This window comes from Lissotriton vulgaris, unplaced genomic scaffold (assembly GCF_964263255.1).
Source record: "Lissotriton vulgaris unplaced genomic scaffold, aLisVul1.2 SCAFFOLD_471, whole genome shotgun sequence".
In the NCBI taxonomy this organism is placed as follows: domain Eukaryota; kingdom Metazoa; phylum Chordata; class Amphibia; order Caudata; family Salamandridae; genus Lissotriton; species Lissotriton vulgaris.
Window position 1 is genome coordinate 60,312 of NW_028240807.1, and position 288,358 is coordinate 348,669.

Below are 288,358 nucleotides of genomic sequence, written 5' to 3' on the forward strand. Positions count from 1 at the left end.
CGTTCGTTGCACTGTTGCCCGTGGGTCCGCTTTCTTCATGCAAATAAGTCCCTGCGACCGGACGGCTGCTGGAGACTCGTTGTCGCTTGGCTCTCAGTCATTGACGCTCTGGTCAGACTGTAATATCGGACTTTCTAAAATATTTAATTTTAGAGCGTCACTGTGCAGCGCTCCGCCCAGCTACGCATCATGACGATGGTAACCACTTTACCGCCGGCTGATGGTGAGTGTGGGCCTCACGGAGCAGGCTTCCAAAGACTTTACCTGACTGAGAGGAGCTACGCTGAGGAGGAGAACCTGCCCGTTGCATCCCAGACCTCGCCGCACCCGCTCCGCGGGTGCTGCATCGCTTGGAGGAGTAGGAGGGGCTGCCTGTCTTCCAGAGAGGGGGCTGCGGACTGCTGAAACCGAGCTGCGGTAGTCTACGGGGCTGCGAGCGTTGCAGGGGCTCCATTTCCCAGGAGTCCCTGCTTGACCGATTACCAGCTTCCGGTCCGCTCTCCCTGTTGCTCCGCCCACAGCCCGTAGCCTCCTCAATAACTTAGAATCTGCCTCCCGCAGCGCGGGACGCAGCTCGGGGCGAAGACCGGACAAAGAGCGGGCCGTTTGAGGCCGTTCGAGTACGGAGAGGACTGGACTGGGCCACCCCCCCTGTGTAAACCCCATCTCCCTTCTATCTATCAAGTTCATCCATTTTTAAGATTTGCTATGTGCTCACGGGGTACTCGTAGTAAAACTGCAAAGGAAGGGAAAATGCGTAACGGGACCCTAGATGATTTCATTACTAAGACTAATACGGCTATTGATATTGAAATCATTAAAATGCAGAATAGAGTGTCCATAGAGTTAGACGCTGCACGAAGACTATCTCAGGGCCTAGCCCTCTCTAAAAAATCATCTCTAGGTAATATCGCCTCCGCCAAAACTCCCGAGCGCCTGTCTGGCCTTTGGTCATTAATAACTAAGGCGGTTGTTCACCACTCCCCAACAACCCCTCTCACGGAGCAATCCTCTATCCCATTGTCGACTTCTCCCAGGCCTAAACAGATCCTGTTGTCAAATACTCCTGTTTTGGATTTAGGTCTCTCTAAAAAACCTGAGATGACCAAGCCAATTGTAAGTGTTAATAAAAGGGATATTGTTCAAAGAAGGAAACGCCTCGCGAGATCAGCCTATGCCAGGAAAAAGGCCAAAATTGCTAGGGAACAATTTTTTAATAATCAAAGACTCCCACTCTTAAATAAGTTTGGTGCTGATGTTCTCCAAAATAAAGGTTGTATAAGGGGTGAGGAGACTGGTACCAGCAAAGGCAGTGTGGAATTAGATACATCAGTGGGCGAAATTCGTCCACATTTAGCTGAGGGGGTTATCGAGGGACCACCAGGCGAGCCACAGGGGGGTGACGAAGATTTCCTTAATGGGAGACATTGCAAAAGCTTTTATCCCCCCTCGAACACAGACTCTCACGTATTGAAAATAACCTGTTGGAGATGGACAAGACAATTGTTACTTTAGCTAGTCTTAGTCTAAAACAAATGGAGTTTAAAAACTTACAGGGAGATGAGAGCACTTTACAGGCTCCAGTTGTAGCACCACCCGATCAACCCCTGTCTAAACCCAAACCTATACCCAAACCCTGCACAAAGGTTTGTAACCTTACAGTTACCACCCCACAAATCAACGCCCCAATTCTTCGCCCTACACAAGGTTTACGACCTACAAAATCTGGGTCTCAGGTCGTTGTTCAAAAACTTAAAAAGACCGCGACCCAAAGCACATATCCACAAGGACATAGCAATACACATAACTTTCGTGGGGGTTTTATAGATCTACCCCCAGATGCTAGGCCGTATGTTGTAGTGCTAGCCGGTGTGCCCGTTTTGGAGACACAATCCCATGAGAATTTTTGGTCACTAAAAAATAAAGTTATCAACTGGCTTAACACAAACAGACAGTTACCCAATCACTTAAGAAGTAACATCCTAATGGTACGTAGGGTACCTTGGGTAGGCCCTACAATTAAGTCCATCCCAGGTGACTGTATTGTTGTTTCCTTTGCAGATCCATGTACAGCGCAACATCTATGCTCATGGGATGCACCAGGCGAAAATACAATAATTGTTGTTAGGCCACTTACCTTCTTTTATCCCCCACGGCAAAACCCAACCCCACAGGGGAATTGGTCTTTAGCCCAAAATACTGTGTGGGGACGGCGAAGGGATGGATGGCAAGGCCATAATGGCAGGTGGGAAGGGGCTCCAACCTTCAATCATTTCGGTTGTTTGGACGAGGTTGATTGACTCCGGAGGGCTAACGACTCCACACACGATCCCGAACCCGCTCCCACTTCTGTGATTTCCGTTCCTATCCCATTAGAACCATGTATAGACAGTGCCTCCACAGAAGGCCCACAAATGGACCTAAGCCTTGTAACCAGGCTTATTGAGACTGGGGCGGAAGATGTAAGTCTACCAGAGGTTAATTCTATCTGTAGCCAAAAGGGGTTGCTCAAAATGGTTTCCTGGAACATAGCAGGGTTAAGGGGTCGTTTGGATAATGACGATTGGGCAGAATTCATCGACAACTTTGACATTGTTGTATTCCAGGAAAGCTGGGCAACAGCCCCCCTATTTAGAGCAGGGTATTTGAACTATTATAAGCCTGCCATACAGGGCTCAAAGGGAAGAGCCTCTGGGGGATTGGTGGTGTGGATTAGAGACTCCTTGGGGTACCAAGCTACGGAAATTTGGGTGGATAACCCAGACTTCCTATGTATTAATTTCACCAAGGGTAAAAACGAGAGCATTGTCCTAATAAATATCTATGCCCGAGGCTGTCAAGGTGGCCGTAAACAACCGGTTTTGAATGTCCTTGATCAGCTTTTGAGGGAATTGAGGTGTGACTGTTTTTTTTTGTGGTGGCAGGGGATTTGAACTGCTCATTTGAACCCATTGTAAGTTTAGACGAGGATGTGGGAGCCGATGAGGACATTGTTTGGAACATTCCGCCATTAACTATAGGCAAGGGTGTAAGGGGAACTCTGCATTGGTTGGGATTTTGCATGGAGTGGGGATTGCGGGCAGTGAATGGGCGCACAATTTCTGACAAGTCTGGCCAACCAACCTTTAATAATGGGATCAGTATGAGTCGAATTGACTACATACTAGTTAAAGTAGATTTTTGGCCGCTTGTGGTAGATATGGAGGTAGTGGTACGGCCAGAGAGTGACCATAATCCTCTCTCATTGGGCCTCAGGGTATCCGGTTTGGGGGGGGGACCCCCTGTAACAGCTTGCCCGACGTCCGAGATCATTTTGTGTAATGATAGGAAGCGGGTAGAATGGCCAAGGGTTTTAGCAGAGCCTCTGCTTATTAAAGAAATAGAGGAGGTTGTAATGAGAACAATGGGTAATATGGTGGATCTACAACCCCCCCTTTGGCCTGATTCCCCAATTATCAACCTACACGAGAAGTTCTTTATGGAATTAAAAATCTTGCTCACAAAGCCGTCGAGGTTTAGGAAAATTAATGCTCCCAGGAGGTGGTATAACAAGAGGTGTAGGGAAGCACATAGTAAATTAATTGCAGCAGTTAAATCAAGGGCCACTAATGATATCAAGAATGCCAGGTTAACTTATAAACAGGTTTTATGGACCGCTAAGAGGGAATGGGATGACCAATTTTGGTCAGAACTCCTCTTGGCATGTAAATCGTCTAACCAAACGAAGTTTTGGGAGATTAAGTGGGGTAGGGACCCGGACTCACAAACGCCTGTTAATTTTGTTTCCGCTTTGGATTGGGTGGGTTTTTACTCCGGTCAATTTGAAGACACAAGCAAAGCGCTTGGCTCACTGAAAGAGCCAGTATCGGGGTTGCTTCTTAGTGCTGGGCCCGTACTCACCTTTTCATTCACTGACACTGAATGTGCCCTGGGTTCTGTTCAGTCGGGGAAAGCACCGGGATTGGATGCAATCCCTGCAGATCTTTTCAAATCAAATCTCGAAGTATGGGTCCCCTAAATGACTATGCTGGCTAATGCCATCGCAGCAGGGGCCAGGATCCCTGAATCCTGGAAAGGGGCCGAGATTTTACCAATTTTTAAAAAAGGGGACCGCTCGCTACCAAAAAATTATCGCCCCATAAGCCTAATAGACTCATTACAAAAAATAGTTGCCAGGATGGTTCTTGTAAGAATTTTGGGGTGGATAGAACAGGAAAACATACTATCCCCCATGCAAGCTGGGTTCAGACCGGGCACTAGTACCTTAGATCAGGTGTTCAGACTCACTATGCTTTATTGGAAGGTGTTTTTTTTGTGTGGAGGGGTTATTTATGCCGCATTTGTGGACCTCAAGTCGGCTTTCGACTTGGTCCCAAGAGTAAAACTATAGGATTCATTGAGACTCATGGGCCTTCCTGTTGAACTCTTGGAAATAGTTATGAGATTACACGAGGATAACTTTGCCCGAGTGAGGTGGGGCAGACAGGGTCAGGTGACTGACAGTTTCCCGGTAAAACGTGGGGTGCGCCAGGGATGTGTGTTGGCCCCCACCCTGTTTCTCCTCTTCATTAACCAGGTTGTCAAATTCTTCACCAATTCTCAGACAGATGCACCCTCTCTGGGCGGGTCGAAGTTTCCGATATTAATTTTTGCTGACGACACCCTGCTTCTCTCCAAAACCCGTAGTGGGTTGCAGACAGCCCTGAATAGGTTTGCAGAGTTTTGTAGGGTAAACGATCTACAGATTAATGTAGACAAAACAAAATTTATGGTCTTCAGCAATAAGAACCCGATCACAAGCTCTGTTAGTCTGAATGGTGTTTTGATCGAACAGGTGAAGGTAATGACCTATCTGGGTGTGACCCTGGATTACCAACTAAGTTGGAAACCCCCGATTGAGGCATTACATCTTAAATGTGTCCGTCTTACTGGCTGTTTACTACAAGAACAGAAGAAATCTTTGATCAAACGCATTGCCCCAGCATTAAAGATCTATGAAGCCAAGATCAAAGCAGCTACCCTGTATGGTGCTGATATTTGGGGCTATAAGGACTTGTCTATCTTGGTCATAGCCCAGAACAAGTTTTTGCGAAACCTGGTAGGGCTTCCCCAATCCACACCTAACAAACCATTGCTGCTAGACCTAGGTTGTAGACCTTTAAACGAGATGGCCTGGTTTCTCTTGGTGGCATTTTGGCGTCGGCTCTGGACTATTCCAGAGCTTAGCCTCTTTGCAAATGAATTGGTGGAGGTAAAATCATTGTGGGGTGCCTCTAGAATCCCCTGGCTTAGGGAAGTTAAACACGTTTTGCTAGAAATGGGCCTTTACCAGCTGTGGATTAATCCGGGGGGTTCCATATTCCCCTCCAAACAAGATTTTAAAGACCTGTTTTGGGCATCTGTCAAATCAACAGCAGTTACCCAATCGTTAGATACTAACTTAACAGGGCATTTTCTGACTCACAAATTGACACCTTTTCTTGAGCCCTACTGGGATGTGATTTGTAAAACCCTCGATCGGAAACTGTACCATCAATTCTGTGTCGGGACACTCCCCATTAATTCATTTACTGTCAAGTGGGCAGGGAATGTAAATAACAAATGTCCCTGGTGCCCGGATCAGGTGAAAAGCATTGGTCATTTGTTCTTTGTCTGCCCAGCCTATCGAGCCCTGCGCTTAAAATGGCTCAAACCCATATGTAGTAGACTGGGGAGTAGGGGACATCTCGAAGCTCTGTGGAAGCTTCGTACTCTTAGATCTGAGCTTGTTGTGGTTATTGTGGCTAAGTTCCTAGGCGGGGCATGGCTGATCCGTATTAGGAATTTGCAATAAAAATCCTTCATACGTTATCATTTATAAATTATTCAAAGTCTTTTCAATGGTTTAATAACTTTTTAAAAGAGCCTATGAATGCTGTTTTATTAATATTTCATGTACTGTATGCTGTCTTTTATGAATTTTATTCGAAATAAAGACTTAATGAACTGATATAGCCTGCCGTTCCTCTGAGTTGTTTATTTAATGGAAGGCCCAGGCCGCCGAGGCTCCGTGGTATTGCATGCTTTGCATATCAGCAGTGGGAGGGGCATGGGGCTGAGGGGATTACTCAAGGAGTGTGAGACACAAGACTGCTGCCAGTTTCTGCTTCATGTTGTATCGTGAAAGGAACTCCTTTGACTGCTCTGAGTTTAGTTCCACTGAAAGGACAAGCACCTAATAAAAGTCCAGTTGCAGCAACTCGAACAAGCATTGTGATTAATCCCTCACTTCTATACAGTCCTCCGCTCCCTACTCTGCTCAGCTGACACAGTAGGACCGGCTGACGAAGACTCGCCGTGGCACACATTTACTAAGAGCTCATTCTCAATATATTTAAAGTAAAGCTGAGCATGCGTCAGAATGAACCTGTCGCTCACTGCTTGTGTCCTCGGGCTACACTGAAATGGTGCATCTGCAGGCTAGGCAGCGAGGTCAGCTACAATGGCTCTAGATAACTGATTTATATTACAGTAGCTGAGATTTTTTACTGCATGATACAATGACTTTTGGGAGCAAAGCTCAAGTACTGTTTAAGAGAACTGCTAAAATATGTTAGCACCCTTCCATTTTTGCAGCTTTACAACACTTTGTAGAGCTTCTTAGAATTTCCTGTTGCTCAAATGGATCTAATTAGCAATATTTATAGATTTACCCCAGCTTCATTGCTTGATTTGACACGTGAGAAAGTGTCACTCATATTTGTTGAAATGTCACTCCTAATTACACTGAAATTATGAAATTGTCACACATAGCAATCTGAAACCTTGGCAGCTTTGGATTGATATGGCTACTAACCTGGGTGAAATATTGTCAACATGCCTTCATGGAGCAGATGCTTGATGTTAGCATTCCGTCTATGGCAACATGTTTGCAAAACTGTTTTATAAATTCTAATAATCAATCTCACGCAATCACGGGTGTGAGCCGATTTAATTAACTTTGTCACGGGTCTAAACATGAAGAAACTTTACATTCCTTCCTATTTTATGACACACTTGTTGTTTAAAAAATATTCAGAAAATACTTTCCAAATTAACAGAAAGGAGGCCTGTTCTGGTAATGTTCTCTGCTTTTAGTACTCTGAAAGAATAAGGAGTGAGGCAATTCAAAGATGGCGCTCTGTTTACCAATGCAAACCCAGAGACCGGCGGCATGATGGTTCTTTCTTCATGGTTGCATGCAGGTAACGTGGGGCTAGAGGGTGTGCATACAAACTACAAAAAAAGAGGCGCGGTTACAGGTGAACGACCCTAAAAAAAAAAAATTGAAAATATGTCCGGTGGATGTAATTCGAGAAAGCACGCAGTTCACTATTGCTAAAATATTATTACATCTGCATGCATTATAACAAAGAAAAAACCCTAGTTTTGCTGCCCACATCTTGCTCTCGTTTTGTTGTCCTCTGTCTATCTCCATTGCTCCTCTTGGTAACCGTTCGCGTCCTTTCTTCTCGGCGTCCCTCGTTTTGGTAGACGCGGCACCCAGCTGTTCGGCTCTCCCCCCTCCCCTACACGGTATGTTACACGCCACTTCTCCAGTGCTCTCTGAGAGAGTTTTGGAGCGATGGTTTTGTAGCTCCACCTAGGCAACAATGGAGTACTGGCACCGAACAGAAGAAGATCTGCAGCGACAAGTGCAGACCCTCTCTTGGCGGTCCCCACCTCAGACAGTGCGACTAGCAGAGTATCTCTGGTCGTTTATGTCGATCAGAATAAAACACCCAGTGGGACATTTGTTTGCATTTCAGCCCTTTAACTGTGTTTTCCACAAAAAGAATGTATGATTGCAGTGCACGTTGGATATAATCGCGCATAACTTGGAACATTTCTACTATAAGAAACGTGCTGCTTCCAATAATCCAATTTACAGCACTTAGAAATTACAAAAAGGTTATAGCGAGCACTATGTAAAAATGCCATTTTATTTAAAAGTGTTCCCTCGCTTTGCAAACATTAAATATTACTGTTTCCTAATCTAAATCGCCACCGATTATCACATTTAGTATACGTCTACCGTTTATCATGTAAACTAAACAGGCGTACACCGTTATGATACATGTACCTTCTGAGTCATTTAGTATTGTACACACCTCTGGTGCTTAGTAGCCAATTTTGCTCTCTAAAATTCTGCATGTGGGCATTCATAAAGAGGGAGGAATACTTATTTTGTGTATTCCAAAAGCTAATACTCCAATGAAACAGCCTGGTAAACTGTGGCACTGTCGAGATCGTCATACGTGCACAGCAGGTACAGGACTTGAGGGAAAATCCTTGTGTCCATTAATGGTAGGTGTTCTTGTGAACTGGTGCTGAATCTGTCTCATGCATCTATTGTTATGCGAGACTGTGGAACCGTGTACAGTACACATTTATTCCATGTACAGCACTCTTTTCCTCATGATGTGCAGGGAAGCTGGGTTTCCCCTCAGATAAGGAGTTCCAGCACAAAGGACTACATAATCTCACCAATAGTCCTGCAAGTAGAAGCAGGATGGGAGTACACTGCATCACACCCCATTTGGCCCAATGCATCATGGTAAATTTGGCGGATGATCACACTTCAGTAGAAGTGTTTAATTGTTCAACCTTGTTGGTGCAGCCTGTACTGTGTAACTCCAGACCCATGTTTCTCGAAACATTCCTTCATCAGTAGAGAGCAACAAGTCATTTTGGGGGTGCTGGAAATGCTGCTCAGTCTTCTCAGGTCTCTGTACCACTCACTGGGAGCAGGTGCATCAACACAAGCTTGTCCGCTCAGTAGCTCAAGGGAACCTTTTCAAACAGGAGGGTGGGAGTACAGTGCCTCACATCCCAGCACTCAATTTGCACTGATGTGTCCTGGTAAATGCAGTGCATGATAATACTTACTTCAGTAGTTGTCTTTAATTTTTCACCCTTTTTGGTGCACCCTGTGCTGTGTAACTCTTGACACGTGTTTCTGGGTCCATTCCTTTATCAGTAGAGAGCAACAAGTCGTTTTGGGGGTGCTGGAAATGCTGTCCAAAGTCTTCTAAGGTCTCTGTACCACTACTACTGAAGTGTTATAATGCACTACATTTACCATGATGCATTGAGGCAAATTGAGTGCTGGAATGTGAAGCGGTTGCTCCAACCTTCCTTCCACTTCTTCAAGTAGCTGACCCTTGCAATGGCCTAATGGAAGAATGTTCCAAGGAGTACACTACGATTTTACTTTTGTTTTATGACTTGCAGTTTTCTCCTTTTAAACAAAGTGTGCACTAACAAATGTTTTCTAATAAATTAAATACACATTTTAACATATAGCAACAGGTTTTGTTTAGAGCTACTTTAGTAGGCAGTTTGAGTTTACAAACCTGATGTGATCTCAACAACAAAACTTAATTATGCCTGTAATTCCTCCGTTTCCATAGGAAAATCTTTCCATGAAGTTTTTGCCAAACTCAGAATATATCTCCCCCTGAAGTATCTCTATTTGCAGACAGCGGTAAATACCTCTGTGTTTACCTTCCATCTCATGGCCTTAGAACAGAGTTCAAATGTTTGACAAAGACCTTTTATTGATTCCCAGTGAATGCTGTTTCCACCAGTTGATTTTCTATGCTTAATTTGTCAAAATACTTTGTCAACAAGCAAAAATAAAATAAAGGGCAAGATTGGCCCATCAGCCCATTCACTGAAGGGCTCTTCTTTTTCGATAGGTGAGCACTTTTAATCTGGCAAAAAGCTGGATACTACAGAGTTCTTGGCTGAAGTTGGCTGATCCATTTCTCCATACTGTATAGAGTTAATGTTATCAGGGACTTCTAAAGCGTGCAGCTATTTGACTGAGTGTCCCGGTGCTACAGATTCTAGGAGGGGTTAACCGTGCGCACTATCATGCAGAAATCACACTGTTGCTGATAAAGCCAGGTCTTCCATGACTTTCTAAAAGAGAGTAGAACCTGTGTCTGTCTGAGTGCTGGGGGGAGACTATTCCAGAGTCTTGCTGCTTGCACCTGGAAGGAGCGACGTCCAATTCGGGCAGAAGAGGATTTAGGGATGCAAGGTAACTGAAGTGCAGCTGATCTCAGAGCACGACGCGGGGAATAGAATTGGAGTCTCTTCCTGAGATTGGAGGCCACAATCCCATGAAGAGATTTAAAAGTTGGAACCATGGCTTTAAACCTAATCCACTTGCGTATAGGTAGCCAATGCATGGTTTTCAAGTAGGAAGACATCCTAGTTCTGGGCCCTAGCATATAGGCAGCCCTTGTGGCAGCATTCTGGACCACCTGCAAGCGCGTTAACAAGTATTCTAGGCTTCCCAGATAAAGGCTGTTGACTTAGTCCAATCTAGAAAGGACCTACGCCTGTACTACCGTTTGTCTATGTGTTAACGGCAGAAGGTGCAGGAACTGTCTAAGCATTTTAAGCACTTGAAACATGAGCCCACCATGGCTTGTACTTGGGAGTTTATGGATAGATTATCCTCCATTCTGACTCACAAATGTTTCACAGTCTTGACAGCGTTGCTGGGGGGACATGTCATCCAAAATCGGTTTGTCCACACTGTGTGGGAGGGTATACTCAGACGTGAGTCCCTTGCTCACTGCACCATCAGGATTCAAGCAAGCCGGGCCGACGACGGCTGAAATGCCTGAAACCGGTCCCCGGTAGCTTGTTTCGTTCCCAGTATAAGAATTGGCTTGGTAGTTTGGTTTGCCCTGTTCCCATCATGCACTGGGACAGGAACAGACTAATTTGCATATAGCCAGGTTCTGAGCTGGGATGGTGCAGTGAGCTAAAAAACGGTGATGGATAAAGCCCTGATCTCTTGACTGGGTAAGAGTATTCTGCATCATTCAGAAACTGTCCATCACCACCCCCTTTTCCAAAATCGGGACATGTCATGTGGCCACCAATTTTGCCACACGTTGTCTAGTGGGAGGCCGAAAAGTATAATTTCCGATTTATCGGGATTACACTTAAATTGGCGTCGCTGGAACCAGGATAACACCTGAGAGAGGCAGGCATTTATCGCCTCACCTCTAAAGTCTGAGTTTTTGTCACAGATGAAAAGCAGTTGTGTGTCATCTGCAGAAGATACAATTTTCGCTCTGTGGGCTTCAGCCAGATGCACCAAGGGAGACATAAAAGGTTAAAAAATGTGCGACTAAGGATTGAGCCCTGCGGGACACCCACCTTAAGGGGGGGTGGGGGTTCGAACGAAGAGGACCAAACAGTTTGCTGGCGATTATCCAGAAACGAGGCAAACCATCGGAGTACTATTCCCCCTCAGCCACATTCTTGAAGCCTCTGAAGAAGCAGTTCGTGGGGCACGGTATCAAAGGCCGCTGATGAATCCAAGAGTATCGGCGCTGCCTTCCCTCCCCAGTCTAAGGTCTCTTTGATGGCTTCTGAGACCTCCAGGAGCTCGGTTCCAGTGCTAAAATTAGACCTGAAGCCGGACTGACAATCGTGGAAAACAAGATTGACTTCAGCATAAGTGGTAATGACCCTATTGACATTTTTCCAGAAGCTTCGAGAAAAGGGGGAGCAAGGAAATTGGCCTGTTAATTGGAGGCTGCCTCGGGGTCTGTTCTTGTTTTTTTTTTAGCAGCAGAAGTATTTTGGCATTCTTCCATCTAGAGTGGTGGTCCGCAACAAAATGTGAATGACCGTTTAACGTGCCAGTAGATTGAGAGCCCACCCAAAGCCCCCTCCTTTTAACTCGCCGTATTCATCTGTGATTTGTATTTTTGAACCAGAGGCTGGCATATCAACTAAAATGATTTTAGATCAGACTTAAAAAGCGAGAGTACGAAGTCCTTTTACATGCAACAATTTGTTTTATCCAAGAACAAATGTTGGACAGATTTTTATCAGATCTCGCTAGATGCCTTTTAGAAATTGTTTTTCTTTCAATTTGTACTTTCGGGCAGATTACTGAATCAAAACTGAGCATGTTGAATAGTCTTGTGGTACTTTATTATATATAGGAACAGTAATCTAACCTCTCCAGTAATCTGATAGCATCATGTTTTGACCTTGTGTGAAAAGCTGCATCTAAAAAAAAAATATATACAAAAAAATACTTTCAGTGCAATTCAGGATTACCTCTGTATACAGGAACCAAAACCTTTAATCATTGTTAATCTTCCTGTTTTTCTGTCTCAATAACTGATGTAAAAATCTACACATTTTCTCTAGGTCTGACACTTGTCCAAATTTCTTTGTAAACACTTCATCCTGTTGGGCACTGAATTTCAAAATGTTATCTTCCTATGTAAATGTGGGTCATCTCCATGAGATTACTAGATATCTCTTCTTCTACAGTTGTTTTATAGTCTTTAATCTACAGCTGTAATTTTTTTTAATTGCTGTCCCTTACTCGTTTAATTGTTTGATTGGTTGTTTAAATTATTATTTCATACAGCTTGTGATCGTTTTTACGGACAGTGTATTGTAGCATTTCAAATTCTTGCATGCGGTGTTAAAAAGTAAAACATTTTTTCTCCTCGATTTAGTATTGTCTAACCGTATTAATTGTTCACTGTATCAGACCTCAAAGAGCATGCAGTGGTTGATGGATTCTGGTAACGTTTGGTATTCATTTCAATATGGAGCTTTGGAGATTTTCCAATCCTAGCAATTACATTGTTTTTCCTAATGATTGGGCAAACTGACTGAAGTAGTTGAACGAAAATATCATCAAACTGCTCTACTCGGCATGGTATGTGTGTTGGGGCAGTTGTAAGCTGGCAGCTGAAGGACTGAAACTTTGGGGTTTGAAACAGCAGAGAGGAACTCCTGAGCACATTCTAAAGCGAATTACAGGAGACGGAAAACAAGGGTACCTTCTACTTTACAATTGCCATGGTGCGCTCGCTATGAGTTGCATTGCAAGAACCCCTACCTCCAGTGCTTGATTTGTGCCGGCGCTTTCCGGTGCTTAGCACCAGCACTTAATGGACAGGGCCGGGTCTACACATCTTGCACGTGCGTCACACACGCACATTTGATGTTTTTTCAAATTTACAGAGTCTGACCGTAATTATACTGTGCTCAGGCTCAGCGTGTTTAATCATGCAGGTCACAGTGAGCGGTTAACAATAGCTGCCCTGCCTGCCCACCTGCCTGCTCTGCCGTTCATTTGTCCGGTTGAAGAGAATAAATTATGTATGTTGCAGTTGCTTGCTTGTGATCACAGCGGCTGCAGCCTTTGGTTACTTACTGTCACACACACTGATTTATTGGGGGACCAGGGGCGGGCTGGATTTAGTTTCTGTTCTGATGGGGGGGGGGGGGGGGGTGGTAGGCGAGGTAGGAGCGGCGTGCGCATATTTTTTAATTTCACATGACTGCGTGCCACGCCCCAGCATAACCACCGCAGCTCATTGCTAACCAGGACATCATTCTTGTTGAATCATCCGCGGGCCGCTGCCCGACCTGGGCCCGACAGACGCCATTGAGACTGAGCCTGAGGCACTGACGTAATGAAAATCGAGGGGGCCTCCCTGCAAGGTATTTAGAGGGGCCCCCTCCGGGCTCAATTAGGAGCTCTCCGGACAGATTGCAGTGCCAAGGGGGCCCCCTGGAGCTTCGAGCCCCCCCCCCCCCCGCACCGCGTGGGCTGCGGGGGCTTGTGTTACGCCCCTGGCCTGAGGGCAGGCCAGGCAGGGCAGCCTGTGTGCAGCAGGGCAGATAGGCCATAGGCAGGCATCATCGATGTGCAGTACTGTCTGGTGGTTCTAGTAGCATTGTTGGGTAGTAAACAGCAGCAGCAGTGCTGCGGACCAGACCCCCTAATTGTCAAAAAAACTGTTATTGACTGAGCCGGACTGCCCACCACGAGTAACTGTAAGGATTGAAGTTAAATAAAACATTGAGTGAGTTAGTTAGTAAACTACTGAGTAGGAGAAGTTTGCCCTATGTGTCTATCCGCCGTTTGAAGGTTCAGGGACGCGCAGGCCTCAGTTCCAGTTTTCAGTAATGTAATGACTAGAAAATCGCACCTTCGGGTTCATTACAGGACACACTTTGCCAATGAAAAGCAAAGTAGGTGTAATTTTCCCCGTGAAACTTCTTCGGAACAACGAGCAAACACCCCTAAAGCGCAGTGTGAACATTTATTTCACAGCAAATGCCTCATTTGGAGGACTTTCAACCCAAAATACTGTGCACACTCACTGCCCTGAGGAAATACCGGTCTTGCGGTATTGGAGAGAAAAGAAGGGTAAACAGCAGCGTGAGACTCGTCTCCACCAAAGCAGTGGCGGCTGGTGACATTTTAAAGTGGTAGGGCGTAACATTTTGGCTGAGCGTTATGTGGTGAGAGTGAAGCGAACAATCCTGACCAACATTGTGGAGGGGTTTGTGTTTGTGGGAGTTCTTCACCTGATAATTTATTTCAAATAACGAGATGGCAAATGCTGTATTGTAAGCAAATTTGAGAAAGCATGAAGGTAAATATCAAGCATGGAATCCCAGGTTAGTCACTTAGGCTCTTTGTGTGCCCCTGTACGTCAGTTACCTTACCTGCAGACATTGAAAGCGCTTAAGCAACTGAACAATCTCTTTCGCTCACATTTCTTTATGTGACTTAATGGCCACTTACCAACCACATGTGCTTATTCTTACAACTGAGCCAATTAATTGCACTAGGTGAGGGTAAATACAGCTTTGAGTGAAGCGAAGACCCACTCTATGTATTGTGTGAATTTAATAGGTGCTGCTCCAATCAGATCTAAAAACGTCATATCATCCTCAAGCTGTGGCTACAAAGCAGAAGCCCCCAAATGTCGTCACACCCCAAAAAAATACTTAAAACGTAAATACGTCTTCTGTGTAGCAGCTTGCTTACATTTTAGGGCCATTTTTACAATTCCTCAAAGCATTCCTCTTTATTTCCAACTGAATGTAAGTCTCTGAAGCCAGTTATTCCACCTGCACCTCTATTAGGCCTGGAGGCATCAGGTGTGTACACAAGCCACAAGAAGAAGTGGGCTTTGGCAGGGAAATCATTTCATGAAGGTATGTGCTAGCAATTAGTTGTCACCCGTCTTGTCATTAGCTGCTGTATTTATTAGCCTGTGTACTACTTGAAGTCCCAGAGGAATGGAGTCGGCCTTTCGAGAAGAAAAGGAGATCGACAGTGACATTGCACAAGATTAAGTTTATTTTTTTAGGCACTGGATGGATACATTTAGGCAATGGGTGAATTAAGTAATTTGCCCAGGATCACAGGATGCTGAATTGACGGCAGGATTCAAACCGATCCCCAGATCCTAAGTTGGCAGTTTGGTTACACACACATAATCATGCACACTGCCACTCACAGACACAGTAATGCACTGCCCATATGCTTTCACAGTGATGTGATACACAGATATAAAGCCATGAACCCACACAAACCCATACAATCAGGCACAAAAACACACACGCTATTAATACGAGTTTACCTTTGGACATTTGACCTCCGCATGATTCTTCCTCTGAGATTCTGTCTCCAGAATAAGAACTTCGACTCTTTGACCAACACAGCCTAGGCTGTCACCAAGCTCTACAGACAGGTACAGTCATTCAAGACGACTGGCGATAAAAATACAGACATAATTAGGCAGGCGCGCTGTCTTCACCAAGTTATTTGAAAACGTTATCAAATTACTTAATTGTGATTATCATTCCCTTTCTATCCCGGAAGTGCAGAGAGAGAATCAGGAGCTTGGCCTTCCTGCAAGCTATCAAGTTGCTACTGTCCGGAACGAATTTCCAACCACAACTGCTCTTGTTTCTTGGAATGCTTCAGGCCACGGCCGGCAGTTTCCTCACAGCAAACTGCGCAGAAATATGGTTTAGCAGCATCTGTCACGGCTCACGCTACAATACTCGGGGGTGGTTGGGGGTCAGGCGGGGATATTAAAAAAAACACCATTATAAAGAAAAATAAACTTACCAGATCCGCGCCGCTTCAGCGAGTCCTCCTGGGCCGGGGTCCGACTCCCGCATTGGCGCCTTGGCAATTACCACCTGCTCTCAGCCAATCCAGATGCTGCTCCAGGAGCCAGCGCCAGGATTAGCTTGAGCAGTAACGCGCATATTGTGTTTAGGGCTTCACATTTTTTGCTACCAACCCGCACATGCGCACTAGGCTGCTCATTAGAAGAGCAGCATGGAACAACCCTCGCTCTTCTAATGAGCAGCCTAGTGTGCGCATGTTCAGGGCTGGTGCAAAATGGTTATGCCCTAAGCAGACCATGCGCACTCTTGCTGTGCCCTCCATCAACCAGGACGTCAATCAGACACTTGCAGCTGAACTGCTGTAGATCTGCCCGCCCCCTTCTAAGCTGACTGCCTCTGGCGGCCTGGGAATGGATACAGCCAGTGATTGCATTGTGGTGAGTCATAGAGAGAGTCAGAAAGTGACGTGTGATGGCAACGCTCGGTGGGGCACCGCCCAATCGCCCTAATGGACGCACCGCGCCTGCAAGCAGATCTCTGCAGCAGGCGTGTTCATCCCCGAACTACCTCAAAGAGAGACTTGTTTAAACCGTATTGGCCCGCGTGAGCTGCAAGGAGTGCTCTCAGAGTCTCCGTCCTCAGATGTCAGCCCATGCACTGCTCCTCAAAACAGAGGTGCACTATGGGAGCTGTGTTAATGAGGCACTTCTAGGGTACAAGTGCACTCTCCAGTCAGGACAGATGTGCGTCATTAGTCTGAGAGCCTATTGGGCGTCTCACCCCTGCAACATTTATGTCACGGTACTATAGTAGCTCACAGTGCCAGCACACTGGTGCACAAAGCAGTTCAGTATTGTGGCTCTCTGTAGTGCCGCGAAGCTCAAAGAAAGGGGCCAGTTGTGCCAGCTGCAGGGACAAGAGGTGTGCAGTGTTGGCATGCTGTGAACCTCTCGATGGGGGATGATAGACCACAGAGACGAGAGTGACTGTCTCAGTGCATTGTGGAGGTGAGTTCAGAGGTGCCTCACGAGAGTGCCGTGCATGGCGCAGTTCATAATATGGGGGGGAGGCAGCTCAAAAAGATACGATGATCTAATACTGATTTATTAGGAATAGTAGGATGTGAATGCTGCAATTCATGCATCCATGTTTTCATTCATTCAGAGAATCAGATTCGCTGAAGGCCCACCAGCCGTAGCGGTAGAATCGTGCTGGCGCTGCCGTACTGTACTGGCCTGCGCAGGTTGTGGGAATAAGTAAAACTAGGGCTATGCCCTGCTGCCCTAGCCTACCTGCCCAGCCGCTCGCTGACTTGCCCAAATATGGCGGCTGGTGCGTGCCGCCGATCCCGATGGTTTCACTTTCTCCGGTCGGGCCTGCTGTGGTGGGATGGCGTTGTTGTTAACAAACGGCTGAGTAGTAACCCCGTCCTGGGCAACACTCTCAGAGGGCAGGTAGACATCACATCACATCACCTCACTGAGGCTGCAGGCGCAGAGTGTGTGTGCCAGGCCCCGGTAGTAGGTGGGGTGGGGGGCACACAGCCTCACTGAGGCCGCAGTGCGACTGTGTGCAACACTTGGTGGGGGGTAGGGGAGCGGGGGCAGAGGAGGGACACAACTGGTGCCTCGCAGCCTCAGGCAGAGAGTTCTAGAGACTCGGGGGTCAGAGTCAGTCTGAGCATCACCGGCGAAGCCACATTGTGTGTGAGCAACGGCAACCCTATCAGAACCAACCCGCTCTGTTCGCCTCAAGTGCCCTAGAACAACAGAACATGAGTGGCTGGTGTTTATGTGCTTTTGATTGTTTGCACTTTTATTAATGCAAAACGCATCCTTCTAATTTTGCATAATTATGTTAATTTTGCACACCTATAGTTATGATGCCTCGAAAAAAATCCTGGGAGCAAGCCTCTTTTATGCAAGCCCGACATGTTATTACATTTCTCCAGCAGTACCCCAAGAAACTAACTCTGAGAGGTAAACTCCAAAGGAGTAATGATCTTTGCTAGCAGGAGGTAAAGATCTAGCTAATGTAAGGCCAATACTCAGCCATGCAGGCATCATGCCTTCAGTCATATTTAAATGTCAGGATTGGTATATATGGCACATGGGATCCTGACGTTTAACTTGATGGATACCTTTGGATTATGGGCAGGGCTTTAGGGAGGCAGTGACTATATAAACTCAGCGCAGGAACTCAGTCAGTGCTTTCCAACATTTCTCAGTTGTTTTGGCTCTTTGATGTGTGCAATTCATCCATCAGCATTCCGTACTCTCACCTTTGTTGTTTTGTTCCATCCGTTCCCTACCCCTCCAGACGCTCTACCCTGCCTCCCTGAGATACGTACCTCTGCTACAGGTACTACTGCTCGCCATCCTGGTAACCTCTCCATTGGCAAGTTACATCGTAAAGCAATTGCATTGCATAACCTTGCTACTCCAGTGAGCCACCTTTCTTCACTTCAGTGGTTCCTGGGCCTGTTCTTACCTATTTAGCTCTAGGCCTGATTCTGGGTAGAACAGTGGCTGGCCACAATCTATCATCGGCAAAAGTGAGGCAAGTTTTATGGTGCTGTTTGTGTGCTGTCAGGTAGCGAGGCAACGATAGAGAGCTTGTGAAGATACGGTAGATTATGCATAAGAGACTTAAGCTTCTAAGACTGGAGCAGAAGGCATACTTCTACAAGATACAACATTGGATATCTCATGTTCATTTTCAGATTTCAACATTTTTTACACAAAGTGAGAACGAGATTCCGTAGAAGTTGGAAAAACTAGAATATAACACCATCGCCACCACAACTCTACAATATTTGCTTGGGAACAGCTATAAAACGTTAAACAACCACATTACAATTGCATATGAAAATTTCCCCTGAAGAAGGAACACGCGTTCCGAAATGCATTGGGCCAGCATCAAATTGTAGTTCATCATGAACTGTGGATATATTTAAGAGACATTAAGGACATTTAAGCACAAGATGTTTGGAGAAAAAAGCATTTTTTGTACAACAGATGTAATACACATTAAATGTGATGACACAACATATTAATGAATTACATAACTGAAAAGAGTAAAAGATACTTTGGCTAAAGATAATATCTTGTAAAGAGTTATGTGTATAGTAGAAATATTTTGAACAATTTTGGTTTTGGTTATGAAAACATCAAAAAATGGTTAACATTATTTTAAACTAGAGGTTCAACAGGTGCAGTGCACACTAAGAGCAGGGTAACTCCTGTTCAGGTAGATAGAACAGTGGCGGGCCACAATCTATCATCGGCAAAAGTGAGGCAAGTTTTATGGTGCTGTTTGTGTAACATGCGCTACTGATTGCATGTTTTGTTACAGATGTATTTCAAATTGGGTTGAAGAACCTTCTATTTCAACGGCACTGATCCCTCTAACTCCTCCAACAAACCTACCAGCACCATTCAAGGCGACTAACCGCATCCGGATGACTTGTTTGTGTTTACTCCCATTGCTAATGTACTTAGTATAATATCATCTGCCTTGTTCATTACACTTTATCATTTCCCACCTATCAGGTCTTAGTGGTGTGTGCATACATTCCGCTTTGTATTTGTTTTTATACGCTCTCTCACCTTATTGTAACATGTCAGTACCAGGTCTGATACATGCTGTATCAAACTACAAAATATCACTTGATAAACTGATTCAAGGGAGCAGTGCTTGAGCCCGGACAAGGAAGGAGGAGAGTGGGAGAAACACACACATGGAGCAGCCCTGTGAAGAGGGTAGCCACGTTTCCCACAGAAAAATACTAATCATGTGTTTACTTTTTAAGAGTCTGCCAGGGCCAGGACAGGATACCTAAAAACAACTTTATGGAAATTTACCGGTATTCAGTTTTAATGTGGCCTGTCTTTGTTTACTTTAATTATAACTCTGGGATGTTCAAGGAGCTGGAGAACACATTTTAAAGTGCTTTACAGTTTTAAGGCTTTAATGATAAAATGTAAAAATACCAGCTTTAAGGTATTTTCCAAATTTTTGTACCGCCGGGGACAATAAAACACATGCTAATAAAAGGTGGCCAGGTGGAAACCCTTTTTGTAAATCCTCTGCAATAGCCAAAACCCCAGCCAGGTTCAACCAGATGGGGTCTGGGGGTAACCTGAAGAGCCAGCCTGAAATTCACAGAAGTGTGGATTTATGGTTTCACAAAAGAGAAGAGGCCAGAAAGCCCAACAAGGTTATTTCCAGTGCCGACCATGGACACCTGTACACTCTCTTCTTGTGCTACAATTACACTGCCTGCTAAAACGTGGCATGTTTTTTTACTGATGTGGCCATATTACATAAACTATGCTATAGCGCAAAAAAAAACATTATGAAGCTAAAAGAGGAAGTAGGTGGAGCCAATGGAGAAAGTGGGTGGAGCCAGAGAAAAGTATGTGTGGCCTCCAACAAAGATTTGAGCACCTGCACTTAATATTTTACAATTCAAGCACTGCCTACCTAGCACTTCTTTTCTGCGGGGAACGGCTGATCTTCATGAAGATGAAAGGAATGCGAAGCAGACTGGATGTCTAGTCATCAAGGTGGCCTATATGATTCCCTTAACCTCTGGCGTGCTCATGACGAGCTCAGTGGCGCTGTGCTGATGACGAGCTGGGCTCGTCATGACCTCCACGGAGCGCCCATGCAGGGATAATTCACCTGCTGTGCTGGTCGTTCCATTCAAACGGGCATGTTCATGACGAGCTTAGCGCTACCTTGCTGCGTGATGATCTGAGCTCTTCACGAACACCGCGGCGCGTGCCACCCCCGCGTCACAGGGGAATTAATCCCACGGCGAAGGGGCTAAGCTTGTGGGGGCAGAAGGGGTTGGCCTGACTGTAGAGGTAGTACTGTGGTGTTTGCCTTAAAGTGAGCAGTGGATTTTTTTTTTTTATCAGAAACTAAGCTTGTCCTGACAGAAAGGATGTGTCAAGACACTCTGGGAATCAGGGCTCCATCACAGTTACAAATGTTGTGCAAAGAGGGAAGTTCACTAAATGGTCATAATAAAAAAGGGGGTTTTAGGCAAAGCTAATTCAGCTTAGCCCCATCTTACTGAGATAGTCATTGGGAAGATAACTCCTTTTTTTATGGAAAAAATTCACTGTTGACCAATGACAAAGGCGAATCGCACAGCAGTAGGCAATTCTAGCAACAAAACAAATATGTACAATTGAGGTGGAAGGGAAGTTTAGAAGAGAATGCCTACACGAATGATCTGGGGAGAGGATGTGGCCTAACGGCTAGAGGTCGACCTCAAAGCTGAGAAACCAGGTTTGAGTCTCGGCATGAATGCCCAACATCCTGTGATTCTGGGCAAATCACTTAATCTCTCTCAGCCAGATTCATGAAGCTTAATTGCGCTCGCAAAGGGCCAGAGTCTGAGAATCTGGCCCTTTGCGAGCGCAATTTTTGCATTTGGGATTCATCATCCCAAACGCAAAAATCGGTAAATGCGATTTCGCTAAATTGCGAGGAATTACATTTAAGGAATCTCTATTTGAGATTCCTTAAATGCAATTCATTAACCATTTATAAATTGCGAATTCGCAATTTCGGGCCGCTATTTACCGCGAGGTCAAACCTCGTGGTAAATAGCGAAAACTTAGAAAAATGCTTTTAAATGTATTTTTCTAAGTTGCATGTTGCACACACACGTCCTTTGGACATGTGTGTGTGCAGCACCAATGTACATTACATTTCAGGGGTGCTACAGGGTGTCCTTTGGACACCCCTAGCACCCTTGAAATCTCATCCTTATTTGCGATTAGCAAATTGCTAATCGCAAATAAGGAATAACTCCCCATTCATTCCTATGGGCCTCTTTGGCCCATAGGAATGAATGGGTAGTTATTCCTTATTTGCGATTAGCAATTTGCTAATCGCAAATAAAGAATGTGTAGGAATCTCATTTTATTTTGCGATTCCTACATGAATCCAGTTTTGCGAGTCTGTAATAGCGATTCCTTATGAATCGCTATTTACCCCTTCGATGCTGGTGACAAAGCCGATTCGTCATGGGCGTTACCTGCGCTGCGCGCATGACGAGCTGGCTTTGTCACGTAAGGCTCGATTTTGACATTTCAGCGCGCAGCGGGAAAACCCGCTAGCGCGCATGCGGTTAGTGACTCGCAAAACGGGTCTTTGATGAATCTGGCAGCCTGTGCCTAACAAATTGAATGTGTCGGGCAACTCGTGCTCATGTAAAGTGCTCTGATGCTTTCGGGTCGAGTTCCACTGTATATAACTCCCAAAAAATAAAATAAAAATCTGTGATCCACACATGCTAGGAGGAGGACCAGCGTAGTTGCTTTATTTAAATTTTATTTCAGTTTCTCAGTAAAGGGAATTGCTGTTAGCCTTCTGCAAGTAGAATAAGCAATTCTCATGCAGAAGGACTAATATGTTAGTGATGAAACAATGAAGGGACATTTGCCCTAGTTACTTGTAACTAGTGAAGTGAATATTTGTAAACATTGAACTCCAACGCACCCCCATATTTGAAATGAGTCCAGTTAATTGCCATAATTAAGTTTAATCCACAAGTGTCTGAAGTGAACAAAATTGCTTCGAAGAAAAGTCAGTGAAATGTTTAACAAACATGGAACATTGGTACTCTTCAGTGGACCGGATTTTGGTGTATGTTCCAGGAGAGTAAATCCTTTCAAGGTCTAGATTGCCTGCCAAATAGTGGGATGATGAAGGGATGTTAGAGGAGGATCGGAAGAGTTTGAGCACAAGCACAAAATCGATCATTGACCGAAACATGTTTTCTCTAGTTTATTTTGTAACTCTGGACTGTTCTTTTGAGTATTTGCTGCACATTTTCCAGTTTTCTTGGTTTTTGGAGACCACCTATCCATATGGATGAAAGCAAATGGGACGTTATAGAATGGGGATACCAAAATGGTGAAATTTCATATTTTCGAGGACCCCAATATGAAAACATGGTATGATACAATGAACATTTCGTTTGTGAAAAAGAACAAAAACAGTACAAGTCTGAGCAGTTTCTTTTTGTTAACTATTGAGTAATCGTGAAACTGAAGGGACTCAATATGAGTGGACCAATGAAGAGCTCAGGGTAAATAATTCAGTCTAATATTTCAGCCAGGATCTTGCAATCCGTATTGGTTAATAAGATGGGGTTGTATGACGGTACAATGCAGGGAAAGTCAAGTCAAGTCAGGATATTTGTATTGCGCACATATCGCGTCCAAAGAGTCTCATGGCACAAATACACCCCATGCATTTACCATGCTTTTTTAACCACGCATGTTTTTACCACGCATATGCTACAACTTTTGCCATTACCACGCATTGTTTTTACATATAAAAAGCAATTTATTTGTGGGTGGAGACCCCCTCCCAAAGTACCTTAAATGTGTGGTAAAGGCATGCATGTGGTAAAACCCTTGTTGTAAAGGCTGTTTCCCTAAGATGAGGGCAATTGTTTTTTGTATCTTGTGGGTATTTGTTTTATATGAATAAGATTGATGATAGCCTCTGTTAATGTGATAACTGGATAGTTAGTATAGTAATTATAAAGTGATAAGAGTCTTAGAATTAATATTCCCTGTAGTGTTTCATGGCATTCTGGAGGTACTTTTTTTACCTTGAGGGTATGTATACCTCTCAGTACTTCATCTTCCATAATTTTCGTTCTGAGGGTTAAAAAGGTCTATGCTCTGGAGATTGGATTTTGAGACTTTGTTTAGTAGTGAAAAAAATTATTTGCCATTTTCCTTTGTAGCTTTTTTTCCCTGGTGTAAAGACTAGTAGAATACTTTGAATGTGTTTACAATTGGAGTGTTTTGTCACTAGGGTTCCATGTTTATTGTTTGACAATAATTTAGCATCTTTCTTGTTTTTTCCTTGAGCTAGTGCAAGATGTTTGCCACCTGTTTGATCCGGCATGATACATGTGGTCTGCTGCATATGTGCATCTTTATTAAATTCTATTTTAAGTAATTCATTGAAAGTTGGAATTGTGTTGTCTTTGATAAGCTGAGGTTTTAACTTTTTGATTTTCCCAATAATGGTTGGGAATCTTTGGCAGCTTCTTTTCTTCTTTTTAGGAACAATAGGTTTGATTTCTCCTCTCGGTGTTGTTTGTAGGCATCCCATATAGTTTTTTGGGATATAATTTCAGAGGTGTGTGGTTGAGAATTCTTCAGTAAATGCTTTGAGCTGATGAATAATCTTAGTATTGTTTAAATGGGCAGTGTTTAGATACAGTCTAGTTGAGTTGCTGCACCTAGTTTGCTTAAGAGGAGGATTGAACTTATATTTGAAACTGCTGCACTAATTGGCAGGGCCTGTGAGCCAAGGAGCTATATGATCCTCATATGTGATTTGCGCCAATTTAGGCAGAATGTCAATTTTTGTTTGGTAGGGTTGGCAAAGACCCAAAGGGCATCAATATTTACTTTAATGATTAGTTCAACAGAACTTTTTAGAACCTTTTTTGGAACCGGTCTAACTGAGAATTTCCTATCCCTGGTAGCTTTGAGATATGAGTTGCAGTCTCCTCAGACTGTAAACTTCTGTTGGTACCAAGTTTGTTTTGACTCTTTGGACATTTTCCCACAAGTGAACATCACCTGAGGTGGGAGAATAGCTGTTATTTAGGTTGTGTATGGTTTTACCAACAGAGATGGTAATCTACCCCACAGTTTTATCAATTGGGGACGCTGGGAACTTTACATTTAGTCTTTTGTGCATTAGGATTGCTAACAAAATAATTTCACCTACTCATTTTTCCTTAAACTTAGTTATATTAGTTGTAATGTTTTTCAAGAGTGAAAGGAATATCTGATTTTTGATGGGGTTGTTAATGCCTTTTACATCCCATTAGATACATTTAATAGATATACTAAGGAATAATGAGACATGCTGATCGATAACAAATAGATCAATGGGCTCTCTTAAGCGAGAACTGGAAATACATAGATGAGAGGCAGCAAATGGCAAGTGGCAGTCAGTGGGATAAGGATGAGTGCCAGCTTGTTATTGATTAAGGGAATCTTCATTTCAAGATGATGTTGACACACCAGGGTTGTTTGTTGGCTGCAGTTGCCTGGTTAATTGTTTTGTCATCTTGCATTATAAATTCCAACAAGTTTTTTAGTTCTTGGGATCCATTGAAGATTCTCATTTTATTGTTAAACGTGGTTTTGCACTTCGGCAGGGGCACAAGGCTAGGTCTCCAAACTATTTTTAGGAAAAGAAGGAATTTGCACCGGGTTGTGTGCAAGGATTTTCATTACCCAGTTAAGACGCTGAAAGAAGGTTCAGGTACTAGTGAATTTGTATATAAACTATTTTTTGTTTAATTTTATTAAGTTGTATCAAAAGGTTTGTTCACATATATTTTCCTTATATAAAAAAACATTACATATTTTTTTAAACTATACAGAAAACATCCTATGATCAATGACCATGTGTATAAATCAATAAATTACAAACACATATAAATTTCAAAAAGTTGATCAGTCTTTTGTTGAAATACAGAACCAATCCCTCTTCAACGTGTTTCGGCGGTTTGCCTTCCTCAGGAATTCTGTATTTGTTATCTATAATTCATTTATACTAAAATAGAGAAAACCCTGATTTTAGTTCATTAGTCTTACAGATTTGATTTCAATTCACAGCATCTCACTGATTACATTATTTACATACATTTTAATTATCCTGGGGACTGATATTTGTATAGGGAGCTTCTCTAACACCAAAGGGTCATGTGTCTAATCATCCTAGCTGATTCTATTCCATACCTATATTTAACCCCTATTCACATTCAAAATTTACATCTCACTTAACATATACATTATATACAATATTTACAAGACAAAAGTGCAATAAATATAAAAACTTTTTCAGCTAGTGTTACATCTTAAGAACTCATCACCGGATGTGGGTGAATCTGTGTATACATAAACATGAGTCATACTCCCCAAGGATCATGGAGAAAGTAGCTGATTCATTATGGAAAGAAAGTCGAATAAGGGAAATAATAGGTCTTTCAAAGATATTGAAGATGATATAATTTCTACAGACCTTTGTTATAAGCTGGAAACACCCTGTAGGTACGACCTGTGCAATGTTAACTTTGTAGTTCTAGGGAGTATTCAGAAAAGCTATGGATAAAAAATAGCTGGTTGTAATTAATGCGTCCCCAACTACATAAGGTTTATAACTTGTGGCACAGAGTGGAAATTTACCTGCTTGATAAGATGACTATACAGGACATTCTGTGATGTTCCTAATTTGAATGTAGGAGTGACCTTCCTGGTGAATTCTAGTGCTCGTCTTCAGCGCCCATAATGATCTGGAACATTGCAATATAAACTCAAATTATATCCTCTCTTAAATAATGAGTGCTTCTAGTATAGATGACGGCTACTACTAAAGTATAACATACCTTTTTATAGTATAAGTATGCCAGATAAGCGGGGTTCCAGTAGAGGATGATAACTGAAGATTCTTAATTTAAATGGGTACAGTCCTGTTGCAAGTAGGTCTCCAAACTATACAAACTATACACAGACAGCGTCCCAAAAACTAATTGCACTGCATTAGGTAAATAGGCACAAGACATTGGCGAAGATATTTTTGATGCTCTATGAACATACAGGTGCATGCAAACCAAATTAATTTCCTTTAATCACAAACACAAACTTCTTCATTTCAAACTTATAAATAGAATATCCTGCAACATTAAACTTCACACCGTCTATCCAGGTGTCTCTGCCCAGTGCGCCAACTGCTGTATAGCACCAGCTAGCTTCTCCCACCTAGCCTGGAAATGCCCACTAGTGAAATCACTCTTTGCTGGAATTATTGGCAGGATTACCAATGGAACAAACAACTGCACTTCTAATCTCCTGTTGCTAGCTATGTGAAACCACTCCTCAAACCTATCAGACTTGCAGCCCTGTTAATACTAGTAGCAAAGCGTTGATTATTACTGACCTGAATGATAAGATCTATGTCTGTAATACAAAACTGACTTAAAGATGCAGCATACTGCTGCAAAAGAGACAAAACGTACACCGAACCATGGCCCACACCAAGTAAATCCTAAAGATAACTGGGGACCTCTGAGAGGGTATCTAGCCACTGTCACACCATAGACTCACCGGGCGCTCATACATTGATTCTCAGTATATAATGTATAATCACCGTTTATTTTATTTTGCTTTTCTTTTTACTGTTCATCCATGAGAGCACAGTTGTGCCTTTTTGCTTGATATACTCTTATCGCCGTGTTCAAATGCTCAATCTGCTATACCTTGTACGACGTTAATTATCTGTAGTACATCCTGAGTGTCTTGTTAACTATACAATAAAAGGTACTTTTTGCAATTGCCTTGATAAATCATGCCAGATCGTATGTTAAGCTGTTTATGTTTTAGTCTTTTGTCCAGCAATTATTTATTTCTTATGGCTGTAGGTCTGGTTAGGTCTTGTGAAATAAAATTTGTTCAGCATACCAAGGGAATTGTTTTCCTGTGTTTTAGTTTCTAAAATCATACTGGGTTTGAGTGAGTTCTAAAAAGTAAATGATTTTGATCTTGGTTTTTATTTGCTGCCAGAGGTTACAGGGTACCAAGCAAGTGTGTTTTGTGAATGTTTAAATGTTCATCCAGAGGCATGTTGAGTTGTTTAGGATGCAGGCTTGTAAGGAAAGAAATAACTTCACTGTTCTCCTCCGATATACCACAAATCTGACATTGTTTCTTCTAATACAATCTTTCATGTCTTCATGGACTTGGTGTATACTGCAGATTTCAAATTCTTTAGTTGAACAATTTAAGTCATTCAGTTCTATTAGTGTTCTAATGGATTTTCTTGTCCATGTTGTTAAAGTTCCCCTTTATGCTCTGTAGTTTCTTAGAAGTTAATGGCTGGAACGGTTTGAATGACTTCACTTTATTCCTTACTTCCTTTATTGTAAGCTTGCTTCATTGGTGAGACAGGATCACATTTCGTTTCTTTGTTGATTATTTTGTTAGGACTGGTTGAATCTTTAAGAAATCCTTCTCTTTCGAGTGATGAGCGAGGAATTATAAGATTTGTGTTCTTGTTTGGTTTCATCATGGGACATGAGGATTCACTATTGTTAATGGATCTATTGATGGAGATTTCTAAACTTGACATCAGAGTGATGGAATGACCTAGGTCTGTTGAGGCAAATTAGATGGTTGTTGGGTAAACAAAGTCTACAATCTTTTTACAGAAGAGCTAACTCATGCTGTTTATGACCAGTACACGTACAGCTGTAGGTACCGTTCAGCCCACTATTCTTGGCTTCTCTGTTTGCTTCTCTGAACTCTGGCCTTGGCTGGTAATTAGATCCACACAGGAGTGCACTAAATGTCGTCTTTGCTGTTTTGGATCTTTCTTGTGAGGCAGTGGCTATTACTGACTGGACTAGAACCCTATTTTGTGATTTGGTAGCCTATCATCGAATCGCGAAATGGGTTAACGATTCGGTATTGGTAAGGGGCATGCTATGGTCATCCCTTCCTAATAGAAACTTGCAGTGGTATGTGTGAATGTTTTGCGACCAAAATAAGGTTGTAAAAAATTGCATTTTACTGCCTACTTAAAGTTGGTGGCAACCCATTCGCAAACTGGAAGGAGTCCACAAGGAACCCTTCCCCTTTGTGAATGCCTACTTCTAAAAAATTAAAAGAAAACTTTTCATTTTTCTTTTTGAAACTCATCCCGTTTTCCTGTGAAGAAAATGGGCTGCCTTAAAAAAAAATAAAAGAAATGCTTTATTTAAAAGCAATCAGAGACATGGTCTGCTGACACCATCAGGCCACCTTCCCTGTGACTTTAGAGATTCCCAATGGGTTGCAAGTTGTGACCTACCTCTTGAATATTAATGAGGTTGATCTATTTGCGACCAACTGGGAATTGTAAACGGTGTAAAACACACTGTAGTACATCGCTGTTTGCGATTACCAAATAGCAAATTTATGTGATTCACTATTAGGTAATCGCAAACCCAAAGGTGTATACATCTGGCCCATTGTGTTTAAAAGACACTAGGCAGATTGTACACAATTTATCACAAGTGGTCACCTTTTAAGCATAACTATGGTCACTACTATATCGCCATTGGATACTTCTCCAGAGCTCTTCTATATAAGCATGTTCCTCCAACGAGTCTTCAAGATGAATTCCACCGCTTTTTTTTAGAGGTAGGTTAGCGATTCACACACTGGAGACAGTGGTGGCCCTTATACAGTGTTGGCCATACTTATTGTGGAGGGCTGAATGCTGCTTAATGTTGAGGACTTAACACTGCTTGTTACTGAAGATCACACGTAGTTGAAGAAATTGTGGCGTCAAAAAGGCATGGAGTCATTGCTGCAGATAAAGTAGAGCAAGTGCAGGTGGAGGTGGGGGCACTGTGCTAGAACATTTCAGAAAGTGAAAAATAAAATGTGTATTGGGCAAACCTTGAAATACAAGGACCTCTAGTGTGGACTTATTTCTGTTATCCAGGATTTGCTCCACTCAGTACATTAAATATTCACCAGGCATATGAACATGCTGAGAGAAATTATGGATCCTGCAAACAATCGTCCAGATATTACTAGATGTTTATGTTCGAAAAGAGCAGTTTTGATCATTTACAACAAGGTCAGGGCATTATGACCTTTCAAGTAAAAACAAGTGGTTACTCCATGTAATTTCCAACTCACTAACAATGACTCTTTATGGCTTTTACAGCAAAATGGAAATTTGGTGAAATGATACTCGCAAATTATGTGTAATGCTAAATAACTACAAAGAAGTCAGCTTGACTCAACAGATCCTAAATCTGGTCCTGATTATGCAGCCAGAGGCTCTTATAATAATGGAAGAAGTGTGGGTGAAGTGTGCATGAGGAGCCGTACCAGGGGAAGAGGATTTGTTGGAATTTCCATTTGCTCTGTTTTCTTCAGATTTTTTGTAGAATTCCTAATTTTGTTTGCATATTATGGTGTAGTTGGTCTTGTGACGGCAAACTCTTCTAGCACATCCGGATTTATTTAAAGCTTCAGGTGATCTTATGTTCCCCTTTACTAATAATAACACCATCAGTGCTGCAGCAATTCCCCCTCTGTGCTACTTCTGATTTATTCCCATTGTTCATGATGAGCTCAGCTCGTCATGAGCACACGAGCAGTGTACTGCATGACGAGCTGAGCTCGTCATGAGCATCAAAGGGGTTAACTTAATGTTCTGAGTCAGGATGTTTATGGTATTATGTGTGTTGGTCATTAAAATTGTGAGTTTGGAAGGTGATTTCAAAGATTCAATATCCATGCTAGTTTTGGCTATATCTAGGCCAAATTTGTTTTTCTTCTGATAGAGATGGCATAGTTACAGAAGAATTCTTCAAAAAGTTTAGTTTAAATTTCCAAATCATTAATTTCATATCTATTTGGTGAAGCTGTTCCTATCCTTAGTCTGAAGAGCCTTTTGTGGAAATCCTACGGTTTCCTCTCTGGAGACTCACTTGGGTCATTATTTGTATCTCAGTACAACTCGGTTACTCATGTCAATAATTGGTGGCAACCTTTCTGCTGTTGACTGGTTGTGTCATGTATTTAAAAACGCGACGCAAGAGTAAGATGTAATGATGTTGCTAAAAACCTAGGAGGAGGGCTTTGTTTTAGGTGTATCTTCCACCTGTGTTCTGTTTGCCCAACCCCTGATACTGGGATGAGTTCCATGTTAGAGGTGCTTATCCTGCATCTGTATGGATATCAAGGGAGTTGCGCAACTCTGTGTTAAAGCAGGAACTAAATGTGTGAGTTCGCGAGCAGATTGCATTCACTATAAGAAAAACCTTCTGGTCAATATGAAGAATTTGTGGTTCCTCCTGCTGCATGGGACCATTTTCCCTTCTGGGTAAGAATTTCCACAAAGGTTTTGAGCATGGTAGACTTATCATGAAGATATTGACATGGACTTGCCAGGAGGGGTTTTCAGCCTGTAGTTGTCACTGGAAGCTCCATTCCATCAGCTTTTCCTTCTGCATCAGGGCTGCTATTATCACTACCTTGCATTCACTTCCAGTTCGTGCGCTCTGCTCCTAGAATAGTTTAAAAATACTTGAGTTGGTAAATTTGTAAAGGGCGTAATAGCTTGTTTTGTTCACAAAGAATTAAAATATGGTCTTCGATCTTTGTTCAGAAATTTGAGACTCTGTGATCTAACCATTTTGCAGATGGAGCTTTATTGTAATTTTATGAATATGGACTGCTGACTGCTTAAATTGTGTGATTACAAAAAAACCTAGGGCCAAATAATTTTCTTACATTACTGTCTGCAAGATGCACTGCCGCGACTCAGCCTATAGTTCAATCCCTGGATATATTTGCTATCGCAGCCCTATTGCAGTGTACAGAGCTACATTGCCCCCTACCTGGGTTTCCAAATGGCAACATGCTATGTGTATGTAGTTTTTTTCTGTAGCTACATGTTTATTGCCTGGCATGTTTAGCTTGTCTAAAGACTGCTTTTGATTTGGATTCTGGTATTTAAAATCCTTGCGTTTGCAGTGGAAAACAAACTATAAGTACTGAATACATCAAAAATAGGCCTGGACAAGATAGGTTACTTGCCTGACTTGGGACTATTTGAAATCGACATCTGGCTAGAATAATGGTTGATAAGCTAGCTAGTCCCAAATCACTCTGAATGATTCAGGAGGAAGCAAGGAGGAAGCCCTGCTATTCTTGAGGAAAAGCAGTGTATGGGCCTCTCACTATTAATAATGCTGCTGGTGGTCTTTAATACGAAATGCACAACCTTTAGGGCATTGCGAATCGATAGTTATTAAAGCATCTTAGATTAAGTCTAGGTGCTTTCACATCATTTTCAGTGCTAAATTCCGGCAGACCCCTGCTCAAATTCAACCATATGACTATTACAAAGACCGGATATGTGAACATTTTATTTTGTGAAAGAAGCATTTGAAATTTTGCCAGACTTCTTGAATAAGAAGGAGAGCAAATAACACCTCATAAATTAACTTGACATTTTTCGTGAATAGAGAGGACTGTAGACATTACAAACAATTGTTTTGCCTTTTTTACCAGTCTGTATTTGTGAATTGATTTGCTATACTTTTTTTCTCCAATATAGATGATACCTCCGCAGCCTGCTTTAATCTTTGCCGTGTTTGTCATCCTCCTTGACCCAGTGGCTGGCTATGCAAATGGAAAAGTAACACGTGCTTGCGGTAGCATGCGCCCTCAACATGGGCATCGAGAGCAAGATTCCCCCTTGCACAATGTAACAGTGGACACGAGTGTATTCAAGCCAGGGAGCCGCATTAAAGGTAAAGTATTTACATGAAAGTTTAAGCTTATTTTAAAATTGTCTACATAATGTGTGTCATTTTTATCTTGTCCAAAAGCGTTTGGTATTTTATTGAAACGATGAACAAAGTGTTATTTGGATGTGAAAGACAGACTATGGTCCATTTTGCTTTAAATGTTTCTTCCCTGAGCTGCACAAAACTTCCAGCCCTACCCAGTATCCAGCCAACTGAAACTATTGCAGAAGGGTGGTGATCTGTATTATGTCTGTTATTGATGGCTGAACTATAATGTTAGGATCGGGAGGCCTCAGAGAGACAACTCGAAACTAACTCTGAGATTTCTTTGAAGGAGCTTCTGGTTTGATCCCATGACCCGGGATTGCCAACTTGGGTAGTGGTGTTAGGCACCTGATGGCACTAAGTGGAATGCTCCTGCTCCATTGGCCAAGCTGGTCTTCGAGCACACTCCAAGGCACCCAGAACCACTAGGGCTCCCCAACAAAGTCACCACATGCTCCTTGCTGAAAAAGTGGTGTAGATGAGGCGCAGCAGTTGTGAAGTGTCAGATGCATGGAAGTGTGAACAGTACCAGGAAAAATATTCTGTAAAGACCTAAAGAAGGTATCGAATCAAGGCAAATTAGTTATAGGCTTGTGCTAGGTACTTCAGGGCGAGCGCCTTGTTTTGTTTAACAACTCAGGGTTAACCTAAACCACCACTCTAACGCTTAGTCATGCACAGTCATAAAGTCATGCACAATTAGTCATTGGTTGGTAGTCGGTCCTCAAATCACACTTTTTAAACCTATCATTAAAGTGATCAGAAATTCCATGACTGTGCTTAGGTCTATTCTATTCCTGTCCTATCTGTTGCTTTTGCGTAATGCTGAAGTTGCGTTGTTTTCAAGTACGGGTAATCTTTCTCCTGCCTGCTACGTATAACTTCCTCAGCTCAATTCAGTAACCCTCCTATTTTTTTTTGATTTATTTGAATCTAGCAAAAATGTGACCGTCAGTTGTAAAACGGGTATCAAAGACTCTCCAGAAAATGATTTTTCCTCTATCCCTAAAAAATGTGATTGGAGCTTCAATACCGAAAAACGAATCTGCGAACCCGAAAAACGAATCTGCGAACCCGAAAAACGAATCTGCGAACATGTTCCAACATTTAGATAGGAAGTTTGACATTTGGGGTTATTTACACGAGTCCTTGACTTAGACTTGCCAACACCTTGTGTCTGAGAGAATCCTTACAGCACGCTTTCAAGAATATATGGATGCATATGATGTAATAAGATACAAATGCTGCTAATGTAAAAATGAGCATAGGAGTGCAATCAGTGCATTAAAAATGGTGCAAGAATTTGGGAGATGTGGACAGTCTGTGTCGATGGGGAAGGTGATATTTGTTTCTTTCATCCATACACGGTACATCCTGTCTACCCGTTTTCTTGTCTAAAATAACATTCTATAGCTCAGTACTTGCTCTTAAATTTTAACAAGTTTTTCATATACTTATTTTGCCCTCACACCTGCTATTGAAGGAAGGGAAATACTAACCTTGTCAGAAAGAGTGTCTCCTGACTGATGCCCGTCACTGTTCTCCTGCCAGAGTGCTTAGCTTGGCGTAACTTAGTGGTATGGGAATGCTGCCTGCTCTCTGTCCTGAGGTCATCATTGCTATCTATTCATAGTTGATTTTCCTCATGTTGTTTTCCATTCCGAAGAACAGTGTCCTCCATTAATGCTCCTCTATTATCTTTTTATCAAGATGTTGAAAAATATAGGCACTTGAATTTAATCTGGACCCATCTCACTACTCTGCTCCTTCCCATTATGAGCGACATTTCTTGCCCCTGTGTGCGATCTGTCATCTAATCACTTGCCAGTGCACTCCTTTGCTCCATAGCTGCTTCCCTCACAGACCTCTTCACCCCACTCCTTGTCACCTTAACTGACCACTTCGGTTTCACAAGAATAGTCTGCATAGCACTGAAAAGCTCAGTCACACGTGAGGAAATTCAAATCTCTCCAAATGCCCTTGGAATTCATGAAATGATTCCCCTGCCTTACCCCGCAACACCCAGAGAGCGACCAGTACTAAAACATGGGGCTCCTGAAATGCGAAGCATTGACAACCGGGTCCAAGCATGTCACATCTCCTTGGCATGGAGTACAGTTATCCAGTTGGACTAGCTCGGTGGGGCACAAAAGCTTTTTTGGATGTAACTTGTCCTTTTCCCTTCTGATTCTAAGTGGCACAAAAAAGGAATATGCATGGGAGAGTGATCCATCCTAGAAACATAGCATTCCCTTAAGGGTTTACATGGCCAAGTCTGTGATTTTGACTTCGCATGAATCGAGTAAGGGAAGACCATGGCATGCAGCTCATTTGAGGGACTAAAAAGAGAATGCACACAAAAACGAGACCTTCAACGATTCTGAGGAGATGCCACCTGAAAATGGGTTGTTTATAAAGGATTAGGGAAAATTAACTTTTTTACCTTGAGAAACGGCTGCACCTTAGTGGCCGGGCTGGAGAGCCTCAGAGGTCTAGTAACTTTCTGGGGTAGGAAGAAAAGAAGAGGGAGCTTGTGGAAAAGGCTGAAAGTCTTGTGGTGACTACGATAGGTGCTGAGTTGAGAGGGCTGCTTAGAGCTCTTAAAATCGTAGCACATTGAATCTTTGGGACTGGAGGTGCATATGTACAGTGCTATGACAGTTGATTAAGGGCAATGCATCTGCAGTAAGAAAGATGGATATCCCAAGACATACAAGTGCTGGGCTGCAGGATGCAAGCCGGAGCTTATTCTGATTTATGACCTTGTGTGTGCAACATCTGGGCTGGAGAATGAACACCTCTGTGGACAGAGAAAGTTTTAGGCCCCAATTACAGTGAGGATTTCATCTGGCCTGAATTTTGTATACCAGCTGGAATCTCCTCCTACTGTTCCTGAATGTTCTAGTGAAACTTCACAACGGAGAGTATCTTGTAGGACCTGGAATTTCTGAGCAGAATTCTGCACGGTGTTCCTTATTCTGGGGGATTAATGCATACACCGACCCCCTGCACTAAGTGAAGAGGGTGGGCGATGGAAGTGGTGAATGCTTCCTTGCAAGGGAATCATTGCATGCACTACTTGTTATTTATCCAGCATCTAGGAAATCTGGGTGTGGTTACGGCCCACTCAAGACTGTGCTGACCGGAATTTAACTGCTCTGCTTACCTTGTTTTTGGGTGAGAAAATTGAGAGAAGACTGCACAGGTTCCAGGGAACAGGGTACTAATAATACTGAAAGTCAAAAAGGGCTATCCTTGGAAACCATTGTCAAAGAAAGGAACTATTGCCCCAACTATTATAGCATTCACTCACCCCAAGCACTCAATGTGTCCACTAAATCACTGGTCACAAACTAGATCATAACGTTCACAGTCTTTTATTTAAAAATATATTCGTTAAAAATTCAGTAAGAATTCTATTTGAATCTACTGAACACATCAATCTAGAAACATCTCATAAGAATTTTTTTTTTTAAACCGAAGAAAAACATAATACAGTTTCATATGTAAAATATAAAAAAAAAGACGACAATGCATATATATATATCACATTAAAAATGAAGAACACAATACATTTCCCTAATCCACAAGAATAATCATACAGTATGTCGCAAATCAAACAGAACAAGCAACAAAACCCCTTTAAATTCAATAAGGCACTTGATGTTGCTACGGATTAATCGATTCAAAAAACCTTTTTACAAATGTTTTGGGGTGCTTCCAGTATAATACAATAAAAATATCTCCAGAGTCCCCTAGGTAAGTTTGAATTCTTTGCAAAAAAGTGTGTCGACGCGTTTCGGTGTTGTAGCCCGTTGATATGGTCACACCTTCATCAGGACAGTTTTTTATTTGGGGTCTTCAAGAGCAAACCACCGTTTTCTCTCTGTGTATTAAAAGAGAATCAGTAAGTGCAGCTAAGCTAAGGAACAAAAGAACTGCACACGCAGTCTTTTTCGGCCAAAAAGTTGAGGTAATATTAAACTAACTACTTATACCTAAATCTTTGAATACAAAAATGGGGGCTATCTATCAGATCTAATATTAAATCCCCTACACAACAGGACTTTTTTACCCACAATATATGAAGAAATGTGAGACTTGGTGAATGCAAGGAATCCATATAACACATTCTAAAGGTCAGTAAATATACTTCTGGCCTTTCTTATTCAGTAAAACTGGTCACCCATTATACCATAATGGAGGGACTAGAGACGATACAATCTGTAAGCACTGTGATTTTATAAAATGCATCGCGTTATATATACAAGAGATTTGTGAATGACATATTACAGAGATGTATACGCAAATTAAGTATCATCAAGGTGAATATAGGTACTGTTTATGAAATCAGGGAATAGTATATTAATTTAGAGTGTTGATATGTGATGGCAAACATGCACTGACTAAAGAGAAATATGAGCGATATGCTGTAGAGACAAAGTCGCAAACCTAGAATCGCGTCTGTGAAAATTGACATTGTCTATTAGACCAAAGAATAGTGTATTTCCCAAGGTGCTGAAATGTAACTGCATACATGCACTTACTGATTCTCTTTTAATACACAGAGAGAAAACGGTGGTTTGCTCTTGAAGGCCCCAAATAAAAAACTGTCCTGATGAAGGTGTGACCATATCAACGGGCTACATAACCGAAACGCGTTGACGCACTTTTTTGCACAGAATTCAAACTTACCTAGGGGACTCTTGAGATATTTTTATTGTATTATACTGTAAGCACCCCAAAACATTTGTAAAAAGGTTTTTTGAATCGATTAATCCGTAGCAACATCAAGTGCCTTATTGAATTTAAAGGGGTTTTGTTGTTTGTTCGGTTTGATTTGCGACATACTGTATGATTATTCTTGTGGATTAGGGAAATGTATTGTGTTCTTCATTTTTAATGTGATCTATATATATGCATTGTCGTCCTTTTTGTATTTTTTTTATTTTACATATGAAACTGTATTATGTTTTTCTTCGGTTTTTAAAAAAAAGTAAAATTTTCTTATGAGATGTTTCTAGATTGATGTGTTCAGTAGATTCAAATAGAATTCTTACTGAATTTTTAACTAATATATTTTCAAATAAAATAGACTGTAAACGTTATGATCTAGTTTGTGACCAGTGATTTAGTTGACACATTGAGTGCTTGGGGACAGTGGATGCTATAATAGTTGGGGCAATAGTTCCTTTCTTTGACAATTGTTTCCAGGGATAGCCCTTTTTGACTTTCAGTATTACCTTGTTTTTGGGGCCTATTACTGCAGCCTCTCTTGGGCTGAGAAAAAGTATAGAGGAGGAAGGTACAACACTAAGCCCTCTTGTATGAGGCAGCCCTCCCTTGCGTGTGAAAAAAGGGCTTTGCAATCTGCTGTAGTGATGGTGCAATGGGCTACAAAATAGAAGCTGTGAGAAGAGACTTGTGCTTTGTGTATTATTTACTTTGTTAATGCTGCAGCAGTTCTGCAGCATTGTGCACGACAAACCCAAGCACTCCAGTGCTACAGAAAAGATCTTCAGTGTAATGGAGAAAGGAGACTAGGTTGAAAGCCTAAACTCTTCTGATACTGAAAGTTTTTATGTTACCCAGGCTTCATTGGTAGCATTAATCGGTGATAGTGGAGGTTTTTCTTTTACTCGGAGCTTGAGCAAGTGGCAGATATACAAGTGCAAAAGGGAGAATCTGTGAGCTTGCAGATTCTGTTCATGGGAATAAGCTAAGTAGGCAAGCTCACATCTACAACAGCAGAACCGTCAGAGCGACTTCAGAATTGTGGGTTTGCTAGGGTAACCTTTGGACTGAGAAGCAGTTCTGGAAGTCCTGATCAAAAAACAAATTGCTTGCATCTTAGAAAAAAAGGATTCTACCATCGTTTGAGCCAGAGTTAGTATTCCCTGTTCCAAAATTCATATCTACGTTCCAGGATTTCTGTAACACAATCATTAGGCAGGTTTGTGCAACCAAAAATTCAGAAGTCCTAGAACTCAACAAATAGTATTTGAACCCCAGTGAACAGAATTTTATGGCCACTAACCGTGTCGGTTGATGGTTTCTCCATTCAGATACATCAGAAGCTCAGCGACTATCTGCAGTACATTGTCAAAGCCCAACAATACACATTTTAAATTGCTATCATTTGACAGAATATCTGCAAACAGATTATTGGGCAGATTTGTTACTATGGTCACAGCACATCTGAGGCTACTCAAAACTTCTAAGAGGCCCCATTGTGAAGACGTACTGCCATCCTTCCAAACATATCTTGGTGTATAGAAAGTCCAATTTAACTCTGGCAAAACATAAAATTATTATGAGTCGTCAAAAACACAGAATTAATTAACTGACGTTACCTTCCCTTGTGACCCCTGATACGTGTATCTGATAGAGCGCGCAGTTCACCCGGGTCACTGGGTTTCCTGATTCTCACACGCACTGGGCCCTGGCGTGCACATTCAAACCAATGACTCGCGTTTGGTGTGAACCGGGTGAGTTCATACACGCTACTATGAGTAATCCGGGGTTGATTTCCCACCACTGCTGATCATGTACCTGACTTACCACAGGCACATTACTCCAGACGGATCAGGAGCTAGCAGGGAAAATGTGACAGGGGTCCTAGAAGAAAATACACTTTATAACCCAAAATACATTGTCCACACTATGAACCGCAAAATGACCACAGACACCTGATAGGTTTAAGAGTTTGTATAGAAATTTTTCAAAGTGAATATGTCAGAATTAGCAAAACACAAAATAACACATCAAGCATTAAGATCACAACCAAAAGATAACTATGTATTAAGGCAAGGACCATTTGAGTATACTTGAACACTATTGGGTAAGAATATTAAGAACCAACTAGTCACTGCAAGTTTATACTAGGACATGGGATATGAACGAGACCTATAACATTTGTTTTTACTAGGCTATTATGCTATCTTGCTAAGTTCACTGCAACCATACTAAAGGAAAGGGAAAAATTGGGAACACACTAATACATATGATAAATCAATGATATCCTACAAGGGGGGGAAGAGAAGTGGAACAAAACTAAGAAACAAACGCATATACTTGGCATTTCAAGGTGATAGAGCGATATCTCAGGCAAGAGTGCTTTATTAAGAAAGTAGAGAGAGAGAGAGAGAGAGAGAGAGAGAGAGAGAGAGAGAGAGAGAGAGAGAGAGAGAGACACGCAAACCCACAGACTAATAATTACCTAATTCAGAATGAAGACCAACCCTGGCCACGGGTCAGTTGGGAAGACGGGGATAAGGACCCTCAGGGAATGGAATACCAGAATGAGAGCAGGTACAGCTCACGGAAATTCAGGACAGGATACCCCTCAAGATTTGGCTCAGGACTGGGCTCACCAGGGTACGACCAACACCCACAGCTTCGGAAGCAACGCCTGCGTCACACCTTTTCTGCAAGTAATCCGCCAGTAACCCCGATTGGGTTTTTCGAATTTCCCAGCAAAGTGCTTCGCCAGCACTTAAGACTATTTCCACCCCTAGGAGTTTGTGGAAAGTATGGACAGAGTGATCCGCAGCACTCAAGATTGGATCACCTATAGAGTTCGTAGGGTCAGTGACAGGTCTGCTACTCGGACAAGTCGGACAATTTTCCTAAGCTACACTAGGGTAATTATACAGTTTGGGGACCCTTAGACCACCCACCAATGTTGCAAGTGACAGTTTTGCACATTATGATTAGTCAGGAGAGGTGACTTGGTCATTGTCGCCTCCTAGAATTCAATGTTCCCATCATTATGAATAATTTCTGCCTACCCGCTCCTTGGGTTCACGTTCCCATGCATAGGAATACAGCAAGACAATACAGTTCATAGTAGGTAGCAACAGTGTTGCTTCGCTCCAAGGTAAGATCCCGTCTCTTGGAGATGCTTCCCAGGCGCATTGGGCTTCAGGAGCCAGCTGGCTTGTTTCAGCTTCTGCGCAGTAGAGTTTCTCCCCGATCACATGACGGTGCCCAGCAGAGCCTCAAGTATGGCTCCGCTCCCGATTTTCCCAGCCCCAGAGACGCGATACATGAAAAGTAAGCGAGAACAAATTAGAATCATGCATAAAATGATCACACTGTATACCGTGATATATAAAAACACACCCCTTATTTTATAACATCAATAGTATTAGAGTTTAGTGCGAAAAGACAGATAGGCGAAAGCAGCAGTAGCAGGCAGAGTGCGTGGTGAGAGACAAGCGGCCATGTTTGCAACAGTGCGCATGAGCACAGATTCCCTCCAGAATGCGAGTGCGTCACATCACATGGGTATGACCGACGCATGCGCAGACTGAATTTCAGCGAAGCAGCCATTTCTTCTAGTGCAAGCTTTGTTAGTATGAAAAGACACACAGGCAAGCCTCTTGGGGACACCCGCGTGTTGGGGAAAATGCTAAATAAATGACGAACAATTGGATTAATATGATTATACATTAGACGAGGTTCATGAATGAGAGCAAGTCGCTTTATGTGCGAATCCTTGCTCCATCATATCCAGAAGTTAAATGCGTATACAGAGCATTACAAATACGTTTTACAGGGAAAAATTTGATTAATTGAATATGTTCCAACTTTATCTTCCATTTCCTTATTGGTATGGGGAAACATTCTTCTAGACAACTGTTTGGCTTTGAACTATTCTGGGGACTGTAATTCCAAGGGCAGAATGTGTACAAAAGATTCAAGAAAGGTTTGGAGGATAGTTTTGACCTCTATATCGATGAATGGCAAAATGTGAACTGCTACAGTTTAAGAACTAATCAGGAAATAGGGAAACATCAAGAATTTTGCAATCACGCTCTTCTCCTCTTCTTAAGTCTCTGGCTTCCTTTGGAGTGTTAGCAAAAAGCTGTTGAGTCGTGCCAAGGCACTTTATAAAAGACAGAGTGCATACGCTGCTCTGGGCCCTGCCAGTGGTCTTCATCTACACCTCTGTTCAGGATATCCCCATTATCTAGTAGATTGTAAGGGATTTGACCCAGAATATCCTTGTTAAATGATTGGCTGTGCTTGGACCCATACTTGACACGATAATTAAATCACAAAGAAGGATCAGATGGGACTAATGTCTTAATTGATTTAGGTAAAAGTGGTTCATTGATTTCGCAAATTTCCTGTTACTATCCATATCATCTTTAATAATCATGCATTTATTATCTCTAGTATATTTAATATCTTCATTTTCTGTTTTAGTAACGTTGTCTGGGACACGTTTTCAAGGATTTTTCCTGCAAGCACGTGACGCTGAGAATGTGGATGGTGATGCAGTTGGATCATTTACGCTGATTGATCCTGAAGAGTCCCAACTTTTGACATGTGGCGATGTGCAGGTCGGTTACATTGCAAATCAAATTTTTTCTTTTGCTGCCATATAGTAAGCATATTCTATTGCTTCAGACCAATGATGTGGCTTAAATGTAAGACGCCAAATGGCAACATTCAACTCCTTTGGTGATGGGTATTGTTAGAGGTGTTGGATTTCTAAATGATAAATTCTACATTCATAAAATACACATTTAATATCAGGAGCATAGAAAGAAGTTGGTGTGTGCTGGCTTATAGTTATTCCATTGCCTCTTTTCAGTATGTCAGTTATTCATTGCTATGCTGCACCTTCACTAGCTGCCCATCTCTAAACTTTGACCCCTTATTCAGAAAATAGGCAATCCTGGATATATTTCTGCCTTGTGGACATCACCCTAAAGGAGTAACTTCAATTCTTGGTCACAGCAATTACAGGGAGAGCCACTTCTAGTTAGCCCGTAAGCTAAGTATTACTTCACTGCTTACATTTAGTTGAGGGACGTGGGCAATTTTGTATTTACTTCTGATGTTCCAACCATAGACACTGATCTTAAATAGGGGCTGGTGTATGGTTGCTGAGAAATTTGTCTACAAAGTTAGGGCATATCTGAAAGAAAATCCCCAAATCTTGGTCTCTTCCAAAGATATCATGACATGTCCTAATAGAATTGATTTTCTTCAAACCCACAGAATGTTGTCCTCCTCCCTCTCCACCCTGAGGATTGAATATTCATGCTGTTGCCTGCTGCATGATATGAGAACACATTGTAGTTTACATTTCTTTGATCTTTTGCAAGGTCATTGTACGTTCTTCTCATCAGAAATCTACTTCTGTGACTTATGCTGTTCGATGCCTCTAACAATTTGGAAGCTCTTTCGATAAAGCTCTACCTTAAGTCATACAAGAAAAATTGTTTCAGTCTATTGACTAAGGTTTGCTCACTTTCCTGGGAAGCTGAACCTTTGACTGGATAGGATACAGTGCAATTTATTTAGGCACATTGTTCACTTAGCAAGTTCTACTAGCCAAACGCCTATCTGATTAGAATTTATTCTGCTCCAATACGTTTTTAAAATGTATAGTTCCCTTTCCGAGCCAGCTGTGGCACACCAAGAAAAACTTGTGTAAAGCCACCATTTAGCATGTTTTCTCACTGATTCATCACTTGGAAAAATTATTTTAATAACACACTGAGCACTTCACATTCGAAAGCCCTTTGGAACAAGTCAGTCTGGGGAATTTTAATCTGGTAGCCAAAATAAGTAAAAGTCCTACGCTTCACAAGGGACATAGAAGACAGAGCATAAAGAAACACCCAGATTACACTGTAGGAAGTGACTTGGAAAACTCTCTTCCAAATGGCCTTTTACCCACCCTATCCATAGCAGCAAGACATAATCCCGTCCCTATTCATTGTATTTGTTTTCTATGCATTCCACTAATAGAATTCTGGCACACCTGGCCAGCCTGTAAACTTTGCTCTAATTTCTGATTCATATGAGTTTATAAACCAGGGACATCGATCCTTATTTTATGTGCCTTTTCCAGTGCTTTTCCCAGAACTGCAAAGATACAATTGGAAATGCTAATAGGTCTGGCATATGAAAGAAATTCATTTTGTGTTATTTATGGGTTAAGGCTCTCAATAGGTCATCATATATGCAAACTTTCACTCCATCTGTGCAATGGGACCTCCATTCTTCCATCCATGGACTAAGTTTCATTCTCCTTCTGATTCATCCACAATAAAACACACCTAAAACTCAACAAATGCAAGATAAACTAGAAGTATACAAGAAAAAAATGAAAACATGCCATTTAAACGCAATGGGGAACATGCTTGCAATAACGAAACTAACCATAGAATAGGTGTTTGCCCTGCAGGTGTATTGTGCGTGGGGTATCGTTGTTTCAAACTTCAAGCATGGGCATAACATTTTAAACCGTGTTGGCTACCTTAGAATGGTAAAACAATGATACACAATCAACAACTGTATTCCAAAATGGTTGCACTTCAGATGAAATAAGTGGCAAGCAACTGCCTTGTTAGCGATGCCTGGTAAGCTGTAGTATCATCTTAAGAAACATTAATATAAAATGGGAAGCAAAGAATTGAAAGGGAAACTATAAAACGAGAAAATTGAAAACTAAGTGACTGGCCAACCAGCTCTGTTACTGAAGCTCACTCATTTTGAGGTGGATCTGCACATTTGATCAAAAAAATCACAGGGCAAGAGAAATGTGGACTGAATCATTACCCCATTCAGTATGCTGTCATTGAAGGAGGCGAAGTGTAAACGACACCCAGATAGACCAATGGAAGACGAGTGAGGACTCAAAGCTCTTCTGTTTCTCTACGAAAATATATTTAAGTACATGGATGTATGATTTAATGAAATGTTTTATAACAAAATCTCAGCAGACCGCTAAGCCTCTCGGGCCTCCTAAAGAGATTCTAGGAAGAATTATTACAGCACAAATCTTTTCTTTGTAAGGTTTGTCAAAAGAGGTAGCCAACACCAAAATAAATACTTCCCTACACAGGTAATCTCCGTTTTCATGTAACCAAATACCTGACTGCAGGCTTTAACATGGTGCAAAAACAATCCACCCATAAAGACCCATTGGCTCTAAAGCAGACTTCTCTGAGTAGCTTGTGAGATATCATTAGCTCTCCAGCTACCTTTGAGAAACACCCCTGTGTGCATCTGATCCTTCTAAATTAGAAGATTCTGGTGAGTTGAAATAGTGTATGTAATATCAAAAATGAAAAGTCTGTATTTGAGATGAGGTGCTTTTTTCGGAACCCAAATCATCCAAAATATTTTTAAAGTTGATATTTGAATGGTAAATCATAATGATATCATGCATCATTGGAACCCTATTACAGCTTCGCAGCTGTGGGTTTTATGTATTACCCTGCTAGAGGCATTCCAAAATGACAAAGCCTTTTTTACATTACTGCTGGCAATCCTGCACTGAAGTTATCGGGGCTGGGAATCTGGCATAAAATAGCCACTAATGTGATCTTGTTTGTGTATCACACTGATATTAGTAACTCAGGATGCTTGTTATTCAACACAAGTAGCTCTTATTACTAAATGGTTGGAGACCCATGATTTAACATATGAAAAAGTCAGTAGTTCTGATATATTTAGTGCGTGACATAACTTTTCTTAACAAACTGATCAAATTTGCAGAATCTGAAACACCTTTTCGTAGTTTATCAATCAGACCTATAGGTGTTATCTTTGGCTTGTCACCATAACGAACTCAAGCCTGCTCTGTGGATCTTAAGCCTTACCACAATTCAGCCACCAGGCATACAGTCATGAGGTTACAAAAGTATACAAAATTATAGTTGGAAATGCAAAATATTATCTTTCGCTTGAGGGGCTAACATGTATTCTCACAGTGAAACTCTTCTGCCCCCATGGTTTGTCTGAGGGAATACAAACACCCAAACCAGTATTTAGTTTGTAAAATATGGAGTACCAGGGCCTTTAACAGGAGGCTACTGCAGCTTGCACCACCCATTTCCCCATTATCTCTGCCAATGACTGTACCAAAACAACTAAAAACCATCTCTCTTGCCTGTAAGTGTGACCGTTTAGATTATTCCACGTCCCCAAAGGAATTGCTGGGGCGGCAGGTATTCAATTTATTAAAATGTATATTGTATTCTTAAACAACCGCTGTTCTGATCGTCTTTATGAGCAGCGCCACCATGTGTGTGCCTTAAGTGTGGTGATGACAATTAAGTGCTAATGCTGAGCACCAGAAACCGATTAAGTGCTGGTGCCGAGCATTGGAAACACCCGCCTCAAATTAAGCACTGACCAAAACCCTTGTCTATTATGGTATTCTTTGAGATTCAATGCAGCAAAATACTACCCATAGGCTTTACTATTGAGTAAAACCAATCCCTCCTAAATGCCTTTTGACTTTAAGTTATGCTTTTCATGATTGATATGTCAAGCTTGCTGCCTTTATCATTGCGATTCATATTAAACAACGGTTCCTATAACCCTTTGTTACTTGTCACCATAAACCACTCCAACCTACTGTGTTGGATATAAGCTTTCCAACAAAACAACAAAACAGCCATCAGGTGTACAAACATCTGCAAAATTAGAAGTAAAAACAATATAAAATCCTTCATAATCAAGCCTGGTAAGGATTACCATAGTGTAAATGTTCTAGCCTTTACAGTTTATTTGGGTTGACCACCCAAACCCTTGCCCACTACGGCAATCCATGAGATTTTGCATGTGAAAATACCTGCTTATATGCTTTAGCACAGTGTAATAACAATCCATCCTTAAACGCTAATTGCCTTTAACAAGTGCTTTATATAATATGCATGTCAGGCCTACTGGCTTTGACAAAATGTTTTATTATAAATAGATCAAATCTATGGAATCTAGAATAACCTTTCCATATAAACCGATAAAACCTATGGTGTTTACCACTGGCCTAACACCATAACTATCCCAGGCCTATTAAAGTGCATATAAACTTGCAACCATCATGTAAAGTTATGAAAACCATTTACAACCTCTCTTAATAGTCTCAAACAAGAATCATTACTGTGAAAACCTCCTGGGTTTGTCAGAGTGGGTGGCCAACACCAAAACAAAAAAAAAGTCTACCGTAATCTTCAAGATTCTGTGTTGCAAAATACCTGCCTGTAGCACAATGTGAGAACACCGCACTGTTAAAAATCTACTTTCTTCAATAAATGTGCTTGACAATAACTAAGCTAGGCGTCTGCTTTTGTCTCAACTTTTAATAAAAAGCAGATGAGATCTATGACATTGGACATAACTTTTACAGTACGCCAATCGGACCTATAGCTTGCCACCATAACCAATTTAGGCGTACTGTTCAAACCCCAAGCTTTCCCACATCGAAACAGTCATGCTAAACAGTTGTACAATTACAAAGATATACAACATTATAGTTGGGAAAGCAAAATACAAATTTTCTTAAGAGGGCCTAACAAAGATTTTCACAGAGCAAATTTGCTACGTTCAGTTTGACACAGAGGGTAACCAGCACCAAAACCTTCGCCTAATACATTAATCTGAGATTCCTTGTAACAAAATCCTTCCCTGCAAGTGTTCATATGGTGTAGTAACAATCCTTCCACAAAAGGATTGCTATTAAAATATGCTTTTCATAATAAATATGTCTGGTCTAATGACTTTATCATAATGTTTCATAATAGACAGATCATTCCTTCTGCTATGATCTGCTTGCCTCCATATCCAACTCCGCCCTGCTGTACTGAGTGTAAGCTTTGTACATGTGTCAAAAAGTGTTATACTAAACTCTGCAGTGGACGCAGACCATTTCATATCTGATCCTGCACTCCAGGGATCCTACATGTGGATAGAGCTTATGCCCATCTCTCAAATGGTGCTCTGAAAGCTCTTTTTTTGTTGATCTCAAACATTCTAACCTGTGACAGCTGTACTGTCATACTAGACCTAAACATGCATGTAAATTAGTATAGCCTGGGGCAGCACATACTGCTCATAAACACCAAACTACATTCTGAAGTCAGTGGTGAAATGGGAAGGAAAGGGTGCTGTAACCAGAAAACATTACATTCCTCATGACTGCCCTCCTCCCATTTGTGCTGCTGTCAGAGGAAAACCAACCCTGTAAAGCATCTACTTATCTAAGACACTTTAGCAGGATTACAGTGCATATGAGTGCCCGCGAAAGGAACTCCAGCTCCATCTCCTTTCAATGTGATACTTTATGCATGTGAAAGAGTCCTCTAGGCAGAAACCAACAAATAACCACAGCTACGTGAAGGGAGAAGGACTTTTTCAGGTTGATCACATAAGGTCTGATGACAACAGTGCTGTCAAGATAGAACCAATTAAGGCTGCTGCAATGTGACAGTCGTTGAGATACTCCATGAATGCAGATTATCTCCAAATGACGGTAAATCTAGTGAAGTTTGTGAATGTAGCCTTGCCATTTGAGCGGAGAAGAGGACAGAAAAAGCTAGTTAACTGTGTATGATTACTAGTTTTTACAAGTTGTCTGGATAGCATATGAATTGAAAAGTTGGCTTTTGAAGCTTTTAATGAATGCAGCTGGTTTTATTGTTTAATTAAATAACAATACCGTTGATTTGCCATGCTTGAGGGCACTGCCATCTCTCGAGCAAAGGGAAGTTGCTTGCTTGAAGTACGGGGACATTGAACCCCCTGCTGGCCTAATTTCATAAAATACCCTGTAAATATTTTAGTTGTTGTGCATGAAAAGGATTTCCTCACAAAACTAGCATCATATTTTCCTAAACTAAGTAAATTAAAATATCAATGTTATTGGCCTAGAATAAAATAAATCATGACATGAATTATGTGGTGTTGTTCATTACATTCATATCAACATTTGAGGGGGAGGTTGTCTTTTTCCTCAGGTTTTATGTGCAATTATTTATCATAATACCACTGTGCAAAAATGTGGATCACACCTTTCTCGGTGGTACATGTTGCTGGGATAATCTGCCTTCAGGAAAACGTAATTTGGATGTTGTGAGACTTTTGATTTATTAATGCGAATAGACTATGCCTTTTCATGTAAAATAACATATAATTTACTTTTATCAAACGTTGCCAGTCCATCTCTAATGGAATGTGTAGGCTTGAATTCTCCTGAGGGTTGATTGTAGGCTTGCAGTGCTATTCCTATAGTTACACTGGTCTCTTTGTTCCAGGACTCAGCTGTCAGTCACACAAGCAAATCCAGGAAGACACAAATGGAGGCCTACTGGAATGCTCCCAGCAATGCACCACAGCACGTCCAGTTTATGTGAGTCAGGAGATTCTTGGGGGCGGAAGGCTATATAGATAACTGCTCAACACGAGCCGCATCTGCAAGTACAAGTGTTTAAGTTAATCAGCTACTCCTCACCCAATCTTGTTTGCATGTGTTCATTCAGTTACTTCGTTTTAAGGGTATTGAGGTGGCTTAATTCACATTGCCATGCCTTGTAATTACTTAAGGTACATATTTGCACTATCCCTAAAGTAAGTAGCCACTTTCATTGGTTAGGTAAAGCTGCACGGACAGCACACTGATCTTCGCTCTTGCCGAATGCTGATGACCTGCATTACTGCAGCCGTCTTACTGTTTGCGTAAAACATATTTTTATGTCGAGGCACCGGTCTGGAGGCTTAAAGACCATTTAATTGTGTTGGAAAAAACTCTAGAGTAGCGATTGTGAGTGTGTAGAACTTGACCTTATGGAACAGTGATGGTGAATGTAAAGCACTGCTCAAGGTTCCAAACCCTTCATGTATAATAAAGACTTTATTACACTTCATCTCCGACAAACATGAAGGTTATTTTCAGGTAGGACATTATCTAGGGCAGGGATGAGAAGATTAGAAGATGTTAAAGATTCCAGAACTCTAATGTTGACTTTCCGAGTCCTTGGGGTGCTTGTGCAGCGACAGTGCGCCTAGATATAGAACAGTGGTGACGAGATTGAAGTAATGCTACAGCTTGAAGTCCAATTCTAGGCTGTTGTACAGTGGCTCTCGATAGCTGGGATGGATGATCTTTGAAGTAGCACCTCTGCTCTATACGAATGAGCTGGATAAGTACTTAAGGCTCAAAAGTAGTACCAGTGAGCTTTGAAGTTGTACTCCTGGTGTACAGTTGGGGTGGATAGATTGGTGTCTCAAGAAATGATCTAGTCTTGTTGTCCACAACGCAAAATGGAATTTAAGATTATGTGCCGGGACGGGTGTAGCTACACAGGATCTTCAGTGATGGGGAACTCAAAGCTAAATCTCTGACTGGAATTAAAACTCTGCATTAAAGTAAATTATAGGCTATGCATATAATTAAGTGACAATGTTTTCGAATTTATATAGAATATCCCACAGAAAGGGGTGTATGAAGATGCTTTAGTCTTTCTCCACTATGAAAACTGTTTGCAGTCCTCCATAATCTAAGAGAAGTAAAATATAAGGATTAAAGAAAACTAAATTCTATTCTGATAGAGATGTTGAACCACAGATTCCTCACCATTTGTGTATTCCGCTAAGCATCAGACTGGATCCAGAAAATCTTAAGCAGTACTCCTCTGTGACTGACAGGTGGCACCCTGCGGCTCCCCATGAACGTTGCTCTGCTCCAGAAATGACATGCAGAGCCTATGTAGGCGGCATCCATGCACGTGACATCAGTTATTTTCTCTCTGTGCCAACAGATGCAGATCGCGAGTTACTCCTCAATTCTTTCAAGACCATAATTTCATCCCCCAGCCCATAAATCTTTTTACAATGTCCAAGGGAAAATGTTACCACCTTTTGAGAATGTTGTAAAGGAATGTTTCTGACACACCTGCATGTGGCTTGCCTGGGGTCGGATCGCGACCCCAAGACCTACAGTCATTGCACCTTGATGCACCCCAATGCTATTCTGAATCAGGAAGCGAAGCTGTTCGTTGCCATGCACTGTAAGAATCCATGCCATGAGCAGTTGAGGTCCAAGGGTAGGTCCTGGTCCTGCTTTGGACTTAGTTCCCATGACAGATTTTTGTCCCAGTCAAAACCTATTGGTGAGTCGAAGGAAAAACACCAAGTCCATACGAAGCTCTGCTCCTTCCTGTCACTTTCGAACCCCTGAGAAGGCACGGAGGTGTCAGTGTGCCTCCCAGTCCTGAAGCCATTCTCCTTTGGAGCCAATTCTAACACTTGTTCTAAGGAAACGTGAATTTTTGGAGTTGTCAAGGACTCCAAGCAAGGCAAATAATTCTATAATGAATAGTGGAGATAACGGGGTGCACAGCGTCAAGTTGGACAAGATATTCAAAAAGGTATGATGGGTTTTGGGTGCTCACGTAGGGTGGTGTTATCCGTCGAAAAAACACCGTCAAATATCAAGATTGTCGTGTATGCGGAGCCCCGCAAGAACATCCCCTGGTGGAGCACACCAGTATAGATCACACAAAGGTGCTTCTATTTTAAGCAGTGAGGCTTTATTGCTTCATTTGTATGGTGATTTTTAGGTTTGCACGGCTTCGATATTTAACAGCATATCGAGAATGTAATAATCCATTTACATGTGAACATTATGCTCCAATGCATTTCGGGCGTAGGCGCCCCTGGTCACGGAGAGCTAAAGGAGGAAGCAGACAAACAAGGTAGTGAGGGGAAGGCGAACATAAGGGAAGACTAAAACGGGTCTACTAGCGTGCTCTTAGGTGTTGAATCGCTAGGTTTAAGAGTGCGCAAAAGGAGTGCAGGGTGGGGGTGTGATAGAAAATTATTTTCCGGTAGAATGCGTAGACAGTGGGTCTCTGGACGTTCAAGAGAGAATGGAGGCGTGCTCTATGGTGAGGGGCTATTTGGCTAAGTGCGCATCGGTAAGGTGCAGGGTAGGGGGGTGGTGGAGGTTTTACCGCCAGTGAGATGAGGCTCTGGGCATGCACTAATGTGCTTCTTACTCCACAGTAAAAACGCGATGTCCTCGGGTGTAGTCCTGTGGTCATCTGTTTGCCGTCAAAGCCGCGTTTGAAACAATCGGCTAATATGGCTAAAGTTAACAGAGATAACGGACTCACGTCCGTGTGTGTGGGGGCCATCTTGGAGTGGTGCGATGCACTATAGAGATTAAAAGGTGAAAACATGCGAGTGTGAACAGGTCGGGTTTAAGGGAAAAATAGGTAAGAGATACATATGGTAAGACGGATAAACTAGGTAAACAACGTTAAACAAATGTATAAACATGAATAAAAGTATTAACACGAATAAAAATGGGAAAATGAACATGGAAAGAAAAAGGAAATAGTTAGAATTGGGGTGATGTAAACACTGTAATAGAGAAACTGGAGGAACTGGAATATGAGAGAAATGAATAATAGGTGTACATGGGGTGGGATAAGGTAAGGGAGGTAGACAACAGTGAACTAGTGTGTTAACGTGAATGGAATAAGCATAGTGAAATAAAAGAAAGTGAAAGAAAGTAAACTAAGGTAGACGTAGGGTGAGTACAGCGATAAAGAGAATGGAGAAGCAGCAACATTACAGTAATATATTATAGGTAACAGCTAAACTCTGTACGATCATTGAGCCCGTGGGGCTTAAGAGTCTGTAGAAGATAAATCCACTCGAGTTCTCTCTTCAGTAATAGTTTAGTATTGTCTATGCCTTCTTTTCTGGATACGATCTCTAGGACCATAAATTTTAGTTGAGCGATGGTATGGTGTGCTTCCATGAAGTGAAGAGCAATGTTGGATTTTTCAGTCTTAAGTCTAATGTTAGACTTGTGCTCATTTAAGCGGGTTTCCATGTTCATTTTCACCTTTTAATCTCTATAGTGCATCGCACCACTCCAAGATGGCCCCCACACACACGGACGTGAGTCCGTTATCTCTGTTAACTTTAGCCATATTAGCCGATTGTTTCAAACGCGGCTTTGACGGCAAACAGATGACCACAGGACTACACCCGAGGACATCGCGTTTTTACTGTGGAGTAAGAAGCACATTAGTGCATGCCCAGAGCCTCATCTCACTGGCGGTAAAACCTCCACCACCCCCCTACCCTGCACCTTACCGATGCGCACTTAGCCAAATAGCCCCTCACCATAGAGCACGCCTCCATTCTCTCTTGAACGTCCAGAGACCCACTGTCTACGCATTCTACCGGAAAATAATTTTCTATCACACCCCCACCCTGCACTCCTTTTGCGCACTCTTAAACCTAGCGATTCAACACCTAAGAGCACGCTAGTAGACCCGTTTTAGTCTTCCCTTATGTTCGCCTTCCCCTCACTACCTTGTTTGTCTGCTTCCTCCTTTAGCTCTCCGTGACCAAGGGCGCCTACGCCCGAAATGCATTGGAGCATAATGTTCACATGTAAATGGATTATTACATTCTCGATATGCTGTTAAATATCGAAGCCGTGCAAACCTAAAAATCACCATACAAATGAAGCAATAAAGCCTCACTGCTTAAAATAGAAGCACCTTTGTGTGATCTATACTGGTGTGCTCCACCAGGGGATGTTCTTGCGGGGCTCCGCATACACGACAATCTTAAATAATTCTATAATGCCATGCTGCAGCTTTTTGGCACATTAGCGGCTCTCTGGAATGCCTTTGGGCCCCAAGGAGCAGAGAGTTCTCCTAACGGGGCTTCCACTGACATGCCAGCCCTTGGTGCCAGTTGAGCCCACTGGTTTCATTCTGGATTTTGGACACCACCAATGCCATATTCCATGCCGGAGCATTATATGGCCAGCAAGGGTCGACACCGGCCAGCTCATAGTGCTGTCTGGTACTGCCCAACCTCAACAGAGGCTGCATGCTTCTATCATGGAGCCACAGCGTACTGACCACCCATCTGATTCTGATACTATGCCTTTTCCCTACGGAAGAGTGTATGTCTTACATGAATTGTTTGGCACCGATTTGGATAGCGGTGGCTGTGATGCTTGGGCCGCGTTTGCCCAGCCTAATCTTGAGGACAATTGGTATGAAAACCTCCCTGAGGCAATGGTATGGATACTTCCACAGGCCCTGCCACAGAGTAAAGAGCAATGTTTGTGCAGAATTTGGCAGAGGTCCTTGATCTTTATCTCCCTACTCAGGAAGTTTAGATCAGTGTCCTAACTAAGGTGCTTCAGCCTAGTCAATCACGTTCCGAGCCACTCCTTCCCTCCAATGAGGCTCTTACAGACCAACGTCTGTGGACCGAATATAAACCCCCTACCATGGATTCTACTGGTTGAGCATTTAACACCAGCGTGGCCTTCGTAGGCCTGTCTAGATGCGGTCCACTGACTTTTTTAGGAGATTCCCTGGTAAATCTTTTGGACATACCATTCGATGGTTCCCATCTTTCAGGAAAAAAGTTGACTGTCCAGGTGTTTTTTAGGGCTAGCAGGGCCACAGATTGCTGCCTGGGTTGTCTGGTTCCCCACACCACCAGTTCTGCTCCTCTCTGGCTATTGTAGGGGCTTTCAGTACTGCCAGCAGATGCAACCAGTACAGCAATCCACCCCCAGACCTTTCGTGGCTGTGACTGCAGTACCCAGAGACCATATGGACAACACAGGAGTAGCCTCCAACCCAGTATTTCACTCCTCCAGCTGCCGCAGCCCCCAAGCTTCTTTAGCATGCTTTTCACTGCACAGAGCCACCATTTATGAGGCAGGATCTGTCATTCTCTTTCAGGGTGGCAGACGATACTTTTGGACAAGTAGTTCTTGCAAATTGTTCAGCCAAGTTGCTCCTTACCATTCCTTGCAAATCTGTTGCACCTTGCACCATTGCCATACCAGTTGACAGAGGACCATCTATCCCTGTAGGAGCAGGAAGTGTAGGCTCTTTTGGCCAAAGGAGCCATAGAGGATGTAGGCACCAGAAGTTGGTAGTGGTTGTCACTCTCACAACTTCGTGATGCCAAAAAAAGACCGCAATCTCAATCCCACCTTGAGCCTTTGCCCTCTCAATAGCTTCATGGGAAAGGAAAAATTAAAGATGTTCCCCCTGGCCCAGCCCTCCTGACCTGGCCTGCCCTCATCCCTGGAGACTGGATGGTACTGCATGTACTGCTGGACCTGCAGCACAAATACTTCCAGATTCTTGTCCTGCAGACCCAGAGATGTTACTTGTGGTTCATAGTGGGCCCGGGAGTATTTCAATTCGCTGTGCTCCCAGATGTCCTTACTAGTGGTTCTCAGGCGTTCATGAAAGTGATGGCTAAGGTCGGTGGTCCCAGTCTTTCCCTACTTCAATAACCGGTTGCTGAAAGTGGGCTTGCCCAGGAAGTCCTTACCACCTCAAGTTTATGCTCAACCTCCTGACCTCGTTGGAGTTCACTATCAATGTGTCGGTTACACCTGACTCCTCAGCAGATGCTCCCTTTTATCAGAGCCATTCTGGACAAAGTGCTGTTTTGCGCCTGTCTCGTGAACTGGGGAGTACAGGGCATTGGGCTATGATTATGATGTATTAGCTTCTGTTCTGGATTTCAGTGAGGATGCTGGAACTGATGGCCTCCTGCATTCTGGTGGTGAAGCACCCCATATGGCACCTGCAAGCTCTGCAGTGGGACCTAATTCCCAGTGGACACAGCACCAGGGGAACCACTCTGGTCACGTCCACATGTCGGAGGAGACTGCAATAGTGGCTACTGGACTGGGATCGAAAGGGGCAAACCAGTCTGCTCACCCACTTGGAGCTAGGAGTGGTGACTGATGCATCACTTCTGGGTTCGATTGACCTCCTGGGAGAGGTGGAGATAAGAAGTTTCCAGTGGTGGCTCGACTTTGCATCAATTAGTTGGAGCTCCGAGCCATCCGTTTGCCATTGAAAGCTTCCCTTCCTTCCATGAAATGGAGCCTGTTGCAGATGCTCATGGATAACACCGCCATGTGGTATTGCAACAAGCAGTCTAGGATGGGTTTGTGGACCCTGTGCCAGGAGACTCTGCATCTCCATCACCACCCCCTTTTGTACTGCTTTGTTCGTCATAAGTTGGCAGGGTATGCTCAGACGTGAGTCCCTTGCTCACATTGCCACTGGATTCAAGCAAGCTTGGCTGAAGACGGCTGTAATGCCAGAAACTGGTCTTAGGAGGCTTGTTTCCGGTCCAGGGAAGGTATGGCTTGGCAGTTCGGGCTGGACTGTTCCCACAGGGTCAGACTGATTTGCATATGGCCATGTCTGAACTGGGGTGGCAGAGTGGGCTAAAGAACGGTGATGGATTATACCCAGATCTTTTGACTGGGTGTGAGTGTTTGATTGGTTCAGATGCTCCGTCCATCACCACCCCCTTTTGTACTGCTATGGCTGTAAGGGCAGGAGATTTTCTTGCTGGTTTGCCACCTAGCAGGATCTCTGAACATCCGGGCAGACAAACTCTACTATTTATACCCGACAGATCATAAATGACTGTTACATCTGGAGGTGGTGCAAGGACTCTTCCGCGAATTGGATAAACTTTGGCTCAGTCTTTTTGGCACTGCTAAGAGCTTGCAATGTTGGCTCTTTTGCACATTGGAGTTTCCAAGGTGTCTCTCACATGAAGATTCACTCTGCATAGATTGGAACTTGGGACTGGAGCGAAGAATGGCAAGGCAGTGCAGAAGAGGACCATCTCTTGCTGAACCGTGCTCTAAATTAATATCTGCAATTTGTTGGCCAAAAAGCAGTATTCAGAGAGCTTGCGGGATCGCTCCACCAGAGCCAAAACTTTTAAAACTGCATTGGCATGCAGGGTGCCTGTCGTGGATGTTTGCCAGGCGGCTATGTGGATGTCCCTCCATGCATGCAGAAAGCACGATTTTCTCGATAGTCAGACCTCTCCAGATGCATATTACTTGCTGAGTCCTGCAGGACTCTTTGGTTTGATCCAGTTCAGACCCACCACCTGGCAGATACTTACTTTGGTAACTCCTGTTTTTTAAAATACTCTAACCGCCGGTTCCTCACTGACTGTTCCATCCTCCCTTTTCTGTGAACTTGATTCTTCTTGTTTTAAAGGTTTCTATTAGAGATCTGCATCCTGTTCACTAACAATCTGGAGTTTCTATTTTATGCCTGAGGGCATGGACAGTTCAGAAAGCAACTGATGTCAGTGCATATGAACATTGTTATGCTTAGGGGAAATATTCAAAAGTTGAGGAATCAGCAGTTAGAGTAAACACCAGAAAAGGCGTTACCAAAGGTTAGTAATGGCACCATGATATCCCAAATGTTCTTCTTCAGAAAAGTTAATGTTCAGTATATTTAGTTAAATAATTCTGAAGTTTTGTAGTCTTTGGGATTTTGCGTTCTAATATCTTAAATGTTGTGCATTTTGTTTATATTAATCAAATAAAAATTATAAAAGTCCTGTTTTAATTGCGCTTCTCTTTTAGGTTCTCTGTGGTTGAAAAATATAAGATCTACTGGGTGAAGCTTCCTGGACCCATTATTTCACAGACCAGTGCACCTCCAGTGACTAAGAGCCCCAAACCAACTGGTGTTCCATTGACTTCGGAATCACGATCCCATCTAATAAAACCTGTGAGTGTTATTTTCTATGATATCTGCCACCAAGAAGCTGTTGTGCTGGCAAATAATGTACAAAAAAACGATGGATTTAGGCCCAGATCTCTGTACTGGGGTGAATGTATGACATTGTTCTGCATTCTGTCCATCACCTGTAGTTTTTGCATTTGTCACCCCGAGTGGGATGGGTATGCTCGGACGTGAGTCCCATGCACTCCACACCACTGGATTCAAGCAAGCCGGGCTGAAGACTGCTGGAATGCCAGAAACCGGTCCTCGGAAGCTTGTTTCCGGTCCAGGGAAGGCATGGCTTGGCAGTTCGGGCTGGACTGTTCCCATGAGGCACAGGGTCAGACTGATTTGCATATGGCCATGTCTGAACAGGGGTGGTGTGGAGTGCAAAAAAACGATGGATTTAGGCCCAGATCTCTGTACTGGGGTGAATGAATGACATTGTTCTGCATTCTGTCCATCACCTGTGGTTTTGGCAAATAATGTACAGTCACTGTAATAGAATGCACCATACAAAGGCACAAAAAGGAATTTGATCTACTATCAAGGCCCAGATATTGCATGCCAGAAAGACTTACCCTTTGCGTGTACCTTGAAATCTCCAGTATACACATACACATGTTTTAAGATTATTTTTTTTGTTTTAATATCATTTAGGCTTGTACTTTTTAATTTAATAATTCCATCCTCCAAAAAAACCTAAGGTCTGATTTTAGAGTTTGGTGGATGTGTTATTCCATCACAAACGTTACTACTAGCCTATGCGCCGCATTACAAGATCTATTTGATATAATGTATGTATAGTACAGAGTATGGGATATCTATCACCTTTATGACCGAGTAAGCTGTCCCTCGAGCTCTATATCAGACCCTTAGTCTGTTAAAACTAGTCTTTAGTTACATTTAGGCATAAAACAAAACAGTAAAATTTCATAGAAATAAACAAAAATACATTGAATGAAATTATTAAAGTGTAATGAGTTTCAGAAACGTGGTTCATGTCCGATCTCCTGTTTCTTCTGTTCAGTTCCTCTTTAAGCTCCTGATGGCTCCAGCTTTAATATACCCTATTGCTTTCTTCTTGCACCTGAAATGTTGCTTAACTCCAACTCTTTTAAATATATCTATCGCTTTCCCAGTTCAGCCTGCCTTCTTGCTTCACTTTTTTGTACATCTTTCAAATTCCTCTACTCCCTCTGTTTTTTTTAAATCCGATTCTGCTTGGTTGCACATTCTAGAATCTTCTCTTCACAGTTTCTTTCCATAGGTTTTGGGAAGTAATAAATAGCTAGTATTCTATTGACCAAAGGATGTTGCCACCTTCAGAGGTTAAGATTTCGCTGGTAGGAAGTCTGAGTTGCAAGTTTTCTTTTCTCTGGTCTTTTTCCTTTTCTTTTCTCTGCCACCCACTTTCCTTTTCCTTTTCTTTTTCATCAGTTTTGGCATAGTTTAGAACAATGCCTCTGCAGCCAACTGCAGGTCTCTTTCAAAAGTCATTTTTCCCCGAGTATAGCCAGAGTAGCTAATTCTGTTCCCACCGTTGAAGATCTATGTACTTGTGTTGGAGGCCACTGGATTTATACAACTTGGGATATGAGAGTGTTGTACAGCTTCAAAAAATCAAAGGAATGCAGACCATTGCAGACTTTTATATTTTGAATCTGTATATCTGCAGTCTCAAACTGAGTTTGCTGTACTAAGTGAGTTGCATGGATCATGTTCCTCTTGAGGAAACCACTTACATTTTCTTACTTTTTACAATGGCACCACTGTCATCAGAGTGCTTATTAAAGCCTTCCACAAGGCAACCTTGCATCAAGTACTTTGAATGATCTTCCACACTTGTACTTTTCCCATAATAATAGGTTCGAAGTAATTATTTGTGTAATGTGTTTTGGAGAAATGCATTTCTTGTTTGTATTCTTTTGGACAATAGCTGGTCTATTTTAAACTCTCTAATTTTCTGCTCATCTTCACAGTTTAATTCTACAGGATGTGGAGTTTCTAAGTTCTGTGTGACGAATCCTTCACTCTGTGACCCTGAAACAGACTCCCAGTGTTTCTTCCTCTCCTTCAAAGCAGAAGGTGACTCTGTGCTGATTGAAATGAGTGGTCCAAGTGATGGCTACATTGCCTTTGCTTTTTCGCATGACCAATGGATGGTTCGTATTTTATTTGAAACTGTATGTCAATTTAATACATTCCAGATACACAAAAAGTGAGACTCCTGCCTCCGCTTGAGTGGTTAAAACATAATTTGTGTCAAATACACATTGTTTTAAAATGGTTTGCCGCCTTCAGTTTTATATTTTAGATGGTAGAGCTTGTTCCTCAGTCAAATCTGCATTTGTAGTGTAGGGGCTGAAGAGTTACATGTGCAGTTCGGTGGATGTGCAGTTACCAAAAGCGATGACCGGGTGTCTTTTGCTGTTACTAACCGTAGCCAGATTGGTTCTGGAATTTCAATGTTCACCCCATCAATCAGAGATAGATTTGAATATAGTGAGTGCTGTTAACCTGAACTAGGAGGCCACACGTATACATTTTTGAGTTGACAAACGAGTGGTGTTCCCCTTGAAGTATCCTGAAAGTGACCCTTTGGAATGCCCCTCTCCAGAATTGTTGGCTAGGATTACCATGTAGGGTTTCATCCATTGTGTATTGCAGACATTTGAACCGATTGTTTTGTAATTGCATTTATATAGCGCTTAATACCCTGGACGAGGTGTTGACTGGCTTTAGAATGGGAAGCACACAGCTTTGGATCCCACGGTTAGTGGTTAGTCCAGTGTTATTGGTTATTGTTAGTTATTGGGTTTAATCTTGTGCGCCCAAGCAAGCCTTTCCATGTATTTATTCCAGTTTCTTTGTGGAAGATTAATTGGTGTGATCATTAGTGGGGGTTAGAGGAGTTTATGCAAATGGGTGGTGGGGTTAGCAGAGAAGCTGGAGCAGATTAGGCATTATTAGGTTTTTGCGCGTACAAATTTCAAATGAGGAGAGGTTGTGAGCTTTGATATGCGATGTGGACAGTTTTCAGAATTACAAATCTAAATATTAAGGCATGCTGTGACTTTGAGAGGAGAGGCAGAGTGAAAATTAGGGGCATTTGAAAGAAAAAATGAGCCCACAGAAGTTTTAAATAAAAGTCAGTCTCATGCCAGATTTAGAAATCCAGAAGGATTCTTTTTTGAGATGGCATACAAATTGGGGGTGCAAAACTGTAGAAAGAAACAACCGAATTAGCATGCGAAGCTGGTGATAATGTTGGGTACCTTTGACAGCCATTAGAATAGGTCTAACAGTCTGTATGCACTCCTGTTAAGTTATATTGAATGAAAATGAAGTTGATATTCTTTTTACATTGCCTGAGCATGCATCATCCTAGCGAATGTTGTACATACATATCGGAGCATTGCCTGTAATTTCTATTGATCTCCAAGCACCTTTTTCACACCATTGACCATCTCATTCTATTCATACCATGGACAGGGCATTTGGTAGGACAATTTGCCGCCTTAGTTGTTGTTTAATCTCTGATGTCAAAAGTTGGAAACTCCTCCTCTGTTCTGGGGCATCTGAGGAGTACGTTTTAGTTTCATCTCCGTAAAGACCATACATGGAGTCTCTACAAGTACACTACTGATCAAGAACCCACCTTTATGTAGCTAAAAATCTGAATAGGTGGCTGAACTTTGCCTTCATTTGAAATATACTAATCCCTCTATTTTCTGCTGCAGCCTACACATATTTGTTTGCAGTGGTAGCTCACCCAAGCTGGTTTTGCATGCCAAAGTGCTCGTGGTTTACTTTAATTCACCTCTGTAAGCTAGACGGCTTTAGGAATTTTGTAATTGCCAAATATTTCATTCAAGAAAGTTCAAGACTTTATTCCTGCCACTAAACTTGGGAATGTTGTCTGTGTCCTTGATGCAGCCAGCAGATAGAGGTACCACCGCCTTTGCATAGGTTCCTGAATCCTCAATCACTTCATTTAGAGATGTTAAACTCCGCTCAGTAGCTAGTAGAATGGCCACAAAAGATCACATTTCATTTCTTTTGCACTCACATGGTTGGTTTCTAACGAAGATAAGTTCTTAGTTTAAGATTAGTTGCTTTGACATGGAAAGCAATTCACCGCAGGACATATTTCTTCCTGCCAAAAGCTTGGTATCACTGGCAGACTGTAGGTCTCCAGGAGTTGCACTAATTGGGCATCTAGAGGTTGCAACATTCGATTTTGAAACATGCTTCTCATGAAGATTGGAACGGTGACAAATTGAGTTTCTGTGAGAAACCAATAGATCACTTTTTGTAATATATCTGTAATATATTTGGGGTAATATAAGTTTCCAGGAAATGTGTGTTTTAGATTTAATATATTGAATGTTCAATGATTGCCCCATTTATCTTAAATTGTTACAATGTAATACAAGGTAGCAAATGGGTTGCATAACTTCGTTAAATACAAGTGGTGCAGTGGACTTCAGTGTCATATAATGCAGGTTGTCTTTAGTGGCGCCAATTTATTGTTGCATCTAATCACTGTTACAAGACCAAAAAGTTCATAATTTAGTTCTTGAATTTTTGTAGCATATTGTGCATAATGGTTCTGGATTATTGAAAATTTAACTTCATGCTATGAAACTAATTTGATGTCTTTCAGTGAAATCAAATGAAAAATCTTAGAGAAGTTTCCTTGTCACTTTGCAGAAACAGCATTAATTGCGGTATTATGTAAGGGTATGAAGCATAAATGTTCATTCTGGTAATTTTTTATTTCCATTTTTATTTACAGGGTGGGGATGATGCCTATTTATGTGTAGTTGAAGACCAACAGATTCAAATAAATGCTGCATATTTGTCTGGTCGAACCTATCCAGACATGGACAGTGAGGTATTGTTATTAAAGCATGCTTTAAAGTAATAGAATACATATGTATATTTGCTAGATTACAGTCTGGTCTGTGCCTGGGTTTGTTCTAGGACTGTGTATGTTCTGACAAACTTGAGAAGAGTAAATTTCCCAACGTAAGATATTTCTCAAAGCAACGGATTTCTGCTGTACATATCCTTACAGGTTACCTGTGCCTCCCGACTGAGGTGCTGTACCAGGCAATAAAATATGCAATATAATAAAGTGATATATGGTGAATGATTCCCACCTCTTCTTTCTCTGCCTGATATTAGTCTGCAAAACCATGCACATCTGATCCTCACTCCTATTGGATGTGTAGGAAAGTTAAACTACATGACTTCCTCTAAGAAAACTTTATATATGACTTGGTCCGCAATGCTATTAGAATTAATAAATACATGTTAAAAGTTCTAAACCTAGTAAAACAAAATCTAAAGATCACATTGCCACAAAAAGACATGGAATCCATAATAGAAATCAAAGGTATTATAACCACCAATTGGAATGCTTTTTAAATATCAACTGTCTTTGGAAGTAAAATTAAACAAAGCAAGGTACTGACGAGGGTTCTTAAAAACAAAACACAGGGGTAACAGTGCAATCATTTTGGCAATAAATAAAACCATTTCCTCCTAGAGAATTTGGTTACAAGAGTGTTGTTTTAAGAAGATTATACCGTTTAAAAAACCTACTATATACTAGGAGTAAACGTTCTTTAAAAAGTATCTGTTGAAAATATGTATCTTCAAGATTTAGTTATTCAGGCAGCTGAGTGTCTTCCACAGCCACATCACTTCCTTCATCCTCCGGGCTTTCACCCATCCACTCCAAGGTGAAGTCGGCAGTAATGGGCGTCAGTCCCCGAATGAACTAAGCACAAGTTAGTGCCTTGCACCCCTAGGTTTTACTTCTTTTCTGACAACTTTCTTGTCTAACAGAGGGCCCGTTCTTTAAAAGGCAATCAACAGTGCTTTGTGTCTCAATACAGCAATATGACTTTTCAGACCTGGCTTAGTCCTCTATCCAGTCTCATTCCAAGGTCAGACCACACCTTCCTCCAGAGGATCAAAGAAAGCCCCCACTCCTCTTGGACACATCCACTCCCCATGCAGGAGTAATATAGGCCCTCTAAACCTGTGACCCAACATCTAGGGCAGCGGTCCGACCGCCAGATTATGATGCTGGTGGTCGGAGCACAGAGGGCGGTGGGCAAGACCGCTTCCTGCGACAGGCTCAAGGAGCCTGATAGGGGGGCTGTAGGGCCATAATCCCTACAGCGGGGGTGGGACCTGCGCAGGCACCGCTGTAGGGATTATGATGTCCATTTCCCGCAGCCTTTCCATAGTGGTCCCACAGCCATGAAAAGGCTGCCGGAAAGGATTTTGGGGGCCCCTGCAAAGGGCCCCATCGCCTGTGGGCCTCTGCTATGTGGCCCTGGGGGCACATGTGGTGCCCCCTCAAAAATCCATCCACCAAGGGCCATGCACCACATGGCGCTTGGCAACCGGTGAATGGACGTTTAAAACATCCAGTTTTCTATTGTGGCATTTGCTGCAGCCCTTTTTGGGGCCACAGGACAAGCCACAATAGAAAAAGCCTTGTTTCCGACCACCTGCATGGCAGTTGCATCATAACCTTAGGGGTGGGACCTCTGACTACTTGTCAGGCGATCCCAATCTCGACTGCCATCGTAATAAGGCGTGAAGTGTGAACAAGGATGGAACCAGTCTCTGGTTGTTTGTGCTCCAGTTCACAACGGTCATCACCTGACAGATCAAGCTGCCCTGTTATTTTGTACACAGACCAGGCTAAAGAGGATATGGTTGCTGCATTTTATAATGGCATTGGGAGCATAAAGATGATGGACTGGAGTGTGGCCCATATTAACTTCTCATCGCTTAGATTTATTTGAGCTTTCCACCAAGCACTTTTTAAAATTTCTCTAAACTGTCAAGTTGGAGATTAAGACTCACTCCTGGTGGGGGCTTGACATTTCCTTTTCCTAAGGAGAGCTGCCCTGACTGATTCAAAGGGATGAATGGCATATCTGTGTTTTGTATATCTCACAGCATTTTACAGTTTGATGAGTCGGCCCTTGGAGGAGGGGACCTAGTATCAGGTTACTGCTGTTGCTGCTAAGAATTCATGGCGGCGACAAATGTTTCACACAATCGCTGTGCTATAGAGGGGCCTGCCTGTTTCTAATGGCAAAACACGTTTTGTTGCAGAGAACAGCCTATATGCACTGGAGCATTGCATTCTGTATGATGACAAAATAAATGACTATTGCTTTTGTCGCCTGAGGAAGAAGCTCCAGACTCCATGGATGTTCGTTCTTGAGCATTCAGTGTCACCTTTGTAGGACTTGGCATGCTTACTTTCAGGCAACCACACCTCATCAGATGTAGTACACCGGGCCCTCCTGTCCAAATGAAGAGATTAGACCCTCTGTGGGTACAATAAGAATACGGACACCTCAATAAATAGGAAACAAATTGTTTCTTGTTAGGTAGTCCTGTTTTTCATCTTATGATATGATGGCTTACTTAAAATATTCACTAGCTCACCTTAACACAATCTTTCTAGGACTCAGCAGTGATGGATGAGTAGGTAGCGTTTGCCAATACATAGACAAGAACCTCTCCACAATGAGGCTACCCAAATTAGAATACATGGGGGGATACAAGAGCTCCTGCCCAGTGCTAGAAAAGAGAGCTATTGATCATGAAAGCTATGTGGGTGAGTTCACATCTTCACATCTTCGCGACTAGAAGACTGAGCTACTCAGCGCCATGTCCTTCCTAACCTAACATGCATATTCAAAGGACATGCTATGTATACTCGCATAAGGTTAGGGAGGGCGTAGAACAGTAATTTAAATCCTCTCTTCCCGTCACTGATGTAGAGAGTTGGTATTGCAGCAACTGCATTTAGCTCTTCCAGGGGCAGAGTCAGCACAAGCAGCACATGCTTCGGAACACGCGGCAAAGACCGCGTTACTAGCGACTCTTTTGCAACCTGATGTTGAACTTTGAACCACTTACGAAGGAATCTCAAATTGAGAACTTCGTACAAACCTTTGAAAACTACACTAATAGTGTGAGTACTTTCTATGTCCTTTTTTTGTGTTTTGTCCTGACGAAAGCTCCATAGACCTTCTGGCCCTAGGTGAGCTGAAACATGTCGACCTGTCTTTAAGAGTTATATGGTAATCCGGTAACTCAATTACTTAATATAACCATTACTTTTTTATCTAACGGTACTCCCCTTCTTTGAATAAATATTATTGTTACGGGGAACTACCGTTTTTTACAATTCCTAAAACCCCCCTCTTGTTTTATTCATCACTTCCTGAGATCTGTCCCCCTATCTCTGGACACTTCTACACTAACTGGAGGTTGCCTCGGGTGAGGCAGGCATACAGCACGTTATTTTGACAACCCAATGACTATGCCCTGACGCTTGACTAAGGGGCGGACGAAAAGATATACCGCACGTTTTCAACAACCGATTGTGTCAGCGTCTATGAGGGTTGTCAAAGAATAACCAATAGTTATTGTAGAGACTAGTGTCCATTCCCACTGTTGATTAATTAATGACTTCCTAAGGGGAACTGAATGGACTACAATTCCTCTTCCCTCCCTTTTGATGAAAGCAACTGCATTTAAACCAAATGAACCAAATGAACCAGAGGTAAATGGTTAAGCCACCAGCATAGCCACGTTCATCTCTTATTCAGGCCATATAACAACTTTTTAAAAGTCATTTCAGAAGGACTCAAGAAAAAGTCCCAATGTGTCCTGATTTTTTTTTAGCTTACTTTCCAGTGTATGTCTGGTTCTGGCAGAAGGGAAGAGCAGCCCATGAGAAGGGCTAGAAGTGTGCCTCTAATACATCATTGGACCCCCCACTCTTAGCAAATGAGGAGCTAAAAGGCAACCAAGCCTGTGCTGGGGTAGGAAAGCAAACAGCTGAGATACCATTGGTACTCTAAAGAAATAAAGAATCTAAGGAGTGCATCATTTAAAGGCTGGCTGCTCCCTCATCACTCAAAAGTTAAATGGAACAATGCAAAATAAAGACATTCATGGACTTATAGTGTAGAAAAGGAGTTTGGAAGAAGACAGCAGAATAGTGAAGTACCGAAAATTTATCACAACCCAATAGAGCTATACTTACAAATAGCCCTGATATCATTTAGCAATAATCAGTCGGTTGGTAGTGCAGAAGGTCCAATCCTTTATTATACAAACAAACTCTGCCAGAGGAGCTTCTCGCGACCTAACCTCTTGAGGTCCGCCGAGACGACTGCTGGTACATTATCAACAGATCACATATATACTGTTACATTTCGAAACCGTTACCTAAGAAGGAAAAATTTCAAGTTGGTACAGGTTGGTGCAAAGGAAAGACCATATATGGCACACAAAGCATCCTTAGTTTTAGCTCAGCTCGTTATAGCAAGGTCGAGGAGGGTGACTCCCTTCTGCCAGCTCTAGGAGAGTCCGCACAGCGCCTCCTGGAATGTGCTTATCCAGCCTACCACCAACTACAACCTTGACAGGTCTGATGTGCAGGAGCAGCAGCTTGTTACATTTGTCAGAATATTTCTCAGGAGAACGGCTCTTACTAAGTGTAATGGTGGATTTCCACTAATGCTGCAAGTGGACCAGGCCCGAAGATGGTGCCCGTCGGATCAAACTATATTGCTAGTGAGGAGACGAAAAGCTAAATAATGTATACGTTAATCCCAACGATATTGCATATGTGAGCTTATTAATACTCGAACGCCTACGTTAGTCTAATAGGTACATCACGCTAATTTCTAACCGTAATTATGTGTTTTACCATGCCTAATTCGGATTTTGGTTCCTCAAACCCTCCTTTTAGCGTGATGTAGCTAACTAAGAGAAATATTAATCTTGGAAAACTTCCTCATCGATGGCCATTAACTCACAAATCTCCTGTTGGAGCATCTGAGGCTTAGAAAGGGTAGGAGAGTGGACAAGCATGGTTAATTTGGTGGCACAGTAGAAGCAACAGGCTGGACCACATTGCATACAAAGGCAGCAAGTGAAGAGGATACCTGCGGCTCCAGCAACTATCATCAATGATTTCCAACCCCAAGTAGATAGAAGCCCCCAAAACCAACCAGAGAGTGACCAGGATCCATTCTCAGTGTGCATTTCCGCAGCAATGCGATGCAATTTCTGAATAGCCAAATGAATCGTGGGGCGGAGTCTGGAATGTAAACGCAGCAGGAGCTGCCGATCACCCTACATGCTCCTCCCTGATCAGCCAAGATAACGTCAAGAACCAATCGGTTCTGAAGAGAAACGAGTCTCGTAGCATGAAGCTCTACTGTAATATTTGTCATAATCTCAGTAGTGATATTTATGACCTTCTCCACTGTCCTGGACAATCGTCTTATTTCTCTACTATTGAATATCGGTCCCCAGAAACGGACCAATCCCTTTGTAAAATCCGTAAACTATTTGCAAGGAAGTATCGGTTTGATCAACCTCAGTCATTCCGAGCTGGCTTCGTTGTCTATTGGAAACTATTTTCGTGTTGTGAAGTTGATGAGTTTTGTGATAATCTGATGGTGCTATGTATACGGGAGCGTACAAGAAAGACAGGTAACATTGCCCAGCCCATCCCCGTGGTAACCAGGTGTAGGCATTTTCCCCACATACAAAATACACATTCGGTGGTGTCAACAGTGGAGGACTGCTGACAATTTTCATTCTATAGGTGTAATTACAGACACTATTCCCAACTTGCACATGCCCAATTCCTTGTACACAGAAAGCAGAGGAAGTATTCAAGATAGGGACGGGAATAATGTGTTCACTTGTAACGTTCCTGGTGACAAACTACTGGAAATACTGAGAATGATTAAAATTAGCAAAATCATAAAGTTCATCTTTCAACCAAGTACTGTTTTCATTAGTAGCATACAAATTCATACAAGCATCTGGGTCTAGTGATCCCTCTCCCCCATATCCTGCTGGATTGAACCCCTGGTGTGTTTCAATGTAAGCCAGAATCATGTTCTAATCTTTCTCCGAGTACTGTTTGGGGTTTTCCACATAATGTTTATACATGGAGTAGAACATTTGAAACCATGCTTCACAGCTACCTAAGTAGGATAAGGGCAGAGAGAGGAATAAGTCATGTTTATGCATAACTGATGGCAAGAGTCCACAACCCAACAATCGGTCATATTAGTAGTACTATGGTTTTGGTGGAGCATTTCTACGAATACATTCTTAGCATAAGTCTGGCGATGTTTCTCCTTATGCGGTGCGTAAGTGAACATCAAGTGCTCAGGCGGGGCAATGGTAGAAAGCATCATGGCTTGCATTGGATATCTATACTCTAAATATACTCATAAAAATGGCTAATATAACAGCTATCACTAACACAAAAGCTACTTTTACATGCATGGTCCAAGCAGAAAACATTGGCTCATAAAATGGCAAATATCGTGGTGCAAAAGGACGTTCTTCTTCAGGTACAATGCGACCAAAAGGGTACATTCCTAACTAAAACTCCAAAGCTAAACTTGGGCACAGCAGTCCGTCCTGCCAGAGAGGCTCTACTCCCTGTGTCCGTCTAGAGTCTCACAGGCAGACTCCTATTGTTCATTTCAAGAGAACAAAAAACGTCGTCGTCCAGGAAATCCAATGTACAACCTGGCCGTTTACAAGTGACAGTCTTTCTTTCTGAACAGAGCGCAAGACCAACGTTCCAGCTCTCAACTAGTTCAGTCCATTGTCACCCTCCTTATTCAAGTCTTTCCTTATCTCCTATCCGTGGCATCTGAGGTACCGTGATGTTTTCTTGGCCGCAGGTTGTAACGTACATGATCCGGAACCTCCTGATCAGAGAACAGCACCGAAGGTATTTTTACTTCATCAGAGCCCCTGCTTACTGGGATATAGGTGACAGGTTGAAGGGCAATTGCGGATTCACTGGGGACCGTTCCGCCCGATCCCGTCACTCCATCTTCTTGCCTTTGCTCTATTTCACAGGCGTCGGATAAAGGAACAAATGCAGTGGCTCTTTCACTTTCCTGAGTCAAAACTCCAGTTGCATGCTGCTGATCATAAGGGAGCGGGAGTGGTAATCGTTTGAGAAGAGAAACATGGATCCAGTGTTTCTTCCCCTCCACCTTTACAGCCGTCCGTGTGGCAAGAAGGATTTGATACGGCTTCGAACACCTCAGAGCCAGGCTGGTGTCTCATTCGTACTTCTTGACCAGTACCCATTGGCCAGGTTCCAATCGATGTCCAGGACCCTCTGGCAGAGGCTGCAGTACAGATGCTACCTGCTGATGAATAGAACGGAGGTCTTCAGTCAAAGTATACAGATAATCAATTAACATAGGATATTCAACATCGGTAAAGGACCGTGGTCTGGGCACTCCCCATACATTGGCAGGTCGCCCAAAAATTACTTCGTAGGGAGAGAGACCAGAACGTGAATGAGGAGTAACTCGTAATGACACGAGGGCTAGCGGCAAGGTATCGGGCCACTTCAAACCAGTACTTTCCTGAATCTTAGCCATTTTTAGTTTCAGAATACCATCATACTTTTCCACTAAACCTGCCGACTGAGGGTGTTGAGCTGCATGGAACTTCTGTCGTATCTGCAGTCCATCACAGATATGTCTAACAAGAGCCCCATGGAAATGTCCCCCGTTATCTGACCAAATCAAACGGGGCAGCCCGTATGTAGCCAAAGCAGTGTTCTCCTTAGTTGGGTAGGCCTCAACCCTTTTACTAAAGGCACAAACCACTACCAGAAAATATTTTAAGTTGTTGACGCGCTCCATATGGATGTAATCCATCTGGAGTACTTCAAACGGCAAAACAGGAGGTGCAAAATTCCTACTCAAAACACTTTCTCCCTTTCCCGGATTGTGTTGTAGACAGACCATACAATATTGGACCAAATGGGCAGCCGTCCTTCGAATGTTGGGAATATTCCATACTGGGTCCAACAAAGCACAAATACCTTTAGCTCCATTATGAGCCGGACCGTGAGCCATAGTTACAACGGCTTGAACCAAAGCATTGGGTAACAGCCATCTTTGTTTTTCCTTCAAATCAACCCAACTGTTATTTTCATCCAACCTTCCCACTTCCTGCTCCCATCGTGCCAGTTCAACCGGAGTGGCTTCCTTCTGTATTTCTCTCACACTCTCTATGGTATTATTGAACAAATCAGATTCTTCCACCAATCTTGCAGAAGAGGTTACAAACATAGCCGATATTGTGGACTGAGCCGCCTGCTTAGCAACCTGGTTAGCAAAGGCATTCCTCTCCCCTACTTTATTTACCACCGCCTTATGGGCACTGCATTTGATTATGGCTAATTTCTTGGGTAAGGTTAGGGCAGCAAGTAATTGTAACACCAAGGGGCCATTCTGTATTTTCTGACCGTGAGCGGTGAGGAAGCCCCACTCCCTCCACAGCCGCCCAAAGCTATGGGCCACGCCGAAGGCGTATTGGCTGTCTGTATGAATGTTAACCTCAAGTCCCTCACTCAATTCACAGGCTCGTAATAATGCCACCAATTCAGCAGCTTGGGCTGATCGATAGGGAACTCGAGAAGTCTCAACTACCGTTTTTAGTGTGGTGTTTGCATATGCAGCTGTTGTTGTGCCATCTGCTAACTTGAAACAGGACCTGTCCACATATAATTCCCCTTGGAGGTCACATAGAGGAATGTCAGTGAGGTCAATCCTCCCCTTCGTTTCTTCCTCAGTTCGGAATATGCTATCATGTACATCATTTGCAGTTTCACTCGAAGGGAGAGGTAACAACGTAGCAGGGTTTAACGTGGCACATCGCATGATGGTAATATGTGGAGCAAATCGTGTCAATTCATATCCAGTGAGGCGATCACTTGTAAGATGCTGTGTTTTGGTTTTATTTAGCAATGCATCCACAGCGTGTGGCACCATCACTGTCAGGCTAGAATTTAGAACGAGCCCCTCCGACTGTCGAATGGCCACCGCAACAGCTGCAGTGGCCCTCAGACAGCTAGGAAGCGCTCTGGCAACATTATCTAATGTGGCCAAAAAGTAAGCGCAGGGCCTTTGCTTACCACCAAATCCCTGCGTTAACACTGAAAGCGAGCAACCGTTGACCTCATGCACGTATAGTACAAAGGGTTTACGGTAATCAGGAGTACCCAAGACGGGTGCAGAACAAAGAGCAGATTTCAAAGCATCAAAAGAATGCTGAAATTCATCAGTCCAAGGAAGAGGTTCATGCACATCTTTAGTGGTTAAATGTAACAAAGGTTTAGCAAGGAGAGAAAAATTAGGTATCCATTGGCAACAGTAGGAAGTGATGCCAAGAAAAGCACGAACTTCAAGTTGGGTGCAAGGGACAGACATGTTAGAAATAGTAGTAATTTGTTCAGGAGTCAAACGCCTACCCTCCTTTGACAGTAGATTACCTAAGTAGGTCACCTCCTGTCGACAGTATTGAAACTTAGACAGGGACACCTTATTACCTTTTGCTGCCAGATGGTGCAATAATTTAACAGTGGCATCCTTACAGCCCTCCTCAGTGTCGGACGCTATCAACAGGTCATCCACATATTGCAAGAGCACATTGCCTGAGGGTAACACTAAATCGTCCAACAGGGCCTTAAGGGCCCGACTATACATGCTCGGACTTTCAGTATAGCCTTGAGCTGCACGACAAAATCTAAAGCTTCGGCCAGATAACGAGAAGCCGAAGATCTGCCGGCTGTCTGGATGGATGGGAATGCGGAAGAAAGCATTCTTCAGATCAATGACTGAGAAATTTTGGGCAGTTGGTGGGATCATTGTCAGCATAGTGGTGAGATCAGTTACTACAGGGCACTGTGGTACTACAATCTTATTAAACTCCCGCAGGTCTATCACAAAACGATATGCATCAATATTCCCAGAATCGGAGCATTTCTTAAAAATCGGGAGAATAGGACTGTTACAAATATTAGCAGCTGTTTCCTCAACCACCCCTTTATCAATCAAGTCCTGAATAATGGAGAGTAATGGTCGTTTGCCAGCCGGAGAAATTTTGTACTGGGGTATACGCGGCAATTTCGCACCAGGTTTCAACGTGATATGGACGGGAGGGATGTCTAATTTACCGACATCCGCATCCCCAGTTGCCCATAAAGTAGTAGGGAGGGCATCAAACTCAGGGGGAAGAGGTACATTTTTGGCAAAGCACTGTTTCATATTATCAGTGTGGGGCTGTATCGTTAATTAAACACCGTCGGGGAACAGTAGATTTTCGCATTCAACTTCTTCAACCTAACAAGTTCTCACCACAATGTGAGGTCAACAGAAAGGGGAATCAATAGTTGCAGGACCACCGGAAATCCTGAAAATCCCACTGATACATTATTTTGCCCGGACAGAGCCGCCCCTGGGACCAAAGATCGAGCAACAGAACTATTCTTTGCTCCTGTGTCAATCAGAAAATTCTCAGAAGTCCCCATCAATTCCCCTTTCACATAATGTCCTTGTTGATTGACTGGGATTGACACTTGGCCCCTTCTCTGTCCCTGGCTGTCCTATGGATGATCATACCCATCCTGTTATCCAAATGCGTAATTCTCATTATAGTATTGCCTACCTTGAGGGTTATCAAAGTGGTTTCGTTCAGGCTTGCCTTGAGCAACTTCTTCCCACCGCATATCGCTCCGGTCTGGGCCGCCTCGCCCACGTCCCCGGACAGCTCCGTTCTGGGCAAGCAGTAACGGACACTGAGCTCTCCACTGTCCTTCCTGTTTACAATAAGCCACTGATTTATCCCTAACGGCGTGGCCGCGCCACCCCTCGAGATACTGGCCCTCGGACTCCTCTCCCTCCTCCTTGTCCTCGAATAACTTACTGCAGCAATACTCTGGTCTTAAGATCCTTCGCCTTTTTCTCCACTTTGTCCTTACTTTCATTTTCCCTATGCTCATAGTATTGGGCCATACGTAATATCACGGAAGGAGTAGAAGTAGTCCAGGTACTCTCAGCGGCTTGCAGCCGAGCAGAGATTTCCGGTATCAAGTTGGTCACAAAACGGTTTACAAACAACCGCACCCCACCTTCCCTGGCTAGGTCCTGCCCGCTAAAATCAATGAAAGTACCCTCAAATCGAGTGAAGAAATTGTAAACAGAAGAAAGACGAAAGCGTTTCCAAGTGGTCAATTTATCCCAATCAACTTTACGTGGGGGTATCAGGGTGTGCATGTAAGCAATTATTTTTGCGGGGAGGGTAGTAATTTTATCTCTGGGCTTATCCCCAGGTTTGCGGTCTCGGTCCCAGTCTTTCAACTGAGTCCAAGTCCCTCCTAGTTCCGCTGCGTGATCAGTGCCATGAACCTGTTGCCATATGTCTACGGGAACCAGCAATCCGAAAAACAGTTCGACATCTGCTAAGGTCATCACAGCCGATGCAGCAGCTTCCGTTAGTTCTTTATAGTAAGCAGTGGGGTTCTTACGAGGGTCAGGCAGTTGTGATTTTAAAGCAAGGGCCTCGCTTCGTTTCCATGGTGTGTATACCCATTGTTCCTGAAACCGTGCATCTGCTCGGGCTCTTGTAACTTGGTTGTTATCATCACGTGCTTCAGGCACTTCAGGATGGAAAATAGGATGCACTTCCCTCATGGGATGTTGAAAATCCCAGTTGGGACATTTCACAAACATTCTACCCCGGTATTTCACCAAGGTTTCTATGTTTTTGTACACCTCCACGGACTTGGATCAAACTTATGAGCTCTGTCCAGGATGTCATACAGTATTTGAGGGGCTAATCCATCCTGAAAGCATTGTTCCCATGCGTCAATAAGACACCAGGACATTTGATGCAAACCGGTTCGAGGTCCTTTATGGTACTCCATATATCGGCCACTGTATATACATCCTTCCGCATCCATTTGACTGCCTGTTCTGCTGTAGCCTCCTTCTCACTATAGCCCAAAGAGGCTCTCGTAAACAGTCGCCTAGCGTTCATTCCACCTGGATCCCCCAATGCAGTGCGCTCCCTCTCCTCAGGGGTCGCACTAGCTGATTGAGATGTCCATATGGGACTCGGGGTTGCCAGAACTATACGGGAAGTTCCCGGGGTTGCCATGTGTCAGGGATAAGGGTAGCCCGGCTTGCACTGGATTCAAGCAAGCCAGGCTGAAGACGGCTGGAATGCCAGAAACCGGTCCTCAGAAGCTTGTTTCCGGTCCAGGGAAGACATGGCTTGGCAGTTCGGGCTGGACTCTTCCCATGAGGCACAGGGTCAGACTGATTTGCATATAGCCATGTCTGAACTGGGGTGGCAGAGTGGGCTAAAGAACGGTGATGGATTAAACCCAGATCTTTTGACTGGGTGTGAGTGTTTGATTGATTCAGATGCTCCGTCCATCACCACCCCCTTTTGTACCGAGGTGCATACGGTGGCGGAGGCCGAACATTCAATAAATCCTCTATCTCATCTGACGCCTCATTTCGAGTCACGTAACTCTTGTCTACCTGTAACCTGAACTGTCTGTCTAAACATTCAATATTTTGCTCAGTCTGATTTTTATCATGAGCAATGGCTTTCTGAGTCGCAGTTTGTCCTTGCTTTATCTTTATCAATTTCTCTGCCCTGATACGTCTCCGCTTTGCCTCCTTTTGCCATTTATTGAGAGTATCGAACATGGCCTGTCTGCTGCGTTTAGCAAACAGACGGTCTTGCAAATACTGGATCTTTTTCTCATCAAAAGATCCTTTCAGCGGCCACTGTAGTTCCACATTCTTTGGTGTACTTATTCCATAAAGTATTAAATAGGAGTGGGCCAATCCCATGTTTACAGTACATATCATGACTGGGACTTACATCTGGAGGGGCAGGTTGGCTTTCGTCCAGTCTCGTACCTCCCCGGCAAATACAGCCGAAGCATAACTTACTAAAACACGGCATTGCCCCTGCTCTAGAATCTAACTACTTCTAGCTGAAAAAGGAAAAAAAAGGTTAATTTACAATGCTCTCACACACATGGCCATGTTTCAATCAAATTCAATTACACACAGATAGATCGACCACAATCTTTACATTGACATAAAGTCGACGGGCTCCACCTTCTGTCTGATATAAGTTTGTTTGTCTTTTATAATGCCACTCGTATCTTTTTTAAGCTTGTGTGGACATTGCCTACCATTGCCTGGACTTATCGCTATACTTTTGGTATGGGAGTCACAGGATGTGCATGCACTCCAGGGAAGGGTGGGTCTACCAGACATTACGTCATGATCCTAGGTCTGGGAAGAGCATATTCGCTCTGTTGAAGACCCACCGCTGTGGCACCTTGCTGACCATTGCACATCTTCACCAAAGGTGCCGCATTCTCCACTCACAGCTTCGGAGTAGCACAATTTGCCCGATTCCTGCTGCTTCTCCCACACTCCTAATATCCTGGTAAGCGGGAATGGATTCTGGTAGGTGTGGTAGTGCTTAATTGGACACGCTGTGCCGTAACATTATTTGGCACAAATAAGCTTTAGTAAAAACTGTTAATTTAAACTGCCACTGTGCAGAATATATAACTTAAAGCTCAATGCTAGCATTCTGCTGCAGATCAGTACATTTCGCTTTTTATAGTCCAACTCTAAGCAAATGACACAATTGTTAAGTGTAAAAGCAAGGTAAGCTTACCAGAGTATATACCTCAGTGCTGGAATCGTCCTAACACCATTGCTCTCTAAAGTAGTGGATCCTACAACTATCCATTCGCGCATGGAGGATGTGAGACAGAAATGTAAATCGTATTTTCTGTTCTTTATATTATGTAGGTTTCAAATCTTCAGATCGATTATTCTTGGATCCAGAATTACTCCAACTTCTTTGCAAATCTTCTATATTGTAAATTGTTCACATTATAAAAGCTTCCTCTTGTACATCTTGTCAGAAAAAAATAGCCCATAAGATACACAGCTAAAGCTGAAGATGCACAGCTACAACCGACAAGCTTCATAGTAAAAACACGCGTTGCATCTACGATGCAGAAACTTTAGCTTTTCGCATCAAATTCTTTTTTTATGGATTAAAAAGATTTTCTTTACCATATCTTACATACATTTCTCTGAGATTTTTTCCTAAAGTTTTTTGCAATCACTATCTGGCATCTACCCCCCAACACACCAACCTCTTCCTACCCCCCCCTCCCCCTCCCCACCTGCCTCTTTTCCAGGCCTATCCGTTTTCTCGCATAAAACAGATGGAGGGATGGACTTTTTAAATTTGAAAAAAATTACGATAAAGAATATTTGCTAAGAAGTTGTAGTAGTTTGGACTGCTTAATAGATTGATCTGAAACACTATTGTTTAGTGTACATTTACAGCTGATGTACTAAAGTTGCAAATCTAGCTTTATAAATGCAAAAACAAACTCACACACACATCCTCTGTGATGCCATACTGTGTCTGTTATTGTTTTAGATGTAAGTGGAGAACAGTTTCTCTTCATGCTTAACTCTTCTGCATATTGAGCCATCTGTGCAGACAATGCAGATGACCTACCAGAGTTAAATATGGCTATTTATTTACCAAAGAATGTTTCAGTTCAGTTTCAGGGGAAGGGTACAAATATTTGCAAGCCTAGTGATTAAAATATCAGTCTCCTGAAGTGCAGAAAACAAAATATTTTAGGTAAACCTGACAAACCTGGTAAAAACATGGGTTTCGTTCAGATGCATCTTCTACCTGCAGAGCTTAACTTATTTAGAACAGGCTGCGTTGACGTTCCTAATAAAAAAAAATTAAAAGCTACAATAGGTGAGACTAAGGGCCACATGTACAATCGCCACATTTTGCAAATTCCTAATTGCGACATTTTGCAAGTTTCTAATTGTGACATTTTGCGACTCACAATCAGTAAGTCGCAAAATGTGATGTACTAATGTGTCTCGGACACATTTAGTGATAACTAGTGGGTCAATATTCATGAGGCTGGTCGCAATCTGCGACCCATTGGCAGGGCCGGACTGGGAACCGCAACTAGCCCTGGCAGATTCTGCTCGACCGGCCTTGGGAGGGTGGGCTAGAGGGAGGGCTGGGAGGTATTAATTAAAAGCACAGCTCCTGCTTTTGTTACAGGGTGCTGATATTGCAGTACAACCGGCCTGAGTGACAAAACCGGCCCCCTCCCCTCCGGCCCACTGGGGAAATTCCCCGGCCCTGCTCATTGGGAAGCTCTAAAAATAGAGGGATGGTGGCCTGCTGGGGACAACAGACTACCATGTCTTGTTTGCTTTTGAGTAAAGCAACTTTTTATTTTTTAAATGCAGCCCTGATTTCTTTAAAGGAAAATAGGAAGTGTTTCAAGAGTAGGCAGTGGTCTGTAGGGTCACTGCCTGCTCTTTAAAAAAAAAAAAATACATTCGACTGGCTTACCACCTATGAAAGTAGGTGGTAAAAATGCGAATGTTTTGCTACCGCGTTTCGGTTGCAAAACATTCATACAGCCCCCTTCAACTCGCTATTAGAAAGGGACGTCCTTAACACTCCCCTTCCTAATAGAGACTTTCTTACCCTTTTTTGCGATTTGGTAATAGATTACCGACTCGCAAAATAGGGTTAGTACATGTCAAAAGGCTATTTAGATGTCAATAACGGGCCCGTTTCTCTGTTTGCGACAGCTAAAACCTTTTGTACATGGCCCTTAGTTTTTTTTGTGGCAAGGAAGTCTTTCATTGTGTGAATGCTAGTACACTCATATGCTAAAGGAGACTTCCGCTCCAATTCAAGTTAAACCCAGTCACTTCACTTAAATAAAAAAAATAAAGCAAAAAGTACACAAAAAGCAAATCCCTGTTACGGATTTAGGTGGATGTACACTTGGAGATTAAAATGCACAGCATTTCACTATACACACATTTAGAATAACTTTGCTCTCCCTGAGGTAGCAGAGGTGTGCAGAAACATTGTGTAGTCAAGTAAATGCCAAGTTTCTAGATTATAATTTTTGTAGGATGTTTGAAGAGACAAACTTGTTTGACATTCTAAGAAATTAATGTTTTAAATATCATGAAAAATGCTCAAAAATAAGCTGAATCTATTTGAACGTATGATTTTGTAAACCACTTTCTTAATGTCTCTACCATTGGGGGTATTATAAAATGTATTTTCAAAGCACATTTCACTCCCTTTGGTTGGGTATGTACAACTCAGTTGTACATATGTTATCTCCCTCAGTAGAAGGAAAGGCCCAGTTGATCCACAGAGATTTGAACTTGTTGCCATGAGGTCCAATAAAGATTTTAGTGGTTCTGCTGAACCATCCGACCTGGCTCAAGGATCACTACCTAATATAAACAAAGAGTAATGTATTTGTATTTTGTGATCAATGTTCCAGAGAAAAAGGAGTAATCGATAGAGCATGGTGAAGTGTGGTTTGCTAACACGGTAATGCACGGACTCCAGTGTGGTACATTCCAGTCTTAATACCATAAGGACAGAAATAACTAATAGGCTACACTGTGTTGTTGTGAAGTATCATTAGGAAACTGATCGATTTATTGTTTACAGCCCGCCCTTCAAGATACGGCGTGGAGGTTGGCCGATGGTGTCATTCAATGCTCTTTCAGGAGGAACGTCCATCTTCCCATGTACAAATCGAGATTTGATCTTGACCACCCTTATTACATATTTGTAGCTGATGGGGACGCACGCGATGGTAAGTTGACTAGGCATTCTAATTCGCCCATTCCTGACAAATTGAAATCATCAGTAGCAGATTATGCACCATTTAAAAAAATAATCGTCAATCTTTTACAAATGCATGGTTTAGCCGAGGGTAGCTGGTGCTCAGGTAGCATCTCTGTGGATTTTGCTGGCTCACTACTGATAAATTTCATGATCAACTCCAAGCTAGCACTCAGACATTTGAAACAGAAAACATAGTGAAATTTGAAATTTGATATTCACATATTGAACATTTATGAAATTGGTGCCTATAATTCAGTAAGTCTTTTACATTTTCGGTTTACTATATGTCTGCAGTGGTCATTGGTAGCTAAACAAAGAGGAATTAAAATGAAAAGGATTCATGATTAACAGTACAGTGACCGGTTAGTAGTGCAAAGTTCAGAGAGTCCCAGCAGTTTACAAAAAATAAAATTGCAAGCAAACCAAAAACATTAACTTGTGTCGAATGAGACCTTCTGCATTTTTCTGTATCTTGCTGCACTTTGCACTTGGGGAAAAAAAGCTATTGTATGAAATTGGGTTATTAGTCAAGAAGGATGACTACCCACCTCGTAGAACAATCACAATCCTTGTAAGAGCGAACCATCAAAGTCACTAAATTAACCTTTGCTCAAACCTCTAGTAGCTATGGCACGGAGCAGGAAGGCTTAATTTAGGGCAAGGTGTAAAATATTTATGCATTACCAAAACAGTAATGAAAGCAATGTTGCGTGCTTATCTAGGTTCCTGATCGATACTGTGACCTTATGCCCCTATTCGGCTATAAATCCATTTATTCCCTATATTGGCATAACCGTTCAAGTGCGATTTTCTGAAAAGTCATCTCTGGCCTCACACGAACAGAGCCACATTCCAGCATGACTCTCTGCTACTTCCTTTGCGACCAATTAGTGCAATGACAGAGCAGCAGTCACTATCTGATATTCCTAGATAACACTCCGAGTTCTTCAACAAGATAAAAACTTAGCAAACCTGGAAATCCCCGCTTGCTATGTTTTGATTAGTAATGGAACTCTAATGAGCAACTGATAACTGTCACTTCCTAGTGACATCTTTAATTGACGTCTTATGTCCAGCAAACTTGCGTCAAACCCGGCACCTGTCAGGTATAAATATTACCAACGTTGCCTTAAGCAATGAGCGAACATGTTGCTGATGCCAGCTGCCTGCATGACCCCGTGTTGGTAACAACTAGCACTCTGTCGCTGCAGCCTGCTATCCTGTGGTGGTGAAGCTACTGATTACCATTATCGCCGCTACAGCGCGAACTGTGGTTCAGTACGCTTGAGGAGCCGTGCAGCCGACCTCTGCGAAGACATCCAGCCCAGCTGCCCGCGGACGCTGTCACCCCTCCTTCCTCGACGCGCTGAAGAGAGCCGCTGCATTTCTCGTGCAGAGAAATCCAGTCCCGGCGCTTCCGGTTTACCCTCGCGGGTGACTGGGATATCGAGAGAGACCCCTGAAGGAGATACCAATCCTCCATCATTCTATTCAGAGGTATGGTGTTGACTAAACCCTTAGACGAGAATTCTTGAAACAAACCTTGGCAAAACCAACTTAACTTAAGCTACTTACTTACTCCCCTTCTCACGTGTTAGGCTTAGGTCAGGCACACTGGGGTAGGCTTAGTTAGAAGCACCAGTTGAGTATGTTAGCCTAATGTATATATGTTTTATTACTTTTAAACCATTGTATGGCTAAGAAACCATATCAATGCTTTTACAGTTCTATTTCGCAATACTTATCTTACTGTACGTACTTTTTATAATAACAGTTATTGCAATTGTGGCAATACATTTCTCTTGTACGAGAAGAAAGACTGTTCAATAAATGTTAACCCTTTATTGACAAACGCCCGTCTCTCTATTCTCTACATCTGTGAAAGTAAACTGCACCAGACTGACTGAGTGAAATCTATGTCTATTGTTTCACACGACCCTAGAGATCGACTCTTGATCTGAGGAGCAAAGTTGTCATGTTGCACGGTTGTTGGAAAGCTGAATCCCTTCTTGTCTGTGCCAAGGAAGCTGATCACTTCCTATGCAGAGAAGAAAGTTTCCAGTGACCTCTGAGCTAGTTGGTAACACAACCCAATTAAGTTTAGCATAGTCAGTGGAGGCCTGGAATATCCGCAGTTCCACGTCGATACTACTGTTTGTTATTCCAATGCGCAGGGCCTAGTGGGAAACTAGGAACTACACTACATGGCGCCCAACGTTTGGTAAGGCGATAAACTAACGCAAGACTTATAGAGTAACTCAGTCGTGCATATTTCACACCCCTTTCACCCGTAAATACTCCAATAGACGTCTGGAGTGGGTGAAAGGTTAAAATCCGCCCGACCTTAGTAGGAAGAGATTCCTATGTAAAGCTCTGGTTTATTCAACGTTGAAGGATACAGTGTTCCAAAATATTGTGCATCTAATCTTTGTCTCCTTGGAGACCTACTCTGCAAACCTCGCATTTTTACAATGCCAGAAAACGGAACCTCTGGGGCCGCAGCAGATGCGACTCAGCAAGGTCCCGAATACACAGACCCGGATGCTATTATCATCCCGGTCCAGTTAAGAAGATCTATAACTTTAAAACTTATAGAAAACGGACTGCCACCTCAAGGTGGTACAGTAATTTTCGTGATAGAGGCTCACGAGTATCGGCAGACAGAGGTATTCTATTCATGGATAAACTTTCCAGCGGTAAACGCTATAACACAAGAGTTTCACTATTACAAAATAGAGGAACCTCCGGATGAGTACGCCCCTTTCGAGGAGGTTGAAATTCCACTTAAATTTCAAGAGCACCTGCTCTGGTTTAATGGCGCCCTAAAACACAATGATCACATAACTAGGCTCGGTCCACTAGGTAGACCAGGAGCCACGTGGCCGGTTCTAGCCAGCTACACACCACATCCTGACATTACAAAAATGTCTAGAGAAGAGCTGTTAGCACAGCTAAACACATTAATAAAAATACATAGGCAATTAGTCCAATATGTAATACGGACTGCAACAGTCCAGCCAGCTGTTAATACACCACAGCTGACCCCTCATCAGGGGAACACAAATAAAATTACACCACAGAACATACAGTCATGTCTTGGTAAAACACCCGTAAAACGGGAACAAATTCCTTTCTGGTTAGCCCAGAAAATCACTCAAATAGAGGCAGTATTTCCTGATACTACCCCTATTGAGAAACACAGAATCTTGACCATCTGCCTTCCTATGGGAATCGCACCACACGTGGAGGACTGCGACACTTGGGGTACAGTCTTTGCTTCCATTTACACAAAAACACACGGTGTTCCGTCTATGGCGGTAATACCAGAAGTGCTAAAACAGATTCAAAATGAATTCGGTCCAGAGCCCGCTTTAAATCTAGGTATGAAATTACTGAAAGACTTCAAGCAGGTCACGGCTATATTATTAGCCAACGTAAAGGGAGAAGCAGCATCTGTGGCGATCCGCCAGAAGTTGAGGGAAACAGATATAAAAGATCCTGTTGAGCTTGCAAAAATCATAGAAAAATGCTATGAAGAATTAGGTAGAGACAGCTTGGGTGGAAAACCAGTTAAGCCCCAACTGCTCGAAAATCCTGAAAAATTATTTATTAAAAATAATTCAAACACTCCTAAAAAGAGCTGGGATGGAAATAAACAATCCACTCCCAAGGAAAAAGTTTTCCAGTCCAGAGGAAGGTCTCCTCGACGGAGGGAAAGAACTCCGACTCGAGAACGCCAGTCTCCCCAGAGGGAGCCCTCTGAGAAAAGATATAACCTTAGAAATAGGGATAATCTAAAAAAACCCGATAGATATCAAAGTATTGATACACGTCCCTCTCGATCTTTTCCACAGAATTCGGAAAGAAGAGGACGGTCAGACCCAGGAGAGCACACCAAGTCCAAAGACAAGGAACCTGCTCAAAATAAGAAATCTCAATTTCAGAAAAAGAAGGTAGCCAGTATTAGAGTAATCAACCATGCCGAGAATACTGAGGACACAGTTGAAAAACGGGGAGTGGGCATTGACAATGTTGGACAGTGCAGCGGAAATCAGTATAGCGCGCAAGATCTTGATGAGTCATCTGGAGACAGTGGACACGAATGAATACATTCAGGTTGAAACTGCCGACGCCAGGCTTAGCGAGCCCCATAAAATATACGAAATAACATTGCGTATGGAGGGTGATAAGACTAGGAAAATTAAGGGTCTATTTTGGGATAAGCTCTCAAAAGGCTATGATATTCTGTTAGCTGAAAAAGATTGGCCCCCGGAGTTTGTCAGGGAGTGCCCTCGTGGCGAAGAAGTGATTATGCCTGCCTTCTCGAATCACATTCCGATTCATAAAAAATACACATATGCAAGGAAATGGGCAGTAGCCCAGGCACCTGCATTGTATAAAAATCATGTAGGATGGGATGAGGATTCACCACCTCACAAAATCCAATTAAAAAGTGAACCAACTGCCCAACGGCAGTATCCCATAAAGCAAGAAGCTAAAAAACAAGTCAGGGAGATCTTAGATCAACTTGAGTACCAGGGGGTGATTGAAACATGCACCTCTCAAATGAACAATCCTTTGTTTCCTGTCTCCAAGCCAGACAATTCAGATCGTCTAGTTTTGGACTACAGACACCTTAATACATGTTGCAAAACTTTTGCAGTACAAAACTCGCATAGTGCAGCCCTAATGAATAACATAGTTAGGAAAAAGTACAAAACGACATTAGACATTTCTAATGGTTTCTTTTGTCAAAACATTGCACCTGAAAGCAGATACTTGACCGCTTTCTCTGCATTTGGGTCACAGAAAAAATTCTGTCGACTCCCACAGGGGTTCAAGAACAGCCCAGGACTATTCTCAGCTAGGGTAACAGAGTTACTACAAATCTATGATGATGAAGCATTGTCTTACGTAGATGATATTTATCTCACAGACGACGACTTGGATACTCATTTGAAAAGAGTGAACACCATTATACTTGGGTTCGCAGCAGAGGGTTACAAATTCAACTTTAAAAAGTCCCGAATTGCCCATCTGACAGTACTGTTCTTAGGGTACGAATTATCAAGTGAAGGGAAAAGCCTAGCGGACAACTTCTTAGAGAAGTGCGCTGTACTCCAAGCTCCAAAAACGCTGAAGAATTTACAATCAATACTAGGTTTTCTGAATTTCGGAAGAACTTACATTCTAAATTACACAGAGAGGGTTAAACCTCTCTACGAACTAATAAAACCTGATTTAAAACAAATCAATTGGACTCAAAAACACACAGAAATTTTGAGATCACTGCAAACAGACATGTTAGCGAAAACAAAATTAGATACACGTGACAACACACGTGATCTTGTAATCCGAGTCATCCCAGGAAGATGCGGATTCACATACCTAACCTCTAATGAGGGAGAAAAGGTACCAATAGCTTACAAATCACATTTGTACACAAGGGCTGAAATAAAATTCAGTTCAACAGAGAAAATTCTAACTGCGGTTCAGACTGCTGTAGCGAAAGAAAGGCCCCTAGCACAAGGTAAACGAATAATAATCGTAACTCCTATACCGGCTTTAGAAGCGGTAACTAAAGCAAGCATTCCTAATGCTAAAGCTTTACATCCGAGATGGATTCAGTGGGTTAATTCTCTTGCTGCAACAGACGTAGTTTACGAATTTGATCCTAACTTAAAAACACAGGAATTTTTACAATATGAATATGAATGTCCTCTGCCAATTGAAATCCTGCCTCTCGAAGAATACGGAAGTATTATATATACTGACGGATCAGCACAACCCGCAGTTGGGGGTAAGCAAGCTTACAGTGCTGCGTGCGCGATTGTTAAAGGTCGCTGGCACAAAGGAAAATTTAGACCATTGGTCACTAAAACACAATCTCTAGGAGATTGCTCGGCTCAACGAGCTGAATTAGTAGCATTTAAGATGGCGCTAGAAAATACCGATCGCGAATTCCCCACACTAATAGTGTGCGGTTCTTTTTATTGCGTACAATCTTATAATGAATACTTGCAGAATTGGGTGGAAAATGGTTTCAAAGATGCAAAAGGTGGCACAATAAAGCATAAAATGCTTTGGGAACAGGTAGTTCTTTTACAAAAAAAACTACAAAAGACTCACGTGATACATACACTGAGTCATCAACGTGATGGCGTTCACGTTGCAGGGAATTCATTGGCTGATGAAGCCGCGAAGGCAGCTGTGCAAACTGCTTCCGTAGCTGCGATAACTCGGTCACAAACAAAAATAGACAGCGATGTTCTACAAGCTGTCAGTGCGTCAGTAAAAAATGATAAGAAAACACTCCCAAAAGGCTTTCCTGAAAAGTACTTGTACTTAACGGATACAAATAATGTTCCTTTTGCTCGAATCCCTGGAGTGGGGGATAGAGTAATTCCAAACAAGGAACACAGACTAGGACTAATTAAAGCGGCACACGAAGGGCTTGCTTCTGCACACGCTGGCGTTTCCGCAACAATATCACTATTAAAACAAAGATATTGGTGGCCTCGCTTGAGAATACAAACTAAAAAGTATGTATTAGAATGCGACATATGCCAAAGGATAAAAGTATCAACAGTGAAACGACCAGCGCAGACACCCCTTCTCATCTCGGATAAACCATTTGCATGCGTTTACCTGGACCACTGTGGTCCCCTACAAAGGGACGGCAACTATAGATATATCATGGTAGCAGTGGATTCCTGTACGAGGTTCATATGGATGTGGCCCCAGCGCTCGGCTGACGCTAGAACGGTTATAAAAGATTTGCGAGTCTTTATCGGCACATACGCAATTACCACGTTCCATTCTGACCAGGGTCCTGCTTTCAGCTCTCGAGCCTATAAGGAGGCCATGGCCAGCATGGGAATTGGGTTGCGGTATTCTTGTCCGTCGCATCCCGAAGGGAATAGTGTGGTAGAAAGAAAAAACCGTGACATAAAGCAATCTATAACAGCGAAGGTATTAGGTTCAGGCGCTGGGTGGGTCAAACATTTAATAAGTGTCCAGACTAGTCTTAACAACATGCCAAGAAATTCTCTAAAAGGTTTCAGCCCATACGAACTATTGTTCGGAATTAGAATGAACGTTCAGGACCTCGATAGTCCGATATCAGTGGTACAAGAAGAAACAACGCAGTTTGATGTAAAAGACCGTTTGGCTGTTTTACAGGAACTGAATGAAACAAGAAAATCATTAAGCAACATAAAGTTAAAGCAACAGCCAAGTACCACTGACGAGGCACCACCCGCAACAGCCCCAGCAAGGCCTGTCTGGATTCCAAAGATTGGGGATCTAGTCAGAGAAAAGATCGCGGTGAAGAAGGAATTTGGGCCTTCTTACAGAAAAGCAGTACCTGTCTTAGCAGTCACCGGAACAAGATCAGTTGTGCTACCGCCCCTTGCTGGTAAAAAGGAGAACAGTCGTGTCTATCGATCTGGTAAAACCACAAGCATGTGGCCTATAATCAACAGTAGGCCCAGTGGACTCCCAAGAAACAACAGAATACCCAAACTTGCAACAATCCAAGAGGTTCAAACTGAAAGACTCATCACATTCGATCAGCCTGCAGTGCACAATGAAGGACTATGCAATAATGCCATGGAACTCGTGCCTCTTGAAACACAGATTGAAACAGTTCGTCAAGAAACAACACCAGTCTACAATGATGTGGCATCAGAAAGTGCTACCGAGAGACAGATTGAAAGAACAATCCCATCAATTGACAGAACTGCCTCTGGTTATTTCATCAACTTCGACAACTTCTCTGAAGATTTAAATGACCCCGAAGTGATGCCAGAAACAAAAAAGTCTTTTAAAGAAAAAGCAACGGAACTCTTTCATCAACTGAAGGAAATCTACCTTGTTTCCCCTTGGCTAGAGTTCTGGTTTGGTCTAGGTGTATTTTTCCTCCTGCTTTGGCTCATCATGGTACTATGTTTGGGAAAATTCATTGAAGGAAAATATATTACAATGGACACAGCAAGTCAGAACATCAACCTAGTCCTGAAACCACACAGATCATCCCACGTGAAGAAAAGAGAACTGTCAACAGTAAATGTCACAGCAATTCCAATACCTGGTGGGGTAGTATGGGAGAAAACAGACTATGAGATCTATGGTCCGGTCGAAATCCTGAAGTATCCTCATCAACTAAAGGTTTCCTTAAGTGACTTTGTGACACCAAGTACATTCTCTGATGATTGGGACTTTAACAGTATTAATGACATGATGTCTGATTTAGTAATGTCAGCTAGATTCACAGATCATGATTATTTACAAGGTTCATCTAGTTATGAGCAGTTATTCTGTTACACCCATTATGGGGATCATTACTTGCATAAATCTGCACAGCCTAGAAATGTTTTTATGTATAATCAATGGGAACATTGTGCTACACCACCTAAAAGCAGTTCTAAAGCATTTTTTGAGAAATTCAAATACTTCTCAGGGTTTAACACCAGTGATGCAGAAACGTTTTATTACAAACTGTTAGATAAAACAGGAATGAAAACAATGCTGACAAATTCTAAATTGATATATTCAGAAGCATTTTATGACAAAATGATGACATTTGGTTTTGATTATTGGAAAAAAATTATTGAAACGAAAACAATTTGGGGTACAAAAGATTGGCAGGTGCAAGGCATTGAAGCACTGTTTAGAACCTGCATGATACCAGAACAAATGTTATTTTTAAATGACACTATACACCAAACATCCTGTCTTGGCCTAGCTAAGAACAAAGACCTTAAAACACCGTCTATACCAAAGCCAATACCTGAAAATGCAACAGCTGATATTGAGTTAGACGTGTCACAAATTTTACATTTCAACAGAACACATCCTGATTGGAAAAAGTGGTTAATCTGGCCTACAGACACAAATAGCTGTCAAGATAGGTTCCTGAATAAAACACAGGGTTTAAAAATGACCAGATTAGACCCTAGATAATCCCAGAGACAACATCCAGGGATTATAACAACATACAGTGTAGGGAAACTCTGCCTAGAATGGCTAACTTCATCCACACTGGCTGAAATTAAGCAACACTTGTCTTTATTAAAAGATGGTGCTGATTTGCGCGACTTCATTCTTGGACCACGCAAACAGCGTCAAAAGCGTTTCATAGCGACCAGTATCTATGCTGCTTACAACGAGGCTTGGAAAGTAAAGCAAATTGAAACTGCTGACAAAATACGAGAAATTGATCGTATTAATTTGGAGAAATCACTTTCTGTGGTAGACAATGGGTTAATGACTCTGTCTTCCAGAATATATTCTTTGGACAATATTGTATCCTCTGCCTTTGATGTGATAGACAGAGATTTGCTAATGTTACAACATGGCCAGTCTCAATTACGCTCTATTATAGAATTAGGCTGGACGCTGCAAAATCTTCGTTCAGGCTATGTGCCTTGGCGTTTAATCAACACAACGTCATTATTTTCCATTTTTAACCTTACTGATAAACAGATCAGTTTGGCACAGAAAGGAGCAGACTATACAATCTTGAGCATCGAGAAACTTGAGAGATTACCATTGACAATGTCAGAGAGTCCTGTCATTGAATGGATAATACACGGAACTATCACAATTCCGATAACAACTTTCCGATTTCATAAATGCCTTGAGTACATACCTGCTGGCCAATATGAACAATTGGGTAAGGGATATGTAAAATCCGAATGGAAATTACCATACACTCATTCTTGCTATAGTGACAGCGACAAAAATGTATTTCTTAGTGGTGACAACTGTAAACACTCACTAAGCGGTATACTTTTGTGTCAGGGTATTAATTTACACGGAGCATGTGATGGAAATTCGAACAACCTTTCATGCCACCAGCTAGTCACACCTGCAACTCAGATAGAGCCCTTCTTTATGCAACTCGCAAACGGGAGTTACATTCTTAGAACGGATCACAGATGTTGTGGCCTGACGCCCGGAAAAAGTTATCTAATACAAGTAACGTCCATGGTCAAATGTTGTATGCAAGCATTGTTCCCGAGCGGGCCTCCAGACATAGTGACTCCCCTCTGGCCTCGTCTGAATCTCTATTCTATACGAATTGATACATTAAGCAAAATGAAATCTGTGCTTTTACAGACAACAGTGCCTATAACGTCATCTAAAGGGACGTATGATCTTCTAGTCGCAAGGACGGCTACTGAAGTCCATGACCTTTTATCAACAAATTGCCCCGTGCATTTCGTGGAAATGTTCAGCCAACTCCTTAACATGTCTAGTGCAACAAGCATCCCAGGCATATTTAAGACAGTCTTTACGGGACTGCTAACACCCTTCCAGGCAATTTTGGGAATCTTTCCTAATTTTGTGCACTCCATCTTTGGTGGTATACCACTATTTTTGGGACTCATCGCAGGGATTCTATTTTTGACCATCCTGCTACGTTATGGCAAGCCTCGGCTCAGACATAGCTCCCATGGGAATGGAAGAGACAATCCTAGCAATGCGCTACAGGGACAGGATAACTAACGTCCTCGGATTGGCCAGGCTAAGAGATCTAAACATGACCTGGTTCCTTTCATTCAGACCGATATGGCAAAATTGCATTTTACCTGTGCTACGGTGTATGCTTTGCGGCGAGGAATGCGTGTTGGACATCTGTCTTTCACTTCCATCAGCAGTACCAATGGACGTCGATACTTTGCTAAGTCCAATAACGGCTCACGCATTGTGTTGTCCCCAGCGGCTACCAATCCTGATGACGGCATTCGTGGAGACTCCTGTACTACAGCCAAGTGGTAACAGTGGAGCGAGTGACAAAAGCAACATCATCCAGGTACAACGTTCTGTGAGCATTGCTGGTCCTGCCTTCGATGACAGCAATCATTCTCACACCTGCCAAGTTACAGCGCTATCTAATTTGGTTGAACTATCACCTGATTTTGTAGACCAATTCTTTGCGAGCCTGTCTGATACGATGTTCTCACCCATAGAGAAACAATAACTTTTGAGAAGCTTTCCGACACACAGCGTTCCCATGAACTCTGAATTCGGCCTTCAGTTTTGATCAACAAAAACTGCCAAGTGCTTTGGAAATATATTTTTCTTTGAATTGGACAATTTTTTCTAAAATTGACCTTTTTTGGCACGAACAATTCTTTGCTTAACGTAAAAACTATTCTTAGAGAACAGAAGCTTCACACTTCTATTTCTAAACACATCTAGAGACATAACAACATAACACCAGCCTCTAGCACACATGTTATTACAATGCATTTTTATGTGATGATTTATCTCGCATTTCTTCTGTCAGAGATACTTCATGTGTAATTCCTTTTGCATAATCGTTCATTGACTTCATATGCAATAATTTTTTGAATGATTACTATGCTTTAAAAAACGTACAGTAGCTAAATTCCATGTATTACAAGTACGCCTTTTTCGAATGCATTTGTGTATTTTGGGGTGGGCAATGTTACACATGCATCTAATTGCTTTAGTTTTAGTAATTTTGATGGACATGTATACGTGGAGTGGGTGTTGCGTGCTTATCTAGGTTCCTGATCGATACTGTGACCTTATGCCCCTATTCGGCTATAAATCCATTTATTCCCTATATTGGCATAACCGTTCAAGTGCGATTTTCTGAAAAGTCATCTCTGGCCTCACACGAACAGAGCCACATTCCAGCATGACTCTCTGCTACTTCCTTTGCGACCAATTAGTGCAATGACAGAGCAGCAGTCACTATCTGATATTCCTAGATAACACTCCGAGTTCTTCAACAAGATAAAAACTTAGCAAACCTGGAAATCCCCGCTTGCTATGTTTTGATTAGTAATGGAACTCTAATGAGCAACTGATAACTGTCACTTCCTAGTGACATCTTTAATTGACGTCTTATGTCCAGCAAACTTGCGTCAAACCCGGCACCTGTCAGGTATAAATATTACCAACGTTGCCTTAAGCAATGAGCGAACATGTTGCTGATGCCAGCTGCCTGCATGACCCCGTGTTGGTAACAACTAGCACTCTGTCGCTGCAGCCTGCTATCCTGTGGTGGTGAAGCTACTGATTACCATTATCGCCGCTACAGCGCGAACTGTGGTTCAGTACGCTTGAGGAGCCGTGCAGCCGACCTCTGCGAAGACATCCAGCCCAGCTGCCCGCGGACGCTGTCACCCCTCCTTCCTCGACGCGCTGAAGAGAGCCGCTGCATTTCTCGTGCAGAGAAATCCAGTCCCGGCGCTTCCAGTTTACCCTCGCGGGTGACTGGGATATCGAGAGAGACCCCTGAAGGAGATACCAATCCTCCATCATTCTATTCAGAGGTATGGTGTTGACTAAACCCTTAGACGAGAATTCTTGAAACAAACCTTGGCAAAACCAACTTAACTTAAGCTACTTACTTACTCCCCTTCTCACGTGTTAGGCTTAGGTCAGGCACACTGGGGTAGGCTTAGTTAGAAGCACCAGTTGAGTATGTTAGCCTAATGTATATATGTTTTATTACTTTTAAACCATTGTATGGCTAAGAAACCATATCAATGCTTTTACAGTTCTATTTCGCAATACTTATCTTACTGTACGTACTTTTTATAATAACAGTTATTGCAATTGTGGCAATACATTTCTCTTGTACGAGAAGAAAGACTGTTCAATAAATGTTAACCCTTTATTGACAAACGCCCGTCTCTCTATTCTCTACATCTGTGAAAGTAAACTGCACCAGACTGACTGAGTGAAATCTATGTCTATTGTTTCACACGACCCTAGAGATCGACTCTTGATCTGAGGAGCAAAGTTGTCATGTTGCACGGTTGTTGGAAAGCTGAATCCCTTCTTGTCTGTGCCAAGGAAGCTGATCACTTCCTATGCAGAGAAGAAAGTTTCCAGTGACCTCTGAGCTAGTTGGTAACACAACCCAATTAAGTTTAGCATAGTCAGTGGAGGCCTGGAATATCCGCAGTTCCACGTCGATACTACTGTTTATGTTATTCCAATGCGCAGGGCCTAGTGGGAAACTAGGAACTACACTACAGCAACACATAATCCCTACCAGATTAGAAAGAGAGTGAATGTTTATAAATAAATTCCAGCAAAAAATAAAAATCCAGTAGAGAAACAGAAGGTTACCTTAATGAAGTTTAAACTAAAAATAGCACTAAAAAGCATTAAGCGCCAACCATAGTCAACTTGCTGCTGTAGACCGGACCTAGATGAGATTTGAGTCCAACTTTCCTGGAGTGCAGTGCTGTGCAGATCCAGAAACCATGTTAGATCCGGTAGGGGTTTTCCCTTGATATCAAAAGCAAATGGAAGTCCAAAATCTTTAGTGAAGCAGGGCAGTTGGCTGTAGCAGAAGAGCGCTCCACAATGTCTGATACCGGTTGGATGCACTCCTGGTGAAGCTATTGGTTTTGGCAAGAAAAGCTCAGAGAGGGAGAAATATGAATTTCACAGTCAGGGAAGTCATGTCGCTGTCCAAATTCTGTTGGTGCCTTTGTCAGGTTAAGTTTTCTGCATTTGCGCTTGGACACTTTTTTGGAACTCTGAACTGTTCAGCGGGGCAAGGCTGTAGACTAAGAGCAACCGGTCCAGTCCAGTGAGCTCCTCTCACTATGTAAACAAAAGGTCTAGTCCTCCTCTGTTCTTCATCAAGTACAGAAAGTGTTCTGAAGAGAGTGCAAAGGGGATGCCACATCTATGCCTGACACTAGCTTGTGGGTGGGGGGACTCTTAGCCCCTCCCTAACTAATGTGATCTAAGTTCACTCTGGTAACTTTGACCACTTTTGCAGCAGTTCCATCTGCCCTACGGCACAGTGCCCTTCATTCCTAAAATCCTAAATGGTCAAACTCTTCACCAATGGTGTGGCCTGGGTAATGAGAAGCTCCTCCTTTGTGGTTACTCCAAACTAGTTCTGGGGGTAGGTCCCCTTCCTCTGGAAGCGGTGCCTGCCTGACTGGAGTAACATAACAAGGCACCTGTCTGTGTGTCATCTGAAATCTGCTTGTGATAGGAGAAGCCTTTTTGAAGTGAATTCAGTTCTTGGGTACTGCCCAAATTGTCATCCTGCTAGATGAATAAAAACACTTTCCCAAACTCAGAACTTTGTGACACCTCAGGCAGTTTTCAAACCTCATTCAGAGGATATGAATCTGTTAGGCTACAGTTGGAAAGCTCATGTAAATTAGCCTTTAGGAGTTTCAAGCAGATAAGTTAACTTTCTAAAACATATTTTTCTTTAATATGTATCAAAAATCCAACATTACCATTAAGTTGGAGGTTTGGTAAATATTAAAAAGAGTTGTTAAATCTGGTTTCTAGCAGGTCTCTACCGAGAGATCTCACAATTAATATTCACTACTGCTTCCAAATGTTTCTTGACGGGCCAGCCAGCTCTCCTACAGTGAAAACCGCTTTTAGTTGTAAGTACAGGTTAATATTTACGTTTCTTTTTTCTGCTAATTTTCAATGTCATGCACCCTGCATTGTGGGCTACAAGGCCTACTAAGTGGTGACTTTTTAATATTTATAGACTTGCCAAAAAGAGTTTATTTTGGCAGGTAAGATTGCAGGTTTTACACTGGTCCAATCAGGCTGCAATGGTAGGCCTGAAACCATATTTGCACTGTCACTGTAGTGGATGGCCCATAAGGTGCTTGAGTCCACTAGGGCAATTTAAATTCGTACATATACCAGGGACCTATGTGCAAGATAAGTATGCAAATTAGGAGTATACCAATTCAACCATGTTAAGAGGGGAGAACAGGCACATTACTACTGGTTAGTCGGGGTAAAGTGCACATAGTTCTCCTATTTATTACTGTATCTTCGCACTCCTTAAAAAAACAAAAAAACACCTGAAAACACTTTGGGTTAGGGTTAAAAAAGTCTGCCTCGGCAGGCCACTCTGTCCTGGCCTTTCCCTTTACAAATGATTGCTGTCCGGGGCATTGCTTTAATTTGCTCAGTGGAGCACATCCAAACTCCCAGAATGCATTGAGTTGTTCAGTGAAACCCCAGTACTGCTAACCACAACATGAGTCACCACACAGATTGAGGTGGCATCCCTCCTTTGGGTGAATAGAGCAGTTGCATAGGCGACGGAGAGCGTTTCCCTTAGAGCAGTGGTTGCAAAACTGTGCTCCAGGGCTCCCAGGGGAGCCATCAAACCTAGCCATAGTAGCCGCACACCAAGCACTTTAATGCATTTAATGATGAAGGGTCTGTTGGCTTCAGTTTAACTAATTAGACTTAAACGCATGATGTCGATGATTTCTAAGTGACGTGCCTAAAGCTGTAGATGTAGTCCTTAATTAATGGGATGTCGAGGGAGATAAACTCCATATTTCCCTTGATCCCAACACTCCCAAAGTAAGAGGAAGATGCCTGATTTATTTTGTTAGACTCGTTAATAGTTTTGTTTTTTCTCAAATGTATTTTACACCAATGCAAGTTATCAGGAAAGTACAGTTGTCCTGTCTATTAAACACACTAGGTAATAATAAGTATTGCCATTTGTACTTGAATCATAGGTACTTCCAGTACACACTTTTCAGATGATCTGGAAGACCCCGAGTGGACTACAGCATGCCCTATTAGTTTTTGAAATGTTTTGTTCTGATCGTGGTCTCGAGGTCAATGTGTCGAAGACTAAATTTATGGCTTTTAACCCGCATAGATCTTTTAAAGGCAGAATATGCGTGTACAATCGCCCATTGGACCGGTAGGAGCGTTCACATATCTGGGGGTCCACATACAGAGTAACCTAAAGTAGAACCAGCAAATTGATCTGGCAACACTCAAGCACAGGCAATTGGCGGGAGCGTTAGGTCTAGAGCATAAGAAGTCACTCACCAAACCCATAAGACCGGTGCTTCAGGTTTATGACTCGAAAGTGGTCAGCTCATCACTCTATGGGGCTGAGCTATGGGGGTTTAAGAGTACGAAGGAACTGACTGTGTCCGAAAACAGGTTTCTACGTAGCATCACCAACCTCCCCCAAAGTACACCATTGTGCCCACTACACTATGGTCTTGGAAGAAAGTTCCTTTTAGACATTGTTAAGTTTCGTCCGGTATTATACTGGCGCAGGTTTTGGATAACACCGGAACTAAAAGTTTATGCCTTAGGCTTCATGAACATAATTAAAGCAGACCGCTTTCATAAGATTAGATGGCTCCGGGCTATTGGAGACATTCTGGTTGACCTTGGTCTGAAAATGCTCTGGGATGATACGTCTGCGGGCAGTTTTCCTTCTAAAAAGAACTTGAAGGAAAAATACTGGGAGAAGATATCTCTCCATACCTTGAGACATAGTGAATCAGCCAAGTTGACAAGCACATTTCTAGAATTCAAACATATTCCGCACCTTGACCCATACTGGGGCATAATGGCAAAGCCACTAGATAGGAAATTGTATTTCCATTTGAGGGTGGACTCGCTACCCTTAAGGTCTCTCGTCAAGGTGGTCTAATCCTACTGACAATAAGTGCCCCACCTGCCCGGCCCACAAAGAAACAGTAGCTCACATGCTTTTTTCCTGTCCAGCTTATGCAACTCCCCGCCGGGTTTGGCTGAGACCACAATGTAAGCTGCTAGGCAGATGCAGAAGCGCAGAGGCCGAAAGGATTATACTCACAAGCACTTCATACACCACTCTAACAGCTGTTGCGAAATATCTTGGGTGTGCATGGGCAATAAGGTCAAAATTAATGTCATCATAAAATTCACACTATCATCTGTAAATACTGACTTTGTGCTGTAGTTATTTCTAGTCACCTGCTATCTGGTTTTGTTTTTGCGCTCGAGCCTTTAGGCCCACAAGAAGAGGGCACCGTGATGTGACCACTAACCCTGGGCATAATACTACGCTACGCTAACGAAGCATGCAAAGTTTTTACTAATTCGCACATTACACACATGCAAAGTTTTTACTAATTCGCACATTACACGTAGTACAGTAACAAAACCGTGCTTAATCACGTAGCGTAGCAGCTAAATCAACAACATCCTCAGATGCTTTGAAAAAGCTATTTTACATGCTTAAAAGCATATAACCAATTCACAAGAGTGAACTTTTACAATGAAAACATTAGGTAATGAGAGAGGTGATGATTTTCGGGTCCCCCCCCTAACCTAGGGGGAGGACCAAGCAGATGCCTTGAACAGAAAGAGCATAAACAAAAAGCAGATTTTGTTGAACTTCAGTGGTGGTCCCATCCAGCTTAGGACCACCCCAAGCAAAGTTATTGGCAATAAAACAATCCCAACCAAAGGCCCTGCAAAGCACTTTGGGACGAGATTAGCAGTGGGCAGTGAATATTATAGTATCCAATATCAAAATAATTCTACAAAGAGCTGCGGTTCACCTAATCATTACTAGATGTCCCTCACGAGTCGAATGCAAAGCATATAAATTATTCTTACATCAAGCTGCAGTTCCACTAATCGTTACTAGATGTTCCTCACGAGTCAAATGCAAAACCATTGAAACCCTTTCATCAAGCATTTGCATTTGACTTGTGAGGGACTTCTAGTAATCACCAGTTGAACTGCAGCTCTTTGTAGAATTATTTTGATATTGGATACTATATAATATTCCCTGCCCACTGCTAATCTCATCCCATAATGCTTTGCAGGGCCTTTGGTTGGGAATGTTTTTTTGCCAATAACTTTGCTTGGGGTGGTCCTAAGAGGATGGGACCACCATCAAATTGTTCAATAAGATGTACTTTTTTGTTTTAAAGGCATCTGTTTGGTACTCCCCCCTAGGTTAGGGAGGATCCCAAAATCATCACCTCTCACTGCTTGCTAATTTTTCAGTTTCACTTTTGTGAAAGTACTATACGCACTTTAGCATATAAAGATAGAGATACCTATTTTATCATAACTGGCACTGTGCAGGATGCCATTTGCTATTATATTGCAATTTATTCTCAGTGCAGACAAGTACTCAGTGTCATCAGCTACGCTGCGCCCAGCCTTAGTGACCACCCTGTTTAAAATCAGGCATAACCATCCTACTTAGAATTGTTAGATTTTATCTTTTTTATCATTTATGGAGATTTTAAACGCTTAGTTTTAACGAAAGTCGACATATGTATTAATTGTACCTTATGAACTGGGCTTTTATGTAATGTTGGAAAATGTTGATACATGCTTTTATGATTATATGTCGAATAAAGCATAACAAATTAAATGAAACACTTTTCAATACACACACCTTTCTAGACAGGCCTGCTCTCTCTTGAGGAATTTATTTTACATGCATGGATTTGTAAGCCATTTTAGGGAGGAGACGAGCCACCATGCTGAGACAGGTGTGTTAGCAAAACACACACACATGATGGACTGAATGCAGAGAAAATCAAGCATTCACCCTAGTCAAGAGATCTGGGTTAAATCAATTGTTCTTTTGCTCACCATGCCACCTCAGTTTAGACCCAGCCATATGCAAATCAGTCTTGACCTTGTACATCCTCGGAACAGACCAGCCTTAACTGCCAAGCCAGGTCCTCCCTGGACCGGAAAAAAGCATGCTGGGACTGGTTTCGTGTCATCAGCCAGGCTAGCTTGAATCCAATGGAGCAGTGAGGCTGGGACCCCCGCCTAGGCATACCAAGTGCACATAAGGCGAGAATGCAAAAGAAAAACTGATAATGAATGGAATGCAGAGCAAATCAAACATTCAGACGGGTGTGTTTGCACGTATGACATGGATAGAAATGGAATTGCATGCATTATTCTTCAAGCGCCGAAACACTTTGGTAATGGGGCCTACATGCATATCGGCACTATCTAGCACTGTAAGTGGTATAAAAAAGTTTGAGAGGATACTCAAAAAAAGGCATGGGCAAAGAAGTGTAACTAAGAATATTTTATTAGAGGCGCCGCATTAGTAATACAAAATACCCTGTGTAGATGATTATAATACCTTCATCAGCTTCATTCCAATTATTTTCAGGGAGAAAAAATGCAAGTACTCCCGAGGCTGGGCTTACATCCACCCCACCCTCCAAAAAAAGTAACAATGGGGAGCCACGGGCAATGGCTAATGGGTCAAGGGAGCCGCGGGTCAAAAGTTTGGGAACTATTGCCTTAGAACTTTGGGCATTCATTTTGATGATCTGTACAATTGCCTTGATATGTATAGCTGGGGAAACCCCAAAGAGGAGCAGTGGGCAAAACATCAGTGATTTTGAAGTGGAGTTGTGTGGGAGTGTGCTTGGAGTACCCTTCTACATACAGATGAAGAGATGACCCTTCATTCTTCAACAACAGTTGAGCAGGTAATGAAGATTTCAAGGTCCTCTCTAAGAGCACATTAAAGAGGTTGAGGTTTCTAATGCTAACAAGCCTCACAATATATTTGTTCACTATAAGGTTTAAGCTACAAAATGGCGTCCAGCAGTAACGGCTCCTCCGCTAAGGCGGAGGAGCGTCGCCACAGCTCAATGTTTATCATCATTTTATTTTTCCCGTACTGGCCCAGTTGCGTTTTGTTTAAGGGGCGGGACTGGTCTGTCTGCCAGCAGTGGTAGGAGTGGTAGGTTTGGCCGGCCTTCCTGGGCCGACCAAACAGGCATACACACTTTGCATGTTCTCCACTGGCTGTAAAACACAGTCTGGGTGGGAAACATGCACAGGCTCCCACTCCCTGTCTGAGTGCCGAACCATGGCACTTCGACCAATCAGAACGCTGCAATAAGAGCAATGTGATAGATTAGGGGTATCTGGGAGCCTGTGTGCTTCCTGCATTGCCAACAGAAGAACAGAGAAGAGGCAGCAGCATGGTAAGTGGAATTTTCTTCCCTAATTTTGACAGAGAAGCAAAGTAAAATGGTTACTGTCGCAATTTATATTTCAATTCGATTTTTCTATTTTCAGGAGCTGGGGGCTTGACCTCCATAAATCCTTCTTTGTATGTTTGGTTAGCTGCAAACCTGAAATAGATTGCCTATTGCTAATAAATGAAAGGACAAGCTTTTATTGCTTAGTTTTTCATTGCCACGCCATTGCTAACACCATTACTAATAGATAACTCTCACGTGCAGCCTTTTCACTAATCAGGTCATATGCTATTTACATTGGTGTTTCAGTTTGCACAGATTAATAACAACATCGTTCCTATTGGTTGCCAGAGTGAGGCAGATCTATTCTTGTACCGCCAAAAGCGCCTGTATGAAAGCAAGAGGTTGAGATGGTGTTTAACTTTGCTGTTCACATTTTTTAATGCAGTTAAAGTAAGATTCGTATAACTAGAAGCGTTGCACCGGTGCAAAAAGTGGAACTAATCATTTACATGCTTTTTTTATATTTTATTTTTTTATTTTTTTTGCAGCATGCTTACTATGGCCCAAATCAAACTGTTTACATATGCATTTTATTATATAAAAGGGGTTACAACCATTCCAATTCATAGGAATATCAAAAGTGGTGCAAATGGATGTGGACTTTTTTCCCCTGTCCCTTCTTTAGGCAGGATGCCCCTCGCATTGAGTGAATGAGTGACCTGTATTCAGTCATTTCCAAGCAGACTGAATTATGGAGTTTTGACTTTCTAATGCAGGACCATTTAGTTTTCATTTCTTTCCTAAACTTAAACTAGTCATAAGGAGCCGAATTTCAGTAATGCTTTCCTAAAGGGAGGAGAATTAAGGAACCCACATTGGTGAATATAAGAGCACAGGAGGGTGCTCACCGCTTGGACTTAGAGATGGAGTAGTTAGAAAATTTAGTTGTGCAATAGGGCAGGGAGTTGAAAGCAAGGCAGGTTTTTCTGAGGAAATATTCAAAGTATCTTCTTCTACATAAATAAACCTAAAAAGAGAGCGGTCTTGAATAGAGGAAATAAGATTTGTGGGGTTGAGGAGGAGCTTAGCGCGCATCCAAGATGGTCGCGTGAGCACAGGGCTCCCCGGACCCTCGCCACCCTTCGCAATCTATCCTGAAGTTATCCTGATTTCTTGGACGGATTCCTTGAGATGAACCTCGGCTGAGTTCATAACTCTTTTCAAATCTTAAATCGGACTTGGGCAACCGAAACTGTGTCGATCTGAATTTTTTGGGCCCACCGGGAGGCAAGCCAGGGACTGGGCGAATCGTGGATCCGGGACGGAATCGAACAACAACGGCAGTGGGGTCTCTTCAGTTGCCCCTTCATCACTTTCGGTTTCGTTTCTGGATCCCGACACGGTCTGATTGTGAGGCCGTATCCCTCGGCTCGGGGCCATTCCAGCCTCCAGCTAATGCAACCACTGCCCTAACTCTGCAGTCGTGTGGACCACTTTTGTACTTTTGTTTTGGCACCACGAGCCGACTTTTGGGGTCTATTGGTGCCCGGCCTAACGGCGGCCATTTTCACCAGGTCTCGCGGGCCCCTCTGGGGCGCATCTTCCAACATGGCTGGTAAGGGTGACGCCGAGAAGCGGAAGACGAAAGCACCTCTTCGTGGGGGACTGGTCCAGACAAATGTCATCGATCGCTACACTCAGCCCAAAGGATCCCCTGGCCTTTCCAGTCGTACCCCAGAGGATGACAAAGAAGACCCTTCCGCCCCTGTTGATCTGTCCCTGCAGGACATCATGGGCGCCATCTCTAATATGAAGGAGACCATCGGTCAGCAATAAGAGGGACTGGCTCGTAAAATCGACACGGTCGCCACCGATGTCACCCTGATCAGGGCCGACCTGTCCAAGACCAATGAGAAAGTGAAGTCATTGGATCTGAAGACTTCCAGCCTCACGACCGATGTGTCGGAACTTCAGACGGAAGTTGGTAACTTGAAATCGGCCAATGATGTGATGTCCCATCGGCTTGAGGAGTTTGAGAACAGGGCGTGACGCAAAAACATTTGCGTCATAGGAGTGGGAGAAAATCCTGAGCCTCACTCGGTGGATCTCCTGGTCGAGGATCTTGTCCTGAAACACCTTTCTCCCTCGGAACTCAGCAAGTTTTTCGCCGTGGAGCATGCACATCGAGTGCCGGGTGGAAAGCCCAAGCCGGGCGCTCCTCCGCGGCCCATTATTGCGAAACTCTTCCACTTCAGAGATCGGGACGCGATCCTACAGGCTTCGAGAGTACATGGCCCGGTGAACTTCGAGAACTCCTCTGTCAACTTCTTCCCGGACTTTACCCAACAGGTCCAGAGACAAAGAATGGATTTCCAGGGGGTAAAACGACTGCTTCGGGACCTTGGTATGAAGTACGCTATGCTCTTTCCTACTAGGCTTCAGTGGAGTATGAGGAGCGGACTTTCTTTTTTGATCGGTCGGACAATGTAAATGACTGGCTGGACACCCTACCTGGCCGAGGTGATCAGACGGAGCACCCTGGCGGTGCCGAAGGTGGTGAGCCTACGCGGAAGTGACTTTTTTGGTCCCTGACCTCCGAACATTAGACCTTTTTCAGCTGGGTTCTGTTTCTTTCCTAATATGGTTCAGTGCGGTTCATGTCTGGGTGGCGACGGGCCTCTTTCCTCCTCCGGGGTCTTTTTGTAGAGTGGGGTTCTTAGAGCGACAGGCACACTGCATGTTGGGGTGGCATTTTGGTCTATTGCAGGGGTGCAGAGAGGGGGGGAGTTGTAACGGGAGTTGGTTGGGGGGTGGTTTGGGAGTGTGTTTTTTTCCTTTCAAGGCGACAAAGTGATCTTTTCCATGCTTCAGGTGTCTGGCTCTGTGTGGGGTGACCCATGCTTTACTTGTGGGGATGGGGGGGTAGTGGGTTGAGGTTGGTATCATGGAACGTCAATGGATTGGGGGATCGTATCAAACGGGGTGTTGTCTTGCAATATTTGCGTAGTTTGTCTCCTGATGTGGTACTCTTGCAGGAAACGCATTTGGTGGGAAATGTGTGTCATGCTTTAAACAGGTGGGGTTTCCGACTGGTTGCGCACTCGGGGTTTACAACTGGTTCTAGAGGGGTTGGTATCTTGATCCGGTCTTCCCTCTCCATCGAGATAGATAGTGTTACCCTTGATGATAGAGGGCGCTACGCGGCCATCACCGGTAGGTGGGAGGGTAAAACTCTTTCCTTGGTTACAGTATACATTCCCCCCGGTCTCCAGACCTCTACTTTCTCTGATGTTGGCCGGATGATGCTGGGCCTCCCTGACAGTCTCCTTCTTATGGGTGGGGATTTTAATTCTGTGCTTTCAGGCAGGTTGGATCGCCACCCCCCCCCCCCAGGACGCTTCCCACTTCCCAATATTGGCTTGGTGGGTTCATAGACACTTTTGGCCTGGTGGACTGCTGGAGGTTATTGCACCCGACGCAATGTCAGTATACCTTCCATTCCGGGGCTCATGGGAGTCTATCCAGGCTCGATTATGTCCTTATGCCTGCGATCCAGTCTTCCTATGTCAGGGAGATCAGACATTTGGCCTGAGGTATTTCTGACCACTCTCCTTTGTGGCTTAGCTTTGATACGGGGACGCACGCCGCGGGGGGGATTGCCCCTATCAATCCGTGGTATCTGCGCGACCCCAAGACCCGTAGTAGCCTGATAAAGTCCCTAGACTCTTACTTCTTGGAAAATGAGTGGTCTGTCTCGTCCTCTGTGTCCCTGTGGGTGGCATTCAAAACTGTCATTCGTGGTCAGGCCCTATCCTTAATAGCCGAGACCAAGAAGGCTCGAAATATGGAGGTTGAGAATCTGGAGGCAGAAATACTTGAGTTAGAGGCCGACCTGGAATCAAGCGTCACCCGGGAGACACTCCACGCCCTTGGTTTGAAGCAGTTTGATTATAAATCCCATGTTACAGATGCCGCCAAGACAATGTTCAGGGAGCAGCAGGGTAGACTGTATGATGTTGGTGATAAGGCGGGCAGATAGATCGCATGGCTTGATAGAAAGGAAAGAGCAAATCGTGTGGTTCCCATGATACTGACTTCGGATGGTGTGTGTGTGACTGACCCTGGCGAGATTGTGGAATGTTATGCCGATTATTTTCGTGTGGTTTACTCCCCGGTGTCCGACAGAGATGAAGATGACTCTCGTTTGCTGCTGAGGGACATTGCTTTGCCTTGTCTGTCTGAGGAGGACCGAGAGCGCATGGAGGCTCCGTTGTCAGCTGATGAGATTGCTACCGAAATCTGTTCCCTCCGTTCTGGTAAGGCCATGGGCCCTAATGGCCTCCCTGTCGAACTGTATAAACTGCGCCCGCCCTTTGCGCGATGTTCAGGGAGTCACGTGAGCTCGGTGCCCTCCCCTATGATCAGAGTCTGGCTACTATAGTTGTGATTCCTAAGGAGGGCAAGCCTCGTGATCGCTGTGCGTCGTATCGGCCTATTTCCCTACTAAATGCCGAGCCTAAGATCCTTGCCAATCGCTTAATCACTGTAATTTGTGACCTGATCCACCCGGATCAATCCGGATTCATCCCGCACCGAAACACTGCTCTCAACCTGCGGCGCCGACACAGTGTTCTCGCTAGGGCGGAGTCTCTATCGGAGCCAGCCATCTTGGCTTCCTTGGACGCCACGATGGCCTTTGATACGATTGACTGCCGTATCTCTGGGCCACTCTGGCTAAATTCGGTTTTGGTGCGGGCTTTATTAGTTGGGTTAAGCTTTTGTATGCGGATCCGTTAGCTCAGGTCGTCGTCAATGGCAGGGTGTCCCGGTCCTTTGCTCTCGGGAGGGGTACGCGTCAGGGATGCCCGCTGTCCCCCTTGTTGTTTGCTCTTGCTCTCGAACCGCTTGCAGCCTGGCTCCGTTGGGAGCCTTCAATAAAGGGCATCCAGTGGTCCCCCGATTTTGAAGATCGTGCCTCGTATGCCGATGATATCCTTCTATACCTTACCTCCCCCGTAAATCCCTTAATGTCCTGTTTGATGTTCTCACTTCTTTTGGTAAAAACTCCGGCCTGATTATCAACTGGTCCAAATCGTGTGTGTATGTCATCTCAGGCGGCCTTCCCCCCTTGCCGAGTAGGTTTCCCATCCAAATCTCGCAATCCGGCTTCAAGTACCTGGGAGTCTACATATCGTTGGATCCAGTCGCCCGCTACGAGCAAAATCTCCTCCCTCCGCTCCGACGACTGAAGGTGAATGTGGCACGGTAGCGTAAACTGCCGTTGTCGCCACTTGGTCGAGCGGCACTCTTTAAAATGATGTCGCTGCCTCGCTTTCTCTATGCGCTTCAAAATTCTTTTGACGCTATTCCGGCGGCGTACTTTCGGGAAGTGGAAGGTTAGCAGAGGAGGCTTGTGTGGGACGGTCGTGCTCGCATTGCGCTTGCAAAACTCACTCTCCCCTGGTATGACGGGGGCATTGCGCTCCCGGACATCAGGAGGTATTATTGGGCTTCTCAGTTGTCCGCCATTAACCATGCTACGTATGAACCCGGTCCGGAGCCTGCATTCGAGATGGACAAACATCAGTTGCCCGGCGGTAACTTCAATAGAGCACTCTACTCTCGGACCGCGGGGAGGAACCTCGCGGGACCCACCAAGGTTGCGGTGCGTGTTTGGAAAGATGTGAATGCGGCTATGGGATGGAATGATCGATTGACGCAAGCGACCCCATTGTATGCATTGGAACGCTCGGGATGCCTCTGGACCACGAAAGGTTTTGAGAACTGGGACATGATTGGTATCAGCAGAGTGGGTGATCTTTGGGTGAGGGGAGCGGTGAAGACCTTTGCGATGCTTCAAAGTGAGTATGAGTTGGGAGACCGAGAATTCTTCAGATATGTGCAGATTCGCCTCGCCTTGCTGTCTGTCTTCACAGCTGGTGAATCGGTTCCTGAGTCATCCCCACTCGAGGACCGTATACTTGATGGTCATCTGCCCGATAGTACGATCTCCCTGATCTACAAGAAACTAATTAACAATCGGGCAGACCTTCTTGTGCGTCTCAGAGGGGTCTGGTCTGGAGACTGATTGGAGTTGGATGACGAGGATTGGCAGGCCACCTTATCCTCCCCCAAAGAAGTCGCCATTCAGGCCCGTCTCGGGCTTGTCCAGCTCAAGATTCTCCACCGCGTATATGTTACAGGTCCTCGTTTGGTTGCGATGGGTTTTTCCCTGGATGGGTTGTGTAAGCGTTGATGTGGTATGAGTGTTACCTTCCTTCACATCCTCTGGGAGTGTCGGGAGGTGGCGGCGTATTGGCAGCGGTGCATGCGGTCATGGAGAGTGTTACCGGGGTTGCTTTGCTGCCTGAGGCCCGTAGATGTCTGTTGAATGTGTGGGAGCCGAATGATTATAACATTGCCCAGGCCCGGTGGGCGGCACTGGGGAACATGATTGCGAAAAGAGATATTGCGCAGTTGTGGGGTTCCCCGCGGCCTCCCACCGTGTCGGCATGGAAGGAGAATATGGACTGGTGTATGTTTAGAGAGAAGACGGTGTATGTGGCTAGGGGCAAGCCTAGGGCGTGGAGGAAGATCTGGGGTCAGTGGTACGCCTACCGAGGAAACATTTGCACACCTCCCCTTGAAGACACTCTGGACATTCCATCCTCCCCCTGATCCGGAGGTTCCTGTAACGGTTTATTCTCCTTTATTTTATTATTATGTGTCTGACTTCCCTACTGCCTCCCCCCCTTCCCGATTGTATTTCATGCCCCCTGGTTGTTTTGTACTGTGGGTCCCCCCCCCTCGGAGCTTGACAGTGTTTATATTATCTTTCGCCCTGAGTCTTTTTTTCCTTTGTTTTCCTCTTCCTTCCTTTTTTTCATTTAAAAAAAAAAAAATTTAATTTCTATATCCGGTTTCCATCCTGTGTTGCCGAAAAGGTATCCTGTGTTACTTTGGACCACAGTAGAGCGGTCGTTGCTCCGTGAACTACATCGATTGCATTATATGTCCTAGCGGCCGGCCCCTGTAGTTGTAGGCCCATACTTGTAATGCTATTTTTTGAACAATAAAGTTTTTTTTTTTAAAAAGCAAAAAAAAAAATTGTGGGGTTGAATAATCGAAGCAAATGGCCATGGAATTTGGCAAAACACTCATGTTAAAATTCTTTGTGTTATTAGCCACCTTAAAATATCTTCACTTAGAGTAGTACAAATACAGAGAAATCTAGCACTTCGATTCCAGTGTTTTTATAGTTTAAATAACAAAAAAACTAATGAAAGCGGAAAAATTGAATAACACATTTCAGTGTTTTCCAATTAGCTACTTTAGCCAAGAGAATGATTGTTGAAATAATTTATTTACTGGGATTTGTTTTCTTCAATCTTCGTTTTCTAATGGTAAGCAGCTAGAGCAAACATCAGGTTTAATAGGTGTTGCTCAATGGTTGCCTAAATTAGAGCAAGGTCCACCTCTGGATAACGCACTGAAGGCAATTGAAGAGAACATAACATGACTCATAAATGACCTGGAATCCCTCCCTCCCTCCATTCCTACCTCTCACCTAGTCCACTAAAAAAAAGAGAGCAACGAAAAAGAGTAGGAGCGCATCGAGACCCCTCTGACTGCTGGTCCGATATACGCAGAAGGCAGAGATACATGGAGCATGTGAATTCCTTAAATTTACCAGAACGGAGTGACAGGAAGGGCTGCCAGAGATCGTTGAATGCAGGTCCTTTTCCTACTAAGGACAAAGTTAACTTCTCCATGCCTAACTCATGCCAAAGGCGGTATAGCCAACCGGTAAAGTTAGGGATCTGGGGGTTCGCTAGTGTATCGGGATGTTTTTGACTGCAGAACCCAGTGCTATTGCTATGAGACGGCCTCTGCGAGATTTTAAGGGATAAGTTAATGGGTATGGGAAGCCCAGTAGGATATACGCAGGAAAGCGTGGTATTTGCGGATCCAAGTGCTTATCTACCTCATCGAGTACTTGTGTCCAGTAAGGTTGGATATTGGCGCTCTCCCATGTTAGATGCACAAGAGTGCCCCTGCACCCGCAACCCCGCCAGCATTCCGCCCCCTTAGAAGGATCCATTGAGTGTAGACGCACAGTTGTAGAATACCAATAAGTGGCCAATTTGGTAAGAGTTTCAGTTTATCCCATGTGGTATGCTGTGTGGCTGGCTCTGTAATATATCCCCTCCCATTCTTTGTTGCTAAATGTCCTGCCTAGCTCCTGTTCCGTTTGGTACAAAAGAAGAGGGTTAACCCAATAAAGTCACTGGGACCTGGGTGTATAGCGTTAAGAAGAAGAGGTCCCAGTGGGAAATGCTATTAGTAAAGAACAATCTGAACAAACTCAATGAAACCAAAATTACCAGCTATAATGTTTAATTCACATTATAGGGGAAAGTAATCAATAACACAAATTACAGTTGTAACAGTGCCCCTGGGGGTAAGGGGGACGCGCAGTCGTGAGGGTAGTGTAGGAAGGGATAGTGACAGTAAAAACGCGTATTATTCACACATATATATGAATTCACATGTCAACAAATAGACAATAGGGAGAAAATAAATCAACTCAAAGTTCATAATACACATGCCCCATAGTCCATACAATGGAAGAATATAGGTAGGTCGGAGCTGTGTATTGATGTGGGGTAGTCGACGTTTCTACCCAGGTAGAGCAGGAATTAGTGAAGTCCTTGCAAGTGGGTCTTCATCAGGACGAAAGTGGGGATAAGGGGCGGACAACCTGATATATATCAGAGTTGGATAGTGCTCATATCAAAGATAAAGGGATTGTTAATTCTGCGGGAAAATCAATAAGAAGCTTGGAAAATAAAGTCCAATATCCCCGAGGGGGGTATGGCGAAACGATCCGGGTGCTGGACTGGGGGGGACCACTCGATTTTTTGGTAAAATGTGTCTCGTCCCCAATGTCAAGAAAGGAATACCGTCCGTATTATTCAGGATCCGTATCCGGTAAACTGCGGCTTAGTGCATACTCGGCGTCTCTCTCGGCATCCTCGAGGATGCCGAGAGAGACGCCGAGTTTCGCCATACCCCCCTCGGGGATATTGGACTTTATTTTCCAAGCTTCTTATTGATTTTCCCGCAGAATTAACAATCCCTTTATCTTTGATATGAGCACTATCCAACTCTGATATATATCAGGTTGTCCGCCCCTTATCCCCACTTTCGTCCTGATGAAGACCCACTTGCAAGGACTTCACTAATTCCTGCTCTACCTGGGTCGGAACGTCGACTACCCCACATCAATACACAGCTCCGACCTACCTATATTCTTCCATTGTATGGACTATGGGGCATGTGTATTATGAACTTTGAGTTGATTTATTTTCTCCCTATTGTCTATTTGTTGACATGTGAATTCATATATATGTGTGAATAATACGCGTTTTTACTGTCACTATCCCTTCCTACACTACCCTCACGACTTCACGTCCCCCTTACCCCCAGGGGCACTGTTACAACTGTAATTTGTGTTATTGATTACTTTCCCCTATAATGTGAATTAAACATTATAGCTGGTAATTTTGGTTTCATTGAGTTTGTTCAGATTGTTCTTTACTAATAGCATTTCCCACTGGGACCTCTTCTTCTTATAGCTCCTGTTCCGAGCGCTCGCGGCTAGCATTGTAAATGTGTGTATTCCTGTGCAGCAGCATCTTGTAAAGATCAAAAATTAGTTTTTGTCCGAATTGCACTTGACAAGCCACTTTTCGTATGTGGTGAGGTGTCTGCTGGCCAAGGGTCTGACCTGGTTATGAAGGGCCGAGTGCCGAATCTAGAGGTATCGAAGTCTGTCGGCCTCAGACACCCCATAGTCCAATTTAGGCTGCACATCAAACAAGTGTCCAAGGGAGCGACACCTTGTGTATCTCCACCGCACGGAGGCTGCTACGCCTAGGAATGGATGAAAGTCCGGGTTATCAAATAGGGGAGTCAGTGGCGAGGAAAAGGTGGTCAAGTTGTGTTTGACGATGGTACGGTCCCATGTTTCAAGAGTGGCTCGGGTGATAGAGGACGCGTATAAGTTAGGTGGCCTATATGCCTTCCGAAGGAAGGGGATCCCCTGCAGGGGCCTACCAGCTACTGTTTGATCTTGAACAACCAATGTTTTTTGGACTCCATTCCAACAAATAACGCAATTGAGCCTCCTGGAAGTATAACTGGAGATCCGGGACACCAAGGCCCCCCTCTTCATGGGGGAGCACCGTCAGAGCTTGCTTCATCCGCGGCTTGCGACCGTTCCAGATGAAGTGTGCCAGTTCCAACTGGGTTTGCTGAAGTCACCCCTGTGGGGTGTCGAAGAGGCAAAGTCAGGAACATATACAGGAGCTGAGGCAATATAGTCATTTTAACTGCCGCTATCCAACCAAGCCAGGTGAGTGGGTAATGCTTTCACTGGCCCAATTCTTTGCGTATTTTCACCCGTAGTTGTGCATAATTGATTGACACACTATTCGGCAGGGAGGGGCGAGATGAATCCCGAGGTAGGGAACTGAGTTTGTCACTCACTGTACGGGGTGGCTTCTTGAAGATGTGCCCGTGTGGAAGACGATAAGGAAAAGTCAAGCGCCACTGACTTCTCCATGTTTACACTGAACCCGAGAATTAGGCAAACGTCTCCAATTCCGTGAGACATGCCGGAAGTGCGACAGTTGGATTAGACAGCGATATCAGGACATCATCTCCGTATAAACTAATCGTGTAGGTGTGCCCCCCCCCCTCCTATTTAATCCCGGTTATCTCTGGGTTGTGACGAAAGTGGGACTCCAGAGGTTCCATGTAAAACGCAAAAAGGGGTGACAAGGGGCACTCCTGTCTCGTGCCCCTCTCCACAGAAACCCGTGACAACGTGTGGCTGTTGGGAACCGGTAACAGTTAGACGCGCGTACGAAATTTCTCCCCCATCCTCTCAAGAACCCACTCCAGATAGGGCCAGTGGACCCTGTCAAAGGCCTTTTTGGCGTCTATGGTGAGGAGCATGTTATTCCCCTGGTATCTTAGACGCCTTCTTGATGAGATGGAGTGCTCGCTTTGTATTATCACTGGTTTGGTGCTGAGGTATAAAGCCCGCTTGATCCGGGGCTATCAGATCTGGCATATACAGCGCGAGGCGAGCAGCCAAAATCCTGGTATACAGCTTAATATCTACGTTAAGGAGAGATAAAGGGGGGTAAGCCCGCATGTAGTTTTATCCTTGCCCGGTTTCGGGATGACCACTATGGAGGCTTCCAACATCTCTCCTGGTATCGCCCCAGGTTCCAAGAACATGTTAAAAAGCTTAGTGAGAATCAGGGCTAACAACGCGCAGAAAGTTTTATACAATGTTGCTGAAAAACCGTCCGGCCCGGGTGCCTTGACAGGCTTAAAGCGTGAGATGACCGTGACCACCTCTTCTATCCGTATGTCTCAGTCCAATAGATCAGCCAGTGCTTTAGTCGGAGTAGACCGGTCGGGAGCTGCTAAGTACTCAGCCCCGTCTGTAGCGGACGGGTGTGCATCCGTGTATAAGCCGGCGTAAAAATTGCGGAATGCCTCCGCTATGTCTGTGTCTTCTGTGACCCGGCGACAGTCTCCAACATGAATCTCCTGGACCCCTTGTCTCTGTCGAAGCTCTCACAAAGTATGTGCCAGAAGCTGACCGCATCTGTCTCCCCCGGAATGGTAAGCATGTCGCAGCCAAAGGGCTGCGTATTCTGCCCTGTCCTGGTCTAGAGCTGCCAACTGGTGTTGTACGGCTTTCAGTTGACGCCAGATTCGCGGCGCCCCTGTCCGCTGATGCATCTGCTCGAGCTCCTTCGTTTTTTGGGTGAGATCTGCTCTCTTGCGCTCGCAGTCTGAGTTTTCTGACTCTAAAATGGCAAAAATTTCCCCGCGAAGGAATGTTTTGAGCGCCGCCCATTGTGTAGCCCGGGACGTTTCATTGTTATCGGTATGGGAGAGAATCTTTTATCGTGTGCCGTAGTTGTTAAACCACAGTAGCTCGGTGCAAGAGTGTCGCGGAGGCGCCAGTGGCGCGGGGATCGCTGCATGAAAGGAAGGGTATTTGTAGCTAGTATTGGTGCATGATCTGACAAGGAAGCTGCTCCTATTTCTGCAGTCGTTGCTAGTGCACGCATAGGGGCTGAAGTTAGCAGGTAGTCTAGCCGAGCGTACGTTTTGTGCGCATTAGAATAGAGTATTCCCTAGAGCCGTGATGGAAGTCCCCAAAACCCAGGTCTAGCAAGTACATCGGTCCCTGTGGCCGAAAGCGACGCCATCTGCCATGCGAGCTGGCACGATCTGTCTGCCACATTGTCGAAAACCAGATTCAGGTCACCCCCTAGTAGAATCCGTCTTTCCATCGTGGACGTTGCGTCAGTGAGTGCTGCGTGTAAGAACTGTTCATGTCCCTCGTTGGGGGCATACACTGAACCTACTGTGAATGTAAGGCCACCTAAGGTAAATCGATATCTAAGGAGCTTCTCCTTAATCTCTGCCTCTTTTTGAAAAACCTGCCCTCGCAACCCCTGAGCGACTAGTAGGGCAACTCCAGCTGTTTTGGTGGGGCTAGAGAAAAACAACTGGATGGGGAATTTACGTGACAGAAGGAGGTGACAGTCCTTGGGTGAGAGATGCGTTTCCTGCAGGAGACAAATGTCAGCATGAGTATTTTCCAAACAGGACTGTACTGCTTTTCGTTTACCGGGATTGTTAAAGAAAGTATCTTAAGTGTGGTGGGGACCATTCATGTAGGTGGGAGTGACCAGAGTCATGTGCGGGACCTGTTATTCGTTGCTGTGCATGTAGGAAGCGAGTTATGGTACTGAGGGGTTCTACCTATATCGGGCCATAGTGTTGATAGAAAAGGGTGGACAAGGGGCCCCAAAACCTCAAAAATAAAAAACCCAACAACTCTCAAAATGAAACTCCCCTGCATAGGGCAAAGATGAGGAAAGGGAACAAGGTGTCCAATTAGAACCAAAAATAGTGAACTAATAAGGTCATGAAAAATATTTCGAAGTCCACCATCTTGCGATGATCAGGAAAAACTGTCCATGGGGAATTGTCCGTGGTCAGTGACAGTCCGCACACCTCCAGCCGGCCGAATCTAGTTCAAAGGAACAAGGTCTAAAGTGTGAAGTCACTATAAAGGCGTCAACCCGGTTGTGTCTTCGTGATCACTGCTGGTATGGACTCCAGCACAGCCTTCTGACCTCTGGAGATCTCCGCAGGGTTTGGTCTTTGGTTCGGCGGTATCTGCCTTGTTGCCTCCAGCGTGGTTTGGCGTTGTGCGTGTTGGGTTCGGGACCTTCATCACTGCTATCCTCCGTCGGGGGTGCTGTGCCCAAGAGACGACATGCTTCTGTGAGGGAGCAAATTTAAAAACGTTTTCCGTCCATGCGAAAGATCAAGCGAAACGGACGTCCCCAACTCTATGGATATCACGTTGGTGAAGGTAGAAGGTGACCGGTCTGAAGGTCCTTTGTTTGTGCACAGTCAAATCAGCTAAGTCCTGAAAAAGACCGAGGCCTGTCTGCGGAAAGATATTGGGTGCATCTGTTGCGCTTTCCGCAGTATCTCCTCTTTGGTATGGAATTCTTGCACACAGACCAAGATGTCGGAAGACTGGTCTGCAGCTGAATGTGGGGGATCCACTCTATGCGCTCGATCCAGTTTGATGTCCGTTCTGGGCGGTTTGCTCAGGATGTGATTAAAGAGTTCCCTAGTATATTTAAAGATGTCGTATACCTCTTCCTTGGATTTAATCCCCCGAAATCGTATGTTATGGCGTCACGATCTGTTCTCCAGGTTTTGGAGGTGGGACTGGAGGTCCACTTGTTGATTGTGTATGCGGATGACTTCTTGTTGCAAGGTGGCAATCTCTACGTCCCACTTGTCAGTCTTGTCCTCCAACTCCGCGACCCGTTCGCCGATGTTGTTGAAGTCTCTGCGGACCTCTTTGAGGTCTGCCGTGAGGTCGCGCCTAAGTGTTTGTATGTCTTCTCGAATGGCCACAAACAGAGTTTCAAGGAATGCTTTGGTCATCATTTCTCCTGCTTCGGTGTTCATGGGGCAAGCCGTCTCTGGGGTCGCTGGGACGTTCCATGGTTGCTGACTGCTTTGGGCCTTAGAGAACAGGGCTTTAAGGGTCTTGTCTTTCCGCACCGGGAGGAGGACATGGTGGGTGTGAGTCTGGCATTGTGACTGTGCAGAAAGCCCCGGGTCTGATAGGTAGAAGAAAGGGTTGGAAGGGGCCCGCTGAGTATGATGGGCAGTGCGCCAGTGACGGCCAGCATCAGACCCACAGCGCTCTCCTGATATGCCGGGCTGTCCCCAGCCCTTGTTGCAACCACCTGGGGCGGCCGGCCATTCAAGAAAGTCACTAGGCCCGCTTCGGCTACCTCGCTGATACAGACCCGTTTCACCGGGGCTCGGGAGACCTAGCAAGCAATGTGGTGACGTCAAGGTCCCAAGGGTGAATCCTCTGCAGCAGGGCAAAGCTCAGGGTGCTCCAAGACCCGCAACCACCACAGTCCTAACATCGGTGAACCCCTCTCAGGGCGAGGTCCACTGCATCGCTGTTCCACTGTCACCCCGAGCTCCCAGTGCTGACTGAGTACTGCGGCTTTCTCCTCACGGCGCGTGCACTTGCCTGGTGACTCCGAACGTGCCCGCTGCTTCTTTGACCAGGGCTGATGTTGCCGATATTCCGCCAGGCTTCCACACCAAATGGTGGATCGCCGCATCCCTGCTGCCAGCCAGGCCACAGTAGCCTGTCTTCAGGGACCCTGAATCGTCCGGGACCCCGCCAGTCTTTACTTAAGGGCTCTGTAGCTTGCCCCCAGGGCCCAGGATCACTGGGGGGGGTAGGGGGGGCCGACACGTAGCTCTCCGTACGGTCACTGCCGCAATAGGTTCAGGGGCCTATTGCGGCCCTCCCACCGCTACGAGGAGGTCTCCGTGTCTGCAGAGTCTTCTCTGCTGCTTGGGGGTTCGGGAGCCCCCGAACCTCCAAGCATCGTCCCGGGGAGCAAGTCCCCGAGCCCACTGCTGCCCCCCCCCTCTGGGGAGCGGAGTGCGTCGCTAGTTGGTCGCTTCTGTGCGACAGGGACAGGTCGCAGCACGGCGGGCCGGTAACCGCTCAACCACCCGCTGCCGGATTTCCACTGATCCCCCGCTGTCTCTCAATCAAGGCAACACCACAGAAAATCCACCTTTTGCTGTAGACAGTGAAACGCCGGTGCTTATACTGGGCAGCCGGCGGCAGAGAGCAAGCGACACGTCTTAGTGAGCCGCCATCTTGGCCACCTAACAGGGTTTGTTAATACAATTTTTATGCATAAACAGTGAGAAACTGTAGCTTCTGCATAGCATGGTTAACAACAGTACATTTTAGAAAATGGAGCATCACAAATAAGTCTATAGCACTATCCCCCTTCTAAAAATAATCGCAAATCTTTTATTACCTTCCACAGAAATAGAAATTGGGAGATGCAAAGCATAATATGAAACATTCTCTAACGAAGGCCAATACATTATTAATATGCTTGCAATCCAGTATCCGCAGTTATAGTGGAAATGTGCTTATGTGAAAGTTACATGAGGAATACGACGGAAAGCTTAATTCACAATACATGCTCTCTAAATAACCAGACAAATAGAGATCACTGTACAGTGCTTTGCGTGGACTGAGGGGAGAGAAGGCTTCCAGGAGGACATTGATTGGAGGGAGAAATGAGGAGCGAGATGGGCAGAACCCTAGAAATTGCCTCCATTTTAATAAAATTGTGTCTTTGTGAAAATGTAGCATAACTAAACTACATTATTATTCATACCTTTAAACGTTTCTATGAATTTGTTTTAAATGCAAAATCATTAAATCATTGATTATGACTATGATTCATCGTAAAATTGCTAATTGGCACACAATATTTGTTATCCAAAATTGCACATTTAAAAACATTTTAACAGTTTCATCTTAATATCTCTGTGTGAATTGAACCAGTCATTGAATTCTGATAAAGCCTGGCTATACCAAAAGCTATGAGCTAGTAACATATACTATGTTTCCAATCTTCACAAATACATAAGTCCACTATTCCCACACTCTCTGGCATCTGATAATGACTAACTGTATGTTGGTGATTACCGTAATCCACTCTGTTGCATTAGATTGGTGCTAAACATAACGACTTTATTACCCTTTGAACATAAATACTAATTAAGGTAATGCCAAAAGAAAGCCGCAATAGACCGTGCTGCCAGTTCTTGGATTTCATTTAAAAATATAGTGTGTTTTAGACTTGGGTAATTCCACTAACGTAAGTGGGCTGGCTAACCTGAAAATGAGGTAGAGAACCAGGAGCGCAAAGCTGGTGTCCTGATAACAAAAACGTGGTGACCTCCGTAGATAAGATGCAACCTTGAGGATGGCCGCAGGCAAGAGCGAAGGATAGGCTTTTTAGATGCTCCAACCAGGAGTAGGAGATGGCTCTCCACCCTGGCACCAACCCACACCTCTGGATAGAATTTTGCATAGACCTAATGGATCAAGGTATCCAATAGTAATAACTCACATGCCTTTCCATTATCTAGTATGTGGAAAGCCTAATTTATATAACTCATGAAGGGTAGCTGTTCTGGTGTTACATTTAGGTTTGGAACCAGACTGAACTGATCTTTTCTTTTCGATAAACTGTCCCAGAAAGAGGAGTCAAAATATTGGTGTTGTCTTCTATAAATCATAATTATCATGGCTTGGTATCGTTAACTGGTGGGGAGGACAATTTAAGCTGAGTTTTGAGAGAAGAGGAAGTCTACTTGCAGTAGTCAGTCTTTTACAGTTTTGAGGACTATTGAAGCAGCCTCTTGTCACAGGATTTTGGGTTGCAGAAGATCTGCATAGAATGAATGCTTCTTCATAGAAAATATTAGGAGTAAATTCTTGAGAAAATAATTGAACTGTGTGCTAGTTATGCCATCCACATTTGGGATATGTGGTTTCTAAACATAATTAAGAATATGCTTTTTGCAAGAAAAAATTGTTGCGGACTTGCTTTAAAGAATGACCTATTTATTTCTCAAAATATATATTTTTTTAAGTCAAAACTTTGTGACTTCGGATTTAAGATTTTAGGTCATTGAAGAGCTTTGAATATTTTAGGACACTCAATTCTTCTCCAGTTTTCTCACTTCATTCTTGCATGTCTTTTACATTCAGAAGATTGGTCTTCACATCATTTAGTGCGCTCTTCTAGAGTGTCAGTTGAGTTCGCAGAATTTTGAAAATGTGACAACCCTTAACCCCTGATTATTTATTTCGTAAGTATCGCAAAGTGAGGAGCTCAGTTAATTGTTCCAAAAAGAAATATGGTCTCTGAAATCTACACCTATATTATTTTAAAATGGTCTTGAGCATTGTCACCTGAGAGAATTGCTGTATCCTTTGCATAGTGTACCACAAGCAGAATACGAAAAAAAACTACAGTTTGTCATTGGACAAAGGTGTAGAGAGCAGTGTGTATGCACTTGGAAACCTCTACAAGATTGTACTTCCTGCATTCAAGGTGAGACTTTTCTCCACATTGACTACTGGTGTCTCTATACACATTACACCAACTTCAATAAATGATCATCCCTGCATACACATTGATATATCAGCTACTATAATGAAGTGTCAACTTTTTGCCAGTGACTTGATTGCTTACCAATTGTAAGTAATTGCCATTAGACTTGTCTTTCTGAATTTAAGATTGTAAACATGTTTTTAAAAAGGGGACAATGTATAGTGATAACAACTAGCCTAGCAGATCTCTCTACACCTGAAAATGTTGCATACTTCACACTGGAAATAATACCTCATGATGTCATAACTACATTGAATGGAAAGTAGATTGCAGACTGTTAAGTAATCCGTTTCTAATGCCTCTATACTGATTATCTTTATAAACCGAGGAATACAAATAATTCATGTTGTTGTCCTGATATCTGATGTTGCATAAAAGTTTGAGGTTAAAATGTTTTCATAAAGGCTAGATATTCATAAACTGATCCAGACTTAGGATAACAGGAATTTCTTTTTTTGTTTATTTTTTGCCAGTGTTACTGTTAATTCTTTTCTAGATCGATAAAGTATATTTTAATGCATGCACTCCTGAATAGTTACATTTTAAAGTTGCAGAAATAGGGAACCTTCCAAATATCAAATGTTGCTTACTTTCCTATTGCAGGTCTGATATCAAGGCATCACCGTCAGCCACTGATAACCAGCAATAAATATGTTGTGGTTGGATTTCCTGAGAATGTGGGTGGATCCCGTTCTCCTCTCCTTATAAAGGTTCATGGCAAGTATTGACCTTTCTCCCCACTTAAAGACTAAAAAACGGTGCTCCCACTTTGCATAAATGGGAAAAGAAAAACCTTAGCATTTTGTACACTCTTAGCATTTAACACTCAATAGCTCCTGTGCTATCAATTTTGCAGTTTAGTAGTGGTGTGTCACCAATGTATGTTGCAACATGCATATTACACTCTTCTCGTCCTTTGGAATACTAAGTGACCCTTAAACACATTATCGCAGATTGTCTAGAAAAAGTGATAGTCTAGCTGAATTAGATAAAATAATTAATTGGGACCAACTCCGACTCCGGTGTCGGAGCTGAAAAACCTGGGAGTCTGGCTGGATGCTGGCCTTACCTTCGTAGGACACACCAAAAAAACAGCTGCTTGTTGTTTTGGCCTGCTGAGAGGCTTACGACCTGTCCTCAAATACTTTGACGCCCCAACCAGGCAGCTGGTAATCCAGGCTACTGTCATCTCTCGCCTGGATTACGCTAGCTCTCTTCTGGTCGGGGCCAATCAGGCTGAGCTTACCCGCTTGCAACGGGTACAAAATGCTGCGGCCAGAGCGATTGTTGGCCTGCCCAGATTTTGCTCGGTGTCAAGTGTCCTTCGATCCCTGCACTGGCTTCCAGTGAGGAAGCGTATCCTCTTTAAGGTCCTTTGTTTGACCTTTAAGATCTTAGAGGTATAGGCCCTGAAATGATGTCCAGCTTTCTTTCTTTTTATGTCCCTACGCGCACCCTCCGTTCCCAAGGCCAGGCCTTTGCTGTGGTTCCTAGATACAGGCTATGCCGTGTGGGGGGACGTTCCTTCACCGTCAAAGCTGCAACAACTTGGAACTCTCTTCTGGTTGAAATTCGTCTGCTGGAGGACCTCACGACTTTCCGGAAAACCATAAAAACCTTTCTGTTTTAGTTAGCCCCCTCAAGTTTTCTGTTTAGTTCCTGTTATGTTATGTTCTACCTTGTCGATGCGCCAGGACGCTCCTTAGCTGGAGTAGCTGTGCGCACAACAAATAACATAACATAACATAACATAACAATTGAAAGATGACACTGGAAAATTTCCAGGCTCAACTGCCAAACAGTGTCTGCAAATAGTTTGCAAGTGCTCGGGATAAACAGCTCTCATTTCACAAGTGTGTCTTGTAATCATGGCTTACTTTTTAAATAAACTTCAGACCGTGCAATATGATGTTGCATTGCAAATTGTAAAAACATTGTTGCTGCCTACAAGTAGAACAGCACATAGACTTGAAGAACACAATTGACTCGAGTTAAAGTAATAAAACTCCTATCCATAATCCTCTCAGTGTTTAACATAGAATATAGCCCAATGTGTTCTTCTGGTTAGGGCAGAGGTTCCATTGAAAAGTCCTTTCTATGTTATTAATATTAAGTTTAACAATTCATCTGATTTAGGTTTGACATGGCAAGGTTTTTGTAGTTTGGTTAAGCGATACCACCCTGTCTGCTTTAACTTTACTGGCTCTCTTCGTATAAGCATGCAGGGTTCCTGCAGTCGTTGCTGCAGAAAAAAGTGTCAGTTGCTGCCAGGTAGTCAGATTGCTTGCGTTTTGTGAACCCTTTTTGGATTAGCTCACCCAACCAACAAAGAGATCTTCTAAAATTTACCCTCCGATGCCCTGTGACACCATTTTAATGTTAATATAAAAAAACATCTGACAAGATTTACGCCAACCCGCAAAGGGCCCCTGTTCTAAAAACATGTGTCCTGAATTTTATTTCAAGCCTGGCATCCTACTAATTTGGCATGTGAATAGACCCGAAGCCTGACATTGCGAGGCCCGAGACCTGTCATGTGGACACACCAAGCGTACCCTCATAGTCGACAGTGGACTGCAGTCTTACTCTTAGGTGAGGCACATACAGCTGTAGTGGTAGTGCACCCTATTTTCTAAATCTTTGGCGTGATCAGAGCTTTTTATCGGCCAGTGACGATGTTGCCTATTGAACCTTCTATTGTAAAGTTGTGTTATTATGTGAAACCCAAAGCCTTGTGCTACAATCCCATGTTTATGTAGTTTGCATGTGTAATATGCATGGCGTACATATGTGGTAATAGTCTGATTATTTAATCAAGCAGAATTCATATTGCAGACTCTAGGTTGTAACATAGCACAAGAGAAAGAATTAGGTCAGCTTTTCCCAGACTGTGAAGGAACATGTGTTGACTCCTTTCCTGTTGAGACCCACACACTGAAGTGAAGAGGATGGAGACTGAGATACCTTTAGAAATATTATGAATACTTTGTTTTCAAGGGGCTGATGTTTAGTTCTTCCTGACTGCTGCTATCTGGTAGCAGGACTGCAGTTTCTGTTGTTGAAAGTGAGGAAGTTTCTAGGCCAGGCCTGCCCTTTTGTCTGACACCAATTACGGCTTCATATTGTGGGCACTCCAGGCAGTCCCTGTGCCACCTGCTGTGAGTAGCATCTCTTTAGAAAAAGTCTGTTTCTGGTGGACTTGTGAAAGAGACACATGTCATGAAAGGTTTCTCAAGCCTCTTTGTGCAGTTCATGGAATAAACTGCATTGAGTTGTGCCTGAAGCGTGTTACCTGGCAGCCAGCTGTGGGTCTAATCGTTGAATGCTGATGATGCTGATGAGGAGCAAAGAAACTACATCACTCTTTATCAGAGTGTCCTCTCTGCCCAAGGGTTTTCCATTGCTGGATATCGTCGAGAGAAGATGCGATCTGTAGGCTGCAACAAAATGTGGCAGCGCTTGCCTGCTGATGAGGAACTGAGTCTTGTTATGAAAACCCACCTTCCTGACACCACAGCACTGCAGCAAATGTGCATGTTGTGAAACAGGATGGTACAACTCCATCTACCACCCTCCCAGGACTGTTGAAGGTGTCTTGCAGGTAAACCACAAGGCTTAGACTGCTCCCAGAACCAAGGGCCACAAAGGCACAGGCCAGTCCACTGTGTAGTCTGGTACTGTTGAATTAAGACTCCGCAACAATAACTTGGCTGCATACTAAACACACTGAGAATGTTTTAGAACTTCAATTGAGCCTAGTTGCATAGACTAGTGAGGATAGTAACTGCAGGATTCCTAATCCAAGCAGGGGGAAAGGCAATTACTGGGAAGGGGGTGGGGGAGAGAGAGTGAAAATGCTTTATTGATTGAACACCGCATTCTAGAACCCGGTGTTCATACACATTGAATTGTACAGTATTTAGTTTTGCTGTGAGAATAAAAAATACTCTCTTAAAGTACTTTCTTTTTCATAAAGATATGCACTGGGCTGGATATTACTTTGTTGGTTGATTGTTAAAATCTCAGCTCTTAACTCTCCCCCCGCCCCCCCATTAGTTCCCTGAAAAGCCTTTGACTGCTGACCCTTTCTACACTGAAGCGTGGATCTTGTCCCAGTTTGCTGAGCCATGGTAGGACGCTCCACAGTGGCGAACAACCCCAGCCACCGAAGTTTGGTTCTAGTAGCCCCTGTCTGCCCTGTGGCCCCTGAACTGCATCCGATACAAACTCTCATTTACAAATGTTGGATTGGAAATGGGGTGATCTTTTTTTTAATTATCTTCATCCATGCAGTATTTTTCATACTAATTTAGGAAACGAAGGATGTGTTTATGGTTGAAACAATTGTTCTAAAATTGTTCAGCCTATTGTACCTCCTGTGCCTTTTTCCAAGGTAAGAACACCTCAATCACAAATACTTAAACCAAGCTAACTACTGGCATGCATCACAACATTTCTAGCTTTTCGTGTTTGAAAAATGAAGCACTGTACAAGTGAGCTGAGGTAATTTCACAATTGCATAATTTTGTCCCTTGCTGTTTTACTTCACCTTTGCCACCATGCTAAGGCAGCTCACTGTTTTCTTTTAACAGGTGCTCTGATGTTTGTGGCATGGATGACGCTAGTTAGCGTTGGTGTTCTTGTCGCTCGCTTCTTTAAACCAGTTTGGCCTGATGGGACAATATTTGGAGAGAAGATTTGGTTTCAGGTAGGTAAACAAGTATCCTACAAAGTTACAGAAATGGTCTATGATGACTGTAAAGAATTGTGACAAGCAAGTGGGTCAGTAAGAAAGACATGCACTTGGTGAGATTGCAAATGTTTTGTTGTGTGGTTTCTTTGATCTGATAAAATGGCTGTTGACAAGTCTAGACCCCCTCTCAACTTGCTGAATGTCCAAATCAACTGGTCGCAAAAAGATCACTTTTAAATAGTATCTAATAGTCTCACCTTTATAAGCCGAGGGAGGTGCGCGGAGTGCTTCAAGCCCCCTCCCCACCCCTCTCATGCACAGTCACACGCAAAGGTCTGTTTCCTTGGACCTTACAATGTCTTGCTAATGCTAGCTTACCGGATCCCACTATTCTACACCCAGGTTTTGATGCACCTCTCCCTTTTGTCGTGTCATCATTCTTGCCCTTTCTTTGTTGAGTGATTCCTTGGTACCCTGCTTGTTAATTTCCTGACCACAGCCAAAGTCTGACTCCTTGAAGGAAGTTGGAGGATCACCCCTATCCTTGCTGAAGCTCACCTTAAGGGTTCTGCTAAACTGAGGGAGAAATGATTTTCTTGTCTGTATGCCATGCTACATCCAAGATGATTTGTCTTGGAGTCTAAATAGGTGTGGGGAATTGCTGTCACCCAATGCCCAAGTCGTATTGTTCCAGTCAAGTACAACAAGTCTTCATAATTATTTGTCCATTAAAGAAACAAGCTCACCCCCATACTGCACACATTTTTTTTGTATGGATGTAGGAAAGATTGTCTGCTTGACAATGGTTCCAATATAAAAATGTGTACACATTTATAAAATGTACTATTTGTGGGTATTAATAATGCCCCACAGTGCTTGACAATTCCATCCAAATCTCAGAATAAAAAAGAAGCAAAATATGCTTTTCTGCACTTCCATAATAAAACCTGTCCTAAAAATATTTGTACTCAATCAAAAACAAAAGTTTCATGCAGTTTTCCTAAATTATCGTGCAATTTTTAACGGCAACTTTAAATGTAATTTCTCAGTCATTTTTTAATAAAACTTGTTCCCATTCTAAAAGTAAATAATGAACAGTTTGTCTAAAACAATCTTTGGTAACAAAAAAGTTAATTAGGGGCCCATTGTTAAACAAAGTCACCAAATGCACCCACATGCCTATGGTCTTTCATGGGGGCATATTTATGGCTTTCAGTAATTCTCAATCAGTTTTATAAGTGAGCCTGGAATTCTGCAAGTATCCAGGCCTCGTCCTAGGAAACATTTGTGAATTTCACATTTGCATGAGAAAATATACAGTAGGTAGTTACTCATCAAAAATGTCAGCCTAAATGCAAGTTCACTTGCTAAAACTGTTGTTTCTAGGAGGAAATCTGCCTCTGAGTCTAGGCAGAAGACCACAAAGCTGAAGAGTGAGGAAAATATCATAGCAGGATGGCCAGGGAAGGCTGGTAGGCTCTTCTTCCCTGACGTTGAGCCCCTCTCCTCAAAAAGACTCCCACAGAGAGTTCTAGAGAGAAAAAGAAAAGACACAGCCACTGACATCATTCACACTGTTTCATATTTATTAGTTCATCACTCCCTTTGATTCAGATCATGATCTGGGATTTATGTTTGACAGCAAAGTGAACTGTTCAACTCTGATTCCAAAGCGAACATAAACTTCCTTTTTACTTGTGAGAGTTCTGGGGAAAATGCTGCCCCTTTTACCAACAGAGCACACATTTACAGTAATACCAACAGTCATAGACTCACTCCTTCATTATTACAACATACCTGGCAGAGTGTGTTGCCCCTAACCTCCGGGTTGTGTAAGGCATGACTGGGAGGACCATCCTTCTCATATGTTTCACCTTTGAGTAATGACTTACCTTCCTGTTAAAAAAATGGGTCTCTATTTGGCAGTGGTATGCACCCTATTCAAGGAGGGACCACAATCCTACTCAGACTAAATACACTCTAAAAGATCACCTGTGCTTGCCTGCTGGTAGCTTGGCACAGATCAGTCCGGCTTAACTAAAGAGGCAACGTGTAAAGTGTTTGTGCAACAAACACACACATCACCCACACTCCTCCACCACCCACACTCCTGTACGAATGCCAACACCCACACTTCTGTACCACTACCACCGCCATCCACACTCCACCACTGCCACCACACTCCTCATCCACTCTTCCCCCTCCACTCTTCCCCCTCCACTCTTCCCCCTCCACTCTTCCCCCTCCACTCTTCCCCTGTAGAAAAAGGTAGGGCTAGGACCTTTCTCAAGATTTGCCCGGCGCTAACCGCCCTTGTACCATTCAAAGTTACCAAGCAATGAGGCAGGCGCCGGAGACCAGAAGGCAGGAAACAGAAGTTTATTCCGACGGAGCAGAACACATCAGATCGGACAACAAGGTATCGTCTCGAGGTGCTCTAACAGCCTCTCGGAGGCCTGGCCTCTTATACACTGGTTTATGGCATGTGACCTTTCTTTATTACAATCAGAACATTGTGACATAAAGAAAAAGATATCCCTGTAATCCTCGTGTCAGTCCCACCCCCATATACCTTTACAATAGAGGTCCTCAACCCGCTGATAAGAGGAGGGGGTCATCACGCAGCTGAGTGTTTCGCCAAGTCTTAGGATGTGTGCGCCTGACCATATCCCAGGGGGTGGGGAGGCCCTGATCAACAGCGTGTCCTTTGAAGAGGGGTGGCTCCATACAATGAGGGGCAGTAAATGGTATCTCCTGGCTTAGGCGATGGCCTCGGACCTGTGTGGTCAGTCGGACACGGGGTAGGAGGTCATCAATGGAGTGGTATTCATGCCGCGTGGACAATTGAGCTGAGGGAAGGTTTATCAACAGAGGGGCATTCATAGGAAGAGAGGAGGTGCTGGTCAGGCGCTGGTGTGACTCCCAAGGACAGGGTCATGCAGAAGGGTTATGCTCATGAGGAGGAGGGAGGGGGAGCCAGGGTGCGCGGAGGATGCTTGCTGGGTCAGAGGGGCGCGCTGGCGATCGATCGTGGACAGGGAGACCATGATACCTAAAATGGCTGCCGTGCACGTCGTACGTGGATGACAAGCTGGCGCAGATGATGTTTAGATTGCAAACTAAAATTCCACAGTCCTCCCTTTTAACATGTCTCGCCAACTTGTCAGTTTGGATTTATCCCCATAAGGCCACGTATTTCTACTTCATAGAGGGGGCTCATGTGCTCATTTCGGAAGTCCAAAGTCTTTGGGCACATACAGTTAGAAACAAGGCCGCACAATGATGGCAGACATTGGATACCTAAGCAACACCCACATAATATTACAACAGGTATCAGTATGAAGGAAAACAACCTCCAACCCCAGTTCCTAAAAGTGTCCCAAAACCAGCTCCCAAGCGACCATTCTTCCTGCTCCTGGTGAACCTCCGAGGAAAGCCTGTGGAGGTGTTCAATGGCCTTGTAGACCGAAGGCGAGTTATCTGGCACGTATGTGCAGCAGCTGGATCCGATGATGCGGCATGCTCCTCCTCGGTCGGCTAGGACCACATCTAGGACAAGGCGGTTTTGAAGGGTCACAAGGCGGACCGCCTGAAGCTCCGCCGTGTTGTTGGCGAGGATGCCAGCCGTGATGTTGATCGTTGTTTCTACTGCCTGGGTCAGGTGTCGGATAGCGTGACTGTTTGCCATTGGGCCCCACAGAGGAACAAGTCCCTTTGCTGCATCTAGGAATTGTGCTCCGGTGGAGTCGGCTTGTCCAATGTCATCTGCACGCCTCTGCTGGTGATGGTTGGCAGGGGCCACATACGTGGGTGGAAGAACGAAGGCAATGTAGCAGGTACCTTTCCAACCCTTCGGGAGCCAGGTGTAAGCTTTGGTGCCACACACAAAGTACATATTCGGAGAAGCAACGAAGGAAGGGGGGTCAACTGAGTCTAATGTTCTGGTGATTCGGCAGGAACTGTGACCCACCAGTTGCGTTCCCCGACCTTCTAGGCACACAAGTCCAGTAACATTGATAACAGACAGAGCCACAGTCAGAGTGGCGGTGGTTTGTTTTTGCAGATGAGAGAAGGTGGATCTAGCTGGATTGTGGAGCACCTGTACTTCAACACGTTCTTTGGCTGGAATGTCTTTAAGAAAGGTGGCGCCTGTGAGCGCAGGACACAGGGGAGCAGAAGTCTTTCCGGTTTTGTTCAGCCAGAACCCAGAGTAGAAGTGCGACACTGCCTGGCCGGAAGTGGCGTTGTCCTTGTGGCTCTCTTGCATGAGGATCAACCAGGCGAGGCAGGAGCCGTGAATTGAGAAAGGAGAAGGGATGAAGGGGATGGAGTGTCCAGTGGCATGCGGGAGCAACCCGCAGATCCAGCAGTTCGTGGCATTTGCAGCAAGGTTGTGCTGGTGCAGCAGTTGCACGAAGGAATTGTTCCAGAATTCCCTGCGCCTTTCTCGCAGCTGAGGCGACAGAGGGATTAGGTGATGCTCTTTTAGGGGTGTTGGCTGTGCAGTAGGTAACAGTGCCTCATGAGCCGGTGTGCTTTCCTCCAGAATCCAGAAGGAGGTCATGAGGAGGAGGCAGAAGAGGAAGACAATGAAGAGTGCGATTGTCTTTGATTTGTGCAAGTTGTCAGTCTTTGGATTTCTATACTGGGTATTTCCTGTTGCTTCCATCATCTTCTTATCTGGCACTTCCATCATCTTCTTATCTGGCGCTTCCATCATCTTCAAGGGGCTCGGTAGTGGGCAGAACCACAGACTTCGTTTAGCTTCTCTCCCGGTAACCCTTTATTGTGCTTAGGTCACCGTTCTGAGATTCAACTTGGTCCGTGGCCTACTTAGCCGAAACTCCCTTCCTTCGACGCAGGAAATACCCTTCTCTGGATGGCACAGTGGGATCAGAGAATTTCGCAAGTTCAAGTGCCTCAGTATCGGGATAACAGTTCAATGTCGGTCGATCTTTGCTCAGGAGCTCTTCTTGGGTGTTGACGTTTTCTGTCGTGGCCAGGTTCGCAGAGACCTTCCGGCAATGATGCGCGTGCAGCCAGTGCTTCTTCCCCTCCACTCGAAGCGCCGTTCGGGTGGTAATCAGCACCTGCCAGGGGCCCGTCCACCGAGGTTCCAGACTCTTGGTCCGCTGGAAATTTCGTATTAGGACGAAATCTCCCGGTTGGATGTCGTGGCCGGGGCCCCTGGAAGCATCGGGGATGGCCTGCTGCACCTGTTGATGAATGACAGACAACGTTTTAGTTAACTTGCACAAATAATCAGATAGTAGGACGTCTGGGACGTCATGAATGGAGGTCGGTTTGGGAGCAGTCCAGAGATTCATCGGTCGCCCAAACACGACCTCGTAGGGGGTTAAATGGTGCTTGGTGGGAATGGAACGCATCGATAACAAGGCCAGTGGGAGGGCATCCGGCCAGTTAAGTCCAGTGGTGGCCACTATTTTTGACAATTTCAGCTTCAGTGTGGCATTATGTCGTTCCACTAGACCGGCGGATTGGGGGTGGAAGACCGCATGAAACCTTTGCTTCACCCCCAACCCCTTTAGGATTAGTTGGATAACCTCAGCTATGAAGTGGGGGCCATTGTCGCTCCATAAAATTCGACAAAGGCCATAGCGAGGGAAGAATTCCTTCAGTAGTACTTTGGCAGTAGTCATGGCAGTGTTGTCACGGGTTGGATAGGCCTCTACCCATTTGCTGAAGGCACATACGATGACTAGTACATACTTCAGGCTTTGGCATCTCTCTAGTTGGATGTAGTCCATCTGGAGGACCTCAAAGGGGTGATTGGGGGTCCCAAACCCTCCCCGGGGTACCACAGTTCCTTTCCCGGGGTTGTGTTGCAGACAGATGAGGCACTGCTGAACTAGGCGTCTGGCTGAGTCAGGGATTTTGTCGTTGTGCCAGACTTTGGAAATGAGTTCGATCATGGGTGCAGATCCTATGTGTGCGGGGGAGTGTGCCATCGTCAGTATGGGGATCAGATATGAGTCGGGCAGTAACCACTTGCTTGCATCCTTCGTTCGCCAGCAGCCCTCTTCATCCTTCAAACCCACCCTTGCCCACTTAGTCAGCTCGTGAGGGGTGCTGGCCGACTGTATGTCTCTGATCATTACCCTTGTGTCACTCCATTTTTCTGCTTGTGACCTGGTCACATACATGCGGGTCACCGTCCTATTCTCAGCTGTGGTTCGTGCAGTGTCGGCCAATGCATTCCCTTGTCCGATTAAGTCTGTCACCCTTTTGTGTGCCTGACATTTGATCACCGCTAATCGTTTGGGGAGGAGAACTGCTTCAATCAGAGCGGAGACTAGATCTCCGTGGAGGATCGGGGTGCCGTGGGACGTCAGGAATCCCCTCTCCCTCCACAGGAGTCCAAAATGGTGGACCACCCCAAAGGCATACTGGCTGTCTGTGTATATGTTCGCGGTGGTCCCTGTGGCTATGATGCATGCTCGCGTGAGGGCTATCAACTCTGCTGCCTGGGCAGACCGTTGTGTGATGCAGGCTGTTTCAACTACGGTTCGGGCTGTAGTTACTGCGTAGGCAGCTGAAGTGGTGCCATCTGGGAGTTTGATGCACGAGCCATCTACCCATAGCTCTCCATCGGGGTCAGTGAAAGCAGTGTCTCGGAGGTCAATTCTACTCCTAGTTTGTTCGTCCGTGAGGGTCACACAGTCGTGGATGGGAGGAACGTCGGGGTCATTTTCAGGTAGGGGCAACAATGTGGCAGGATTCAAAGTCGTGCATCTCTTTAGTGTGATGTGGGGTGCAAGTAGCGTCAGTTCGTACCCCGTCAGTCGTGCGCTAGTCAGGTGTTGAGTCTTGGTTTGGTTCAGGAGGGTGTCGACAGCATGGGGTACTAGCACGGTGAGGGAGTTGGAAAGTACGATTCCCTCGCTCTGACGGATAGAGACAGCAGCGGCAGCTACCGCTCGAAGGCAGGCAGGTAAGGCTCTGGCTACAGGATCAAGAGTGGCGGAGAAGTAGGCACAAGGGCGCTGCTTAGGACCAATAGATTGAGTTAGGACAGACAATGCACACCCCTCCCTTTCGTGGGTGAAGAGGGAGAAGGGTTTGGAGTAATCCGGGGTTCCTAGGACAGGTGCTGAACAGAGGGCATCTCGTAATTCCTTAAAGGATGTTTGACACTCAGGGGTCCAAGGGAGCGGGAAGGAGGCATCTTTAGTTAATAGGGCAAGTAGGGGTTTTACAATGAGACTGAAGTTAGGTAACCACTGTCTACAGAAAGAGGTTAGGCCAACCAAAGAGCGGACTTGCTTTTGTGTTTTTGGGATGGGGGTGTCTAGGATGGTTTGGATTCGGTCGGGTGTAAGTTTCCTCCCTTCTTTGGACAGGAGATGGCCTAGGTAAGTCACTTGTGGCTGGCAGAATTGTAACTTCTTTTTGGAGACTTTATGGCCATTTTCTGCAAGAAAGTGTAGGAGTTGGACGGTGGCTGTCGTTGCAAGCGGGGTGGTGTCGGCCGCCAAAAGGATATCATCGACATATTGGATTAACACCACTCCATCTGGTAGCTGGAAGGCATCTAGCTGCCTTTTGAGGGCCTGGCTGTAAATGCTGGGACTTTCAGTGTACCCCTGGGGAGCTCTACAAAATCGGTACGAGCGGGATTTTAAAGTGAAGCCGAAGAGATAACGGCTGTCTGGATGGATGGGGATAGAGAAAAACGCGTTCTTAAGGTCGATAACAGTGAAGGTGGTGGCAGTGGACGGGATGAGGGTCAGAATGGTGGTGATATCGGAGACTACAGGATATTTGGGTACAACCACTTTGTTAATCTCTCGCAAGTCGATGATGAAGCGGTACGCTTTCTCATCTCCTTCACCTTGCTTCTTAACGATAGGTAGGATTGGGCTGTTGCAGACGTTGCTAACCACCTCTTCAACCACTCCTGCATCTACCAGAGACTGAATGATCGCTACCAGTGCCTTCTCACCCTCCGGTGATATCCGATATTGCGGGAGTTTCGGGAGCATAGCGTCCTGTCGTACAGTTATGTGAATAGGATCAATCATCATTCGCCCCACATCAGAGTCATTTTTGGCCCATAGGTACGGAGGCAGGGTGTCAAGCAGGGACAGGTCAACGTCAGTTATGGAGCACATGTGTCGTGGGGGGCAGGATCTGGACATGTCTGGGTTGTCGTACAGGATGACTCGTATTCCATCTGGGGAACACCTAATGGTAGCTCAAAAATGTTTCAGTAAGTCAATGCCCAAAATGGCGTCAGGGGAGTTGGAGGAGAGCAGGAATGGCGCGTCAGTAGTGTTGTTTTCTAGGTCAAAGGTAATAGGTACGGACAGGGGGTTAGTGGAGGGCGTTCCATCGAAACCTATCGACGTTATGTGTGAGCCAGACAAGGGTGCCCTTGGAATCAGTCGTTTTGATAACACACTACGTGTCTCCCCAGTGTCTACCAAGAATGGAGACTCTGTACCCAGGACCTTAGCGGTGACATAAGGACCTTGCTGGTCAACACAGAGCTCGACTGGATCCCTCCCTTGCCCCTGGCAGTCCTATGCAAAGTCGGGGGTATTTTCACCTTCGGACAGCTGATATTGGTTTTGTCGGGGACGGTCAAATGTGTTCAGTCTCCCTGATCTGTCATTGTTGGTGTCGTTGGTGTGCCCTCGTCCTTGCACTCTATTTCTCGGACCACCTGCCACATCTCTGGAGTCCCTATTTCTATTCATCTCTAGCAGAACCGGACACTGGGATTTCCAATGGCCGAACCCTTTGCAGAAGGCGCATTGGTCATTGCTAATGTCTCTACGTCCAGTGTGAGGTGTTGGGGTGTGATCTTTAGAAGGTAGATCTCTGGGGGTGGTTGATTGGTAGTTCCCCCTCTGGTGTTCTCGTCCTACCGTTATACCTTGTATCTGGGCTATCATTACCCTTTCCTTTAAATCTTTCTTCTTTTTCTCGGATGCCCTATCATTCTCATTCTTTTGGTGCTCGTAATACTGAGCCATCTGAAGGATAGCTGCGGGTTTGGAGGCCCCCCAACTACTCTCGCTCGTCTGCAGTTTTTGGGAGACTTCTTGTGTTAGGCCCTTTACGTAATTTTGTACAAACAGGTGCTGTCCGGTTGCGGTGGTCATGTCTTGGCCACTGTAGTCGGAGAACACTGTCTCGAATCGGGAGAAGTATTCTGACACATCTTCCTGCGGTTTCTGTCGACAGGCCGTGACTATCGACCAATCTACCTTTCTTTCTGGGATCAGTGTCTTTAATTTCTGGACTAGTTTGTCTGGGAGTTCCAGTATGTCTTTTACTGGTTTCCTTCCAGGCTCTCGTTGTCTATCTAGTTTACCGAGTTGGTCCCAGGTATGTCCAAACAGATCCGTGTGGTCAGCCTTCCGGATTTGCTTCCACACGTCAGCTGGCAGGCATAACCCAAAGAACAAGTCAATGTCCGCTAAAGTCATTATTGTCGAACCCAAGGCTGTGCCTAATTCGGTATAAAACGCTGTCGGGTTCTTTCTTAAATCGGGCAGGGTTTGTTTGAAGGTTAGGATATCTTGTCGGTCCCATGGTTGGTAAACCCAATTATACACAACTCTCCCTTTTGCATCTGCATGATTAATATCATCGCTTGTTCCCAGGCCACGTGGCGGGATCCAGTAAGGGGCCGCTTCTCTGATAGGCATCATAGTATTGGCTACTTCTACCGAGGTCGTTTCAGGGACTGTAACCTTGGCTTCTGGTTTCTGTTCCGTGAGATGGCGGAGGACCTCAAGTATCTGCATGAAGAGTTCCGCCGCCCCGCATTCAGTCCCATCTCCAACATCAATCTTCCTATACAGCGTTGTTAGTTTAGCGGAACCCTTACTTTGATACCTATCTTCATATGCGTTCAGGGTGTGGTAGCTGAATCGCAAGATGAAATGCCGTCTGTGGCTGTCGGCATGTGAATTATATACGCTCATTGTGTAATCTTCGCTCTCCCTTCGTTCTACTAATGTCTTTGCTATTTTATCGATCCCATCCCGCTAATTTTTGCTCAACCTATTTGGTCTGGCTGGTGGTTGTTTGCTAGCCTCGGGGTCGTCTGACGATGTTGTTAATGTGGCTGGTGCAGAGGCCGCGAGGGCTGGTGCACTAGCGCCAAGGTCACTGTCGCTCACACTCGGGGCTTGCAAGCTTTGTTGGCAGGGGGCATATGGAGGGGGCATGTAGATGATTGGGGGACCTAGCAGTAACTCATCGTTCGCCCGTTGTTTGGAGGGCAATTCAGGGTAGAGCGCAGAGGGGGTCCTAACAGGACATTGGCCTGTCGACCCTGATTCTTGGTTTTGTGTAGCTTCCTTTCTTTCTTTTATTTCCTCTTCTAGTTGTTTTGCGGCCAGGTGGGCTGCCTTTCGTAATTCTTTCCCTATTTTTGCTTCTTCTCTTTTCTTTCGTTGTTCCGTTTCTTTGCGCCACATGCCGATACTGTCGAGCATAGTGGGCGTAGTTTTATTTTTCTGGAGCGCTATTTCTAATGCTTTTATTTTATGATCATCAAAGGAACCTATCAGTGGCCACTGACTTTCAGGGTTCTTTTTTGTATATTTATGCCATAGTTTAGTGTAAGCTATAGCGACTAGTCCATACTTAGTGAACATGTCCTTATTAGGGGTGCCCTCCAGTGGAGCCGGATGGTTCATCTCTAATAAGCGGTCCGGGCTAAACAGGCTACCAACCAGTGGGGAGAAGATAGGCATGACGGGTTACAACGGGGACAAAAGTCTGCACTACCTATCTTATCACGGCGGGCAAGGACTAGACAGAATATTTCTATTCTCCGTTGTTTGCCGGCGGTGAATACCTCAAACGAACCAATACCGAACAATCGGTCAATCAAACAATCAGTGGGGAGAATAAGTGGGCACGAAAAGTTATCGTTACCCACTCTTTCTCTACCTGCAAAGAGAGACCTTGTTCTTCCCTGTTTGCAGACAAAGAATCTCCAGACAATAATCCACGAACGACAGTTCGGGAAACAGTGGGGGAGGAAGATAGGCACGAAGGATTACAACGGGGACAAAAGTCTGCGTTACCTATCCTTCACTGTTTGCAAAGAGAGAGCCTGTTGTTTTCTCCGTTTGCAGACAGCGAATCTCCAGAGGTTTCAACAAAGCGTAATACTAGTATTATCCAAACAAAACAATCTTTTCTCAATTCGTCGTGTTTACACGACCTTACCCGGACCGCATGGACGGTTTCCTGTCCTCTGGATCCAGCGCCCGATCGTCCTCTCTCCTTCGTGATGCCCGTGGCACTCCTGATGGTTCCCAGTCAGGACCGTAGATCACTCGAGAGAGGTCTGTTCAGAACTAGTGAAGGTCGGATGATCGGCTGTCAGACGAGGGTCTATCGGACACGAGCTCTTCCCGATCGTTGCAGTCGTTCACTCTGTCGTCGGGACCTCTCCCACTGGATCCACGTGTCGCTGATGGGCCCCACGCTTTGGGACGCCAATTGTAGAAAAAGTAGGGCTAGGACCTTTCTCAAGATTTGCCCGGCGCTAACCGCCCTTGTACCATTCAAAGTTACCAAGCAATGAGGCAGGCGCCGGAGACCAGAAGGCAGGAAACAGAAGTTTATTCCGACGGAGCAGAACACATCAGATCGGACAACAAGGTATCGTCTCGAGGTGCTCTAACAGCCTCTCGGAGGCCTGGCCTCTTATACACTGGTTTATGGCATGTGACCTTTCTTTATTACAATCAGAACATTGTGACATAAAGAAAAAGACATCCCTGTAATCCTCGTGTCTGTCCCACCCCCATATACCTTTACAATAGAGGTCCTCAACCCGCTGATAAGAGGAGGGGGTCATCACGCAGCTGAGTGTTTCGCCAAGTCTTAGGATGTGTGCGCCTGACCATATCCCAGGGGGTGGGGAGGCCCTGATCAACAGCGTGTCCTTTGAAGAGGGGTGGCTCCATACAATGAGGGGCAGTAAATGGTATCTCCTGGCTTAGGCGATGGCCTCGGACCTGTGTGGTCAGTCGGACACGGGGTAGGAGGTCATCAATGGAGTGGTATTCATGCCGCGTGGACAATTGAGCTGAGGGAAGGTTTATCAACAGAGGGGCATTCATAGGAAGAGAGGAGGTGCTGGTCAGGCGCTGGTGTGACTCCCAAGGACAGGGTCATGCAGAAGGGTTATGCTCATGAGTAGGAGGGAGGGGGGGCCAGGGTGCGCGGAGGATGCTTGCTGGGTCAGAGGGGCGCGCTGGCGATCGATCGTGGACAGGGAGACCATGATACCTAAAATGGCTGCCGTGCACGTCGTACGTGGATGACAAGCTGGCGCAGATGATGTTTAGATTGCAAACTAAAATTCCACACCCCCTCCACTCTTCCCCCTCCACTCTTCCCCCTCCACTCTTCCCCCCTCCACTCTTCCCCCCTCCACTCTTCCCCCCTCCACTCTTCCCCCCCCTCCACTGTTCCCCCCCTACACTCTTCTTCCCCCTACACCCTACACTCTTCCCCCTACACCCTACACTCTTCCCCCTACACCCTACACTCTTCCCCCTACACCCTACACTCTTCCCCCTATACTCTACACTCTTCCCCCTACACTCTTCCCCCTACACTCTTCCCCCTACACTCTTCCCCCTACACTCTTCCCCCTACACTCTTCCCCCTACACTCTTCCCCCTACACTCTTCCCCCTACACTCTTCCCCCTACACTCTTCCCCCTACACTCTCCTCATTCACACTCCTCCACCACACTTGGTTAGAAAAATGTATTATATTATATTGGTATGGGTTAAACAAAACCAAAATGACCAAAATCCAATAAGTAGAATAGAGTTATGAATTTTTAAAGAACAACCAGTACTGCATGCCCACTAGTAGCATTTAAATTACAGGCCCTATTTATATGGCATACTACTTTATAAGGGGCTTGTCAGTAAAGCAAATGTGCCAACCTGGTACATACCCATGTCACCATGTTTTGGGGGAAAGGACATGCACTTGGCATTGCTTAGCCGTGATAAAGTGCTCAGAGTCCTAAGGGCAGCAAAAGGATACAGCAAAAAGTGGAGGTAAGCAAGCTAAAAGTTAGGGGAGACCACTCTAAGCACGACTGATCTAAGATGTGTCCCCCCACCTCAGCTGAAAGTTGGGAGATTGACCCAACCTTTAGAAAGTTGTCATCACTAAGGCGAAAAAAACTGGCAATACCATCAGCATTGATGTGGTCTACCCCTGTAGGGAAATGGACCACCTCGGCAGTTTTGGATTCTCACCCCTCATTTGCATGAGCCACCTGTGGGGTCTGTGGTTAGTCTGAATCGGGAAGTGAGTACCAAAGAGGTATGTCCTCAACTTCTTCAGTGCCCATACCAAAACAAAAGCTTCTCTTTCTGTAGGCCAACACCACTTTCTAAAAGTGGCATTTCTAAAGTAGTAAAGGTAAATCCAGTAAATCCAAATTCACCAATCAAGAGGATTCATCACCACAATTCCAAAGATTTGAAACATGATGCAGCTACTACTTTCTAGTCAGGAATTGCAGTGCAAGTGTTTTAAGGAATTACCAGTGCTAGCCTATGAAAGGAGTAGACCTCACAGGAATGAAAATCCAATGTAGTTGTTTGTCATTGCCAGGACTGTAACATTAAAAATGATCTACCCTTTACACAGCACCCTGCACTTAGGTCTACCTAGGGCCTACCTTAGAGGTGGCTTGTGTATAATAAAAGGGGAGATCAAGGCATGGCAAGATTACAGGCCCTGGGTATATGGTTTTCTACTCTACAAGGGACTTCTAAGTTAACTACATTTGCCAATCAGCTATATACCAATGTCGCCATGTTTAGGGGAGAAGCACAAGCATCACTTTAGCACTGGTTAGCAGTGGCAAAATGCTCATAGTCCTAAGATCAACAAAAAGATACATCAACAAGTGGAGATAAGCAGGCAACAAGTTGGGAGAAGAACCCCCTCAAAGATGACAGGTCTAACCCTTCCCATTTATGGCCTATGGAACATCATTAGCATTTTTTACACAATTACTTAAAATCTATTTGTTTATTTACTAATGCTCATAGTTAATCATCAGTTTAATTAAATTAGCAGTCTTCACGCCAGGATGTCTTGTTGATGATCGTGCACTAAAAAAAAACCTTCCTGGAATAGCACATTTATCTGTATACAAATATTGATAATGTTAATCCCCCACTGTTGAGTCTTAGGAGGCTGTGCTTTAAACCATGATTTTGCTTAGTGAATGCATGATTGTTTTGAGATTCATTTTAAGTTCCAGCGGGAGGATGTCACTTAATTTATTGAATATATTATCCAAGAATACCGTTTTGTGGAAAAAAGAAAACTTGTGAATGAAATTGAAATTACTTCAATAACGTTTGAGACATAAGTGTTGTCAGTCACAAAGCAATTATGGGATATAATAAAGTAATATGTACTCTGTTTTGCCTGTTGCTGATTATTTAGTCATGGTTTTGCTTCCCTTTGATAGCTCCACTAATTCTGTTTCCAGCCCATTTAGCTCAATCAATAAAAGTGATTATGTTCATTTAAGAAATAATAAAAACGGAGAAAGTGGTCGATATGTTCAAAATATCATTATAGTGATAGACAAAACGGACACCATAACCTGCAGGACAAAATCCAACGTTTATTTCATGGGTTAGGAAAACTCAAAACAATGAAAGTAAAGTTGCGTTTAAATAAGGATGTTCATCCTGATGCTCAAAGACACAGACTATTTGTGTTTCACTTGCAAGAAGCTGTCGAAAAGGAACTTAATTTGTTGCTTAAACATGACGTCATTGAACAATCCACTGGTCCAATACCATGGGTTAGCCCCATTGTAATAGTGCCTAAAAGAGACCGCGAAGGAGCTTTACGCATCTGCATTGACTTGCATCAGGCCAACAAGACCATAGAGCGAGAGAGACTTCCTGATCCTCACATTATTGATAGGACAACTCAATTGAACAGTGCAAAGTATTTTTCTCGGCTCAACATAAATGAAGAATATTATCAATTGGAGCTTGAAGAAAATAAAGGTACATAACAACCTTTTCTATGAATGTATGTTTGTTTCGCTGCAAGCGATTGAGTTCTGATATATCCTCTGTTGCCTAACTTTTCCAACATGTCATTTCATGTATCATACACCCTGTAATGAATTCATTTAACTATAGTGATGACATATTGGTTTTCGGAGCTACACAGAAAGAGCATGACAAAGCTCTCATGCAAATATGTTTTCTGTTGAATGATGCAGATTTAACTCTAAATGCTGACATGTGAATTCCACGAGAAAACCTTGACATCCTTTGGCCATCTCTATTCTGATGGGGGTATGAAACCTTATCCAGCCAAAGTTCAAGCATTGTCTACTGCAAATCCTTCAATAAACCATGCAATGTTAAAATCATTTCTTGGAATGGCCAGTTACTATTCCCGTTACATACAAGACTTTGCACCATTATGAGAACTAAAAAAAAAAAATTGTCTTTTTATTGGTCAAGAGAATGAGAGAGGAGCTATCAAAGGACCAGGCAAGTTATTGAGAGTGACACTACACTGAAATGGCCTGCTTTGATCCAAAACTTCACACAGATGTTGTGGTTGAGGCCAGCCCGGTCAGTTTAGGCATCATCCTTGCACAGCACAACAGACATCCCAATGCACGGAGACATATAGCAGCATACGTCAGGAAAAGCCTGTCACAAGTGGAACATGCTTATTTGCAGCCTGAAAAAGAAAGGTTGCCAGTGGTCTGGGCTTGAAATATTGCCCTGTGTTTTTGTACGGAAGGCCCTTCACAGTAGTGGCTGATCATAAAGCACTGTTGATATTGGGCAATCACAAAGTCAAAATGCCTCCTAGAATTAAACATTGGGGGTTTGAGGCTACAAGAATACAACTAGCCGGTTCTTCATTGTCCAGGGAAAGATCAGAATCCTGCTGCTTATTTTTCAAGAGTGCCATTACAATGCCCTGATACCCCATCTAAGAGAGCGTAGGCTTACATCAATCTTATTGTGAAATCTAGCATATAAGCTACCATGTCTGTAGAAGAAATTGTTACTACTGCAAACCAAGATAGTGACAAGTTAAAGTTGAAGTACATTATTGCTTACCAATAGAGGAACCAGCCCTCTAAACCTTTCACTAATGCCAGAGATTATCCAAAGTTAAAATATTTCAGAGATGAACTTTCAGTGACTCGGGTAGCACACACATTGTTATTCCCAAGAGTCTCAGATAACAAGTAATTGACATTGCCATGACGAGGACTAAATACCACTAAAAGAACTCCTTTGTAATCTAGTCTGGTTTCTGTATGTAGACGAAAGGATCGAAAAGGAGTTGAAGACTTGTCACATATGTAACCATATTTCGTCTCTATTCAGCACCCTTTAAACATGTCAGAATTGCCAGATCCTGCTTTAGGGAGAAAATTGCTATTGATTTCTTTGGTTCTCTTGCGAATGCACATCATCTTCCAGTTAATGTTGATAAATACTCGCGGTCCCCCTTGGTAAAAGACCTTTCATCCACTACACATGAAAAGGTTAGTCAAAAGTTAGATGGTATCTTTGCGACATGTGGGTGTACCATAACGGCATAACTTTTAATAGTCGAGAATTTAACAACTCTCTAAATCACCTCAATATAAAGCATCCAAAAGGCCCACCTTTTTGGCCCCAGGCCTACGGTTCACGAATACTATAAAGAAAGTTCTTCAGTGTCCTGCACTGAAGAAGCTAGACCTCAAAGTTGGACTCCTCGAACTTACCGTTCGACCCCTCACTCAATGACCGAGTAAAGACCTGCAATTCCTATGTTTCGAAGAGCCATGATGACCTAGTTGCCCCACTGGACCAACCTCCGATCTAAGAATGAGGAAGACCTTCATTGTACAGACTTTGGTCACAAAATGAAAATTTGTGCTGACAGATGACGCCATGTAAAAAGAGATTTCACCTTTACAAGGGTTGATTGAGTGCTCGTCAGACAACGAAAAGAAAGTCTGATGCTCCTCTCGAGGCTGAACCCTTTACCATCACTTGCATGAAAGGAAACGTGGGAAGTCCAACATCGATGTCAATAGAGAGACTGTGTCCCGAAAGAAAGTTGATGATTCTATGTCTGCTGATAATTTCACCTCCCCTATGCAGATCACTGACACTTCGACTGCCAGTTCCCGAATTCTAATGCCCTGATCAGGATTTGTAGTCCAGGTGCCCCGGTGCCTAATTGAAGAATTGTAATTGCCTGTATTTCTATGAATATCTGTGTTTTTATTTACTTATCCATTTTTTAAAATGTATAATTTTTAATTTAACAAAGCGGGAGATGTAGTGTCTTCTAAATAAAAGAACACTGGAACTCTTTTGGTTCCGATTGTACACCGTAGAACTGTGACGTAAGCATTGGAGAGACGAGTTGAAGGAAGGCTTAGAATGTGGAGTTCTGACACACAGCAGAATAAAGGCTACTCTGTGTGTGTGTGTGTGTGTGTGTGTGTGTATTTATTTATTTGGTGTGTTCCTATTAGACCACATATGGCACGTTTTAGTCCTTGAGATGCTCTAGTACAAAGACACATTCAAATCAAGCTTGGAACGGGCATAATGAATATTGAAATGTAATTTAGTGACAGAAGGGCAGGCAGAATCTTTTGATAAAGGTGAATTCGACTGTAGGTTGAAAAGGTTGTGGAATCCCAAAGTGGAAGGTGTAGAAGAAGAGTTTGCGAGTTTCCAAGAGGGAAAGTGAAGTCTACGAGGGTCTAAATGGTATGAACATCTTGTCTGCAGTGTATAGGGAGGGCAGCATTCATTTGAATACGTTCAGATTGTGGAGGAAATGTCTTGTTGAAGATAACAAAGAGGTTGAGAGTTACAGTGGAACCGTTTAGATTTTATGTGTGCCCAAAAAGTATTTTGGCTCAGAAGCTGTTCATTTAGGTCTTAAAAGAAACATGCTATTGTTGTAAAGGGTAAATGAAGTAGGCACACAGGGCGTCAAGACAGTAAGGAGTTTATTTAAGTAGAGCGCAGAAAGACCCGACCAACAGGACCGGGATCAAACGGGCAATAACGGCCGTTAGCATGGAACACTGGCCACGTCAAGGAAACAAGCAGCTCGAGGGCAGCACGAGATGCATGTTGAGGACAGGGGAGAATATAACACATCTCCTTTCCTTAAACAGTGGAAAGAGAAAGCACCTTACAGTAAATTAAATAAAACACAGCAGAATACAAAAGTAAAGATATTGCTTATAACACATAGTTCTCAGTTTAAGAGCAAAAGAAACAAATATATCATGACCATGTAAATAGCATTGTGAATAGCACTGCTCAGAACAAATATATCATGACCATGTAAATAGCATTGTGAATAGCACTGCTCAGAATATAAGCTTTCCAAGTAACATAAAGCTATGTAACCCCACTCCTTTCCTTGGATGAGCAACATTTACACAAAATCTTTTAAGTAAGCAGGAGCAACTCTTTTGCGGGCTGGTCTGCAAGCCTCTTCAGCAATAACCTCTTTGGTGACAGGCACATGAGTGGTTGGCTTGGTCTTTTTCTGGTAAAGCGCTACTCTGCGCAAATTCCAGGTTTGCCCATTCTGCAGCCTAACGTAATTACCAGCCACGGACTTCACCTGGTAAGGCCCTCTAAACTTGTTAAACATACTCTGATTCCCGCCAGGTTTTACCTTAACCAAATCCCCTTCAGCAATGTTACTGGGGGCACAATTCCTTGACTTACAGTGACTACCGTTCTCTACTTTCCCATGTAGCCAAGTGGGAATCAACTTAGTACCCGCAGGCCTCCCTCTCATGAGTTCAAAAGGTGTGACAGACATGTTACTATGAATAGTTGTACGGTATGCCCATAACATTTCTTTGATCTCCCTCTGCACAGACCGACCAGCGGCCAAAGACAGTTGCATAGTGCCTTTTACAAGTCTGTTCACCCTCTCGCACAATCCGTTCCCTTGAGGGTTGTAGAGTGACGTGCGCAGATGCTTTAAACCCAAAAACACAAAATAATTCTCCATGATTGCCGAGGTAAGCTGTGTGCCATTATCTGTTAAAACTACCGAAGGGATCCCTTCACGCCTAAATATCTCATCTAGAACCTTAACTGTGGATTCAGCAGTGATGCTCTTCATAAAGGCCACCTCTACCCACCTAGAAGACGAGTCCACTAATACCAGAGCAAACCTTTCAGAATCCAGCAGGTCATGAAAAGGTCCTATGAAGTCAACACAGACTTTCTGCCACGCACCATCATCCGAGACGATCTGTCCCGTAGTACCCTTGCTGGCACGAACCTGTAGCCTCTTTTCCGACTCTTTACATGAGTGACATTGCTCCACCCAACTCTTCACCTGTGCATCAACTCCCGGGCAAAGAAATTTCATCCTGTAACTGCACGTAAGGTCTGAGTGCGGGAGAGACCGTACTTTGCCTAGATACACCCTCCTTGCACATCTTGATCAAACTCTCCATCACAAGATCCTTTTTCATTTCTTGCATCCATTCCGCCTTGGATATGGAAGAAGGTAAGTCACTCTCTAGATCATCTAAAAACGCGACCACACTCTCAGTGACCAACTCTCTGGGTAGTACTTTAGTGTCAGGCAACCTCGACAAACAATCAGCAACACTGTTGCACCAACCAGGTAGATATTCCACATTGCACATAAACTCTTGGACGCAGACGGCTAACCTTGCTAACCGCCCTGAGCAATTCCTAATACCCCCAGGTGCCAAAACTTTCAAGAGTGGCTTGTGGTCCGTTCTGAGTGTGAATGTGATCCCCCACAGGTACACCCGGAAGTACCGAGTGGCCCATGCAGCCGCCAATGCTTCACGCTCTATGACAGAGTAGTTCCTTTCAGTCTCGGTCAAGGAACGCGAAGCAAACGCAACAGTGTTCTGCCTACCATCACCTTTTTGTGTAAGAACAGCCCCAATACCCACCGAGCTGGCGTCTACAGTGAGAATGGTGTGAAATGACTGTACAAAACTTGAGAGAATGTTAGCATCCACAATATTTTGTTTGATCATTAAAAAGGCGTTCCTTTGGTCAGCTTCCCATGTAAAACCTTTTCCTTTTCTCATGATGGCACGCAAGGGTTCTACCTTTTCTGCAAAATTTTTAACAAACTTAGCGTAGTATTCTACCATGCCCATGAAGGATCTTAGCTTGTCTTTGTCATCAGGTTCAGCCACATTGCATATTGCACTTACTAGATCCTTCTTTGGCTGAATCCCCAGGCTAGACACATGATACCCCAAATAGTCTACCTCCCCAACAGCAAAAACACATTTCTCCTTGCGCAAAGTCATACCAGCCCTTGAAAGAACAGTGAGAACTTTGTCAAGAATTGCATTATGGTCATCAACATCTAAACCATAAATCAGGATATCGTCCTGAAAAAATACCACTCTTTTAATGTCTTTCAGGACGTCAGTGATGATTCTTTGAAATGCGCTTGCCGCAGAGCAAAGGCCGAAGGGAAGTCTTTTGAATTGGTATGTTCCTTCCGGGGTGATAAATGATGTGAACTGCTTTGAGTCCGGGTGAAGTTTCACCTGGTGGTATGCACTGCGAAGATCCAACTTCGAAAAAACCTTGCCTCCACCCAAACTTAGCACAATTTCATTTATATTGGGGAGTGGAAAATTGTCCATTATCACAGCCCTGTTAAGACTTCGCATGTCTACACAAAAACGCAAAGAATTGTCCGGTTTCTGTGTGATAACTACAGGACTTAACCATTGTGTGGCCTCCACAGGTTCAATTATGTTATCATCCAATAACTGCTTGATAATTTTCCTGACTTCATCTCTGGCGGACAAAGGTATTTTCCTCGCAGTGTGTTTTACAGGTGCAACACCCCTCTTTATTTTGATAATATGCTGATAGCCAACAGCTTCCCCCAATTTCTCACTGAAGATGTTCTCATGCCTTTTAAGAATAGCTTCTAAGTCTCCATGAACGCTATTACACTCGTTGTCACTATCTGTACACATCACAGGTGGGTCTGCTCTCGGGTTCACCCTTATGTTTAACTCGTACTGATGTAACCATCCCAATATAGCTGGGCCGTGTGGTGATACATAAACCTTCCCTTGAGTAATTCTTCCTTTAAACTTGATAGTGGCCTCAAAGAACCCAAGGACACCAATGCTCACCCCTTGATAACCTCTCAAGGTGATGTCGGATTCGACAAGAGTCGACCCTCTGCAAGAGGAGTTAAACAAGCTCTTTGGAATAATTGTGTACAATGACCCAGTATCCACCATCAAATTTATTACACACCCATTTAATTCAAAGTCTGCTTTTGGGCGAGACAAAATAACACCCCCCATCAATTCCTGACTCCCTGCAGAAATCATCATTACCTCCGCCTCATCATCAGTGGTTTCACTCTCCACTATGGCAACCTTTTTTGCACTATTTGTTCTACACATACGTGCATAATGTCCTTTCTTCCCACACTTCAAACAATCTCTGGACAAAGCCGTACAATTCTTTGAGTCAGCCAAGTGAAAAGGGCTACCACACCTGTTGCATGAGCGTGTGACCTGTCTGAATTTGTTTGTCTGCCCACCCCTATTAAACGAGGTTGTAGCCTTCCCCCCTCTATTTGTCTGTCTCCCTTGTAGTAGGTTAACGCTCTCTGAATTATCTGTTAGCAGGACTGCAACATCTTGCCCGCTGGCGTGCCCATGTTGTATTCTTTTAAGTTCTTTCATACATCTGTCGCTCTCTTCAGCAACCTTAGCAATAGTGATTGCCTCTGTGAGAGTGGGGTTCTTAGCTGCCCATAACTTTTCTTGTGTTTTTTTGCTAAGACACTGCACAATCAACTGGTCACGGATCATCTCATCCTGAATATTGCCAAACTGGCACTTTACAGAAAGCTCCCTCAACCTGGACACGAATTCATCAATAGTCTCACTTTCTCTCTGGGGAGCAGTATAAAACTTATGTCTGCGCATTACAACATTTTCTTGTTTTGCAAATCTAGTGTACAATCTAAATAAAGCATCCTTATACACATCATCAATATCTAAGGGGGGATCCGGTAAATATTTGAAAATTCTTTGCCCCTCCTTCCCTAAGGCACCTAGTAACAAGGCCTTTTTCCTGATGGCAGAAAACTTTGTGCCATCTAGGGCTATGATGTAATTCTCAAATGCTTCACACCAATCATCCCATTCCATGGATGGCTCACCTGGGGCACTTAAGAAAGGGACAGGGGCTTGGATGGTATTGCTCACATTCATGGCTAAACTCAGATTATAGCAAGATAAACAATTCACACACTAAACGGTATAAGTTACCCCGATAAAAGTGTGTGTGCCACTGCAGTTTTGACTGGTAATGTGTATGACACACTGTATTTTAAAGTGAGTGTGTCACTGTTGCCTGTATTTGTCACTGTTATCTGGTTTTCAAGTGATCTTTCATATAAGTGTGTGTGTCACTGCTGTTTCAACCACAAATGTATGACACACTGTATTTTGAAGTGAGTGTGTCACTGTTGCCTGTATTTGCGAATGTCATTTAAAAATAGTTGACTGTGCTGGTTCAAAATGCACTTCACCTCGAGTGCGCTACCTTTTCTAGTTAGCCAAAGTACGTCACTTCTTTGTGCTGGTTCAAAATGCACTTCACCTCGAGTGCGCTCCCTTTTTTAGTTTGCCAAAGTACGTCACTTCTTTGTGCTGGTTCAAAATGCACTTCACCTCGAGTGCGCTACCTTTTTAATCGTCTAAGTTATCCACTACCTCCTTGAGCGCGTTGCCCTTTTAAACTGTCTTTCTCAGTGGTGGGGCTCACCAATGCTGCCTTTCGCTACAGCAAGTGATTTCCCTTTTTAACCACGACGACACTGGGGCGCTGCTGCTCGCGTTGACGGGCTAAGAGCTTACAGTTACTGGTGCTCCGTCACGCTTCACTCAAGGCTGGATTTATCCCCGGTGAGTTACTTTCCACATACCTTTGGATTAGGCTTACGGTATTTTCAACCCTCAGGGCGATTCCTCTCACTGGATCGCAGGGATTCTTCTTCGGTCGGGTCTTCCGCTATTTTCCTTCCATTACACGGATGTCCGTCGTCAGTTGCCTTCTCCCTTCTTCGTTCTCCGTCACGAGTCGCCAAAATGTTGTAAAGGGTAAATGAAGTAGGCACACAGGGCGTCAAGACAGTAAGGAGTTTATTTAAGTAGAGCGCAGAAAGACCCGACCAACAGGACCGGGATCAAACGGGCAATAACGGCCGTTAGCATGGAACACTGGCCACGTCAAGGAAACAAGCAGCTCGAGGGCAGCACGAGATGCATGTTGAGGACAGGGGAGAATATAACACATATATAATTTAGATAGCAGACGTTATCAAAAAGAAATAGATCACTCACTGAGAGGTACTAAAGATAGTAAGTAAAATAGCATCATTATTCTTTATTTAATTTCAATATAAAAGCACAATTAAAATACATAATTTCATCATAGAACAATGTAAGCACTTTAAGAATACGACCCCATTTTTCTAATCCATACATTCATTTCTGACAATCACTCTCATGAGTTTTGACTAGATGAATAAATCGAACCCAAATGAATATTCAAAGTGCGTATACAAGAACTCATTAAGAACAATTTAAATGTTAAAAATGTTTATTCAAGAGGCTTATACAAAACTGATTATCAGAGATTAACGAAATCATGACACACATAGTTTATTTATTTATTTATTGGGTTTTATATAGCTCTGGCTAGACCCGGAGGTATCAGAGCGCTTTACATGAGGAAGAAACATTGTTTCAGAACATGGAGGCATTTCGAAGGAGCCAGTTCTGAATAAGTAAAGCTCTGCAGGTAGAATATGCCTCTACAGGAAACCCATGTTTTTATCAGGTTTGTCGGGTTTTCCTAAAATATTTTGTTTCCTACACTTCCGGAGACAGATGTTTTGATCACTAGGCTTCCAAATAATGGTAACTTACCGAAAACTGAAAAATCATTTTGTAATTAAATAGGTATATTTAACTCTGATAGGTCAGCTGCATTGTGTGCACAGATGGCTCAATGTGCAGAAGAGCTAAGCCTGAAGAGAAACTGGTCTCCACTTACCTCTAAAAGAATAACCAAGACAGTATGGCAGCACAGAGGTTGTGTGTGGGTGTGTTTTCGCATTTAAGAAGCCAGATTTGCAACTTTAGTACATCAGCTGTAAATGTACACTAAGCAATAGTATTTCGGATCATATCAACTAGATGTCAATCTATTCAGCATCCAAATTACTACAACTTCTTAGCAAATATTTTCCATTGTAAATTTTTAAAATTCAAAAAGTCCATCACTCCATCTGTTTAATACGAGAATACAGATGGACCTTGAAGAGAGGGGTAGGCCGGGTGCGGGTGGTGACGCCAGATACTGATTGCGAGTAACTTTAGAAAATATGGCATAAAGAAATGTATTGGAGATATGGTAAAGAACATCTTTTTAATCCATAAAAAATGTCATGTAAAAAAACAAATTTCTGCATCATGGATGCAAAGTGTGTTTCTACTATGAAGCATGTCGGTTACAGCTGTGCATCTTCAGCTTTAGCTGTGTATCTTATGGGCTATTTTGCCAGACAAGATGTACAAGAAGCAGCTTTTTTAGCCTCAGAGCCTGGACAGTAACATTTTAAACTGCAGTATAAATCTCAGGTTAGTTAAGAAGCTGGAGGAAAATCAAACCCTCCTTATGTGATTTAAACGATTTCCCTCTGAGAACAGGACATAAAAATCATAATCAACACGAAGCATAAAGTGGGCAGAATACCATAAATGACTAGTGGTTTGCCTAGATGTCCCATGCAGACGCAGCTCGGCAATGAGGTGAACCATTATTCCCATACCTGGAAAAGCCCCCAAGAAAGGAATCATGTTAAGACGTAACAATGGCATATAAAATCTTCGTTGTTGGGCTTTTATCCATAAAAGGTAGGGTTACATGCCATTGCTGGTAGCGAGCAGGGTATAATGCTGGACTGTTACTACGTTGGTTACTCTCTCCAACCTTATATTATCTCTTAATTCGTGGTACTGTAACTTAACCCGTGCCTTGTAGGAGGAGTTATTATCTGCACTATTTACCCAGAAGTTTACCATCCAAAGATCTTGAAGTGACTTTTTAATGCAGTTGAACCAAGGTACAGATTGTACGCAACCTAATTAGAAAAAAATCTTACAATGTGTCACGTGTGAACTTTAGCTCTGAAGCAGACCATAGTTTGACCCATAACAGGATATTATATCTCCTAGTAACCCTATTTATCTACCTGTTAACATACCTGGCTTTATAATTCTGGTTACTTGATGAATTGGAATTGCTCGATTGCCATAAAATTTGGAGACTGTACTGTAAAATGACCTTTTAACTTCTGAATGCAGTGCATACAGGAAAAGTGTTAGTTATCTGTAACAGTAGGTATGACACTTGAACGTATTTGAGATTCACCATATTGAGCATGATTCAGCGGTCTAGTGGATGGTTTCTAGAAAGTCTCATCTTTACTCGTCTGAATATTTGGTGTTGTCAGTATGCTCCGTAACTTCGAGCTGAAACCCACAATGAATTGTGCTGCATGTGTTATTTTAAGATTGTTATTTCTGTCACCAAGCGCAGTAGCTTTCTAATTAAGATGGAAACCTAATAAATTGTACGGAAATATAATTTACTTGAGATTTCAATTAAAATTATGTTTCTTTTAGGTGCATCGCATCTTGATGGTTTCTACTATACTTCTGACGTGCACAGCTTTTGTTCTTCCTTTCCTGTACAGAGGAGGCTGGAGCAAAGTAAGAGGATATTGATTACATTTTCCTGATTTAAAGGTTTTTGTATTTAAAGATCACTGCACTATGCTGCGTTTCCTATTACATCTACCTAGTGAAGTGTAATCTTGTTAATACAAATGACATTTACTTTTTGAAAGGCTTATGTTGTAGACTCATTTATTTTTGCTTTTTTGTGACCTCATTTATATTACTCATCTAATTTCCGCTCATTTTTAAACCTCTTTTCTGAGCATTTAAAAAGTGACAAAGGTCACCAACATTCAAGCAGTAGGGCTGCAAATTAACAGCTCCACAGTAGTGCTAAGAATACCTGGATTCCTCATCTACAATTCTAATTTTAAACTGCTTAGGAAAAGAGAACCGAACAGCTTCCCAATCAGTCACCCTCTGCGACCAGTCTAGTATAACGCGTAAGTGATTGATTCAGATGCTCAGTCCATCACCACCCCCTTTTGTACCAAACGCTCACACCCAGTCAAAAGATCTGGGTTTAATCCATCACCGTTCTTTAGCCCACTCTGCCACCCCAGTTCAGACATGGCTATATGCAAATCATTCTGACCCTGTGCCTCATGGGAACAGTCCAGCCCGAACTGCCAAGCCATGTCTTCCCTGGACCGGAAACAAGCTTCCGAGGACCGGTTTCTGGCATTCCAGCCGTCTTCAGCCCGGCTTGCTTGAATCCAGTGGCAAAGTGAGCAAGGGACTCTCGTCTGAGCATACCCTGCCACACTTATGGCGGCCAAAAGCGGTACAAAAGGGGGTGGTGATGGACTGAGCATCTGAATCAATCAAGCACTCACACCCAGTCAAAAGATCTGGGTTTAATCCATCACCGTTCTTTAGCCCACTCTGCCACCCCAGTTCAGACATGGCTATATGCAAATCATTCTGACCCTGTGCCTCATGGGAACAGTCCAGCCCGAACTGCCAAGCCATGTCTTCCCTGGACTGGAAACAAGCTTCCGAGGACCGGTTTCTGGCATTCCAGCCGTCTTCAGCCCTGCTTGCTTGAATCCAGTGGCAAAGTGAGCAAGGGACTCACGTCTGAGCATACCCTGCCACACTTATGGCGGCCAAAAGCGGTACAAAGGGGTGGTGATGGGATAACGCGTAAGTGGGCTGATCTGTAACACCGTAGGTATTTTGGAGGACCCAGTTCTTCTCGGCCTGTTTCAGATTTTGTAGGGCACTGCGAAAGAGCTACATTGGTTGTTAACAGGCAGCGATTGGACCAAATGCAGACCCAGATCTCACAGCTCGCAATAGTGATAGATGTGTTTCTTCTGGGATAAGGTGTCCGTCTGGGGAAGGTGGAGATCAGAGGACTCTGGTCTCTGACGGGAGCCTAGCTCCATATCAATCTGTTGGAGTTTCGGGCGATCGGACTGGCACTGAATGCCTTTTTACCATCCATAAAGGGAAGGCTGATACAGGTTTTCACGGACAACACTACCGCATTGTGGTACTGCAACAGAGAGAGGAGTGTGGTCGTGGACATTTTGTCAAGAGGTCCTGCTTCTCTGGACCAACAGGGCATTTCCCTGGTGGTTCAACACCTGGCCGGTTCCCCGAATGTCAGGGTGGATGAGCTCAGCCGAAGGTGCCTTGCGGATCACAAGTGGCGTCTCCATTCGGAGGTGTTACAATATCTCTTTCAGCGGTGGGCAGAGCCTTGGTTATATCTGTTTTCCACTGAAGAGAACATGCAGTGTCAGCAGTTTTGCGTGCTGGAGTTTCCAAGGCGGGTTTCACTCAGCGACGCTTTTCGCCATGAGTGGAGCTTAGGCCTCCTATATGCCTTTCCGCCCATAACACTCCTGCCCAGAGTGCTCAAGAATATCAGGAGCAACCGGGCACAAGTTATTCTTGTGGCTCCGGACTGGGCACAGAGAGAGTTTGGTATCTCAAGCTTCTCGACATGAGCATGATCCTTCTATCAGGTTGCCTCTTCTGGAGGATCTTCTGTTGCAGCAGCAGTGGAGGGCCCTCCATTCCGAACCTGTCCACTCTCTGCCTCCTTGCGTGGAGATGAGCTGCGACAGTTGGCAGCTTTTGACCTCTCTCTCAAAGTCTGTGAGGTTATTCTGGCATCCAGGCGTCCCTCCATGAAATCGGTATACGCTTGCCAATGTTGTAAATATTGCACAGAAAGGTCCATTGACCCCTTGTCTTCCTCTCTGGCTGGTATCCTTTTGTTTATCCTTTCTTTGGCCCAGAAGGGGTCTGCCTTGGGCACTCTGAAGGGGTTTCTTTAAGTCCTCTCAGCTTGTCTTTGGCTACCGGATCAGCCTTCACTTTCCAAGTCCCCTCTGGTGCAGAGGTTCTTGAACCCACTGAGCGCCGAACTTTGTAGTGTCTATGTACATACCGTAGGCTTACTAGCGGTCTACTTGTAACCTAAAGCAGGATGGTTCCGTTCTGCCCATTTTCTATTGCTCCTACAGCTCCTTACGTGTTTTAATGAATCACTCATTACTACTAGAAATACCCATCTTGGAATATGCAAATTGACATTCACGTGGAGTTTACTGGTGCCTATGGGGTACTTCATAATTTTTCTAAACATTTGTGTCGATAAGCCAATCCCAGTGTATAGCTCGGACAAGTTATTTGAGAGAGCTCTTTTTTTAAGCTTGATTTGTTGCTTTTGTTTCTATGGCCGGTACGACTGTGACGCCGGTTCGACTTTGAATCCGCGGGCGACTCTTGAATCATTTACAGCGCCTCGCCTTCAATTAGGGACGACCATAATCAATTTCCATTTCCCGGATAACTCGTCTGATCTCCAATGCCCAGCGTCCCCGGGCCAGTTTACGATTTCAGCCCCAACGCACTGTCTCACCACTAAGATGATTTCAATCTCTTGACACGGAGTTTTCCTTCAAAGATAAATGCAGATGAGCACCGATTAATGAGGTTGCTAGCCCCTACCAGTCCTGATGAAGACCCCGCCGCAAGGCTTCAACTAATCCATGCATATCAGTGGGTCGAAACGTCGACAACCGTCCTTTATGCTCCAGCCCCACACTTGAGACTATTACATTTATGTATTACATGGGGCATGTGATTGCTTAAGTGATTCATTTGGATTTATTATTGTCCTTATATCACAATTGATTTATAATTGTTCAAGATTTTTGTCTGTTTTTATTGTCACTATTCCCTACCTGCACTATCCTCACCTTATCACTCCTCCCGTACTCCCAGGGGCACTATTCAACCTTTCAAAAACGAGTAATGTTGGATACTATATCCTGGTTTCATCTACATTGTGATTAAAACATTGTAGACTCATTAAGTGCATTATTATTTTTATTTAATTGTGTTGAAACATATGCTTTCTCGCTGGGACCCCTTCCCTCTCAGTAACAATATGACCCAGGTCCCAGTGACTTCTCTTTGGTAAACCCCCCTTTATTAACTTTGTTGCTATGGTTTCGCCTTCTGAAACCCTGTGCTTGGTAATCTATTTCCAGTAAGCAGAAATGTAGGTCTAGTCACAGTTTCAAGTAAACACGTGTGGTATTACCAATAATGAGGCCCTATTTTCAGTACACATCCACCATCCCTCAAACAATATAGGTTTAATTTGTTGACTTCTTTTAAATTGCCTAAGGCTGCAAGACACACAAGGAGGGAAATATTCAATGTGCCTCCATGACATTAGGACTATGAGTTTCCAGCTGAGGCCTTGTTTTTAATTTAGGACAAATATTGTTTGTGTTAGGTTTATTTTGTGGAATTGGGCGAATTTGATTGTGCAATCTGTTGTGTGTTTATTGTTATTATAAAAAAAATACAATGATATAGTTATGAATGAATTTTTAACTGATAAAATGAGTGAAGTTTGATGGTTTGTGTTTTGTTCGGTTTATTCGCTCAAATTTGTTGCCCATATTATTGCACCTCAAACTGTTCCCAATAACCACAAGGATCAGGACGAAGTATAGGAAACTCTCTAGCATAACAAAGAATAAAAATTGTATTGGCGGCCTGGGCACGAGTACTCTTATGCTCCGGCTACCCATGAGCGCCACATCCCTACATGCACAGTTCTTTTCTCTCATTCCCCATCCACAAGCTCCTGCTCATAAATCCTTTTTTTCTGCCAGTAATGGTCAAAATGGTATACTGGCAAGTTTGATCATGTCTGAAGGTGGGTATTGCTTTGCACCAAAGGCAGTCAGGAGGCATATGTCTGTATTATATTCCAGCCCCATGTAAGAGTATCCTGAAATTTGATATAGATTGTGTATCTATTGCCAGTGCAGGGGTATCAGATTTGGTCTGGGTTAAGCCCGAAAATCCTTCTCATTTACTTCAATAGCAGCCTTTCTTCATTAGCTGATGGTCACATTCTGGGACCAACTATATCATTCACAGTTATACTTGGCTCCTTCACTGATAAGTAAAGACTCTTACTGCAACAAAATGCTTCAGTAATTGGCTTTTCATGATCTGTCTTGGACGTCTGGTGCAGCATGGCTGTTCCTCCTACAAGGAGGGTGACAGCCTGTCAGCAAGCCTTGATCCACTTCTACGCTTTCCTGGGATCTTTGAGGCTCTTCATCTCCCATGTTCAAGGTATTTTGTTGACTGACATCAGGATGCTTTGGGTACAATGTCTTCTCATGGCTCACTGGCTCCAGGGGTATCACCCATAATGTGCAGCAATTGTGATCTTTCAGAATGTTCAGATGGGGAACCTATGCAAATGATCATCACCCTTACAAATCCTCTGGTAACCCTTTACCACTAACTGTTCAAAATTAAGTTGTGATTTTGTTGTTTGTTTCTGGAAGGTGCACAGCCACCATCACATAAATATGCTCAAAATGCACTTGTTTCCTACTATTGGTGAGTGGAAATCAACCAAGTTTTCTTCCATACAAAACCATGCAGCCTATACAGAACAATAACCATGTTTCACTTATATGAACACTTAAGTACTTGCTTTTAACAGCTTAATCTCGCACACATCGAGCCGAAGGTCTGGGATCTAAGTTGGGGCATATAACTGTCGACAGTGCATTTGGCAGTATCCTGCAACATGCAGTAGTAGCTAATGCATACCTTTATTTTGACTGTAGTCTGTTAAACTCTGTTAAACTATAAACTATCTCCAAATTGATTGTTAAATTATTGGTTTAGCAGTATTTATTAAATGCAGAGAGTTTACTTTGCCGGCCCACTTGGGTCAAATTAGAAATAACCAAGTTGTCTGTATATTGGAAGTATGGTTTGTAGCCCCTCCCCCGGATCTTTAGGTAGGGTCTGCCTTGTAAAATTTGGGAGAGGTCAGTAAGAAAGAGTAAACAGACTAGGTGCTAATACACACCTTTTCCGTAAGCCATTCTTTCACTCTGTTAACAATTTTTGAGATAATGCTCCATTTTTCCCTAACTCTACTTTCGCTTAGTTCCCATTGTTTAATTCCATCAGCACAGCTAAAATAATTATTGGTATATTCATACCTTATACTTTATTTCAAAGTATTACACAGCTATCTAAGTTGAAGGCAGAACAGAAAGCGCTCTCTCCCTTGAATTTCCATAGCTTTCTGACTCCTGGCCCACAGCCTGTAGCAATGATCCATCCTCAGAAGCCTCTTTCAACCATCCCTGGTTGACTGGCACAAGATCGTCCTGATCTATCTAGTTGCTCATACATTGCTGTATTAACTTTGCATATATTTTAAAGCCCACATCTAGTTGGCTAATTAAATTATCATTTTTAGAGTTCGCTTTATTTCCAGATTTGGCTTAATTGTATAGCCACTTTCTAGCTGGGAGGGCGGGAGAGGCACCAAATAGACGTTATTGCTTTAAATACTTCAGCAAACCATCTGAACCACCAGTCTATATGGAGTTTGTAATAATTGCAGGCAGCTTATCTGGTCCTGCCACCTTTGTGAAATTTAATGAATTACCTTTCTTACCCCATTTTCTGGCATGAGTGATACAAATTCCTTGTCTGGCCTAAACCACACGCTTTGGGAAGGCATAATTGTACCTGCATGCATATCGATCAAATATCTTACCCAATCTTCTTTTGGGTCCACACCGCTAAGTGAAAGCCTTACGTTGTCCGTACGTTTCTAGAGCACTTCCCAGAATTTATTAACCTCCTTTGTGGCCAACACACCTATCGTTGCTCCCCAATTGGATATTAATGACAAATATTGCGATCTAATTTCAAAAATTGCCCTATAACGTCATTTGGTGTTTATCCCTTACTTTTATTAAGCTTGCCCATATTTTTAATGCCCTGCACTGATCATTATTCCAAATAGGTGACTTGTGAGTTTGTGTGTTCTTTTTTTAATCCAATGAAATGGTGAATACTCTGCATCGCTGTCCAGCATGTTCCTACTTTCTTTATCTTGCCTGAATGGCCCAAAATATTGACTTGATCAATGTTGCTACTAACTAGACTCTCACAGCTTGCATGTAGGCTAAACGATCTAGAGGCCAGTGATTCCTCCCATTTAAAATTGGAACATGAAAATGATTACAGAACCCAAAATATCAAGGGTGATTAAATATATAATCGATTGGACCTTCCAAATTACCTTGCAGGAAGGTTTTCCTTGCAGGTATGTCCAACACATAGCGTACATTGAGGCAGACAAAACCCAATTTGGATACTCCTTGCAAATCTAGATACAACACAATTTGGAAATACATCCTGAGGGTTATTATAGGCCACAAGAATGTGTAATTTGACCTGTAATTTTTAAAATTAAAACGGGGCATTTTTATACATAGCTCTTACATTACTTAAGGCAGCATTAAATAAGTATACCTGTTCCATACTAAACTGGATCCCACTCTTTGCAACATATATGTTCACACCTATCATTGCTTCAATTTGTGCTTAGTATGCAAATGTAATGAACATTTCTGTATCCAGGCCTATTACTGATTTTTTTAAGCCATTCGCTCTTTCTGTTAATGCTAGTGCCAATAAGCCTTCTTGAGGGCACCCCATTCCCTTTTGACTTGCTTCCATATTGATGTGAAAATCCATCAAATCCTGGGTTAACCAGGTCTCCTGAAAATAAATGATTGCGTTTTTCCACTAAAACTTTATTTAAACAAATTGAGTTTATCAGCGGACTCCGACCGCGCACATTCCAGGAGCGAATACCTAGATCAGCTTGTGTCCACTGTTCTTAGTCTATAAAACCTAAGCTTGAAGTCTCCTCTTCCTGAATGTCACTTATACATGCATACCTAATGTTCATCCATGCAATTTGTCTGTGAGTGAGACTCCTGTGAGGAGAGAGAATGATTTTTAAATTGCCTTGGTTATAACCCACTAATCTCCTTGGACCTCCAATGACCCATTTTCATTAGATTATTTAACTTGCTTCGTCTGCATGTTAGTAAGTGTTTTGGTGTTCACACTAACTCCTCCTGATGTACTATTCTTACTCCTTTTGAATTTCATTAATCAGCACTTATTAATGCATTGTTAACTATTTATACCTTTTATACCCTCCTTTGTATGGGTAAAGTCTACCTGCTTTATATCGAAGATTGTTATTGCTCGAAGCCAAGTGCAACTTTTAAAGGCTTGTAGGAGATGCAATCTATTTAGAGGGTTCAATTTTCTCTACTTTTCCCATTTTTCATAATGCTAAAAATCAGGAAACCGTATTCTCAGCTGCTTTACGGTATAACTTTGTACCCTGTGATCGTTCCATTGAGGCTTTTTATGAGAAGGTTCATTTTTTATGTTACTTGAAGCAAGCAAATCACTATGCTACTTTCTTGACACCCTCCTCTTTTTTGCCTGATTGGCCTTCCCCTTTGCTGCTTCTTTACTAGGGGCTGTTGAAATTTGCTTAACACCTTTCCCCTTGAAAGTATCATAAGCGTGCAGGCCTTATCTGCTTTCTTTTCCTGAAATAGTGGGCACTAAGGGGATGGGGGTGCCTTGAAAATTTTCTTCTTGTATTCTCTATTCCTCTTTTCTTAAGCATGACACTGACCCTCTTAAGACTACCTTTCAGGATTGACCTCCACTCCGTACAATGCCTGAGGCATCTACCACCAAACAGATGTTGTCTCCAATAAAAAATAGAATCACCTATGTTTTTTATCAACATTAGGACTTTAGCCCTCTGCAGAGCTCCCCAGACAAATTTCTTGTGGTCAGTCCACTAAACCTGATTTGATTGGCATATATCCAATTGGCCTAGGGTGATATCAGATCTAACTAACACTGACATGTTCGAACAAATGAAACTAGTATCTTTGGCAATGCTTTTTAGTGGGAGGGTTATCAGTGTTTTTATCCCTTAACTGTTTACTACCACTGCTTCCAGAATGCCCTGGATAGGTTTTTGCTTAAGGAGGAGCATTTCCTTCCATCGGGGAAAGAGTACAGAGAATTTAAGTTTTGGGATACTGGTAGGGGTACATGCTAATGTTTGTGCTTGTAAAATGTTGGACTTTCCACTCTCCGAGTCCTGGGGCCCCATTTTGTTAGCAGAGGCAGTGAGTTTAGATCCCTTCTTCCCTGCCCTTTGATTAGTTATGTCTTGTTCGAGGGCTTTTCTGCATTATCTGTGATAAACTGGGAGAATAGGATAAACTAAGATTTGGATGATCTCAAAATGAATTAAAATATAGATTTAATGTTTACTCTTCATCTGTAAGAATTTGGCTATAATGTTGAGAGGCTACTTCCTCCTTTTGCTGAGCGGAGCTGATCACCTACAAGCCCCCTTTGTTTTTCTTGAAGTGTTTCCCTACACATTCCAATATTGAAGTTTCTATGTCTACAGTGAGTTTATGATTTTGTATAGGCTCACCACCACTTGGGGCTAGTTAATAGATGCTTGGGAGGTTTGTCCATTTTTATCTCCTTGTTCGTCCCATATGCTTCTGCCTCTTCCCAATTTCCTCTCATCCTAGGTTCCTAGATTCCCCCTTGTGTCTCTTCCTCATGAGTGGCATCCCTCACATCTCCATATTTGTGAGCAGGCCGCTTATGGCTGAAACCCCAGAGACTCTTTATCAGGGCCTCTGCTCTGGGGAGCAAATCACTTCAAGTGTACTTAACCTCCTTCCTCAATGTACCTCAGTGTTCTGCCACAGCCGTTGCCTCTACCCTTTGGTCCATTGTAACCTTTTAAATCTCTCTTGTGATCAAGAAACTATTTTCCCTATAAGCTACAGAGTCTGTAAGATAATTCTTGCATGTTTTGGAATCCGATTTTCTCTTGCATGTCCCCCCAGTAGCAATAATGCCAACACTTCGGTGCCCAAGAAGCCCGCACTGCCCTCGTGCCGGTATGATCACCTGGCCACGCACCCGCTCTTTTAGCTCCCCGAGCTCAGTGGTGTGGTGAAGTACCGGCCACAACCGCACAAAGGGTATTTCTAGGTCAGATGGCAGAGAGCTGCAAGCAAGTGGAGCAGAACAACAAAACACATTTCCTTTGTGGTCTTTGACCAATCCAATTCAAAGTCTTTTTGCTGAGTGGCATCGCTTACAAGGAGGCAAGGTGACAAACCTGTAATTCCGGATCAGCTAAAAGTTTGGAAGATGCCCAGGCACGAGCACAGTATTCACAACATATTGCAGAGGGAGCAGCTATTGCCTCAGTATGCTGTTTACTGTTCCTTTTGAGTGATAATTCAACAACACATTGGTTTCCCCCATTCTTCTTGACTGCTTTTCCCAATCAAAGATTTGCTTGCCTCCACATGGAACTGCAAATGTCCTTTCTGCATCCTTGAAGGGTAGGGATACTTAGTGTATCCTAAGTCTCTCTGGGCACCTTTCTGTTGTGTTTGTATGCTCTGGTCCCTTGACTTGCTTTCCCTTCATGTTCTCTGATTAATAGAATCCTATTGAAGGAGAGGCCATTCATTCTCTTGATAGATAAACTGTTTAGGTACAATCTGGATATTTTACAAGCATGTATACAGCTGATTAGCATGGCTTATTGTAAATACAGTTAGTTGACATTGCTCTTCTAACCTGTTAGGAACACAATCTTCCTTCTCGAACTAGGTTAATAAGATATACATGGTCTCCCACTTGGCTAGGTTAAGCGTTATAGTAGAAATCTGCAGTCTATTTTTGCCGCATTAGCAACCTTAAAGATACCACTTTCTCTGAGCTCCACCCTGGTCAAGCATCATTCCCATGGCTCGCATAATCTTTTTCCCAGAATCATAATTGATTACTTTAGAGTTTGCATATAATACATTTGAACGCTTGTCTGCCACTGATATAACAAATTGGGAGCTCTCTTTTCCTGCATAGTTCAATTGCTAATGACTTGCACACTGTTGTATTCGTACATATTTTATTCTTGTGTATATTTCTTTAATAACTTGTGTTAGCTCGTGTACCTTATGTGACCTGCATTCTACATTCTGAGTGTTCTGTTCTAGATGCGATGCAGTTGGTCATTACTCTGATGACCTTTAAGCTGGCAGCATTGCATCTGGATCCTCTATATTTTGTAGTGGGTTATTTATCTTAAATCTTATTTAATACTTGCAGAGAGCTGGTTATCATCCGTACATTGGCTGTATAGTCATGGCCTTGGCAGTACTCCAGCTGATTATGGCAGTCTTCCGACCACCTCCAGACTCTCTAAGGTACTGTGCAGCTACATCAAATTACCATTCTTGATAGTGTGCTAATGTCTGTCTGTCTTCAGCCACAAATTAGGAGCACTATATAGTGTTATGTTTATAAACATCTGATTTTCTAAACCATGATCAATCTATGTACAAAAGAGCGAGCAGCACTGAATGAGTAAATAATTAAGCCCTTGATGATTTCATAATATTTCCTAGATGGGATCCCCAGTGACTCCACTGACCCCAACCCTCAAAATCTGTTCCATATGTCTTACATCTTCTATTACATTAAGGATTCTCAAATGTTCCACTGAGATGACCCCATTCCTCTTTAGTTATGGGAGTCTGACAGTTTAATTCCTTCAACTGTTATTTTCAATTCTGTTATGTGTGCATTTACAAAGCCCCTACCTAGCTGTGGCAACAGAGGACTGAACCGTGCCAGTAGCATGGAGTATGATCCAGGATCATATACAGAGTTAAAAGGTACTGAGGCTACGGAAATTATTGATCATGGAACTACCTAAGGCAATGAGATGCAATGCTATTTGATGATGATTGTCGTCCGCTCATTTCTGAATGAAGGTGGGTCGAGGCTTTTATGAAGATGGATGATATTGATCAGGATCCTAGATGCTTACATCTGTTTCCTGTCTCTTTCTTTGTTGCATTTCTAAGTTTTCAGTCCAGATATGTTCTGCTGTTTGTGTTGTTTTGATTCTGTAAAACTGACTTTCCAAACTTGATTACATCAATGCAACACTGTTTTGTTTGGTTTTGTTGTTTTGAACACTTGTTGGAACTTTTCATTACACATAATCGATATTTGTTTTTGGGCGTATCTGTTGAGAATTAAAATTTGGATGAGATCAGTATTTCATCAGTTACTGTGCTGCGCAGCATGCACTACATGGCGAATGGATGTAAGAAACAACCAATATCTTGATGTGCCCCCCTCCTTTTGTGAACTGAAGTGATTGAGTTCTTAATATGTAGCACAATTGTGATTGTATTATTTGTATGATCCTGTGATGCTGCTTTTTTACCACTTGCTTTATAATTTGTCGGATCATTGTAATGGTGGTTTATAACACTCGTTTACAAAATGTCCCTTACAACTGATATTTGTTATTCATTGATCTTTTGGGAATATTTCTTTCATTACAGAGTGTGACAACAGTAATAGAAGAAATCCCTAACTCTCAATATGTTCTGATAATAGTCGTAACAGTTTGATTAAACTGGACCAAAATATTGACAAGGTGCCAAACTGTCAAAAATATTCTAGTGTATTTCTTCTATGAGCCAAAGACACATTAAGGGATCTCATTGTGTTCCTTGTATCGGGTGTCCTTTTTTTAAAGAAAACAGTGTGTATTATGTAAGGGGTGGGCAGAGTTTGCAGAGTTGCACTACTCAATGAAATTGTGCGAAGTTCCGCTCCGCCTTAGTAACAAGAGGCGATAGATTACTACCGTGCAACATGGTGCTCAAGACTCACATATTACATAAGTAATGTTAGCATTCTAGTTCAGTTTTTTGAATTCTAAAGGAGGAAGTGTGTGGACTGCTGGACAAGATGTGGTCCCTGAGGCATTCAGGCCGAACAGTGTCACCGAAATGACAAAAATGTGTGTTCAAAATCCTAAGACCGCTGTGGTGTAGAGATTTCCCCACTTTACGGACCCCGTTACCGAGATCTTTCTATTGCCACCGTTCGGCCATCCTTGCACTAAAGTAACGAGGCCTCCAAGGAACATTCTCCCTTACAGTTAGCAGAGAGGAGGACACTACAGGTGAACATTCTGTTTTTAAGAGAGGAGGACACTACAGGTGAACATTCTGGTTTTAATGGCAACTAATGAGCAGCTGGCAAACATTTCTTCATCCTATCAAAAATCACAATACCTGTGTCTGAGAACTTTTACAGCCATTGAACGGAGAGTACTTCCTGGCCAATCCTGTTACATGCATTCATCTAATGATTCCACAGTCATTCTGCTTTTCAGGACAAATAGAATAGATTTCATCCCATTTCAGTTTTAAGCCAGGTGTGTGGGCTGCTGCCTCACCCCATGCTTCCCCGAAGGAGCTCCACTCACCTCTCTTTGTTCATCATGGGACGGAGCCTCACAGCCACTTTCACGTCGAAGCCGCTCATCCCTGTTTCCGCTACCTACTTTCCTTCCCTTCAGTCTCCTTCTGGGATGGAGAAAATAACGCGAGAACACGAGAGGGTGTGGCCAGGGATGAGGGGTGTGGTATTGGGAGAGGGGACGCCACCCTCAAATAATGAACGCTGCATTTATGTGCTGTTTACTTTCGGCCCATTCGGGGAGGTGATTAATTAGGTAGTAATTGGCTGTCAGCAGCTTCCAGGCTCCAGCCATAAAGTGGGCCCTATCACAGGGGACTGTAAGTAAATTCCCCTTGCTCTAGAAAGCAGAGGCTGTAAAGACTGCTACTAATAGTTTGAATTACAGTGCATAGGATTGCTTTTAGATGTGGGCGGCAGGGGCAGACTCTGCTATGTGGCTAAATCAGAGTTTTTTCCCCGAACTCTGAGCTCCCATCAGAATGTCTGTGGAGTCATGGAGGCTGTAGAGAAGGGCACTGCATCCACACAGATATGGGAATATGAGTGTTGGGCAACAGCTGTGAAGTTGCTTGAAGTAGGAAAGGGTTCACTTTTTTTCAGGAGGGAGAGTTGCTGCAAAGCCATAATGGGCTGATTGGTGTTGTGTTCTTTGAGGAAACAATTCGTTTTGCATATGAAGTGATTTAGCAATCGTTGATAGTGAGCTAGGTTTTGACTAGTTACTTCTTGCCAGTGAACAGAAGGAATTCAGTATTTGTGGAGTTGAGGTTCTGGAGATCCAGGTCTGAATGAGTTGCAGGTTGTGTTTTAGTACCTGAATGTCAAGAGCTGAGGAGATGTTCATGTTTATTTGTGTGACAGCAGCATATCGCTGGAGTATGAGATTGCTGTGAGTGGAAAGGGTCCCAAGTTTGAACGTGGCAGAACATAATTGATTGATCTAGCCATATTAGATTACTCTTTGATAGGATTATGCCTAACCTCACATTAGTTCCAATGCACTTGTTTTGTAAAGCCTGATACCAGTGTATCAACTTAATACCTGTTGTGCTGAATGCGATGATTCATGTTCTACTTGCTCACAAATCCTAATATTGGATTCTAGAGGTAATTAATAGACATTCGCACAGTGACATGTTTCTGTGCAAATGTTTTGCTTACACCAATGCTGTAAATCGATTCTCTCATAATTCAAAAGCTGGGCATGGTGGCCTGAATTGCCCTAGACTCCAAGTCAAGTCAAAAATATGTTTATTTAGACCATTTGATCTATAAACCACAGTTCATCCTTTATCATTTGAAATCACATAACACAAATTCATATTCTTAACATTAAAATTTATCCTAAAAACAACCTTTATACAATTTAAAACCAAATTTCATTTGGATTATAGGACTATTGGCTATTTTGGGTCTCCAGACAGATCAGGAACTTATATACCCCTTGTATATATTTCCCGATAGCTATCGCAATGTCAAGATTTTCCATGTCCACTAGAAGCTCCCGTGCTTTAGTGCGATCCTCAACCTCATATTTTAAAAATATCGGGCGGAGAAACTGTTTACGTAAATTTAAAAAACATATAACAATCCAGCAAGATGTGCAAAATATCACATTTCATTCCTAATTTAGACACACATTTACCATCAGGATGCATTAGGGCAGTTTTTATTGCACTATTTGTAAATATCGGATTAATACCTATTCGTAATTTAAGAACTTCTGCTCTTATCCAACGGTTTGGTAGCAAGTCTATATATGGAAAGTTAGTCTTTCTCCCATCCTGAGCTCATAAACTTTACTGAGTCTTTCTCTCTAAGATACATTTGGTTAGGCTCCAATTAAACAAATGTAAGATTGTTTGGACATTTCTTTTGAGACTGTCACATGACCCATAGGGACATTGTCGTTTTTCACTAACTTAGCATGAGCACATTGCAGCTTGCCTGCTGCTTTGCACGTGTTACTACACATCTTTATTTTTTGCATCAATTCCAAAGACTGCTTTTACATGAGAACTCATCACTGTGCTCACTCTCTGCATGTTCCTGGGATGTTGACTGATCAGTATGTGCAAGGTCAAACAACAATGCCCCTTGTTGTTTTGTTTTGCCCAGTTCTTAGCACTTGGACAAAATATACTGATGCCGTTGTTGTTTGGACAGCTTGCTTAGGTTTTTAGTGGGGTGCGCGAATAGGTGACACACACTTGGAGAGGGACCTTTCCAGGGAGAAGAGCACCCATGATGTAGATCCACCATCTATAGACTAAGGTATGGGATCTGCTAACAAAGCCCAAAATCTTCTATTGCATAATAATACTTCTTCTTAGCAAGGGGAGGGAGGTTAGGCACTATAATCCTTTCTCCATAGTCCTTTTATGTTGACATCTCCCTTCATGATTTATGGACTAGCTGCTATGCGGACAATATTTGTACTATGCATTTTTTTGCTTGTTGTGACTCGTATACTTCATGTTAGGGCCTGTTAGTGAAAATAAATATTTTAATCTGTTTCGTGTCTGTCAGATCTTTTTGGACAAGTACAAGAGAGTGAGCGAAAGGGTTTGTCTTGTTACAACGGAGTGTTGTGTTCTGGGGTGTCTAATCATCTATATCTCTGTGAGTGATTAGGAGAGCAAGCGAGACACTATAGATAGTCGGTCCTGGGTTTGTGGGTACTATGGTGGTAGGAAGACTCAGTCCCTATACACCAAGGTCCCATTTCCTGCACATAGTTCTGTATTTGTGCAGAATCCCTGCAACTAGACCACCTTGTCCAACGTGAACTGTCTCTAGTTCTGCTTAAATCATCCATCCTCCTGCAGTAGTTCCAATACTCTCTAGACCTTATGCATTGGTATTGATGTTAAAACACCTGTAGGGCAAAACAAGAATTCAGCTGGTTCTGAGCCTTCGAGTGGAACTGTTTCAAAGTATGGCCACTATGCAAACAGTGTCGTCTCAGTGAATTTATTGTCTTCTGCTGAAGGCCACATACGATTGCTTTTCCAGATAATGCTATAGTGCTTAATTCGTTTTACACATTTAAGACATTGCAGATTATGAAACAAGTATTGGCAAAGCAAATAGGTCTTACCTATGTGAGATTTATTGGCTTTTCTAATGTTTTTTTAGCTGTGTTGCAAATGTCTGAAAGTAATATAAAAAAAGCTGTAGGACTCAGGCAGTGTTATCCACATTATAGCACTTAAAAAATAATGTTCTGCTGCACTGAATCTAGCGCTGCTGTACAATCTGTCTAAGAAAACATCCACAAAGCCAATAGATCTCGCATAGGCGAGTCCTGTTGGCTTTGCCACTGCTTGGTATGGAATGCTATATGGTAAATTAAAAGTATTTATATAGTGTATACAGTGGCTGAAGTGCAAATGCTATAGACTGGAGAATGTCCTTGCCAGGGTGTTAGTGTGTCCAGATTCAGAAGCATTTTAGGACAATCACAAACTGTGAAAATGTACCATATAAATGCGCTGAATGTAACATAAGTTGTACGTAGACAGAAAAGTTCAATAGGTTACAGCCTCTATTACGGTGATGCTTTATGCTGTGTGTTACTTTGGGTGCAATGGTTACAAAAGAACCAAAAAAGCACTCCTCTAACCCCTTGTGTAGTAGTAAAATATAGCAGTAATCCGTGTTCAGTGGGTTTCCTACACCCTTTGGCTCCTGTGCGACTACACCTGCTGCACCATGCAAATCATGACCATATTGCCTTCTAGGTGATTGCACTTGACTGCTTGTGTAGTAGTGACATATCATAATAAACTGTGTTCAATGCGTTTCCTAAAATATTTGCCCCCTGTGCCACTGCACCTGCTGGACCATTCAAATCATGACCCTAGTGCCTGCAAGGTAACTGTACTGCTGACTGTTCTTGTGACTGCTTGTTTTGTAGTACGGTATAGCAGTAATTGGTGTTCAGTTGGTTCCCTAGACCTTTTTGGCCCTTATACCTCTGCACCTGCTGCAGCCATTCAAATCGTGACTGGTGCCTGCAAGGACAAATGAGGCGATCGTTTATATTCAGTAATATGTGTGTTCTGAAAAAGACAGTTGCAGATCGAATACATGACTATTGTGTAGCTAAACATAAAAGCTTTCATAAAAAGTGTCTTTAAAACTATCCAAGTCTCCAAAACCAGCTGCCACAAATCGCATAAATAAGTAATATGCTTTACACTTCAAAGTGAAAAGTAAGCATTGTTAAATTGTGTTACTATGTGGCCGACTCTTGTCCTGGTAAAAGATCTTATCCTTTGCTTGACAGTGAATAGGCCATAATCAGTGTAAATTGCCCAAGACGACCATGTTCGACTGACCTGGAGAGGTATACTTTGTTCCTAAAACGGCAGTTTCACTAATTAAATGTACCCCCCACAGAAGAGTAATTTTGCAAAAAACGTACAAAAGTTTTGTGCTGCAGAAGAATGAGCTGCCTTTTGAAATCACTTTGTCTAAAATAAAAATTTTGAAAAAAGGGTACAAGCAGGCTCCATGGAGAAAGTACGCTGCATTCTTCTTTCCTTTGAACGCTCTCACTTTGAAGTCATCCGAAAACAAATCAATCACCAGGCTCCTACTACGATAAGAACTAGATTTAAAGGCCTGTTTATTAAAGAAAACTGGTTTGTGGAAGAATACTGTAAACACTGCATTAGCATGCGAGACACAAACTCAAGCTGCACAGCCGAAAGCATAAAAAGCCAGCAAATTGAAGGACAGAAAACGTGAGTTGAGTTACAAACCTCAAAACCAACAGCAAGCCACTGGTGGTATTCGTTCCCAGGTCCACTTCTGAAAGTCACCAAGATGCCTTTTGCACAGCTAGACAGTTGCGCTGTCTGGTAGGCGGCGACCTTAAAAGCAGGGGCAGATGACACTGTGGTACAAACTCATTCTGATTTCTTCCACACTGCTATGAATTTTAGTCTGCCACCTGCCCTGGAGCAAGATGCACTAGGAGTAGAAGCGAAGCTAACCAAACCAGTGGCATCTTACTTCCTTATAGACTCCGCTGCAAGGGTTACCTCTCACAATGTGACAAAACAGTATGGATCCATCTTTTTTTATGGTTCTGGTATGAACTCTGGGTAGTATTAGCTAGTTGAGTAAATGGCTTGCGGTGGTCGCTCATTGTGGATTGTGAATGACTATCAGAATATAAGTATACATTTGAAGGAACATACTAATGAAGCTCAAAACATAATTATATCAAAGAATTACTTGGGTACTCTGGATAGACTTGGAATACATACTTATAGTCTCACAATTGTTTTATAATGATGTGGTTTATGCGGTCATTTCAATCTACCTTCCTTCCTTCCCCATACACATCCTAGCAGCATTTGTCTTTTGAAATATGCCACACGCACATGCCTTACAAATACATAGGAGGCAGCTTGGCCTTTCAAGAACAAGCTTCACTGGCACGAGTAGATTATAGGTGCTTCTCCCCCACACCTTGCACATATACTGGGTGCAGCATTCAGTCTCTCATAGAGGTGCTTTACTCTCTACCTATGTCTAATGTCCCACTGATTAATGCTGTACAATCTCACGTTTGTGAAGCATTCAGTCTCACACACATGCACATTATAACCAACTTATTGTTTGAAGGTGAACTCATTAAACTTGTATCTCCACTTAACCTGGTAAATCATTGATAACTGTTTTTAATTTCAAAGCATTTTTTGTACATGTGAATTTGTATATATATTTGTTTTCTGTGCTAATGCCCCGAAGTCTATGAAAGTGTTGTGAACCAGAAACATGTAACATTGGATAAAGGGCTGCTAGATTTAGTCGTATCAGTTCTTTTCGCTGTTCTTTTGCAGTAAACCGTTTAAAAATACCTATGGTTAGTGAGTTACATTGTATATTTCTATTTCCTTTTCATTTGCAAGTTTTTGTGCATATGCCTCACGAGACCTTGTTTCTTTTGTAGAAGACCGCTCTTTAATTGGGCTCATTGGAGCACTGGAACTACTGCCATGATACTCGCTGGTGAGTAAACAACTAAATTGACCTGACTTCTGTCTGTTTTCATTTGATCTTTTTGTACCCGTGAACGTCAGATAATAACTGCAGACATTTCCCATTAAGTTTGAAATCCATTCATGTTAACATTTATGTTCCTGGTAGTGAAATAAGACCATAGGTCGAGAGGGTGTCAAGTCTCAACACAACTTACTCCCCATCAACTGGATTGAGGTGTGTAGACCACAGTCCCGTAATAATGGAATCTACATCTCCGGCAGTGCCCTTCCACCCCATTTTCTCACACACCACACCGAAGATTATGCTTGTATGTCTTCTCCAAACGGATTGTAGAATAAGTCGGTGGGAGCCACATGCCAATAACACCTATTATTTGCACAGCGTGACCCTGGCGTGTCTGTTATTCACCCACTGAAGGCAGGCATCAGTGTAGCACACAAGTTCTGCAGTGCAGACTGCATGTATCAATCTTTTCCAAAGTCCTAAGGAACACTGGTAAATAAATTGGGAATCCAATATCATGGGAGCTGAAGTCTAATTGTTTGGGCCGGGTATAGCAGGATACTGCTTAAGCACAAAAGTATCGACCCAGACGTCAACAAATTTTGATTGAGTCACTTGAATGAGTCCCAGTCAAACGTCCTGCAAAGGAAGGCAAGGCAGTATCTTTGTCCTCTAATGCTTCAAGAAACCCATCATTTGCTACTGCCAGTGGTGTAGAGAACAATCTCTTGATATGGAACAGTAGTGAGAATAGATCAGAAGAATCATGCAACAGTATCATTTTTACTTCTAGGCAAATGACAGTGATGGTCTTCATCTCTTCCCAGATCTGAGCAAAAATAGTGCAAGGGTTGTGGGTATTTAAACAGTATACCCACTATATTACCTTCCTGGGACCATATTACAGGAGTACCCAAGGGATACAACGGGCGTTTGTGTCCGCTTTGCGTGCCCCTTGGGCATTTTTGTATTACAGAATGGGCCGCAGACCCTTGTGTGGCCGCTTCTGTAATATTGAAAGCGCTTGCGCACATACAGCATCAGTACTTTCTCAAGAGAGCGTTCCCTCATTTGCATGGCTCCATACAAAAGAGGGAATCACTTTTTCGCCTACATTATATTACAGACACGTTGCAGAGACAAAGAAGCTGTCAAGAGGCACTGACAGTGCGCCACCTAAAAGGTGGCACACTGTCATTGCACCTCCTGACAGCAGCCTTCTGGAAGGGAGAAAAGGGGTTCTATGCATCCACAGGCATCCCCTTGCAGGCAGGTGCAGTCACTTATTGTAACCGCCTGCAAAGGGATTTCTAAACCCCTTTAACCTCATCAGCACGGCGCAGATTCCTGCGCTGTGCTGAACGTTCTAATGAGCCAATGGGCTCATGACGGAACGGTTCCGTCATGAGCACAGGCCAACCGACGCTCATGACGGAACCGTTCCGTCATGAGCATCGAAGGGGTTAAAAGTGCAGGCAGCTTTCTCTGTGCCTGCTCTGTGAAACACGGAGCTGCTTGAAAACAGCCGCTCTGTTTTTCACATGAATTTTCTGCCCCCAGGACAGCGCGAGTTTGGTAGCTGCCGTGGGGGCAGTACGTTCATTCTAATATGTCACGTCTTCCTTGATTGCACCGGGCGCATCTTTTATGGTTTAAATCTTTTATTGAATTTTCCCAAAAGACAAAACAACCAGACCTCACAGAGTCAAGTATGACTAGCACGGTAAGCTTCAATGCAATAATTATAAGAATATTCGGTGTTTGATGAAGCCAATCGGCGCTGCGGGTCGTACAGAACTCCCAAAAACAAAACACCCAAACCCTCCCTGTCCCCTTTGTCCACAAATCAAAAGGATACCTCCAATAAGAGAAGGAAGATCAGTGAGCGAGAACGGCATCAGCGCAAGGCTTCTGTTTGCGCTTGGGCGTCTTCTGATCTGGGATTGGGGTGTCCGCCAATCGGAGAAGATGTAGATATCGGAGGCAACTCAATTCACGGAATTCCCCTGTGAGTAGAGTCAGGAATGGTCTCCACAACTCCGGGAATTCGTCCCCTCGACCTGTCTGTACCAGGGACCGCTTCTCCATTCCAAGCACCATCCATAACCTGGGTAGCCAGCTTGTATGTGTGGGGGCCTGTGGCGTCCTCCAGTGTGCTAAAATGTTTTGCATAGCCGCCCCTAATGCAATAGCGATCAGGTGGCCCCTCTGCGATTTCAGGGAATACATCAGGGCATTAGGCTATCCCAACAGGATGTACGCAGGGAATCTGGGAAGTTGGGTGTCTAAGTGTGAGTCTGTCATCCAATATTGTACCCCAATACCCTTGTATGCGGTCGCAGCTCTAGAGCAAATGCTCCAGCGTACCCAACTCCCCGCACCCTCTCCAGCAGCGGTCACTGATGTGGGGATCCAACTTATGCAAGCGCTCAGGTTTGTGATACCAGTAGGTAGCCACTTTAGTAAGAGTCTCAGTCAGTCCAGTGTGATATGCGGAATGCCATGCTCTATGATAGACACTGCCCCATTCTTTGTGTGAGGACCCTCCCTAGTTCCCGCTCTCACCGGCATCTGCCAGCGTTGTATGTGTAAGTGCCCATGACGAGGAGATGTTGATACAGGTCTGAGATCAATTTCTTCTCTGAGGTGCGGGTGACCAGCCATTTCTCGTAGGGAGTTAGATGTCGTTGTGCTCCAGGGCGAACCTCTGGGTGGAGCGCCCAGTGACGTACCTGTAGATATGCTAGCTGGCTATCCTCAGGGATGCCATAGTCCTCCTTCATCTGTGGGAAGGAGAGGATGCCATTCAAGTTGAAGAGATGTCCCAGGTCCCTGCAAGGGGTTCGCCGCCAGGCCGCAAAGGCCCCAGAATCTAGCCCCGGGGTAAAGTCGCGGTTGGCAAATAGAGGTGTCAAAGGGGAGGGGAATGATGTCAACTCGTGTTTGGTGGCGACCCGGTCCCACCCCTCCATAACCGTGCTTGTGATCAGGGACGCGTAGAGATTAGGCAGCCGATGGCGCTTGGGGAGAAAGGGATCCCCTGCAGGGGCATGCCCGCTACTGCCTGGTCCTGGAAGAGCCAAGTCTTTGCGGATTCCCGGGCGCATCTTTTAAAAGGTGTGCCCAGCGCAATCAAGGAAAATGCGCCATGGTTATAATACGCCCCCAGGATGTTACATCTCCAACATGCTGGCTCAGTACTTAATTTGTACAAAAAACAATTGCTATCCATTACAGAACCAACACAACTACTAGCTATTACATTCCTACAAGTGTTTCCATTGACTATTCCAGCCCACCAAAGCTATGAGAATGATTTGAGTGGCAGGTGAATGTATATTGAATTAAAAAAAGACAGTGGTCTGTGCTCATCTCTAAGTTAAACAAACAGTGCCACCATGAGGCAGACTATCATAAGTGCCTGTGTAGGAAATGAAATGCTGGTGCCCAGCACCGTAAACCTCTGGCTCAAATAACCCCTTCGATGCTGATGATGAGCTCAGCTCGTCATCAGCCACGGGTAACGTGTGCGGATGACGAGCTGAGCTCGTCATGTAACGCGGTAATTAGAAAACAGCAGCACAGCGCAAAAATAACCTCAGCAGCGATGCGGATAAAGACTGTTCATGGCGTGGATGAGCTTTCTAATGCCTGAACGAGGACCTGTGCCACTTGTGGGAATTTTTATGTATCTAAATGTATGACCAGTATCATGGAGACATCCCTCCACCCCACCACCACAGGCTGTGACCCGTCTAGGAGCTAGACTGAAAGCCTCAATTCCCACCACATTTTAAGCGCGTAGTTCGTCAGTTGAGAAAATGAGCGATCCTTGAGAATCTTATAGCGCCAAAGACATTACCCCTAGTTAAGCCCCATATCTGTAGGTATTCAAGGATGGGTGAATGATGCAGGTCAGTCTGTCACTGGACTGGCAACTGAGTCGGGCAGTGACACAATTGGTGGTATGTCCAGATTTAAGATGGAGCATATAAAACTAATTTCAATGTATTTTCTGAAGTGCCCCTTTCTGATCAGACATAATCTGTCTTCATAAGGACTTTAATTCAACCATACCTTGCAGCATATCTCCCTTCCTCCTACAAGAATCGTTGTTCCACCATATCGGCACACCAGCACGTATCCTACTCTTTATCCCCATGCCAGCTATACACTGATAAATGTAATATCAAATTGTACCCTGGCAACAATTTTGGGCTATTTGTGTAGAATAAAATTGTCACCCATTCTGGAAAAGATGTCCCTTTCCAATGTGCACCCACACAGACCCTTTCCTACATGATGGTAATATATAGGCAGCTGAAGTCAACGGATGCCGGACTCTATAGATGCTGTAGCCAGTATGATTCCATACACAGAAGCTTCTGGCTCCCTGCTGAGGTCTCTGCATGCAACTTTGATGCATCCAAACTGGGCTATGCTGCCCTCCTGCTTCTCCAGGGAAACAATTGGATAATTAAATCAATGCATCTCATTCTGGCTGGTGGCACACACAACATTAGCATCCCAAAAGTATAACTAAATCTTGGAGCTACCATCATCTTGACAGTTCTAACCCTACTCCACAGCGATTGCAATTTGTACCATGGCAAAAGATCAGAGAACTTCTTCTCTAGTATTGTTGTCAAATGATCTCTAACAACATTCTCTAGACACTAATTAATGTATATACCCAATTAGTTGTTGGGAGCTGACTCCTTTTTGTGCATTATGCCTCACAGTACCATGCCCCGCCTACATTTTCAGCATTAGGAATCGACAATGACATACAAATGATTACTCTACCAGGCAATGAAATCTCATCTTTTTTTCACCAACACTATTGTCTCCCTCAAGGGGTTTGAATAACTCTGAATGGTAGTGATGGGGGTTACATTGATCTATCCAATTTTTGCATCAATTTTTACGTCTGTGTAAAGCCTCAATAAAATTGTTGGACATGGTGGTTCATTTGCAATGTGCATTATTATTGGTTAATATAAATGTTTTGTATGTGTTCACGACTGTTTCTATGTTTAGTGGTGGCAATGTTCCTTGGAATGGACGTACCAGCGCTTAACCTCCCAGACCCCTGGGACACATACATGCTGACTGGTTTCGTATTATGGCATGTGTTTGTTGACGTTGTGCTCGAGATCCACAGCTACTGCCTAATTAACAAAGGTACACATCTTCTTTATATTGACATATGTTAAGACCTGGATTGCGTTTTTGATGCTTTTTGAAAATGATGCTTCTGAAATAGAAAATGTTTCTGAAAATTGTTCATTGCCTCAGCACAATCAGTATTAAGCCATCCATCATCCAGGGAACTCTTCATTGAGGGCCTTCCATACCTTCAGACAGAAAGAGTGGAGCTCACCTATTTTTCAATCTTGATCAGATTGAACTTTTACTATGCAGAGTTTATTTTTAAGGTGTTGGCAATTTAAACATCGCTAAATGAACTGTGCAAATATTTCAGAATAATTATCAGAATTAGGAAAACACAAATAAAGCAATTTGTTTTTTTAATTCTGATGAAAACAAATCTTCTAATACGATCAAAACTAATCAATACACTAGGTAATGCCATTTCAACACATTGTCGTTTGTGCACTGTAAAGCTTTATCAGTAAAACTGTATGTCTGTGCAAATGTAATGGTCATTTCAATTGAAAATGTGTTTTCTGTAATGGCACTGCACTACTACACGTTGTATACTCCACTATGTGCTACTCCACTCTATGCTAACCTACACCCCTCAACTCTATACCACTCTAATGTACTCCAGACTAGGTTACTCCACGTAACTCTACTCTACCACACTTTACTCCGACCACTCTATACCTTAACCCACTCTATGCCACTCCACGATAATCCACTATGTGACACACTGATGTTCTAATCTAGTCCACTCTATGCCAATCCACTCTAAGACACTCCACTCCACTGTGCGCCACTGCACGACACTACTCCACTCTATGCGAGTCCACCGTACGGCATTATGCCACTCCCCAATAGGCCGTTCTATTCCTCTCTATGCAACTCTACGCCACTCCATTCTACTACAGTCCATGCCACTTACTGCACTCTGCAACACACGACACCACTCCAGAACCTTTTAATCTACTCTACAACACTTTACTGTACTCTACGCTACTCTGACACTGCTCGATTTGTCGCTCCTCTCTGTTGCTCCATTCTAACCCTATACTCCACTGTACTCTACACCCCTCCTCACCACTCTGCTCTAGAACTACACTGACACTCCTGTATGAATGTATGCCACTCTACACCTCTTTACTCCACTTCAACACCACTTTAAACCACTCAACTCCACTTTACTCCACTCTACTTCACAACATGTTACTCCACTCTTTGACACTGTACTCCACTGTATGCCATTCTATTCTACACCCCTCCACTCTGATACTCTAGTGCAACACCCAGTAGCTACGGCATGGAGCATAAGGTCTAAATTAGAGGCAATGTGCAAAGTATTTATGTAGTACCAAAACAGTAATAAAGTCAAAATACACCAGGAAACCATAAATAAGTGTAAAAAATGTGAGTAAATTGTAATAAACAAAATGCCACTAAAATGCCAAGAATTCAATACGACGAACCGGAGTTATGAATTTTAAAGTTTATGGTGAAAAATAGCACCAAAAAGCGTTCAGCTCCAAACTGTATTCAACTGGACTTGGTAGACCAGTACCTAGGCATGATTTGAGGCCAACTGAGATGCAGCATGGGTCGACTATAGAAACCAGGTTCGACCCAGTCAGAAGTTTTACCTTTGCAATTAGTTTGGGACATGGAAATCAACAATCTTCAGTGATGCAAGGCAGAAGGCTGTGTCTGAGGAGGGCTCCACGTCATCCGATAGCTATTGAATGAGGTCCTGATGAAGCCGTTGATTTTTGATGGGTAAGCTCCAAACTGGAAACATTTGAAAATCGTGCCAAGGATACTTTTGGCACCTTTGCCCGGTGAAGATTTCTATGTTTGGACGTTGTTTTTTTTTGGGGGGGGGGCTGTGGATTCTTACAGTGGGGCAAGAATGTAGCCGAAGACTGCTCCATGAAGCTGGATACCTTCTCTGTGAGGTCCTGTTGAATCGGATTTTCTGCTCGCTCCTCTCCCACGAGCCGAGTGGTCGCTCCCAGTGTCCCTGCAGACACATGGTATCGTAGCGCTGCTTTGCCTAAGAAAGCTGCATTTCATCTCGCCTGCTGTGCGCTCAGTTTCCGCTTTGAATCAGTCTCCGCTTTGATTAATTAGCGCTGTGTTTTCATTGTTTGTGCTGCTTACAACGCGCATTGAATAGAAAGCTGCATTTGCATCTCGCCTGCTGTGTGCTCAGTTTCCGCTTTGTTTAATTAGCGCTGTGTTTCAGTTACCGCTTTCATTAATTAGCGCTGGGTTTTCTTGGATTGGGCTGGTTACAACGTTATTTGCGCGTTTGCCTCCAGCGCTCCGCTCTGCTCCCCCCTCCGCCTCCATTTTGTTTGTTGTTGTTGTCCTCGTGTGCCCGCCCCGCCTCCCAGCTGAGACGCCCTCGCCCTTCCCCCTCCACCATCCATATATGACAGTTCTTCCCGCGCGCAGCGTTCACGCGCAGCGTCCGCGCCCAATCCGCGCCGAAGGTGCTCCAAAGGTAAGCCCGTCTACGCCCGTCCGCGCCTGGACCGCGCCCAGCGCCAGACCCCTTGCCCCTCGCGCTTCCCAGCCCTCCCGCATTACCTACGATGCCGCCACCCTCCTAGCCCTTGACCCCGGTCGCGCCCCCAACTGCGTCCAAGCCGCCCCTGGACACACCCATGGACCTTTCTCCTGCTACTCCTGCAAATTCAGCGGCACCGACAACATCTCCGCTACGATCACACCACAGACTCTCGACCCCAACCACCTACAGTGCATCCTTCTCAACACCCGATCGGTCCACAGACACGCCATTGACCTATGGAATCTACTAGACACCATCTCTCCAGACGTCGCCTTCCTAACAGAAACATGGATGAACGCTTCCTCCGCCCCAGACATCACCATTGCCATCCCTGAAGATTATAAGATCACACGCAAGGACCGTACCGGCCACACAGGAGGAGGAATCGCTATCGTCCATAAAAAATCAATCCGCATCTCAACCAGCTCTGACGCCAACCTCGCTAACTCCGAACACCTTCACTTCCAGATCCACATCGACCCCAAGACCACACTCCGAGGCACCCTCCTCTACAGACCACCAGGACCCCGCGCAAAATTCAGTGAAGACATCACGGACTTCATCACCCCACACGCGCTCCCCTCCAAAGACTACATCCTTCTGGGAGACCTCAACTTTCACCTCGAAAAGATCAACGACGGCAACACCGCCACCCTCTTAGACAACCTCGCCAACCTCGGACTTAAACAACTAGTCACTTCCCCCACCCACATCGCAGGTCACACACTCGACCCCATCTTCACCTCCAGCAATCATGTCTCCTTCAGCCACACTACGGACCTCCTCTGGACTGACCACAGCTGCGTTCACTTCACCTACAACAAGCCGAAACCCACCAACCACCTCCAACCAACTCTGCAAAGAAACTGGAACAAAATCACCACGGACCAGATCTCTGCCTCGCTCCTTCTAAACGCCCCAGCCCACTCTTCCAACGCAAACGAAGCCGCCGCCAACTTCACCCTATGGTTATCCAACACCGCCGACACCTTAGCACCACTGAAAAAACGTCAAAGCAAACCTGGCAGCAAAAAGGCCTCATGGTTCAACGATGATCTTAAGAAGTCCAAGAAACTCTGCCGCTCCCTTGAAAAGGCCTGGAAAAAAGACCCAACCACTAGCACCAAGGACGCCTTCTGTAGGAAGGTGGCTACCTGACTATGGTTACCCCAGATTTTTTGCCCTGTGTTTAGCTGGTTTTCGACTTAGTTGGCCTGGTTCCCTGCTAATCAGGGCCCCAGGCTATCTGCTCTCTCTGTAAAATGGATTCCATGTACCCTAGGTGCATAACTAGATTGGCTTGGGTCACCTTATCAGCCCCTGTACAGAGCACTATAGGTGCCCAGGGCATAGGTGCATCCAAGGCCTACCAGGGGCTGCAGCATATCTTTTGCCACCCCTGGCTGGCTATCTAAATTGACACAACTGGCTGATCACTCAGCTGGGGCAAGTGGGTGTAATCACCCCTTGCTTAGATATAGTATACCTATATCTAAACCTATATCTGGACACATATATAGCCTGTAAGCCACTCCTATGGAAGGCCTCATCAATCCTGGAGGCAGAGTGCGTGGTTTTATGTGAGATGGTGCCCTGGCATGAGCTGAGCCTGTCTGCAGCTGTCGGGAACAACTCTCTAAGCTGATCCGGGATAACGCCATACCATATACTCTTAAGCGCCTTATAATCCTCGCGGTTATATAGCAACTTTGGTTTGGCTTTATCAAAACATGTCGTGTAAGGTGTCATACGAATTGGAATACTACCCCCTCGCCAGTTCTGGCGACGGGGGTAGCATTCCACCCTTCTAGAGGGAGAAGACATGTTACTTTACTGAAACGCGGTTGATTTAAAATGAGCCTCAGATCCACAAAATGGATGCCCCTGCCACAGACACGGGTCTGGCCTCCTGCTGCTGACCGAAACCCGGCAGAGGAGGCCTGGACAAAGAGTTTCCTGTCACAGGGCGGTGTCAAACCACCCCAGACAGGAGATAGTGGATTGGAGTAGGGAGGTTTCAAAGAAACCAGACACTGCCTGGGGAGCACAAGGCTGCCCCTTGCATAATCCGGCCAAACCGGTTCTGGGGCCTCCCAGCCCCTGTCCCAGCGCGGCCAGGATCAAAGGAGAGGGGTGTAACCACCCCCTTCCTGGGTCCCACCCATAGGAGGGGACCTAGCAGGATGTCCAACCCCCCAGATTCGAATAAGAGGGGGAGCAGTCCCAATGGAACTCAGATCATCCTGAAGAAACATAAGAAACGAATTCTGGACCCTTCGACTTTCTACACGACGTGAGAAGACTGAAGAATCTCCCTTGTGGTCAAGGAGTGACCACCCTGTGCAAACAGGCACCATCCAGCCCTCGACCCTTGCTTTGTTGCAGTTCCCGCCGGAACTCGAGCGACAGAGATCGACGAGATCAAGCTTGCCTGCCTTCTACCTGCCCGATCCACAGTCCCTGCAGAGCTGAGACCCGTGGAGGTGACCGGAAGCGTGGGGCACGCCATCTTGAAAAGGCCACGAGACGCTGACCGTGCAGCCCACGAGTGATCCTCGAAGCTGTGCACCGGGGTTTGAGAAGCCCCAGCCCCGAGCTCCACTTGCACCAAAGCTCACCCCTCCACACTCGACGAGTGCTGCGTGGGGCCCTTCTGCTTGTGTGCGCTCGACGCGTTGGCCCGGTCACTTGCCAGCTGGCTTGTGGCCCCTGTGCCGACGAAACTTGAAATACGACTCGCTTTTCTGGTTGCTCCAGATCTGCACCAGCTCCTGTGAAAAGGAGCACCCACTCTGACCCTCCTGGTTCGAGTGATAAGCAATCTCCCGGTTCCGCGTGGATTGCTTTTGCCAAGTGCTGTTTGCTGCAATCTTGAAGCCGACGGTGCTGACGGCGAGAGCCTACGTGGGACAGATCGTGACCTGCTCCTGGACATCGCAGATGCCCCAGAGCCCACGTGACAGCGGAGAGAAGCCTATCGACATCCACCTGATTGCGCCCGACATTGCCTGGTTCCGTCCTGGTTCCACCCTGGTCACTGCTGAGTGACCCAGACTCTGTCCCCTCTGCTTTCAGGTACTTTTCTACTTCGATCCACCCTTGGATCGCACCGGACACTTCTGCTTCACAGCGCCTGCAGCTGCAACAGCTTCAAGCACCAAGAACCTGCGTGTCAGAACCCGACGCCACTTCGACCCTGTGCACCCACGGCCTGTGGGTGAGGTAACATTGCAACGCCGGTGTCTATACACTGGTACACACCTCTAGGGTCTGTGTCTAAAGTTTTGTGTTCCTAGGTTCAGCGGAAGTATCTTTTAATTCACTTTAACTAACTTTTACGCACCATTGACAGTGCATTGGTGCGCGCCGCACTTTCCGTGCTGCACCCGTCTCCTGTGGGCTACTCCCGACTTCATCATTGCTAGTCCTGACTGCTCCCAGCGAATCTCTAGGCCCTAGGCCTAACCATTGTTCGATAAGTGTTACTTATACCATTTTTTTAGTATATGGTTTGAGTGGCCACCCGCCCTCATCCATAATTGTGCAACTTTATATGTGTAACAGTGCTTTTTGATTTAACGCTTGTGCCCCTTTCCTCATAAAGAGTACTGGGGAGTAATTTAGAAATAAATACATATATTTTTATAATATATACTTGTGTGGTGTCCTTTCATTTGATTACAGGATTGCATGTGGTAAAACAGCTCGCTTAACACGACCTCTTAAGTTAAGCCTTTAAGGCTGCTTAGTCCATGCTACCACTAGGATAGCTTGTCTAACAAGGTTGACTTACAACCTGACATCTTTGGGGTTTGTTTGGACTGATACCCAGTGGTTCCAGAATTGGAAACACTACATATCAGGCCAACTTCTCACATTGGTGTGCAGCGGTGCGGATTTGAGCTTGCTGTTTGTTTTACCATTGCAATCTTTATCAAATTGAAAGATCACATCAAGTACCTCTAGGTACATATAAATCAAAAGCTTAGCATATTAAGTTCTACTGAACTTAGTAGTTGTAGATTAAAGGGATTAGCACACCCTGACTACAACTCACTAGCAAGGTACAGTAGGAAACCACTTAGTGTAGGTAAGTGCATCACTTACACCTCACTAGCAGTCATGTCTGATACAGGTAGAGCCTCAGGCTTTGCTCCTGTAATAGTTGATCCTATAGGGACAACATCCAGATATGACAACCTTAGCCACAAAGACCTGAGTGCCTTGTGCACAGCCAGGGGGCTAAAAAAGGGCAGAGGCCCTACCATTCCTTCCCTAGTAGCTCTCCTAGAAAAGGATGACCTAGATAAGGTGAGCCAGGCTCCCTTAGAATCAGGTGAAGGGATAAACTCCCCTGAGAATGAGAATCTTCCAGATGAAGTAGTAGAGGAGGAGGAGGAAGAAGAAGACTCTGATTTAGAAGAGCCTGAAGATCAGGATCAAGGGGAAACCAGGTACAGGTTGCCAGGCTTAACCAGGCCAACTTGGACCTACATGAGAATGGAGAGGGCCAGCACCACTCCAGATCTCATAACCAAATTCTCCCAGGCAACAGGAGGGTGAGATCTCTATCAGGGGACTCTCATCTTTCTAGTGCCTCAAGAGAATCTCAAAGAGGGATGACTTCCTCCCAGAGAAAAGAGCATAGGGCCAGAATGAGGGCTGTCCAACTCCAGATAGAGAGGGAGGAGGTAGCTCTGGCTCAAGCTAAACTTACCTTGGCTCAAGCTAAACTTACCTTGGCTAGGGAACAGAAATTAAGTGGCTTAGATGCCACTGGTGGCAGCAAAATTCCTAAAGAGAAACCCAGGTCCTATGATAATAGAAACCTGACAAAGATTGTGCCCCCCTATCAGGAAGGGGATGACATCCACAAATGGATGACTGCTCTGGAGAGAGCCTGCATGGTACAGCAGGTTCCTGAGGAACAGTGGGCAGCAATCTTATGGTACTCCTTTTCAGAGAAAGGGAGGGATAGGCTCCTCACTGTCAGACATGAGGATGCCAGCAATTACAAAGTCCTGAAGAGTGTTCTGATAGATGGGTTTGGCTTAACCACTGAACAGTACAGGTTAAAGTTCAGAGATACCCAGAAGACAGACTCAGGACTGGACTGATTTTGTTGATTGTGCAACTAAGGCTCTGGAGGGTTGGCTGAATGGCAGCAAAGTACATGACTTCACAGGATTGTATAATTTGATTATGAGGGAGCAGATCCTTAGTAATTGTCAGAACCAGCTCTTACACCAGCACCTGGTGGACTCAGATTTGACCTCTCCCCAAGAATTGGGAAAGAGGGCAGATAAGTGGGTCAGAACCAGGATTAGGCCTAAGAATCAGGACAATAACCAGAAGAAGGAGTCTACCAAGCCTCAAGATAAGGGTGGGGATAAAAGTAAAGAAAACACTTCCCCAGGGCCCCAAAACTCCAAGAAGGGGGGTGGGTCCCAAGACACTTCTTCAACAGAGAAAAAGCCTTATTGCCATGCCTGTAAACAGGTTGGGCATTACAAAACAGACAGCTGTTGTCACAAGAATGGCAATAAAGAAAACATACCTCCAAAGCCAGCTCCAACACCTCCTGTTACTGTTAGCAGTAATACCCCAGGAAGTGGGAGCACACCCAGGAATCTGGGTGGGTTTACTTTTGGAGCCCAGGTGGACCCTGGCCTATCCAGATCCCCATCCCCAAATGATCTTGTCTATGAGACTGGCATGGGGTTTGCCAACTTCTCTGTTTGCCCAAATACCTTGAGCAAATATAGACAAGAACCTATCATCAATGGTTTGAAAGTTGAAGCTTTTAGAGACACAGGGGCTAGCATCACCATGGTGGCTGACTGTATAGTCCCCTCTAAGCAACTTTTACCAGGTGCCACATACAAGGTAACAAACATTGATGGCATCCAAACAAATCATCCCATGGCAGTAGTAAGTCTCAGCTGGGGAGGTGTCATTGGCCCAAAGAGAGTGGCAGTGTCACCAAACTTGCCTGTAGACTGTCTACTGGGTAATGATTTGGAAATCTCAGCCTGGGCTGAGGTTGAACAGGAAATCCATTCTAGAATGGTAAATTCCAATGGAAAGGTTAGTGGGGCTGTACTGGCTATAGCCCCAATTCAAGATGTCCTTCCTGAAAAGGTTGGTAGGGCTGAGCAACTCTCTGCCCCATCTTTACCAGAAGCTCTTCCAAACCAGAATAGCAAAGCTGTTATGATAACAGCAGAAACCCAAACTGAGTCTCCTCCTGAAAAGGTTGGTGGGGCTGTGATGGCCACAGCCCAAACTCAAACAGATACGGTTGTTGTGAAGCCTGAAATGATGGATCACTCCACCCAAACTGAGAGCATGGAGGAGGAAGATAAATCTTCCCCTCACCAGACATTAGGACAGGATCAGCCTCCTCAGGGAACTGATCTTACCCCTGATGAAGGAACTGCCCCAGAGGTTGTTAGGCCTGGCCTGACAGAGCCTCTGATGGCAGTGGACCCTTCTCAGGTGGGATCCAGTCTGGAGCAGGTAACCTGCCCCTCTCTACCTTGCCTTAGTCAGCCCAGGGCTGCAGAGGACAAGAAGGACAGTGAGACCCAGAGGGCCCCCTGTCAAATAAAGCACCCCCATCAACAGATTAGGGGCACCAAAACTAGTAGGCCTAGTAAGGTGAAAACTTTAAAAACTCCTGAGGGAGCCCCCTTAAAAACAGTTAGGGACCTCCCACAGATGGATTCTGTTGGGCACAGCCAAACCTGGGACCCAAAGGGCCCAAACCTGAACTGTCCCTCCAGCAAGCCAAACAGAGGGACCCAGCCTCCAGCTTTAGGTAGCCAGAGGTTGACCCTGAGAGCTCAGTGCAACTCAGTTGAAGAAAGAAAGGCACATATGGTGGAAGATAATTGGAGGAAGTTGAGCCCAAAATTAGTGGAGTCTCACTTCAATACTCCATATCCAAACCAGCCTTTAACTTTGCATAAACACACCCAAGGTAGTGATTCCCTATGGTGGAGACCCTCTAATACCCCTAGGGTGAGGGACTGCTTAGTGGACCATGAGACAGGGGGTACCCATGCTAGTGCAGGTACTTCCTTATATGGCCACTCAGGCAATAAAGGCTTACCTGGCCAAGGATAGCCTTATCTCCTTTCGTTTGGGGGGGGGTTATGTAGGAAGGTGGCTACCTGACTATGGTTACCCCAGATTTTTTGCCCTGTGTTTAGCTGGTTTTCGACTTAGTTGGCCTGGTTCCCTGCTAATCAGGGCCCCAGGCTATCTGCTCTCTCTGTAAAATGGATTCCATGTACCCTAGGTGCATAACTAGATTGGCTCGGGTCACCTTATCAGCCCCTGTACAGAGCACTATAGGTGCCCAGGGCATAGGTGCATCCAAGGCCTACCAGGGGCTGCAGCATATCTTTTGCCACCCCTGGCTGGCTATCTAAATTGACACAACTGGCTGATCACTCAGCTGGGGCAAGTGGGTGTAATCACCCCTTGCTTAGATATAGTATACCTATATCTAAACCTATATCTGGACACATATATAGCCTGTAAGCCACTCCTATGGAAGGCCTCATCAATCCTGGAGGCAGAGTGCGTAGTTTTATGTGAGATGGTGCCCTGGCATGAGCTGAGCCTGTCTGCAGCTGTCGGGAACAACTCCCTAAGCTGATCCGGGATAACGCCATACCATATACTCTTAAGCGCCTTATAATCCTCGCGGTTATATAGCAACTTTGGTTTGGCTTTATCAAAACATGTCGTGTAAGGTGTCATACGAATTGGAATACTACCCCCTCGCCAGTTCTGGCGACGGGGGTAGCATTCCACCCTTCTAGAGGGAGAAGACATGTTACTTTACTGAAACGCGGTTGATTTAAAATGAGCCTCAGATCCACAAAATGGATGCCCCTGCCACAGACACGGGTCTGGCCTCCTGCTGCTGACCGAAACCCGGCAGAGGAGGCCTGGACAAAGAGTTTCCTGTCACAGGGCGGTGTCAAACCACCCCAGACAGGAGATAGTGGATTGGAGTAGGGAGGTTTCAAAGAAACCAGACACTGCCTGGGGAGCACAAGGCTGCCCCTTGCATAATCCGGCCAAACCGGTTCTGGGGCCTCCCAGCCCCTGTCCCAGCGTGGCCAGGATCAAAGGAGAGGGGTGTAACCACCCCCATCCTGGGTCCCACCCATAGGAGGGGACCTAGCAGGATGTCCAACCCCCCAGATTCGAATAAGAGGGGGAGCAGTCCCAATGGAACTCAGATCATCCTGAAGAAACATAAGAAACAAATTCTGGACCCTTCGACTTTCTACACGACGTGAGAAGACTGAAGAATCTCCCTTGTGGTCAAGGAGTGACCACCCTGTGCAAACAGGCACCATCCAGCCCTCGACCCTTGCTTTGTTGCAGTTCCCGCCGGAACTCGAGCGACAGAGATCGACGAGATCAAGCTTGCCTGCCTTCTACCTGCCCGATCCACAGTCCCTGCAGAGCTGAGACCCGTGGAGGCGACCGGAAGCGTGGGGCACGCCATCTTGAAAAGGCCACGAGACGCTGACCGTGCAGCCCACGAGTGATCCTCGAAGCTGTGCACCAGGGTTTGAGAAGCCCCAGCCCCGAGCTCCACTTGCACCAAAGCTCACCCCTCCACACTCGACGAGTGCTGCATGGGGCCCTTCTGCTTGTGTGCGCTCGACGCGTTGGCCCGGTCACTTGCCAGCTGGCTTGTGGCCCCTGTGCCGACGAAACTTGAAATACGACTCGCTTTTCTGGTTGCTCCAGATCTGCACCAGCTCCTGTGAAAAGGAGCACCCACTCTGACCCTCCTGGTTCGAATGATAAGCAATCTCCCGGTTCCGCGTGGATTGCTTTTGCCAAGTGCTGTTTGCTGCAATCTTGAAGCCGACGGTGCTGACGGCGAGAGCCTACGTGGGACAGATCGTGACCTGCTCCTGGACGTCGCAGATGCCCCAGAGCCCACGTGACAGCGGAGAGAAGCCTATCGACATCCACCTGATTGCGCCCGACATTGCCTGGTTCCGTCCTGGTTCCACCCTGGTCACTGCTGAGTGACCCAGACTCTGTCCCCTCTGCTTTCAGGTACTTTTCTACTTCGATCCACCCTTGGATCGCACCGGACACTTCTGCTTCACAGCGCCTGCAGCTGCAACAGCTTCAAGCACCAAGAACCTGCGTGTCAGAACCCGACGCCACTTCGACCCTGTGCACCCACGGCCTGTGGGTGAGGTAACATTGCAACGCCGGTGTCTATACACTGGTACACACCTCTAGGGTCTGTGTCTAAAGTTTTGTGTTCCTAGGTTCAGCGGAAGTATCTTTTAATTCACTTTAACTAACTTTTACGCACCATTGACAGTGCATTGGTGCGCGCCGCACTTTCCGTGCTGCACCCGTCTCCTGTGGGCTACTCCCGACTTCATCATTGCTAGTCCTGACTGCTCCCAGCGAATCTCTAGGCCCTAGGCCTAACCATTGTTCGATAAGTGTTACTTATACCATTTTTTTAGTATATGGTTTGAGTGGCCACCCGCCCTCATCCATAATTGTGCAACTTTATATGTGTAACAGTGCTTTTTGATTTAACGCTTGTGCCCCTTTCCTCATAAAGAGTACTGGGGAGTAATTTAGAAATAAATACATATATTTTTATAATATATACTTGTGTGGTGTCCTTTCATTTGATTACAGGATTGCATGTGGTAAAACAGCTCGCTTAACACGACCTCTTAAGTTAAGCCTTTAAGGCTGCTTAGTCCATGCTACCACTAGGATAGCTTGTCTAACAAGGTTGACTTACAACCTGACATCTTTGGGGTTTGTTTGGACTGATACCCAGTGGTTCCAGAATTGGAAACACTACATATCAGGCCAACTTCTCACATTGGTGTGCAGCGGTGCGGATTTGAGCTTGCTGTTTGTTTTACCATTGCAATCTTTATCAAATTGAAAGATCACATCAAGTACCTCTAGGTACATATAAATCAAAAGCTTAGCATATTAAGTTCTACTGAACTTAGTAGTTGTAGATTAAAGGGATTAGCACACCCTGACTACAACCGGAAGCCCTCGGAAAAGCACCCATCCCGACAGATCACGCACGGAACCTAGGCGTCATCCTGGATTCCTCACTCTCAATGAACAGACAAGTCAGCGCCGTATCCTCTTCCTGCTTCAACATTCTTCGCATGCTCAGAAAAACATTTAGCTGGATCCCCACCGAAACAAGGAAAACAGTCACCCATGCTCTGGTCACGAGCCGACTGGACTACGGAAACACCCTCTACGCAGGCACTACCGCTAAACTCCAGAAGAAACTCCAACGAATCCAAAACGCCTCAGCCAGGATCATATTAGACATCCCACGCAACGAACACATCTCTGGTCACCTTAAAGACCTCCATTGGCTACCCGTCAATAAGAGGATCACTTTCCGACTGCTAACCCACGCACACAAATCACTCTACGACATCGGACCAGAATGCCTCAACTCACGACTGTCCTTCTACACCCCTTCCCGCCAACTACGTTCTTCCAGCCAAGCCCTCGCCACGGTACCTCGCATCAACAAGACCACCATGGGAGGCAGATCCTTCTCATATCTGGCTGCTAAAACATGGAACTCACTCCCCGCTTACCTTCGCCTTACCCAGAACCACCTAGCATTCAGAAAGCAACTTAAAACGTGGATATTTGACAAGTAATCCTCCCCCCTTTCTAAGCGCCTTGAGACCCTCTGGGTATGTAGTGCGCTATATAAATTCTCTGACTTGACTTGACTTGACTGCAGAAAAACTCCAAGCAGGAGAAGCCTGAAACTTCAGCCAAGTGCAACGCGACTTCGTCGGATTGGCCTAGCAGGTTTGGCTTGGTCTTTGGGAGGTCTCTGGAGCCACACACTTTCAAGGTTCCAGGTTTTAGGATATGTTAGGAGTATTACACGTTGACACAGACAAAGATTCCAGGACTTCGTGGACAACATTGGTGATCAAGATTCACTCCAGCAGAAGCACCATCATGTTCCTGTGCAGGTCCAGTTGTTCATCGGGCACTTGCACGGAAGGCCTCCTTTATCATGTTGTGCTCCTGCAGTTTGAATAAAAGTTTAGCTGTATGACCCTTAAAGTTCACTTCTTTATCGTGGGTACAATACGGAGAGCAGTTCCAGTCTACTAGGCACTTCTCAGGTCTCACACAGCAGGATCAGTCTGCTTCTGGTCTTCTAGGGTACTGTGGGTGCCACATTTATTCCCGGCACCTTCCTGTGTGTGGGATGACTTTTGGCTCCTCCCTAACTAGTGGGATAAAAGATCCAAGGGGTAGCCATACCCTCTTTTCATTTGTAGCATTTCCTGATTGCCCTACTGCAAGCAATCCCACAGTGTCCCTCTGTACCTAAAACCAAGATGGCAGAACCGTTCGTCCGCGGGTGCTGATCTTGTGTGCCACTCCCAGAGGCTTGACCATGGAAATGAGCAACCCCTCCTCTGTGTTCACTTGAACCAGTTCTGGGGGGTAGCTCATCTTCCACTAGGAGTGATGCCTTTCCTACTGGGGGAACAAAGGAAGGGCCAGCCCAGGTGTCAGCTAGTATGTGCTTGTGACAGGATAGGCCTCTGTGAAGTGAATCCAATTTCTGAGCATAGCCCACTATCCATCATGCCAAAAGAACAACACCTCCCCACACCCAAGGCCTTTGTCCTGCTCTGTGAGCAGTTTCCCATTAAATCAAGGGCTACTCAGCTTCCTGATGACAGTTTGAACTTATGCAAATTGGCCTCCAAAGGCTTTAGAAAGGGAAAAGGTAACTTTCTAAATGTACATTTTCCTTAATAGTTATTTAAAGTGTGATTTTACTGTTAAATTTGATTTAGAATAACTAATAAAAAAGTTTGAATCACATTTCTAGCTTTTTGCTAACCAAATTTAGCATTAATAAATGTAATGATAAAACCCAGTATTTTTCAATGGAACAGCCTGCCTTCCTAGGGTAAAAATAGCATTTGGAACTTTTTCTCGAGAAGGACATATTTAACGCTAAACTTGTACAAGTCCTGCAATAGGGCCTATTTAGGGGTGACTAATAAATATTTAAAAGATAGGTTTTGTCAAGTCAAAAGCAGTTATTTTGACATGTCAAATTTGCACTTCAAAACTGCAATAGCCAGCCTCTAAATGGTAAACCTGAAGTAATGTTACAACTGTCACTATGGTAGATTGCAGAATGGGTGCTGCAGTCCACTGTGACATTTAATTTACTGGCCCTTGGAACACTTTATACAGTATACTAGGGATTTATAGGTGAGTTAGATTAGCACAGCAATGTGCTGAGACAGCAGTGCCTAAAAAACCTTTAAACATTCTTTAAAGTCATACCAGCATGTCTGCCCCATATTTTACTGACCACTACATGGGTGTTGTTTTACACTCTAACTTTAGTTGCTGTTGCTTCTTTCTATCTTTCCCTCTTGCCAGAGCTTAATCATCAGTACCACAATCTGGTGGAGATCAAATAGCCTCATTCATTTGCATAAAGGCTATGGAAAATGTTGTACCATGCCTTTTCTGTAATCTGTGTAATGTTTAAAATGTGGTCAAATTTGAGTTGAACTAATTAGTTCTGTTATTTTCCCCTAAATAGGGTTTTGAGAAATAGTCCGTTGATTGTACAATATTTAGGTCGGGCTGCATATTTAATTGCTTTTTAACACATTCAAATCGATCATACCGGTCTTGTCAGCGGTTTGTACAAAGATTCAGCACAATCATTTGCAAGCCACTCCAGGCAGTAGAGGCCCTCATTGCACAATCTGCAGGCATAATCTTCATAGAGCATCATATATTCTGAGAGATTGCACTGATGTTATGCAAAATCATGTTTGTTTGAAGATTGGGCCCACCTGCTTCTTCACAACTGTTAATATTGATTACCTCTCAAATTTTGCTTTATATAATTATTGTTATGTTATGTTAAAATTATTTATACCGCGCTCGGTCACCAAACGGTTTCATGGCGCTCATAACAAATGCGGAGGGCAGGAACGGGGTTTACTCGAACGCTGACTGAAAGAGGAAGGTTTTCAACATCCGGCGGAAGCAATCATAAGTTGGGCAGTGTCGGAAAGCAGTCGGGAGGGAATTCCAAATTTTGGGGGCCAGAGAAGAAAAACAAAGACCACCATACTTTTTACGTTTGATTTTAGGAATGACTAGAAGATTGTGTGAAGTAGAACGGAGATCTCTAAGGGGCACATATTGCTTCAGACAAGAAGAGATGAAAACAGGAGTTGTTAAATCTATTTGTAATGGAGAGGGGATATCTGACCACAAGGAGACAAATGACGTGTGCGGCCAGGAGGATGATTATATATAATGCGTTCATTGGATAGTGCTCTTTGCAGACCTGATACTTGGTGGTGTATTCTTACAAAAAATAAATACTTGAATGGGAAATTTGATGTTGCAATTGTGTGTATTTAAAAAAAAAAAGAAAATGTATTTATTCTGTTGAAGTCGTCAAGACTTCCACATAAGAGGTGGAAGTCTGATCGAAAGATGTAAAGTTATCATGGAAAAAGCATACTGAAAGGGTATACAGTTGTCCAAATTATGTCACATAGATTCAAATGTACGCATTGTAACCTTATGCCATTGCATAAACGGTTTCCAAAGAGGCCAGACTTGTCGGGTTATTCAATGAATTGTCCACTTTTGGTTTGTCTCGTCTTCACTAGCTTTTAGTGGTCTATTAACTAATATTAATGCTCTTAAAAGAAAGCAAAGCTCACGTTGGTTTTCTGTAGTAAGCAGTGTTCGATTTTTATTTGTTATGCTGTTGATATAGCACACACCCTGCCATATGGGCAGCAAAAACCTTCTCATTCAATTAAAGTAACATAAAAAAAGAAAGTCATTTCAAGTAATCCACATGGTAATATGGACGTTTCTGCCTTATAGTTGTAAGTTTTAGTAGCAGTTTAATCTATGGAATCGGCAAATTCCCACGACAAAAGTGTTAATATATAAAGATTAATGCTCGGTTATTTTAGAAGTTCATTGTTGTCTTTGGTCTGCCTACTGGTGCTGCCCAGTAGTGCCACCCGATGACCCATCAGTGATGGGAAAAATCTTTGATCTCTGATTGCTGTAGCTGGATAAGAACCATCCACCGTGCCTATGTTGCCAATTGAAGGGTGAGTTGAGAATGCAATATTTAAAAAAGGCATTCAGGGTCATATTCAGTACGGGCTTTTCACAGATACAGAAATGATGGAGGGATATTGAGAGACTATAACGTATTTATAGAATGAGAAATATTTCCATGAATAGAGTTTAAAAGTTACTGTTCCACCTTGATCATCTACAGTTGTAGTTTCTGACAATCTTACTCTACCCACGGCTAATGAAAAGTGATATCTTTTTACAACAATTATTTTGCAGAAAGACCTGTATAGTAGGCTTACGTGATGTGCATTATCTCGCCATCTAGAAGTTGGAGTCAGAAAATGAAACTCTATTTTTTTTCCCTAAAAGTACTCAACTCAAACCTTATTCTAAAAGTATTTTTCTTGTCCTCAAACACAGAGGAGTCTGGCATCATAGCCCTCATGAGTAAGTGTTGGACTTGGCCCTTTTTGCAGTCATCCCAGAACTTTTTGCCTTCCTCCTGTATTTTGTCCAACCTGTTGTTGGTTGTTTTGTGACTCTGGGCACTTTATCACTGCTTTTCAGTGCTAAAGTGCATCTTTTCTCTATGGTAAACTTGATTAGATTGGCCTACACCTGTTTGGCATATTTTTTTTTGAAAATCTTTTTATTACAAGAAACACTCCATTACAAAGCACATCAGTTTACGTCGGAAGATCATTGGCAATATGTACAATACACTTAATTAAAATCCCCTCAGAAGTAACAATGCGGCCCATGACCACGGATCAAGCTCATACAAAACCCACATGCAGTACCTAGGCACCTACCACACCCCTAACTAGACCCTCCCCTCCCCCATGTAACCTCGTCTAGACCCTGCATCGCCCCTCCCCCATCCCTCGAATGTCACTTGGTTCCCTCAGTTGAGATTGATTGCGCTCTAAGCACCTGTTTAGCATATTTCATTTAACTGTTAGTCTCTTGTACAGTGGTATCCCACATACCCAGGGCCAGGAAATTAAATGCTACTGTTGGGTTTGCAGTGCTCCTTGCGCCACCCACCAAAGTAACCTTTCAAACCTGTCTCAGGCCTCTGCCACTGCAGGGCCTGCTCGCACAGTTTACTGCTGCTGTGATGCGGCACATAAAGTGGTTACCACATCTGTGAATCCCCTTTTACTACATATCAGTCCCCTCTAAGGTAGGCCGTAGCTAGCCCTATGGGCAGGGTGCTCTGTAGATAAAAGGTAGGACATGTGCCTTAACTGTGTGGCATGTCCTGGTAGAGACAAACCGCCTATTTGGTTTCTCACTGCTGTGAGACTGTCCTCTAATAGGGATGCATTGGGGATTACCTGATATGTGCTTCAGTGGTAATTCTTGACATTAGAGGGGTAGCGTGATCAAGTTTGGTATATTTGGAATAGTGGTGATAAATGCTGCGTACCCTCCCACCTCCCAGCTGCTCCGCCCTCCCTCCCACTTGGCCATAAATGGCGACCGTGCAGCGCAGGTGAGTGTGACCTGACCTCAGGACACCCCCGCGCCGCACGGCCACCAGCTGTAGCGTGTGCGTCCCCTCGCTACTGTCCTCAGCCTCGCTGAGCCCGCCCCGTCGACCCTGCCCCCCGCCGTCATATTTTGCGTGTGTTTTATTTACTTATTTCTTTTGTGCTGCCTGTATCGCTCTCCCCTTCTATTCTGTGCCCTCTGTTTGTCCTTTTTTGTGCCTTGCATTGTTAGCGCCGTTCTCTGTGGCCCCCCCACCCACTTCCCGCTCCCCGCTTCCCGCCGCCTGCGTGCGGCCACGCCCCCTTACCTTCTGTGCCCTCCCACCTCCCAGCTGCTCCGCCCTCCCTCCCACTTTGCCATAAATGGCGACCGTGCATACGCGCAGCGTAGACGCACAGCGGGCGTGCCGATTGTGCGCCGAAGGCGCGCCAAAGGTAAGCCCGTCTGCGCCCGTCCGCACCTGGACCGCGCCCAGCGCCCGAACCCCTGGCCCCCGCAGAGGCCAGCCCACCCGCCGGACGTACACCGCGCCACCCTCAACGCGCTCAACACCGGCCGATCCCGGGATGCCACCGAGCCACCCCGAGACGCACCCACGGACCCTTCAGCTGCCACGCCTGCAAGTTCACCTGCATCCGGACCTGCCTCGCACCAGCACCCGCCAAGCCGAACACCAGCAGCAACCACCTCAAGTGCATCCTGCTCAACACCCGCTCCGTCCACAGACACGCCATCGAACTCTGGAACCTCCTCGACACCACAGCTCCTGACGTTGCCTTCCTCACGGAAACCTGGATGAACGACTCCTCAGCACCCGACATCGCCATCGCCATCCCAGAGGGATACAAGATCACCCGAAGAGACCGCGTCAAACAGACGGGAGGAGGCATCGCCATCATCCACAGGGACACCATCCACATCACGACCAACACCGATGACACCCTGACTACCGCCGAACACCTACACTTCCAGATCCGCACCGACCCGAACACCACCCTCAGAGGCACCCTGATCTACCGACCCCCGGGACCACGCACACAATTCAGCGAGGACATCGCCGACTTCGTCAGCCCGCATGCCCTCCCCTCCGCTGACTACATCCTCCTGGGGGACCTCAACTTCCACCTGGAGAACAACAACGACCGCAACACCATCACCCTGCTCGACAACCTCGCCAACCTCGGACTCAAGCAGCTGGTGTCCACCCCCACCCACCTCGCCGGACACACACTCAACGCCGTCTTCTCATCCAGCAAAGACATCGCCTTCAGCCACGCCACTGGACTCCACTGGACGGACCACAGCTGCGTCCACTTCACCTTCAGAAAAACGACAATCCACCACCACCAGCAACAGGTTGCTCGAAGAAGCTGGAACAAGATCACAGCCGACCAGCTCGCCGCTTCCCTGAGCCAGCACCCTCCCGCCAGCTCAGCGAACCCCAGCCAGGCCGCCGACAACCTCACGAAGTGGAACAGCAACTGTGCGGACGAACTCGCCCCACTGAGGACCACGCCCCGCAGCCCCGGCAGCAAGAAGGCCCCATGGTTCACCGACTAACTCAAGAGCTCCAAGAAGAACTGCCGAGCCCTCGAGAAAGCCTGGAGAAGGGAACCAACACCGGACAACATGACCACCCTCAAGCTTGCCACCCGGAAGCACCACCAACTGATCCGCGCCCCCAAGAAAACTGCATTCAAGGACCGGCTGGACAACAACGCACACAACTGCAAAGAACTCTTCAACATCGTGAAAGAGCTCTCCAACCCCAACGCCGGAAACAACAACATCACCCCATCGCAAGACCTCTGCAATTCCCTCGCCTCCTACTTCCACAAAAAGATCGCGGACATACACAACAGCTTCAGCACTCAACCGACGCACGCCACGACCGAACCACCGCCCCCCACCACCACCCTCCGCGCCTGCACTCCGATCAGCACCGAAGACACCGTCCGCATGATGAACTCCATCCACTCCGGATCTCCGACCGACCCCTGCCCTCACCACGTCTTCAACAAGGCCGACGCTGTCATCGCACCCCACCTGCGGGACATCATCAACACCTCCTTCGACACCGCCACCTTTCCGGCGAGCTGGAAGCACGCCGAACTCAGCGCCCTACTAAAGAAACCTACAGCGGACCCCACCGAACTCAAGAATTACCGCCCCATCTCGCTCCTCCCGTTTCCAGCCAAAGTCATCGAGAAGACCGTCAACAAACAGCTGGCCGCCTTCCTCGAGACGAATGGATCCCTCGACCCCTCACAGTCTGGCTTCCGAGCCAACCACAGCACCGAGACCGCCCTCATCGCTGCCACCGATGACATCCGAGCCCTGATGGACAACGGAGAAACAGCGGCCCTCATCCTCCTAGACCTCTCCGCGGCATTCGACACTGTCTGCCACCGCACCCTAGTGCAGCGCCTCAGCAACGTCGGAATCCAGGAGAAGGCACTAGAATGGATCATCTCCTTCCTCGATGGAAGAACACAGAGAGTCCGTCTACCACCGTACAAGTCAGAGGCCACCGAAGTCATCTGCGGCATCCCTCAAGGATCCTCGCTGAGCCCCACCCTCTTCAACGTCTACATGAGCCCCCTCGCGGCCATCACTCTCAAACACAACCTCAACATCATCTCCTACGCTGACGACACCTAGCTGATCCTCTCTGACCAACGACCCGCCGCCGCCAGAGCCAACCTTCACGAAGGGATGAAAGACATAGCCGAGTGGATGACGACCAGCCGCCTGAAACTGAACTCAGACAAGACGGAAGTCCTCATCCTGGGCTCCTCGCCCTCCGCCTGGGACGACTCCTGGTGGCCCCCCGCCCTGGGCACCGCACCCAAACCGACAGACCACGCACGCAACCTGGGCTTCATCCTGGACTCCTCCCTCACCATGACCAGACAAGTCAACGCCGTCTCCTCGTCATGCTTCAACATCCTGCGCATGCTACGGAAGATCTTCCGGTGGATCCCCACCGAGACCAGGAAGACGGTCACCCAGGCCCTCGTCACCAGCCGACTGGACTACGGCAACGCCCTCTACGCCGGAACCACCGCCAAGCTCCAAAAGAGACTCCAGCGGATCCAGAACGCCTCAGCCAGACTCATCCTCGACATCCCACGACACAGCCACATCTCCGGACATCTGAAAGACCTGCACTGGCTCCCCGTCAACAAAAGAATCACCTTCCGTCTCCTCACTCACGCACACAAAGCCCTACACGATCAAGGCCCGAGCTACCTCAACAACCGCATCAACTTCTACGCTCCCAAACGCCATCTCCGATCAGCCAGTCACGCCCTCGCCGCCGTCCCCCGCATCCGAAGAACGACAACAGGAGGAAGGTCCTTCTCCTACCTGGCGCCAAGACCTGGAACTCCCTCCCGACCGACCTGCGCCTGACCCAAGACCACCTCTCCTTCAGGAAGAAGCTCAAGACCTGGCTGTTCGAGCAGTAGCAGCACCCCCCAAGCGCCTTGAGACCCTCCGGGTAAGTAGTGTGCTCTATAAATGTCTTTGATTGATTGATTGATTGATTGACCACAGCTCTTCATTGGATGACCACAGCTGCGTTCACTTTTTCTACAATAAGCCCACAATCCACTACCACCCTCAACCCACCCTGCGTAGAAATTGGAACAAACTCACCATCGACCAGATTTCCTCATCGCTTCTCAAAATCCCTCCTGTCCACTCCTCAAACCCCGACCAAGCAGCCATTAACTTCACCCAATGGATATCCAAAAACGCCGACATCCTAGCACCGTTGAAAAAACATCAAAACAAAATAAGCAGCAAGAAGGCCTCCTGGTTCAACGATGATCTTAAGAAATCCAAGAAACTCTGCCGCTCCCTCGAGAAAGCATGGAAAAAAGACCCAAACTCTAACACCAGAGTCGCCTTCAAAAACGCCACCCGCATACACCACCAACTAATCCGATCTGCCAAGAAAGCCGCCTTCAAAGACCGACTAGATAACAACGCCCACAATAGCAAGGAGTTATTCAACATCGTCAAAGAATTTACCAACCCATCAGCCAACTCCAACAACATCACCCCCTCTCAAGCCCTCTGCGACTCCCTAGCCTCCTTCTTCCACAACAAAATTGCAGACATCCACAACAGCTTCGACAACCGACCCGAAGTCCTACCCACCCAACCTTCTGCAGGACCTTCTCCCCCCTTGAACATCCTTAACGACTGGAACCCAATCTCCACTGAGGACACCATCTGCCTGATGAACTCCATCCACTCAGGATCCCCAACTGACCCATGCCCTCACCACATCTTCAACAAAGCAGACTCCATCATAGCACCACGCCTCCGAGACGTCATCAACTGCTCCCTCAACTCCGCCACCTTCCCGGAAAGCTGGAAACACGCAAAACTCAGCGCCCTTCTGAAAAAACCCACAGCAGACCCCACCGAACTCAAAAACTACCGCCCCATCTCGCTCCTTCCTTTCCCGGCCAAAGTCATCGAAAAAGCTGTCAACAACCAGCTTGCCGCCTTTCTCGAAAGCAACAAATCCCTCGACCCCTCACAGTCCGGATTCCGAGCCAAACACAGTACTGAGACCGCACTCATTGCAGCAACAGATGACATTCGAACCCTACTGGACAATGGAGAAACAGTCGCCCTCATCCTCCTTGACCTCTCCGCAGCCTTCGACACAGTCTGCCATAGCACCCTATTACAGCGCCTCAGTAACATCGGAATCCAAGGAAAAGCTCTGGAATGGATCACCTCGTTCCTCACCGGAGGAACTCAGAGAGTCCGACTCCCTCCATTCAAATCAGAGGCCTCTGAAGTCATCTGCGGCGTGCCGCAAGGATCGTCACTCAGCCCCACCCTCTTCAACGTGTACATGAGCCCCCTCACAGCCATCGTTCGCCAACACAATCTCAACATCATCTCCTACGCTGACGACACCCAACTGATCCTCTCACTCACCAAGAACCCCAACATCGCCAAAAACAACTTACACGAAGGAATGAAAGAAGTAGCCGAGTGGATGAAGCACAGCCGTCTGAAACTGAACTCAGACAAAACAGAAGTCCTCATCTTAGGTACCTCCCCCTCCGCCTGGGACGACTCTTGGTGGCCAGAGGCCCTTGGAAAAGCACCCATCCCGACGGACCACGCACGGAACCTGGGCGTCATCCTGGACTCCTCACTCTCAATGACCAGACAAGTCAACGCTGTCTCTTCATCCTGCTTCAACATTCTTCGCATGCTCAAAAAAACATTTCGCTGGATCCCCACCGAAACCAGAAAAACGGTCACTCACGCACTGGTCACGAGTCGCCTAGACTACGGAAACACCCTATACGCCGGTTCTACCGCAAAACTCCAGAAAAAAACTCCAACGCATCCAGAACGCCTCAGCCAGGCTCATACTCGACATCCCGCGTAAAGAACACATCTCTGGTCACCTGAAAGACCTCCACTGGCTCCCGTAGATAAGAGGATTACCTTCCGCCTCTTAACCCACGCACACAAAGCACTTTACGAACTTGGACCCGAATGCCTCAACACACGACTGTCCTTCTACACCCCCTCCCGACAGCTACGATCCTCCAACCAAGCCCTGGCCACTGTTCCTCGCATCAACAAAGCCACCATGGGAGGTAGATCCTTCTCCTACCTGGCAGCCAAAACCTGAAACTCTCTTCCCACTCACCTTCGGCTTACTCAGAACCACCTAGCATTCAGAAAACAACTTAAAACTTGGATATTCGACAAGTAATCTTCCCCCCTTCCTCAAGCGCCTTGAGACCCTATGGGTATGTAGCGCGCTATATAAATCTCTGACTTGACTTGACTTGAAGATTTAGTATCACTATTTTAGAAATGCCACTTTTAGAAGTAGACATTGCTGTGTGTTATGTGTCTGCCTGTTGTGTATTGACTGTCTGGCCTTGGAGTGACAGGGTCTGGTGAGGTGCAGTGGCTCAAGAGAGTCTGGATGAGTCAGTGCTAGGCTGAATAGGCCAGGTCTGTATTTGGAGTGGTGGGAGGAATAGCACCTGCACCTGAATAGGGCTGTGCCTGCCTTCCACAATGATGGCCTGTGGTGTGTCTGAGGCCAGGGCCTACCCTTACAATGGGGAGTATTGTTCACTTGCCAAGTGCCCCCCAGAATTGGTTTGGACTGGGCTCCGAGCCGGTGCCAGTGGGAGAACAAAGACTATAGTACTATAAGTACTTGGGTTGTGACCCCATGTCGGGGAAAAAAAAAATGGGACTTGCGAAGAAGACACTGATTGAGACCAGAGGACTGCTGCGTGCCAGGAGGAACCGTCATCTGCTTTACCTTTTTATAGTACTGAACCTGTTGCCTGTTGGGCAGCTGAAGGGACTACCATTCTGTTAAGGTACCCTGTGTGCTGGCCTGCCTGTGCCCTGTTCTCTACCCCCAGTGATCTCTTAAAGACTTTGTGACCTGCCCTGCAGGCAGGAAAACTTGGCGCCAGGCGAGCACTTTATTTGTTTTACACCAACCGCTGGTGAACGCTGCCTATTCCCTGTTTCGGGTCTCCATGGTGGAAACAAGCTGAGTGCTTTATTTTTCCCCAAGAGCGATCCACCTATGCGGTGCTCCTCCATGCTATGTCTGCACCCCATGATGTCGTGGAGGGTGCTCTCAATTTGTTTTATAGGAGCCCGAGAAGTGGGCTCAACCCTCAACAATGCGGTGGGCGCTAAGTGTGTTTGCACCATGAGGGGTAGTCACCGCAAGTCAGGCAAAGGCCGAACCTGGTTGTAGGCTTGGCCCAACAGTCCATCGGTCCCAGAGATGGGACCGATGGAGACTTCGCTTAATGTCCCGCAGAGAACTGTGGTGGTCAACCAGGGTGGCGCGAGGACCGCGCTTGAAGAGGACCAATGGATTACACTCCTCCGTTCCAGGCCAGGTATGAGGCTCTGTAGTGCCAGAGAAGCTGCAGTCACCAGCGGCTGTCTCACAACCGGGCTGACGCCATTGAGGGAGGGCCCGAACAGGGCCTCCTGCTAGATTCCTATTGTTGGCCACACCTTTATTGGGCTGGCGGCCCGATAACCGTCAGTCTGTTTTTCGACAGCTGCGCCACAGGTTCGTGGGCAACCGCCGTCTATGTGTGGTAGGTGTAGGACACTTTGACGGAGGCCCCCTGGCCAGAATGCCGTATTCCGGAAAGACTCAATGGCTGCTTCACAGGGAGTGAAGCTGTGTCTGCCTACTTGGCAGCGAGAGTCAGGAACAGCGTGGTATGCTTTGAGAGCAGCCCTATTTGGGAGTATTACGTGCCTAGGGGCACAGTGACTTCTCCATTACTTTTGTTGCGAAGGTACATTGCCATTGAGGATCTTATGTAACTTCTATAACCTTGTCTTGGCTGCACCCTAGGTATCGTAATGGTGACCTGTAGTTGCCTAAGGAGGACATGATGTGGTATGTTTACTGGTCGCTTTAACTGTAATGAGTCTACGACAGTGGTCCGACTGGCCTAGTGATTTGTGCAATCCCTGTGAAGTCATGACAAGTGCCTCGTGGCACAGTGCATATATGTGATGTGTTCGAATTTGTTTTTATGCATAATACAAAGGCTATATTTATATAAGCTTGTGTGGAGTTTCTTTTGTGGTGTGCCGAGTGTGTTGCTGCTGTGTGAGTGTGTTGCGCAAATGCTTTACACATTGCCTCTGGGATAAGCCTGACTGCTTTGCCAAGCTACCAACGGGGTGAGCAGGGGTTATCTTCAGCGTGTAACTCCCTTGCCCTTACCAGAGTGGTGGGTTCTGCCTGGCTTAGGTGCATACCCTAGCCAAACAGAAACCCTATTTCTAACAGTATGTTTTAAAAGCCTTATTGAGGTAACCTATTGCTTTTTTTAATCCTAATAAACAAAAGTCGCTGGTGGCAAATAACATACAACTGTTGTGTTGAATTAGTTTTATAATCGATAAACAAACTACCTTAAATTATAGACGTTTACGATGATTTTAGTCTTAATATTCCATGAAAAGAGCTATCAAATCTTCTGCAATCCATTATTGCAGAATTGATTCTTAAATTGTAATTGGATTTATATAGTGTCTATTCATAGTGGAAAGAAGAGAGTGGGGGGAGCAAAGTGAATAGCAAGGGTAAGAGAGTGGCAGCATTTGGGGTGGAAAAGGAGCAGGGAAGGCAAGAGGAAACCTGTGCAGACTGAGGGATGTGAGTGGGAAGTACAAGGACCACATGCATAAGAAGGGAGACAAAAGCCATCTTGAGAGATTCCAGCAACTAGTGGTTATGGAGCAGAGTACTGTTCTCTTGGCACAGACAACAGAAGAGACTGAACATGCTTGTAATCCAAACTAACGAGCATATCTATAGCTCCAAGGTGCTCATAATGGAAGAATAAAATTAAGAAACAAAACCCGGACACACCTGGAGATGGGTCCCCCACTCCATTCTTTCCACTCTGAATAGACACTATAAAAAAAGTAAAACCCGCTTTCTATAGCAATTGTTAATCACATTATAACAGCCTTTTTTTCATTTCTATTCCCTTGTTTTTCAATCATTCAGTGTATTTCAATTTTGAGCCAAATCCTCCAGTATTACAGTAGTTGCAGTTGCTATTAGAACAGTGACCACAGATTATTCCTGTTTGAAAGGGACTTTTGAGTAGCACACTCCTCAGCAGCCTTCTTCTGGCCAGGCCTCATTCTTCACCAACTTCACTTATGTTATGAGCTCTCTGATGTTCTCTATCTCTCGACATATGGGAGAATTGTGTTGTCTAACTTTGAGAGGCAAAGCAATAATTGTAGGAAATCTCTGTCATAGTTAAATTGATTTAAATCTGCCATCAACAATACTAGCAAAGGTAATTAAGAAACGTAATTCTCTGCAAAAACAACAGAACTATGTGAACTGCAGAGCGGCCCCATTTGCGTCTCCTTGGAATTGCATAACAAATGGGTGCGGTTGTTGTAAGGTCTTTGTAAATGTATTTGTGTGTTCAGCATGCAGAGTCATTTTAACTCTGTATAGAATAGATGTGGTCTCCAGAGCAACATTGCATGTGTAGAGAACACAGAACTATTGGTGCTTTGGCTTGGAGCTGCTGTGAGTCTTCACCTGCACAGGTTCTTAGACTCAAACGACAGAGGGGAAAAGGAAAGGACTCAATAAGAGGGAAAATCAAAATCCCTATACATCAGATTTAGTAAAACCATTCTCCGTTATGTTCACAAACATGGCAAATTATCATGATATTTCTTGAAAGTAGTAATGAAGTATGTAACAGCAGGTATTGCTGCTATGGTAGGTCTCTGTGGTCTGGTAGCGTATAACCAGAGTGTATTTTCATGTAAAACTGATACACCACCACCAAAGGGAATATTTGTTGCACTCTTACTGCTTTGGTAACCTCTGGAGTCAAAGCGATCTACATCTAGGCATGCTGCTGTGATCCGCTATAACCCACTCGGACCTTAGTAAGCCATCTATTATCTCCTTTTGACCATCCACAAGGTCAATGGACTCCCAGGACATCCGTCCACTCCCGCTTTAAGAGCACAGCTCTCCCCCTATGGCTTCATCTCAGTGTTCACTGCACATTGTTGTATGGCCAGGAGGTTGTCTGCAGAAATAGGATGAGAGTCTCCATGAAGGGCCAGAGGCACCACCATGATCGGACAGCAGGACCAGGCTTTGCTTTCTGAAAGCTCAAGTAGAAAGATTGTGGCAACAAAGATCACTTTGTGACGTGGAGACTAGAGGCAAAGACTAATGTGCCAAAGCACAGGACCTGGTGTATAAATGGAGAGGTTCCCTCATGAATTTGGGACCCATGGTGGCGCCATACTCCGTCACCATAATCTTTAAATGTTGCACGTGCCAATTTAATATTTCTCTGATCACTATCTATTTGCAATCTGTCATTGGATATTGATGTTGCCACTTTGATACAGATGTGACACTTGTTGGACTGTCAAGTATGGCTTATTGTTATCGGTAATAATCTAATAAAAAGCTGTAACAGAAATAAAAGATCACTGTGCATATGCACACGTTGAGTATCACGGTCTTCCCATAAAGAGCTAAGCCCAACCCGGATATCCTGTTCTTAGTTTTTCATTGTGATCTGAAAAGCATTTCCGAATACAGAAGGGCAGGAATCATATCACTAACGTCAACAAACATGCACAGACCTCAGACGAGGTCCCTATGCCAGTGTTGCTGTAACTGCAATTCTTACACAGAATGTATTAACTCAGGAAATGTATGAGTTGCAAACAGTTCAGCTCAAACACAAAGACAGCCTCTGTTCTAATTTCCTAGTAGGTGCTGCACAGGTCACAATTTAAGCAAAAGGCACTTTTAAGGACCCATTTGAAACACCACAATCACCAAGTTCAACTTTCACTGATATTGCGACCAAGACACAATGTAGCTTGGAACCGATGGTGCTGAAACAAGGCCTCGCCCAAAGTTAAATCACCTGTACACACTAAATGGGATTTTATTTAATGGAAACATATTGAGACGTGCTCGTTCTTTTCCCCAAGATATAAACATGCACCAACAGTGAATGCTTCACAGAAGACAAAGTGCCTTTGGCTACTCTCACAAATGCCTGGCAGGAGCACAGTGTCTTCACTGCGTTCAAATAAACATAGGCCAAACGCTTGATAACAATCAGTGCATACCAATCCTTTCTCTGGCTATCACATAAACACAAGCCCAATAATGTAAAATAAACTTCAATTATAGTGTGAACTATGCTGGCAAAAACCCAAGGCATCCGGTTTGTCATGAAGTGCTTTACTGCCCCATAGTAGATGCCTCCTGCAGAGGCATGTATGCATTACCATGTATTGTAACTATATTCATATAACACATCGCAGATACACACATTATTCTTAATATGTCGATTCGTATATGCCTGTATAATGCCTCAGATAATCCTGGATTGTTGCGCATTTTAAGAAAAAACAATAAAGATAATTAAACAAAAAAAAAAGTATCTTTACGACCCCAGCTGCTTTGTTATACAACAGCAGAGTGTGCGGTCACCAAAGACTCTATAGCTAACAATATGTATATTCATTCCTTGGCACACTTCTCCCCTTTGACCAGTTACACCATTATTAAGTCCAGGTAACAGACTAATACCACATTTCTTAGCCCAGTCCTTTATTGGTATCTCAAGACAACAGAGCACTGAACGCCCCACAAAACATATCTTATTTCATAAGTAGAAGAACGTTATTCAGTCGATCTTAGTCATTCGAAAAATTGAGGAAAAGAAAGGTGTGTTCAATGCTCACCATTAACCTTTTGCATGCTGCAACCAAATCTTATAAGGTGGAACCATTTCCCCATCTATACACATTTTGGACATGGGTTGGACTACACTCCTGGGAAGAGAAGTTTGAGCCTGAGGAACGAGACTAGCAGGGAGGCAAAAGAAATAGTGAAAAGTTAATTGTAAGAACAAATGCAAGGAAACGATACAGATAAGGGAATTAGAAGCAGCGAAGAACCAACAGGGAAGGGAAGGATGTAAATAAAAGCCACGTTTTGTTAACAGAGAAAAAGATAGTGAATACTGTTAGCCTCTGATATGTTTTACAATTTTTGAAAACATTTGAAAACTGTGAAGATCGCCTCCGTAGCTCATAACTGGACAAAGAACTGACAACAGGAAAGCCTACTCATGATTAAAGGGGAATATTTCTGTTGCATACTGTATGGTGTAAAATTGTATGTTTAATGACTCTTTGACAAAAATCAAATGTGTGGCTGTTTAGAATTATAAAAAGTAGAGGATTATTCTTGCTATATTTAATTGGTCCCTTTCTGAACAGCTGAAGTATTTGACGAAGATCTGGTTGAAATTCTGAATCCTCTCTCCCCGGTTGGCGGAAAGGTAAGTCATCATTTTAAGTAACATTAGAACTAATGACAACTCCCCTTTAGCCGTTATCCATGAATATAACAAAAAGCACAATGTGAAATGTGTTTATGCTTGAAAGAGGGTAAAAAAGGTGGCTATATATTGTATGATTTTGTCGTTCAAAGGTACGAATCACAAATGGTTAACCAGTGTAGTAAATGTATGTGATAAAAGAATACCTTTTATGCCGGTTGATAAAGGATACTAGTGAAATACAAAAATACAAATCATGTGAGGGCAATTTGAGGTAGGGCTGAATATTGCTTTTAAAAAAGATCATTGTTAATGAGATTTCATTTCACCCTTTCGTTGTGATTTTTAGTTTATTGGTGATACCTCACAAGGCATTGTGAGATGTATTAGGTTAAACTAATATGAACCAAAAGATTAGAATATCCCATTTTTTCCAAAGTTGTCATTGAAATTTTTTGTGCTCAAGTGGGAAAATCCTAAATGGAAATATGTAATCCTGGTTCTGCACAGTATGAATTAATTGATAATCACAAGTATTGAATAATGAAAAATATCCTAGCTAACATAACAGAAAGTTGCAATTCTATTAAGGACTCGGAGGCGAGGATTATGCCTTCTTTCTTCACTTTTATTCCATTAGCAGCACGAAGGTAAACAAAAGACTACTTTTCCCATGAACTATAGGGAAAAAAGTAGTCAAAAAAACAATCATGACAACAACCAATCATGAACAGAGTCAATGTCCAATCAGGGGCAACCAGCCCAATATAGTCCTTTGCTAGTGTCCATTCTAGCTCTTTCTGAGCGTGACGAAAGCTGTTCTGCACTCTTCAGACATCTTGTTTTTGGGCATCAGAACCTGTAGATGACAGGGATACGCTACCCAGGAAACACAGAGCCCATTTGTTACAGAGTAAACTAATTATAATATACAGGCAAAAAAAACTAATTCCACGAAAAACTGTTACATACTATCTTACGGGGAGGGATCTCCTCCTGGAGAAATGGGTGGGATAATCCTCGCCTCCTAGTCCTTAATAGAATTGAAACTTTCTGTTACGGTAGCTAGGAAATTTTTCATTCTATGTCAGGACTGGAGGCGAGGATTATGCTTGTTCAAACCTTGCCCACAACCAGTTGTTCCATATTTAGAACTGGTTTGAAGAAGAACCTCTTAAAGCTAAAGTCCGAAGACCAATCTGCATTAAGGATATCCTCCAGGCGTGCGCCCGATCCAAACGCCTTCGAAGCCATTGCTCCGTGAGTTGAGTGCGCCCCAAAATGTCGCAAACTTATGCCAGCCCCTGCATCACCCACCAAACCCACCTGGCGATCGTGGGTGAAGAGACAGCTCTGAAGGGTTTCAGGAGGGAAATGAGTAACTGACGCTCACCAGGGGGGCGGAATTCTTCCGTCATTTCCTCATACGCCTTGAGACATCTGACCACGCACAGTTTTGGCGAGTCCGGAAATGCCGGGTATGAAATAACCCTGGTATGACACTTAGTGCGCCGCAGAAGGGTAAAGGTTACTCCTTCAGGGGAGAAAATCCTTCTGGAAATGTTCAAATCCCAGACATCCGAGACCTGTCGACATGAAATCAGACAGAGGAGCATAGCCAACTTTGCATAAAAAGCTCCTTCCGTGACAGAAACCGGTTAGGCTGCCAGGAAAGAAAAAGGTTAAGAACCTAATTGATGTCCCAGAGGGAGGAGTAGCCAGGCTCAGGAGGCAGGGACAGCCTTACGCCCTATAGTAGTTTGCAAACCAGGGGATGTTCCCCTACAGGGGTGCCAGTGACCGGATGAAATCGCTGACCTAAAGGTATTTATAGACCGGTAAGCAAGGCCATCGGAAGCTAGCTGCTCCAAGAAATTCACCAAGGCAACAACGTTGGCGACCAAGGGATCGTAGCCCCGCCGATAAACACCAATGGGACCGGTATCGTTTTACCGTACTGTCAGTCCAGACTTTGGAAATGAGGTCCTCAGCCTCTCTGAAAAGGCCGGGGTTTCCAATCTGCCCTGGAAATGCGCCATGCCATGAGAAACAGAGAGCCCGCTAACACCAGCGGGTGAGGATTTCCTTCGGGATTCGTGAAAAGAGCTGGAAACTGGGGAGTAGGATTGGAGAATCCCAAGAAAGTTCCAGAAGAACTTTAAACCACACTTGCGACCTCCACAGGAGGGAAATCAACACCAGATCCGCCCCCTGTCTGCGAATCTGAGCCGAAGAGCGCGTGATCATCGCGAATGGAGGAAACGCGTACCCCTGCTCCAGGCTCCAATCCTGGAGAAAAGCATCTGTGGCCGCTGCCAAGGGGTCCGGCCTCCATCTGAAGAGCCGGATGGTCTGGTGGTCCAGACGGGACGCAAACAGATCTGCTGAGAACGGACCCCAGTGGTCGCTCAAAGCTGCAAAGACTCGGTCCAGCCTCCACATGCTGGAATCCGCGGAAGTGGCACGACTGGAAATCCGCTTCCAAGTTGTCTCGACCCGGCAGGTATTCCGCTGTGACTGAGATCTGACTGTCTAGGCAGTACTGCCAAAAACTCGCTGCCAGATCTGAGAGGGCTTTTGATTTGGTGCCATCCTGGTGATTTATATACCTGACCGCCGAGACGTTGTCCATCTTCAGGAGGACGCACAACTGCACTAAGTCTTTCGTCCAACACCGTACGGCAAATTAACCTGCCAAAAGCTCCAGACAGTTTGTGTAATTTCTGTTCTTATAGAGACCACATACCTCCTGTGGACAAATCCCCGCAACGCGCACCTCAACCAAGCCTTCTGGCATCTGACTCAATCACTAGATCTAGGGTAGACCCGAAGATTGCTTGCCAGTTCCAGGCTTCCATATGGTCCAACCACCATTGGATCTCTGCTCTCACCTCAGGCGTCAGGTCCAGCTTGTGAGAGTAAGGGAACCCTTTCCGGAGGAAGTACTCTGAGGCGCTGTAAAGCCCTGTAATGCAGGGGCCTGGGAAGATGGCTCGAGGGATAACTGGTGCGAGGCCAGAACTCAACGCAACTTGTGACTGATCTTGGACATTTTCTTGGCCGGAAGACTGAGTGTAGATGACGTCGAGTCAATGACGAACCCCAAGAAGGTAAGAGACTGGGTCAGTTGTAATAGAGACTTGTCCCTGTTGATCACAAAACCTAGGTCTTGGAGGAGGGTTACCGCCATCTGAAGCTGAGCCTCCAGGCGACGAGGGCACAACGTCATCAAGATGAGACAGTCCAAGTACACAATCATTCTGATCCCTCTGGCCCTCAAAAACTCTACTGCGGGCTTGAGGATCTTGGTAAAACACCAAGGCGCCAACGAGAGCCCGAACGGGAGGGAGGTGAACTCGTAAATGCGGCCTCTCTACGTGAACTGCAGGAATTTCCTGTGAGGGGGAAAAATTGGAATCACCAAATAAGCATCCTTAAGGTCCAAGTGGATCATCCAGTCGCCGGGGCTTAAAACATCTCGAAGGAGCTGAATGCCCTCCACTTTGAAATGGCGGCATACCATGCATTTGTTGAACTCGCTTAAATTTATGACCGACCTCTTGCCGCCGTCCGTTTTGTCTACTAAGAAAATATTGCTCAAAAACCCTTCTGGGTGGCGGGCAGAGAGGGAGATGGCGCCCTTGTGCAGGAGCGAGGACACCTCTGCGTCCAATAGGGCGGCATCAGAGGTTGAAAACTGGATGGGACGAGGAGGGGAGGATTGCACTGGGGACCCTAATAACTCTATTTGAAACCCCGCACCGTCTGGAGAACCCACGCATCGTGTGTGAGAGACAACCAAGCCTGATAGCAACTTGCCATCCGTCCCCCTAGTTTTGACGGGGAAGAAAGGTGAACACTCACCGGGGTTTGTACCGGAGGCACCTCCACGGAATCCTCTTCCTTTGCCTCCTGCGTCCTATCGCAGGATAGAAACTCCCGAAGCGGAACTGGTCCTGCTGTTGACAGGAGCCTTTCTGGTTACCCTGCTGGTGACCTCGACCGGCCGAGCGACCCCCTGCCTCGGCCGGCCCACCAAAAAATACAGGGGAATACCTTTCGGATTGTAGACTGCGCCCTGTCCAGGGAAGTGAAGGTATTTACAAATTTGCCGAGCTCCTTCACGAAGGGCTCGCCAAACAGACCCCCTTGAGGCACAGCCCACGCCTCCGAGTCCGCCAGGTCACCCAACTTCAGGTTGATCGTTATGAGAAAGGACCTGCGGCGCTCTGTGGAGAGGGCACAATTGGCATTGCCCAAGAAGATGACGACTCTTTGAGCCCAGTTGGAGAGGATTTCAGGAGATATAGTGGAGCCTGACTCCTTGGCCTCCTCGCCATATCCAAAATCTTTGTAGCTGGGCTGAGGGCATCCAGAAGCTTGTCCTGACAAGCTCTCCAGGACCTATTGATGCCTTTCTTCGGAACGCGAATACATTTCTGAAGGAAAGTATGCATCCTGGGGTCAATCTCCGGGGTGAGGGCTACGTACCCTCCAATGAAGAACAGGGACATTCTGCCTGCAAACAATTACGGGCCTTCTTTTCCAAAAGTAAGAGGATGTGCTCTGCCACATAAGCAGCAACCTTCTCCCCCGGGACCCACTCCGAAGAGCGAGGATGAACAATATCGTTTGGATCCAACATGTCTGGGGTGACTGGAGGGGGAATTGCTGGGTGGTAGGGAAGCCAAGACTCGGAGGGACCTGGGTCTTTGTCAGGATCACCAGCGGTGTCCGCATCTTTAGGCTGGGAGGTTGGAGGAGAGGGGAGAGGTGCAGTCGGTTGTACTGCCCGACTATCAAGGAAAGCCTGACGTAGGCGCTCAAAAGCGCCTGAATCCACCCCTGGAACCCATGGCTGCTTAGCCGGAGGGGAACCAACCAGGACTGAGACAGGAGTGGCTATTGGAGTTAAGGGAGCCCCCATGTGCTGTTCAAGGCACGCAAATGCGTCTTTAATCTGGTGGAAAGCCTGCCTTCCAAAGGAGAGAGAGACTGGCCAACAGCTTGATAAACAGAGGAATTGACAGTAGTAAAAGGCATCCCCCCAGGGCATCACTGCAAGGGGGGGTCCTCCTCCTGAAGATATTCGTCTTAATACTACATGACCTAATGTAGATGGAGATAGGGCACAGTAATGGCAGCTTTACAGGCCTGTGGAGGGGCCGGATGAATACAAAAGCTGGGTGACAGCTGAGTTCAAGGGCACAACACCGCAATTAAAGGGGTTCAAGCCCCAGAGGACAACTGCTAGCAGCAACTGATGCAAAAAACACACACCCCCTTGCCAAAGGGTCACTCACCGGTCTGGGCCTTGTCCCCTATATTGCCTAGACAGGCAAATACAAGACCCCACTCGAGGCATAACAGAGACTCCACCAACCTTAGAACAGCCACACAGGCGGTGTAGCGTTGTAACGTGCAACGTGGTAGACTCGGTTATTAAATCCTCCCCGGCCGCTACAACCCACATGGGTGTTCACCTCAGACCGGAGACCTCTGAACAACAGACGCGTGCGCAGTGTTTGAATCCCTGAAGAGATCAAACACTGCGTCGCACCTGCGACGGCCTCACGCCCCCTTTAGTGGCGGGAGGTCCACAGAAGCCGAGCCAGCAACACACACGCCGCGTAGGGATGAGGAAAACCTCAACCCCGCGGCGTCCCTGACACAAAATGAATCAACCGCACACAAAGGTGCCGAACGACCCCCAACGAGGAAAATAACACAGAAATACCGAAGCGAATATCGGTAACAAAGTGGGTGAACAAACACCTTAAGACATCAATACAAACGCGAGCACGCTGAAAATTTGAAAGCAATTAAGCCTACGCAAACATTACAGAAGCTCCGAGTATAACAATAAGCAGACAGCAATGAAAACAAATTACAACTCTTAGCACTAAACAGCCCAAAAGAACTGGAGAGTACTTATATTTGCTGCAGAGCAACGAAGAAAGAGGAAGAATGGGCACTAGCAAAGGACTATATTGGGCTGGTTGCCCCTGATTGGACATTGACTCTGTTCATGATTGGTTGTTGTTATGATTGTTTTTTTTACTACGTTTTTCCCTATGGTTCATGGCAAAAGTAGTCTTTTGTTTACCTTCATGCTGCTAATGGAATAAAAGTGAAGAAAGAAGGCATACTCCTCGCCTCCAGTCCTGACATAGAATTCCAGCCTGCATGTGCAGAGCTTGGAAATCCTTTAACACCAAGACATTTGAAGAGGTAAAATCTCTCATTTGTAATGTGAATAGCCTTAAATTTCCTAGGTTTTTCAACTGAAAAACACTACATACATCAACAACTTTGCAGCACAGTACCCTCAAACCGATGCGAAGAGAGGAACACTACTTAAAAGTGAGGAAAATGCAGGAAAGAGAGCATGATAGGCAATGTGCAGTGCAAAACTGAAAACATGCATCCTCACTTTAAGGAGCCATCATCTTCCATGTGCCACCCTGTTTTGTACTGTCTGGAACGGGGTTGCTGCACTACTTCTCTTGGCCCTCCCAGCTGTCTGTGAAACAGCGGACCATGACACAGCTGACCATGACACTCTAATACAAAGACTCTGTGAAGCCCACATAGAGGGGCTTGCTCTCGACTGGATCACATCCTACCTTCAGTACCGAACAAATGTCATCCATTCTCCCCTTTCTCATCCAAACCATACTTCACAAAAACAGGGGCCCCTCAAGGCTCTATCATCTCACCTATACTTTTCAACATCTGTCTAAAGTCATTACCGGTAATGATCAATGAATTTACCTTTGCTTGCGATAACTAATCATGACACACAAATACTCCTTAAACTGGAAAGCCCCAAAGACATTGGAAACTCACAAATCTTCAGTTACCTCAGAGCTGTTGATCAGTTGATGACATGGAGCCTTCTCAAATTGAGTGCTTCCAAAACAAAAATACTTGCATGTGGTGATTGGAAAACACATTACCCACCCTGCCCCTGGCTGACGATCTGGGAACACCTCCTAAAGTATCTAAGGAGGTAAGAAACCTTGAAATTACCATTGACTCGGAGTTACCAATGAAAGCCCAAGTGGGCAAATAACGCACTCAAGCTTCATTACCAAGAAAACTCTGCAACACCTCTTCCTCACCTGGGATTTCCACAGAAGGTCCAGGCTACTATCTCTTTTGAATTATCTAAATTGGATTACGCCATTGACTTCTACAATGGTTCATCTTTATCAATCACGAAAAGACTACAACCGATTCAGAACTCTGCCGCTAAACTACTCCTACATGTAAATCAACAAGCCACATCTCCCCTGCCTTGAGGGCCCTACCTTAGTTACCGGTTGCCAGAAGATCCACCTTCAAGCTGCTTTATATCACTCCCAAAACAATGCAAGGAACAGGACCTCTCCATCAGGAATAAAATCACCAAATAGGTTCAACAAAGGAACCTCTGCTCAAGATTGCCACCATGCCTCAAAAGACCTGCAATAGGTCTCGAATTTACGGGAGTGTGGGCTATTGACAAAGCCTTTTATTTATGTGTATTTTTAAAACTGATACATAAAAGGCATTCTTATTTACAATGCCAATAGCTCAAACTCTTGCAAATTCAAGACTTTTAGCATTGCAAATGCGTTCGGCACCGGTGCTATAAAGATTTTTTTTAAGCGGTAGGAAAGATATGACGGAGCGTTGACAAAGCGATTTAAGAAAATAGTGCTTAGAGCTATAATTAAAGCCTAACGTGTAACAACAAACTTAACAGGGGTGTCCTTATAGGAGGTTACAAATGAAGACCAAGCGGTACAAAGGAGGGTCTACCAAGCCTATTGACCAATGAAAAGCCACAGTTCACAGTGGACAATGACACAAGCCAATGAAAAATATGGACAGGGAGAGTGGGTGGAGCTTCAGGTCCATACTTGAATACAGCATGCCTCCTAGAGCAGCGCATGCGCTGCCCAGGCTCGACCTAATAAGAGGGGCTGCCTCTCTGCTATGTTCACAAGGGCCTTGATATTATTGATTATTCATATCAGTTCTCACAGGATGACGTTTGATCAAAAACACTATTACAAAATGAATGGTACGCAATGTCTCGACAGCTAAAAGATGAAAGGCTGTCCAGCTTGAACTGCAACATGTGACACACAGATACAACCGCTCACGAATCTATCACATCAGTGGGGGGAAGCTCCCTTGAATGTAACAAACGAGGATGGGGGTGGGGGGAGACCAGCCCTTCAAAAAACCAAGCTGGAATCACATCACCACCTCTAATCTTACCAAGGCCAGTAAAAAGGGTACCAGTGTCGATAGGTAATAACTAATGTTACTATTCAAAGTTCTTTGAAGCCCACGCCAAGGTATTAAGTGCTATAAAATGAAAGGCAATACATTACAAATCAGACACTTGGATTGGAGCAAGTGACTTGCAGATAATATACAAATTACAGCAGGAAGTGCATGACCTCTCAACCCCCTATCCCCAACCCTCTTCCAAACAGGCGTACGTGTCTGCTTTGCGTGCCATTGGGGCACTTTGGTATTACAGAAGGGGCCACAGACGCTTGTGCCCCCCTTCTGCAATACTGAAAATGTTGGTGCACATACAGCGCAGCGCTTTCTCAAGAGGGCATGCCCTCATGTGCATGGGGGCGTGGCCCCATGCAAATGAGGGAATCCCTTTCCCTCTGCTCCCGCGCCTTATAGCTGAGGGCGCAGAGCCAAAGATGCTGTCAGGGGGAACACGGGGGGGGGGGCAACAAAAGTGACTCTTTATACTAAACAGTAGCATCACTCACTGCCTAAGTAGGAAAATGGGACTCTATGATGTAAGGCATCTCGTGTAACAAAACTCTTAAAGAGTATACAATTGAGTCCCTTTGTAAAGATCAAGCCGAAGAAAATGTAGTTAAATCCATAAGAGTTTATTAAGAAGGTCATTATACACCTCAGCCTACACACACAGCTATGAATGTAAGACTCAACAGCTGTCCTTTGACTGCAAACATTCTGATTAGAGATGGTTACCATGACATGTGGAACTAAGGAGTATCAATGGTCCACCAACATCAGGAAATGCAAAGTACAGCATACTACTTCCTTCCTTTTCACCTTCATTCTGGTGAGTGAGCAGCATTGGTGAGTGGGCAAAAATATTTCTGGGTCCCAGTAGTGCTGGTGCATTGAATGGGTGGCTAAAGTATGGTCTATACTACCATGATATAGTCTAGCTATATTATATGTATAACATGTACTAAAATTGAGTGGTTCACCTATAATCTGATCGTTATGAAAGAGAGTGCCACAGTGGATTCTGCCCATGTGGGGTTAGCATGAACGTAAACTCACATTCAACTTCAAATGTGTTGTTTAGAGGTGCTATTTCGACAACAGGTATCTCCTTGGCAACCCCAGAGGATTTGTATACCCTCCATTCATGCTTAACAAGTGAATGCACGTTCATAACCTCACCATGATAGAATATCATTAGTGAGATTTTCCTGTTTGCTTCCAGTAGCTCATGGCAGGGGAGTTGACTAAATGGGCTTATTGTCCTGTTTCGGTAATAGAATGGAAGGTGATGAAGGAGCAGGTGTTATCCTCATTAAGTTGGTACCCCTGTAGCAGTGCATTCAACAAACAGAATCAGGTATGGACCACTAGTCTTTTTTTCTGGAGCACATTGGTGCTTCAAACGAGACAAAGGAACCGTATTAGAAGCAAAACCCCAATATGATATAGTAGAGTCTAATAAATCACATTTAGAAAAGCTCCAATCTTCCCAATAATATTAAAAAGTTGACACATGTTTTTATTTTCGAATTAAGTAAAACGCTTCATTGTTTGTGCATTGCTTTGATATATGCTTGTTTGAGCGTTTTTGTGTAATGTTTTTGACTTTTAATTCATAGAAAGGTCATCGGGTGGGGCTCACCGGCATCCAGCAGCAATTCCTTTAGAATCCAGAGAAGTTAAATGATTAAGAGCTGAAGCACTATATCATTGTACAGCATTCAGAATCAATAGCTGAATTACCAGATTTTTAAGCACCACTTTAGGTCTTGCCTACCGACCGCGCATGCGCTTTGGCTGCAGCGGTATTGATTATTATAAAGGGATTGGAGTTCGCCCATGCCTTACAGTTTGTATGCTTCATTGACACTCTCCTTTGCTGCCATCACATACCAGCTTCAATTTTTCTGTTGTGTGGCGCATGGACTAACTACTGATTGGTTTTGCTTGATTAGTGTCCTTCTGCTGTCTATCTACTTCTCACACTGTGATTCAGGTGCCATTTTCTTTTTTGCTTTCCCACGCTCATACCACAGATTATGCGTTTTGCTTCTACCCCTCCCACCCCTCTTGCTTAGTGTTGCTTCTTCCCTTCCCACCCCCTGTTATCCTGTTGCTTCTTTCCATTCAACACCTACCCCAGCTTTCATTGTTGCTTCATACCTCTCACCTGCACCTCCCATTGTCTTTTTTGCCTCCCCCATACCCACCACCTTAGTAAAAAACAAGCACTATGACTTGGCCAGCAATGGTAGCATTATGGCACTTGTCATTACTGCCCCTTCCCTTTTTCATCCCCTTCCTTGCCTGTTCCCTCTCTCCCATTGTCCATCTTGCCCACCTCTACCTGCCAGAAGAAAGAAAAAGGTTCTATGATGCTGCCAGCGCTGGCCGCATCGTAGTGCTTTCCGATAACTTTTCTTTTAGCCGTGCTGTACAGCCACACTGCTGTACAACATGGCTAAAAAATATTGGTATATGCAAGAGCTATTGACGTTGCCAATGGTTGTTTCCATTGTAATCCTTAGCTGTTCATTGATGTTGCGGGCAATTGGTACAGCATGATGTCACCTTAATGCATTTTTCAGAGATTGGTATAAAGGATACAGTGTCTGGATTCAGGTGTATGCTTCTGTTAATGTCACTGTGGCAACAGAATGAGAACATATATTTAGCCATAGTGCGGAAAGTGAGTGAATTAAATATTTATGATGCACAATTTAAATGTGCATTCTGTGCAGCTCAGTTTGATTGTAAATCAAAAGGGATTAAGTAGTCTTTTCTTTTATTATTTTCATTCGCTGTTGGTAGCGAAGACATCCAGAAACATGGAAATAGTGCTCTTCTCATGTTGCCACAATTTCCTCCCTGTTTTCATGAGACTTGTTGCTCCCTAGCAGTGAGTCACAGCCTCTTGACCAATGATTTTCCGTTTTGATTCTCCATAACTATTTTCTGATACCTATGGCTGCTCATCAATGCTTGTATGTCCCCGGGATTGTCTTGCACAGTGAAAAACGTTGATGACTCCCTGGATTTACCCACACCATATCTTCTGGTCCTCAAAGGGGTCTTCTTTTTGTCCTTGGAATGGTTCATGTGAACACCTGGGTAGAAAAGTCTCTATTTGCTCAGTATAAAGATGTATTTCGCTGCCACCACATTTACTTATCAATCATGTAATTCATAATATCCCATGTATAAAGGTTTGACAGCGATGTTGTGAGCATTTGTTAGATTCCTTACCTACATTTTCATCAATTCTCCACATTAATAAGAGTCTTTAAATTCTGATAACCTTAGTTTCATGTATGTACTTGCTATTTTTTAGTTGTCATCTCCTAATTTGTGACATGTTTAGGTGACCACTTGGTGTTTTGCTTTGTGCTCATTATTCTTCATTACATTGTTTGGCAAATCTTGTCTTTCAGGGTCACAGCTTTAAGAAGGTAATATTGACAGTATACATCTGTGGAAACCTTGCGTTCCTAACCACCTTCCTGGCAGCAATCAACCAAATTTGAAAGACATCTAGTGATCTTCAGCGCAAGCAATACTGCATCTTCTACAGTTCAAACCACTAAGTGAATTGCACCTGAGAAGAATTCAAAACCATCTGTGTTTCCTGGAAATCCTAATCGATGTACATCTTGAAGAATTATATACTGCCCTTTCCCGCTGACCTTGGTGGAGTTTTACTATTGAGGGACAAGTGCTCCAAGGAGTGGAAAAGGATGGGCATTCTCCGAGTTGTGATTGGCATGGTGACCATGAGACAGCATACCTTGTAGCAGAATAGTTAAAGCAGAACCTTGATCAGTTCTATGGTTAGTGATTTTGTCTTAGATGGCGTAGGAAATGAGTTATCAATGGTGGAGACACAGCCTCTCAAATCCACAGGTAAAGTTCTGCTCGAAGGAGTATCACTCATCAGGCGACTGGTGTGAGTCCTCCCTTTGTGTCTCCGTTGCCCCATGGCTTTGCATTGGATAGCTTGCGTCCCAGACAATGCGGGTCTACCAAAACAATTATTTATCATGGTCCTCACAACTCCAATTTAATCGCAGAATGCACAACACTCCTCACCTCCCCCATTTTTATAAGTACTCGTGTTTGAGAATTCTTTAAATTAGCAGAGACAATAATAGTATTTTATAATGTTTTTAGCAATCAAACATATGGTTGCACAAATAAGTGCCTGCTTGATCTATTATCTTGCCTTCTACTCTGCACGCCAAATCCGCATCTTGTAAAAGTAACCTTTTTTACTGCTCAGTGAAACAGTTGTTTTCTGCCCAGCTTCTTACTCAGCACATAGAGGTCAATCAGTATACCGTTGTGCAGCTGACCGAAACAGTGTAGTAGTTTATTTTAAATTCACTTCCACTAAGCAGTGACTGAAGGTACATCAATTTGCAAAAAAGACCAGGAAGATTACCCTTTATAAATAATTTTTGATTTTACAGAATCATTTTCTATGTTTTGGGGAGTATTTTTATCAATCAGACCGTAGTAAATGCAAAATATTTTTGATACCTTTTGTATATCACATCTTCATAACTTGGTGATTCGTAAAACATGTGCCTCCAGTATTAAACTGGTGGATTATGAATCCTTGTATTCCTTCAAATAACTGTTTGTAATGTAGGTAATGATTTCCGACTCGTTTATTGTCATTAACGTGTTTTTCTACATCGATTCTAATTACGTTCTACTTTAAATGTAGCTCCTTTTCAAGTGAATGCAGAAAATAGTATTTTCTGCTCTGAGAGCAGGTGTATAAATATCCCCACATTTTTAACAGATTGTCTATATTTGTATTGCAGTTGTTCAAATCCTTTTTGCACTAGAGGACTTGTTTCATAGAATCAACTGGGCCAGTAGGTCATAAAGGGTCCAGTAACATTGGATATTTAAAGGCTGTACTTATGGTCTCCTGGATGTTGAGGTCGTTGTCATTGGTATTGCACTCTGGACATGGTTTTAAAACATGGAGCTAGTTAGGAAAAACTCATGAAACGTGACTGAAGCATTTTTAAAAACAATTCCCCAGTAAATCTGTTGCTGCCATTTAAAGAATTGTGTTTGCGGTGCCATGAGTTAATGCTCCCTGAGCCAGGAGCATATGTATGGCAGGCCCTTCCAGGCAATAATTACTTACAGAAAAGATAGAGGACAGCCACTGAGAAGTCAATCAGTAGCTCTGAAAATTACCTCTAATTTGAACAGCTACACAAATTCTTTCTGCAATAACGTCTTTATCAGAATGACTTCACCTCATAAAATAAACAAATCTCACTTTTGGCTCATGGGCCTACTTTTATTCTGTTGGTGATTGTTTCTAGAGCTCCTCTCAATTCCAGCTGTTCATCTTTTTTACTAGACCCCTTCTCCAGATTTTCTTGTTTTCATTCCAAGTGACTGGGCACTGATCATGCCCACCGGAAACAGGTTTCTGTTCTATACGAGTAGAGTTCAAAGAGGAGCCCTGCTGAAGATGGCCAACATCGAGAAATAAGTAGACATCAATTTTAACTCATATGAAGCAAGAGTAGACCGAGTTTTGAGTTCTAAAGGTAGTAATATACTTTTGTTGGCCCAGAATGGGCAGTCTGTATCGGTCTTTACTAGGAACATGCATTTTAGGACCTGACTAAGCAGACACCAACATCTTTATGACCTGTAACATTCCAGAAGGAGAATTATTTTACAGTTGCATAATCTGTTGATGTTGTTCAAGACATTTGTGGACTGCTTTGTAACTGACCTTTGCTTAAAGAATTACCACTTATATCTCTCGGACGAGTGAGAAATGGAACATAATGTTCTTGCGATTAACACTTTTGATCTATGGCTGACTGAATCTTCTTTAGAATAACACTGACATTAGGTGACATCTTGAGCTGTGTCTTAAAATTATAGAAAGCAGTTCATAGTTTAAAATTTCACCTCCGAAGTGACTCTGGTAGTTGCTTTTAGCTAATGAGTTTTCATAATAAAAAGGGATAAGTAAACATTTTATGAATTTTATTATAGTGATAGACATTGAAAACAAAGAAGGGCAAGAAGTGCAATGGGTGCATAATAATTAATTAAAGGGAGGTTCACATTTTCATTCTAGGGCATTGGCAGTGTATCTGGCAAAGAACTTGATGGTAGGTTTGGACAGTGTTTGCTTTTTAGCTCTTTGCTCAACGAACCAAGATTAGAAATTATAATTGGGAAGTAGTGGTAGAACAACACTGACAGTGAAGCTGTGTCCTTGTTCAAAATATATTTAGTTTTCTTACTTTGTGTTTTTGGATTTAGGCCTTCTGTTGATCAGTCTGGGATAAGGGACACAGGAAGGCAACATAATCAGTGGAAACTAGCTGAGAGAAATTAGGAACTTATAAAAGAAAATGGAGCGGTAATGCTGCGGAATCAATGGAGGCTGTTTTTTTTTGTCAACCAATTTCATTACGCATTTCTCCATTTGCCTATTACAACAGCACAGTAATTCAGTTTGTTTCATTGTACATTGACATTTCCACAGTGTTCTCATCTGGTGAACGTGCTGCTATTCTTTATAGTCCAATAAGATTAAAACTTGAACATTAACTAACTCCCCCCACCCCCTCCCCTAAGTCATCTTGGCAGTAAGTCTTTCGTGGGGCGCTGTGGCCAAGTGCATTGTGTATTTCCTATTTGTGTGTGAAGTGATGTAATTTTTTTTGTGAAGTAGTCACTAGTGTCTTGATTATTTAGCGATTGCGAGTGTGTTTATAATTCACGCGTTTATGTCTGGGGTGTCTGCCTTATGCGATTTCTCTTTCATCTTCCGAGGTATCTAGGTCTGGGTACTCGAGGTTGTGTACTAAGGTCTCCCATGCCCTGGCTATCACTAAGTGCCTTAGCCCCCTCTTAGCCTCTCGCATCGTGCCCATTTGAAGAGTTCTTTGCACCAGGTTGTCATTTTGGGTCTCCCCTTCAGTTTCCAGTTCTTGGTTATTTCTCTTTGTGCTAGGATATATGCTAGATATTGGAATTTGCTGGTGACTTTGGTCTTTGCCAGATGGGGGAACCAGCCCAATAGGCAACAAGCGGGCGAGCGTGGTAGATCCTAATCTATAATCTCACTCACCGTCTGTATAACGCCTTCCCAGAATTCATGCAATTGGGGGCAGTCCCAGAACATATGTAGGATGTGGGCCTGGAGTGTGCCGCATCACTGGCAAGCCGCGTCCTCTATTTGAAATATCTGCTTAGGCGTTTGGGGTCAGGTATGCTCGATGCAGGACATAATAGTTTATCAGCTTGAATCACGCATTTATGGATACCCTCTGTGTCCCAGCCAATATGTTATCTCATTCCTTGGTCGGAATTGGTATACCCAGATCCCAAATCAATAGAGATTGTTAACATAGAGTTTAGCTCAGGTCTTGTAAAGGGACGAATGATTTGTCCATTAGAGCTGTCTGACAGTGATTTATGGAAGAGCTCTGTTAGAGAAGTTTCTTGAAGTACTGTTGAAATTTCTGTGTGTGTGTTTGGGGGAGGGGTTGTCCCACAAGGTAAGCCTGGTGGATTTTTAGAGCACTGGTGACTTGAATGGCAGCGTAGTTGGGTCAGCGTGGTATGGAAGACCCCAAAACAGTGAACCACCTCTACTACTTATCGCACCTCTCTACCAGCACTGAATCTCACGTTGCTCATTTTGTGAACCGATAGCGAGATGTTTGCCCTCCATATGCCATTCTTTGCTATCCTAAGTTTTAATTGCATGTGCAAAAAAAAGTATTTCAAATGTTTGTGAGATATTGTGATTGAAATAAATGCATATGCAACTGTACCTCTGCGTTTCACATTTTCTTTCAGAATCGCCTTCATTTTTATTTTGTAATCTATTCGTTAGTTTTATCATTTTAAAGGAGATGTTAGAATATTTTGCAGTTATCACAGTCCTACCCAGTTCTATTAGTTCTGTCTGCACATCCTTTGGAGTTGATTAATCTAGATTCTCTACTTGAACAATAACCATAGAATCTTAAGAGCAACTACAACTTTGGATGTCCAATTGTTCCTATCAACAAGACGATCATACTATGCAGTATGTGCCCCATTTTCGCTTTTGGCCTTCATAGGTAATACAGTGACTCATCTGATGCCCCTGCCTTTGATTAGTTTGTGATGTTCTCTGATCATCTGGATTAATCCTTTTGCTTTGACTGCTAAGCCCTGGGTTTCCTCAAGGATGTTCAGTAGTTCATTCTACACTCCTACTGTTGGGCACCTGTGTGTTCCTCGCCTATCTGCCCCATGTAGCACCATGCTTTCTGCTCTGGCCCACTTCACAACCTAATTTTTCCATTTAGTGTACAGAGGCCTGCTTGTTGATCACCAATTCATCGCCCTTTTAGCCAGTACCAAAACTAGATCCAGAAATGTATTCTATAGGATAAACCCATCTTTAGTCCTGTGATGCGGAAACAAAACAAGTAAACAAGTCTCCGAATTGTGTACATCCATCCTATCCTTGGATTTTTCCATTTGGGCTATCATCACCCTTTCAAAAGCAGGTTATGTCAGGATATCCCCAAACCATGTGGAAGAAATCGACGTGTGCGTGTTCAGAACTAGGGAATTTCCTGTTTTCATTTCCCCCAACTCCATTCTGCCGTACGTAGGATGGAGATAATTAAACTGTGTATATTTCAATGTAGTAGTATTGGAAAATGTATGGGAACATTTCTGCATGATGTCATTTTCATACATCATACGTCCTCCTGTTCGCTAAATATGCAGTCCTCCCAATGTATCTTCAAATTAGGTAAGCTACATTTAGTCATTGACAGTAAAGCTTTAGAGAGCCAGTGGATCAATCTTGCAACACACCATGTGCCTGACATTCCACACAGCCAGTACCGTATATTGGTAACCAGGTATACACCACTGCCCCGTAGTTTAAGAACAGGCTGTTAGGTAGGCCCCCTTCCTCTATCAATCTATTTAAATTTCCTCTCCCTCAAAACCGTTTATCAGTGAGTTTGCCAGAGTCCAACCAGGCTCTGTTGATTTGCTGACCCCCCTACCCCCACCAAATATTCATGGTAAAGAATTCCACCAATAGTGAAGTCAGGTACTTGATGGTGTCTGTGGGATTATCATAACCTTCGCCGCATTGCAGTGCTATTTTTAGAAGACTGGGTCCTTGAACGATTGTGTTAGCAACGTCTCCAAGATACCGTAGTAGTGTGCTTAACTAAATGTCATGGGCTCCTCGAACTGTCCTGTTGCGCCACCTAGGCACCCAATGCAGCTGTGCTGATAGGTAGTATTGTTTGTAATCCAGAGCTTTGAGGACCTCCTCTCTAGACTGGGGTTGTAACACTCTTAATGTCACTCTGTCTATCCTCATCGCAATATCATTTCCCTAAAAAGAGACTCCAGCTCTTTAAACCAACCTTGTGAAACCCAGAATCAGAGGTTCACAAAAAAATGCATCAATTTGTGTAGCGCCTCCCTTTTGGACAATGTTATCCTGACCATTATTTGGTATTTAAGTGATCTCCAGATTTCCCCATTCCTTTTCTGAGAACTAATAGTCTGCCCCAAGTTGCCATCTCTAACGTCTTTCTCTCTGTGGTACACCTTCACACACAAATATCTAAATGCATGTGTCTCCCATGCAATACTGCACTGATCAAGAGGGGTTGGTGTCTTACTCGTCTCAGGGGACAATGGGAACTCACAGGCTTTGGCCAATTTTCCTTGAGGCCTGACAATTTTTCAGATTCCACCAGAATTATAATTGGCAGGTCTAAGTCCAAACTAGCATTTTTGAGAAATAAGAGCATGTAACATGCGTTGCGATAAATAGCATGCCCCCATTTCAGCATAATTCCCCTTTTCTTTTACCTCATCTTACTCATGAGCTTGGCAAAAGGCTCCATGGTCCACTCAAAAAGCATGGGAGGAGAGAGGGCACCCCTCTCTAGTATTTCTCAGGACTTCGTATGCATTAGATGTTCATTGTCCTGTACATACTGTTGCCGATGGTTCTGTATAGGAGAGGGATCCATTTCATCCATCCTTCCCATGCCTATTTAAAGAATCACAGCCTGCAGGTATCCTCATTCGAGCATGTAAGACACCTTCTTTAGATCAGCCAAGCACACAATGGCATCCTGGTACAAAGCTTTCAGCGTTTCTTCTAGTACTCTGAATAACCTCCTAATGTTGGGGGATGTTGTGTATGGCTATAAAACCATTTTAGTCTCTATGTTGCATCTTGTGTGCTACAATATGGTTTTGGTAGGAACACTTGTCAGCGCTTCCCTGGTCATGGCCAGTAACTTACAGTATTCTAGTGCAACCACATATGGTCAGGTAAGGTGAGAGGTGAGCTGACCGAACAACGTCTGTCTGATTTGCCACTTGTTGTTGCAAATTGTCTATATTGTAGCTGGCCTAGTCTTTAACGCCTTTAGTCCATTTTACTTTTGATTCCAGTTTACAGTGATTTTCTTTAAGGATATCCATGTATATTACCACTGCGTTTGTCTTCGCTTCTAAAGCCTCTCTGGAGATAGAAATCTCTGTAACAGGGAGTAGTGTTCTTGTCTGGGCCAGTGTTTTACTTGGCATCCATAAGGCCCACTTAGTCTTTCCGCTTGTGTTCGGGAGTCTGTGGCAATGCCCTCCCTCTCCATAGCGGCACTGTGCTCCTGTCAGTAGCCACACAAGCTGATGCGTAGAGCTGTGGGTCACCAGTTGTCCAGCAGCCATTACTCCTGAGCTCTAGCAGCTTCCCAGCAATCAAGTGCTGCACTTCATCTCTATAGTGGGAGTCCTCTTGGATCCCACTCAGAGCTCTCTCCTATTTACCTTCCCTCATGATTTTGCCAGAAGATCTTTAAACCACTTGGAATCACACTCCCTCAACAGAGCCCATAGTCCTGAGTGTGAGGATGCCCCACTGGGCCTCAGAGGTGCAGTTTGGTAGAGGATTGAACCAGTCAGTTGCCAGCAGAAGCTACTCACTCCATTTGGGGCTAGCCACACCACCCTCGTAATATCTTTCAATAACTATTTTTGTAGACAGACAGTATAAATATTGCTAATTTGTAAGTGCCCTGATTGAAACACTTTTTTTTTAATGTGTTGGACATTACTTATTAATTTGCAACTGTTAATTTCTGTAAGACTTCTACCTCATGCTTTAGTATTAGAGCAAATCATTACTTTTTCCAATTAAAGGAATCCCCTTATGGAGCAACAGCAAGACATGCAATCAAGGTAGGAGAGACCAGTTTAAGTATCTGGGTATAGTAGTTACTAAGGATAGCAAACTATTCTATAGGAACAGTCGAGACATACTATTTGCTAGTTCTAGAAATGATGTGCAGAATTGGAGCTTCTTTCCTCTTTGAAGGGGAGGCACACATGTTTAAAATGGTCTCCCTATGCAGATTCTTTGTATTTTGTGGAACACACCTTACTGAGTCTCAGGTATGTCCTTGAGATTGATGCTGCCCTACACAGACCCCCAGAATTTCTCTGTACAAATTGTCACCTAGCTTAGGAGAGTGGCATCAATATGCACTATTTCAGAGGTTACTACAGCTTGTGGTAGGTAATTCATGGGCATATTCTCTTTTTGAGGGGGCGGGGGTTCATACATGTGTACACTTTATATACAGGCAGGGCCATAAGTGCTTTTATGCTGGTGGCGGTAATTAAGGCTTGGAGTACTGCTACACAATTTGTAGGCTACAATCAGAAGGTGACTAGCCTACAATCCGAAGATGACTAGCCACCCCCCCCCCCCTCCCCTTTTCTCCAGTGAAAGGTTATCTGAGGTGTTGAAATTGAAAGGATATATGTTAGTGCACCTTATGGGAATTTAACAGTGGAATGATTTGATAGATAGATGTAGTGTGAAGATTTTTGAGGGTTTGAAAAAGGAAAATCCAAAGATACTGGCTTTGAATATTATAGGTACCTGTGTGTTTGCCATACTTTGAGTTGCCTTAGACGATTTACACTTCCATTCTCCCTTGAATGCATCTAATGTTGAAAGCAGGAGGAAGAGATGGCGTTGACTTGCTGGTTCATTGATAGAGATGAGTCCAGGATGAACCCCATGTTGCATGCGTGATGGTGGGTTTCGGCGCAGTTCCCAGCGAGGCCAGCCACGAGGAGTCGTCCCAAGTGGAGGGGGTGGAGCAGAGCATGAGGACCTCCGTCTTGTCCGAGTACAGTTTCAGACGACTGCTCTTCATCCATTCGGCGACTGCCTTCATTCCTTCGTGGAAGTTGGTTTTGGCATTGGCGGGTTCTTGGTGAGGGAGAGGATCAGCATGGTGTCATCTGCGTATGAGATGAAGTTGAGGTTATGCGATCGGACGATGTTGGCGAGCGGTGTCATGTAGACGTTGAAGATGGTCGGACTGAGGGATGAGCCTTGGGGTACGCCGCAGGTGATCTTGGTGGCTTCGGATCGGAATGGGGGAGGTGGTCTCTCTGGGTTCTGTCGGTGAGGAAGGAGGTGATCCAGTACAGGGCTTTGTTACGGACCCCTGTGATGTGGAGGCGTGTGCGTAGGGTGTGGTGGCAGACTCTGTCGAAGGCGGCCGAGAGGTCCAGGAGGATGAGGGCCGCGGTTTCGCCGTCGTCGGTGGCGGCGATGAGGGCAGTTTCGGTGCTGTGGTTGCTGCTGAATCTGGATTAGGAGGAGTCCAAGGTGTTGTTCTCTTCGAGGAATTAGGTCAGTTGTCTGACTATCTTCTCGATGACTTTCGCCGGGAATGGGAGCGGGGAGATGGGCCGGAAGTTCTTGAAGTCCTTTGGGTCTGCCTTGGGTTTCTTGATTAGGTTGTTGATCTCTGCGTGTTTCCAGCTTTCCAGGAAGGTGGCGGTCTCGAATGAGCTGTTGAAGATCTTCCAGAGTTTGGGTGGGATGATGGAGCTCGCTTTGTTGAAGATGTGGTGGGGGCAGGGGTCTGATGGTGAGCCAGAGTGGATCGTGTTCATGGTCTTGATGGTGTCTTCGTATTTGATGTGGTTCCAGGAGATCAGGTGGCCGGTGTGACTGGAGAGTGGTGAGTCCATGGTGTCTGCGGCTGTCGAGGAGGGCTGCGGTGGAAGAATGTGGCTAGGGAGTCGCAGAGGACTTGTGACGGCAGGATGTCCTTGAAGTTGGAGATGGGGTTGGTGTGTTCCTTCACGATGTTGAAGAGCTCTTTACTGTTGTGTGCGTTGTTGCCGAAGCGTGCCTTGAAGGAGGTCCTTTTGGCAGTTCGAATGAGTTGGTGGTGTCTGCTGCTGGCAATCTTGAGGGCTGCGTGGTTGTCGGGTATTTGCTTGTGGTGCCATTTCTTCTCTAGTCTTTGGAAGGCTTGCTTGGATGCCTGGAGGTCGGCGGTGAACCAGATGGCCCTTCTGTTGAGGGTTTCTTGATTGGGGCGAGAGTGTTGGCGTAGTCTTCGATCCATTGCCTGAGGTTGTGGACGGTTATGTCGGTGTCGGTGTGATCGGTTCGTGGGTTTCGGGCGAGGGAGGTGGTTAGCTGGTCTTTGGTGACCTTGTTCCAGCTGCGCTAGGGAATTCTTTGCTAGTGGTTGCGTGCAGTTGTTTTCTCGAAGGAGAAGTGGATGCAGCGGTGATCGGTCCAATGGAGTTCAGTGGTGTGGCTGAAGGTGACGTGGCTGCTGGCAGAGAAAATGGGGCCGAGCGTGTGCCCGGCGGAGTAGGCGGGTGTTGTGACGAGCTGTTTGAGGCCAAAGTTGGCGAGGTTTTCCAGCAGTGTGGTGGAGTTGCTGTTGTTGGTGTTCTCGAGGTGGAAGCTCAGGTCTCCGAGAAGGATGTAGTCTGTGGAGGCCAGGTCGTGCAAGCTGACTGTCTCTGTGATGGAGTCGCTGAACTGTGGCCGGGGTCTGGGGGATCTGTACAGAATGTTTCCTCTGAGGGTGGTGCTGGGATCAATGTGGATCTGGAACTGCAGGTGTTCGGCTGTGCTGACGGTGTTCGGTGCTGGTTGAGATTCTGATGGTATTTCTGTGGACGATGGCGATTTCTGCTCCCGGTCTTTTGGTGCGATCCCTGCGGGTGATCTTGTAGCCATCTGGGATGGCTATGGTATCGTCTGGTGCCGATGAGGTGTTCATCCAGGTCTCCGTCAGGAAAGCGACGACCAGGGAGGATGAGTGGAACAGGTCCTAGAGTTCGACGGCGTGCCTGTGGATGGAGCGGGTGTTGAGCAGAATGCATCTGAGATGGTTGTGGCCTGCCTTGGTGGGGAGGCAGGATGTGCTGGTGGACACTGGCTGGTGAAGCTGCAGTTTCGGCAGGTAAAGGGTCCGGCGTTGAGTGCGTGGAGGGTGTTGGCGCCGTAGAAGCGTCTGGTGTCATGGAGCTCGCGGGCGCCAGTGGGTCTCACGCTGGGCGCGGTCCAGGCACAGGCGGGCTTGCCTTATTGCGCGCCTTCGGCATGCCAGCAGCGCGGCAGCCATAAAAAGGGGAGATGGGATTGAGGAGCAGCTTGGAGGCGGGAACGGCACGAATGAGCGTGCGATGGGGGCGGGCCGCAGAGGACGCAGCGGCAGGAAGGAGAGGGCTGTGTTGTGTTTTATCTAGGACCCGATCAATATTGTGACCTCATGCCCCTATACGGCTATAATCAATACATATCCCTATAATGGCATAACGATCAGAACCATATTTCAGTAACTCGTCTCTGCAGCTCATGACAGTCCATGACACAGCAGAAGCCACTTCCTTAGATTCCTAGACAGCACATCGAGTTCTTTCGACATCTCAAACCCCCCAGCAACCTGGGAAAGCCCCGCTTGCTTTGTTTTGATTAGTAATAGAACTCCTGCGAGCACTGTAAGAACGACCAGTTCTTAGTGACATCTTTATTGGCGTCTTATGTCCAAAAACTTACGTCACACTCTGCACCTTTGAGGTATAAATATACCAACGTTGCCTTAAGTAAACACATGGTGGTGGTGAATACTGGAGTAGAACAGCTGTCCCTTGCAGAGCCCAGCAGATGCGAGAAGCCCACGGACTCTGCCCCTCTGCCTTGCCGCGCTGAGAAAGACGCTGTCTTTTCTCCTGCCGAGAAAATCCAGCTCCGGCGTTTCCAGCCTACCCTTGCGGGTAACTGGGTTATCGGGTCCTGAGAGGAGATACCAGACCTCCTGCATTCTATTCCAGAGGTACGGTGCTGACTAAACCCTTAGAGAGAATTCTTGAAACAAACTCTTGGCAAAACCAACTTAACTTAAACTGCTACTTACTTACTCCCTCCCATGTATTAGGCTTAGGTCAGGTACACCGGGGTAGGCGTAGTTAGAAGCAACAGTTGAGGTCGTTAGCCAATGTATATATGAATGTACATATTTTATTCATTTTAACCATCTTATGGCTAAGAAACCATATCAATGCTTTTACAGTATTATTTCATAATACTCCTTTTACTGTACGCACTTTTCATAATAACAAATCTTGCAATTGTGGCAATTCATTTCTCTTGCATGAGAAGGAAGACTGCTCAATAAATAATATCTTTTATTGAAAACGCCCGTCTCTCTATTCTCTGCATCCTGGTGAAAGTAAATCTGCACAATTGACTGAGTGAAATAGCTGTCTATTGTTTCACACAACTCTAGAGATTGACTCTTATTCTGAGGAGCAAAGTTGTCACGTTTATGCGGTTGTCGGAAGCTGAATCCCTTCTTGTCTGAAACCTGGGAAGCTGATCACTTCCTATTCAGTCAAGAAAGTTTCGAGTGACCTCTGAGCTAGCTGGCGCAAACCTAAATTAAGTCTAACATAGTCAGTAGAGACCTAGAAGACCGCAGTCCTACATCTGCACTGCTGTTTATGTTATTCCAATGCGCAGGGCCTATAGGGAAAATAGGAACTACACTACATGGCGCCCAACGTATGGTAAGGCGATAAAACTAACACAAGACGTTAGAGTAACTCAGTCGTGCTTTTTCACACAGACCCTTTCTCCCGTAAATACTCCAGTAGACGTCTGGAGTGGGTGAAAGGTTAAAATCCGCCGGAACTTATCAATCAATCAATCAGGAACAATCAGGAATCAATCAGGAACTTAGTAGGAAGAGATTCCTATGTAGAGTATCTGGTTTAGTCAACGTTGAAGGATACAGTGTTCCAAAATATTGTGCACCTAATCTTTGTTTCCTTGGAAACCTGCTCTGCAAACTTTCATTAATACAATGTCAAATAATGGCAATAACAACGGAACCAAAGAAGTCGCAGTAGAGGTAAATTAAGTGGGTCCCGATGTTACAGGGATTAATGAACTGGGTGCGATTATCATCCCGGCAAACATAAGAAAAACTATAACGTTAAAACGTATAGAAAACGGACTGACATCACGAGGTGGTACAGTCATTTTCGTGATAGAGGCACACGAATATCGGCAGACAGAGGTATTCTATTCTTGGATAAACTTATCAGCGGCAAACGCTACAGCACACGAGTTTCACTATTACAAAATAGAGGAACCACTGGAAGAGTACGCTCCTTTCGAGGAGATTGAAATCCCATTAAAATACCAAGAGCACCTGCTCTGGTTTAAAGGCGCCCTAAAACATAATGATCACATCACCAGGCTCGGTCCACTAGGTAGACCAGGAGCAACGTGGCTGATTCTAGCCAGCTACACATCACATCCAGACATTGAAAAAATGTCAAGAGAAGAACTTTTAGCACAGCTAAAATTACTGATTAAAATACATTGACAGTTAGTCCAATATGTAATGCGGACTGCAACAGTCCAAACAGCTGTTAATGTTCCACAGCTGACCCCTCATCAGGGGAACACAAATAAAATTACACCACAGAACATACAATCATGTCTTGGAAAGACTCCAGCAAAACAGGAACAAATTCATTTTTGATTAACACAGAAAATTACTCAAATAGAGGCAGTATTTCCGAATACTACCCCTATTGAGAAACACAGAATTCTGACTATCTGCCTTCAAATGGGGGTCGCACCACATGTGGAGGACTGTGACACTTGGGGTACAGTCTTTGCTTCCATTTACACAAAAACACATGGTGTTCCGTCCATGGCGGTAATACCGGATGTGCTAAAACAAATTCAGAATGAATACGGCCCAGAACCTGCTTTAACTCTTGGTATGAAATTACTGAAAGACTTCAAGCAGGTCTCGGCTATATTACTAGCCAACATAAAAGGAGAAGCAGCATCTGTGGCGATCCGCCAGAAATTGAAAGAAACAGATGTAACAGATCAACCAATTGAGCTTGCCAGATTTATAGAAAAATGCTATGAATAATTAGGTAGAGATACTTTGGGTGGGAAACCTGTAAAACCCCAACTACTCGAAAATCCTGAAAAATTATTTATTAAAAATAATCTATACACTCCTAAAAAGAGCTGGGATGGAAATAAACAATCCACTCCCAAAGAAAAAGTTTTCCAGTCCAGAGGAAGATCTCCTCGGCGGAGGGAAAGAACTCCGACTCGAGAACACCAGTCTCCCCAGAGGGAGCACTCTGAGAAAAGATATAACCTTAGAAATAGGGATAACTTGAAAAAGCCTGATAGATATCAAAGTATTGATACATGTCCCTCTCAATCTTTTTCGCAGAAATCTGAAAGAGGACTGTCAGACCCAAGGGAAGAGCACACCAAGTCCAAAGACAAGGAACCTGCTCAAAGTAAAAAATTACAATTCCTAAGGAAGAAGGTAGCCAGTATTAGCGTAATCGAACATGCCGAGAATACTGAGGACACAGCTGAAAAACGGAAAGTGGGCACAGACAATGCTAGACAGTGCAGCAGAAATCACCATAGCTTGCAAGATCCTGATGAGTCATCTGGAGACAGTGGACACGAATGAATACATTCAGAAAGAAACTGCAGGTACCAGAGTTAGCGAACCTCATAAGATATACGAAATAACACTGCGTATAGAGGGAGATAAGACTAGAAGAATAAGGGGTCTATTTTGGGATAACCTCTCAAAAGGCTATGACATCCTGTTAGCCGAGAAAGATTGGCCCCCAGAGTTTGTCAAGAGTGCCCTCATGGCGAAGAAATGATTATGCCTGCCTTCTCAAATCACATTCCAATTCACACTAAATATATATATGCAAGGAAATGGGCAGTAGCCCAGGCACCAGCATTATATAAGAATCATGTAGGATGGGATGAGGACTCTCGTCCTCACAAAATCCAGTTAAAAAACTCAACCGACTGCACAAAGGCAGTACCCAATTAAGCAAGAAGCTAAAAAACAGGTCAGGGAGATTTTAGATCAACTTGAATACCAAGGGGTAATTGAAACATGCACCTCTCAAATGCACAATCCTTTGTTTCCTGTCTCCAAACCGGATGATTCGTATCGTCTAGTCTTGGACTACAGACACCTTAACTCATGTTGTAAAACATTTGCGGTACAAAATTCGCACAGTGCGACACTAATGAATAACATAGTTCTCAAAAAATACAAAATGACATTAGACATATCTAATGGGATCTTTTGCCAAAATATTGCACCAGAAAGCAGGTACTTGACCGCTTTCTCAATAATGGGGTCACAGAAAAATTTCTGTAGGTTCCCACAGGGATTCGAGAACAGCCCAGGACTATTCTCAGCCAGAGTAACAGAGTTACTACAAATATATGATGATGAGGCATTATCTTATGTCGATGACATCTATCTCACAGACAACGACTTGGATACTCACTTGAAAAGGGTGAACACCATAATACTTGGGTTCGCAGCAGAGGGTTACAAATTCAACTTTAAGAAGTCACGAATTGCCCATCTTACAGTATTATTTTTAGGATATGAATTATCAAGTGAAGGAAAAAGCCTAGCGGACAACTTCTTAGAAAAGTGCGCTGTACTCCAAGCACCGAAAACGCTGAAGAACTTACAATCGATTCTAGGCTTCCTGAATTTCGGAAGAACTTACATTCTAAACTACGCAGAAAGAACTAAACCTCTCTACGAATTAATAAAACCTGATTTTAAACCAATCAACTGGACTCAAAAACACACGGAAATTTTGAGATCACTGCACACAGACATGTTAGCAAAAACAAAATTAGAAACACGTGACAATACATGCAACCTTGTAATCCGAGTCATCCCAGGAAGATGCGGATTCACGTACCTGACCTCTAATGAGGGAGAAATGGTACCAATAGCTTGCAAATCACATTTGTACAAACAAGCAAAAAAAACATTCAGTATCACAGAAAATACTGTGAAAGCAGTGCAAACTGCTATAGCGAAAGAACGAGAACTAGCACAAGGCAAAAGGATCACTGTTCTCACAGCAGAATCCGCCTTCGAAGCACTATTCAGCCCAGTAAACCTGCCTACAGTATCACTGGATCCGAAATGGATACAGTGGGAAAATTCTCTTGCTGCAGAAGACGTGAAATAATATTTCGCACTGCACATGAAAAAACTGAATGATTTAAAATATGAAAAAGAATATCCTCTGCCAATCGAAATTCTCCCTCTAGAACAGTACTCCTGTATAATCTATACAGACAGATTTGTACAGCATTACAATGTAGAAGATAAATCCTACGATGCAGCCTGCGCGATTGTTAAAGGTCGCTGGCTCTGCGGTAAATTCAGACCGAAAATAACAAAAACTGAATCACTGAGAAAATGTTCGGCTCAGTGAGCTGAAATCAGATCTTTAAAGATGGCGCTTGAAAATGCCAAACGTGAATTCCCGACACTAATCGTGTGCGATTCGCATTTTTGCGTCAACTCCTACAATAAGGATTTGCAGAACTGGGTTCAAAATGATTACAAAGATGACACAGGTGCCACAATCAAGCATAAGATGCTTTGGAAACAAGTAGTTCTTTTACAGGAAAGAACTACAAAAGTCTCACGTGATACACACTCTGAGTCAACGACATGATGGATGGCGTCCACGTTGCAGGGAATTCATTGGCTAATACAGCCATAGCGGAAGCGAGTAAACCGGCATCCGTAGCCACAAAAAAACGTTCAGAAAAATACATAGACGGGGAAACCATGCTTTTAGCTATGGAGCTTATAAGGAGGCCATGACCAGCATGGGCATTGGATTGCGATTCTCTTGTCCATTTCATCCTGAGGGAAATAGCGTAGTGGAAAGAAAAAACCGAGACATAAAGCAATCTATAACAGCAAAGGTATTAGGTTCGGGTGATGGGTGGGTCAAACATTTAATAAGTGTCCAACGTAGTCTTAACAACCTGCCAAGAAATTCTCTAAAAGGTTTCAGCCCGTACGAACTATTGTCCGGAACTAGAATGCATGTTCAGGACTTAGATAGTCTTGTTTCAGTGGTAGAAGATAAGAATAAAGACTTTGATATCAAAGATCGTTTGGCTGTTTTACAGGACTTAAATGAAACAAGAAAAGCCCTGAGCAGCATAAAGTTAAAACAACAGCCAACCACCACTAAAAACACACCACCTGTCCCAGCAAGACCTGTCTGGATTTCAAAGATTGGGGATCTGGTCAGAGAGAAAATAGCGGTGAAGAAGGAATTTGGGCCTTCGTACAGAAAAGCAGTACCTGTCTTAGCAATCAACGATCAGTAGTACTACCGCCCCTTGCTGGTAAAAAGGAGAACAGAGTTGTATCAATCGACCTGGTAAAACCACAATCATGTGGCCTATAATCAATAGCAGGCCCAGTGGACTCCCAAGAAGTAACAGAATACCCAAATTTGCAAGTATCCAAGAGGTTTAAACTGAAAGACTAATCACATTTGATAAACCTGCAGTTAATAAAAAAGGACTATGCAGAAATGCCATGGAACTTGTGCCTCTTGAAACACAAATTGAAACAGTTCGTCATGAAATACCAGTCTACAATGATGTAGCATCAGAATGTGCTAATGAATGGCAAATTCAGAAAACCATTCCAACAATCAACAGAACAGCATCTGGCTACTTCATCAATTTCGACAACTTTTCTGACTTCAGACTTTTAAAGAAAAAGCAACAGAACTCTTTCATCAACTCAAAGAAACCTATCTTATTTCTCGTTGGTTAGAATTTTGGATTGGGCTAGGTGTATTTTTCCTCCTGCTTTGGCTCATCATGGTAATTTGTTTGGGAAAATTCATTGAGGGAAAATACAGTTCAATGGACACAGCAAGTCAGAACATCAACTTAGTTCTGAAGCCTCACAAATCATCTCACATCGAGAAAAGAGGACTATCATCAGTAAATGTCACAGCCATTCCAATACCCGGCGGCGTAGTTTGGAACAAGACAGACTATGAAATATATGGCCCGGTCGAGATCTTGAAATATCCTCACCAGTTTAAGGTTTCATTAAGTGACTTTGTAAAACCAAGTACATACTCTGATGATTGGGACTTTAAAAGTATAAATGATATGATGTCAGATTTGGTGTTGTCAGCAAAATTTACAGAACATGATTATTTACAAGGTTCATCTACATTTGAACAGATGTACTGTTTTTCACATTACGCAGACCACTATTTACATAAATCTGCCAACCTAGAAATGTTTTTAAATATAACCAATGGGAACATTGTGCTACTCCACCTAAAAGCAGTTCAATAACATTCTATGAGAAATTCCAATACTTCTCAGGGTTTAACACGAGTAATGCAGAAACATTTTATTATAAACTGTTGGAAAAAACAGGGACGAAAACCATGCTGACAAATACTAAATTGATATATTCAGAAGCGTTTTATGAAAAAATGATTACATTTGGTTTTGATTTCAGGAAAAATAACATTGAAACAAAAACCATCTGGGGTACAAAAGATTGGCAGGTATAAGGCCAAGAAGCATTATTTCGAGCCTGCATGATCCCAGAACAAATAATGTTCCTGAATGACACAATTCAACAAACAACCTGTCTTGGCCTAGCTAAGATTAAAAACCTTAACAAACAGTCTATTCCAAAGCCAATACCTGATAATGCAACCACAGAGATTGAAATAGGCGTATCCCAAATTTTAAATGAAAACAGAACACATCCTGATTGGAAAAAGTGGTTAATCTGGCCTACAGACACGAATAACTGTCAAGATAGATTCCTGAACAAATTACAGGGGTTAACCCCTTCCACGCTCATGACGAGCTGGGCTCGTCATGGCGTAGCCTCCTCGCACGCTGATGACGAGCCCAGCTCGTCACATAAAGTGCGGTTTTAAAAAACTCAGCACAGGAGCGGAATTGCGCTAGCGCGCATGCGGTTAAAAATGTCCAGACCAGACCCTAGATACTCCCAGAGACAACATCCAGGGATAGTAACAACATACAGTGTAGGAAAACTCTGCCTTGAATGGCTACAAACAACTACACTGGCACAAATTAAGCAACACTTGTCTTTACTTAAAGATGGTGCTGACTTGCGCGATTTCATTATGGGACCACGCAAACAGCGTCAAAAACGTTTCATAGCGGCCAGCATATATGCGGCATACAACGAGGCTTGGAAAGAAACTCAAATTGAAACAGCCGAGAAAATACGAGAAATTGATCGTATCAATTTGGAAAAATCACTTTCTGTTGTGGACAATGGGTTAATGACTCTGTCCTCCAGAATATATTCACTGGACAGTATTGTATCATCTGCTATTGACATAATAGACCAGGACTTGCTAATGTTACATTATGGCCAGTCCCAATTACGTTCTATTGTACAGCTAGGCTGGACGTTGCAAAATCTTCGTTCAGGCTATGTGCCATGGCGTTTAATCAACACAACGTCATTGATTTGTTTATCAGTAAGGTTAAAGATGGAAAACAGTTTGGCACAGAAAGGAGCAGACTATACAATCCTGAGCATCGAAAAACTTGAGAGATTACCATTGACAATGTCAGAAAGACCTGTCATTGAATGGATAATACACGGGATTATCAAAATTCCGATAACTTTCCAATTTAAAAATTGCCTTGAGTATATACCGGCAGGCAGTATAAAAAGTTGGGTAAAGGATACATTAAGTCATCATGGAAATTACCTTATACACACAGATGTTATAGTGACAACAACAAAAATGTATTTCTTAGTGGTAATGAGTGTAAACATTCACTAAGCGGTAAACTTTTGTGCCAAGGTATTAACTTACATGGATCCTGTGAGGGTACTTCAAACAGCCTTTCATGCCACCAACATGGCACACCTGCAGCACAAATAGAGCCATTCTTTAGGCAACTTTCTAACGGGAGTTACGTTCTAATAACGGATCACAGCTGTTGTGGCTTGGTGCCAGGGAAAGCATATCTCTTAAGCGTGAGTTCCATGGTCACTTGCTGTATGCAAGCATTGTATCCAAACGGCCCTGGAGACTCAGTGGCTCCGATTTGGCCTAATTTGAATATCTCTTCTATACGAATTGATACTTTAAGCAGAATGAAGTCTGTACTTTTGCAGACAACAGTGCCCATCTTGTCATCAAAAGAGACGTAGGATCTCCAGGTTGCAAGGACGGCGGCAGAGATACATGCACTTTTATCAACAAATTGCCCGGTGCATTTCAAAGAAATGCTCAGCCAAATACTAAATCTGTCGAATACCAGTGGTATCTCGAATGTATTTAAGACAGTTTTTTCGGGACTGTTAACACCATTTGAAACGGTCCTGGGTATCTTTCCAAATTTTGTACATTCGATTTTTTGCGGCGTACCACTACTTTTGGGACTCGTAGCAGGTATTTTATTTTTGACTCTCCTGCTCCGATATGGCAAACCAAAACGCAGACATGACTCCGGCACGGATGGAAGAAACGATCCTAGCAATACGCTACCGGGACCGCATAACTAAAGTCCTTGGGATAGCTCGGCTACGAGATCTGAATATGACCTGGTTTCTTTCATTCAGACCTATATGGCAGACCTGCATCTTACCTGTGCTTCGATGTATGCTAAGCGGAAAGGAATGCCTGTTAGACACCTGTCTTGCACTACCATCAGCAATACCAATGGACGTCGATACTTTGCCAGTAACGGCTCACGCATATTGTTGTCCCCAGCAGTTACCAATCCTGATGACGGCATTCGTTGAGACTCTTGCACTACGACTAGGTGATGGCAGTGAAGCAAGAAATGAACGCAGCATCACCCAGGTACGATCTTCTGTGAGCATTGCTGATCCTGAAATCGATGATAGCAATCATTCTTATAACTGCCAAGTTACAGCATTATCGAACTTGGTCGAACTGTCACCTGAATATATAGACCAATTCTTTGCGAGCCTGTCTGAAATGATGTTCTCTCCTGAACAGAAACAATAACTTTTTGGGTAAACAATCCGGCACACAGCGTTCCCATGAACTCTGAATTCGGCCTTCAGCTTTGAAAAACATATGCTACTGAAAAGCGTTTTGAACTATTTTTCCCTGCTCACCATGAAATTAATTTTTCCAAAATATTTACTTTTTTTTCTGGCACACGTCCTTTGCTTAAAGTAGAACTATTCATAAAGAACAGAGCTTCTATTTTTAATAGCTCTAGAGACAACTTTTTTTTTTTTACCTTAGCCTCTAACACATTTTACAGCAAATTGTATTTATATGTGATGAAATAGTCTCGCCCTTCTTTTCTGTATTTAGAGACTTTTTCATGTGTAAATATTCGCAGAATCGTTCAAATAATTACATATGCAATATTTTTGAATGATTACTATGCTTGATAACGTACAGTACCAATTCATTTCCATGTATTTCAAGTACACCATTTCAAATGCAAAATGTATTTTGGGGTGGGTATGAATACACATGCTTCTTATTGCTTTAGTTTTTAGTAATTTGATGGACATAAATTCGTGGAGTGGGTGCTGTTTTATCTAGTAACCCAATCAATATTGTGACCTCATGCCCCTATACGGCTATAATCAATACATATCCCTATAATGGCATGACGATCAGAACCATATTTCAGTAACTCGTCTCTGCAGCTCATGACAGTCCATGACACAGCAGAAGCCACTTCCTTAGACTCCTAGGCAGCACACCGAGTTCTTTCGACATCTCAAACCCCCAGCAACCTGGGAAAGCCCCGCTTGCTTTGTTTTGATTAGTAATAGAACTCCTGCGAGCAGAGTAAGAACGACCAGTTCTTAGTGACATCTTTATTGACGTCTTATGTCCAAAAACTTACGTCACACTCTGCACCTTTGAGGTATAAATATACCAACGTTGCCTTAAGCAAACACACGGTGGTGGTGAATACTGGAGTAGAACAGCTGTTCCTTGCAGAGCACAGCAGATGCGAAAAGCCCACGGACGCTGCCCCTCCTCCTTGACGCGCTGAGAAAGACGCTGTCTTTTCTCCTGCCGAGAAAATCCAGCTCCGGCGTTTCCAGCCTACCCTTGCGGGTAAATGGGATATCGGGTCCTGAGAGGAGATACCAGACCTCCTGCATTCTATTCCAGAGGTACGGTGTTGACTAAACCCTTAGAGAGAATTCTTGAAACAAACTCTTGGCAAAGCCAACTTAACTTAAACTGCTACTTACTCCCTCCCATGTCGGAAGCTGAATCCCTTCTTGTCTGAAACATGGGAAGTTGATCACTTCCTATTCAGTCAAGAAAGTTTCCAGTGACCTCTGAACTAGCTGGCGCAAACCTAAATTAAGTCTATCATAGTCACTAGAGACCTAGAAGACCGCAGTCCTACATCTACACTGCTGTTTGTTATTCCAATGCGCAGGGCCTATAGGGAAAATAGGAACTACACTACAGCTGAAACCCTGGAACGACTACGGGGGAAGGGGGAAAACGGGCAGAGAAGAGTACAATAGGGAGTACAAGCAGAAAACTGACTACAACAGTTTAATCAAGGCAGAAATGCATACCACAGCATTTTGTATAACAGAATATTACAGAATATTACAGAAGACAGACAAATAAAACAGGCAGAGAAAAAAGCAACTGAGCGATCAGACAGATACTCATGGCTCACCAATGGGCCACCAGGGATGAGGTGTAGGCGGGAGCCTGTGGGTGGAGGAGAGCCTCGAACTCGCAGAAGCAGCAAGAGTGCGGAGCAAGGGACATGGGCACACCAGGGGAGCTGTGCGGCATGGGGAGCGACCTGACTGGAACAGGGTCACTGGTCCTGATTCTGCACAGGTCCTTTGCATAGAGCTAATGAAATTGGTCAGGCTCTTCGTTGTATAAGGTGCAAACATGAAGAGGGTTTCAGTTTGAGAGTGTGTCCCTGACCACGCATAGTGTGGTCTTTGTTCAGTACCTGCGATAGGTGACAGGCCTCTGTAGCATCTCTGGATTATTTGCTGCTGGTGGCTGAGTTGATGTGTACTTGGGGCATTTTCCTGTGGGTGTGGGAATTTTTATGGATGATGGTGATGTAATGTCTAAATGGAAGTTATACAGCCACTGCAAATGAAGTACTACTCTGGTACCATATCAAATGCTGAATAATTATGCTTTGTTGAAATGTGATGCTCTTTTAAAAAAATTAAATAATAATGTTTATAACCTCATTTGCAGTTGCTAGGGTACCGTTTAAAAATAAAAAAAGAAACAGAAGGCGTGCTGGTGAAAAAGCATTCTGCTTCCTGCCAAAATGTCAGTTATGCTTCCCAAGGATTTCCTGTTGTAGGGTGAAACAACCAAGTGGATACTATCTACGCAAAAATTTCTTCAATAGTTTTTTTAATATACATTTGATGTGTAAAACAATTGAATTACTTTATCAGCATATATACATTAAAAAAACTTATGTTTCCAGTTTTCTTGTGTTTTTTAAAATTATTTTAAGAATCAGCTCCTCTTTTCCATGTGTTTTTGTTATTTTTAGAAATTGCATCAACCAATATAAACCGTGAAAATTATACATGTGCAGTCCAATAAACAAGGTCAAGTAAAAAACTTGCACAATGGCGATTTTTTTAAAATGTATTTCATTTTATAATTAATGTATTGATTGTGTTCTTAGTTTCTGTGAATGCAATTAGAAAATGCCAAAGTAAAAAGGATAACATATAGGATCATTACTAACAATTGACATATTGTCTTTGCGTATGTCATACAAGAAAACTTGTAAATTTTATGTATATGAATTTAGTTTGATGTACATCAAACCAAACAAATTAGCGTGAAAATATCCCAGTGGGTGGCACCTGGTTTATACTCTAGTTCCTCCAATCCTATTAGTAGCCACACTACCAATCGCTTCATAATGATTCAGTGATAGCTCTTTTATTTCCAAATATCTTAATTCTGTGGAAAGAATTGGCTATCCTTCAAACTTTTCGCATATGTATGGTCTAGAAAGATACATGAGAACCCCTAATTTATACATGACAGATAAATAATTCCTCCTCCTGAGTTCACGGGCTCTTCCGTCATTATGATGAAAACAATCTTCCCCATGCTGGGATGGAACTGCAGAATACTGGCTAACAATAATGAAAATAAAGCTTTGGAAGACCAAGGGGTACTGTTGACACCAAGCCCCACTCAATTTACCAGTTTGATGTTTCTTTAGATCAGATCATGTTTTTATCAAAAGGGTTAAACTGTACTCATGCTTTTCTGCAAATAATCAGCCACATACAGTGTTCATTTTATCTCTGTGTTTTCTGTCTGGAAGCTTTCTTCTCCTACCCCAGTTTCTTTCACATTCCTCACCATCATTACCCACCTGCCCTTTTAACCAATATCCACTGCTGATGTGTCAAAGGAAATTCCTTTACAACTTCTCCCTAAGAATGAGCCTGGTGCCTCCTACTCACTGCATCTAATGACCAATCCTCCAGTGACAGGCCAGTTCCGTTCCAGTTTATGTAATTGCTGTAATCCCAGACTTGCACCTACCTGAATTGTCTGCCTTTATACCCTGTTGCGTGTTTCCTGCTTGCCCTTTGCCCAGCTCCAGCTTCTCCCTGTCCATTTTTTTGCTCCTTTCCATGTCCAATTAGGGTCAATGGGTTAACCATGTGTACCTCAGAGCCTGGGTTTATGTAGTAACGTCTACAATGTGTTATGTTGGGTTGTCCAATTGCTTAGTATAAATAGTGATTGAATCAAAGTCAATGAATATTTAGCGCACTGATATCAATCCCTTTGCAAAACGGAAATGTAAGTGAAAACACACTACACAAAAGACATACTTGATACAAATATTTCATTTACATGCCTTATAATCTGTATGGCTGTTGCATAAGTGTTGTACAAATCACAAACAAAAACTAAGTGACTGATGTGACATGCGGTGCAACACTGTTCTGTACAAGATTACAAACACACACAATTCAATGAAACATATAGTACATATAAATAGAAAAACTGTCTTCTTTAACCGCTTCACTGCGGCGAACATTCTGCCCCGGTGCGGAAAAAATGATGCGTGCGCAGTTTGGATGACCGCCGGCCGTCCTCCGCACATGCCCACTGCGATGTCGGACGGCCGGCTGCCATCTGACGCATGGGAAAGGTTAAGTGTATGGGGTTTCACCATCACCCTTTTTGAACCCTATTATTAGTTATAGGTGAAGTAACTCAGGATGTGAACTTGATTAAGGATCAACGTTTCGACCTAAGGTGTGTGTTAATCATCAGACATTACGTTGGGTCTTCCTCAGGACATTTCTAAGCCATGTAGCCAGCCAAAAATAATGTAAGTCACCGTATGCCTCAACGAATGTAGCAAGAGCTGGTGCCTGTTCTTGCATTTGTTGAGGCATACCGTGAGGATTTACACAGGAGGCCAAAACTAGGAATTTGGACCTTCGGCTGCTAAAGGAAATGAATACGTCAGTTTACTTTTTTTTGAACAAGGATTTTGAATTGAGGGATTGACATTGGACTGTTGGTATGGGTCACAAAATAAATATTCCTCTCTGCCATTGAGCAAGTATCAGTCTGGCAATTTTGACAGTACTTGTGTGCCCCCATGAGTACTTGATGGCTCCTTTCCGTGTCCAGCCTGCTTTTACCTCTCTACATCGACCTCTGAGAATACATATGCAACATGATACCCCCAGTTAAATGTAACTATACCACAAGTTAATGACTGTCAGAAAATTCATGCAGTGTCCTGTTCAGAAGGTAAAAGGATGCTGTTTCAACGCAGTCATAGTCTGCATCTGAAACAATCCAGCCTGGTGTTGATTTGGCAGCTACGTTTCCTTCCTTCCTGTGGCCTTTTTGCTTCATTTTAGCTGCAAATTCAGGTGGCAATGATCTTAAACATTGGGCATTTGCTGGCCATTGCATTTGCTGTTTACAGGCGTCGCATTATGGAGCAAGACCAGGAATTCTAGGGGCCACATTTGCAGTTGGACAGATTCTAGGCATTTGCCAAAAAGCGTTTGGTGCATTGTATGCCAAATTCATAGTTTACCCACTCAGTTTAGAGGTGGATGAAGTACCTGGTTTTCTCTGAAGGAGCCTCAGCTGGCTACGCCAGCAGCCCAGCTTGATTGATGGCCTATCCTTCTAAGGTCCTTCGGTCAATGAACGTGAGAATGTTTGCCCTATGAAGGCCAATCTTTCCTACGTACACCTTTCCTGTTCCTGACCACTAGAGAAAGTGTTTTTGTTTCATTAATAAACTTTTTTGGGAGTTTGCTATTGAAAAAGAACAAGAGCTCTGCTTTGCTTCAAACATAGTGGCCGCTCAGCACAGCATCGGTGTCTTCAGGTGAGTACAGTGATAACTGCTGTCCTTACGGGGGCCTCTAAGTATGGTTGACTGTCTTCCGCCAGGATAGCAGAGGCTTAGCCTGTGCTTACCCAGTGGGCCACCTGCCAAACTCTAAATCAGACTGAATTTGTTGCCCTCTGAAATGTGCGCAGTTTGCACCGTATTGGATCCACTTCCAGATAATACATTCTGTGACACATTTGAAGAGCTGTCTGCATAGGCACTTAAAGAATCTTGTCAGCATTGGCATGAACTGTTTATTTACGTAACAATTTCATATTTGCACAAACAATGCTGGAGCACATGCGTCTACTTCGGTTCCATAGCACTGCTGTGTTGCACTATGATTTCTACATGTTTGCCCTCTACATGCTATGACTCACACTCACACATCTAGATTGGAAGCTAATTTTGTATTGTGATAGTATCAACTTTACTCGTATCCACCGTGTGACTTACAAAGTGAGTCTGTATGAAATATCGCGTCCAAAAGGTATGCTCTCAATGTTTTTGGAAACAAACACAATTTAAAAAAAAAATTTTAAAACTTTTTTTTGTTTTTTTAGCTTTTAACTCTTGCCCACTACATGAGTTTCCCCTGTTTCCCCTGTTTTCCTGAGACAGGTTTGAGAGCTTGGTATATCAGGATGCTGTCAGTTGAGGGCGCCTGGAGCCAGGCTACCCTGGTTGGTTCTAGGGACTTTTTGGGCCTGCGAACCTGGACATACAGGGCTTGGCTTGAGAGGGCCGTAAGCTCCCAGAGGGCCTCTGCCTCAGGCAGTGGTGAGGTAAGGAGCCGAGACCTGGGGATCTACCATGCAGGCTAACATGAAGACTGAGACAGGTGGGAAATAGATAACAAACCTGCCCTTTAGGCCTGTCAGCCCAAATGGAAGTAATCCACATTAGTGCTTACAGAGAGACAGATTGGTGTGGAGTAAAGGTAGGGACTGACTGAAGTATTGGCAAAGGGTATAAGAAAAAGGGATGAGACGAACCTAATGGCACTGAAGGGTGCAAATAAATCAAATGGGGGACATGCCCTTCCTACTAACGCCATCCCCTACTGGTGTGCATCAGTGATTTCTTCCAACTTCAGATCCCAAAGAAAGTACTGAAGGCTTCCCTGCCCATATATGCAACACAAATGAACCCTTTCTTAAAGATATCACGGCAGCCATCATTGAAGTAAAGCACTCTGACCTGAAAAGAAACTTTTTTTTGTTAAGTATGTTTGTTGACGATTCAGAAAGCAATATCAATGTACGTAAAACTAATAATATGGCAAGTATGTAAGTCTGATGTATTTACAAATATGGAAGGAATTGGAATAAGAGAGAAAGTAATGAAATATAACAACAGATACAATTGTATACAAAAAGAGAAAGATTGAAGAATGAGAAAAGAAGGGGGTTAGAGGTTGAGGGGACAAGGGGGAGAGGATAAGAGGATGTTCAGAAAAGAAGAATAAAGTAAAAGAGTAAGAAAGTGATGAGTGGGAAGATAAATACATAGTAAAGTGTAACCAGTATAAATCCAATTTAATTTGCTGGTGTCATGGCAAGGAGGCAACAGTAGATATTCTGTGTACCTCACAATACCATGTTAACATAGATAATTTAGAAGTATCTTTCCAACAGGAGAGTATATCCTTGAAGGCAAGTGCAATAGAAAGACCAAATAGCAAAGTATTTTGGGGAAAGCAATCAAAATCAGGTGACCTAGATCCTAAAAAAAACCATTTTGAATAGTTCATTGTATATTCCATCGGAAAATCTTTTAAACATTTGGATCAAATACTTTCCCAGAAATTAAACACATGAGAACAATGATATAGTAAATTGGTAAAAATTGTAGAACTGGAAATGGAACATGACAAACCTGGAGAAACAGATGGATCGAATTTCTATGTACTTTCAGGAGTAATAATAGCTCTATTATAAACAAAAAATAGAGGCTGTGAAATATGCACTGCTTTGGAAGTGTTAAATACTTTGAGCCATCTTTGATCCCATTGATAAACAGAAAGTGATATAGACGTAAGATGTTAGTAGGGCCATAAAACAGAAGATATTAATTCATATTCCTTTATAAAAAGAAGTCGGTAAGTTGTATTGTGTTTGTCGCTGGGGGAAGGGTACAACCAAGTTACAGCTTACCAATCGGTGGACAAACATGACACTCTTCTATTTCCTGTGTTTAGAATAAATCATTTTGTGCTGAAATTTGATAAACTTATAGCCATTAATCAAGGGGTAAATTTGTCGAATTGGAAAGCAGAATGATCTAGCTTAAAATCAGGGAATTGGACACCACCTTCATTCCTAGGGTGTTAAAATTTAGTCAATGCAATGCATAGATGTTTGTTATTCAAAAGAAATTTGGAGCACATGGAATTAATCTGTGAAAAATAATAATGGGGTATTTGAATAGGTAACATTGAAAGTGTGTAACAGACCTGTGATACAATCATGATTTTAAGGGTGTCTAACTGGCCCCAACTTGATAAATGAAGAGGAGACCAGGATGTGATGAACTTCTGTATTTTAAGTTTTTAAATGTTACAATTATGACTGACAATGTTGGAAATAGTATGAGAAAACTATACACCCAGGTACTTTAATAAAGGGGACCATGTATAGTTATTATTTGCAAATATATACTGTTCAATGGTAACATTTCAGTCTTGGAAAAGTTGAGTTTGCATCCTGAAATGGTACAGTATAAATTGAGCCCTTGTAATAAAAAGATCTATAGAGGACAAGAGTTTGGACATATACATAAGAACATCATCAGCATAAGCTGATAGCTTAGTCTCAAAGGAGGCATATTTAAAAAATCCAGAAATGTATGTTACGACCGATACATTCAAGAAAGTGTTCTATACAAAGAATAAAAAGCAAATGGGTGAGGGGTCAACCTTTTCTGGTACCTCTATGCAAACTAAAGTATGATCATTAACAAAAACACTGGCTCGAGGGTCGGAAGATAATAATTTTATGAACAAAATTAATATAGGACCAAAGCCAAACCAAAGGAGAGTGGTAAACCTAAATTGCCAATTGATGCAATCAAATGCTTTTTCAGCACCTAGGGATAAGGCAGCAAGGGATGTATGGAATGTAAGAATATTGGAGAACATTCTGGAATTATCAGCTACAAGTCTACCCTTAATGAAACCAGAATAATAGGGTTTGATAAGGGGTAAATGGTTTCTAGGCGAGAAGCTAGGATCCTAGCAAATATTTTGCAGTCATAATTAATTTATGAGAAAGGACAATAGTTTGCACGAAGAGTGGGGTCTTCATCAGGATGTTATACAATTAAGGCCTCCAACAAGGAGCCACAGGCCTTTGAATTCACAAGAAAGAGTAAAAAAACTCAAACAGTTTGGGGGCAAAAAAGATGAAAAAGAGATAATTAATTCAAACAGAAAAATCTGTTAGTGCCAGGAACTTTAGCAGTTTTTAGAGATTTCTTGAAATGTTATGTAAGCTTTTAATTCTTTGACGGTATCGGGAATAAAACAAGGGGTGGAGAGACCATTAAAAAAAAGTTTCCATATCAAGTATTGAGGGGATGGTATCTTCTGTATATAATAAGTTGTAGTAGGATTGAAAAACATTTGAGATATCAGGGTCGGAAATTAAAGTGCTGTTATTCAATTAATTGCAAATGGGTCCAATATTCCTACGCTCTGATTTAATTTTTACCTAATTAGCTAGCAATTTACCCGTCTTATATTGATCTCCATTGAATTTAGATTTAACCTTAAGTAAGATGTTAAATGCATCAGTCGTAGCTGTAATAAGTTTATGTTAAATGGAAAATGAAATCGAGGTAAAATAAGTATGTTCAAGTGTTTTAATTGCTGAAGCAGTGTAAGGTATTGGGAATTTAGTTTGTTTTTCCTTTTAGTTGAGTAAGCATTAGTAAAAGCCTGAAAGGAGGCTTTAAAAGCACCCAAATTATTATGAATGGAAGTGTCAATAAAGTGGCTAATTTGAAAAACATCCCTAATGAAGGCAGTGGCTTCTGTAATAATACTGTGGTCTGATAGCAAGGAGTTATTAAATCTCCAACGGCCAGTCTTGGAGTTGTTGAGGTATAAAACAAAAGAAGCAAAAACAGGGGCATGATGTGAAATAAAAACCAATTTAAGAGGCTTGTATAGAAGGAAGTAAGGACTTGGTAAGTAAAATATAATCAGTAAATTCACATGTATCAGGGTTACACATTTTCCATACATCAAATAATAGACAAGTGGTAATGGCTGATTAAAATGCCTTGTGGGATTTGTCAGGCTTGAATTTACATTTATATTTCCTCTCTGTAAAAGGTTCCAACCATTGGTTAAGTCACATGATACAATAATGTTGGGATTTTTTAATGGAAGTAAGCTTTATATATGTTGTACAATTTTCACAGAATTTCAATTATAATAGTTTCATATAGCGTGTTCAGTATTATAATTAACACTGTATAGCAAGTCTCAAACTCAACAGGCTAAACCATTGCACCAAGTACTCACCCCCTTGTTTCCCCCCCTACCTCCTCACCCATCCCAATGTCCCTCCACACCTCCAAACAGTAGTTTTGATCTTGATATTACCTTCCCTGTAGCAGCAGGTGTTTCATCCATCATGACCGGAAACCGGAAAAAAGTCCATACTATCAACAACAATTCCCTTTAAATCGCACTCAGTATGGTGTCTCTAATTATAATCCCCAGTATGCAAGAGTACATGCTCCTCTAAATGCCATTCCTGTCTATTCATCATTTTGCAAATCATCTGTCTTCTAATACCCATTAGCAAGGGTTCCCGGTAGCCTTCCATCCCAGAGGATCATTCAGTAGTCTTATCAGTAGTCTTATCATCTCTGAACAGTCATGAGGTCTTCTACTATTTTTTAATTTTGTGAAGTCTGTCTCTTCAGTCTTTCCTCTGCTGTGGCCCATTTATCATGTCCTGTGTCTGTTCAGCAATTTTCTTATGTTTTAAAAAAATATTTTTATTAAACAGTTAAACAAAGTAAACTGGAGTGACATTAGACATTGCAGCTCAGTAGAGAAAAAAAGCAGCAGCTATTGACAAAGACCTTGAAGGACAGCCACACTTTGGCATTGGTCCTTTACAGCAGCATTCCACAGGTCAGTGGTAAAATCAACAAAATCATTATTAGAAGACATCGTCAGCACTATCCGTGGCTTGCAGATGCCTCCCCTATACTCATTCCACTTACCCCATTTTTTAGTCCATTTATGTGGGCAACCCCTTTCCGGATATACCATTCTCTCTGCCTGCATGCACCAATCCATGTCTTTCTTCAAGGCCCCCAAACTCTGGTTTAATTCGGATCTCCACATGCGGGCTATATTCCGCTTGGCCACCATCAGTCCCAAGGGGAACCAGTCAGTCCATACTATTAAGGTCTGTTGCAGCCCACACTTTGAGAAGGCACTATTTGGCATCCATAGATCACTTCACATCACTTTGTTAAAGGAAAGCCAGTACCCTCTCTCAATAATGTTGAAGCGTGGGTCAACTCCACAGCATATGGAAGAAAGAGCCTTCCTGACCACACCCTGTAGAACACCCAGCATGATCCTATTTGCCCATTTTAACCAGGGTAGTACACTCATAATAGCTGCGATGGAGTATTTTCAGTTGCACCAGTTGAAATCTGAAGCTTACTCTCTACGGGAGGCTAGGGCTTCCGGCCTCTCTTCCTTCTCCAGATCTCCCTCCTAACTTGTCCGCAGCCTGGCCAGGAGAGTTAGTAATTAATTTGTGATAGGTGAGCGAGATTGCCTGTCTCAGCATGTACTCATCTAGTAACTATCCTAAAGTGGAGAGGACTCTAGTAGATATGTCCCTCTGGAAATTGCCTTCCGAAGGGCATTCCTGATCTCTAGATATCGGAAGGTTTTGGCAGGGGCAAGCTGGTACTCCTCTTGTAGCTCTGTGAATGTAAGCACATCTTCCCAATTCCACAGATCTCCCACCCTTGACAGACATATCAAGTCCCATTTGTCAAACACTGTGTGTGGTCAGAGTGCCTAAATTGGCCATATCCCACAGGCCTGTGTGATTTTTGTCCCTCCACCCCTTGTCGTGAAGTGCAGTATGCCAAATAGCCACTGTATTAGCAATAGGGTGAAGTGTAGGCACAGCCTTAGGACCCCCATAAATGCCTCTCCATCCTATATGCTGGTTCCCCCTTCTGAAGATGTACCCAGTGGTTTATAGCTGTGCCGCCCAATAGTACTCTTTTATGTCTCGAAGGATTACACTAGCCTCAAACCAACTCTGAGTCAGTTTGTGCAGGGCAATGTCTGAGGGACCTCCATCCCAGAGAAGGATGCGCACCTCACTATCAATGGTCTGGAAGTAGGACACGGGAACCAGATTTGGCCTGTTATGTAGCCCTTACAATAATCAGGGCAGGGCCATCCTCTTCAAGAGGGCCAACCTATCCAAAAGTGACAGAGGCAGGGCTCTCCAATGTTGGACATCCACTCTCAGCCTATACAACGGTGGTTCCAGATTACGGGTGGGCAATGCCCAAAATCATGCAAGAAAAAAATCCCAAAGTATCTGAAAACACTTGTTACCAGATGGGCTTTACAAGCTGTCAGCAACACCAAAGTCTCACCACTAAGTACATATATTAGTGATTTATGCCAGTTAATAGTATCGCCTGAGTACCTCTGCTATGTAATAGATGCATGATTCTTTTCAAGAGAGTCAGTGTGTTCAGCAACATACAGCAGAGGGAGATTGGATCTTCCCACTCCATGGTCCATATCAGTCTTCTGATCATAGCATAGCTTACCCTTGCTGCCAATAGCTCCAGCATCAAGGCAAACATTAAGGGGGAAAGAAGACAGCCCTGCCTTGTTCCCCGTTGCAGCAAAAACAGAGCAGACGTACCCTCATTCACAGTCACCTTGGAAAGTGTACCAGAATATAGGAGCCAAATCCAGGACAGGATACAAGGGCCAAATGAAAGCTTTCCCAACACTGTTTAATAAAGGGCCATTCTACCAAGTCAAAAGTCATCCCCGCATCCAGGGCCAGTGTGATTGTATCTTCCTGGATCCGGTCCACTCAGCCGAAGACACCATGCAAGCAATGCTGGTTAAGTGCTATGCTCCTGCCCAGTATGAAGCCAGACTGATCTGGATAGTACTGCAGGCTAATCACTTGATTCAAGTGGGTGGGCAAAAGTTTTGTGAGTATTTTAACTTCCGCATTCAATAACGAAATCGGCCTGTATGAGATGCATTCCTCAGGTGGCTTGCCGTCCTTATGGATCACTACTATAGTAGCGACTCTTTATTCTGTTGGCAGCACACCGATCTCTCGGCTTTCCATGAACGTGACCATGAGGCAGGGTGTCACTTACAGGACTGCAATTTTGTACAACTCTATGGGGAGTCCATTGGGACCCACCATTTTACCTGAGTTTAGAGCCACGATGATGTCCGCTACCTCCTCATCCATCACATCTTGGTCCTTTGTTTCCCTACCTGACTTTGAAAGGCCCAGCATTTGGATATCCACTTGGCCCTCTCGAGATTACTCAAGAGTGGCTGTGTCAGCCGAGGCATAGATGCAGGTATAGTAGTCTGCAAACACAAAGGCCACCCCGTCTGTCCCCTTCAGCAATTTTTGGTGGACAAACATTAACCCTGTGCATAGCTATTTTCCTTTTTGCAAGACGTACTCTCAATTAATTACGTTTGTAGCCTGTCCCTTCCCCCAACCCTTTTTTGTTTATGCAACAGCTCCAAAAAGCAGTGTTGGATTGTAGACTGTATTTCACAACCTGTGCAGTGTGCTCGTTTAGCCAGTACATATGTCCCCATAGCCCCCACCTCCTGACATTTCCAGGAGAGCTGTATGAAGTCTGCCCTTTCCTACTCAAAACACGGTTGTCTGAAGGGGCCTTGAATAGGTCCTTTTGAGCTTGGCAGGTGACCGGTAACTCATGTGAAAGTAACTGTATTGAACAAGTCTCACTCCATTACACACTTTATTCCAGTTCACATCAGTGATAAGGTCAGGAGTGACCATCTATCTCATGCTCTCAATCTCTGCAGAGGTCTATGAGTGCAGAGGGCCATATATAGGTATGTGATCCATTTCCAACAATTCAACGAGGCAACATTTCAAGTCGGTTTGGCATGGGGGCTTCTGAGAAAGTGGCCCGTAGCTCCCTACCCTGCATTTATGTGGCTTTTTTATGCAGACTTAATCAACAAGCTCTTGGTACGAGGTGAAGGAAATTCCAAGGTACTTATTGAAGCAGTAGCAGCTATTTAGGGACAGAGCTAGCAGTGGATTTAGGTTGAACTGGGGGCTGGCATCTAAAAACCCTTAGGTCTCTAGTAAATAAAAACTGGATGCCTGAGGACAGGAAAGAAGAGACGATTTTTTCTGAATGAAAAAGATAATTCTCCTATTGAAGATGTTTCTGACTGGGGCATTGGCAACTTTTTGGAACAAAAATGTATTGCATGACGCTAAGAATAAAGAAGTAAAAACAGGAGTTTAAACCTTTCATTAAGGACTCAATAAAAGCTAACAAGTTTTGTAAGGAGGAAAGATGGCAAAAGGATGAAATTTGAGCGAAGCAAAAAACACTTTGTAGCAGAGAGAAGTGGTTGCACGCAACACCGGAAAGGTCAGTTCTCTAACCAATTGCATGAAATGGTCTTTGAGAACAAGTGTACATGTATGAGATATAAAGGAATTAATGTAGAGCATAACAATTTCTGCTAGAAAACATTGACATTGTAGGTAATACGATAAAAAATGAAAGTTGATGAAAAATGGATAATTGCTTTGTAACAAGACACAACATAGTTCAAAGTGAACAGCTAATTACGATGGTTAAAATAACATCATATGACAGTGCCCACTTGTTGAACATGGCCTCCTGTGCAGGGTCACCCCCAGATGCTTTGCCTTCACCTCTCCTATTTGATAAATCAGTTTTTGTTTGCTTGTTCTCTCACTTTTAAATGTGGTCTTGCACGTAAAGTGGTAGTACAGGTGCCCAGGGCCTATAAAGTAAATGCTGCTAGCTGATCTGCAGCACTTATTATGCCACCCACTTAGAGAGTCCTTCAAAACAGGTTTCAGATCTGCCAATGGAGACTTGTGTGCAGTTTTAAACTGTCATTTCGACCTAGTAAAGTAAAGCTTTTGCCAGGCCTAAAACGTACTTTTAAAACACATAGGTCACCCCAAGGGTAGAGTGTGATGTATTGAAAAAGTTGGACATGTGCTTTAAAGTTTTACATGTCATGGTAGTGAAAAACTCTCAAATTCATTTTTCACTCTTACAAGTCCTACTGCTCCTGTAGGATAACATTGGGTTATCTAATTACATTTAATAAGTGATCACTTTTGTTGGGTAGAAGGTAGGAATTCCATGTTTGGTATCGGACGAATTGTAATCTAGAACCCTTTTTAATGATAAAGTCAGATTTTAAGTTGCAATTCCGAAAATGGTATATTTAGAAAGTTAGAACTGTCTTACCCTAACCATTTGGTGCCTTTAGTTGGCAGTTGGTCTTTGTGTATTCCTCCCAGATAGCCAAACCATGGAGGATTTGGGTGTTGGCAGGATGGCCCATTCTGACTTAATAAGAGACAGAGCTGTCACTTGTTCCACTTGAACTTCAAAGAACCTACCTCAGCTCACACACAACTAGTCTATTGTACCTGCAGACCAAATGGGACCAGGAAAGGGAGGCAGGAAATCCCAGACACTTCTGTAGAGGAAAGCCTCCAGAGGTTTCCTCCACTTCAAAGTGGACACCAGATATACCAAGCATTGGCATAGCCAATAGGTCTCGCCTTTGGGACCTTATAAGTATTTAGTTATGCAGCACTATATCCTTGGTGCAACAACATTTACTGTTGGATGGCTAAACACTTATACGGTCCCAAAGGCGAGACCAACTGGTTATGCCTAGGCAGTGCATGCGCGCTGCATAGGCGAGACCTAAAAAGGATTACTACTTTAGTATTTAAGTTACAGACAGGGGAATTGTGTTATTGAGAGCTGCTGCGCTTTTCACATAATTAACATGTTGCCGCCTTTGCCACATAATTGATCATCTACTGCATAATCTGGATATTTTAACAAATAACATTTCTTTCTAACTCAAACGGTTCAAAAGTTAATAAAAATGCAGCAACACATGTTGCTTTGCAGTGGAATGTCCTTTGAAAAGGTTGACTGGTTACCTTTCTTTTGTTTATTGCTATACTTCGGTGTTAAGCTGGTAATAATAAAGTGCAGCCTATGCCCAGACAGTGTTAACAAGGGTAAACATTAGAAAACAATATTACAAAAAAGGAAATAAATATATTACAAAATGTGCCACATTAATGTCACATAATTGAGTAAACCCTGACACATAAATTGGTCCTCACCTGTCGCATAATTCCAGTGGCCCGTCTTTCATACAGTGCTTACAATTGACAGGTACTGTCAGATACTGAGTACCTTCATTTGTTTAATTTGAAAGACAGATTACCTGCACTGGTCCACGCTGGTACAATACTTTGAATGGCAGAGTACCAGCACTACTAGGAAGCAATAAGTACTCTGAGACAGTGAGTATCTGTGCTTCAAAATTTCTATGTAAAGCACATACCTCCTTTGCCTGCAGGTGCACAGTATTTTGGGAAACGTCATACAAAACAACTTATGCTGGCAATGAAGAGCAGCACAGACAGTACTTGTCGTATACTAGTGCAGTTAGCCTTCGCCCACAACTCCAGATATTTTACTAGTGTTTTTTGCCACTTCGACCTCCAGTACCTGAGTGAAGCCCTTAATCACCGTTCATATCAGGCTGGCCCGGAAGCATGACCAGCCAGATGTAAGAGAGGAAACTTTCTCTTTCGCGCTCGGTCACTGAGTTGCTACCACACTTGAATCTCCATTCTCTTCTAGAGAACCAGCCCTCCTACTCAGGGCTTTAAGTGAGATGAAAAAACAGGGGTGTGATAAATATTCGGTAAGGGGAAGCCATAGAAGGTCGCGTTTAATTGCTAGTCATCTCCCAATCCTCCCCCACGTACTGTTGAAGTTCAAAAACCACCGTAAATTGTTTTTATCTTAGTATATGTAAAATTATTAATGCATCCTAATTTTAACTTCCAATGTTTTTTTTTTTTTTTTACTTCACATTATTTCTTGGATCAATATTATTCTGTCGTAAGAGATTTTTTGTTTCTATAACTGCTGATTGTTTCTTCTTGCACTGTCTTTTCTTCTTTATGCCTTAATAAACTTCAAACTTAAAAAAAAAAAAAAAAACAGGGGTGTGGGAGTCTCTTGGAGGGGCGAGACCTAATGTAATTTGGGGTTTGGCTTAAACCTGTATGCTAAAAATCTGTGCTTACCATAGCATGCCGCTCAACCATTTTGCTGCCTCTTTCTGTTATTTCAGCTTGATATATAATACAACAACACAACTGCCACTACACCTGAAACAAGCCAGGACTATTGGCTTTTCATTAGTTGTTAGCTACATAAGATACGTGAATAGCAATGACTGTTGTAAATAACATTGATAAACTCACCAATTTTGAAATAAGGAGACTGGGAAATAATAAACGCTTCAATGTATTGCAACGTTTATATGACACTTACTACCCTTGAGGAGGAATTATAGCACTTTACGTTGGGCTGGATACTTAACTCCATGAAGCCCTTCAGCATCAAGAAACATGGCTGACTCTACCCCAACCCATTAAGCCACCAACCTGACCTGTGCCTGACTGTGCTCCTACCCAAGAAGCTCCATAGAGATGGCAGTCATATCATTACTTGTGCCACAGCCCATGGAGACAAGAGCCTGACTCTCCCAAAGCATTAACATGTCTTGAAGCGTTCTCGTTTTCCTGACTATACTGCAGTTTGGTTTTACAGCAAACAGAATGACTCCCCCTGCACGCCTGTTTTATGTAGTTTGTTTTGTGTGGGGGTTTTGTTGCACTTTTGATATGGCGCAAATTTAACTCAAAGGTATTGGAACGCCTCAAACATTACACAAGGACACATTCATATTTGTGTAGGCAGGGAAAGATGAAGTGCATTGGCCAGAATACCAGAATGTCGAGCCGACGCCGAGATTCTAACCTGGTTCCTGCTCCGAGTTGGGCAGCCCCGGCCATATTGTCACATTCTCTCCCTGTAGCCGAATTTCCATAAGCCTGTCCGTGTCAGAAATCCTGTGTGAACTTGCGAGGTTTAAAGGGCCCACTTTATCTTTCAGTAAAACACGCACATTCATTGAATGTTCCAGCTCTGCTTATATTGTACGATTGTTTCGTTTTAATGGTCTCTTCTATTCTTTCCTCTTCACCTTTGTTATTGTAAACTTATGCACGGGGCTCTGTTATTTAAAAATAATAAATAAATAGCATGTAGGGCTACAGGCTCGTGCTTGGGGCGATGTATGGGGTTTGTTTCTTGGGTGGTGTCTTTATGTAAGTATCACAGTAATATTTTAAACGAGTAATTCAGTATGTTTATTTCCAAGGTATAGAAAGACAGCTTAACAACCACTACCATTCAACTTCTCCGTTTTCTCTCTCCCCAATGTCTCACTCTAGAACGTTCTATGCAGAATACAGAACAAGGAATGCATGAAGCACATAACATTCTACAATTACCTAACACAGAATACCACTCCCCCCCCCCGCCCCCCCGTTGGAAAAAAACCCACAATGAATACAAAAAAATCTAAAATGGAAAAACAAAGAAATACAATAAAATTAAAATCAAACAAAATCTTTCATTTTAACAGGTACACTTTTGATTTGAGAACTTCTTCTCAAAGTAATTTCTTTTTCATCAAGCGCACGTGTACGTTCAGTAGGATTAATATTTTGATTTACAGTAGGATCTGTTACTACTCCAGTATTATTAGGAACAATGGATGTATTCTTAAAACCACTAAAATTATCTAGAAAATTCTGAAAATCCAACTTCAGAATTCTTTGAAAGTTTTCAAACTAAATAGGGTTTTGAAGCATGACGGTTTGAAGCACTTTGCACATCACTTGTCTTCCCTCTAGATCTGTACATAGATATTAGTCTAAAATTCCAAATTTTCCAACCTTCTACTCTGACAGCTTTGCTAAATATTTCAATAACTTTCATGGGTTCCGACCATTTAGACCATCTCCTGCAGTCTGAACCACCCAGTTTCACACGAACTAAATCTCCTACCCGAACTTTATGACTAGTAAATCAATGTTTGTCTCCATTTTTCAACATCTTTTCTTGGTATTTTTTTAACACATTCCCTGATTTGTGAGAAATCCAATGCAGAATCATAAAATTATTTGTCTTTAACCACCATGGCAACATTTTAGATCCTGGTTTCCTACCTCTTAACAGCTCAAAAGGAGAACAAACAGTAACTTGAGTTAGGAGATGTGCGATATGTAAATAATGTGGCACGTAAAGCTCTTCTCCACTCAATACCATTCTTCACAGCCAATTGAATTGACTCCTTTATAACTCTATTAAAGCGCTCGACTTGACCATTTGCTTGAGGATTATAATTAGAAACCCTTTTATGAATTATGCCATATTTCTTAAAAAACAACTTAATTTCTCTGCTTATGAATTGTGTTCCATTGTCTGAGATTCGCTCTGCAGGTAACCCTTCACGGCAAAACACATTGTCAAGAAATTCTAGAACTTGATTGGAAGTAATTTTGTCGACAATTTTAAGTTTAGGCCATTTTGAAAAATAGTCCACTAATACCAAACCGAAAACTTCTTTAGAGGAAGGAAGACACAAAGGACCAATAATGTCATTCCCTAGTTTTTTCCAAGGCCCTTGAGAATACTCCACAGGAGATACGTCCACAGAAAACGGTTTAACAGATTTGTCACTTTTAGAACATGCAATACATTCCCTGACCCATCTATCAACCATACTATCTATGCTGGGACACCAACAAAACTCTCTCAACCACCTCTTAGCATTGGACATACCCAAATGTCCTTCATGGGCTATATTTAACAAATTTTCTCTAATTCCATACGGAATACAAACTTAACTCTCCCTTCAATTTCCTTTCCTCTGGCCACCCATTCTGTAAAAAGTTCTCAACACTAATTAAAACCTCATCCTCAGTCATGGATTTTGCCCACATCTCTTCCGAAATGATCTCTGAATCAGTAATCAAACCACCATTAACATCCTCCATGGTTTAGCTACATCACACTCTTCTACAATATCATCAACGTGGTAAGGATAAGCAAGACATACAATCTGCATGTACATTTAACCGCCCAGGAATATATTCCACGCTACATTGGTATTCTTGTACCTTAGCTGCTAATCTTGCCAAGCGAGCTGTGAGTGTTCTTCCACCTCCTGCAGCTAACATGTTGATCAGAGGTTTATTATCTGTTCTGAGCTGAAATTTAGTGCCCCATAAAAACTGGCAAAAATGTTGAGCTGCCCAAGTGCAAGCTATTAATTCTCTTTCAATGGTGGAATAATTATACGTAAGGACCTTGAAGCATAGGACACTATGTGTTCTTCACCATAATTCATTTGCATTAATACAGCACCCGATTGGGTCCTACAGGCATCTACAGCCAAATGCATTCTTTACCAATTGTGAAAGGTTTTAAGAAAGGGGCAGAACTAATCTCTTTTTTCAATGTTTCAACGGCTAACTGTTGATCCTTCCCCCACTCAAATTTTACATTTTTCTTCAGTAAATTACGTAGTGAAAACACTTTTAAAGAATAATTTTGAGCAAAATTACTAAAATATTCAGTTAAACCCAGAAAAGAAAACAGTTGCTCTTTGTTAGTTGGAGCAGGTGCTTTAGAGATGCTCGCAATATGATCAAATTTTGGTTTGATACCTTCACAAGATATTTCATGTCCTAAGTATTCTACTTTATCTTGTCTGAATTTACATTTTGAAAATTTAGGAGTAAGTCCTTTCATCTGTATGTTATTTAAAACTGCCTTCAAATTATTGTCATGTTCTTCACAATCTTTCCCAAAAATTAGGATGTCGTATTGAAAAGCAATTGCTCCCGTACAACCCTCTAACATTTCTTTCATCAGTCTTTGAAAGACCAATGCCGCACTAGCTAACCCGAACGGCATATGTAAAAACTGATACATGCCCTCAGGTGTAATGACTGTAGTCAAACTTTAGACTCATCATGTAACATTACCTGGTGATAATCACTAGAAAGATCCAATGTGGAAAAAAACACAAGCCCCGGATAGTATGGAAATCAGTTAATGTATCTTGGGCAATGGATGTCTGTCTGTCCAAATCTCCTTGTTCAAACTACGAAGATCGACACACAGACGGAGATCTTCATTGCTTTTAAGAGAAAGAACCACCGGAGAAACCCAAGGCGAAGATTCAATAGGTTCAATGATATTCAAAGTAACTAACTCTGCTAACATTTCTTTTAACTTATTACGATATGCTAACGGTACATTACATACCCTATGTCCTATGGGTGTAGCTGCATCTTTGAGTATGATTCTATGTTTAAAGTCAACATATTTTCCAAGTTTCTCACCAAATACACTTGGATACATTTTCTTTATGTTGAAGACAAAATCTTCATTATTAGATGAAACAATGTTTACCGGAGATGAGACATTAGGGTCGAGTTTCAAACCCATCTTTTTCAGGTGAGGCCATCCTAAAATGTATACACCTTTTTTAGCTATATAGACTTTCCCCTCTAGTTCTTTTACCTTTGAAATCCAAATCAGTCCATATAATCCTTCTAGATCAATCTTATGACCATAATACCCTCCCGGCCTGATATCTGGTGTCAGTAATTTTCTATTTCCCCACAATTCTTCAAAGATATCCTTCCCAATTATAGAATACCATCCACATGAATCAACCGTCATTGACACTTCTTTACCATTAATTGATATTACACAAGATGGAAAACCTTTGCAATTGTCACTTGCAACACATGAGATACAGTTAAACTCACTGAATTGTTCAAAAATATTCTCTTCTTCAGAGGTAACACAATTTACTCTTTGAGAAGATCTACATATTTTCCCAAAGTGGCCAGTTTTCTTGCATTTAACGCAAATTTTGTTCAACGCTGGACAACCTTTAAAATTTCCAATGTGATCAAAACTGTCACATCTATAACAGATTATAAAACTGTGTTTATTGCCAAACTTATTGTCTTTAGGAGTGAACTCTTTTTTATTAGAAAACGACGTCTTAGGAACAGGTTGACTCTTTACAATTGATACTTCTGGTACTGAATCCTGAACTTTGACAGTCAAACTTTGAGATTGACCTCTAATTTCATTAACACATTTTTCTGACTGTTCAATTCCTTTAGCGATATTGACTACAGCACTCAAAGAAGACTCTGTGCCTAGCCATAATCTTTCTTGGATTTTTAACTTTTAGTCTTCATCATAATTTGGTCTCTTAGTACTTGTTCATAGTTAATAGTGTCGAAAGCGCAAGACCCAGCTAAGCACGTAGAGCAGAAACATAGTTTTCTATGGATTCATCTTCTCTTTGAGCCAGAGAATACATTTTTAATCTCTCCATAACCGTGTTAATTTTCTTTCCAAACTTGGTACTCAATTGTTTAATAGCAATTTCAAAAACATCAGTTTCTTCAGAGCCTTCAAGTGGAGGTAAATTTGAAAATTCTTTAATACCTTGTCCTCCTAAGCAATGCCGTAATAGGTCAAGTTTCCTTTTTGACGAACAACCATCCTACTCTAGGACTTCAACATAGGCCAAAAACATGGGATACCATAAATCCCATTCCATTTTGGATTCACCAGCAACAGGTAAGAAATGTGGTGGAGCTATTATATTAGACATAATGATGTCAAAGTAAGATATGAGTAAAATAAAAAAATAAAATTTCCTTGAATAAAAATATATATTGATAAAAATTTAATTCACTTTGACCAGTCTAAATTGTTAAATAAATATGCATAAAGATGTGCGAATCATCGATGTGCTACTCGCAAGACTTAACATAACCTGAACAATAATAAAATATGGCAGGTACACCTATATGTAAATAAAATTGAAGAAATGAGACGAGCTGAAAACGTTTCTTACTTGAATAAGTGTGCGAATCACTGTAGTCCGCACTCAAAGCAATTTAATGTAAGGTACTAACAGATCTTCACTCGTGTAAGTATTCACTGAGAAAATCAGCAATTGAAGATTACCGACTCAAAATGGCCGACGACGTGCGATGTGCGTGTGATGTCACTATTTCCCAGAGTGCACCGTACTTTCTGAATCCCACAATCCTTTGCGGTGTAAAGCACAGGAACAACTACGCAATAGGACCTCTTCAGAACACACTGCGAGGAAAGTTCGAGTGTGGCCATTGGTAGAACGAGGTATGGCTTGAAATATATATATATATTTTTTAATGAATATCGAGTGAAAATTTCCTATATACGGACAGTCCTCATTTAAAACAATTCCACAAGATAATTGATGAGCGTTACAGCTGCAGGTGCATTCAACACACGATAACTAAATTTGTTAGCCGCTGTTGCAACCAAAGCAAAGAATCCAAATGAAGTGGAATTCCATGAAAGATTCAATGCAAAACACAGTCAAGCGTACATACTCCCGCTGGTGCAATCAAACACAGAAATTAAATGGAAAAATACCTTAAAATAGGCAGATAAGTGAACGCTGTCCTCGGGTTACTTGTCGTCAAAAGTGATGTAAGTATCACAGTAATCTTCTAAACGAGTAATTTAGTATGTTTATTTCCAAGGTATAGAAAGACAACTTAACAACCACTACCATCCTACTTCTCTGTTTTCTCTCTCCCCAACGTCTCACCCTAGAACGCAGCTAAAGAACAGGGTTTTAGTTTGAGGCAACTACTGGGCGCACTGCTCAGGTTACACGTGTGCACCCGGAACCGAAACCAGGAACCCGGTGATTACATCGCTGGAATCTCCCCGCACCTCGGGGACTACCCACTCCAGAAGTCGCTACTCTACCCACGCTGCACAAACGTGGACCGACACGCACCCTTGATGTCTCACCCTAGAACATTCAATGCAGAATATAGAAGAAGGAATGCAAGAAGCACATAACAACATTCCACAATTACCTAACACAGAATACCACATGTCTCTAGCCAGGCTCAGAGAAGAGAGTGAGCCGCCTGAGGCTTTGGTTCAGGTACCATACGAGAGGCCCCATTTAAATAAATAAATACCTACAGGAAAAAAATAAAACATTAGCAATAAACGAAGAGGGTAAAATGTAGTGAGCCGGCTGGTTTGAAATATTAAAATACAAAATAAAAAACGCACAAATCCACGCAAAAACATTAAAAGCCTTTTGTAAGCCAGTAAAAGACGAGGCGTTTGGAAGTGCAAGAGGTTCAGTGATGGGCTGCTGGTTTATCTGTGGTCACCTGGGTCAGATAGTTTCCCAGTACTGCATGTAGTCGTCAAAGCCCAAACCGCCCTTGCCTCTTTCTACCTCTGCATTTCCATCAATTTGAGCTTAAGCCAAATCCCCTAACTTACCCAGCAGTCTGTGCAGTGTGTAATCACAATCAGCATCTCCCTCTGCCTCTCCCTGCTCACCTGTGACTGTTGACCCCACCCATAGATCAGGGTGACTGCAGACCAGGAAATGACTGATTGGGTATTTAATTTAGCGGCCAACCTCTGCCCCCTGTGAACTTTAGCTAACTATCTAACAACAAAGGAGTCTCTTGGAAGGTCGGCGATGTCTGGTACTGCCTTCCAGTTAAGATTTTTTTTTCGGAGCGAAAAAATGCTACGAACGGGGCTGTTCACAGTAGAGAAGAGCCCAATGCTTCAGGATTTATTCTTTTGTCCTAGAAGTAGCACAGGGGACCAAGGGTCTGGGACCTGAGAGACACATCTGGGGGTTAAGGAAGTTACTCTAGAAGAAGCCAGCAGGCATCCTCTGCCCCCTGTGAACTTTAGCTAACTATCTAACAACAAAGCAGTCTCTTGGAAGGGCGGCGGTGTCTGGTACAGCCTTCCAGTTAAGATTTTTTTTTGCGGAGTGCAAAATGGAGAGCCCCATAAGGCCCCATCTTGCGCCTGGTTTTATTGGCACAACCCGGCCCACTGAAATCCCTGCCCCTACTCATTGGATTCCCATCAAACTCGTAACCTTGATCAATCTTATCAACTGGGTTTCCAGACTTCCATCCACTTCCCCTCTTGATCATAGAAGGTTGATCTGTAGATTATATCCATAAAGGGGGTCTTAAGACGAGACCATAAAGAAAGGGATAGATCAGGTACATACAGACCCTAAAGCAGTGGTCCTACAACAAGATGTTATAGTGATTCAATAGATTAAATTATCACTGTTACAGATGGTAAAGTGAGTCTGGACCTGGGGTCTGTTACTGCCTATATTAATTGTTTTAGATTGATGGGCCTGTGGGCAGACAGTGCAAGCCCCGCAGGGAAAATGGCCCTGCACTGCAGGTAAATTCCATAGTGTACCCAACGGTCTGGTTTGTGCATCCCGAGGTCTAGTGTGGACCAATCTATCTTGTAATTCTTTTTAGTGAAAAAAGTGGAAGGGGAATCTTGTTGCTACTGCTATTTAGAATCTTCCAGTGTTTCCTGACACATTTCTGTATCCTGTTCGTTAGATTCCTGAATGTGCTCACAAACTTTAAGCATGCAAGTGGAGGTTTTTCACTTGGTGATTCGAAGAGTGCCTCTCTGTTGTTATTGGAAGCACACTTAAGTGAGCGTTTAACAAGCTTTTAATCACCAGTCCCTATCGCAATCATTATGTAGGAATGACGACTCGCAAAGTCCGACTGCGTATGTTAGAAAGCACATTCAGATGCAGAAAGACCAACACTAAATTGACAAAACATTTTGTAGAGCTTGATCACAAGATTTCAGTTGGACAGTACTGGAAAAAACATATATACCGTCACACATCAGTGATGTGACAAACTTTCTTTTTAATAAAGAACAAAGATGGGTTTTCAAACTGCATAGTGACACTTCTGGGCGGAATGATGCTATACCATGGACGGTTCTACGCAAGTAAATGTATATTCATATAACTTTCAGAAAAACGTTTTAATTTTTTCTTCGCACTTATTGCACAAGAGACACTGATGCAGTAGCAATAGAACTAGTAGGTCCTTTGAAAGCCAGGGACTAACAGTACTGAAGGCTGAAACATGTCGACCATATAGACAGGCAGTGATGTATGAAACTGCCTGTATGCACTGTTTTTAAAGAAGATTGTAATATAAACTCTAATAAAATATTTCTCTCTCCTTTTTAATCTGCACTTACACTTTGCACTGCACAAAACATTCCCACTATAACATCATGTTGTAGGACCATTGCTTTAGGGTCTGTTTGTACCTGATCTATCCCTTTCTTTACGGTCTCTTTTTAAGACCCCCTTCATGATATAATCCACAGATCAACCCTCTGTGATCAAGAGGGGAAGAGGATGGAAGGCTGGAAACCCAGATGATAAGATTGTTCAAGGTTATGAGTTTGATGGGAATCCAACCACTCATATGGGTCTTGTTTTAATTCTATAATTGTTCTGGCGTAGACGTGGGCTCATGATCATTGTGTGCACACTCAGTGTAGACTGGTAGTCAGTGAGTAGACCCTCGGGTTATTCCGGTGTATATGTATTGATGTAAAGTCAATTTGAGGCCCTATTCTTTTCAACACATGATATATTATTTTAGTCAAAGACTGGTACAGGTGTACACCGTATTTGTAAAGCGCATGTTCACCCAGAAGGGTATCTTGGTGCTGAATAACAGATGTTTTTTGTTATTCAACGGTACCCATTTTATAGACCTCAGAAGTATGAAAGGCTGAGTGGACCCGCTGGGATTTGAACCTGTGGACATGAGGTCAAACATGGGCTCCTAAAGTGAATAAAAATGCCTTAGTCCACTAATAATAATAATAATAATAATACAGACATTTCTAAAAGCGCGAACAGTTACCTCGCCAGGAGGTGTCCCGGCGCTATGTGAGCAGCTCAGTGAGACAATAAGTAATGCCAGTGGATCAGATCTTTTGAGTGAAGAGCCAGGTTTTTAATTGCTTCTTAAACCCAGTTTCTGATGTTTCCGACTGAATGGCAAACGGTAGGGCATTCCACAGCTTTGCGGTGCCTGCCGAGAAAGTCCTGCCACCCAGAAGCGCCTTTCTAACTTGCGGGACATGTAGATGGAGTAGGGAATTTGAGCGTAAGAATCTCGCCTGTTCATACTTAGGAAGTCTTACTCTAAGACAGTTGGGGCAGGTGCCAGGAAGAGCTCAAAAAGCCAGGGTTACAGCCTTGAATTTAATTCTGCTTGCAACCGGGAGCCAGTGCAGCTCGCGCAGATGCGGAGAGACATGCTGTTTAAAAGGGATATGTTTTATCAGCCTTGCAGCCGCATTCTGCACGGTCTGCAAACGGTGAATTAAATATTTAGGTAGACCCAGATAGAGGCCGTTTGCATAGTCCAGCATTGAGGTAACGGTCGCATGGACCACCATTTTCCGGAAATCCTCTGGTAGAAGCAGGAGGAACTTTCTCAGATTCCTCAGTTTACTTAGGCACCCTGCTGTGACCTGTTCGATGTGGGCGGAGAAGGACAGGCTCTCATCACACCTCACCCCCAAGTTTTTTGCCTTTGTACTGGGGAGGGTCTCAGGGCCCATCTCAGATGGCCACCACAGATCCGGGGAGGGGCGAAAGCCTTTTCCAAAAAAGATCACCTCCGTCTTGCCAGCGTTTAGTTTTAGTTTGTTGGTATTCATCCAGCTGGCTACATCGCGGAGGCACCCCTTAAGTTCAACAAAAGCTGCCTCCGACACTTCTTGGTAATGGAAGACGAGCTGGGTGTCATCTGCATATGAAATTGCCGTGACCCCCCATTTGGCAATCAGAGTGAAAAGTGGCGGCAAATAAATATTAAAGAGCAGCGGACTGAGTGCCGATCCCTGAGGGACCACACACCCAAGCCGCTTTGGTTTAGAGGAGAAGGAGCCCAGCGCCACTTTCTGTGACCGATTGGTCGGATAGGAGTGAAGCCACCCAAGTGCTTTATCCTGAAGACCAATGTCCTTTAAGCGCTGCAGAAGTCTGCCGTGGTCGACCGTATCAAATGCGGCTGATAGATCTAGGAGCACCAGCATAGTGGATGCCCCTGAATCTAAAGACCACCTAACCGACTCAGCTACCTCAATCAGGGCGGTCTCAGTGCTAAAACCCGACCTGAAACCCGATTGAGTCTCGTGCAAGACCTTATTCTCTTCAATAAAACTATTCAGTTGGCGCTGTATCAATTTTTCCAACATTTTGCCTGGGGCAGCCAATAGAGAAATCGGTCGGAGATTGCTCAGATCCTCCGGATCCCCATTTGGTTTTTTCTTCAACGGGAGTAGTGTAGGGTGTTTCCAGCAATCCGGGAACACCCCAGATGTGATGGACGTGTTCCAAATATGCAGGAGGGTGGTCACAATTGACTCAGCCATCATGTTCCATAGTTTCGGAGGGCAGGGATCATCCGGGGCCCCCGATTTACATCTCTTGATTTCCTGCAGAGCCTCCTTAAATGAAATAGGTGAAATTGACTTAGGGACAGGGTGGGTGCCCTATTTATAGAAATGTCTGCCATTACAGTAGGACCAGGGAGGGAGAAAGTACCATACACTTTCTTAATTTTGTCATCGAAAAAATTCGAGATCTCTTCACAGAGAGACTCAGATGGAGTGACTTCTGTTTCAATGATTCTAGGCTTAAAAAAAGACTGCACTATTTTAAAACTTCTTTGCTGGATTGATCCGCTTGTCGGATAGAGGTGGCAATAAAAAGTTTTTTAGCTTTTTTTATTGATTTATGCAGCTTGCGGAGGGCTGATCTATAGCAGACTCTAGCTGCTTCACAATAGTTCGCCCGCCACACACGCTCCAGCCTCTTGCAGGCAAACTTTTCTGCCCTCAACTCTGTTGAAAACCATGGGGCCGAAGGGGATTCCCTACGAGATAAGGTGAGTTTAGCAGGGGCAATAGTCTCCACCACATCGCCTATCCATTGATTCATTGCGGCCGCATCTGTATTTGGATATGTAGTAAGCGCTGGGGGATTAGCTGCCAGGGCCGGGCCCACAATGTCAGATCAAAGGTTTTTCCATTGCCTATGCACAAAGGAGCGTCTGCCAGAAGCCTGCCAGCAGAAAGGCAGTGTGATAGCAAAGGCGATCAAGAAGTAATCCGACCAAAGCAGAGGCTAAGGCGTCTCTGCTTTCGTGTCCTGAATATTGGAAAAAATCAAGTCAAGCGTGTGACCTGCTCTGTGCGTAGGGCCGGTAACAACTTGTATTAAATTTACTGCTCTCAAGGTAGATAATAGCTGAGCCGCCAAGGGGCAGCTAGGACTATCTACATGTACATTGAAATCACCCACTACTATAAAGTAGGGGTGTGTAAGAGAGCTTTGGACAATAATGTCCATCAGATCACCTGAGCTCACCCCGATACAATCAGGGGGTCTATAGATAACTATCCCAGCCAATGAAAGTTGGGGGTTGACTTGCAGGCAAAAATGTAACCCCTCCATACCTATGATGGTAGTAGGTAGAGAGGATGTAAGCATAAATTTATCTTTGAAAATGAGAACCACCCCTTCTGTCATTCTCTCGGTTCGAGAAGCTCATTTTAAAACCCAAAGGGACCGCTAAGGCGATAGCGGCCAGGTTGTCTTCATTCAACCATGTTTCTGTCAGAAACAGAGCGTCCCACTCCGAGTCCATCAGCAGTACCCAGATCTCATCAGTATGTCTGGAAAAGGATCTGCAATTTAATAGGCCCGCTCTAAAAGTTAGTTCGGTGGGACCTGCTATAGATTTGGATTTTGGCTTACTAATCAGGTTGGCTGCTATGGAGTTCCCATATAGAGCCTTGCCACAATGCAAACACAACCGCGGTAGCACAGTATGTGCTAAATCAGCCCTTTCAGCCTTACAGTCCTTCGCTGTATTCATCGCGAGTAGATCCATCCTGGACCACGTGATCATCTTCCTGTCCCTCCCCACACTGGCAGCGTTTCTGGCGCTGGCCGTGATCCAGTCGCGGACGGGCGCAGAGAGGGTTACCTTTGGCGCGCGGTCGGCGCGCAAACGGCGTGCCCGCTGCGCCCATCCGCTGCGCGCACGGCACATCCCCCTTTTTTTCATGGTTTACCCACGTGACTTCGCCTGTCAGCTGACCCTCCTCTGTCCCCTGATTGGTGGTCCCGACCGTCGGAACCCGGGGCACTACTGCTTTCCCTAATCTGTCTCTCGAGCAGAGAAGGCGATGCAGGTGAGCAAATGTAACTTAAAAACAGTTTCACAAAGTGCAATGTGCAGTATGCGTTTTTTAAAAGGGCTAATCTCCCGGCTGTGCCTCAGGAGCAATTTCTGCATGATGCGCGAGAGCTTTCACAGGGTTAAAAAACAGTTTCAGAAAGTGCAGTGTGCAATGTGCATATTTAAAAGGACTAATCTCCCGGCTGTGCCTCAGGAGCAATTCTACACAATACGCGAGAACTTTCACGGGGTTTTTATGACTTACCCACGTGACTTCACCTGTCAGCTGACCATCCTCTGTCCCGTGATTGGTGGTCCTGACCGTCGGAACCTGGGGCACTGCTGCTTTCCCTAATCTGTCCCTCGAGCAGAGAAGGCGAAGCTGGTGAGCAAATGTAACTTAAAAACAGTTTCACAAAGTGCAATGTACAGTATGCGTTTTTAAAAAGGGCTACTCTCCCGGCTGTGCCTCAGGAGCAATTTCTACACGATGCCCGAGAGCTTTCACAGGGTTAAAAAACAGTTTCAGAAAGTGCAGTGTGCAATGTGCGTATTTAAACGGACTAATCTCCCGGCTGTGCCTCAGGAGCAATTCTACACAATGCGCGAGAACTTTCACGGGGTTTTTATGACTTACCTACGTGACTTCGCCTGCCACTAAACCTCAGCTACTTAAAATAAAAATTTAAGTATGTATGTATTTTAGATAGTAAGAACAAGAAACAAAAAACAAAGAGATACAGGAATTTTGTATGATCTTGAAAATGGAAGTAGACATTGCAATGTTTAATTTGTGTGAGTATAAGAAGTTATGACAATTGGTAAGGACCTAAGAGACCTTATGATAGATGTGATATAAATGGCTATCTTCCCAAAGCGCCTATCCACCTAACCTTCCTTTTTAGTAAATATAAGTCTACCTCCCCCTAAAGAAGGTCCTTGAGGCCTGAACATCAGGGTGCTTTATATTAAAAAGTAGGACATAGGGGTTTTAGTTTTGTATTTCTTAGTAGTGAAAACCTCCTGTAAGGCCTACCTCTCCAATAGGATGGCATTGGGATACCTTATTATATTTAATAAGTGATAACTTTTGACTAGGAGCAGGTAGGAATGTCATGTTTGGACTCCAATGAATTATAATTTAACACTATCTTTAAGGGTAAAACTAGATTCTAAGTCACAATTCTGAAAATCCTGCTCTTAGAAAGTTGGCATTTTCCTGGCCTAACCATTTGTGCATTCGGCCTTTGTCCTGGGTCACATAGCTGTGAATAGCTCTACTGTTTCGGTTTGTGTATTGCTTCCACAGAGTAACACAAAAGGGACTAGCTTGTGGACAGGACGGGCAATCCTCACAGGATAGCAATGGGTGGAGCTGTGCCCTGCCCTACTTATACTTCAAAGGGTTTGCCTGCTGCACACACAAAGGAGCCTGACACCAGACCTGCCCGCCTTTTGGCACCCCTAGACTGTTTGGAGCCCTTAACAGAGGACAGAGAAGAACTTTCCAGAGCCAAATGTTGGGGTAAAACAAGGATTCTGACACACACACACACACACGCTCTCTCTCCCACTCTATAAATATTGGATCTCCAGAGCCACTCTTTAGAACACTCCTGGACCTGTAGAATTTACAGGAGGGGGGCCAACCTCCCTGCTACCAGAGGACTGTGATGCTGCCTGAAGGATTGTCTTGCTTTCTGAGAAGGAAGATTTGGCCTGTGATGCAGCGGGCCAAGAGAAATTCAGTCTCCTATAAACAACTCTACACCACGATACTCACCATTATTCATAAATTTAACACCAGGCCCATAAATGACTGAGACATGAATTGACCAACTGAATCTTATGACCTAATTAATCAGAAACACTTTATAATACAATTCATAAGGTCAGTATCATAGGCAATGGATTAACTAATGATAACTCAAGGAAACAATCAAGACCAGCTTGTCATTTCAAAATCTATTTTATTAACTTTATTATAGAGCAGAATGCATTTTGAAGCATAAATTCTTTTATTAGCAATTTTATTAGCAAACTCATTTATTTAAAAGGCACATTTGACTGTCAGCTCAAAACAAGATCAGCATGAGAAGTGCTCAAACATTTAGGAAAAATTCCCTAAACCCCATTTCCCTAACTTAAACTAAGAAAGCCTAAAGGGAAAAAGTAAAGTTTCAATTGGATCTTACGTGAAACGAAAGTCCAACAGCATCTCTGGAGCACAGGCACGAGCCAGCAGTGCTCTTTCGAAGGGGGCAATTTTTATACCTTTTTCCTATCTAAAACTAACTAAAAGAATACAAGTATTCGAGCAACACGAAGTATGATTGGACGAGAAATGTCGTCCGATGAAGTCATTTGCCTTTTGCATAGCAAAAACCATGTTTCTTCAAGAGCGGCATTGTTCATAGACTAAGAGTGTCACAGGCTCTTCCGTGACTCGCAACATTAGGTAAAATTATCCAATGCTTCCTCCGTCCAAGCTTTTCCGCCGCTGCACATCCTGTCCTTGACCATGAAAGCTGAATCAAATGTTTATTCAACGCTTCCACACAGCCTTGCTTTTTACGAGCGACTTTCAAAGAATTATTGTAGAAAATATTTTCCTTTTCCAAACGCTGCTGTGCAAGGCCCAACTTTGACAGGACTTCGGACATCCATTTTAGAAATAGGCCACAGGCCTCTTTTAGCATGACTCTAGTATGCAAGGAAACACAAGACAATAATTAATTCAGGAAATGATAATTATTCTGTTACCCACCCCCTTTGCTAATGTTAACCCATTAGTCTATGTTACCTAGCTTTGCATACAAAAGACAAACATAGCACAGTCACAGCACAGTCACATAAAAAGACACGACATAAACAGAAGCACATTTAAAAGAAAGCACATGCTATTATTTGAATCAACCGCAAATTAATGTTTGACAAAACGAAAGACAAAGTAAATGTATTATTTAAAACAGAATGACAAACATGACAAGAGCACATATAATTAAACCCGCGTGTTCGTGTAGGTGCACATTATTCTAGGTTGAATCAGTATACAAAAACATGCAACACCCATTAGTAGATTAAAATTATGGGAGTTTTAATTCAGCGTGCTTTATTTCTAAACTAATTCTGAAAGTCCGCTTCATCAACTCCCTCATCTGGTGATTTATAAATCACCAAACAAACCCAAAAATGTATTCTAAATTTTAAAAGTAATGTCATATAATGATTTCTCTCTGTGTTAGTAAATCTAAACTCCTGTTTCATCAGTCTGTCTGGAACTCTCATATTGAGCCCTGCGAAATTCATCCATTTCTATTTCCTTTTCCTGAGCCTTTCTGAGTTTATAAATCCTCTTTTTCTCCCTCACATGCTTCTTTCTCTTGTGAATCATGCAACTGACTTTAAACAAAAGTGTCACTATAACAATGATTATTACAGGATAAAGCACTTTGTCAATGATTGAACTGCCAATGTCTGCAAACTATTCTTTAATTGCCCCAAATCTCTTGCCAAACGTTCAGAAAAACTGTCACTTTCCATGGGTTTTATTTTTGAGTGAAATTCTTTAATATTCTTAATCAATAATTCTATGTTCTGACTCTTGTCTGGGATATATGTGCAGCAATGCTGAACATGCAAAATCCCACAGACTCCTCCCTCTTTTGCTAGAAGGATGTCTAACGCAAGCCGGTTTTGCATAACCATGCTTCTGATGGCAATGAGCTCAGTATTAACCAACTGAAAACCGCCTGCAGTATCAGTGGACAACCTGTCAACAATTGTCAACAATTGTGGAAACCTTTCTGATTTTAATTGCATTCAGTGTAATTCCTACCATAGGAATTATTGCGCCAAATATATCTCCCATGATCTCAGAAAAGCTTTCTCTTTTAAATCTGTTCAGGTGTTTGCCAATTTCGAATGAACCTTCCCCATTTCTATCAACATGGAAAATGTTAAGAAAGACAAGACCAAGGCAGCATGTACCATACCAATGGTCTGGGAGACTGAAATACGCTTTATTTCCACAGACAAAATAGATTCCTGGGAAAATTGGGTCTTTACCACCTTTAAATCCCCATCCCCCTACAATCCGATAAGTGTCCTCACATTGGCTAGCACCGACAAAATAATTGTCGTAAAGCGTGCTATCTCTTCTAATGCATAGCTTTCCACTAACTGGATCATCTATGTGAATAGCAGCATATCTGTTTTCACCATTAAGCTTCTCGTCCTCCATTTGTCAAAACTTGGATTTAGTTTGTTTCAGCATCTCATTCCTTTTGTAAATCGCTCTCCTCAACCTGATCAAGGAAAGATCTTTTTTCTTCTCTCATTTTGCAAGTTAAATTATTCTTGTAAGCGTACTCGTAGGTAAGTTCATTAGTTACCAGGAAGAATTCCCTCATCTGTTTTGCAGGCCTAACTTTGTTAAGACTATGCACAACCTTTAAGTTAGCAAAAATCTCATCGAAGTCTGAGTAATAGTACTCCAGTCGACCTATTTGATAAAACAAGCTTGATATAACACTGCATGTTATTCCATAAGTAAGGGGAAGCATATTATACTTGTCCCCTTCAGAAACTGGAGTAGGAAGCTTAACACACACAAAACAGTTCTTAACATCCATGACTAACGTACTCCGATAAGAGTCTAGAAAAAGAATTAGTAGAAAAATCTCCAACAGATCTGTCCTGATGGATCTCTGGTTTATGCTCAATAACCTTATTAGTTTTGCCTGTAATATCATGAACAGCTTGTTTAGACTCAGCTTTGCTTGTCATGTTCATCTTATAGTCCTCTTTGTCAATGCCGAGAGGAAAAATGACTGCCAAAATTAACCAAACTAGTATGATTAGAATCACACAAATGGAAGACATTTTACATCTTCTAAGAATTGCACATCTTGAATTATCAGCATTAGGCATCTTACTAAAAACAAAATTAAAAAATTAAGAATTAGTCAAATAACACCCTCCTCTTTTTAATTTTTTTTTTATAGTAACCCTCTAACAACTTTTCTTCGACCTTGCGTCCATAAAGTGTAACCAGCTAACACAATTTCTTCGACCTTGTGTCACCTAACACAATTTCTTCAGCCTTATGCGAAAAGCAAACCTCGAACCTAAAGAAAGCTAAACCCTAATCATTGTCACTATTTTCTTCCAAATCATCTTGGCTGCTACTGCTAACCTCAACTACTGGTGGGATTAAAATATAGGCCCACTCTGGAGATTTGTACTTGTATAGGGCTTCAATGGTCTCTTGCTCTTTCTAGTAATTACTTCAATTTTCTTTCCAGCTTGCTCTTTTTTGTCTGAATCACTTTTCTGACTTGACACCTCGTTAACTTGTTCTTTTGATCTATTAACTAGTTTGAATTTCAAATCTTCTTTAGGCCAGACATCACCTTTTCTCAAGAGTTTCTTCTTAGGCTCGATTTCATTACATTCAGCTTTCCAAGTTCTTTTTCTGAATCTTCTCATTTCAGACTCTTCATCACTTGTATCTGAGTCAGTTTCAGAGATTTCAATACTGTATCTAGGAACTTCTTTACTCTGCAGCTTCACTCCGTTAGGAACAACATCTCTGTAGCTGGTACTTGGCAATTCGTCCTGCTCTTCTTCCGGAATTACTTTTAACTTCCCAGTTCCAGAATTTCCGTTCCTGCTTTCAGAGCTTCCAATCTGCTTTTCAATACTCTCCTGATCTTGAATCTCTTCTGACACAGTTTATTTTTCAGTTCTCTTTTCTAGAGCATCTTCAACATTCTCTGAATCAATAACAATGATGTCTAGATCTTTTCCATTCGATGCTTGATTTAGTTCTGGATTTTCCAGATGTCGACTTCCCTGTCGATCTTCAGAATCTGGATCTTCAGGTTCTCCTTCTGAATCAGAATCAGCTGTAGTGTCGTCACTATCTTCATCAGGGTTATCAGGTGCAGGTACACGAATGGTATGGCTTGCATGCACCCACCTTTTCAATCCTTTGCACTTTACAGCATTAGTTGTAACTAATATTACCTGTCTTGCTTTTTGCCACCTGGGTACCAAACAGTTCCTCCTCCGATGAACCTTTGTCCTGACCCAATCTCCTGGAAATAGATCATGAGCCTGCTCCCTTTCTCTTGAAATCACATCTGTTCCCACCTGATGGAATACAGAAGGTACGACGTCAGAGAGCTGCTTACAATAGTCTAAAATTGCACTATCATTTATTGCTAACAACTTTCCAACTGGAACAAAAGCCTGTCTCATTACCCTTCCCATGAGTATGTCATGAGGGCTAAGACCTGTTTTCTTATCTGGAGTGCTTCTGAAAGACATCAAAACAAGTGGAAGTGCATCAGTCCATTTTATTCCTGTAGCTAAACACATTTTTGAAATTCTGTTTTTAATTGTGCCATTGATCTGTTCAACAACACCTGATGCTTCTGGTCTGTAAGCACAGTGTAACTTTTGTTTAATGCCAAATGCTTCACAAACTAATTCAATCAGTCTGTTTTCAAAGTGTGTGCCACGATCACTTTCAACAGTTACTGGAAAAACATATCTAGGTATGATCAAAGCAATTTTGCCACAGTAATTGAATCATTGTGACGTGTTGGGAACGCTTCCACCCATCTTGAAAACAAACAGACAATAACAAGAACGTACCACAGCTTGTTATGTTGCTGCATGTCAATGAAATCCATCTGCAATCTAGTAAAAAGACCACCCTCCCGTCCTATGGTTCCCATGCTTACAACTGTTTTTCTGTTTGGATTGATTTGCTGGCAGATCAAACAACGCTGGCAAAGTGATTCAGCAATAAACCTAAATTTTGGATTATACCAAATTTCCCTGAACTGTCTGATCATTGTGTCTCTTCCTAAATGACCTGGTCCATGGTACATCCGTGCCATGTCAGCAATCATGCAATTGAGCATAACAGGTCTACCATTTTCGTCTGCCTCATCTTGTAAGTCTTTCACTCCCTGCCATGTTTCTACCACAGATATTAGCATGAGAGAGTTCATTATATGGTCATCGTCTTTTTCCCGATTAAGTGAAAGATTATTTTTCGCACAGTATCGTGCAGTTTCATCTGCAAAGGCATTTTCTTTAGTAATGTAATCTTGTCCCTTTTTATGCGCTCCGCATTTTACCACAGCTATTTTCTCTGGCAACTGAATGCTATCGATCAGTCTTTTGATCAATTTTGCATTTCTGATCGGAGTTCCCGCAGAGGTTAAATAACCTCTCTGAGACCAGAGCTGACCATAGTCATGGACTACACCATATCCATACTGGCTGTCAGTCACTATGGTAACCTTTTTCCCTGCTGCTTTTTCACAGGCACGAATTAAAGCAAATAATTCTGCCACTTGCGCTGAACGAATCCCTTCAAGAGTTGAACCCTCAACTATTTCAGAACCTGTACAGACTGAATATGCTGCTCTCAAAATGCCTTCATCTGTTCTTAAACAGGAGCCATCAACAAAGTAAACAATGTCTGACTCTGGTAAAGGTACATCTTTAATGTCTTTTCTAGTTTTAGTACAGTATTCCAAAACATCCAAACACTCATGATCAACATCATCAGCTTCATTGTCATTTTCAGGAACTACATTATCTGGTAAAAGTGTAGCCGGATTGCGATTAAGACATCTCTCAATCGATACATTATCTGATCCCAGAATAACTTTTTCATATTTGGTCAATCTGTTACTCGACAGGTGTTGTGTTTTACTTCTGGTAAGGAGTGTTTCAACTGAATGAGGTACATATACTTTTACAGGAAACCCCATTATGATTCCTTCACTTTGCTCAAGACTTATACTTGTTGCAGCCACTGCTTTTAAGCAACCTGGCAACGCTTTAGCAACAGGATCGAGAACAGCGGAAAAATAAGCTATAGGTTTTCTCATTTTTCCATGTTTCTGAATGAGAACTGACAAAGCACAACCTTCCTTTTCACTAGAGTACAGCTCAAATTCCTTGTCGTAATCAGGCATTCCCAATGCTGGTGCTTCACAGAGACTTTTCTTTAGCTTTTCAAAAGCCTCCAATTCTGTTTTTGTCAAAACAAACGGGTCTTTTATGTCTGCCTTTGTTAATCTTTGCAAAGGTTTTGCAATTACAGAAAACCCACAAATCCACTGGCGACAATAACCAACCATTCCTAGAAACATCCTGATCTGTCTTTGTGTTGTCGGTGGTTGTATTGCTCGAATCATTTTTATTCTCTCAATTGTCACTTGTCTGATTCCCTTTGCAATTCTGTGACCAAGGTATTTAACCTCTTGTTTGCAAAACTGTAGTTTTGCAGGTGACACTTTATGTCCTTCTTCTGCTAGACAATTCAAAAGTGTAATGGTGTCAGTTACACAATTTTCTCTTGTTTTTCCTGCAATCAGGAGGTCATCTATATACTGGACCAATGTTGACTCTCGTGGTAATTTCAAATCTTCCAGGGATCTCTTTAATAACTGATTAAAGATAGATGGACTCTCAGTATACCCTTGAGGGATACAACACCATGCTAATATGCGATCCTGGAACCGGAACGCAAAAATTTGCTGGCTATCTGGATGCAGTGGAACCTTAAAGAAGGCATTATACAGGTCAATGACCGTGTACCATTCTGCATCATGTTGAATCTGATATAGGATTACCGCTGGATTTGGTACAACTGGACAGCAAGGAACAGCTATCTTATTTACCTTTCTCAGGTCCTGAACTATTCTGTACGTTCCGTTTGGCTTTTTAATTCCCATAATCGGTGAATTACATGGGCTGCTTTCAATCTCTCTCAAAACACCTTGCTTAATGAATTTTTCAATCACAGGAATGACACCCTCAATAGTTTCAGGTTTCATTTTGTACTGGGGAATGTTTGGAAAGTCTATTCCCTGTCTCACAGTAATTTTTACTCGGTCCACATGTTTCATTAAACCCATTTCATCACCAGTTAGATCCCACATTTTCAGATTTACTGTCTCTTTTAATTCCTCAGGTAAATTATTTTTATCAAAAGCAGGGAACATTTTATTTTCTTCGTCAACCATTAGCAGTGTCAATTTGTACAAACCATCTTCTTCTAAAGTTTGAAGCTCAATACCCTCCGGTGAACAATACATTTTACAATTCATCTTACAAAGCTGATCCCGTCCTAAAAGATTAACAGGACTGCTGTTACAGACAAATCTGTGCTTGTCTTTGTAATTTCCAATTTCTACATCAACTGGCTTTGTCAGGTTTGTTTTAATTTGCTGATTAGCTACACCAACTACCTGGATAGAATCACCCGAGAGAGGAAGATTTTCAATTTCCACTGATCTAACAGTAGAACGGGTAGCACCAGTGTCCACAAGAAAAGTGATATCTTTATCGTTCACTTTACCATTTACAAATGGACCAGACTGATCTACCTCAAGAGTGGCTGGCTCCAAGCACACACTCTTCTTCCTCCCTCAGGCACCGTCATGAGTAATCCTCTGAGTCACTGCTCTCATTTTCTTTTAGTCAAAATTGCTGAGAGACATTTGACACATTTACTTTTTGTGATCTTTTTACCTGTTCAGCTCCGCAGAAACCCGTCTCTGGACTGTATCTCTGTGTATTCATGCAATTTGGCAAGGGTGGCTGTGGAATTTGGTTTTGATGAATCAATTGGTTTTGCTGATTCGCTAACTGTCGCTGTTGCTGCTGACTTATTTCATTTAACTGTCGCTATAGCTGTTGCTGCTGATTTACCTCACTCTGCATCTGTGGATTCAATGATGACATTTTTAAAATTTCTGGGCGGATTTTTACACTCACGCTTCCAGTGTCCAATTTTGCCGCAATTAAAACAAGGTAGCTTTTGTTTTAGCTCTTCAATATTTATTTTAAATTTTGGCTTATTTGTAAAGTTCCCTTTGAACTTCCCTGGATTCTGCTGAAAATTTTTATTTTCCAATGTTGCTATCTGCTGTTCAGCTACCTTCACTTGTGCCCACATTGCCTTTTCCTTGAGTTTCTTCTGTTTTGCATCTAACTCATCACTGCAGTATTTTGCCTTTCTCAGGATGTCATCAACTGAGAGTGATTGCCAACCAACAATTCCGGTTCTAATCATATTCCCTATCTCAGGTCTCAGGCCATAAACAAACCTGTAAATGAAGTGGCTCATGTCACTTTCACTTAATTTTTCATAGCCAATGTATTGTTTAAATACCAGGAGTAACCTTTCATAATAGGAATAAACTGATTCTTTTGGTTCTTGATTTGTTCTGTCTATTTTAACCCAATCTACTTCTTTTGCAGGACTCTTGTCTTTCAGCCAGACAATTACTTTGTCATAGAAATCCATGACAATGTCTGAAGGAGCGCCTGTTACTTTATGTCAAAGCGGTTCCTCTTTGGGCCAACTAACAGAAATTTTACATTCTGTCCAACGATCTGACGGGACAACAATGTCAAAGAAACCATCAAGATCAATCCACAGAACTTTTGAGACTTTAATGAATCTGTCAACTTGACGATACCATTCCACCGGCTTTTCTCTTAGCCGAGGAAAATCATTTGTAAAGAGTAGGATATCCTGTCTTGTCCATGGAACATTAACATAACCCCCACCAGCTATTTCCCTCATATGAAATTCACCAAAGACTTCCCCTCTGTCTCTTTTCTCTTCTTCTATTTTCTTTGTCCACTTAACTCTCCATTTACTTAAATCACCCAATCGTTTTAGAAACACAATTAATTCTCTTATATGAGTTATTCTGCCTGTGGTATTTACGTTCTCTATATCTTTTTCAGAAAAATCCACTCTTTAATGCTTTTGCAATTGCTTCTGGCGAGTCAAATCTATTTTCAAGTCAGCAGCCACCTCTTCAAACTGTTCATATTTGTTTTTAGTTTTCCACTGAATGCTCTTGCAAATGAATAGCAATTCATCATCCTGATATTGGTTCAAACAATCAGTACCAATTGTGCCAATAATTAATTCTTTTACATCTGCTTTTAATTTTGCAACATCAAGTTGTTTAGACTCAGGAACTTGTGTTAAATCTGTTCTATTTATGGAACCAGAATCTGATTCTGCAGCTGATGGTGTGACATTTGACAAACCTTGATTTAAAGTTAAATTCGGCATTGTCTTATCTTTGTGGATTTCTGTTAACTCAGAATAAAATTTTTCAGCCACTTTTTGAATTTCTGCATTTAAAGGATTTGCTATAACAGAATGTCTATTTTCACCCTGAACAAAAACTGGTACAACAGGACCAATTGTAACTGGAACTGTCACTGCTTCCATGCCTTTTGTTAACTGTTGAATTATTTCTCCCTTTGCTTTAAAATATTCTGTAATATTTGGTACATCTCCAGGCAACTCTGTCCTTTTATTATTTCTCGGGAAATTATTTTTCGAATTAGAACTTTCTCTTGAGGTGTTTGTCTTGCTTGTCGATCTCTCCCTTTCAGGTAACCTCATAAATCTGGGTGAATCTTCAATCTCCCTAGGTGCACTAGGAGAAATACCTGGAAGACTCCTTGGGGTAGAATGTGAACAACCTGGCTGATAAGGTGGAGGACTATTTAACATATCCTCTAAAACTGCATCATCTAATTCTGGATCAAGATGACCTTTTTTCTGAGAATTCTTTTGACCTGTTTCTATAACCATTTCTAAAACCGGATATAATCCTTCATACATGTCTCCTTTCCTCCAACGACGCACTTTATCTTGGTGGGTTTCCCTATCTATGCCTCTCGGTTTTCCCCAATCTTCTCGCTCAAGTTCCATCATTTCAACTTCCCATTCAACAAAAGCTTCAAATTGAGTGGGTCTAGGTCTTGGTGAAAGAGCCATCATTTTATCTCTTAAGTTTCTTAAAACTTTAACATTAAACGATCCATCTTCTGGCCAGGCTAAAACACCATCATTTTTAGTATATTGCATCAAATTTTCAAACCAAAGAACAGTATGATAACCATATTCTCCTTCCATATATGTTGCGGGTGTTTTATACTTATGAAGTAATTTTCCACCACACGCTTCAATTTTCTTGTCAGGGTTGAATAAAAGGCTTTTTCACTTCTTCATTCCAATAGCTCATGTTTTTAAACTAATCTGTACAATTTAGAAAAAATCGTAAATATTATTCTGTTGTTCCGCTACTCTGACCAATCCATGCGCAAAACTCACCAACAAGCCAATCAGGGTAAGCCACGTCACCACCTTGCTCAACCAAAAAGAAACCAGTTTTCAGAAATGGCCAATAAGCTAACAGCTCGTTTTGGTCACGTGAACCAATCAGCGCGCTCGCTGTGATATATGTCAACCAATCGCAGCGCAAACCCTGTGACGTATACTGCCGCTGCAAAGAAGCTGCTCGTGTCAGTGTCACTCCGTAAACTCACCCCTCCTTTACAAAATATTTTCACTGCGCCATTTTAAAACAATCCTTTTCAATGGATTTCAGTTAATAACTACAGAAAAACAAACCATTTGCCCGTTTTGCTAATAAAGTAATAGTTTTACCAGACATTCAAGAATCCACTCTCGTGAAATAGACAACGCTATTTTCACAAAAAGAGTTTTACAACTTTCACACGGAAAACCTATTCATGCAAAGATGAAATCTTCGGCAGGACTTTAACCAACCAATATAAATCTAGAAACGCCAGTAAGAATAGACGACGCTACCTCACCCTTCACACAAGCTCGGAAAAAATCCTACTACTCTTTTTGCAACGAGTTTTAAAACGGGCTCCTAGTCCCTATACTCAGAGCTACGATTTCATAGGCAAACCTCACTATTCATGCAACCTAACATACCTAAAATCCCTAAACTTGTGTTGTACGTCCACAACATTTAGTGATATTTCAGTACCACTAATTTGAAACAGAACAAATGAACTGTGTAACTTCACCTGTCACACTACTCTGCCGGCACATATGATTTTTCTCACTGCAGGAAAAACCTTTCGACAACAAATAACAACTAGACAAAACTTAACATGTATTAAACATGTATCCTATGTAATTACCATGGAACATGTCAGTTACCATAGTAACCAAACTCTGCTACCAAGGATTTGATCCAGCGGGCCAAGACAAATTCTGTCTCCTATAAACAACTCTACACCACGATACTCACCATTATTCATAAATTTAACGCCAGGCCCATAAATGACTGAGACATGAATTGACCAACTGAATCTTATGACCTAATTAATCAGAAACACTTTATAATACAATTAATAAGGTCAGTATCATAGGCAATGGATTAACTGATGGTAACTCAAGGCAACAACCAAGACCAGCTTGTCATTTCAAAATCTATTTTATTAACTTTATTATAGAGCAGAATGCATTTTGAAGCATAAATTCTTTTATTAGCAATTTTATTAGCAAAATCATTTATTTAAAAGGCACATTTGACTGTCAGCTCAAAACAAGATCAGCATGAGAAGTGCTCAGACATTTAGGAAAAATTCCCTAAACCCTATTTCCCTAACTTAAACTAAGAGAGCCTAAAGGGAAAAAGTAAAGTTTCAATTGGATCTTACGTGAAACGAAAGTCCAACAGCATCTCTGGAGCACAGGCACGAGCCAGCAGTGCTCTTTCAAAGGGGGCAATTTTGATACCTTTTTCCTATCTAAAACTAACTAAAAGAATACAAGTATTCGAGCAACACGAAATATGATTGGACGAGAAATGTTGCCCGATGAAGTCATTTGCCTTTCGCATAGCAAAAACCATGTTTCTTCAAGAGCGGCATTGTTCATAGACTAAGAGTGTCACAGGCTCTTCCGTGACTCGCAACATTAGGTAAAATTATCCAATGCTTCCTCCGTCCAAGCTTTTCCGCCGCTGCACATCCTGTCCTTGACCATGAAAGCTGAATCAAATGTTTATTCAACGCTTCCACACAGCATTGCTTTTTACGAGCGACTTTCAAAGAATTATTGTAGAAAATATTTTCCTTTTCCAAACGCTGCTGTGCAAGGCCCAACTTTGACAGGACTTCAGACATCCATTTTAGAAATAGGCCACAGGCCTCTTTTAGCATGACTCTAGTATGCAAGGAAACACAAGACAATAATTAATTTAGGAAATGATAATTATTCTGTAACCCACCCCCTTTGCTAATGTTAACCCATTAGTCTATGATACCTAGCTTTGCATACAAAAGACAAACATAGCACAGTCACATAAAAAGACACAACATAAACAGAAGCACATTTAAAAGAATGCACATGCTATTACTTGAATCAACCACAAATTAATGTTTGGCAAAACGAAAGACAAAGTAAATGTATTATTTAAAACAGAATGACAAACATGACAAGAACACATATAATTAAACCCACGTGTTCGTGTAGGTGCACATTAATCTAGGTTGAATCAGTATACAAAAACATGCAACACCCATTAGTAGATTAAAATTATGGGCGTTTTAATTCAGCGTGCTTTATTTCTAAACTAATTCTGAAAGTCCGCTTCATCACCTGCTTGCCTTCATCCCAGGCTAATCAGAGTGACTCCAAAGGACAGTTGTCTGACCTCCTACGTGAGCTACAGGCACACAACAAGCTTCAGAGGCCTCCCTTAAACTGCTAAGCTGTCCTGCTACACTGGACTTGCAAATGGACCTGCCTGAGACTTGCTGCTGGCCCCTGCCTGGAGTCCATCCTGATCCCCAAGAGGTGCCTCCCAGGTCCTATATCCTTGGATGGCATCAGTGTACTCCTCCCTGCTTAAATGTGGGTTCCATCAAATCAGATGCAGCTCGGCGCAGTCCTTTGCATTGCAACCCCTTGTAGCTCCTGATCGGAATCTACGCAGTGTGACGCACTTGACGCAGAGCTTTGCATTGCAGCACCTTACAGCTCCTGATCGGGACCAACGCCATGCAACACCAATTTCACATCAAGTACATACAGTACAACTCTTAGCTGGACTGACCTTGTCCCTCTATCCGGCCCACGCTCGATCGCTGTCAGCCTTAACTTGTGACGTTGTTCCGGTCCAGCGTGTACCAATAACAATAGTTAGCACTTTGTTTTTTTAGTGCTATTTTTACTAAAATCTTTTAAAGTCATCACTGGTTCCACTGATTTGATTTTTATTTATCTGGTATCATTTTTATTACAGTTTTCACTTTTTGTCTAAATTGTTTTTTTTAAAATTTTTTGTTTTATTTTCACTTTATTAATTTAGTGGCTTTTGTGGTTCACATGGACAAAGACTGTTGTTTTTTGAGTAGGAATTTCACACTCCTTAACCAATAACCCGATTTCTTACACATATGTTGTGCAGATAAAGTACAAAATCTCTCATACTATTTTGGTGTAGTGCAACTCTGACATAGCTCAGTATTTTCTAGCTTCTTTGTGGAAATTTTGTCCCAAGAACCAACGTTCTTCTCTTTTCAGAGTGAAAAATCTTCTTTACTGGAAGTATGAACGCCTAGGTAGAATTACAGCTTTTCTTCTGGCTGAAAGTTGCTATCGGAAACCTCCCATTTAATGCAGCTTACCACAACTTTCACTATTTTCCTTATGATAGTAAATTGTTAGTTCAAAGTTTTGGTCACTGCTTTTAGTAGACAGCCCTTTGAAATGGGCAGAAAGGTATGCACAGCTTTCTATAAAAATGTCCGTTTGTCTGGATGACTAATCCAAACTACAGATGTCCGCTCAGTATGCCATGACATCCCCATGCTCGTTTTCACTTTGAACAGGATAATACGTTCAGCAAAACAAGTGCCTCTCCTACTGGGCTGCATGAGAAACCTCAATAATATATTTGCTGTATCACACTTCATGTACTGATGTCCTGAAGGAGCGTGGAGGCCAGATGTTCAGATCTATAACTGTACTAACAAATTCGGACCTGCAATTCTACCTAGCTCTGCAATTCACTTTGTAAAAATGAAGACTGAATAGCAACAGCTAACCCGCTTTGAGAATTGCTATTGAAATCCAGAAAAAATGCAAAGTTTGCTAAAGACTAAGAATAACGTGCAAAATTTGCAGCAGGCCACTCAAAGGTCTCACAAGTGCAAACTATAAAAGTTTGCTCTTATTGCATCCCAGATCTCAAAAATGGCAGCACCCAACCTGGGGCCCTATTATGTACAGGGTGTACATTTCCTTTTTGCGTCCGGCGCACCATAAAACAGGCGCACAATAAAACAGGTGAACCGGGCACAAAAAAAGGAAGTGCACCCTAATGCATACCATGTGCTGCCCCCAGGGTAGCCGCGTACTCGCACTGCCCTGTGGGCAGTGCATTCAGGTGATAAACGAAGGTGCTTCGAAGCAGCTGCTCCGTGTTTCATTGTGCAGGTAGCAACCTGCCTGCATTTTTAAAGGGGATTAGAGATCCCCTTGCAAGTGAGTTTAGTAAGTAAATGTACCCTCCTGCAAGGAGATGTCTGGGTGGTTCATAGGACCCCCTTTCCGCTCTCCATAGGGCTGCTATCAGGGGGTGCACTGAGATTGCCCAGCTAGCTTTTAGGTGCCACACTCTCAGTTCACCCCCTGACAGCCTCTTTGCCTCTGCGCCTGTTTCTATAATACGGCGCTGGCGCAGAGGCAAAGAGATTTCCTTATTTGCATGGGGCAATGCCCCAATGCAAATGAGGGAACGCCCTCTTGAGAAAACCCTGGCACTGTATGTGCTCCAGCTCTTTAAGTAGTACAGAAGGAGCAACACAAGAGTCTGTGACCCCGTCTGTAATACCAAAGTGCCCCGGGGGCTCGCGTAGCGGGCGCAAACACCCGGTGCACCCCCAGGGCACTTTGTAAAATACAACCCCTGGTGGTAGGATGCTGACATCCATAGACTGTAGAGGAAGATTAGAGGAGGGCAGGGGAGAGTGCTAAACACAGTGCCTAAGGTGTGTAGGGACAAACCCTTGGACGAATTAATGATTTGCAAATCAATTGTCTTTTCTATAATCAAATTTATGTTTGTAAGTTTTGGCACAGGTTTCTAATGTTTTCATTTCCACGACATTTCAGCCCATTAGAAAGATGTGTAGGTCATCATCAGGACTGAAAGGATTGGCAACAAAGTGCCACATTTCTATTAAAAAACACGTAGTGTTACAACAAATAATCCCAATTAAGTGGTATAGTGACACATAAAAAAAGGGGGTGATATTTTTGATTTAGATGGCAGAGGAAGGAAGAGTAAAAGGAGTGGGAAATAGGTTGGATAATGATTGGGAGGGAAATAAAATAATAGTTGATGCGTGAATCAAAGGTTTGTGTCCCCAGTCACACTAACCCCTATAATGAAAATTTTAAAGCCAATTAGAACAGATGGACTACAACATGTCATGTGCAAGTAATCAAACCACATGTGATACCTTAATTAGAATGTAGTAATAGGAGCAGACCTAAAATATAGATAGGGGTGTATACTGTCAGTCTTGTGGGGATAAAACGCATTTGATGTTAGATTCCAGAATAGAACATTAGGAAACATATAAAAGGCATGAGCACATAACAATCAGCCTCTAAAATCGCGGCTTCAAGCAGATAAGTTCCTTATTTTTTTACCTTGTCTTACTGGTTCTCTTAATTATGCCTTGATAACTTGTATTGCTGATTATTGCCTTTCTCTTTTACTTATCACCTGTGCTTTAATATGCCTTAAATCGCTTATTGTGGATTTACTCCCTCCCCACCCTCCTTCCCTAATTCGGTCAACCAATTTCCAATTCATGGAGATTGGCTCCCGACCTTGCCCGTTTGTTTACCCCTGTTGTTCCGGTTTAATTTCTTGTTTGCCTGTGCTTTAAAACACTCTCGTCCTGACATCGCGCATTGAATCGAGCACTGCATGTTTCATATCGAGTGAGCCTTGACACCAAGTACCCTCTAACCGTCTCCCCGTCCGATCCCCTCTACCTGAGATTGCGTCGCGAGGCGCTGAATCCCCCTGGGATCTCTCTTCACACCGCAATGCTCGCCTTCGATGCCTCCCCTTCTTTCTTCAGAGCGGAGCGACATTAGAGAAAAGACACTTGGCAGCGCTCTTGCAGTGTCGCCACGTTACTAAGGGCCTTTCCTCCTTTTTCGGGCTCACAATGCCCATTTCCTAGCAACGAGCAGATCGTGCTCGAGCTCTCAGACAGTTACTCGACCCAATCAGCTGTCTATACATCGCACACCCGTTTTTTGGCTATTTCAAGGATAAAGTAAGAATTATTCGAGTGATTTATTTACTTTTTGGTCCATTTATAAATTAATAATTATTTTATCCATCTCTTCACATTTTGGCTCATTTCCTCCATCTGGGCTCTCTCCTACTCCCCCTTAGCAAGTCCCTTTCCCCGCTTTTCCTACAATATCTAGTTATATTAAAAAAAAAAAGGGGTATAATACTTGCCAAAAAAATAATAAAAACTTTAACAAAAATAAAAAAGAGGGTAGAGATAATCTTTTACTTACCTTAGTAATTTAATAAAATGTCTGATATAGACTCGGATGCCCCCATCCCTAATATGGAGAATGAGGCAATGAAAGGCATGATGGAAGGAATTAGGAAGGGAAGGTTGTAAGTCAGCTCCAGAGTAGTGGGGTACCAAGCTTGGGATGGCCAAAAGGGAGTAAGTAGGACAATGGAAGAGCGTTGATGCCTCACCTTCTGAATGACTCTCTGGATCATGCCAAGGGGGAAAAGCGTAAGCGTTGATCCCTTCCCAGGATTGTAGAAACACGTTTACCGCTAGAGCACCCGGGTCGGGCATCCAGCTGTAATAATTCTCCAATTGGAATGTTAGTCTGCTCGCAAAGAGATATATTTGGAAAGGACCCCAAAATTTGTTGAGGGAATTCTAATAATAGGTCTCTCAGAAGATGGATGCCCTCCATCTTGAAGTGTCTGTAAATAAGGTATTTGTTGAGTTCCCTTAGGTTTACGACGGGTCTCCAGCCGTTGTCCTTTTTCTCTATGAGGAAGAGTGTGCTTACAAACCTTAACATGTCCATAGTGACTTCTACAATTGCACATTTCAGAAGCATTAAGGAGATCTCCTCCTCTATTATTTTCTCTTGAGCTAAAGTGAGGGAATCTCCCTGGGAAACTAACTTTGTATCGGAGTTTCTATAAAGTCTATCATAAACCCTTTCACAGTATTCAGAAACCATGGGTCTTGAGTGATTAGTTTCTAGTTCTGAGAAAAATATTTTAGTCTGCCTCCCACCTTTGGGGGAAAAGAAGGGGGAGGGGAAAGAAACATAGTACTTACTTTGAGGATTGGTGTTGCTAGATGCTCCTCCTGCTCTGAAGCTTCTTGAACGAAAGCCTCTTCCTCTTGGCGGATAGAATTGAGATTGATTGGAGGGTTGGTAACCTCTACCGCGGTAACCTCTGGTTCTAGAGTAGGGGCGGCGGTTGAAGCGGCCGGAAGATTGGCCCCTTCTTCCGGCCCTGCCCAAAAGGTTATTAGAGTTGAAGTCTCTCTTCATATTTTGATGGGCTTTGTCTAATGCCGTGAAGGCAGATACGTATTTACCTAGAGTCTTAATCAGGTCCTCACCAAAAAGCAAACCCTTAGGGTTGAGTGAGGGTTCCTTATCTGCCAGGTCACTCAATTTGGGACTGATCTTGGTGAGAACTACCCTTCTCCTCTCAGAATTGAGGCCAGCATTGGCATTGCCTAATAAAACTAAGGCCCTATGGCTCCATCCTCGAAATGTTCAGATGAGAGCCATTGATGTAGCTATCTTCAGCAGCATAGATGATTTTGGCTAGTGGTCCCAGGACATCGGGGACCCGATCTTGACAAATCTTGAGGGATCTCTCCATTTCATTCCTGGGATCTCTCCCCAGTTTAAAAAGATATTTAATGAGCTCGGGGCAAGATTTGGGGTTTGGCAGACCTTACCCTCAATGGAGGGTCTCAAGCATTCGGCTCTTAGAAGATTGCAGGTGTCTCTCTTCAGAGGGTTTCTCAGCCAGTTTGCAATAAATTTGCACACATGGTCATGAGGGACCCCTTCAGAACTCCTTGGGTGTTTATTATTAAGGGTAGAGAACATCTCCCCCTCAAGGGATCTACAATACTGTCTTTAGAAAAGGAAGGGAGATCTTCAAAGGGTTGAGAATTAAACTCCTGGTGGTCCTCATCTAAGTCGAGGATATATTCGTCAGAGAATTCAGAGGCATCATCGTCATGAAAATCATCATCTTCTCCCAATTGAAGATCATTAATTTGAGCACTTCGATAGTTTGTGCCGCCAGGGACACCCAGATATTTTGTGCCGCTGAGGACACCTTTAACCTCTTCTATGCTCATGACGAGCTCAGCTCGTCATGAGGCACAGTTGAGCTGTGCTGATGACGAGCTGAGCTCGTCATGAATAAAGCCAAATTGCAGTTTCCAGCACAGGGTAAAAATAACCACAGCAGCGATGTGGTTAAATGTCATGCTGCCAAAGACACCCGATGTGTTTGAGGTCCGGGACCTCCTATAAAGCCTGAGGTGCTGAGACCTCCCATAGTGCTCTTGGGGATACAATCAATATTTTTAATCTTTTTTATTCTCTTTCCCCTTATTTCAATGAGATCATCGTTCTTGGGTAGGGTATGTTGGACTTCAACAAAATCATCCTCATCAGAAGGGAGTGATCTATCTCTTTGATGCCATAACCTTAGATAATGTTGTCAACATACAGGATCTCATTTCATTATGAATCATACTTTTGATTGCCTCGTTCTCCATATTAGGGATGGGGGCGCTAGCCTCATCCGAGTCTATGTCAGACATTGTATTAAATTATCAAGGTAAGTAAAAGATTATCTCAACCCTCATTTTTTTAAAGGTTTTTTTTGTATGTATTATACCCCTTTTTTTTAATATAACTAGATATTGTAGGAAAAGTGGGGAAAGGAACTTGCCAAGGAGTGGTAGTAGAGAGCCCAGATGGAGGAAATGAGCCAAAATGTGAAGAGATTGATAAAATATTTATTAATTCATAAATGGACCAAAAATGAAATAAATCGCTAGAATAATTCTTAATTTATACTTGAAATAGCCAAAAAACAGGTGTGCGATGTAGAGACAGCTAATTGGGCTGAGCAACTGTCTGAGAGCTCGAGCGCGATCGGCTCGTTGCTAGGAAACAGGCATTGTAAGCTCGAAAAAGGAGAAAAGGCCCCTAGTAATGTGGCGACGCTGCGAGAGCACCGCCAAGGGTCTTTTCTCTAATGTCGCTCCGCTCTGAAGAAAGAAGGGGAGGCATCGAAGACGAGCATTGCGGTGTGAAGAGAGATCCTCAGGGGGATTCAGCACCTCGCGACGCGATCCCAGGTAGAGGGGATCGGGGGGGAGATGGTAAGAGGGTAGTCGGTGTCAAGGCTCTCTCGATATGAGGCACGCAGCACTCGATTCAATGTGCGATGTCAGCGGGAGAGTGTTTTAATCAAGAAATTAAACCGGAACAACAGGGGAAAACAAACTGGCAAGGTCGGGAGCCAATCTCCATAAATTTGAGATTGGTTGACTGAGTTAGGGAAAGAAGGTGGGGAGGGAGTAAATCCACAATAAGCGATTTAGGGCACAATAAAGTACATGTGATAAGCCAAAGAGAAAGGCAATAATCAAAAATATAAGTTATCAAGGCATAATTAAGAGAACCAGTAAGACAAGTAAAAGAAATAAGGAACTTATCTGCTTGGAGCCGCATTTAAAAGAGGCTGATTGTTATGTGCTCCTGCCTTTTATATGCTTCCTAATGTTCTATTCTGGAACCTTTTTGCTGTATGATATATGAGGCTGCTTGGACTGCATTAAAAGTAATATGCATAATGTTAGTCTCTGTGTCTTTAATGAAATCCAGATTCTCTAGTCATGGTAATAGGAGAAGAGCAATTTTCTAACATTTAAAGAGCTACAGTGTTTCGTGCTAGATGTGGGAGGGCCCTACGATTACCTATACTACACTCCTCACAAACACTCCCAGCCCTTAGAGCCCAATTTTAGTGTGGCTGAAGAATTTCCTCATTCTGACAAAATGCCCGGAGTGAGTAGGGTTAACCTAGGGAATGTTTACACCATTGGTTAGTTCGTACACAAGTTATTCCTACTCATTAGCTCATGCCCACTACAAGACACTCCTGAACCCAAGGAAGAAGAGATCAAGGCTAGGATTGCTGTCTATGTCCTGAGGGAGCCCTGAAGGACTGTACATGCTTCCTCTTGTACCAGGACAAAGCAGTTTCATTCAAGGGTCACAAGGCGGACCTCCTGTTAAAGCTACTCAGACACAACAAGCAGCAAGTGGCCATTTCCTGCAACTACCCAGCTGACCAGTGACAACTGGATCTACCCTGCAGTTGGCCTCTACCAGACACACCTTGGGTCTTTTAGTGTCTCCTCTGAAGTCTTGAGGGGCTTTAGAAATGTATATCTGTATTGGGTTGGGATTCAAAGGGCAAAAGCCAGAAGATAAAATCATTACAAGGATGAAATTCAGTAGTGTATCCAACCCGTGCTCTATTGCGGTCAGCCTCAACTGCAACTTGGTCTACTGCTACCGATGACTACCATTGGTGCTTTGTGTATTTGGCACTATGTATACTTAAAACCTAAAAAGACATATCTATGGTTCCCCTATTGGATAGTTATTGTTTTGGTGTCACTGTGTTTATAAAATTTTACTCTATTTGCCTAATTAGGTTTGGGATTCTTATTATTTTGCACTTTGATTGTATTACTATTTTGATGCTTGCATAACTACTTTACACATTGCCTTAAGTTAAGACTGTCAGCTCTGTGCCATAGCTACCAGGGGGTTAAACTCAGACTTTGAGGGTTTACCCTTACTAGGGCTGTTATTATTCCTTGAGGTGGGTAGTCAATTTGGTACACCAGACATCTGTCAAAATTTGCCATATAGGAAAACTCTGGCACAAGATGAAGTGTATTGGCTAAAACCTGAAGTAATGAAGATGGATGATTGCCTTTTAATAATTTTGTATGTCTTTGTACTCTGATACTTAAGCACAGGTGACGTTACATCAAAACAGAGAACCTCATGGAACATTTAAAGAGCATCAGAGACTAAAGGAAATGCTGTCTTTAAGCCCACATATTCTTTTCCATGTGTCTTAACAATATGCATTTTAGGACATACCATGGTGTTAAAGCTTCCAGGGTTCCTTTCTGCTCTATGCAGTTTATTGTATTTGTGCAAGAACTGAGGAAAAAAGTATCGACCGTGGTAAATTACTACAGTAGTAGTATAAGCCAATAATCCGTGTAAGAAAGCAAAAAGCAATGTTCGACAAATGGGTTAATGGAAGAGAACACTGTACAGAGAACAATAGATGTGAAAATGTTTATTACTCTTCAACCTCAGAAAGCAAAACACCAACAATCTTAACTGGGGTACATAAGAAATCCATCCTTTTCATCTACACCTCCATTTTTTTTGCACTTGACATCCATTATTTTGACCAGCTAAACCTGGCCCTAGCTTTGAAAATAATCAACCACCTTAACAATACGAGCAGAAATCTACATTGATTGTCCAGATCCTCTGTTTTTTTCTACAGTGTAAAAAGTCCAATTAAAGGATTCTTTTGCACCAACAACAATGACACGTTTTTGACTGTATATGTTACTAGCAGTAGTCAAGCTGCACAGCCTGCTCTCAAATGTACAACATAGATAAACCTCTATTTTTCTAAAAGTGAGAAATTCTATTTAAATCCAATTTGTTGTAAATAGGTATGCTGAATAATTTAAAAACATGAAATTTGAGTTTTCACACTTTTACTTCTTATCTATATTTTCAATAAGATAGCTTCCTAAAACTTAACAGAAGTACTCAACATAATGCCATAAACATTTGTGAGCAGTCTCATGTCATCCATCCATACCTATAGCTGAAAAAGCAGCAAATGGACTTCAAAGGATAGCTCTTGTATTACTTACTTTTATCAACATAGATAACAGTCATCAGCCACTGGAGCCAAAACATAATGAAGGGAAGCCTGAGATGGGAATATGGAAGTTGTTTTGGGGTTGAAGGCGAGACAGAGGTAAGCAGAGGTAACAACTGTGCTATCATTTTGGATTTCTGTGGTGAAAGGAACTTTGGGATAACTTTTGTCTGAATACACATGGCACACGAGATGAGTAAACAAGAGCTGGACTTAAAAGCCAAGTGGCTCTCAGAACCCTGGTGCAATGGTGGCAGTATTTTCCCAAAGCCCAGTAGAGACAGGTGGGTTCACATTCCCAAGGACTTGGTGCCTAACTTTGTTGTGGGGATGATATTGTCAAGGAGGTTTGAGACTTTTAGGGTTGCATTGGAGATACACAGGGTCCTTGAGGAGGATTGGAAAATGATTACTATTGAAGGAAGGGATGCATTACTGGCCCAGGACCTCATGAAGGACACCCTTCTCATAAATTTAGGCACCGCCGGAAGCTGCACCAACAGTCCAGGGTGGATTTTGTGGATCACTGTTGCTAGGCATTGGATAGTTGGGTAAAGGGCAGTGATGCAAGTGATTACAAGGGGTTGTACAATCTGATAGCTAGAGAGCACATCATCAGTAATTGTTCTGCAGAGCTGTGCCTAACTTAGTGAATAGTGAGCTCACTTACCTCAGAGAGCTTGCTACGGAGGCAGACTGCTGGTTCAGCACCAGGGTTCACAGGAAGGTATCAGAGGGAGACCCCCAAAAGGGTGGACAGGGTCACCAACAGAAGAAAGAGGGAGGGAGAAAAATTAAAAACAAGGAGTTCTCTGAAGGACCCAAAACAAGTCTCAGAGGAAGGATTCCCAGTCCCAACCTACAGTTTAAAGCCATAAAGTATAAACGTACAGTTTAAAGCCATGTGCCTGGTCCAGAAAGCTATTCGTAGAACAGGTCCAGCGATAATGCACCCTCTAGCCACTCCCTATCTTCCCCTCAGAGCTCTCCGCTCCAGTTCGTTACATCTGACCACCACCACCAAGATAAACAAGGCCCGCTGGGGTGGCCGCTCATTCTCACACAATGCTGCAAGAATATGGAACTCCCTTCCTCTTACCCTCAGAGAAAATAACAATTTCTTGGCATTTAGAAAGCTTTTAAAACCCATTTGTTCACAAGAGCCTGTTAGCCCCCTATCCTGTCGCCTTCTGATTCTAGCCAAAGCGCTGCGAGGCCTCAGGGTAGATTATGCGCTATATAAATATAATTTTCATTTCATTCATTTCATTTCATTCATTTCCAACCTGACCAGAAGAAGAATGGATTCCCTCAAAAGAAGTCAGGGAAGTGCAACTCCTAATGTTGTGAGTGCAATAGATATGGGCATATCCAGGGAGATACCCCAAGAATGTGGAGCCCCCCCAATGGTGGGCAGGCACCAGGGTTGGCTAGTTTGGTGCTTTGGGAGGAGATAGGGGGTAGTGCAAAGGTTACCCCAGTGTTCCTGGGTAACAAGGAGATGGTGCTAAAAGCCCATCTGCCTACTACTTCTTAAAAAATAATA

At 43.6% G+C, this 288,358-nt stretch overlaps 1 protein-coding gene across 1 annotated transcript; it reads left to right on the plus strand.

Moving 5' to 3' along the window:
- The first annotated feature begins 32,142 nt into the window (after positions 1–32,142).
- LOC147672863 (ferric reductase 1-like) lies at positions 32,143–216,617 on the plus strand. Its single transcript, XM_086947966.1, has 15 exons — positions 32,143–32,338; positions 41,594–41,730; positions 48,445–48,539; positions 56,610–56,757; positions 58,734–58,916; positions 61,553–61,651; positions 78,238–78,385; positions 116,453–116,566; positions 120,442–120,557; positions 146,351–146,437; positions 156,968–157,065; positions 165,117–165,175; positions 170,213–170,356; positions 200,442–200,503; positions 212,218–216,617. Exons 1-15 carry the CDS (start codon positions 32,143–32,145, stop codon positions 212,308–212,310), a joined length of 1,779 nt encoding a protein of 592 aa, XP_086804092.1. The 3' UTR covers positions 212,311–216,617.
- Positions 216,618–288,358: the final 71,741 nt, after the last annotated feature.

Coding starts and splice junctions, on each gene's coding strand:
- LOC147672863 (XM_086947966.1), top strand. CDS start 32,143: ATGATACCTCCGCAGCCTGCTTTAATCTTTGCCGTGTTTGTCATCCTC. Junction 58,917..61,552: donor TTTCGCATGACCAATGGATG/GTTCGTATTTTA, acceptor TTTTATTTACAG/GGTGGGGATGATGCCTATTT. Junction 157,066..165,116: donor CCACCTCCAGACTCTCTAAG/GTACTGTGCAGC, acceptor TTTCTTTTGTAG/AAGACCGCTCTTTAATTGGG.